The 247,002-nt window shown below is 27.4% G+C and overlaps 15 protein-coding genes and 1 long non-coding RNA gene across 39 annotated transcripts; 8 read left to right on the top strand and 8 right to left on the bottom strand.

Moving 5' to 3' along the window:
* Positions 1-11,661: 11,661 nt before the first annotated feature.
* kdn (citrate synthase) lies at positions 11,662-18,083 on the bottom strand. Of its 2 annotated transcripts, none has more exons than XM_015510680.2 (7): positions 17,912-18,083; positions 17,745-17,818; positions 14,260-14,418; positions 13,801-14,187; positions 12,462-12,797; positions 11,977-12,285; positions 11,662-11,894 (listed from the first exon to the last, which is right to left on the bottom strand). In XM_015510680.2, the coding sequence occupies exons 2-7, from the start codon at positions 17,790-17,792 to the stop codon at positions 11,715-11,717; spliced, it is 1,419 nt and encodes a 472-aa protein (XP_015366166.2). In that variant the 5' UTR covers positions 17,793-17,818; positions 17,912-18,083; the 3' UTR covers positions 11,662-11,714. The 2 variants fall into 2 exon arrangements, with proteins under 2 accessions (XP_015366166.2, XP_015366167.1); XM_015510681.2 differs by lacking the exon at positions 17,912-18,083 and adding an exon at positions 17,880-17,903.
* Positions 18,084-20,282: 2,199 nt separating this feature from the next.
* On the bottom strand, positions 20,283-41,766 carry LOC107163306 (innexin inx3-like). The gene is made up of 6 exons (XM_015510667.2): positions 41,589-41,766; positions 40,957-41,019; positions 23,678-23,893; positions 23,199-23,527; positions 21,701-22,180; positions 20,283-20,401 (listed from the first exon to the last, which is right to left on the bottom strand). Exons 3-6 carry the CDS (start codon positions 23,832-23,834, stop codon positions 20,309-20,311), a joined length of 1,059 nt encoding a protein of 352 aa, XP_015366153.2. The 5' UTR covers positions 23,835-23,893; positions 40,957-41,019; positions 41,589-41,766; the 3' UTR covers positions 20,283-20,308.
* On the top strand, positions 30,258-40,046 carry LOC107163294 (sodium/potassium/calcium exchanger 5-like). 2 transcript variants are annotated; one of them, XM_015510645.2, is made up of 10 exons: positions 30,258-30,418; positions 31,519-31,666; positions 31,768-31,968; positions 34,897-35,087; positions 35,306-35,453; positions 35,504-35,611; positions 35,717-35,962; positions 37,669-37,770; positions 37,835-38,064; positions 39,133-40,045. In XM_015510645.2, the coding sequence occupies exons 2-10, from the start codon at positions 31,531-31,533 to the stop codon at positions 39,205-39,207; spliced, it is 1,437 nt and encodes a 478-aa protein (XP_015366131.1). In that variant the 5' UTR covers positions 30,258-30,418; positions 31,519-31,530; the 3' UTR covers positions 39,208-40,045. The 2 variants fall into 2 exon arrangements, with proteins under 2 accessions (XP_015366131.1, XP_015366130.1); XM_015510644.2 differs by lacking the exon at positions 30,258-30,418 and adding an exon at positions 31,041-31,261 and having other exon boundaries at positions 39,133-40,046.
* An 8,557-nt stretch (positions 41,767-50,323) lies between the features above and the next one.
* On the top strand, positions 50,324-95,161 carry LOC107163285 (sodium/potassium/calcium exchanger 5-like). 2 transcript variants are annotated; one of them, XM_089224409.1, is made up of 8 exons: positions 50,324-50,564; positions 78,662-78,883; positions 79,960-80,364; positions 91,645-91,773; positions 92,111-92,257; positions 93,077-93,274; positions 93,895-93,996; positions 94,087-95,161. In XM_089224409.1, exons 1-8 carry the CDS (start codon positions 50,429-50,431, stop codon positions 94,407-94,409), a joined length of 1,662 nt encoding a protein of 553 aa, XP_089080535.1. In that variant the 5' UTR covers positions 50,324-50,428; the 3' UTR covers positions 94,410-95,161. The 2 variants fall into 2 exon arrangements, with proteins under 2 accessions (XP_089080535.1, XP_089080536.1); XM_089224410.1 differs by lacking the exon at positions 91,645-91,773 and having other exon boundaries at positions 50,333-50,564.
* LOC107163310 (guanine nucleotide-binding protein-like 3 homolog) lies at positions 95,087-98,654 on the bottom strand. 2 transcript variants are annotated; one of them, XM_089224411.1, is made up of 8 exons: positions 98,535-98,646; positions 98,426-98,472; positions 98,246-98,353; positions 97,665-97,903; positions 97,118-97,584; positions 96,868-97,060; positions 96,656-96,804; positions 95,087-95,360 (listed from the first exon to the last, which is right to left on the bottom strand). In XM_089224411.1, exons 2-8 carry the CDS (start codon positions 98,442-98,444, stop codon positions 95,186-95,188), a joined length of 1,350 nt encoding a protein of 449 aa, XP_089080537.1. In that variant the 5' UTR covers positions 98,445-98,472; positions 98,535-98,646; the 3' UTR covers positions 95,087-95,185. The 2 variants fall into 2 exon arrangements, with proteins under 2 accessions (XP_089080537.1, XP_015366157.1); XM_015510671.2 differs by having other exon boundaries at positions 98,426-98,654.
* A 396-nt stretch (positions 98,655-99,050) lies between these two features.
* Gyf (GIGYF family protein Gyf) lies at positions 99,051-119,189 on the top strand. 3 transcript variants are annotated; one of them, XM_089224407.1, is made up of 23 exons: positions 99,051-99,355; positions 100,406-100,486; positions 102,578-102,770; positions 102,844-103,080; positions 103,775-104,070; positions 104,136-104,250; positions 104,327-104,441; positions 104,651-104,998; positions 105,210-105,380; positions 105,434-105,591; positions 105,654-105,784; positions 107,777-107,864; positions 107,930-108,115; positions 108,185-108,427; positions 108,496-108,681; positions 108,800-108,855; positions 108,931-109,042; positions 111,026-111,228; positions 112,074-112,254; positions 116,613-116,937; positions 117,211-117,435; positions 117,754-117,926; positions 118,907-119,189. In XM_089224407.1, exons 2-23 carry the CDS (start codon positions 100,455-100,457, stop codon positions 119,015-119,017), a joined length of 3,885 nt encoding a protein of 1,294 aa, XP_089080533.1. In that variant the 5' UTR covers positions 99,051-99,355; positions 100,406-100,454; the 3' UTR covers positions 119,018-119,189. The 3 variants fall into 3 exon arrangements, with proteins under 3 accessions (XP_089080533.1, XP_089080532.1, XP_089080534.1); XM_089224406.1 differs by lacking the exon at positions 99,051-99,355 and adding an exon at positions 99,907-100,049; XM_089224408.1 differs by lacking the exon at positions 99,051-99,355 and adding an exon at positions 100,150-100,336.
* A 3,074-nt stretch (positions 119,190-122,263) lies between these two features.
* Positions 122,264-124,821, top strand: LOC107163303 (uncharacterized). The gene is made up of 5 exons (XM_015510658.2): positions 122,264-122,614; positions 122,683-122,806; positions 122,880-123,081; positions 123,139-123,253; positions 124,354-124,821. Exons 1-5 carry the CDS (start codon positions 122,553-122,555, stop codon positions 124,481-124,483), a joined length of 633 nt encoding a protein of 210 aa, XP_015366144.2. The 5' UTR covers positions 122,264-122,552; the 3' UTR covers positions 124,484-124,821.
* Positions 124,822-126,445: 1,624 nt separating this feature from the next.
* Positions 126,446-145,870, bottom strand: jar (Myosin heavy chain 95F jaguar). 3 transcript variants are annotated; one of them, XM_089222400.1, is made up of 24 exons: positions 145,671-145,870; positions 145,524-145,596; positions 132,941-133,125; positions 132,789-132,862; positions 132,404-132,533; positions 132,166-132,333; positions 131,831-132,093; positions 131,618-131,767; positions 131,296-131,555; positions 131,061-131,218; positions 130,823-130,987; positions 130,302-130,525; positions 129,862-130,059; positions 129,580-129,804; positions 129,262-129,469; positions 129,023-129,147; positions 128,680-128,796; positions 128,397-128,620; positions 128,248-128,317; positions 128,033-128,172; positions 127,856-127,964; positions 127,673-127,790; positions 127,345-127,578; positions 126,446-127,224 (listed from the first exon to the last, which is right to left on the bottom strand). In XM_089222400.1, the coding sequence occupies exons 3-24, from the start codon at positions 133,122-133,124 to the stop codon at positions 127,076-127,078; spliced, it is 3,693 nt and encodes a 1,230-aa protein (XP_089078526.1). In that variant the 5' UTR covers position 133,125; positions 145,524-145,596; positions 145,671-145,870; the 3' UTR covers positions 126,446-127,075. The 3 variants fall into 3 exon arrangements, with proteins under 3 accessions (XP_089078526.1, XP_015366165.1, XP_015366164.1); XM_015510679.2 differs by having other exon boundaries at positions 145,524-145,870; XM_015510678.2 differs by lacking the exons at positions 145,524-145,596; positions 145,671-145,870 and adding an exon at positions 133,343-133,603.
* A 5,446-nt stretch (positions 145,871-151,316) lies between these two features.
* Positions 151,317-158,514, top strand: LOC107163290 (2-acylglycerol O-acyltransferase 2-A-like). Of its 2 annotated transcripts, XM_015510633.2 has the most exons (6): positions 151,317-151,474; positions 151,545-151,778; positions 153,421-153,686; positions 155,606-155,777; positions 155,845-156,038; positions 157,847-158,514. In XM_015510633.2, the coding sequence occupies exons 2-6, from the start codon at positions 151,555-151,557 to the stop codon at positions 158,002-158,004; spliced, it is 1,014 nt and encodes a 337-aa protein (XP_015366119.1). In that variant the 5' UTR covers positions 151,317-151,474; positions 151,545-151,554; the 3' UTR covers positions 158,005-158,514. The 2 variants fall into 2 exon arrangements, with proteins under 2 accessions (XP_015366119.1, XP_089078527.1); XM_089222401.1 differs by lacking the exon at positions 151,317-151,474 and having other exon boundaries at positions 151,542-151,778.
* Positions 158,515-162,874: 4,360 nt separating this feature from the next.
* Positions 162,875-175,152, bottom strand: cn (Kynurenine 3-monooxygenase cn). Of its 2 annotated transcripts, none has more exons than XM_015510629.2 (12): positions 174,939-175,152; positions 169,288-169,362; positions 169,155-169,224; positions 167,273-167,466; positions 166,312-166,360; positions 166,157-166,244; positions 165,918-166,086; positions 165,600-165,857; positions 165,418-165,507; positions 165,167-165,307; positions 163,316-163,477; positions 162,875-163,069 (listed from the first exon to the last, which is right to left on the bottom strand). In XM_015510629.2, the coding sequence occupies exons 1-12, from the start codon at positions 174,993-174,995 to the stop codon at positions 162,980-162,982; spliced, it is 1,443 nt and encodes a 480-aa protein (XP_015366115.1). In that variant the 5' UTR covers positions 174,996-175,152; the 3' UTR covers positions 162,875-162,979. The 2 variants fall into 2 exon arrangements, with proteins under 2 accessions (XP_015366115.1, XP_015366117.1); XM_015510631.2 differs by having other exon boundaries at positions 169,288-169,351; positions 174,939-175,148.
* LOC149057810 (uncharacterized) lies at positions 172,158-174,339 on the top strand. Of its 2 annotated transcripts, none has more exons than XR_016191034.1 (5): positions 172,158-172,272; positions 172,356-172,512; positions 173,415-173,477; positions 173,615-173,771; positions 174,130-174,339. It is a non-coding gene; the product is annotated as an uncharacterized LOC149057810 (long non-coding RNA). The 2 variants fall into 2 exon arrangements; XR_016191035.1 differs by having other exon boundaries at positions 173,615-173,802.
* A 5,005-nt stretch (positions 175,153-180,157) lies between the features above and the next one.
* hlk (hulk) lies at positions 180,158-208,156 on the top strand. Of its 2 annotated transcripts, XM_015510669.2 has the most exons (30): positions 180,158-180,640; positions 187,616-187,798; positions 187,861-188,001; positions 188,309-188,491; positions 188,598-188,741; positions 188,805-189,119; positions 189,210-189,392; positions 189,457-189,588; positions 189,654-189,968; positions 190,248-190,430; positions 190,507-190,638; positions 190,711-191,040; positions 191,104-191,286; positions 191,417-191,554; positions 192,170-192,352; positions 199,853-199,984; positions 200,052-200,234; positions 200,333-200,473; positions 200,541-200,729; positions 200,834-200,971; positions 201,090-201,395; positions 202,439-202,539; positions 202,659-202,743; positions 202,825-202,956; positions 204,866-205,048; positions 205,215-205,355; positions 205,429-205,611; positions 205,689-205,829; positions 206,879-207,061; positions 207,756-208,156. In XM_015510669.2, exons 1-30 carry the CDS (start codon positions 180,403-180,405, stop codon positions 207,962-207,964), a joined length of 5,430 nt encoding a protein of 1,809 aa, XP_015366155.2. In that variant the 5' UTR covers positions 180,158-180,402; the 3' UTR covers positions 207,965-208,156. The 2 variants fall into 2 exon arrangements, with proteins under 2 accessions (XP_015366155.2, XP_015366156.2); XM_015510670.2 differs by lacking the exon at positions 201,090-201,395 and having other exon boundaries at positions 180,159-180,640.
* Positions 208,157-212,223: 4,067 nt separating this feature from the next.
* Positions 212,224-216,043, bottom strand: MED6 (mediator complex subunit 6). The gene is made up of 5 exons (XM_015510656.2): positions 215,699-216,043; positions 215,415-215,574; positions 214,651-214,825; positions 213,041-213,341; positions 212,224-212,675 (listed from the first exon to the last, which is right to left on the bottom strand). Exons 1-5 carry the CDS (start codon positions 215,730-215,732, stop codon positions 212,533-212,535), a joined length of 813 nt encoding a protein of 270 aa, XP_015366142.1. The 5' UTR covers positions 215,733-216,043; the 3' UTR covers positions 212,224-212,532.
* Positions 216,044-218,806: 2,763 nt separating this feature from the next.
* LOC107163291 (uncharacterized) lies at positions 218,807-225,557 on the bottom strand. Of its 12 annotated transcripts, none has more exons than XR_001506006.2 (10): positions 225,194-225,555; positions 224,595-224,872; positions 224,371-224,515; positions 222,937-223,059; positions 222,733-222,879; positions 222,342-222,655; positions 221,535-221,614; positions 221,329-221,449; positions 220,308-220,828; positions 218,807-219,040 (listed from the first exon to the last, which is right to left on the bottom strand). XR_001506006.2 is itself a non-coding variant. In XM_015510640.2 (9 exons), exons 1-8 carry the CDS (start codon positions 225,218-225,220, stop codon positions 221,374-221,376), a joined length of 1,194 nt encoding a protein of 397 aa, XP_015366126.2. In that variant the 5' UTR covers positions 225,221-225,557; the 3' UTR covers positions 218,807-219,040; positions 221,329-221,373. The 12 variants fall into 12 exon arrangements, 9 of the variants coding, with proteins under 9 accessions (XP_015366126.2, XP_015366120.2, XP_089078425.1 ...); XR_001506008.2 differs by lacking the exon at positions 218,807-219,040 and having other exon boundaries at positions 219,155-220,519; positions 220,613-220,828; XR_001506007.2 differs by lacking the exon at positions 218,807-219,040 and having other exon boundaries at positions 219,155-220,578; positions 220,654-220,828.
* A 176-nt stretch (positions 225,558-225,733) lies between these two features.
* Rpt5 (26S proteasome regulatory subunit Rpt5) lies at positions 225,734-229,054 on the top strand. The gene is made up of 5 exons (XM_015510646.2): positions 225,734-225,923; positions 226,023-226,334; positions 226,410-226,610; positions 226,672-227,286; positions 228,783-229,054. Exons 1-5 carry the CDS (start codon positions 225,867-225,869, stop codon positions 228,891-228,893), a joined length of 1,296 nt encoding a protein of 431 aa, XP_015366132.1. The 5' UTR covers positions 225,734-225,866; the 3' UTR covers positions 228,894-229,054.
* Positions 229,055-234,526: 5,472 nt separating this feature from the next.
* Positions 234,527-246,082, bottom strand: LOC107163283 (protein timeless-like). The gene is made up of 15 exons (XM_015510623.2): positions 245,949-246,082; positions 244,328-244,422; positions 242,486-242,544; positions 242,247-242,395; positions 242,086-242,097; positions 241,937-241,977; positions 241,248-241,394; positions 239,639-239,794; positions 238,758-238,822; positions 237,553-237,786; positions 237,356-237,482; positions 237,185-237,284; positions 235,295-235,490; positions 234,764-234,962; positions 234,527-234,672 (listed from the first exon to the last, which is right to left on the bottom strand). The coding sequence occupies exons 1-15, from the start codon at positions 246,052-246,054 to the stop codon at positions 234,568-234,570; spliced, it is 1,791 nt and encodes a 596-aa protein (XP_015366109.2). The 5' UTR covers positions 246,055-246,082; the 3' UTR covers positions 234,527-234,567.
* Between the last annotated feature and the right edge of the window lie 920 nt (positions 246,083-247,002).

Genomic DNA, 247,002 nt, shown 5'->3' with positions numbered 1-247,002 from the left:
TAGATATGAGTAACTAGGAAAATTGAATTAATTTTTGCCAAAATTATCGCATTCATATAATAGTTATAACAGTAAAATATTTTTCAATATTATTATTGTCAAATAACTTGTTTGTTATTTGCCAATAAACGATTACCGTAAAACTAAAGTGCGTGAATAGGTTACCTAGTGGTGTGGTAATGGTATCCATAGGTAATGACGATATAATATATGAAAATTAATATCCACTAAATGTCAGCATGAATATTTTATGAACGTTTCAAGGGTCTGCGAATGACAAAAACTGGTTTTGCGTAAAAATTACCGTTTTACTATAATTTTTTACTTGATTATTTTTAAAAGTAATTTTAAAGCTAAAATTTTATTCAATTTTATATAAGAAACTATCCTTTAAGTTGAAAATCAAAACATTTCAAATTTTAATGCTCCAAAAGGTGATGAGCAGGGCTAGGATTTGTATATGCAATAAAAAATTGTAAAATATGCATTTTATTTACCAAAACATGCAAAAGTATGCATTTTAATTTCTATCTTAGATTTTATATTGACCGACATACTTTTATTAATTGTGTTTATCTTTCTCCGTAAAACTATTCAATCTTTAATCGCATACCTATTGTACCATAGGATTGTATTTATAAAAATAAAATTTGTGTTTGACAAAATAATCAATAGTTTAATACTTTAATCAGCTGAGCTAGAATTAAATACGAAGTATTAATATTAAATTATAATTATTAATTACGAAATATACTATAAAACATGCATTTTTCGCATTCTTATAATGAAAATATGCAATAATATTAATTTTATTCAATATATGCATTAATATGCATTTTATTCAAAATATGCAAAAACATGCAAAATAAAAACACCACCATTTATCTCATCATGAGGTGATTCGTGGACATTACTGACAAAATCAACAATCAGAAGTCTCAAAAAAACATGCTGTTACATACAAATCCTAGCCCTGGTGATGAGTGATTATGTACAGCCAGAAAAAAAAAACATCATAGTAAAACCAATATACTTTGGTCGCTCCATTTAAATTCAAAAGTAATAAAATATATATACTTAATTTTGTTAAAATATGCTAAGAATTAAGATATTATGTAATAAACATTTAATTTAATTTAAGATCATCGATTTTAACCACTAAGAATTTACCAATATTTTCCAAACTATCAAAATAAAAAAATAAAAATAAACAGATAACAAAAAAATATTACTTTTTATAACTTCAAATTCAAACTTACTGTGTAAAAATAATGAATTTAGTTATAATAATCATTTTGTCACCGTGCAACTGCAACCCAAATAACCAATCACACATTTTACGAACCATTATATTTTCATAGATGGAATCATGAAAGGCGATAAAGGAATTTTTGATTGAGACTACATGCTGAGGGAACACAGTGGGTAATTTTTGGGTTGATGTTTATTATTATATATTTTATTATCGCAAATGCCATGTACACATGTTTATATTATATATACAATTTTATACATGTTAACAAAAGTTTATTTCGCGGTTGAATGGCCTAATGCCTTTATATTATATCAGTAATCACCATATTATATGTTATAGCACTAGCCACTATAGAAAATAGTAATAGTAATAAGTATCAAAACAAGTTAAACATAAGATATAATATGCAATAAACACTTTGAGCATATTAAAACTATGGTTTCTGCATCTCTACATGTCGTTACCCTAACAGCAACAACACTCATCTCCAAAAGTACAATTTTACAGGATGACCAAAAAACTGTTTGATTTTGATAGTTTAAAAATGCTTGTAACACAAAACACTACGGTAAATCTTGTACATACGTGTTATTACGCATCAAATTCAGATACTGTGCTATAATCTATTTTTTGGGATTATCAGTTTGTTTACGGGATATATGGTCAATGAAACATGTACGCAAAGAGATTCTAAATATTTTGATAACATAAAAAAAAAATCGAAAATTTGCAGATGTTGTTGTTGCTGTAAGGGTAACGATGTACAACATAAACTAATACCTATTTTAAATCAAATAATATATTGAATCATGGCCCCTGTGCGTTACAATATTATTTGTTACCGCCTGTCTATCTATACCACTTTATAAATATTAAGAGGACTTTACACGACAATTTGTTGTCTCCGTCTTACCAAGTGCGCGACATAGCAAATTATTACGCTCAGCAGATCACGTTTAGTTCCGTTAGTTTATAAATAAGAGTGAATCCACCTATTATGAAACTTGATGTTAAGAACATTATCTGTGTTTTTACGTTAGTTTTTTACGAGCCCCACCAACCAATTGGCAACAGTACCTTCACAGAAACAATTGAAAATTTTCTTACTTCAGCGCTTCCACTTTATCTTGCCCCCAAATCTTTTTCACCAGCTGAGGTCCTGCACTTTATTAATACCTTTCCACTTAAAAAAACACCTGGAATAGACCTCATCACTGCTGAAGTAGCTCGCCAACTGCCAAAGACTGCATTAATTCACCTAACCCATACTTTAAACTCTATCCTGAGGCTCTCGTACTTCCCTATTCAATGGAAAATATCACTCATTATTTTAATTCCCAAACCTGGAAAACCTTCAGAAAATCCGTCATCATATCGCCCAATAAGCTTACTACCATTTTTCGCGAAACTATGTGAAAAAAATGTTTTTAAAAAGAATATCCAAGATCATTAATGACAACCAAATCATTCCCCACACACAATTTAGATTTCAAAATAAACATTCCACTATCCATCAGATACACCGCCTAACCGACTCAATCGCCTACTCCCTAGAAAACAAATCATACTGCTCAGCTATTCTACTCGATGTTGCCCAAGCATTTGATAAAGTTTGGCACCCTGGTCTTCTACACAAACTAAAAAAAATTCTACCACCATCCTACTACTTATTTTTTAAGTCATATCTTGAGGACAGATTTTTTGCCACCAAAGTTGGTTCTGAAATTTCAAACTTGGCCCCAATCCTAGCTGGTGTTCCCCAAGGTGCCATCTCTTTCCCAATACTATTCAACATATACACAGCCGATCAACCAACCACCTCTCATACTTCGGTAGCCGACTTCGCTGACGACAAAGTTATATACATTTCAGAAAAAAACCCACACCTTGCTAGACAACACCTACAAAATCATCTAAACTTACTAGCAGACTGGTATTCCAAATGGAAAATAAAAATAAATAACGAAAAATCATCTCACATTACCTTCACTCTCAAACAAAGCACAGTACCCCCACAGTTTACTTAAACAATAAAGTCATTCCTTCTTCCTCCAACGTTAAATATTTGGGTATGACACTAGACAAAAGACTTACCTGGGCCACACATATTAAACAAAAACGGCTCATACTAAATGCCAGACGAAGAGCACTCTTTCCACTTATAGGGAAACAATCAAAAATTAACCTTAATACAAAATTGCTTCTATACAAAACCCTCCTCAAACCAATTTGGCTATATGGCATCCAACTATGGGGATCAGCAAAAAATTCAAATATTTATAAAATCCAAACATTCCAATCAACCACACTACGCATGATTACATGCGCCCCTCCGTATGTTTAAAATCATACCTTACATTCAGACTTAAAAATACTCACTGTCAAAGAAGAAGCCAAAAACTCCTACAAACTTTTCCGTGCCCGTCTTGCAAACCACTCTAACCCTCTAATCCTTGCTCTAAACTCTGAGTCCATTCCTGGGAACCCACCTAGAAGGTTAAAGCGTAGCTGGAACCGTGACTTAAAATAATTCTAACCCTCTTGCCAGTAAGTGTTGCCGTTGGGTGATTACTTCATCAAGTCAATCATGTCATTAAACGTAAATCCTCAAACATGCTTATTGTAAAATGTATTTATAGATTGTATGTATTAAAAATAAAAGTTAAAAAAAAAAGAAAGTTTTTTACGATAACTAAGTTCTTAAGTGAGTTATGAGCATTTTTAATTTACGCATAACTTGCAACAAAATTTATACCAACATATACAAACACAGATAGTGTTCTTGACATCAAGTTTCATAATAGGCCAATTTACTCAATTTTTAGACTAACGGAGTAAAACGTGATCTGCTAAGCATAAATTTGCTACGTAGTTAGGCACTCGTAAGACAGAGACAGCAAATATGTGTGTAGCGTCCTCTTAAAACGGATACCTATTATCATATATATTCATATGTACTAAATATTAATATGAAGCCATGTAGATATGCATATTTTATACTTAAGAATTTTTACCCCAACTTTAATATCAAAATTATATATGAAATTAATATAGGACATCTATACTATTGGTAGGCATTACCTGGCTAGGTATAAGTACTAATTAATATATAGTTAATAGCCAGGGCTTAAAATTTATAACATTAGACATTAGGGGATAAATATGCATAGGTAATGCAATTTAATAAAAAATACATTTACATTTTTTCATTTTTATTCTTTAAAATATACTTTTAAATTTTAATATATATTTTTATATTTATGTATAGTACCTAGTATAATGGCTTATTATTATATATTATAGCTACGGCAGATATAAGTTGATCACTGCTCAGGAACTATATTATATATAGGCTATTGCTTCACTAAAATAAAATAATTCACTTCATTATACAAGAGTTTCCGAAAAATGTCGATTAATTCAAATCTAAAATATTTGACATTATCGAAGGAAAAATATAAGCAACTGTATTCGACTCCATTCATCGAATGAAAATACACTATACAGTATACACGATACACCGTCACATATTCACATAATATTAGGTTAGTACAATAATGCTGCATTTGTAATAGGCTATAGGCATATTACAGAATATTCAACAAATGAAGGTATTATAGCAATAATTGAACACCTAAAAAAAAAAAACAAAAATCATAATATGACCTTCAAATAAGAGCAAACGATGGTCAATGTCATGAATTCGTCAAGGAGAACGATAAGCCGTGCTTGTAACCTGTATAGGAATTTGTATACGAATACGATAATGATAATAATAATATGTAGGTAAACTGAATGTGTTTGTAGTGGCTATGTATATTTCAGTAGTCACGAATATAATATTAAACATATATAATTACATGCCTATAGGCACAAACTCGCACTATATATGTCTATATGGATATTACATGATGCTTAGTGTACCTACTATACCAATACGCGTGCTGTATATAATATCTGATCTAGAGTGTACAATGTACATATAGTTAGATACTTCAAAAACCTTGCTCAAAATTACAAACATTTACTATTATTAGGTAGGTCTATAGGTATCTCATACCTAATATCATAATATTCTTGCCGTTTGGTAAATACCTATGTATTATATGGGCACAATCGTGTTCACACGTATAGATACAGACGATACAGTTGATTTTTATCGTCTATAGAGGTATAGACTATAATAACGTATATAAAATATATAGATATGTAAAAACAAGTATTTTATACAAAGACATTTTTTTACCATAAGTTTATAAATAACAATAATATTTTAGGTTGTTATTTAATATATTATATATTATATAGCCAATTGGTTAGGTTATTAATAGGTTATAGCGTATACAATATACATATATACAATTATAGATAAACTATATATAGGTATAGCCGTATTATAGGTATGTAGTCCGTAATAGTCGAACCTAACCTTGAAAACGGACAAGAGGTATCTTAACGGAAATAACAATATATAGTTGAATATACACATATCTGGCTCTATCATAGGCATATTAAGATTATTATACGGTGTGTTTCCTTTTAAAGGGAACACTAAATTCTTCTGTCCAGTGATATTGGATTGAGATGGGGGTTTTTTTTTTAATAGTTACGGATTATTGAAGTACAAATTTTTTCAAATTTTCAAATTTTTAACCTTTTAATTGTGCGCATATGCGCAATACAACTTGCATTTTTTAAATAGCAACACCTGCTTTTAACAACAGATTTTGATAGACCAATTTTTTTTTAAGTCAGTTTGATCCTCTTTACTGTGGCTCTAAAATCAAAATTGATTTGACTTAAAATTATTGAATTTCTCAACAATCATCTAAGAATTTCAGGAATTATCATAAAATGTGTATACAGTGTGTTCACCGATTTAGGGAACACTGAATTTCTCGCCTGGGTTTGTTTGGAATAAATCGATTTTTTTTTTTTACAAACTGGTAGTATATGAATACACATTTTTCGATACATTTCAAATTTTTTTGAGAATTTGGTCTGCGCATGAGCAGTAACAACTTTTTTTTAAATATCAACACCTATTTTTAACATCATATTCGGATAGGCCTATTTTTTTGAAGTAATTTTCATGTATTAACTGAATCTACGAACAAAAGTCCGTCGAACAAATGTTTTACTGCGCATACGCAGATCAAATTCTCAAAAAATTTTGAAATGTTTTGAAAAATGTGTATTCATATACCGTCAGTTTGTAAAAAAAAAATTGATTTATTCTAAACAAATCCGGCCGAGAAATTCAGTGTACCCTAAATCGGTGAACACACTGTATATTATTAATCAGTAAAAAAAATACTGAAGACACGGTTCTACAAGGTACAAGAGAGACGATACCTACCTACACAAGTTTGCGAGAACGTAGGTAACTATACTATAACATGCAGACGGGGATGGCTCATGACTACGGGTAACCAGCTGTTGTTGAAAACGTTTTAAAAATGAAACTGAATGTTCTTCGTCAAATATTTTATGTTTTACGATTGAAAATTATAATTGATCTCATTAGCAAACAAAAAATATTTTGATGATAAAATTATATAATAATTAATAATTATAAATATGTGGTTAAACAGTTAACATTGTACCTAAATTAAAAAAAAGAAAATATGTATACCAATGCCACATAATGTTGTACCAAATGTAGTAGAGATAAGTACCTACAATTTAAGTAGGTATGTTACCAATTGTAGTCCTTTTAAAATTAATTACAGCTAGTAGGTACCTACTTAAAACTTGAAACATATTTTAATCTTTTGGACATTCAGCGGTGTACATATGGGGGGACATGAGGGGTCAGATGCTTTTACATCATGTAGGATGCACTATAATGTAATATTTTGTCATATTAATATATTATTATACATTTGTGTTTGATGACGGAGTTTTTTTTATCTTTATACATTAAACTAAAAGGGATGGTAGCCAAGAACATGTGTTATCTAATGGTTCAAGTTTCAAAACGATCACACAATTTTTATATTTTAAATGAATTTTTAAGTGTAAATTTTGTCATAAGTGCTGGATGATTTCTAGTACTCGATCAAACTCCAGCCGTCTTCTATTGTACTACGGACTTGAGGACTTCTAAAGTGTTTAAAATAAAATTGTCAGGGCTGACAGCTCATAACATGTCTGATCCAACTATGAAGGTATCAAGTCGATGGCGTTGTTCTACAATTTTTAATTTATTTATATAAGTGAAATTTGCATTATTTCTGAGTGATTCCGCGTAATCTTTGAAACTTCACAGTCACCACAGGACACAAGGTCTTTGATCCTTATATATGAAACTATTGGTAGGTATCCGGTGAATTGGTCGCCGGTGAGTTGATCGCGGGTGAATTGGTCGTGAATACAATTGTTCGCCAGGATAATTGATCGTCAAACGAACATTTTTAATTATTTAATTATAATATTAGGTATATTTCCGAGTTTTATGTTTTTAAAGTTTCTCACAGTTAATTAAATTTAAAATTATAATAAATAAATAAATAATCATACATTTTAATTTATTTAAAGTTAATTTTATTTAAAGTTGGAGTTGATAATTATGGGCTATTCCTTTTAAAAAGTCGAATTTACTCCTAGTATGATAGTCATCGCATATTTTTATAATTTTTTCTGCATAGTCTTTGTACTTCCGTTTAACACAAAAACATAAAACTCGGAAATATACCTAATATTATAATAAAATAACTAAAAATGTTCGTTTGACGATCAATTACCCTGGCGACCAATTGTATTCATCGCGATCCGAAACTATTATAGCTTATAGATCACATTTGCAATCAACACTGGGATTTTAAAATTTTACCCTCCCATAAAACTATATCGTTTTTTACCCCCTCCCTTTAAGAAATCAGGTCTACGCAACGGTGGACATCCTATTCAATAAAACCATAAGTACAATAATTAACTAATCATAACTATGATACTATAACATATATTATATGTCTATATAAATTATCAAGAAAAGGTAGATACCAATATTGTGGCTTGAAAATCGAATTCATAGATATTACCAACATACATTTTGGCACCCACAATCAGGGCCGTATTTAAGATTTTGGCGCCCGTGGGCAACAAATTTTTTGCGCCCTCCCACTTTGCATATAATTAAATTTAAAACTAGTTGGTGAGTAATACTACTAATACTGATTATAGGGATTTGTGGTATATGGATTTAGTATTTAGATAAATAAAATAAAAAAAAAAAAAAACAAGCAAATGCAGTGGCCTGGTAAATATTATTAATATATTAAAAATAACAGAATATAGGTAATATACTAATAAAAAAAAACATAAAATATATAACATATTATTAAATACAATATAATATATAAAATAATTACTTCAGTTTTTTTTCTTGCCAGGTTAAAAATAACAGAATATAATATGTAATATACTAATAAAATATAAAATATATAACATACTATTAAATAAATTTTAATATTAATATATAAAACCATTACTTCAGTTTTTTTTTCTTGCTTGTTTTGCTGCAAATGATTTTATTAAGTCTGAGTAATTTAACTAATTTAAGTTCTTTGTAAGAGTTGAACTATTCATAGGAATTTGAAAATTTCGATCATTATTAGTTTTTTTTTAAATTAATATTGATAAAAATTTATTTGTTTGGCAGAAAAGCTTGAAAATTTAATACAAGGCTCTTAACATATTGTTACAATAGCAGTTGAAAAATATAAGAAATTCATAGTCACAGTTCTTTTTTATAAGCATTCAAAGTTTGAATTTTGACAAAATACGTAAAAATCACGAATATTCACAAATTATTTTAAGCTAGAAATTCATAGAAAATTTTCCTTTTATATCTAAGATTTGAAAATTTAATACAAGATTCCTTACAAGTTTTTCAATCTTCATCACAAATAAAAAGTCCACCGGAAATTCAAATTAAATTTTTATGAGCATTTGAAATTTAAATTTTTACAACATTGGATTTTCACTTTTAGCGATTTCCTTATTTTGGTGTAACCCTAAAACAAATGACCGCAGATACTTGAAATTTTCACTGAATGTTCATATAGACATTTTATATATTTGATAAAATTTTCAAAATATTTAGATTTGTTTTGAGCTGTTTACTGACATTTTAATATTTCAACTTTTTTAGTTATTTTTTCTATAAATATCGATAAAAAATTATTTGTTCGGTAGAAAAGATTGAAAATTTAATACAAGGCTTCTAACAACTTGTAACAATAGCAATTAAAAATTATTAAAAATACGTAGGCACGATTTTTTTTTATAAGCATTTGAAGTTCAAATTTTGACTAAATACGTAAAAATTACGGCAATGTTCAAATTATCTTAGATAGAAATTCATAAGTTTTTCTTTTTAATTCTAAGATTTGAAAATTTTTAATAATCTATAATATATCCTAGACAGATAAACCGTCTTCGCTCAGAATCGTTTTTCGTATACAATGATATAATATCATTGGATTCAAATTTAATTCCATCCATTGCAGTAACCCACTTGTAACCTACTGTACAGCAGAGCGACATCCACGACTTATCCGCCTTTTTTATTCTACGGAGTGTAGAAAAAGACTTTTCGGTTGAACAGTTGGAGGCCAAATTACAAAGGAACATTCTTAATGCTACATCAACATAATTATTGTGGAAAAATTGTAACTAAATGTTTTTCTTTTATAAATTTACTCATGTCTAATAGTATTTTAGGAGGGTTGACAAACCGTAAATACTGTGTCTATGGTTTTACCAGTGATATGGGAAATACGGGCGTACGGCTAAAAATAAATAATACCAGCCGTGACCGAGCTCGCCGCTCGGAAGTCGGGGGCCGAAGTAATATTCCGGGGTTGTAGATTGGGAAACAAATAACAATATTGTCAATTACCTAATATTTAATATTTTAATATAATATTTTAATTATTAATATAATTTATAATTTTTCCGAAAAATTTTTTATAGTCTCCGTAAAAGTTTTGGCGCCCCTTGACGTATTCCAGGGAGGGCTTTTGTCCCTCCGAACCCACTCCTTAAATACGGTCCTGCCCACAATAGGTAAAAAACTGTTATGACGCACCTTATTAATTATACATACCTAAATGATAATTATCAAGGAGTTCAATATATACAATTTTTCAAGCGCATATTTTATGCATGTTAAAGAAATGCACAAATAATGATCATTGACATCATTAATAAGTGCTTGTTCAGATACACCTATAACACACAAATACCACCCAACTTTGGGAGGCTATATCTTGTAAACGGATTAACGAAAGAAAATTTAAACGTGAAAATTCATTAAAAAATAGCCTTTTTAGTTTATGAAATTTTAAGCATAGGTTGTCATTTGAAAATCAGAAGTCGATAATGGTGAAAAAATTTAAAAAATATATAGTTCTAGGACAAGATGGATCTAAAATTTTGAAAAAATTCAATAGTTTTTGAAATAATGAGTGTTGTTTGATAAAAGAATCAGCCAGTATATGAACGGAGGTCTGAGGAGTTACTCGGTTTATAACACCCTGGACCAGTCAGCTTTTATATAGGTATTAATTTGCTATATAGTACCGGTTAATAATAGTATTATTTCTAAGTATAAACGCCTTTACATATATTTATATTCACTGTTTATGTCAAGTAACTATTATTGTATACATCTTTACTAAATATTAAATTCAGTTTTGAAAATATGAATATAATTTAAATTTTAAAAGTTAAAACTATAAATAAGAGTTTAAGACTTTATAAGCATTATAACATTTTATAATTTACAATTATTATGTGATATTAATGTGTCGTATTTTGTTTTTGCAAGAAATCAATATATTATTATTTATTTATTGTTTATTCATTAATATTTTATGTCATGTATAACTTATCAACAATAGATTTTTAAAAGAACAGTTATAAAACTACAAAACTTCATTATTTTACAATTAAATTGTTTTCAATACAAGCATGTACAAAATAATTATTGTCTAATGCACTAAATGCATTTATCAAATATAAATAATCAACAAAATCTAATAAATGAATAATTCATCATCTATTTAATAATTCATAAATACTAATAAATAACAGCAATGTTATGAAAAAATCTAAGTCTTGTTGTCTAATCAAAATACGTATTATAGACTTTTTTCTTCACTATACATATTGTGTTTGGGAAATTTGAAAACGAACAACCAATCCACATAACGAGATTAAAAATTTTACTTTGATAATGAAAACAAAATATTGAAATAACTGAAAGAATACTATTAATTTTGAACCAAAGTACATTATTTATATAAAAAAAAAAAAAAAAAACAGAAATACTGACTTAATTCTATTGAAACGGTAAGAAATTAATTGGACGGGGTATCAAGAAATTAAAACAAAATAAGTCATGTGCAGGATTTTCTTTTGAAAAAAATAAAAATCATTATCAATACACAGTTTATGCAGCCTTCGCGGAAAGTTTGCTGACCAATTCCTTCATCTTTTCAGTGGAAAAGGATTTGGGGCGTTCGATGGGAAGACCAAGACCACGGTCCCAAACCAAAGAAGCTAATACTCCAAGAGCACGGGATACTCCAAACAATACTGTATAGTAGTTCATTTCTTTCAAGCCATAGTACTATAAAATAATAATAAATAAAGAATGTTTAAATGATTTATAATATTAAAATATTATATATTAACTGTGTATATTCACGCACCTGTAATAAAACTCCAGAATGAGCATCTACATTTGGCCATGGGTTCTTGACTTTTCCAAGGTCATTAAGTACTGGGGGAACAACTTCAAATACTTGTGATACTAATTTGAACAATGGATCATTAGGTAAATGTTTCAAAGCAAACTCTCGCTGGCATGTGTAACGTGGGTCGGTTTTACGTAACACAGCATGTCCATATCCTGGTACAACTTGTCCACTTTTCAATGTTTTTAAAATGAATTCTTTTAGTTGTTCTTTGGTTACAGAATCTCCAACTTCTTTACGTAATTTTTGTAACCATATCAAAACCTAAAAATGAAATTTATATAAATTTATTTTAAATGATTCGTAATAATGAATACATTGTTTGATTATATTAAATATTATGATACATTATAATAAACTAAATTACGTTAAAACCATCAATTCATTATAAATGCCAGACTCCCGAGTTTAATAAAACAACTAATATTAAAAATAATTACCTCTTGGTTAGCAAGTCCGTGCAATGGACCAGCAAGACCAGCCATACCAGCACTGAATGAAAGATAGGGATCAGACAAAGCAGATCCTACTAAGTGGGTAGTATGAGCCGATACATTACCACCTTCGTGGTCAGAATGAATGGTCAAGTACAATCGCATAAGTTCAACAAATTCTTCTGAAGTATTAGCTCCCAACATGGATGTAAAGTTTGCACTCCAATCGCGTTCAGTGTCAATAGTGCCAACTTGATTTCCACCATGATAAATGTTCCTGTAGATTGTTGCTGCAATTACTGGTAATTTAGCAATCAGATCCATGGAGTCTTCATATGTATACTAGATAAATACAATTGTAGAATTAAAATGTTGTATTGCTAATGTAACAAAATAAATATTGTGTATATTTTATACACAACTTAACTACAAAATAATATCTAGATCGATCAACCGATTGTTTTTAAACATTCAGCTTGCAAACATTTTTTTTAGGTTTGAAAACTAATAAATAACGGATTTTAAAACATAAGCTTTTGTATTAGTGAAATCAAAAAAATTCATCAATGCTGCAACTGTGTCTCCATTATAATGGAGTAGTATTAGAGTGTTGTAAAAAGAGTTGAGAACCACTAATTATCTAAGAAGTATACTGGACATTTTATTAAGGTCTTATATTATGGGCTTAGCATTACAAAAAGTTTGAATACTATAAGAACTAAGAGGGTGATTGTTTTATAAATGAAAATGTAATTTCGTAATTTATTGTGACATTAGTGGGAGGAGATGTAATGTAAATGTATGGTAAGATTGTTTTCTTTTGTATTTAGTGAGTTGGGCCCAATAAACGTTTCTCCAAGTGTGCTAAGTATTTAGAGGCATTTTGAATTAATATAACACCATAGTTTACTGTTGAGTAATACTTGAGGGCTCTTTTTCCTACTAAAGGAAAAATACTGAAATTATTTGGACCTACTTTTATTTATCACAATTTTCAATTACTTGGACTAATTAGAAATTTGAATTAGGTAAAATTGTATATTATGAGCTGTTATCATAATCTTTGTTTGAATATTGAATGGCTTGTTTTGGAGAGATCTTTAAAGTAAATATTAAACTGTATAGGTGATAGATTTTTTCCTAACATTGGAAAAGGCTGTCTTCGAGATAGGATTTAAAAGTTATATAATATAGTAAAATGCTTTGGGGAGGGTCATAGTTTTGTCAGCCCTACAGTAAATAAGTTTTTAATATGATAATAAAGAAATATACTAAAAATTGAGTCAGTATTGTTTATGCAACACTTAAGTATTATAAATTATAGATAACCATAAAAACTTATTACCTCCCAGTACTGTGACTTATGGACTCCATTGGTATAGGCCTGTACAAATTTGCTTTCTGAATTAAGCAAAGCAACTGCAGATGTTAACTGTGTCATGGGATGTACGGTGTTGGGCAGGTTGTTAAGCATGGTAACAACATGTGATGGTAATTCAGCGCGTTCAGCCCATGTTTTAGACACCCATTTAACTTGCTCAGGGGTTGGAATCTCGCCAGTTATCAATAGCCAAAATAATCCTTCAGGAAGAGGTTCACTACCACCAGGTGCTTTGGGTAGTAATTTTTGACATTCAGGAATAGAATAACCACGGAAACGGATACCCTCATCTGCATCTAATACAGATGTTTCTGTAACTAAAGCCTTGATACCTCTCATACCACCATACATCTATAAAAATCAAAAAAAGTAATTCATATTAGTATTTTTTATTTTTAACTGTAGTTATTCATATTTAATTACCATGTCTACAGTTACATCACCGACAACTGTAGATCCATGTTGCTTTCTGAAGGCTTTAATTTCCTCCCCACTCTGCTTCAATTTTTCAGCAACTACCGTTTTCAGATCGGTAGATGAACTTGCCATTGACCGAGAGGCAGTCCATAATGGAGCAGCTACCTAATAGGCATATTTAATAATTATATTATTATTAACCTTACACATACGTCCACCACCTCAAAGACGTCTAAAAGTGGTCGCCCGTACGATCTTATTCGATAATGCTATTAAATAACTGTTGTCACTACAACTGTAATTATTGCTCTTAATTATAATAGTAATTACTTATATCATCATGTTAAAATTAGTCAAAAAAATTAATGTTATTTATCCATAGATGTAGATAGCGTTATAGGCTAGGAATGTCTTATTATAATTAATAAAAAAAATAAAAAATAATAATTATATTTAAAAAATATACAAAATATAAAAAATAAATTGAATAATACACTTATAATATTACAATAGTTGAACTCTGGTTAAACCACGGAATTCGGCCGGTAAAATCAGTGGTTCAAGCAGAACCGAGGTTTAAACTATGACTGTAAAACGGGTCCTAATACATTTAGAAGTAAAAATAAAACAAATAAGAAAATACATTTGTTCTTCAAAAATGGTAATTTGTGAGTTTTTTTAAAATTACATTTCATTTTAATCATCTTATCTTAATATTGAATTTAAGAAGCATCACACAAACTATCTAAGATAAAATTAGCTGAAAGGTCATGCACTTACATTTAATCCTAAATATGTATTAACAGAAAGACTATTTTTTTTTTAATGATAAGATAATATGAGGTACCTAGTATGAGAATAATAATTTTAAGAGTTAATTCAAAAAATAATTTACAATCACATATTTATCTATGTATGAAATAATATTAAGTAGGTAGGTAATCCTAAATAAAAATTAATTTTTTTTTAATGATTTTGATATAGGTATTATACATATAAACTTTACACAAAGCATACGCCTGCATTCGGCTAAAGATGCAAATCCTAATTTATTAAGATTATCGTGGTAGTTAGAATAAACGCAGTGATAATTATCAATGCCAAACAAGAAACCAGCAGAATGAAGGAATAGGCTTAAGAGGACGCTACACCCGCATGTGTCGTCTCCGACTTACACGCGTACTACATGGCAAATTCTTGTTCGCTAGATTCAATATTGTGCTGTTAGTTTTGATATTAGAGTGAATTGACCCATTATCAAACTTTTAGGAAGGAACATTATCTGTGTTCTCATGTTGGTTTTTTATGATATTTTAATTTTTAAATGAGTTATGTGAATTTTCAAATATTCACACTTAACATGCTCATAACTAAATATCGTAAAAAACCAACATGAGAACACAGATAATGTTCCTTCCTAAAAAATTGATAATGGGTCAATTCACTCTAATATTAAAACTAACAGCACACTATTGAATCTAGCGAACAAAAATTTGCTATGTAGTACGCGTGTAAGTCGGGGACGACACATGCGGGTGTAGCGTCCTCTTAAGAGGATGTTATACCCACATGTGTTGCCTCCGTCTTACAAGTGCGTAACATGGCAATTTTTACGCTCTGCAGAATACTTGTGTCTCTGTGAGTTTAAAATTTAGAGTGAATTGACCTCTTATAAAAATTAAAGGTAACATTATTATTGAGGGCTTTTTATTATATTTTGTTTTTAAAGCGAGTTATGAGTATTTTAAGATATACAAATAATTTAGATTTTAAAATACTCATAACTCGCTTTAAAAACAAAATATAATAAAAAGCCCATGAGGAGCCCTCGGTAATAATGGTACCTTCAATTTTTATAAGAAGTCAATTCATTCTAAATTTTAAACTAAGAGAGTTAAATGTGATCTGCTGAGCGTAAAATTTGCCATGTTACGCTCTTGTACAAGATGGAGACAATATTGCGGGTGTAGCGTCCTCTTAAACAGATTATACACTTAGAATCATATCATATACTGGGTACTAGGTTGGTATATAATAAAAAAGAAAAACTAAATTTATTTAAAATGCATGGCTTTGAAAATAGAGAGGCTTTGTACAAAATCACCCATTTCACCACAAGCATACTACAAATATTGACATAAAAAATTTTAAGTTACTGTATACTACTAAATATTTAAATCTTATGTTTACTTTCAAATAAAATAGACATACAAATTTAACTCAATAGTTTTATAAACAATATTATGTAACTAGTACCTATCTATAAATCAAAGTTATATTATAGACATGATTCAAATGTCTCTTTAAGTCTAAAGGAAATTATCTTAAGCCCTCATCACAGTTTAAGTAATAAGACAAAAAAAAAAAAAAAAAAACAATTTGGAAATTTGCAATAGGATTTTTATACTAATTGAATCATTTTACAGTTACTAGGACCAGGATTGGCTCAGTGGCCTGGCTCAGTGAACTACAAATATAATCTCTTTGGGCCACTTAAAATATGGACCGATCGTGAGTGTTTGGCTATAATTTTATTTTTATATGATAATGAAAAATTAATATGAACATTAGAAGAAAATACAATTTAATCAAATTATTGAATTGTCCAGTATTTGTACCTAACTGTAGTCAACAAAGTTAGAAATCATGAGACTTGCTAGTTTGATACCTTGCTTATCTGACACTGATAATTACTAAACTAACTAAAGCTTTACATTTTTTATGGCAAAAAAAATATTAAAAACAATTAAAAATAGAATAATATATACCTGCCTGGATCTAAATCAACTAAAATTAAGTTATTGTCAAATTTGGAAGCAAGTTTCTACCACTCAATAAGTAATAACTCAACCATGACCCAATACCTAAAAAATAAAATTGGATATGGTCCCAAAAATGTAAGCAATTTCCATTCATTATATTAAAATAAAAAATAAATTTGGAGATGTTGCCAATTGTTTAATGCAGTTTGAAGATAACTACTCCAACACCTCAAGGTTGATGGAGGTCATTTATGAAATAGGTAATTACCTAATAACTCAAAACTGTTAGGTTAAATTGTGTATTGATAACATAGGTCACAAAAAATATTTAAACACTCACATAAATATAATATTATAGGTACCCCACCACATTTAGGCTTACGTTTACACAACTCACACAGAGTAATAGGTAAATTAGATTACCTATCCAAGGCCTCATACATAATTTTGGGAAATAAGGAAAATAGTAAGTCTTACGGTAAAATACTAAAATTTAGAATCAAAACTCGGAAACCCGCGTGTATACTAGTATAATATAACCAGGGATGTCCAGCAAAGTATCACAAATGGTTGATAAATCGATTATCGGTAGGGGGAAATTGGACAAGTAACTCGGCGGAAAACACCCAAACAACGCGAGTGGTGGTGAGAGGGGAAAAACTGAAAACAAACTTTAAAACAAAACGTTTCCGAGCATTAAAAGGCCACAGTTTTCCTGTCTAAACTTACCTGATTGATTTCCAAGAGTTTTGAGGCGGTCGAACGGAACAAGCTCATTTTGCGGTTGGGTGATGTCGAACAAGCTAAAAAAAAAACGAATTGTTAATAACAACGGCCAAACGTGGTTCGAAAACTTTAAATTACTGTTTTCGTACACACTCCAAAATCTTACGTACAGAAAATTGTAATCAAAGCGTTTAAGCGTGTTCGACTTCGAACATGCGCACCAGTCGGCAGAGCGGGCGGTAAAAAGGCGTTGAGCTGCGGAGCGGGTAGGTCGTGAAAAGACGAAAAGAGTGTAAAGACCGAACCACCGAACGCTAAACGGGAAGTCGGAAACGGCGACGGTAGAACGGAGTAGGAGTTGGAGTACGATCCTGGCGGCGGCGGCGGCGACAAACGAGGTAAATCGGTAGGATGCCCTTCATCGAGGTCTGGTGTGGCCGACACATCATCCATACGCAAGAATGACACCAAAGTCTACAACGTCAACAACGACGTCACGTCGAGTGAGTGAGTCGTGGTCGTCGCAATGCCAAGTGTCGGTGTGACCACTGGCAAGTAACCGAAATGTCGGCGCAAACGAGCACGGTAATATTGTAACCGCACAACCACGAGTATAAAGGGCTCTAAATAGAATTTTTAATTGTGATTCCAAGTGTCCAAGGTCCAACCCACGGACCACGGTTATTGAAATAAAGATTGATCATTATAGATTCTGTCTATTGAACCGCGGACGATTCGTCTCCGTAATATTTTAATCATGAGATATTTTGATTTTTTAATCATTACTATTTATTAATTTCTTTAAAAGTTCATTATTTCACTATAACAATTAATGCAATTATTTTCAATGAATAATTTTATTAAATTAAAAAAAAAAAAATGTTTTAAAAATGAAGTAATGTCTTATATACCTATTATTGGATTACCTGGATTTCAATTCTAAATTACAATTAATACATTAATCAATTGAGCTTTCAAAAAGATAATATATAAAATATAATATTTAGTATATCAAAAGTTATTAAATAAACCGATTCGATAAAATGTTATTATTCTGGTAACTAGTAAACTGTTTCTAGTTAGCCGATTTCCAATTTATCGACACCTAGCTTTTCAAAAAAAAAAAAAAAAAAATTAGTGTTAAATAGTTTCTAAAAAAGCCTGACAACGATGATAATCATGGATAATCATTTGTCATAACAATTTACACAACGTTAAGGTTTAAGGTAATCAATCATTTGGAAGGATTTCACGCGGTGTTATATCAGGTAGATAATTGTCATAGGTCAAATATTAATATACTTATTAATGAGATTAAAACCCAACAGAAATCAAAGGGAAATCAAAACCAAAGTCAAGTAAAAAAACTTAGCATACTCAAAGAACAGTTAACAAATATTAAGATAACTACATAAAATAGTATATTTGTTTAATGTTTAATATATTATATATACATATTTTATATTTATATATATTATTCACTTTTCAGGTTAAAAAAAAAACGAAATTACTATAATTGTGTTGGTATCTACGTCGATACAATTGATACAATAAATTACCATAAAACTTTTATATTATTACTGAAAGGTATATAAAATTGTAATAGTAGGTATATTTATTGTTTTTAAATTAATTTTTAGATTAAAATATAATGAAATATAATTCATGTATTGATGACCATGCATACAATATATTATAGCACTATTAATTAAATTTATATTATTTTATGACATAATATTTATAAACTAATTTTATTAAAACGAGTTAAATACTGACTGCAGCGGCGTAGCCAGGATTTTTTTTCAGGGGGCTAATCAATTTTTTACACAGCGGTGCATTAAATACCTATTAGCACGGCCGAAGCTATAGAAAACTAACAAAATAAAGATGACAATTTAAAATTAGTAAAATACAATTTAAGACTTTTTGAGTGAATATTGTAGACCAATTAAATAATTTTTAAATTTTATTAACATTTCGGGGGGGAGGGGGCTGCAGCCCCCTCAGCCCTCCCCCTGGCTACGCCACTGACTGACTGTCTGCGAATTAATTTTCGGTGATCCAGGTCCCAGGAAATCACTTATCAATGTCTATTATCGTACAAACATTATGTTTGATTGTGTATATAATAGCCAGTATAGACATGAGCTGAGTGCCCGAGTGTATGTATTATAGGAATTATGATGATGCCAATATTATAATAATTATGAATGGCCATCATTACAAATACAATGTTACAATATCACACAGGTACTATTGTACTAATGTACCTAACTAACATATACAACTGACGATTACCCATCTACTCTCTTTTAAATTAAAGAGGAATCTGTAGTATTTAAAAATACAAGAGATAATCTAATATTCTATAGTGGATACAGCGGTATTATAGGTATGAAATCTGATTCTTCATATACATACTTGAATATTTATTTGTAAATACAAATGTAACAACTATACCTTTAATAAAAAAAATAAAAAATTATCCGATTATAACTTTTGATTAAGTATTTATTTAAAATTTAAGTGATGAAAAAATAAGTGGATTTCGTTATAATTTTATACATTCAAACTTGAGTACATATTTCTTCTACCATTTCTTTAAATTGGATACAATGTACATTCTTCTCAGCCAAATTAAGGAGTATATAATCTCCTACCTAAAAATATAAAGTGCATGCATAATTATTAGATTGAAACTATATTTTAAATTTTAATAATATCATGTATTGAATAAGTTACTATAATTTATGATGTGTTAAATTTGAATTCAATGATAAATCATTGTAGATACACAGAAAACGATTTTGAGAGAAACAGAATCAGCGTATATTATTACTATAATGTATTTTATAAATTATTATAATACGATTTCTTATACCAATAGGTATCAATAAATAATTTATTTTACTATTAGTATCATACGATTAGTTGATTTAATATAATTTTTAATGATTTTAACATTTATTTTATTATTAATATTTAAATAATATACTTTTACATATGAATACATATATCATATTATCATGTATATTCATTATTGTTATTCACTGTTGAATAACACCGACTTACCACAGAACGGTGTGAATAGGTTTATGGCGTAAATGTGCAATAAATTGAAATTAAAAATGTTTTGAAAATTTCATTGTGCTTAAAATTTAAAATATTCTAATATACAGATACCTAAAACCTAAGTATGTAAAAGTTACACAAGCATCAATATTTTTAATTTCAAGATTTAGCGAGCGATTCGCAAAACTAAATTTAGAACTCTTTCGATATTAGATTTATCGGAAAAACGTTGCACCAGCTGCTCAAAAGAAATTTTTAAGAATTTTGAAACATTTTTATGTCAGTATTTAGAATGTAATATTGTAATTAACAAATATTTGTGCGATCGTCATTCAAATTGCAGGACACTATTTAACTGCCAAAAATAAATATTCTTTTCGATCGTTGGCCCAACTACTCATTTTCCGGAAAATATAAAATCGTACCTACTCGTATTGATTTTCAGTTTAGTTGTGCAAATTCTTGCAAATGACTTGTAAATTGCAGGTATATAATATATTATATATATATAAAGTTTATTCGTTTTTGAATTATATAACAAAATAATAAAATTGGTTTTGTCGAAACTCGGCTTTGCATAAAAATTGGTAGGAATGATACAATGTAAAATATAAAAATATAAGATAAGGCAAATGGCCCTTGTTGTTGAATCCACAACCTCCATTTTTAATTAATAGGTAATTATTGCACAAATATCAATTATTATTTTATCAAACATTGAAAATGTGAAATCGTTAGTGTTAGTTATTTCGTATGGTATGCCAAATAATATGGATCTTAAAACTGAAAACATTTTTGCTACAATACAAAATAAACGATATAAACGGTTATATCTAAAGTTTAAAAAAACAGACTAATATAGTAATATAGTAAAATATTATACGTACTTGAAATTTACGAACTAACATTGAAATTATTTGTTTCTTATTTGTAAATTTGGACATGTTTATCAATAATGGTGTTTCCAAAACTATTTGAATAATAATAGTGATTCTATAAGTCAATGCAAATACGGATATAATAGCAAGTATTAAAAACCAAATCCATAATAATAAGTATATTTTTTCGTTTAAAACATTTTGAGAGAGAATGCACATAGCATCTATGTTTTGAATAGTACCAGATGATCCATACTTGAAGAAATTACATTTTGTAAGTCGAGGAAAGATATCTTCCATTGGGTTAAAGTATCTAGGATGTTTATAATATCTTAACACTTCAATTCCGTAAGTTAAAAATGATCCACCAAGAAATTTATGAGTAATGTAAATATTGAAACCAATGTTGAATATATTCATTATTTCACACAAAATATAACAAAATGCGTAAGTACTGTGAGTATGAAAGCTCTCAACGAAATATTGTACCTGTAATTAAAAAATCACTGTTTTCTAAACAATAAAATAAAAATAAAGATTAGACAATAGGCATAGGTTGTAAAGCTACATTTTGAAAATGTATTTTACAATATTAACTATTAATTTAATTTGGAATTTAATTATTATCACTTTGTCATGGGCCGTAGTTCCGTACCTAAAGAAGTTATATTCGTATTACATAATTAATATAATGAGTATATTAAAATACATTAGGTAATGCAATTAATATTATTTTTTAATATAATCTGTATATACACTGTTTAAGTCGTTTAAGATCCTTTATGATGAAAATTATGATTGAATTAAAATAATTAATAGGTATATTGTATATTTATGTATACGTAAACAGTGCTTGACTTGGTGGGTGATGTGGAGAGACCGTCTCAACTAATTTTTTGAATACACTATAGCGTACCCCTAACCTAATTAATTTTTGAAGCGGAATTCATGGTACGGGAAGTTATTTAAGCTAATCTATTTTTATAAAATTGCTACTAAGTGTAGTAGAAATTTTTAGATTTTTGGTTACAGTAGGAATTATTTATGAGAATATTGAGAATCCTTGTCATAAATTGTCAGTTCTTAGGTATACAAATTTAACAAGATTGAACTAAGTACAAAATAATTTCAACATTTTCGAGATTTTTATAATTTTGTCAGAAGATTAAAAAATGATTGCAATATTTCCAAAATTTTAAAGTGAATAGAAATTATTTCATTCAACGAAAAATTTATTAAAAATTTAGAGTTACTCGAAAAAAGAAAATCGATTTTTTCAAAAACTTATTTTGCGTAAAAATCTCAGTTCTTCTTTGACGCTTTTAAAAAATATTGAGAATTTTTGTCGAAAATCGAAGTATTTTTACTGTCCTAAAAGGTGATGACAATCATAAAAAAAACACACACACATGTAGAGCAACAAAATAATTTAATATCTGGAACCACTGAATTCTAATGTTGATACGTTGTACTTTAGATTTAAATATATTAATGATAGTTTTCATACCAATCTATCTTGTTTTAAACGTCTTATCTTGATAGGACCCTCACAAAATCCACGCATGCCATTTGTGATCATACGTATTTTTCCTCCTTCCCATATTTTCCATATCCAATGGGGCACATAAAATGTCATAGCTTGGAAGAACAACATAAATGGTACCCATTTATAATATGAATGGGTTCTAATATTTTGTTCGTTATTTTCTATATTAGATATACCGAATTTTGGTTTCATATTATATGTGTATAAATTTGATATCCAGCAATAACTATTTATAGTTTTATGCATTTCTGTTTTTTTTGACGAATTCGTTATGCATTCTATCGGATTCCCTTTAGAAATATAAATACATAATACATTATGAATAATGAAAGTTACCTATATAATATTTATTCGTTCTATATTATTGAACAATTATTTTGGTAATAAAATCATAAAAAAATTTCAATATTCAATTTAATAATTTTAAAATAAGTACTTACCTATTAAATTGATTGATGTAACCAATATACAGAACGTTAATAGAATATTGGTGGTTAGTTTATAGTGACATCGAAATGTATAATCATCGATCACAGGTTTATCATTGCGTACTTTAAAAGATTTTGTTATAATATCGAATGACGATATAGGAATCATAATATCTTCTCTTTAATGTTTCATTTGTTTAGTTTTTTTTATATATTTTTATACAACTTCTGTAAATTTAAAGACATAAATTATTATATATTATCATTAGGTATGGATTAAATATATACGTGACTTATGTGCCAGTTTGCCAGAATATACCTAATATACCTAATATACCTAATATACCTAATATACCTATACCTAACATTATTTATTACCTATTTTGCATATTATTACTTATAAGTAATGGGATGGGTCATTTTTAATTGAGAAACTACTAAATTTATAATCTATACAAATGAGCATAATAACTTATAAGTAAATTAAATGAATGAATATAATATATTATGCGTTGACTTAAATGATTTGAGGTGGGAAACTCAATGGGAATACCCAACAGAATCTCTTACTTTGATGAAAGACGGTTTTTGAACTTTTTTCTATTCATCATTATTTATTTCTTAAATATTAAATTCACAAATAAAAAAAGGGGAGGTGAGGTCGGAGGTTGGAAATTGCTCTGCCTCGCAGTAGGTGTCGACTGTCGAGTGTACTCATAGTCATTTTGTAAGATACCTACATGCAATGTATGTGTTAAATTTAGATTCAATGATAAATAATTGCCAATTCATCACCAAAAGTACCTATTTCACGATAATTTACGGTAGGTTGATTTAAATTACGACAAAGATATTATATTTATTATATTATAAATATTCAATTATCATGATAGAATATAACATTTAAATCATTTGCATTATTGTTTTCGTGATTTTTTTTAAAGTTAAGCTGCTTAGAAAAAAAAGTATGCCTTTGTATGTTGATTTTTTAAATATTTTTTAATAGCTTTAACAACTACTTATGAGGAACGAGAATCTTGCATTAAGTTTTTAAGGTTTTTGACTAAGGCATTAATAAGCAAACCATTTTCCATCGATATTTGAAGAAAAAACTAAAAAAAAGAAAATTTCGAATGGCTATAAATATATCAAAAAGAGACACATGATTAAACAACTAAATAATATATAAAATGGTAATATAATATATATTTGGTGAAAATTTCAAGTATCTAAAGCTAATGTTAAACGTTTTTGAAAAACATTTTGCAATGGTGGTATACTTTTTGGCTTTATATTTTTTGTTAGGTATTAAAAAATTGTTCAGAAGCCAAATGTTTAAATTCTATTTGTATATTATTAAAATTAAGTGATTGAATTCAAAAAAGAAATACTTTAAATCAACCAATTTTGTTTTTATGTTTTAAATTATATTTATTTAATGAATAAAATTGTGGATTAATTACTTATATTATAATATTTATTTAATATTAAACTAATATATAAAAGTGTGATAACGCCGACAATACCAACAAATATTGATTACGAATAAAAGTTTGAACCAACAAATATTCACCCACTCCCTAAAATTTAGTCTAAATATTTTTAGCTACCTAATTATGATTTTATTTTTATCACATAAAGTATTAAAATTTTAAGCATAAATAGGTAGTTCATGTAAATAAGGTTATTACTACACAAATATAGATGTGGATACAACTGTAAAATATAAAATTAAAAAACAAAACTATTATAGTATTAACGTAAAATATTTTAGGTAGTTACCAAATTTTTAAGTTCTTACCAACGATCTGTAAAATTTCTAGAATATATGATTATTTTGTATAAAAAAGAATAAGATACCTACTCATAGATGTACCTAACATGAAACAATAATGTTAGCCATGGACATTTATTGTAATTTTCTTTATAAAGAATAATTATCTATTGTCATGGAGCTAAAAATAATTTTATTTTCTCTATATTTAATCCTGGAAATTGTGAACTCTCCCTATTTTAATGACTTTAAACCATGAAGACTAGAGATAAGGAAGCCAAACTCTACCACAAAAACCGTCCCGTAAAACATCGCAGACTAATTTCTCCACCAGTCTGCGTGGCGGTCAAATGCGAGGCTGGCTTGGAGTAAAATTAACCCGTATTAGATAGGGACATACTAGGAGAAGTATTGGCAACATAGTTCCTTCTCCGGTCCTCGATACCATAGGAAAAAAAAAAAAGATAGGGACATACTCGACTTTATTACCTTTAAAAAATTATAATTAAAAAACTAAAAATGGTATTAAAATTAAAATTTCACCATCGTATTCAGCGCAAATTTATCTTTAAGATTAAATTACAAAAATAATATTAATGTTCTATATTTACGTAATAAATGTACATACAAATAGTAAAAATGGGTAAAAATGTAACAGTAAGGTATTAGGTACATATTACTATATTAGGTATTTATTACAGTTTGGATACTTTCCTGTTTTTCCATTGAATTCCATTTAACAGATTATATTTTTTCTCTTTAGAATTGCCAGTTGAACAACCAGGGGCATTATAATTTCGACTCATTTTTAAATATTTTTATGTAAAACTTAATTTAATTTCATAAGTAACAATTAACATAACACGTAAAAATATCACTACAAATAAGTGCAACTTTTTTATCAATATTTTCTCAATTTGGTGAATCAATCGATATCGTAAATATGAATCTACTACTATAAAATAATAATATGCACCAGTATGTCTATAAATAATTAAAATACTTAACTTAAAATAAAATGTATAACGTAAATACAGAATATTAGTTTTTTTGTAATTTATTTTTAAAGATAAATTTTCGCTGAATACGATGGTGAAATTTTAATTTAAATACCATTTTTAGTTTTTTAATTGTAATTTTTAAAGGTAATAAAGTCAAGTATATCCCTATCTAATACGGGTTAATTATACTCCAAGCCTGCCTCGGATTTGACCGCCACGCAGACTGGTGGAGAAATTAGTCTGCGATGTTTTATAGAACCAATTTTTGTGCAGGCGGCCAGCAGAGTTTGGCCTTCTTATCTCTAGTCTTCATGCTTTAAACTCTCCCTGGGTTTATAAGATAGTTCAATCACAGTATAAAGATTAAAAAATATAAAAATAATTAAAAATATTCTTTATACTGTGGTTCAATATTACCCATAGGGCAATGTATATGATACTATTTAAAAAACGTGCTAAAGAAACCATTGAACCAACTAATAAATTAATTTGTTTAATCTGAATTATCACAAATATCTAGGCTCTAAGGTATTATTATTACTAATTTCAAATTTTTATTTAGAAATTAAACATTTTTTTTTTTATTCTCTCCCCGACCTCCTTCCTGTAATATGAGATTTACAGTTCTTAAGTGGTCAGTAAGGGTAGATAATTTTAGGTAGTTTAGGACCAGAGTTAGGTTATGTGAGGAGAAGGTATATAATATTTAGTGAGTAAGAAACACAGCATAAGATCTACATTGACTGTTATCAAGCATGATAGAGCCGATAGAGGTAGATGATATAGTTACCAAATAATATTATAGTTCCACATTTAAGAAACGAGTGAACTTGAGAGGAAAATAGTTTTTGAATATAATTTCATCTTTAATTAAAATTGTTTTTTTTTTTGGACTGATCCTAATATTTTAAAAGTGCCCCAACAAATTTCTGTAATATGTGCTCTAGATTATAGCAATAAAGATAAACAAAAATCAAGATCCAAAGCAGAATAAAATTACTCACCAAAATTATAAGACAATAGGTTTAATATAGATTATTGTGGCTAAACGGGGTTTAAATTCTGAAGAACATCGTTATTCTGATTTTAGATTCTGAGCGGAGTGATGAATGTATTGATTTTACAATGTTGTGTGTGTTTTTTTTTCATATCTGAATACACGATAAGTTGTCAAAATAATGCTTCAATTTTCAACTTCAGTAGCTTTTCGGTTGGAAAGTGAATCAAATTGGTCCATAGGGGTGGTCAAATTTTTAAATTCCCAATAGTTTTCAAAAGCACCGAGGGAAGAAACAAAAAAAAATCTTAGACTGACAAACCGTCTCCGCTCAGAATCGTTTTTCATATACAATAACATTATATCATTGAATACAGCAGAGCGACATCAATTTACTCGCTTTTTTCTTTTCTTTTAAATATTTATATGCCTAAGCTCTTAAGATTTATCACTTCAGCCAGCAAACCGATTAAAATATATCGAACCATCTATATAGTTTCATAGCATTCGATATTATGAAAAGTTTAGAACGTAATAAGACTATATGTCTATATAACAAATAAAAATAGCTTATACTATTAGATAGACCTTTGAGAAACACTACTTTATACATACGATAAAATGCTTTTGAGACGTTGAGGCGTAAATTAGTCAGTTTAATAATATCACCATCGAATTGTTAATGATGAATTGATGACAAAACATTTTTATAACATAATTAATTAATACCAAGTTGTATGAATTATTGTTGATCGAAACTTGGACGAAAGTCGCGTGTTGCTTAATTTTTATTACTGAGTAATAAATATTAGGTATTTTTTGGCTTATTTTAAGAAAATGATAATAACAAAAAAAAAAAAATCAACTTTAATCTAAGCATAAAAAGGTGTATTTGATAATATATGCACTAAAACATGTAGGATAATGTGGTTTAAAAATAACACGAGTTTCAAATTTTTAATTTAATTAATGCATCACCACATGAGAAAAACAGTAGCTAATTACATTCATAATAACAATTAGATTATATTAATTCAAAACAAGTCAATCCATTTTTTAATAAAATAATTATTGAATTGTATTATAAGATATTTTGAAGTTTTTAGATTGTGAATTAAATTTTGTTTAGGGAATTACAATTACAAACCAACCAATACTAATTAATTTAGTTTGCTAAATTAATCAAGAAGGTACGGCATAATAAATAATGTACACTTAATAAAATACACTCGTACTTGTAAATGTTAAAAAAAAAGGCTTAGGATGGCTTTAGATAGTTCCTCCATAAAATTCCCAGTAAATATGCCTTTTTCAAAACTAAGATAACAGATAACACATTAACATCTTAACACATTATACAATAATATACCAATTTTCAGGTATTTATAATTTATATCTATGTATTAAATATTAAATTATATTAAATTCACATAATTAATACTAAATGGCGAGCTATTGAAACAATAACTATTAATTGTTATTAACCAATACCTCTAATTGTTCTTGATTATAGAGCAGAGACGAAAATTATTTTTAGTAATAATTATTAGCCCAATAGTCTTTAAAATGAATCTTTCATAATTTAATTTAATTTCGCGAGCTTGAACAGATATAAATTATAATTTTATGGTTACACTTATCATATTGCATATTTATATTATAATTTTACGGATAAATTATAATTGGTATCAATGCCTAATGCTTATTAAAATTTAAAATACATGATATTGTCATCATCTATTCAGATTATAATTTATGATTTATTTTTAATAAAAATTAAAAAATTGAAATTATGTTATTGATATTATTAAGATGTAAAAAAATGTATTGAACTATTGAAACAATAGGTATCGTTTATCTGACTATAGTTTATTACTTTTTCAGTTCTTACTGTGACTAAATTAATTTTATTTGTTGTCTGTATACCTATGAACATCAAAAGCACAGAATCATAGGTATATATACACTAAAATTATAGTTTTGTTATAATTGTATTATAAATATATTATTATTGAATTGTTGACTGTTTGAAGGACAGGTCTAAATGTCCTAACGTCTAAACAAGACATTGCGTACTATAAAACGTGAATGTTATATAATATACTGCACTAGGAATATAAAATTGTTATTTGATGCATTTACAAAAAAAAAAGGTCAACAAATAATGTATTATTGATTGGTGATTTTTGTAGGTAATATAACACCCTATTATTATAATTTTGAAAAACAACAAGTGATTATTATCAGTGATATTTTGTCGGTGCATATTATACAGCCTCGTATTAGGGTTTATACGATAGTGCAATAAAATATGATTTCGTGCTCTTCAGCACGTGCTCTCACAAGGTCCAAAAAGGTTGGCTAACATATCATTAAGTTATATACAATACTGGACACACCTAAAAACACAATAATAATAATAATTTTTATTTTAAATAATCAAAACACAATGTTTCATCGAAATAAAATTTATATGATATTATAATAACATTTACTTTGTCTATCTATTGTTGATTCCATAAAGTGATCATTGATCATTGTAGTAACACTAGTAACAGACCTTATCTTATTCTCAATACGTAAATAATCATTCTAATTAATAATATTACACTTTTGCATTGGGTTTTTTATTCATATGACTAGGTTATATTATGGTAGTAAGTTTTTAATCTTTTTTAAATTTGAAATCATACCAATTAAAAATAACATTTTTTATCATTACACTTACATATACTAAAACAAGAATTGCAAGTGAATAAGACAAGTTCCCTTGTTTAATTTTTCATGAAGTTGATTAATGTTTATTGTATGTACGATTAGTTATCAAGTTATGACGTATATTCTGTTATGATAGTTTTTTAGACACTGGTTTTTATTATTCATATGGATTATTCATAATAGCAATTAAACTAGTGACGATCTGCGCTTTGACCTAACCGCCTGCATTTTTAAGACAGCTTTATTTACTATCAGAAATATAGGTAAGATTTTAAAGTTTATTATTATTAAAGGGCTATAATAAATATATGCGTTTTATGAATTTTTAGCGAAAAATGTTCTTTACTTACTAAATACTAATTTTGTGCTCATTATAATTTTTTAAAAAGCATCTATACTATATTATGTTAGGCATATCTAATATCTATTAACGTTTGATATGGACACATAACTCTTGAAAATAAATATTTTTGAATGTATTATCAAATCTAATCACGTTCGTTAAATCGATTTAAATAAATATGAATTATAAAATCAATATAATTTGCAGGAAACAAATCTTAAAACGAAAAGTGATACAGAAACAATATATATCGATATTAAAATTTATATGACTTTAAAATTTAAGTTTATTATTTGGTAAAACCTACTTGGAAATCTGCCATTTTTTTTATCGTAGAGTAAAATAACTATTTTTTTTTTTTAATTTTCATGCTTACCTGTAGAATGTAGTACATAAATATTATTATTTACACTTATCTTTAAATAATTATTCATGATTCAATATTAAGCTTTAGTTATTTTTATCTTTATTTACTAAATTCAGAATACCTAAATTGTTTTTATAGGTACATAACATTTTCATCAAAAGTTTAGACAAATCGTATTATAATTAAAGCTTTAGGTACCTTTATAATTATGAAATAGTTATTTTAAACATATATTAATACCTCTATTTATTATTCTCGAAGCTTGAACTATATATTTATTCATTAAAACATCATACACACACTGAGCGAGTTATGCGCTCGAGTACTCTTCTTGCTTTGCTCACTTTTGCTTGCTATTAATAATAGATGGAAATACTCCATATATACTCAATACAAGTAAGTATTCTGAGCGAAGGTCGATTTGCTCAAAATTAATTAAAATTTGTTACGTGCCTTGTTTCATACATTTTTATTAATGGTTTTTACAGTTTTTTTAATATCTATATTAATATGTTCTGATATATTATGTTTTGATTATTATTAACTGTAACATATTTTAATAGAAATAAATTTACTCTTAAATTTTATTCCATAAATTAAAATTAGTTGATAAATTTAAATTTTTTTAAATGTTTTAATTTAAATTAATTTAGAAACAGGAAAATATGGTGACATTCAAGAACTATTTACGAGTAGTAAAACAAAAAAACTGGGAAGAAAGATTATATTCAATTATTTTAGCGATGTTTATGCTCATATTTTATTGTCTGAAGTCATATACTCGATTTTCACACGAATCGGGTATGTTCTAAAATGTATAATACAATAAAAGTATATATGCGTACTAAATTACTAATATGAATATAGAATAAAAATGAAAATTAATTAATTGTTATTTTCAGATATTAAACACACGGGACGTGTCTTATTATCAAGTATCAATAATACAAAAAATGAAAAATCGTTTTTTGAAGAGCTTTTTATTTTTGAGGAACGCACTTTTACCATATTATGTACTTCCGTTGTTGCTTTATACTTATTTTTGTTTTTGGGAGTAGTATGCAATCGTTATTTGGTACCATGCATTCATATAATTTCTCACAGTAAGTAAATACCTATAATCAAAATTTGTATACTATAGGAGTATAGAATATAAAATATCATTAATTATTAAATTTTTTTTCAATAAAAAAGTATGGATACATTTTATTTTAAGTTAAAAAAATTCGTCTTCATAATATAATATTACACATTTCTATAAATAAATTATTGCATGAGAATTAGTCCTACTTCATAATATTATTTATATTTGTTGTTGCTAAATCATTGCAGTAAAAACCGAAATGTTTTTTCAATATTAATTCTGAACAATAATGCAATAAATAAAATCAGTAGTAGTTTGTAGGTACCTACTACCTACTGCTGTTGTTTGATTGTATATAACAAAACATGTAGGTATTAATTAATTTAGACTTTGAATATATAAAACAATTAATAGATCACTCAGTAGGTACCCTATGTTTGTTATATTGCATAACTGATAACAATAGCTTTTTAAACTTATTTTTCAACTTAAACAACGATAGAAGTTAATAGTCACTGAATAACCATGATAATTTATTTATACATTTAAGCAATAATTAAATTTTAAAAATAGATTAAATATTTACTATATTGTAATACTTATTAAGCTATTGTATTTAAAGCTATTATAGTAATCTATTATAGTTAATTCTTTGTATTAAATCACGTGAACGTGTTTATGATATTATATTTACTTAAATAAATAAGAAAAACGTTAGGTACTCATAAGTTCTAACAACATAGTTTTTCTAAACAATACATTTTTTAAGTTGTCTATTTATTTAAATAATTATAATGATTAACTGTTTAAAATTTTGCTGTCTTGTTATAGATACCTTTTATTATAAAATAAAATAAGTTTATGAAAAATAATATGTATTTTTGATAAAAATCATAATATAAGAAATAAGATACTACAAATGTAAAATACTTAAATACCATAGTCTAGTATAGTTATCAATAACAACATATCATAAAAAATTATATCTTGAATCTTCACCTAACGTAAAAATGCATAAATTTTAGAAATATGTTCACAAACATTTACACTTCTGCGAGATTAATTGATTGATCATTCGTTCCCACATTCATCAAACAGAATTAATCAATAATAAAAAATGACATTAACGTTTTTTACAATAGTTAATCAATAATCATTATTTGAAGTTTACAATTTAGACAGTTCAGACAGTATTTTTATTTCATATTAATTAATCTAATGTCAGTTAATAGTTTTATTTATGGTTAGAACTTTAGAAGAACAAACTGTGGGTACGAATAATTAATACTAGTTTTGGCTTTATATTACATAATAGATTGGATTTTAAAGCAAAAAGAACATTTTTTTCCTTCTAAAGAGTAACTTTGCTGTTAGTACCTATGTTACAAACGTATAATATGTACCTCAATATTGAGTAGGTCGCTGTAATAAATGTATGCAATTTAAATTCATTGACAAACCATTGCACATTTGCACAACACGAAAACAATTCTAATTGGAGTTAATATTTTAGCATCTATGTTTAAATATATTTCAAAGGGAGTATATATCTATAAAGAAATTACTATAAGAATCTAGTAAATTACTATAATACACGAATAAGATAGGTTGAAATATTTTTTTTCTAAAAACACCATATATATTTTAATTTGTTTTATATTTATAGGTATCATATTACATAATAATTGTTGTTAATTTATAGATGAATACCAGTGTATCATAATGGTTTAAATAGATTCGTGGCATTAATAGCTTAAAATTGATATAAATATTTCAAGTGTCATTGGCTTTTAGTTTTTTTAACTGATCTTGATTTTTTTTTAAACACTGTTGTAGTTTTGTTGTTACATTTTTTTGGTAAATCAAATATAAAATATATTACAACCATAGGCGTGCGCACGAGGGGGGCAGGGTGGGCAGCTACCCCTCCTGCGACTACTTTTTTTCTCCCAAATATAGTTTTAAAAAAAACATTATAATATAATTTTATATAACAATGAGTCAATGAATAATATATTGTAAATATTGAGTATACGGTGCACGATAATTTTGGGTTGTCAAAGGTTTAACTTTGTTCAAGCCACAAGCGATACCGCGTTGATAATGTGTGTTAATAGATACGCGGCAATAATACTAATAACCAAAATAATATTCAATTATATATTATATATTATACATATAGTATATATAAATATAATGTACTGTATATTATAATACTACTGTGTATAATATATACATTCTTCCCCCCCCCACCCTGTCAGCAAGGTCTGCGCACGTCTATGATTACAACTAAATAAATTTAAGTTAAATCAGATAGGATATAATATAGGTATGAAATTCGTTTAACAATTCTTTGTTATAATTGTTATATAAATAATTACCGTAAAATAGCTATTATTATTGGACTATGATGGTGATCAATAAAATTGCTTCCTAAATTTTTACATCGTCATTATTGTATTGTCATCAATTACCAACCAACACAGTTATATAATAAACACATACGCACATGCATGCACGTCATCTTTACTATAAGATGAGACGATGTAATTTAATTATTACGTAACCATCATATTAATATTTGACTTTTAAATAACTATTTTATTTAAAATTTAATAACCCAAAGGAGATTAATATTATATAAATGTTTTTGTACGAGTGACAAATATATGGAATTTTAAATTAAAAAAATAGGCTTTTATCAACAATGAAAATAATAAGATCTATAGAAAATGTTAGAATTCCGTGTGCTTTATATTTCTTTAATTTTCTTTTATTATCTTTTTCTAAATGTACATATTATTAAAAAAAAATCTATTACCTACTTTTTAAAACAATGTTAGTCTTTAGTAATGTTCAAAGTTAAATAATTACCCTTAATACATTATTTAGATATAATAGAGTTCATTGTTCATATATCTTGTATTATTTTTCAATAATTTTTAAGGGATGAAATTGAGTCAAGATGTTGCTGGAGCGTCTGTAATGGCTGCAGCAGTGGCATGTCCTGAACTATTCGTCAATATACTAGCTACATTCTTTACAGAGGGTGATGTCGGAATTGGCACTGTAGTCGGCACTGGCTTATTTAATATACTATTAGTTCCTGGACTTTGTATACTTATGGCTGATCAAAAGGTATTAGTTTTTTAAAGTATAGTATATACTCTATGGTCCATGAATAACTATAATTTATGAATTTTGATACTTCTATATACGATAAATATTAATATATAGGAACGAATAAGTATAATGCACTATAAGTATGGTAAAATAGATACAAATTAGAATTAACGATAGAACAAGATCATTAGCTAGTGTTAACTGTTAAAAAAATACAATGAAAATGTTTATAGGTCATACACCTGGAAAGCTGGCCCATCACTCGTGATATATCGATGTATCTTTTAACTATATCATTATTAGTTTGGTCATTGGCTGATAACAAGGTGTATGCTTACGAAGCGTTGATATTAATTATAGTTTACATGGTATACCTATTAAGTAAGTAATCTATTTTTCTTATATTCATGGCTGTCAATAATTCCCAACAGTTCTCTCTTACAGCTCATATCTTGAAAAAATATTTAAATATATTTCTCAACAAGAGAACAAAGTTTTCGAAGGGTGCAGTGAAAGTCAGCCGATTCTTCCCCTAAATGGTAAATTGGCATGCGAAGTTTGTATGTGGATGAACAGACAAACAGTAATGTTATGTGAATTAATATAAATATAGATAAATATATATGCATATTAACAATCTTTAGGAGTTGCAGCAAATGGATTTATAGTGCAAGATAATATTATTTTGCCCAAATGGAAGGACAGACTTCGTGAACAACTATTAAATATCAAAGAAATACTAGTATGGCCTATCGTTTTAATCTTAAAAGTGACTGTTCCAAGTTGCAATAGTCAAGATAGAGTTTTTTGGGTACCAATTACCATGTTTATGTGTATATTTTGGATTGGATGTGGATCGTTTATCATTGTAGAATTGATTACAATTATAGGTAAGCATTTTAGAAAGAAATCATTGTAAAGATTAAAAGATATATACTAATATAATATAGTGTTTGGAAGGGACGTGTTCAAAAAACTGGTTCTATTGATTTCGTTCAACTTTCAAGAACCTAATCGAGAACGTAGTTCCTTTTTCGTTTGAAGGAACATTATTGAATTTCGTCCATTTTTTGGCAGAACATAAGTGATTTTATTTGTTCCCTTTTTTGTTTATAATATATTCTTAAATATAGCGAAAATAAATATATATATTTTTTAGAAATATTAAATATTAAAATATGTAATCAATATAATAAGCTATATTATATGCCAATATACGATAATATTGAAAATGTTTATAAAAATGTCGAGACAGCCACATTGGTCTTATCTGTCTTCGATTGTATGAAATAAATAAATTCAAAATTTTAAAAACAAAACAACTACCTAATTAAAAAATTATTACTAAAATTATATTAATACAATTTGAAAAAAAAAATATCAAGGAACAAAAATTTTTCTTTATTTAGGAACGAGGAAATGAACTAGTTCCTTTCTTTAAGCTAGGAATGATAAACGATTTAGTTTTTTTTTTTTTTAACAAAATGAATGTGAATATGAACCAATTATTTTTTTAAAGGAGCTTTCCAAGCACTGTAAATATATTATTATATACTATTAAATTATTAAAAGAGTTATTTATAGGTATAATGTATATTAGAACTTCTCTTGAAATGTTATTTATTTATTAAAATATTAACCTAAATGCAATAGGTAGGTAGGTACTTAGATGATACTAATTTTTAATACAAACAATTTAAATAGTAAGAATAAAAGAAGAAATATATTTGTAGGCAGTTGAAAATATTAGAGTCTATATTACATGGACATAAACAAGCGGCGATTAGACAATACACAACTTTTCTGCATGTTTTTAGAATCAAAAACCACACGATTTTGGTTTGAAGTACTATACATCACAATATTGTGTTATTTCGAAATTCATTTGTTCTAAAAATAAAATTTAATTCAATCACCAGAATTCATTTTACCTCCTTTTCAGCGCCATGATTACATAAATAACACAAAAATTAAAAATTCTAAAAAAAAATATATTATTAATTAATTAAATAAGGGTTTTCCGTTATATTTTTACAAAGTTCTTCCAATTAATTGAACAAATTTATTTGTAGTTTAAATCTATTCTGTGGTTTAAATAACTAATTTTCTACTTTTAAAAACATATTGAGTTACTGCCTAGCAATATTTAAGGTTTTTAAAATATCAATAACTGAGAATTATGATTTTTTCAACTCTTTTACAATCCTTTCTACTATTACAAATTTAATTATCATAGAAACAAATTAATCTTGAAAGGGTCTGAATCTACTATTATCGGTACAATATATTTTATCATAATATATTGTATAATATATACATTTGATTTGAAAGTAACGAAAGCCATGGCGATTAAAATGAAGATAATTAGTTTTTTTTTCAGAAATGTCACATCATTATAACTATAATTATGCATTAAATTTAATAATTAATTTGAATTAGGTTTGAATAGGTGCTCGGCAACATTATAGAGTTACACTAGTAAAAAATTACAACAATCAACAAACAATAATTATATATATAACAACAACAATAATTTTATAAATAATATTAACTATACATAAATTATTAGTATAATGAATATTGGAATCGTTTTTAGGAAATGAATTCTCAATTCCTGATTCAGTTATGGGAATTACACTATTAGCAATTGGTATGAGTGTGCCCGAAATGGTGTCTAGTATAGCAGTTGCAAGACAAGGTTTAATAAATTTAAAACTATAAAATAAAAATAGTAAAAAATAAATGTTTTATTTTAATCCTAGGACAAGGTACTATGGCTTTATGTACCGCACTGAGTTCATCAACATTTGATGTTTTAATTTGTTTGGGTGTTCCGTGGTTTATAAAAGCTATGTGGTTCCATAAAGAAAACTCAAGTGCATCCATAAATATTCACTCGAAAAGTCTCGATGACAGTGCGATAGCTGTAATGTTAAGTACAATTGGTTTTATGCTACTTATGTGTGCCAAATCATTTGTATTAACTAAAAGGGTATGTATAGCTTTTATTTGTACTTATGATTTATATTAAAATAACTTCAAGTACGTTAAAAAGTGAAACCCGATGCTTGTATTTTGCGGGTCAGGCATGGAATTCCTCTTATTTAAAAAATATTTATTCGTACCTTTTCGAACTATATCACAACAATACATCAATATAATATCAAATATTTAAATATTCTGGTACGCACTTTTTTTTTACTCTTTTAAAAGTCCATTTAATTTTTTTTTCAAATCAAGCACTGGTAGAACAGCATTGCGTTTAGATGTCACACCCTAACAGTCAGAACCAATAGTTGAAGCAATACGGTGCAAGGAAAACGTAACTTAATAAAAATTTAATAGATATTCTAAATGTTTCTTAGAAATTGTAGTATCAAATTATCCAATCGAAGCATAGACTAAAAAAATGTTAACTAGGTATTATAGTTATATGTATAATTAAAATATTATATGATTAATTAAAGAACATTTTTTTTATTACCTGTTTAAATAATCTAAATATGTAATTAGTATGTCTTATCCAAAAATAAATAATCTTTTAAAGGATAAATACAATTTCATTTAAATAACCATGTTGATAAAAAAAATTATAGCAAAAATACTATTGAATAATTGTATTTTTTAAACTCATTGTCTGGTGAAATGGACTCATCTTGATTCTTGGCTCAAATTGATTTCTGGGACGTTTTACTCGCCAGATTAGATGAACTTTTCGCTTTATCACCAGATATTAATCGCGTAACTAACTAAACAAATCTTTTTTATCTTGTCTTATACCTACGCCTTATTTGAGGAAAATCACTTTTAAATTAATTAAAGGGTTAGTAGTATAGGTCGTAGACCGTAGTTACATAATTACTACTGTTGCTAATTAAATTGTATCTAGATAGTATATAGACACAACAACTTTAACTTATAGGAATATCATTTAAAACATTCATGGAATTTTCTTTTGGAATGATTCAAATTGTATTGGAATTTATATTATAATATTATCTTAATATTTAATAAATAAATACTTGTCTGATGATTTAATTATAGTTTTTTTCATTTATAGTCAGGTGGATTTATTGTTTTCATATGGTTATTCATTTGTTCAGCCATGGTGTACAATGAGTATGCAACAAAATGAGAACAATTCGTGTAGCTTAATTGCTCAATCATTTCGGGTGAGTTGATGAACGAAGATTTGTAAATGGCTAATGCCATCGTTGAAATGATCACGGAATATCGATTTAGGTTCCGAAGACTGAAATATCAGGATCTTTGATTATACGTCAAAAGAATAGACACGTCTTATCTTTTAAAATCACTTAAGACAATATTAATGTTTGGTATAGATAGGTACCTAGCATAAGATTGTTTACGTTATTAAATAATATATATATATAATAATGTGCTGTGATTAGACATATTTTGTAAATTATTTAAAATTGGAAATAAGTTTTAATTTAACTCATAATAATTAAATACAAGAGGTCACCTATGTATTAAATATTTAAGTTAAATTATACCTAACATTTTAACCTCTCTCTTAAGGATATCCATGTATAGTTAATTATAGATTTAAAATTAAGTAATTAGACCAGATTGTATTAACCATCAATCCATCATTGAATATGCGACATTTACAATACATTTTTTTGTATATTTTAAATTAATTTTATACAATATAAAAATTAATGATACTATCAATTGACCTTCACTCTAATGAAAACACCTATATGAATGTTAATCTTAATATCTGTATAATGCGTTCTATTTTTCCTCTTCCCACCCAATTATGTCTTTAATATTTGATAATCCATTGGATACTCATAGAATAATTTGTAAATGTTAGTCATAAGAAATAAGAATAACTAATGTCATTAATCATTATCAAATATTATTTATTAATAGATAATAAACTATAATGTTTATTTAGTTACACCTATATTTTATTATTCTATTATTTTATTATTATAAGTTTTCAAGTTTGTTAGTTAATAGAAACCATAATATGTGTTTTTTATATTTCTATGTTACCTACTTATTTATATTCAATTACAATAAATTATTTAAAATGAACGATTATATTATTAGACGAGCAAACATTCTAACTATTTATTTAATACCTACTGAATTGTAGCCTGTAGGACTTATAACATATTTTTAATAATTTTCTTTTATAATACCTCATTGTTTTCAAATTGTTATAGTCATAGGTAGAATATCTTACCACTTTAGAATTTGTATGTATGTGGTCTTTAATGACGAAATTACGGCCATTGCAGGATAAACTTTTTTTAACTTCACAGATAAGAAACCATTTAATTTTATTACATAATACAATATAAAATGGCAGCATTTGGTTTTCACATTTTTTTTATAATAATGAACCATCAAATAAGTCTAAAATGATTATAGGCTACACTTACTCATCGACAAGATATTTTTTTTTATCAAGATTTAAAACCGTTATCGAAATTCGAAATTTTTCATTTTTAATTGAAAAAATTTTGATACCGATTACCGGTTTTAAACCATAAGTTCTATCGTTAGCAATAATCTATTACCATAGACATAATATATGTTTATACCCAGTGGCGTACCCAGGATTTTCGAATGGGGGGGGGGGGGGGCTAAATCTATATCGGTATTCGGTACCATAATAAACACAACGTTTATGCTTTGCTTATACTAGGTCATTGTTACTAAAGATAATACGTTATATTCAATACCGTTTTTTAGAAATATCATGGTTTGTACTTTGTCTTTTTTAATATAAAATGTATTCCAAAACACGGTCAATGGGAGGGGCTGAAGCCCCCTAAGCCCCCCCTGGGTACGCCACTGTTTATACCTATTACTGATGTCTGATACTATATTAAACATTACTTACCGATTATGCGATAACCACTTCAAAAATATGCCGGTAACCGTTAACTGATTGAATATCGGTTTACTAAAAAAAAAGATATTATACCAATATTAGTATAATTACAGAATGGGTTTAAGAGGTTATTAATTATTAAACTGTTATAGTAGCTACGAGCTTATCATTATTATATGTTTTTAAAATAAATTAAACATTTTATAATTATAATTCATAAGTAAAGGTAGTCAGTACTCGGTATTTATAAATATCGGTAATCGGTTAAAACATATTATGTTAACTGAAAAATCTTCACGGTAACCGATAACCGATAACCGGGAGTAAAAATAGATTAAAATAACGATAAACGATTTCCAAAAATTCTAGGAAATGACCGATTTCAAGCTTTAGTTTTTAGGGTCTTATAACTCTCTTGGTCTCGTAAAAAGAGCTATTTGAGTATTTAAATTTTACTTTACTCGTAAATTTTTGAGAAATTGTTACTAAAATCATTATTAATACTTATAGAATTTTCAATTAAAATTAAATATCTCAGAATGCATATCCAATTTAGTGTTACTTCTAACTTAAAATGTTTATTAATTGTAACATATAAATAATCAATATAGATAATTTAATGTATTTTCAAATTTACTTACGTATAGGTATGGTATTGTAATGACGACTACCAGTTACCACTTGGTACTTATAAATTAAATTTGGACAAAAAAATGGTACCTATATACTTAATGATAAAATTTGCCCCAGTCATTATAAAACCAGGAAATTTGTAGTGCTAAACATTTCCTACATTTAATTAAAATATAAATATTTGTATAGAATAAGAGAGTGTAATAAATTGCATTTGAAACGTTTTATTTAGTGGTATATTAATTTATTATGGTCTAAATAAGGTTAATTAATTTAGATAGTCATTTTCGTCTCATATATGAGATATCATATTATCAGACTTAATATATTAAGTCTGATAATATGATATGTGATATCCTCAATAAAATAAGTAAGTAAATAAGTTATATCAAATATTAGAGGAACCTGATTAAAACAAAAAGGAGTGATGATCAATAGATCTCGAATCTAGTCGATACATTCAGGTGAACAAAATTTTAAATTCTCAGTAATTTTCATGAGCGCCTGGAAAAGCAGAAATAAAAATAAAGATAAAACGAAAATATTTCGACAAAATCGATTTTGGTTTTTAGTTACACTGTAACACTAAAAAAAAATTTGCATTGATTAGACATATTTGGTTCGTCTTGGTCTATTATACAAAATTAAACCATAGACGTATTCGCATTCAACACAGAGTAAATTTATTTACCATGGGAAATTGATTTTTTATAATTTTTTTCAACACTATATAGTTAGTTATCAGTATTATCACTATAGATGCAATGAATCTAAGAAACCAATCAAATCAAGTTTTAATAAATTAGTTAGACTTATTATTGACACAGATAATATATTTATATATATTATATTATATTTAATATTCTATGTTTAGTAGTCCAGTACTCTGTAGCACAACATATTTTATTATTTTAGATTTTGAGTGAAGGGTTGAATGTATCTTATTATGATGATGTTATTCCCAAAATGTGTGTACATTTTATTTAAATTTTATTTTTTTGTCGATCTTTATAGTTAGATTCCGTACGTCCAATGGGTATCAGAAGAGATTTATATATTAGTAATTTAGTTTTTAGAGTTGAGAATTTATTTTTTGAGATTAATATTTTGAAAGGACGGGAACGAGTATTAAATAAAAAATAAATAATAAAAACTACCTATTCGATTTGTTGTTTTGATATTATAAACTACAAAGCTACCGTGCTTATTTTATTTAAATAAATTATATATGTAAATTAATATAATATTATGACTAGTATATAGGTATTACGTTATATACGTCTTAAATGCTATAGTTTCTTAAGCTAAAAATATGTATAGAACTATTGGATTATTTATAATAGAAAAATTAAACTTATAATAATAAATACCAATTTATTAATAAACAATTTATTATGAAATGGATGTAGAATAATATGATTAAAAAAAAAAAGATAGTTTCGTAACTATGCGTGTTGCAAATCGTTTACAAAAGTTGTAACTAGTACAAGTAGGTATGTGGTTTTTTTTGTTTGTGACTATATAGGCATATTTCCAATTTTCTGATGTATCTAATAGAAAAAAAAGTTAATATTCATAAATTAAATAATACGGAAGTCTTGTGATAAATAAATCGTTAATCAGTAACAATTTAAAAAGAAATAAACGAAAATGAATAATCATCGAGTATAATCTATGTTCATAATATTGTTGAGTTTATGCTGCTACCACAAATAATACTTTGTCAATGATATTGATTGATGGGCGCATGAGATAAACCCTGGAGACCTGGAATTTAATAACCAAAACTTAATAATTATAGAATTATTTACAATGAATCAATTAAATTTTTTTTCATAAAAAACCTTGTGTATATTTTTAAATAATTTATAATTACTGGTTAATAAATGTATGTTCAAAATCGAATAAATATCTGATCTATTACAGAAATATAGAAGTATATCATCATGATAGTTGGTAAGATTGGTATTGTCGTTAAAGACAAGTTGCTCATAATAACATAACATGTTAAGCATAAATAAAACAATACATTATACACTATACAATGATATGATGTGAATGACCGGTTACCTATTTTATTTTATAATAATATCAAATAAACTTTCTTGATCATTGTAAGGATGAGGATGATATTTGAACTTTAAGATAAAATGATATACCTACAACAATCTTGAAATCTTCATAATTATTAATCTTCATAACGTAAAACATGTAGTGTTGTGCCTTGTGCGTCAGTATGATGTTTTATGAAAGAAATATTTATTTTCAGCGAAACCAACTTAAAAATACACTAATACAACAAAAACTAAAATTTAATTCAATAAAGCTAACGATTAAAATAATCCTATGTGATTATTTTGGTATTATTTATTATTGATATTATTTCCAAATAAATATCTAGTTATGTTAGGCGCCTCCTACCTAGCTAGCTATTAATGTTGAATCTAGGATATTGGATAATATTATGTATAACATTATAAAGAAATATATTTATATAATGTGGATTACATTACTACACGCATATACTTTGTGTACTCTAAACAATTAGTTATGTCATTATCCTTGATATTTTTGAAGTGAAAATGACTGAGACCTAATAACTGAGTGTATAGCAGTTACTATCGTTATAAGTATACGGAGACTTTTTTGGCATTATAAATAAAATATGCAGAATTTGCATATTATTTTTTATTATACTTACCTAGGTATATTAAGATAAAATAATAAACCTATAAAATTACGCTTGCTTTGACGTTACAATTTTTATCTTTCATCATTTATTATTTATGTTCACAGTCTATTTTAATGTTTAATTACCTATCTTATGCATCTTTGGAAGAATACATTAAAATAAATAATATAATATTAAACATATGATAAAATATAATAATTCTATTTAATCATAAAACTTTATAAGTAAGATAATGCAATTAAATAACAATCAACGTTTACGAACAAAAAATATTTATTTAACAAATTATTATTTGGAACATATACCACATATACCATTATATATTATGTAATAATAAATTATTATTAATATTTAAAATCTATTTAAAAATGTATTTTCAACTTTTGGTTAGTCAATTTCAGTTATATGCCACCAAGCCTCCATAAAAACGCAAATCAACAATTACTTGTTTTAAACATTTATCTTTATTTCTTAATTCATTAAATGCGTACAAGATATTCCTCACAGCACTTTACACATATCTATGATTTCTCAATTTTTCTTACAGAGGAAAAATATTCTTGTCAATAACTATGCCAATTTATACTATTTTTCTTTTTATTTACATTTTGAGAAGATAATTATGAGCCCCATTGAACACCTTGGCGGACCCATAAAAGTAATAAATAAGCCAAGTTTAAATTATTTTCTAATTTAATTTGATACTTATTTAATGAAAAAATCGTTCTGTGACATCCTTCTTATTACCTATTGTGGCTAGCTGCGATTAGTTTGTTTAAACGAATATCTTATCACATCGCATTTAATCGGTTTGAATATAAGATAAATAGATTAAAACAGTAAAATATAAAATAACATAAATAGACACCTTTAAATTTATACATCCTAAAACATCAGTTAATATAGGTTATCAGGAGATCAGACTGATCATTATAGTGACAATAGTAGTATAATCTTAGTAAAATAAAAGTTTTCGTTATAGACCTAGGCTATATTACATTATTTCGTGGATTGAGAACACTGATCAGGTATCCTGGAAACGTTCATAAAATCTTATTGTTCGGAGACATTAATATTCTGATCATTGTCTATTGCCATATTGTTAGTAAAAAAACAAAACGTTTTTTTTCAAGCGATGTTTTTCTATAAAACAGCAATCTTCGTTGGATATTGTGAAACATAATTTATAGATAATGTCACGACTGTTAACTAATGAAAACATATGAGAAAATCGTTATTATTTCCGAATTTTGAAACGATTGTCGATTTAATTTTACTATGTCAGGAGAAAAACTCTTGAAATATATTATTATATTTATACATATATTCATATGTCATGAGTTCCAAAGATTTGTGTGAGGTTATTCATATCGCGTATTTGTTTAAGTCGTATAAAGATTAACTAAACAAATAAATATGAATAAAAAAAAGTTACCTTTAAATTTTAATAATATTTAAGTGAGCATCATTGCAATACGTTTTTTTATGTGATAAAACAAAATTCATATTAGGTAACTCTTTTTTTGATAGTTTAAGAAGTAATCTTCATAATTATGTGTACAAAAATAGATAATATTTTAATCATTATCAACTGCTAAAACAAAGTTGTTTTATTTTTCTATATCAAAATTAAAGATTTTTTTTATATTTTTATATGCAATCTACAATCTTTACCACTTTGGCACAACAAGTAGATGTGAAGCAGATTAGTTATATACAAATTATTTTAAAAAATATATCATATCCTTAACAATACATTTATACATAAAACGTTAATACGTTACATTTTTGACGAAAGCAAAAATCAAAGATGAATAGTTTATATATTAAGTTTTTAATATTTCCCGTAAAAATGCATTACCTATAATACTTCTTTTTTATTTTAAAAATAATATATACAATCTGCACAATAAGCATATATGCTAAGAGCTATAAATAACATTATTAGATGAGATAAGAAGCCACCCACTAGTGAGTCCGACTCAGAGGCCCGGGGCAAAAACTCTTTTAGCGGGGCCCACAAGAAAAAAATTCATACTCATTTACATTTTTGCAGGCAACCCTTATTCAGTATGTAAAGTATTTTTACCTATTATCTTTACCAGTACCTCACATAACCATTTTGCACCAAACACAAGTATACATTATCAATGATTAAATTGCTGTATATTTTTATAATAGATTGTTAACATTATTTACTATAGGTAACGACAGAAATAACAATAATTAAAAATTAACTTTTCCATTTTCACGATACTTAAACTGTTTCAGGCCTTTCAAATTGTTTACAGCAAAATCAATTGAAATTTTTTCATTTTGCAGAGTTTTGCTTACTTTATTAATATTATTTAATTTTTTCGTTTTAATTTAATTTAATTAATAAAATTTCAAATTAAATAATATGTAATATATTATGGAAATTGTTGTACTTATAATAAAGAAAACTTGGGATTTTTCATGTGTGTGAGCGCGGGGCCTAAATGAGAAGCCCAAAGCGCGGGGCCCGGGGCGTGGGCCCCGCTCACCCTTGCCTAGGGACGGCCCTGAGTGAGTGGCACTTGACTGGGAGTTGTTTAATTATCTAACTAAAAACTAAATAATAATATATTATTATTATTATTATTATTATATATTTAGTTTAGTTCTCTAACAAGTCACTCCTATAATACTACTGTACGTTAAATTCGAGATAATACCTCTACATACTCGTATATGTTAAATGATTGAAAACAAGTTATGACTAAAAATCATTCTAACCATGTCCAGAATTTGTTATTTACACAAATATAAAAATTAACTTCCTTTTACCTATGAAGAATATCCACTTAAAATAAACTATAGTTGGATGTGTAGTCGTGTAGACAAATAATTATTGTTTCATGGTAATACAATTAAATTAAGTATGTTTAAAACAAAAAAAATATATTTTCTGTATCTACCTGGTAATTGGTATGATATTATTACATAAATTTATTTTACTGTTTCTTCTAACCTTGATTATGCATAATAATCAGAGCAAACAATATTATAATATTATACATAGGATACCTTACTTCATACTGTAAATAATGTAATTACTCAATATACATGTAATTTATTTAATATTATGATATTGAATATAACATAATATGTTAATTTTTAACTATGACCGATTTCAAATTTCAATTTATGTATAGCCAGGTAGATACCTAAATGTAAGCTGAGAGACGCTTCTGGCTAGATAATTTATTTTAGTTTCAGATTCAGATACTGGGATATAAATATAATATTTGACCATCATTAACTTTGCTTAACTACTATTATTTTTACAATGCACATTGCACGTTACTCGTCATTTCATACATCTCAATAATAATATATTCTTTTTGAAAAAAAGCGAGATCTGATTCCTCCCAATTGTGCCTAGTATGCAATTAATAATAATAATATAATCAATAAACAATATAAATAAGTTAATTCAACCTAAAAATAAGTAGGTACAACACATGTAACGAATAACTATAATAGTAATGCTATTTATAAGCAATAATAGTCTAGTGGTTACAGTGCAGAAAATACATAACTTGTAATTTCAAAAGAAAATGGATAAGTATTCATGTTATAATTAATTATTTTTAATGAAATTTGTAGAACACAAACATTTTCTAAACTCAAGATAACTAATAATGTGTGTATACTCAATTCATTATTGTAAAATTTAAAAATAACTGTAATCCTCAGCCACTACTTGCATAAAATAAATTATTCATGTTTCGATCACAAATGAAAATTTAATCTACAGTTTATTTTATAAATACATCTAATACTAGCTAAAAATAAGCTAGCAAACTCTAAATATAGGATCAATTATGTTCTTCCTCTTATTCCTACCTAATCTATCACACTCGACTGTCGATCTAGAAGTCTGACAATGGCTCGCCCTGAAAGTCATTTTAAGCTTATAAAATTGTAGATTTTAATTTATGTAGATGGGAAATGCTAAGCCGATGCCTTCGTGTAAAAGTATATCCAATAGCATATTTTATAGTGCCTATCAAGTTAATAAATGTGTATGTGGTATTGGTCTACCCTAGGTTCTTGGAGATAGACCATTAGAGAAATTGCATAATCTTTAATAGACACTTCACATTCAAATTTATACGAATTTTATTTTTTTACTCCATTTATCAAAATAGGATTATCGATTAAGCCATTGAGGAATTCTGCGAGTCCTCAGAAAATTTTTTGTTCAAGTGCATATTATAATTATAAAAACGGCATGTCCAAATATTTTCTAATATTAAAATCAATTTAAAATTGAAATAATCATACATGACGTATAATATTGTTGTGGTGCGATTTGAATGAGAACACGGAAAACTCGTTCACGCTACGAGAATGCGGACGGTGCAATCGAAAGTCGGTTTATACATATTAATGTTATTGTGGTCGTGAATCGACGGGAAAAAACAACTATGTTGTTTACATTCCATATTAGATACATAAAAGCCACTTAAAAATGCGAATTATATGGCTATCAACCCCACTGTAGTTGTGATGTTGTGGCGACTACGGACTCTGCAGTCTGTATCATGCACATCGCATGATCACCTCCAAATTCCAATATTAACAATACGCATAGGTACATGCCAATTTAGCGTAATATGCCACCTATACAAGGGTGAAAAGAGAAAAAATTCAGGCCAGGAAAATTAATTTCCTCCAGGCCATTCAAACTTTTCATCTCTTGATGTTTTGAAATTGTATTTTATCTAACTTTTTATTTAAATGTATATAGGTAGGTAAATAACAAATACTAAAATAAATAATTGTGTAAGTACCTATATGGCTATATGTATATATTTTACTGATAAAACTAATGACTGAAATCTAAAATGCAATAGCCAAATTGTAATAATCATTATTGCTTTTATGTAATATATTAATTTATTTAATATGTTCTAATATTAAAATTAATACACTAATTTATAAAGAATAAACCGTTTTAACTTTAGGTAAAACTATATTTGTTTTACTTACAATAATAATTTGTTTAATAATTTAATTTTTTCCCCGACATTAGTACCTACTTTTTTCTAGATGGACATTAACAAGAAATTTTCCTAGTGTTCATTGTTCATCGTACTTTTTAGTCAGTTTTTCGTGAATACTTGGCTACAGTGAAAGTTATTAAAGTAAATAGTGTGTACTGGACTGATGTGGGAGTTTACGTACGTGTATGCAGGTTACGGTAAATTTATATTGAATGGTCATAATTTAAATTTAAAATATCGAAAATAATATTTAAAAGAATAATCAATTAAATTCGATTTCGTCTTCTTATATTATAGATAAAAAATTTCACTCATTACTCTATACTATTCTCATTATTTTCAGGCCACCGGATTTTTTTTTTCGGTATTCCAGAGGGCCACTTCACCCCTCCACCTATACCCACCCATATTAAATACTGAAAAGAGGCTATGCATACTAATATAGCATAATAACATACCACTATATATTATATATTATCATTATCAAATTAACTATGCGCTCATTATAATTTACGATTGTTTTTCATTACTCTTATATCATTAATTAATATTATATAAATTACCAAGACTCTTCTCAATGTATAATTTCTCTATTCTTATCTATACCATTGTAAATATATGCTTTTGTAACACCACACTGTCTTTGTATCTATATCATGTACTTATATAATTGTCGAGCTATAATAGTTTTTACTGGAAGCTAATAAAAAAAAAAAAAAAAAACATACCACTTATACCTAGCTATAATATAATACAGACCATGTTACAGTGATATTATACAACCATCCAAGTGTGATAGTAAAATTATAGTTCATTATTGGCGACAATACCCCGTTTTTCCACTCCCCCCACAATCGCCGGACTGCGCACCGTCGAATGCCGAGCGGCGGGCACTGTTGGCTAGCAGGGCCTCGGGGCGCGACGATGTAGCGACTACCTGTCTGCGGCCGCGGTGATTCGGCGGCGCGCGCGACCCGACCCGACGCGACGACGACGACGGTGGAAGGCGTCGTTATTAATGAGACTGACTGAAACAACCGTGTCACGACGGCGATAGGTAGGTACGCAATATTATTATTGTGCCGCCACTGTTGTGCGCGGTAGTCTGTGCCAACGTGCGATTATGTACAAACCGGTGTTGGGTATCGTGTTCGTTCTCGTCGCGTTTTCGGCACATCCAGCGTGGTCGTCCGACGACGACGACGCAAACGCAGCCACTGCCGTCGCGTCGCCCGCCGAAGATTCCACGACAGTCCGAGGTACGTGCAAAAAAAAAAAAATTTGAAAAAAAATTCGAGTTTAGAATACCAAAGTGGTGCCAGGATAATATTATGTGCGCCGATCGGGTTTTCCGGTGAAAATGTCGAATTATTTATCATTATTATTGTTATACGTACCTGTATTATATAGCTGCACCGCAGTGATTTTTTTTAAGCGACACCTACACCACGGCGATGATTTGTTTGATGTTTTTGAAACTAGTTAATACTGTACGTCTTGTTTAAGTCATTAAAACGGATATAGAAACATACTTCAGTACTTGTAAGCTGTAACAATACCTATGAATTTTCCGAGCAAACACATTTTTTTTATTATTATTATTATAAAATTTAAATAAATATTGTTGTCGTTGGAACATTCGAAACGTTTTTAAAATGCTTGTGAAGTACTCTGGAGACATGACATAGTGTGGTTTCAAATGCTAACTTGTTAATATGATATTAAGTTTTTTACACTTTGAGTACTCCACTACCCCCCATATTTTCTATTTTACTTTCCAAAGTTGAAAAATATAAGAATAATATAATACATATTTCTGAATAAATTGTAGTTATTTATCAGGTTTTTTTTTTTTAATTTACAAGCATATATTGAGTTCAAAATACGATCATATTTTAGGTACCTTGATGAATTTATACTTCATAGGTAGGTATGCAGCCATATAGGTATTAGTTGGATGGTGTACCACGATTTTGATCGACAATAGGTAAGACTCGGTTTCGTATATAATATTTTTCGGCTGCATACTTTAGTGGTACCTACCCCAAAAATCTGAATCAGAATTGAAGCTAGGGGTTTTATTAGGTTATACTTATCGGGCGGTGTCTTATCCTTAGTTGCAGCCAGAGTAATATTTATCATTTTAAGATATTTATATAACATATTCACATTGTTATATTATATCGTTGGCAGTTATAGCTGTAAAACAACGACACTTACAAATCAAGAAATTCAAATTCCTAAAAAATAAATAAAAATATCAAACAAGTTCTTAGCAGTGCCAATTTTTTTCGAAATTTTTTTTTTTTTATTAAGAATAAGCCCTCGGCGACATCGGCCATTGGGAACAATGAAATTTTTTCGAAAATTATTATCGCTCATAAACCAAGTTTTCATTTAAATTATTAAATTATAAAAATCATACTGAAGTATTTTCTTGTCGTTTCGTACGTATAAAATAAAAATTATAATTCCGGAGGTTTACAGTTCCGCCACCCAGATTGCCATTGAGTATTCAAGCTTCCGCAGAACGTTTAATTATCGCAGACATGTCTTAAACGAATGGCGTGGATATTTTATGCGCAAAAAAAATTAATTTTATAATATCTACAAGATATTTATTTTTATAGTTATTTTGTAATCATTCATATTCTCTTACACACCGGTATATCTAATCAATATTAATAGTTTAATTTGGACTATGTTGCGAGCATACTTACACTCGTACTTATGCCTATACAAAAAATCGTATTTAATTTTTTAATTTTTCAGTGCTAAATAATAGAATATTAATGATTAGACAGTATCTTGAAGCTATACGCACCTAAAAGTTTTAGTCCTGAAAAAATTTGCTTTTAGACTATGAGTCATTATAACTTAGGAATTAATATCGTTAAAATAGTTATATTGTTTGTAAGTTAACACTCGATTCAGTAAACTAACATATTTATAAAACCGCACAACATAATATTAGATAGGTAGTAGATACGTTTGTATAAATTATAATTTTAGAACGGACTTGATATTTACAAATAATGAGTATTATGACGTGTACAACAATTTTAATTCAGAATATGTTTATTAGTTATTTTATTACTTACACAGACTAATTTTAAATAATTTAGTGATGAAAATTGATAAGTATAATAATATCACCTGATATTGTAATATGCGTTATTGATTATATGGATAGGTACCTAGCTATTGGCTACCACCAACCACAGTTACAAATCTTTTTAGAATATTTTACGATAAATTTTTTTGAATTTAAAAACAATTAAAATTCTATTAATATCCTATTATGAACTAGATACATTTGAGTTTTACAGTTATAAAACAAATTAGTGTGCTATGAATCATAACTTATCATTGTTAAATTGTTCATTATACATTGTTCATAATATTATAATATTATTGTCTCTATACCTACCATTTTGTGTATAGGCTATATATAATGTATTTACTACTGACTAGTGATTACTTGTGTAATAACTCTTTGACCATAACGCAATTTAGTAGCTTGGTTATAATAAGTAAAAATATCTTTCGCTGCTCCATCTAATGCATAGGTGAAGTTATTAAAAATGAATAATAATAATTTTTAACGAGCCATGCTTTCTTTTTTGACACACGTTACATGTAATCATTTTATGTACCTACAGCGTTCAAACATTTTTGGTGAAACTGACATGTACGAGTAGGTCATTAATATACATAACTATAGTAATACTGTATGTGCCTAAACACAATTTTATTTTATTTTTTAATATATGGGCTTTAGCAATTGGCGCTTAAGCACTTCCATCCCTCAGATGATTTCTTTCTTCCTTTCTTGCTCATGAAACAGTACCTAGCTTAAGTTTTTATAGTTTATCATTTTTTAAAACTCTGAGTAGGTACTTAATTAATTTATATGTCTGTTATCTTTGTATGTGAATGTTTTCTATAGCTATTTCTATAGCTCTTCCCACCTTTTTATAATTCCTAGATTTGCCACCGTATTTGATGTATGCGTAAGTATATGTATCGATTTAGCAAAATATCTATCATATAATAACAATTTTTAATGATAGAACGTAATAAAAACCAGTCAGCAAATCTACTTCCTTTAAAATCAGCCTGGGGCAAAGTATTGAAAAAAAAAAAATAATAAAATCCTATTGAGATTATTAATTGTATATAGTCTATAAGTCTATTGGCACTTTAAACCTCTTGTAGAGTGTTCCTCGATGTTTTTACATCAAATACTCATAAATGGCGGTATACAACAAATACTTGTATCTATGATTGTATTAATTTGCATATTTTATCTACTTTTATCGCCCATTCACGATTCACCCGTATTTAAATGGCCAAGAAATGAATTATAAAAATAAAAATTACGTATCGGTCAATAATCAATAACTATTACCTCGTCATCTCTACTAATTATTATGGCCATACAAAAAAATTGAAACATATTTGCTCGATCCCCAAAATATTGTCAGTGTTTCATACGTGAAAAATTAATAAATAATAATTTTATTAATATGTTAATAAATTCAACGAAAAAAATTTTAAATTAAGTTCATAATATAAAGTATTACAAATAATAATAAATAATTAATGATGAATAACTATTTGTAGGGCATATTTAGGTTTCTCGAAAAGGACCTATATATATTGTTTCAATACTCCGTTTTAACTACTTAAAGTATACATATGTAAGTACCTAAAATTAATAAGTAAAAAACAACTAAAAAAAAATTTTAATGCTACATTGATATTAGACTATAGTAGAGTTGGAAAATGTTTAAAATTCAATTTTATTCGCGGAAATTTCATTGGATTTATTTGAAAATTAAAGAGCATATAATACGAAATAAAAAACCTACATAATTGATGTTTCTCTATGAACTATCTACATAGGTACCTATCAAATATGTATGTAGACTATACTTATAAAACAAACCATTTGTGATTTAATTATTGTTATTATTAGTGTTGATGGTAAACGATTACTATTAAATTAAACATTAATTTATGTCAGGTATATTTAAATAGTATTTTGTACTTTTGTTTCTTGAGGTTAAAAACCTTGGAAATACTTTCCGGTTTAAAATCTGGAAGTACCTGCGTAGTTAATATAATATCAGGCTACAGCTGTATCAGTTATATACTCGTATGTAGAACAAACGAATATGTAAACAAAATACCAGTTTGATATATTGTAACCGTGGGCAGTAGCTAGTGGTGGCCGATGGGTAATACACGGACATGGTGGTTCATTTAGCATGGTTATCCCAATTTTTTCTTTGAATTTTCATTTACAATTATATATTTAATAATTAATACATACATATAATCATTTTCGTATAAAAATATTTTTTATTTTTTAAATCACATATGTGGTCATAATTTAAGAAAACATTTTAAATTATTATTAATATTATTTTTGTAGAGTGATCGATGTTTGTATTGACTATTTCTTATAATTGTTATTCTTATAAATTGTTTATAATATTTGAAGCCTAAGGGTTTATACTTTTTCTTATATTGACCATCATTTCAAATGTTTATATTGAACGATAATATAATAATATGTAAACTGTAGGTTATTTTAAGAAATAGTTATCTGCAAACATAATATTATATATTAATATTAAATAAGAAAGTTAATTACATTTTTTAAATGAATATTAATTAAAATATAATATAGAGTATATATATAATTATATATAGGTGTCTATATAGTATCTTATAAATTATATACAGTATATAAAATACCTTATTATAAATGAAAATATACCAAATATTTTTCCTCCAATTTAGATTCTGAGCTGAACGATGGATGTATCGATTTTACAGTGGTGTATTTTTTCGTGTGTAGGGATATTTTTAAAGAAACTTTGTGTTGGTACTACGGATTATACTCTATAATAATAGTGTTAGATAAACGGGGTTATGATTATAATTTTAAAATATAATTACAATAATTAACATTAGTTTTTTAACATTTTTGAAATTATTAAACATTTCTGAGACTAGACAAGTGCTAGACTAAATATTTAACAATATACTTTATACCTTAAGTTTATTAACTCAAAAACTACTCGTTTAAATTTTGATTTACACTCTCGTCAAAATTTAAATACAACTATCTATGTAAAAATTTAAAATAAAAAAGGGATGGTTCTTATTTAAAAAATAAAAGTTTGTAACTCCATAGAAAATTTCTCAAGCATTTATTACAATAAATCTCAAAAATTTGAAAATATCATCAAGTATATTTAAAAATTCTGAAAATCATATTTTGACAATTGAATTATTGTAAAAAAATAAGGGATTATACTTGGTGAGTCGCGTTGTATTTATAATATGTGTAAATTTAATGTTATTTACTAAGTACCGATTCATTTTGTTTTATCCACCTCAAATATTCGGATACATTTAGCAAATAGTTCACTCGTAGATTAATAAAAATATTGTTCATAAATTTTGTTATTATTCGTAATTTTTATTTGTACTTTATCAATACGAAATTAATTCAGCTGGGGTTATTTGGGAAAAAACAATAACCATGATAAATTATTGTGATTGCACGACATTAATTTTTAATAATTAAATATAGTATAATAATACGTTGTTATGTTGATGTAATGATGTTTACAAAAATGTAATTAAACTTTGAAACACACTCATATAACATGGGTTGAAAAAATAAATCAACCTACGATTTTACGTCGATTTCCAATACAATGGAAAGTATTATATGTAATGTATAATTTACATAATTCATATACATATCAATTAATATCTGTCATTAAATAAAAAACTTTAATAACATTTTTGAGATTACAAATTAACAAATATCTTAACCCCCGCACGAGTTATATATAATATAGCATATTTCACATAAATATTAACATTAAATATTTCAAATAGATGATTTTAAATTGAAATAGGCATTTTTAATGCACTACTGGTCCAATATTGCGGAGTGTGATATTTTTAAATTCTAGAAGTTGTTTTTAATCATTTGAAAAATTTTAACTACTTTTTTCAACGGATAAACTACTCGTTTACTTACTCAAAATAGTAAACTTTCGATTTATTATTATATAGGTACCTATACTACTATTCTTTATTTTAGACATCATTATTAAAACGTTAAAATATATATGTTCGACAAAGTATGGCACAACGGACTCTTCCACAAACTAAAAACAAACTTTCCAGCCCCATATTATTTAATACTCAAATCCTATCTCACTCATCGTTCTTTCCAAGTAAATCTAAACAACTCAATTTCAAACCAATTTATGATTAACGCCGGTGTACCCCAAGGCAGTGATCTTTCTTCTCTTTTATACCTAATTTACACTGCAGATATACCTGCAACCTCTTGCACCATCCTCAATACTTTTGCTGACGACACTTGTATCCTAGCCACCGATTCTGATCCCACAATAACAAGCTTCAAACTCCAACACCACCTCAACTTACTCGAAAACTGGTTCACACTATGGAAAATAAAAATTAATACAAACAAATCTAGCCACATTACTTTCTCCCTTCGCCCAAATAATTGTCCACCAGTCAAACTTTGTAACCAATTATTACCCCAAACAAACCAAGTTAATTACTTAGAACTCATTTTCGACAAAAGGTTAACTTGGAAAGACCACATATTTGACAAAAGAAAGAAATTAAACTCCAGATTACATCTACTACGTCTTCTTTTACGATCAAAATTAAACCTTAAACTCAAAATCCTTATTTACAAAATGTTGACCTTTCCTCTATGAAATTATGGTATTCAATTTTGGGGTAACGCCGCCCCAAGTAACATTTAAAAAATACAACCATTCCAATCCATCTGCCTTCGCACTATTACAAAATCCCCCTGGTATGTAAGTAACAAAACCCTTCGCTCTGACCTGAGAATAAATTACGTAAACCAAGTCACTAAAACTGCTTACCAAAAACTCCTCAAAAAATTAAGCTCCCATAGAAACCCCAACATTAGTTACCTTGCTTTACAACACATCCCTGACAACCCCCCACGAAGGCTCAAACGTAAATGGGTTAGAGACCTCCTCCATTAATTAGTAAAATACCCAAGTAGGTAGCTTCATTGGGAGCCCTCCTTCATCGTGCCATTTTTTCATGTTATGTAATCCTCTTCATCATTATTACTTGTTGTGCTTAATTGTATAGTTGTATATTTTCTTATTAAAAAAAAAATAAAAAATAAAATATATGAAATCATCTGAATTTAAACCTAGTTTAAAAATAAGACTTAATTGTTCAAACAATGTATGGCAAATATAGTAACGTTTAGAATAAATTAATAAACTATTTATAATATTAATAATATTAATAATATTTATAATATTAATAATATTTATAATATTATTGGTAAACACTACACTTCAACGAGTTTGTTGTAAAAGTTATTGTAGTAATTAAAAGTTAAAATTTACACCTTGTCAAGATACCACATCCAATAAAATACGATACATAACAGAATGCACACTAAAGTTTAAGACATCCAAGCTCATTTTATTGTACAGTTTGAGTTATAGGCCACTTATAGCAGTAGTACAGGCAATTTTATAATCTTTTTTTAGCTTTAATCTCTTTGAAGCTAACTTAAACTCATTGAATGTTGAAGTCCATCCTATTTTTTCTTTTTTTTTTTAAAAAAAACATCAATTTGGCAAATATTACATTAATAAATGATTGCTTTTTTTTAATGTCTTTAATCTTTTCGTAAATTTAACTTTTGTCTTACAGTTATCCAAGTAAATTTGGCGTGACTTATTTATTTTTTAATTGAGCATATTTTAGGCGGTAGCAATGTTAGGGTATTTTTATTATTTCATCATATTGTTATGCATTAAATGGATCTGTTTCGGTGTTTATACCAAACAGCGAAACAGCCTATATACTATTTGGTACCATTAATTAATTAATTCATACATACTATTCCTTTACCATCAATTGTTCTTATTATTCTTTTTTTTTTTTAACAGATTGAATAAAAAAACTTATTTCCAAAAAAAAAATAAAAATACATACTATTCATTACTGCAGTCTGCAAGATATACAATATACATTATTCTTCAAAATGTTAACGAAATTGGATAGTTAGTAAGTAGATTAGTAGTAATCATGTATTTATGCATAAATGCCGTTTGTTTTAATTTAAAATTAAAATAATAAATAAAAAATAGATCAATATAATTATAATATTATAACTTTTAACAGTGTTAGCTGATCCATATTATACTCTTATAATAGCTATCACGATCCACGAGTGTTAAATGTAATAACTTTTTAAGATTACCCTTAAAACTATGCGTGTGATTTGTATGACGTACGAGTGTAATCCATAAATCAATTACAATGTCTGTAATAATTATTCAAGAGGTTTTAAAATAATAAACGATATCAGGGTTTTTACGAAATAGGTATTATATGGTTTTATTCCATATTTTTGTTAGCAACTTTGATAACAATAGCAAATGTTTAGGCATATATGTTATTTATATGTATGGTTGACTGATATAATTGTATGGTTAATAATATTATTACTGAATTTTTATGAGAATTACAGAAACGTTAAACATATTATGAGAATTTTGTAAAAATTATTTAAAACACATACTTTAATTAATTACGCATTCCTGAAGGAGCAGTTAATTGTTGTAAAGATATATATTAATACACGACTAAGTGTTAACTACGTGTTCACGAATGAAAATGTGTTCCAGAATCGGCTATTCAAGTCTAAAATGCATAGTATAATTTAAAATGCCATTATATTCGTATGAAACACATATTCTACAGCCCTCCGAATTTAAAAAATGTGTATTAAAACATTACTTTACGTCTTTAAACCGTTCATAAAAGTGTGTAAAAACAAAATTTTCATTTGTAAAGAAAACCAATACAACCTAATTGCACTGTGTTCTTGTATTGTAGGTAATAATGTGAATAATGTAAAATAAACCTACCAATTAATATCCTAAAAAATATCTCTATCAGAGTTTAGATGGTTGTATAGTTAGAAAAATTATAAATTATATAATAACGTAAATATATAAGTTTAACATCAAAAAATTATTAGGCGCTAATTATTATTTTAAAAGTTTCGAATAAACTCAAATTACACTAATAATAAACCATAGTTTTATGTTTTATTAACTAATTGCAATTAGTTTCAAACAAATTTAAACAGTACAGGACCCTTCAAATGAAAATGATTAAAATATTATGATTTACTACATAAATAGCTATTAACTAAATAAATAATCAATCTATGAATATTTTTTGTACGTAATTTTGTTAAATAAGGCAAGATTACAGGTAGTGACAACTGATAGCGTTCCTTGATTTGAATGTTGTATTGACTCGGAAAAATTTCGGAATACTTAAGAGGGCACAACACGCCCTTATTTGTTGTCTCAGTTTTACAAACGCGTAACATAGAAAATTTACGCTCAACAGTTCACGTTTTATTTCGTTAGCTTAAAAATTAAAGTGAATAGACTAACTATGAACTTTACGGTAAGATTATCTGTATTTTGTTGGAAGTATTTTTACGATAATTTAGTTTTTAAGTGAGTTCTGAGTATTTTTATTTAACAATTTATTATATACTATTTATCATAACTCACTTAAAAACTGATGTTGCGCCCTCTTAAGGGGATTAGATACCGGGATTTTCTGTTTTTGATTAGGTAAAACATGTGCGTCATAGGATTTTAGCTTTGTACATTGCCAAATGAACCAAATTTTTCACCAAGTATACTTGAATATCAAATTTCCTGCATTTTTGATTTTAACTTCTCTAAAAATATAAAAACAACAATTTTTAATACAATGTTTTTTGGAATTTAGGAGACAATATCGAAAATCTGAAAATCTCAATCTCAAGTAGTCTTGACGAAAAATTCAAATCTATTTTTAGAATTTTTATCACCACATTAGATCAATTGGTACATTTGACAAAGATTATGTCTAAAATCCTATGTCGCACGTGCATTAAACGAAGACAGAAATAACGGTATCGGACCCCCTTATTTATGTAATATTTTTTATATACCTTTACATAATACATATATAATATACCATTAGAGGACTGAGTGGCCAAGCGTTCTAAGGCGTAGACTGCGACGCGCACCGTCGCAGGTTCGAACCTTGGTCACCGGCGGCACCTCTCTTCGGGCAGCCACCGTGTCTGGACTCTGGAGAGGGAGGCAGCCATCCCCCACCCCGGAATGGCAGAAACCTATTGGTGCCCACTAGGAATTCTGCTAAATTAGGCGTCCGAACTAGGCTTTCGTAAGTTATATAATATATATAAATGACTTAAAAAACTTCAAAAAAAATTAGGCCATTGTGTGTAAAATTCAAAATAAGATTTAAAATTGAATTTATTGTTTTATAATTCAAACTTACTGTTGAGAAATCAACGTTTTAAAAATGCTAAACAAATTAGTTTTGCTATATAAACTCATAAACCAATAAAATTAATAACTTTGACGTATGTAGGTAGGTACCTACGTGTAAATAAAAAAACAATTAATTAAATGTGTGTCAAAATATTTTAATTGAGAGCAATGGGAAAAATGTAATATTGTAAAATATAATAAGAAAAGGAACACGACTATGAATAAAACTGGCAATAAATTACTTTAAAAAAATGTCACGCAATACAAAAATTTCAAAATTGAATCCGTCGTTACTTAATTCAAACCTTCTGTAAAGAGAGTTACCTACGTTTTACTGTATAAGTAAAAAAAAATGCACAGTTCACTTGATACTTGAAAGCGTTGCATGGTTGCACCTTAAACTCGATATGGTAAATAATATGTTAAGTTGAACACTTGAATGCATATTCTTATAAAATATATTATGTAATAAAATGTTAAATTTAATTAGGAAAATTATACTACAATAATAACCAGAAACAATAATTGAGAATTGGATATGAAGTATCTGGGTACTTCAATTAATTTTTTTCTTAAATTCAAAGCAATCACTATTTATTACCGTCTGCTTATCAAATTGTATAACATAACTTAGATAGGAAATATTAAAAGTTTCCATACTAATATTTTTCATGGAATAGTTTTTACAATGCAAAACCAACTATATTTCGTTAAAAAAATAACAATTACATCTACAGTTGTCACAACAACAAAAATTACTCTGCTATATAGGTAGTAGTTGTCATGATGACGTGTACCTTGTAATAAGTTGTTGAAAACCATAATGGTTATGTTACATTTGAATTCAATAATAAATCATTGCATACGGAAAACGATTGTGAGTGAGAGGCCTGTCTACTATAGCCTATATAATATTTAGGTAACTTTCTAAGGATATTTTATTGTTTATTTAAACTTTATACAAAACTATATAAGTAATTTATTTTTGTATTGACGGTATGGGTTGAACTAATATTTATCCAAAAATAATTACATATTTTATATAAATGGAGAAATATAAAATAAGAAGTCATGTCTGAATGGTTTTTAATCATTGCACAGCCTGAACTATGATAGCAATAGTGATTTGAAATGTTCAGGGTATATTTGCAATATAGTCTATACGCGTCTATACGCGTGCAATGAAGATTTCAAATAATTATAATTTTAAAGAGGCGGTTAATTTACCGTATTTATACCTATATGGTTATTTCAAATCTTAGTGTCGGCGAAATTCTACTACAGTACCATACTACCATCGGTCAAAAATAATAATTGCCGTATTATACATATGTACAAATAGAGCAAGAATATGGAAATCTTATTTGTTTCAAACAATTTATTAGATTTAGTGTAGCGTTAAAAATATTTTTAAATTTCTATTGAAGAACGGCCTGTTAACACATCAAATAGTTGTTCCTGCCATAGGAGATTGAATTAAGTAAAAACGACAAACTTGGTATAACTTTGAAACTTAGAGTTATTCACACACTTGCGTAGGTGCGCATTGCACGGGATGATTATACATATATACACATCAGATAATAATATACTGCTCGTATAATCACAAGCTAGTCTCACGGGCAACGCCGGGCAGAATAGCTTTGAATTATAATAATATATAATACGATTTACACTTAAAATATATTGTTTCCATAACAAGTTACCATAGGTACCAAAAGGAGTTAAGTATCACAATTTTTTTTTTCGCAGCTAATATTATATAAAACAATTTAGCTCAGCTAATATTATATAATATAGTACCTAATATCATTTAATATCAATATAAAGCTATTCACTATTTCACGAGAGAACATGGCGATTCGCATATTATATGATGAACTCGACACTCCTACCTATTAAAATCATCCTCTACAATTTATTTATATGAAAATACCACCAAATATTATGTGTCATCAGTGTTATCGCTAATCAGTATATTCATAAAATTGATTTCATATAAATATATAAATGAAACTCACAACTCCTATTTAGTATTTACCAAATACCAACACAAGTTACCAGTTGGTATGGTAATAATATATACCATAGCTGAGATTTCAGTACATAGAGAACTTTTTGGTTTAGTGGTTTTATTATGTACGATAAATTCATTAGTTACATATTTAATAGGCTTTATCTAAGAATTGAGATAGTATTAGATTATTATACAAAATTTACTTATGGCTAAAATTGCATAAATTATAAATATAATCAATAATGTTGAAACCTTCAAAGTTTAGTTTTCAAAATAATATGTTCTTATGTTCAATACTATCATAAATATTTGTTTTAGTATATCAGATCATATTATTATAATTGCATATCAATTGGGTATATATTTAAAAAAAATCTTGGTATTAATAATTTAATCAATAATGTCATAATTAGATACTTATAATTACTTATTAGTTATTAATTTATTATATTATTATACTTACTCTATTTAATACTTATATTTTATTTTGTTTCATATGGCTGTGTTATATTTGGTTGCAAAATATAAACACTTATTATTAATATTTAACATTTCAATAAGTAATTACGACATTTAAAATATCGAAATATGATGCATTTTTAATATACATATTTATCTCCTTACCTAATGATTTTTAATATAAACAGTAATGAATTTTGTTATACCTATGTAACTTATAAGTTATAACTGTTATAAGCATAAGTTAACCCTTCCCAATTCATTAGGTATGTCCATTAAATATTTATTACAATGTATATGATAATTATTTATTAAGTATATGGTATATATTAGTATATTATTATGTGGAAAAATATATACCCAATAATTATACAGATAATATCATGATAATAATACTAATTATATTTATTTTTATTTACTCAGTGAAATAAATTAATAATAAATAAATTTATTATTTTATATACTCTCCTGAAATACTCCATCGCCATTTTATAACCCAAGATGTATTTTTCAGATTTTATTTTAATTCAAAAGTCTACTAGTTATAATCTTTTTATTTATTTTTCATTAATTTTTATATTTGATTGCCTATTTTATATTTAATGATAATGCTAGGATGAAACAACGTATCAGAATCGTTTTTCGTATTTAATGGTTTATCATTATCATTGAATTTAAATATAGCAAATCCAATACAATGACATTTTCTACAAGTACAACAGAGTGGTACCCACTTGTCTGTCATTTTTGACTCTTCTTTTATTTTAACATACAAAAATGTTCCTTTATAAACATAAAGAAATATTCAATAATCAAGAGATTCAGTAAAATATTTTCATAGTTATAATTTTTTAATAACCAGTATAACTGAAACATTTTTTTATGAATATAATTTTAAAATTGTTTACCTACTTACCCAGTTGACGGGTTTAAATTTTAAAAAAGGCGGGTAAGTCGTGGATGTCGCTCTGCTTTTCAGTAGGTTACAAGTGGGTTACTGTAATGGATAGAATTAAATTTGAATCCAATGATATTATATCATTGTATACGAAAAACGATTCTGAGCGAAGACGGTTTATCTGTCTAGGATATATTATGGATTATTAAAAATTTACAAATCTTAGATTTAAAAAGAAAACTTTTTATGAATTTCTAGTTTAAAATAATTTGCGATTTTTCGTGATTTTCTTGATTTTTACATATGCTGTCAAAATTTAAAGTTTGAATGCTTGTAAAAAAAAAATTGTGCTAGTATATTTCTTTTACTTTTAACCTGCTATTGTAAAAATATGTTAGGAGCCTTATATACAATTTTAAATTCATAATTTAATTCAAACTTTTTTACCGAACAAATAAATTTTTATTGATATTTATAGAAAAAAAACTAAAAAAGTTGAAAAATTAAAATGTCAGTAAACAGCTCAAAACAAATCTAAATATTTTGAAAATTTTATTAAATATAGAAAATGCCTATATAAACATTCAAAGAAAATTTCTAGTATCTGTGGTTATTTGTTTTAGAGTCACACCAAAATAAGGAAATCGCTAAATGTGAAATCCAGTGAAATCCAATGTTATAAAAATTTAATTTGAATTTCCGGTGGACTTTTTATTTGTGATAAAGATTGAAAAACTTGTAAGGAATCTTGTATTAAATTTTTAAATATTAGATTTAAAAAGAAAATTTTTTATGAATTTCTAGCTTAAAATAATTTGTGAATATTTGTGATTTTTACGTATTTTGTCAAAATTCAAACTTTGAATGCTAATAAAAAAAAATTGTGACTATGAATTTCTTTTACTTCTCAACTGCTATTGTCACAATATGTTAAGAGCCTTGTATTAAATTTTCAAGCTTTTCTGCCTAACAAATACATTTTTATCGATATTAATTTAAAAAAAACTAATAATGATCGAAAATTTCAAATGCCTATGATAAGTTTAACTTAGGTCGAAAATTTTTGAAAATTGCATGTTTTTTTTGATTTTTTTGAAAACTGTTGGAAAATGTTTACTTTTGACCTCTATAATGGACCAAGGATATTCACTTTTATATCAGAAACCAACCCCAAAGTTTGAAATTGAATCATTATTTCGACTAGTTATACTGTACACAGACACACCAAAAACACAGACACACATCATTGTAAAATCAATACATTCATCACTTCGTTCAGAAATCGTTCTAAAATGCACCAATTAGTTTTTGTTTTGATAATGTGCGATTGTATATTTGAATTAATATAATTTTTGTTAAGCAAGTTAGCTCGAAACAAATTAGGCTCAACTTCATTAACTTTGAACATTTTAGAGTTTTTAAGTTAACTATTAGATAATAAATATCTAAGTTATTGTAAGGCGATAGATCTTATATCCTATATTTATATTTATATTATATATACCTATATAACTTTACCAATTTGATAATATCAAATCAATTTTACGAATATACTGATTATTGATGAATTTAAAAATTATACCAATTTCAGAAAACTCCTTTACAAACATTTAGTGTTAATAACATATGTATAAGGATAATAATATTCCTTTTTAATAATCATAAAATCCATAAATAATCTAAAATTTACAGGTATGTGGAAATATAATTTTTTCTTTGGTGTTTTCCAATTATTAAGAAAAGTGCAGTGAATTTTTACTTTTAACCTCCTAAAAAACAACTGAAATAGATTCAATTTTCTTCTTAGATCAGCCATGACCAAAATCAAAACATTTTTAATTCTCCGGAGAATAAACACACATAGATAAAATAAAAAATACCACATCATTGTAAAACGAATATCTACATCCATTGTTCCATGCAAAGTTTAAAAAAAAATAGAAAAAATACTCTATGAATTTAATAAATAATAATAATAGGTAAGTATACCTACCATATTATTATCCATCATGTTTGATGTCTTATTTCAAAATAAAGAAATACAACTGTGGGTTGGACAAGGTTATGCTTTGTAATTTGAACATAGTATTTTAAATATTTATCAAACACTTTGTCGTCTATCATAAATGTGTGATTAAATGATTTGCACACACCCGCATAATAAATCTTTATACCAATTTTTGAAATACTGAGCATAACTGAAAAAATAATGCTTTCTAAAGTGTAGTATTGAATACTTTTAATATTTATAACTTTCATACTTTTGAAAATGTTTATTTTATCTACGAGATACAGGGAGTGAGCAAGAATGAGGGACACGAGACTACGAGAGAGAATGTGTGTGGATAAGATACCTACTTACAATCTCATTTTCATAAAATAAGTAGTTCAGTTAAATAATTTTCAAAAAAAATTTTCCCAAAAGTAATTTTAATACAAACAATTTTGTTTCTGGCGATGAACTAACGGATTTCACAACGATGCGCGTTTTAATTTTATTTTTTGTCTAAAGACGTGTTTTCTAGTACAAAATATTATGCTCCAACTGTCAACTTCGAGGGAGGTAGGAAATTGTATATAGTTTGTACATTGGGTGGAAAAAATTAGATATTTCCCAGCTCTTTTTAATATAAAAGCAAAAAAAACATACTAAAATGTTAAAATTATTCTTAATACTTGGGGGGCTATAATCTCTTGAGAGGCCAAGACCCCGGTTGTCCTACTTTAACCCCCCGGAGATTTTCGATGAGGCATCTCGGAATTATGAAAGATAAAATATACAAAACTTTTTTAAATAATAAGTATTAAATTAATAATTATTATTATTTATATATTTTTTGATTTACATGGAAATATATAATTATTGGGAAGATACTATAGGTACAGTACTACAGTATTATACGAAACATTTATATAATAGAGTGAAAGAATTATTTGGTAACCCTAGTTACGGTACTTGATGCTGTTTTTAATATATTTGATTATTCATTGCACGTTGATATTATTTTAAATTATTTTAAAGATACATAATAAACTCATAGAATAGATAAGCTGTTGTTTTATTTTTCATCGTGTCAATATTCGAAAATAATATATTATTCATAACGTTTTCAAGTGAAAAAGTTCATAGATGATGTACCTATATTATTTCACGATTATATAACCATCACCATCATTACTCATCACTCATCAGTAGATAATAATGTTATTTTTTTTTTTTTTACCAATCATTGTAAGCGTGTATTTTTGTAATTCATTCGTAACTTCTTGAATCCAATACTGTCATTGCAATCTTCAAATATCATGAGCGCACTACAGCTTACCTCTGCTGGTTTTCCCACCGGCCATGGCCACCACAACGCATTATGTGACCCTCCTCTGTTTCATTACCATTTTAAACAACTCAATTATTTTATAGGTGTGTACAAAAATACACAAAAACAATGAGCAGACAATTGATTTGTTAAGTTTCAAGATTGTGGTGGCCACAGTAAAAGCGTATAATATACTTTTCATTTACGGAAACTAGAGCCATTATTGCAAGGACGACATAATAATATAATGTACGCACAACCAAAAGCGGTTAATTTATACTATTCTGGAACAAATTACACGTCTTCTCAAGCGCGGCTTATTTGTGCTAATTTTTTCATATTGTCATTTTTAAATAATGTCACCACTGGGACATGTTAATAATAATTATGTAATGTTTTAGCGACACATAGGTGACATTGTGTAAATGTTCAATGGAAGCTACAATCAAAAATTAAAGAGTATTTTTTTTTAAATTTCACCATTAGTTGCATGAGAAATACATATACGTATCATTTTTTAAATAAAAATAAACCTAAGTTAAAACTTTATTTGAATGCATTACTTAGAAACCCATTATATTTGAGTGTTCGCAAAAATATCAATAGTAGGTACTATAGTGGTACTATATACACTCGTATTGTTGTTTTGTTCTCTTTATTCAATGTTTTTACTTTGTCCGTAATAGTTCAATGTTCTAATATGAAAACTAGCATAATACTCGTAAATCATCCGTAATACTTTTCTTGATGATATCATCTAAAAAATAAAGTACAGTATTATCAAGTTCCGTATTATGAATAAAGCCAAAATTATTTTTTCTTTTATTATCAAGTTTTTGAACTTATTTGATACTTACCACTTGGTAACATTAATACATTGCTGTATTATGTGGTAATAAAATATGCTAAACTATATTTACATTTACACATATTTTACATAAATATTAAAGTATGAGAATAATAATTAGACCTTTATATTACATAACAATCAGTGATCATATTATTTTAAAGTATCATCCCTGAACTGTTATACGAATATTGGGTATGGATCGAAACTATAAAATTTATAAGCATTTGAAGATTTTGGTCGAATTTAGGAGGAATTAGAGTGGAGCAATGAAATCGCATTTAATGAAATCTTTATTTAAATGATTTGTAATACTGCATATTATAATTATGATGCAATTGGTTTTACGACATAGTGTTAATAGTTTTGTAATATTAACTACTACATAAGTATTTAAGATGTTGTATGATTTGTAATAAATGTAATAATTTAATAATATACGTTAAAATTTGAACCTAAAGCGTTTGTTTGTTAAATTTGGGAGGCATACAGAAGTTTTAATTTTTAATACAGGCTGAACTATAAAACCTTTAGGTGCTGGCTCCCAACTCAAAGTATATTTGTTTATTTTGTAAAACATTTTATACTTAATTCTACTGAATTTAATAATAATTAAACTATGCGTTTCCATAAAACTCTGTTGGAAAATTTCATATATACTAAATAGCTAGCTTTATATTATTTGTAAAAGTACACATAATAAATTAAAAACTATTCCAAATAGGTTAGTTGTATTTGGAAGTAAATATTAAGTACATACTGAGATTTAATAATTTATGTAACAAAAATAAATAATTTCTTGCGTCATTATTAATTGTAGTATAATATGTAGTATAATAAAGTCACCGTAATTGTTTAATTTGTTTTATAGTTTTTTTTTTTTTTAGATAGGTACCGTTGAAAGTTATTCATAATTTATTGTACACCTACCTATGTTAAAGTACATGATAAATATCACGTTTGTTAATTTGTATTAAACTTTTGTTTAATTAAATTATGTACCTTACTTATACATTTTTTGTTCTATTCTTTTTACACCAATTACGTTATATGATAAAACTTTTGTTTCATTAGTTTATTTACTTTAATCTCTCTGGACTTATTGAATAATATCCGTCGTGTCTGTCGTGTAGTTCGTTGTCATCATAGTTAGTAATTACCCACCTTAATTACATGACTGTAGTTATTAGTACATTTTTTTTTTTTATTAAACAACTATCCGCGGCATCTATGGCCATTGGATGTAACAGTACATTATCTATTAGTATATTTACATATTATATTAATATTTATTTTAAAAAGATATACAACGTAATTTAATATTAGTACATTGCTGATTTTATAAAAACATATTATCATTTTATTATATTTTTTACTCTTAGAATATTCCAATGGTTATTTTTCAGACTTTTAGTAGTGTTAACTTTATTAAAATAAAATAGATAAAATAATAATATAGAAGGAAAACAATTTCAAAAACATTTAAAATCAAGAACGATAAAAAAGAAATTATTTTATCATCATCAAACGTTATCGATTTATCGTCATAGTAATGTTAAGCTAAAATCAATCGGTTAAAAATTGTATTATTTTAAGTCTTTAAGTTATATTGGATACTGAATGGTTATTTTAAGCTTTATTGTCGTATCGGATGAGTATACCTATTTATTATATGACTACAATATTGTTAAATAGGTAGCTCTACTATACGTGAATACTGGATACATCTATAAAATAAAATTTATTTACGTGTCAATAAAGTAAAACTTGATGGCACTATCCAATTTAATTTTAAAATACTTTGAAATTCACAGTCATCAATCATTACTATCGATATCAAACAAAAAGCATCAAAAGTTGTTTATATTTAGTTCAATCTTATCAATGCCTATAAAATATTGAAATATTATCTATACTATATAGTTATATAGTAATGATGAAACCTTTATACTTTAGCAAGAATGAACATTAAAGTAGTTTACTTGGTCTAAAACATTTAGCTTCTTAGAAATATATACTTTGTACTGAAACGATAAACAGGTATTATATTTTATAATTTAAGTAATATTATGGTTTCATTATTTAGAATAATATTCGTATATATTCGAAACTATAAGAGTATTAATTTACATAGGTAGTTTATGGTATTATACTATTACTGGTTTATGTTTATCGTTACCTAAAATAAAAACTATATACATTAAAAATTAGCATTAGGTACTTTAACATAGTAGGTAGTATAAGAAAACCATAAAGTCTTATAATGATTAATTAATTTTAAAATATAACTTGAATTTCTAGGTTATTTAAGTAATTAGATAACACCCAATCACTATTATGAGATGATTTTCTGAAAATAACTTTAAAAGATTTAAAAAAACCACTTGTCATTCATTGTTATACGGATATAGTTGATAACTTCCCTGTTCCGCTTAGATCTACTTATCCACCTATCTGCAAGAAATTATGTATCAAATTCGTACAAAATATCATGACCTACATGAAAAAAAAATTGTTACATTTAACATAATAATTATGTCCAGACAATCATTATTCATTATTATTAATCTATTCCACAGCCATAAGCCATTATGCATCATATTATAATAACATTAACACATAATATATTAAATTACGTAGATACATCTCACTACGGTATATAAAGGTACTCTATCCAATAATCCGATCTAAATCATTAAGAAATATTGACCTAACTAGTTTTTTGCATTTTAATAGAATGGTAATTATTTTAGTACCTGTATATGTTCGGTAGTATTAATAAGTTCAATGTTTATAAAAATACGTTCCTAATATGTTCATAAATTACACTTATTACCTGTACGTTTTTCATTCATAAAATTCATATTGGTAATCATATGTTTTACTGTTTGATTCGGCTGTTATAATATTATTGTAGGCAGTACGTGTTTGACCACCGATTGAACAACACACGAATTTATTTCGCGAGTGCGCATTAATTGTTACATTTACAATATAAACTCGTTATATAATTAAATTAATATATTAAAATATATAGCTTACATAACTATTGATATGTATAAAAATCCTATAATACAGTGACTCAACTCGAAACTTTCATTTAATAGTAATTAATTGTTTCCATCTTACAAAACTGCTATTAATCTAAAATATCACATGATCAAAATGTTTGAAATATATAGGTAATTTAACAAAAAATAAATAAATTTATAATTCAAACATCAATATCATTTTTCATCCAACTGATTTATCTCATACTGTTTCACACTCCCATCACGGAATAAACAAAATCACAAAATAAAATAAAACAATTTAAAAAAGATACTGAAGTTGAAAATCAAAGCATTTTTTTGACTTCTTATCATGTACACAGAGTCACAGACACAAATAAAAAAAAGCGGGAAAGTGGATATCGTTCTGCTGAACAGTAGGTTACAAGTGGGTTACTCTAATGGATGGAATTAAATTTGAATCCAATGATATACCATATTGTATGCGAAAAACGATCTGAGGGAAGGCGGTTTATCTGTCTAGGATATATTATAGATTATTATTACTTATTATTAATACTCATTAAAATATTTGACTTTCCATTGGGCATTTTTTTTTTTTTTTTTGACAAAGGTAGACAAACTTATAAGGAATCTTGAATTAAATTTTCAAATCTTAGATTTAAAAAGAAAATTTTTTATGAATTTCTATCTAAAATAATTTGAACATTGCCGTAATTTTTACGTATTTAGTCAAAATTTGAACTTTAAATGCTTATAAAAAAAAATTCGTGCCTATGTATTTTTAATATTTTTCAACTGCTATTTAAACAATATGTTGGAAGCTTTATATTAAATTTTGAAGCTTTTTGACCCAACCACTAAAATTTTATTGACATTAATAGAAAAAAAAGTTGAAAAATTAAAATGTCAGTAAACAATTCAAAACTATTCAAAATATTTTGAAAATTTTATCAAATTATCAAATATAGAAAATTCCTATTTAAACATTCAGTGAAAATGTCCAGTAACTGCGGTCATTTGTTTTAGAGTTTCGCCAAAATAAGAAAGTCGCTAAATGAGAAATCTAGTGAAAATCCAATGTTGTAAAAATTTAAATTTCAAATGCTTATAAAAATATAATTTGAATATCTGGTGAATATTTATTTTATGATAAAGGTTGACAAACTTGTAAGAAATCTTGTATTAAAATTTAAAATCTTAGATTTAAAAAGAAATTTTTCTATGAATTTCTAGCTTAGGTATAATAATTTGCGAATTTTTGTGTTCAGACGTGTTCTTTACATATTTTGTGAAAATGAAAAAAACACACATCAATGTAAAATCAATACATTCATCGAAGTGATGAACGAAGTGTTCAGAATCTAAAACTAATAATTATTGAAAATTGCATATGCCTATATAAATAATTCAACTTAAGTCAAAAATTTGTTGAAAATTTGAAAACTGCATGGTGGGTAAAATATACATATAGGAAATGAAAACTATCATGAAAATTTCATGTATCTATTGTGATTTATTTTAAAGTTTCATCAAAAACCTAAATTGATTTTGTTGAAAACTGATTGTGCGTAAAAATTCCCGTTTTTTCCTTAATTTTTAGTTTGTTCATCCCGATTATCTAGAAAAATGTTGAGAATTTTTTAATTTTGACCCCTCCAAAGTACCAACTAGATTCACTTTCTAATCTAACAAAGTACTGAAGTCGAAAATCGAAGCATTTTTACTGCACTGCCCCAAAACGTGATGACAGAAAAAAAAAACACACACATCATGGTAAAATCAATACATTCTTCGCTTTGCTCAGAATCTAATACATAACCAAACCTCACTCCACTCAGAAACTATATTCCAAAATTTATGGTTTAGACTTTAGTATAATAAAGTACCATAGTGCCACCACAGAATAAATTAATAAATTAAAATTTAATCTATTCTGTGGTGGAACCAATAAGAAATAAAATGAGTTACTAAAGACAAATACTATGCTCTTAAAATTTAAAAAAAAAATAACAAACTGAAACAAATTTTTGATTTAATTAAATCAAGCAAAAAACTATTGATGGAAAGATGTAATAATAACATAAACAACCTATCGACTTTAAAATTTTAAATATATTACAATATCACAGATCTACTTCTGTAAATTTCAGTTTATAAACAATATAATAAATCATACTTAATACTTTTATGTTTTTGACTTTATTGTACGTATATATTATAAGAAAACCTGCATTATTATAACGATATGAATATCAAAACAAATAATGCAATTCAATATCAATAATATTTAATAAACAATATTTATACTTGTAGGTTTAGTGTATATATAATATATTAATATTTAATGTATAATATGCTATTACGAATAAATAATAATATAGATTAATAAAACAACATATTTTATGATGGTGAAATGTGTTCATTTTTATTGCCTCTTAGGATAGTAGCAAAAATAAAATATTCTTTTCATATTATGTAGCTGTACTTTATATTTAAGAAGCATGTGTTCATTAACTTAAATTTTATAGCAAAAACAAATAATAATCACATGTTCATTTAAATTTAATCTTTGATCGTGAAATTTTCTTAGAACTCTCAACTCTTTGTTTATAATGGTTACAACTTATAGAAACCTATCATGGAATCTGTTATTATAAAAGTTTCGATTTCATATTGCAATAATACATCAAAAATTGAAAAATAAAATGGTTGATAAAGTTGACATATTATAAGAAATTAGATTTTAAATTACTTAATAAGAATATTAAAAAAAATATTTCATATGATATTAAATACCTACTTACTCATGAATTCTTGAATAATACGTTTTTTATTGCTCTAGGTATATTTTATTTAACAGTACGTAATGGTCAGTTTCATAATTTTTTTAAATCATATAACTAAGATTTTTTTTTAGGTTGACCTCCCCTCAGTGATACTCTGGAACCTAGAAAGTCTTGAAAATCAATAATTATAATTAAAATACATTTATAGTAGATACTTATTATTTAATGATTTCACTGTCTAAAATAAATTAAATTCTCCTTCTTAATTGCGCTACATATCGGCCATAAATATATACTCGATATGTATAGGTCTCACGGGTTAATTATTGTTGTAATAAATATTTGTAATTTAAATGCTCACAAACATTGTCGGTCCAGTAAATATTATCGACCATTTGAAACACATACTACATAGTTCATATTATAATAATATATAATTAAGTATTAATGCTACAAATAAACTTGAAAATTCTGATATTATTGTCATGCATATGACCTTAAAAAAAAAAATATCAGTCTATACGTAAAATAATATGATATATTATATAAAATATGCAGGGTGTTTTTTTTTTAAAGTAGACACTAAACAGTCATTATCGTGAAAAGCATTATCGTTTTTGAAAATATATATTATTTTTCCATATTTTGAAGGTATTCTAAAACAAAATCATATTGTTTACTATTTTTCATCACTAAGTACTTAAGTCTTTGTTTTTTTTTTCTTTTTTTTTATTGTGTTTGAGGCTTCGACAACAAGGGTTATTAGCCTGAAGTCATGGTTATATTTAATTTTCTAAACAATATACGCGTATTATTATTATCCACTGGTACCTGATACTACCTGTTTCAACTTTTAATTCTAAAACATAAAGTTTGATGGTTTTCACTGTATACTATTTAACATTACTTAGACATTTTGATTGCATTATACAGGTATAAGTATTAGTATAAAGATATTTTAATATTTAATAATTTGCGAATAATGATTGAAGGTTGACGTGTCGATTTAAAGATTTATATTTAATAATATATCAATATACCTTAGCGTTTTAATTAAGATCATGTATGCAAGTACTGAGATACCTACGTTTGTCATATGCAATAGTAATAATCGTTTTAAAAAAACTTGTTTGTTTATTACTTATTATACTTATTTAAACACCACTTAACCTGGTTTTTAGTATGAATATAATAAGTGGATAAATTTTTGTGGGGAATCAATATTATTATTATTATTATTATTATTATTAGACCGGTTGTATGGTAATGTACGATTTTTTTTTTAATTATTTAAGTTATACCTACAATCAAGTATAAACATCATAATTATGTATGATAAGGACAGTGCTATATTGTACCCGTATAATATTGTATACTGTAATTTAAAAGTGATCAATACTCGTATGAACTAAGGCACATATAATCAAAAATATAAAATAAAATATAGGAAGCACAAGACTATTCCGGATCCAGCGTAGGTAGTTACAAGATGTGTAATATGATTCACTGCCGAACAAAGCAACTACCAAATTAAAATTAAAATTTGCAAGGAAAAGTTCAAATTGTATAAAGCATTAATGACGATGTCAAGACCTTTCAATAGTAAATTAGGTTTTTGGAGGAAAAAAAAAGTTAAAAAATGAAGACGTAACACACTTTCCGTCTTGTTTGCCGTATTACACCAGGGCTTGGAACCGGTAATTTCCCGGAATTTCGAGAACCTAAATTCGTTCACCGTAACGATCTTTCAGTTAACATAAAACGTTAAAGGTGGTTCACACTTACATCGTGTCGTGTCGTTTTTTTGATAATCGTATGCCTCCGTACCGTGGGCTATTATTATGTGTGCATCAAAATTCAATACAATAATATATTTATTGTAGGTACCCTTAGATCAAATATACAATACATATAGTGTATGAGTGTATGATCTATTGATCTATAATTGTACCTAACATTTTATCTTTTTTTTTTTAAATTATTACTTTTATTTACAAAAACGGTAACCAAACGGTCAAAAGTTAACTTATCCGGTATAACATGGTTACCGTGGTATAATGTGATAATTAGGGTTCGGAACTTATTACACGCAAATTATAGGAAATATTCATGCAAATATATGCACTTAAAATAACCGAAATATGGACGAAAATATGCAACTCAACATTTTTTTAATTGCCATTAAAACTTTTATTTATTTAAATTAGAATATTTTTTTTTTTTGACAGCAATAAACATTAAATTATTATTTATTAGTAAATTGATAAAAATATATTTATTTATTATTACTGTGTATGTTCGATATATTGACCGAAAGTATGAAAGTAAATAAATAATGTTAACCTTCAAAATAAATTTACCTAACATAAAATGAAAAATGTGCAAATGTACTATAAATAACAATTAAATTGCCTAAATTTTTCAAATATGCGTTTTGCCTAAAAAACGGTAAAATATGCAAACTAAACTTTTGTATTTCAATCCATTATATCTTAAAACAAATGTGTATCTTACTTAGATTATTCTGTAGTCATTATTAAAGAATATGCATAATACAGCAATACCTGAACCCTAGGGATAATCAACCGATAAAAAAAAATCAATTAGTGAGTTCCATCAATTAGATGACTTCTCAAATCATAAAATATATACCCTGTAATATTTAATTATTTTAATTGTAATCAATTATTAAAATTAATTTATATGTACTCAACCACAAAATCCTATTGTTTCCCTAAGCCTCCTAAGGTATAGATTGGTTATTCTAAATAACGAAAAAATTTAATTAGCTACATAAATAATATTAAGTTCGTACCTAGCTTTATGATAGTTTATTTATTGATAACTTCTTAAAATTATTAATAAATCATAATACATTTGTAGGTGTAACACAACTTTTTTAGAAAACCGATTGAATATCGATTACCGGTAACCGAAATGTTTTGAAACATTAATCGCTTAATCGGTAGTTTGTAACATAGAAATAAGTTGAATATAGTACCGGTAATGACCACTAACAACCGGACCTGGAAAATGGTGTCAACATTTTTTTTAGTTTTTTTTTTTTTTTTTTTTTTTTTATTAAAAATTTATTACAATCAGTTTACACATAAAACAATAAGTAACAATGATGAGTGATTTAAAGAAGACATGTCACACATGAAGAGGAGACTGTCCAGTGACAGAACCTCAGAAAATTTGAGTTCGGGCTTTGAAATTTATTTTATTATTTTATTTTTAATTTTTTTTTTTTTTTTTTAGTTACCACTTAATTCAATAGGTTTCTGTGTTGAAATTTAAAACCAATAACAGTGAATGAATTTTCTTCTTTATGAGTACCTATTTTATTGTTATGGCAACTATACAAATAAGACTTTTTTTCTTTGATAATCAATGCGATTCAAATTCAAATTCAAAAAAAAATTAATAAGGTTGGTTACCTGATTGTTAGTTGCTACCGCAATAATACCATAATTAAAAATTATTTTTAAATAATAAAATCTTAGTTTTATTTAAAGCCAACAAAAAAATGTTGATGCCATTAAGCTCTGGTTCTTTTTTTGCTCACCACATGACTGCAAAAGACTCCAATAAAAATATTTGATACGATTAGTTTTTGACATGCCTGTTAAAGCCTATAGATATTTATTTACAGAAAACACTCCATTTACAAAGAAAAAATAATTGTGTATAAACATGATAGATATGTGTGTGCAGTTCATAGGCGCACATAGGGGGGGGGGGGTGCTTGGGGGTGCTTAGCACTCCCAGGTTTAAAATTAGTACCGCATAAACTATTTAAAATATTTATTACATAGTCATATCTTTTGAAATATTATTATATAAATCTGTCTATGTATATCAGGATATTTTGAAAATATCAACAGTTAGTTTATCAGCAGAAATGATGGTTTTAATGAATAGTCTACCAGCCAGCTTTATATAGAAGGCATGAAAAATCAATGTTATAAAAGTTCGTTTCCAAATGTTTGTAAGCTATTGGGAATAACAATTCCAATTTCTTCGTCAACGTGTGAACGCTCTTTCTCAGCTATGCGTAGATTGAAAAACTGGTTACGCACCAATATCGGCCAAGAAAGATAGAAAGATTTACCAAGATATCTACGCTTAGCATTGAGAGTGATCTTACCAATAAAATAGAGGGGGGAATTATATTGCAAACATTTGCAATATCAAACAGAAAATTAAATCTTGTCTAACATTAATAATTAATGATTACATGTTATTATAACTTGTAATATAATTACAAAATATTTATTTTTATTTTTAATAAAATTTATAATTATTGCAATGCAATTATTATAGTATTAGGGTGGTGTAGTGGGGGGCTTCGCTCCCCACGGGTCTGTGTACTATAAATTATTTCAGCACCCCCTAAATTCACACCCTATGTGCGCCTATGGTGCAGTTAAGAATAATATATATGCAATATAAGAAGATAATATATTATATAACATTACGTTAATAAAATACAATAATATATAAAAAATAAACCGCGGAATACAACGAGGAAATATCATACCTGCATTTGTTTTATCATCCATAATTTTTTTTTTCAGGGAATGATACGAGTTCCAGCATCGAGTTCAGTAATAGCAGTACTGTCAAATGTGAAAATGTCAGTCGTTCCATCGATGATTTTCCCCCGGACTTTTTCACTGACGACCAAAGACGTCACGGCGCTGTTGTTTTTCACTTCTTGGTGGCTTTTTATGGATTCGTTTTCATAGCATTCGTCTGCAATGATTATTTCCTACCGTCAGTGTTTTGCATATGTTTAGGTACGTCATATACATACTATTTCATCTATAGCAAAAAAATAGATTGTAATATATTGCAGATTTTTATAAGGTGTCAAATATAATGTTATCAGTATGTAGTAAAAAAATGCGAAAAAGTTTTTGAGGTTATTGATCACTACTTAATTTTAGGAAAAATCTCAGCTAAACTTTAATATTAGTTTCGTATACAGCTATCATATATATAGGTACTATAATAGTATTAAACTTCCAAGTATGTTACTTTATATGATATTAACACCTATTAACTATATAAATATTCATACACATTATGCAACACGCAATAAAAATGACCGGTAGGTATTATAAATTAAATAAATTTCACTCCTACCGTTTATGCTTTTATAGTTCTGTTTAGTTCTTTAGCTCACTATAAATTTATCGCATAAATAATTTCAAACAAACGCAAGTATATTTTTAAAAAATCTGCGTATTGTTTTGAATCGAACGAATCGTCCAAACTGCAAAATCAATTGTTACAAACAGTTACAGAGATGTAGTTATACAATACGCAATGAAACAGATACCTATATTATTATTATTTTTTTGTATCTATTTCATTACGTCAGAATTCTCAATATATTGTTACCTACTGTTTAGGTTAGGTTAGGTACTTACAATAAGTTATAACTTATAACAATATTATTATTTGTAGCATTGTAGGCTGTATATAATGTACATCATATAATGGCATGGAAACTTTTCTACTCTACCAGAATATTACCAGACACCCGTTTTTTGGCAATTTTTTTTCAAGGGATTTATTCATTTTTTGGCAAATAAAGATCATGCAAACAGAATTTGACGGTCAAAATTAGTTTCAAAGTTTTCAGTTAGATTATGATTAAACAATTTAAGAAGTTTGACTTAAGACTTGCCAACCTATAAAATTGATTATTGAAATGATTGAAATACTTTATTATTGAAAATTTAGATTTGAGAAATCATTTAAAATTAGCAACTCGAAATTTCTATTTAGTGACCAAAATCCTGTACGAGTAAAGTTAAAGTTTAATGAGTAATATTATTAAATTTTTCTGCATACTTGTTTTTTGTAGACTTAGGCATCTCGCCGGACGTGGCGGGAGCGACGTTCATGGCGACAGCCACGTGCGCGCCGGAACTTTTCGTCAGCGTCATCGGAACGTTCCTAACGGAATCTGACCTCGGGGTGGGAACGGTGGTAGGCAGTGCCATTTACAACACACTAGGCGTATCGGCGTGTGCTGGCCTAGCCGCCAGGAAAGCCATCACGTTAGAAAAGTGGCCGCTGCTCCGGGATAGTGGCGTCTACTTAGTGTCGATCATTGCGCTGGCCATCATTGTAGTCGACGACGTGGTCATGTGGTACGAGGCACTGTTTCTGCTGTTCATGTACTTTGGGTACTTCCTGTTGATGTTTATGCAAGGAAAGCTCAGGACTGCTGCCAAAAAGTTGAAAAACAAAAATTCGTTCCGATCTTGTAAGTAATTTCAATTTTGGTACAGCAGTCATACTTATTTGGTTTTAACATATCTATACGTAATAATATGATAAACATATCAATTTGAAAATGTCATACATTACCATTTTATCCTTTAATTTAATAGAAATTGTTTAAATTCTAATATTTGGAAATTTTAAGCTTTTAATATGCTATACATACATATAGCCTTCACCTATCCCATACTTTCACGGTGCGTTTAATATGGAGTATCAAAAACACTATATTTTTGTAATGAGGGGCTATAATTTCCTATCATGAATATAAAATATGTTGAATAAATTATTTTTATAGCAATTCAGAATTTAGTTGGATCCATCGTGAAATGGAAGTCTATATAAGATATAACTAATAATAATATTTCTGAGTTGTTTTATTCTAAGCACAAATTGCACAATGATAATATTTATGTATACATAGAATGTTGAATACAGCAACAAAAATAAAATACGCCTCATTAATCATTATACAAAATACAAATTTAAATTATAAAAAAATTAGCCACCATCTCCTAATCAGCCGCCCGGGGCAGCACCCTGTAACTCCCCCCTAATTACGGCCCTGTTCATGAGTGTATAATTTTAGAACCTGTTACACCTACATTTTATTATACATAAAATATTTAAAAATTATTAAACTTATTAAAATTTCCCGACTAATAATAGAACCTAAACAAATACTATTATTCAATGATAAAATGGGAATATAGACATGCTTCAATATGCTTTAATTTACATTTTACTTGTAAACATTATACTTACATCCACATTGTCACCATATCGTCATAAGCTGCAACTACATATTATATTAGTATATTTATACATTATGGTGGTCGGTATACATCACCCATCCTAATTATTCACTTTAACACGCAATATCAACCTTTAATTTAAAATAATATACTAAGTGATTATGTTAACGAATGTTCATCATGTTGCGAAGGATGAACTTTTCTCGATATTTTAATGAAAACGAATAAATACAATTGAAGTAATAAGTGTAGGTAAAAGGTTCCTATGGAAAGTTGAATTCACCATCAATTTAAATGCTTAACAAATAAGCATATACCTATATTAAGAACATGAATTGTTTAATATTCAAAATATATACTATACCATTATATGTTTTAGATAATGTAATGAAAATAATATTTCCATTTAAAAATTAAAAGTTATTACTGGTTTAACCATAAAGCATAAACAAGACTGTAACAATAACATAAAGTAGAGACTAGTATACTATACGTAGGTACATACAATGCAGGAACATCATCAAGGGGAAGACATTAGGTGACTAGACCCACTAAGAAAAGTCAGTGACCCCGAATTTAAATATTTTAAATAATTTGAGGTTTAATTGTCCTGAAACCCATGTATATATTATGGATAATTAACAACCGTAAATTAAAATTAAATTCCAAGATTTTTTATTGTATGTATTCGTCACCCAACAATTTGAAATAACACAATAACACGTCTAATAATATATTGAAAACTGGAAAATGCTATATCTATAATGTTATCTCCGTCTTACAAATGTACATCATAGCAAAACTATTATTTTTAGAATTGAACCACTCAAACTGTATAGTGATAGTTAAGGTTAAGACTTCAAATTGATATACAATGTAGTTGAGAACGTTACCTGTGAAATATCTTTCTAATTTTTTTGATATCACTTACAGATAAGAAAAAAGTTCTAACCATTTCAAAATCGATTATTTCAGTATTTTAAAATTAAATAATTTTTTTTTAGTTCCGATATGAAAAAAATGAAAACAACGTCTCATAACCAATGTTCTCCTTTTGATGTGGTAGACATTTTTTTTCTTATTTATGACAAACCTTCTCAGTTCCTTTGCACATAAAACAGTTTTTGCTTAGTTTTATATTTATAAGACGGTGAAAACCAGAGACGTACGTATAGGGGGGCTAACAGGCTAAAGCCCTCCTACCCATTTAAATATTATTTATTACTATTTGTTCTTAATAATTTTATATTTACCCATGATTTAATATAGTATCTTAAGCTGTGTGTTTACCAAATCATTACAATCATAGTCTATAAATATATAACTACTATATGAATATGACTATGAAAGTATCTACCTGATTTTTCAAACCTTATCTTAAAGCAACTGAGTGATTTTTTTATTTTCAAGTCCCTCTCCCATAGTTGAATATTCCTGCGTACGCCGCTGTTGACAACGATTGTAGGGTCCTCTTAAACTTATACAGACAACACACTATTTAGATTAAGTTTTTGTATAATTACGAGAGGGGTGGTAAAGGGTACAAAAAGTAAGAAGGGTCCAAAATATTTTGGCTCCTTAAGGAAAGAAGTTTGTCTATATTTCTCATAAAATTTTAGAACTGCATGCATCACACATTTTCCAAAAAATTAAAATAATAAATACATTAAAAAGTAAATATTTTTCAAAAAAAAAGGTAGGTATAATAGTGAGTATTTACAGATAAAATAATCATCATGTTTTTTTTTTTTTAATTATCCCACGGCAACTAATGCCATTGGGAAGGGGGTAGTACCTACTGTAGGTTTTATGTAACGGTAGGTTGGTTACACGTGGGTGAGAGTTTTGGCAGAATTTCTATTGGGGCACGCGTAGGTTTCTGCCATGGCCCAGAGTGGGGGATGGCGGCATTTGTTCTCCGGACACCGTGATCATGTGTTTATGTTTATTTAGTTTTAGGTACATTCAAAAATGCATACTAACATTACGCTTGCCATAGTAATAAGTAGAGCGCAGATTTCTATGTAATTGTAAATTTTTTCCTTTTCACATTTTTGGATCTTTTTCAATAATCTTTACGAATCATAATAGTTTAATAAAGATACTGGCAAAAATGCATTTTAATGTATAAAAATCTGCACTCTAGTAATAAGTATCGCAGAATAGCTTCTAATCTATAAGCTCACCACCATAATATTAATGCATAAAAATATTACGAACCTATCATGAATATTTAGGTAGTAACTAGTTACATATTCACAACAAAATTTTTTTAGCCACATTTGAGAAGTTATTGTGTTAGTATTGAGTTAAAATTAATCGTAATATTTTGTGAACATTTTTGAGTTGGAAGTTTTTTAAATACCTGCTCCTGCAGTATAACATCATGATCTATATACATTTGATTTGAATAATTAATCCAGAATTATATACCTATATTATTCTAATTAATAATAAAGGCTATAATACCTTCTGAATTTTGTTAAAATCATATTGAATACAAACCACCATTTGTCTCTTTTTAATGACATTAATTTTTCATATATTATATTATAGTAAGTCGATAAGACCAGTTGCGTCCAGCAATTCCGATAATTTTTCCTTTCGTACTTAGTCTTCTTCTCCCTTTGCGGCCATTAATTCTTTCTTCTATTATATTAAGGGTATTAAGGGGCTACTGGTTATATCTTATTAAATACCTTATAAACTTTCAGAGAATTCTCGAATTGTACTCCCTTTCAATCTAACTAGTACTAAGTAGTTTACTGCTAGTCCACTTTTTTTGATCAACCTACTCACTAATTTCATTGTATATTTTTCTGTATTGCTCTGGTTTCACAACCATTACGCAAAATACTCAATACATGACTTTTAAAAAAGTTTTATCTGACTTTTTGATAGCGTTTATTGCTGCTCAGATACATATATGACTGTAAACCGTATATCCGAGCGACACTTAAATTTCTTGTAAATTTTTAGTTGCGTTCTTCGAGTATTTTTATGGACGCTCTTTTTTCCGTGGCTATTTGCTATCTTATTTCTACCAAATTATACAAAGTGTTATACCTCGGTATTTCTAAGGAATACCGATTTTCATAATTTAGGAACAATGTACGAATAAGTGAATAGTGAATATCTAGTCAACGTGAAACTTTTAAAAAGATTATTGAAAAAAAAAAGTACTTGGGTAAATGCGTATATACTTAAGTACACGAGTAACTGTGTGCCATTAAATTTACTTTAATATTTAAATACTGGCGTCTGGCGGTGTATAAGTTAATATAATTATTATGATTAAATAGGCGTAATATATGATTAGGTACCTATGTACATTATGCTTTTTGCAACGTAATTCGTATTGATTTCGATGAATGTAATAGCTGCATATACCTGAATAAATACAATATAATAATTACTAAATAATAATTAAAAATAAAATAATATTTTGATGACGCAAAATGGCAATATTAGAGGAACCATAAAATTTACTGTTAGCATGTATCTATCATCTATCTAACCACATACGTTTAAAAATATGCACATATGAAAAATATATACCTACCTATATTATTGTGTTTTATAGAAGTAAATTACACATATGCGTAAAAGCTACGTCAAAATATTATTATAAGGGTCAATAACACGAATTCGCAATCGTATAGGATAGACGGTTTTGACGTTCTGTGGTACCTACTTAGTACTTACTAATTTACCCGCCTACCTACACTGTAGCCTATATGCTATGCTGTTATAGGTATATAATGTAGCTGATAAAAACGCGAAGTTTTTGGCATTCGTAATGTTACAACATATGACCGTCGGCGACGATTTGCACAGTTTGCCACCGTAGTTACCGCCGCTGTAAGTAGGCAGATATCTAGATAACCTTGAGGGGCCTAGAGGGCTTTAGTCAATCTATATAATTAATATATATATAATACAAGGTTATTCACCAAATATGTCCACCCCTTTTTTCTTCAACAGTTATTCAAAAATCTAATTTTTAGAATCTTTAAATACACTTAATATTTTAAATATATTCTTAGAAATTTTATCTTCATATTTTTTACATTTTTGGATTACTTAAAGAGTATGCTGTCAAAGGTAATTGGTAAAAATCGACACGGTAAATACCAAAATGGAAAAAACGGAATCATAAATTTTCAAAGTTAATGGGATATTGCCATCTCTCTATATGGGTATTAATAACGATAATTCGACTGTAAGTAACGAATGACAAATCAAAATTAGCTCAAAATATTTTGGAGGACATTGCCAAAAAATGAAAAAAAAAAACAAAGATTAATGAAAAATTACAAAATAAATTGAAAAAAATATGTAAATAATATTCAAGTAGGGAAAGAGATATCTAATTTTTTAATGGCTATAACATTATAGTATTCAATAAGTACTTAATATTTTATTAATCTTAATAATTGATAATTATGATTTTTAGATAAAATTACATTTTTTACTTTGTTCTATTTTAATGTCTATTTACTTGGTGTTTTTTTTTTTTTTTTTTGGAGTCATTTTTTCCTCGATTTTCCCTCTTCTATTTTTTCTATTATAAATTATTTAGCGGATTTTCCTGAGATTGTTGACGTATCAAACTAAAAATTCGAACGAGTAGTGTTTTTTTAGTTATTCAACTTTAATTAACTACTAAGGATAATAGGCCCATGATAATTTGTTTAGGAAATAAGGAGGCTATATTGGTTTGAAAATTTTAGTAATTCATACTAATCTATTATTTTTATTTTTTTAATTTGTAAGAGTAGTCCAAGAATAATTAATTTCGAATCTAATATTACATCTATTTTATATTTTAGTAAAACCAATTTTAAGGACTATTATGGTTTATAAGCACTTTAATAACTGAGAAACTATTCGTTTGAATTTTGAATTAGGTACATAAAAATATTCAAAAAAATTATCCCTTAAATAATTGACAGTGAAAAAGGGGTTCTCGTTTGAAAAACAGAAGTTTGTATCCCCGCAGGACACTCTATATTAGTTTGATTTTAAAATATGGTTAAATGGATATCTATAATATTTCAAAATGCTATGGTCAGAATTTGAATAAATTCTTTAATTAAGGTAAAAATGGAGTTTGCATACGCCGTAAATGGTCACCAACCTGATTCACCTTGTATATATATTTATAAGATAACAGAAAATAAGGTTACATTTTATACCATTTAAACAGCATGCATAAGTACCTTATTATAGCCACATGTCATATTATAGGTTACTAGATGCCTAGGTATGTGTCTATTATTAATTAGATATTGTAGCTTCTAGGTACTTATAAAGTTATAAGTTATGTGCAACCTATTCAGATCTCCGTTCTATATTCATTGTATAGCATAGTATATTGTAATAATATATATATATTATAATATTAATACAAATAATGAAGCTAAAGTTAAATGTACTCTGCCTAATTCGTAAATCGTGCCTGTATATGTATATTTTTTTCACAAGTCTGGATACGTACCTACATAGATAAATTATTAATATAATACTCAGAGATAGGTACCTACTACTTATTACTATATTAATATTACCTATATCTTTACATTAAAATGTATACCTATACTTATCAGTTGTTTCAATGTAATTTAACAGACATTGATTTTTCTTTGTTATACCTACACAATATTTTTTTTTACAATTCTTTGTTTGTTATGGATTGATTTGTCTAAAAATGATATCCATATTATATAATACTAAACAAGTATGGATTCATTTTTTTAAACCAATAAAAACCAGGTTGTTATTTGAAAATAGGTGGATACCACGCTTACACAATATTTGTTTCATATTAAAATACAAATATCAGGTAGGTACGTTATAAGTTTATAACGACTATACCTAGTAAGGTATATAGTTAAAGACTTAAAGTTAACACGGGTAGAATAATAAATAAACGACTTATAATGTAATCATCGGCGCAACTAGGTATTTGAACATGGGGATGATTAAGCTTCAGGTTTTTTTGTGACTTAATGAGGCCTACATTTTTTAATAATTTCTTAGGATGATAATTTTGACGTGAGTGGAGCTAATGACCCAAATCACCTCCCCCTAGTTACATCAATGAATGTAATATTCAACAACTTGTATCAATTAATAATTCTACAAATAAACATCTTTCTAAACATTTTTAGGTATAAATAAACTAGTTTACATTAGGTGTAGGTATGATAATAATTAATAATACGATGTTATTATGATACAATCTAACTTATGTAGATATGTATCATTGAAAATACGTGTCTGCCATCAGAAATCAATGGCTATAATAATTATTTTTTTATTACTGTATTTGTTTTTTATAACTAAGTCTGTCTGAATACGTAGGTCGCTACATGTTTTCACGACTAGACGTAAACAAAAAATGTATGACCTTGAAAATGTAAATAAGTAAAATACATTTAAATTTATTTTATAGTATTATACAATAATTATTATAACACGTATTATATTGTATAGTATAATAGTATAATAGTGATTTTAATACTTCAAATCCCGGAAAAAAATCCAAGGAAAAAACACCAAAATAAAAAAACCAACAGAGAAAAAAACCCAAAATGATAATATAATCATGAAACATCATTTATACATAAATCTGAGATGAATTTTCACTAGAATGAGCAGCTCTAATTTCAATTTAAGCAATAACTTTAGTCAATTTTACTTTAAATGGTTCAGCTAGAATAGCTAGGTGCTCACGAGACGTTGTAACCAGAGGGTCGGTTTTAAGAATTGAAGTTCTCAGAATAGCAGGACAATTGAATGAGCTTTTTCTGGTACATCTCCAGCCTCTCCAGGTATAATATTGTATTCCATCATATTTTAGAATTATACGTATAAATCGTATAACCTTTGTAACAAATCTTATCTGAACACTTATTTGATTTAACAATTTCCATTACAATATATTAAATCCAGAACTTTGAAAGATAACTTCGCAAGAATCGAGACACAAGAACGTAATGCGGTATAAAGTCACTGTCAGTACAATAATCAATAGTGGATTTTTATATGATCTTAAAATATTCCCCCAATTAATTATCATATTATAAAACCTATAGTAGCTTTGTAAATCGGAAAAATAAATAAATATCTTAGTAATAAATTGGACAAAAAAAATTATATACAGGGTGATTATTTTATCAAACAACACTCATTATTTCAAAAACTATTGACTTTTTTCAAATTATTTTTTTTCAAAATTTTAGAACCATCTTGTTCTAGAACGACTAGAACTATATATTTTTTTTAAATATATTCACCCTTATATTTATCAGGTTAACCATTATCAACTTTTGATTTTCAAATGACAACCTATACTTAAAATGTCATAAACTAAAAAGGCTATTTTTCAATGAATTTTCACGTTTAAATTTTCATTTTTCGTTAATCCGTTTACAAGATATAGCCTCCCAAAGTTGGGTGGTTTTGGGTGGTGTTTGTGTGTTATAGGAGTATGTTAGGTGGTATTTACACACAAACACCATATAAGTGTTGTTTGATAAAAGAATCACCCTGTATATATAATTGTATTATATTTAAATGTAGTCGTGATAAATCTATATAATTATTATAATTTATAATATTAATGATAAATAAAAAACTCTTACCTTTTATTATAAATGTAATATTGTACATAAAAAAGGAAGCTAATTGATTGATAATGTATGTTGGTTATTTGATATTTCCATTAGTTTCTGAAAAAAAAAATCAAACCGATAATTATTTTCATAACTTTTCTAAAATAGAATGAATAAGCATAGAACTATTTTTTTTGTCCAATTAAAATTTTGTGGTTTTGTGGTTTTTCACGCTCATTGAAGTTATCACGTCGCGGTACTTAGTATTTTAAAAATTAATTAATTCATGTGTGTCCCGGCGCTCACGGACTGTATTGACGCTGCTATAGTCGCGAGTGGCAAATAGTTTGCGAGTCCCTGTCAGTGCCGGATAGACAAGGTATCGGCCCATCGAGTTTTAGTTTTTAACCGGCCCTAAAGGGGCCTTTTTCAAATAAAAATGTATAAAATGATTTAGATTTGACGTAGTGCACAGAGTTAAATAAATGTATTCAAATCTGTGTTATGAAATAATTGCCCAAACACTTACGATCGACATTTTTTTTGAGCGGCCCACCGAGATTTTCTCGGTAGCTCGCCTAACCAATCCGGCCCTGGTCCCTGAGTTAATCTAGTCCATTGTCATATAACTGTTGTAATCAGGCCTTACTCACTTAGGAGTTAGGTTTTAGAGTTTTCCTTATTACATAGTATTACTAGTACCTTAGTGGCTCTAACTAATATATACTTATATTGTATATACCTATATTATTGTTCATTATTTATTGTAAATTAATTATTCAGTTATTATGGTAATTTAATATAATGGTTGTAAAAAAATACCCGTGGTGTCTAAACTCTAGAGTAATTTAATATAAGAAATTATAGAAGCCTGAAAATTATAATTTCATTTTTATATGTAATATAATTATATCTTAGATCATATACATTTCTTAAGACGGTAAGATAGGTACTTGTCTTTGGAAATCTGTAACCTACTATAAATAATCTGGGTACATGGCGAATCACTAAAACAGTATGCTCGTCTCGATTTTTCTTCGATAATGTAATATTATTCGAAATTTAATTTTTAAATAAACATAAAGATCGTATTTTAAATTCCTTGAGATTTTTTGTAGGTATATTAATGTACCTAGTGTTAATAGTGTATGTGGACTTTACAAATTTCTATAATTATTCAAATGAAAAACCAAGTTTTCTAATATAAATTATTCAGCAAGTATTTTTTATTTCTTATTTTTGAAAATTATGAAATATTTATAATATCAACATTTAAACGAGTAGTTTTTAGTTATTTAACTTTTTGTATAAAAAATAATAGGACTATGATCATGGAATTGGAAGATATGGAAGCTGCAACAGTGATAAGAAAATTATAGCAATTAATTTTAATCTATCAACATATTTTATAATTTGCAAATATGTCCTATTGTCCTAAAGATGATAAATACTAGGTCTAATATTGCGTATATTTTATATTTTTATACAACCATTTTTAAGGACTATTACCTATCCTTAGTAAAATTAATATTTTAATAGTTGTAAAACTACTCGTTTAAATTTTGGGCGTTTAAAAATTTTTAAAAAAAATAACCGCTAAATAATTTATTGTAAAAATAAGGGTTCTAAATTGAAAAACGAAGTTTGTAACGGTTATACCACCACAGGACACTTTTTAAGTAGAGCCTATATAAATCATATCAACATTCAACAATATGAAAGTATGATATTTAAAAATACCAAAAATCATAATTTTAATGAAATTATTATTGAAGGAAAAATTGGGATTGAGCATGCGCGGAGAATCACTCTGTATATTTTACCAGTGATTGATTGATTCTAAGAGCACATATTGTTGTAGTCTATAGAAGGGTGGAATTGAATTCGAGTATAATTTTTCAACCTATGAATTGAACGAATCTTCCACTTTCGACAAATGATCATATAAATATCACGTTTATTTGGATTGGTTTAAATCGTCTGCGTATCAGATATGATATTAAGAGGATGCTACACAACCATTTATTATCTCCGTCTTACAAGTGCATAAAATAGCGAATTTACGATCAGCAGATCACGTTTAGCTCCGTTAGTTTAAAAATTAGAGTGAATCGAATCGACCTATTATGAAATTTGATGTTAAGAACATTATCTATGTTTGTATGTAGATTTTGTACGATATGGTTCAATATTTTGTAGCAAGTTATGCGTATATAAAAAAAAACATCAATTAAAAATGCTCATAACTCACTTAAAACTAAGTTATCGTAACAAACACAGATAATGTTCTTACCATAAAGTCTCATAATAGGTCAAATTGCTCTAATTTTTAAGCTAACAGAATTAAGCGTGATCTGGTGAGCGTAAATTTGCTATGTTACGCATTTGTAATCAGAGGGAGACAACAAAAAATATGTGTGTAGCGCTTCCTCTTAAGGTCCGACACAATATTCACTATCAAATTAAAGATAAAGGAAAAAACCGCAAGTATGTAGACAATAGACATTAACCAATACATTATAGAATCTCTTGATTTAAATTTTAAACTCGTTTTTAAATTAATATTTTTACTACATTTCATACGAATTTTAAAACCAATATCACCTTGAATAACACAAGCTAGGTATATATTATCAAACAAAAATTGTTGTTTTAATATTTATAGGTATTTTTACAACTAGATACTTAGCTGATTAGCAAACTCTAAAATAAAAACAATAAAATATAATGTAATTTCTTGACTCTTGAGTTCAAATATAACATGTATGGTAGGTGCATAATATACAAACCAATTAATAAAATAACTTTACATTCCTGTGCCTTCTACGTATTTAGTAGTAGTAGTAGAGGTACCCACCTATCTAGCAACATACCTATTCATTGTTACAGGGGCTATAGTTTTCGATTATGTTCAACGGCTGTTTATCAATGCATTGTTTTATGGGAAATTTACTTCGAATGAATCTCAAAGCATTTCATTGCCTGAGAATGGTGTAAAAGCATGTCAATACGGAACGGGTTGGTTGGTTAAAAGATTACGCTTTGAATAACGACAATAATATGCATGCGCATGAGTTATATAAAACAAAATCTGAAGAAAGCTCTAATATTCTTATCTATTTCTAATGTATTAATAATATTGTTAACTGTATAGTAGCTTAACTTTTTTTCGCCTATTTAACTACTATTAATAATGACGATAATAATAATAATAATAATAATAATAAGTCTTAAATCAAGTACGACAATACCTACCTACCTATCTATTTTACATAACAGAGCTACTTCAAGTTTTGGTGTTATGCAAACTGCACGCTTTAGGACTCACTTGTATACCTATGTTTGAATATTATAGCGACGAACTCGATGAAGCCACCTGCGTTCGACATTGGTTACGGCGTTTACCGTTCATTTTACTTCACGGAGTACGTACCGCCTCCGCCGACAAAGAAGTCTCAGACGAGCAAAGATCCCAATGAAATGAACGACGACGAGGAACCGAGTAATTATTACCTATTGATTTATAATGACGGTGATACCATAATATATTTTCAATCAGGGGCGTCATTTGTGGTATTCCGGATACAAGGGTTTATGCATTTGCATCTCACGAATGCTTTTTACCTATACATTACAGATTTGTTATTGAAATGAAAATACACTTTTATAACGAAAATAATAACATTTTGATGGGTTTATATATTCATTTTATGAAAATTTAAATTCCTTTTGTACATAATATAATATTAGCTGATATAATATTATACAGTGTTGGATAAATTAGTTAATTTTCAAAACTAATTAAATTATGTTACTCAACTCGTTACATTAAATAATTTTATTTAAATTACATTTGCGTTACCCCGTTACCCGACATTATTTTTATCACTTTATAACTTTATTTTTTCATTTAAAATGCAGGGCCGTTACAAATAAGGTTAGGTACTATTTTTTTTTTTTAAATTAGTTACAAAATCAGTTCATAACGAATTATAAGTAGTAGGTACATTTAGTAAAATAATAAAATATTTGTATTTATAAAAATTATAATCAAAAACAAAATTAAGTACATATTTGTATCTGTTTTTCAAGTGCGTAAATGTATGCATTAAAATTATAAACCTCAGCTTAGGCTACTTATTCCGCTCAACATTTTGAAATGACGCCCACGAATAACACTGACCTTAGATCGTAATCTATATGGGTTATTAAAGGTGATTAGGTATACGGGTATACCGTATACTCCTAATACTAATAAAAAAGCCTATCCAGTAACAATGGGAATATACATTTATTATAATATTTTAACGTTAATTTTCAGTCTCCCCCATATGGAAAATACCCACAGGTGTATTGCCAATCATGTGGTGGGCATTTTCATTACCGGTAGCATTCATGTTGTCGGTAACCGTGCCCGATTGTCGGACAAGGCGTAAGGTGTACCCATTCACGTTCATCATGTGCATAATTTGGATAGGCATCAGTTCATACTTAGTGTCTTGGATGTTGTCGATATGCGGTGAGTACATATTATAATATGAGTTACATTGGCGTAATTACGGAAGGTGGGAATTCGGGTGTCGTATCCCATATGGGATATGTCATATGACATCATACCTATCCATCATGATTACACGTACCTATAGGTTTTCCCGTCACTTTGTATGAAAGTCACAAGTTACAGTTAAATGTTACCTACATGGCAATTGTTGTGCTTTTATAATTCACAAGTGGAACTGAAAAATCAAAAAAAAAAAAACTGATTTGTCCAATTTAGTTTTCGTAATTTATCTGACAGTGGTTTATGGTTATTCTAAAGTACTATACGACAGGGTTGCGGGTTGGTACATTTTTTTTTTCAAACATAACAATCATAATGTTAATGTTATTTTACCTATAGCCTCCGTGGTTAATAATTCTTTATACATTTATCAATGTAACTTTTAAGTGTACCTATCTCATGACTCACACCTGTACAATAACTTGTAACCAGTTATAATAAATTTAGTATACTCCCTTTCCCTCTTCAAAAAAAAAAAAAAAACTTAACAAATTACACCGATGCAGCTATTATAATTGTATATTAGTTGTATTGACGATTTTGGTTGTAGTAATAATATAACTATTGTTCTAAAACAGGAGATACATTTCATATTAGCGACATTGTGATGGGAATAGCGGTTTTGGCTGCTGGTGGCAGTATACCTGAAGCCACTTCGGGTATAATAAATGCTCGAAACGGTAAGATTATTAGTTGTTACCACCACAAATTATTTAATCATATTATAATTATGTATTCTTCATTATTTCAAATTATACTTAATGCACTAGGCGAAGGATCGATGAGCATCAGCAACGCATTGGGTGCCAACACACTGGATATACTATTATGCTTGGGCTTGCCGTGGTTTATCAAATGTCTTATGCCGATCTCCATGAATGGTGGACCTATCCTGATGGAAACCAACGATTTATTTTTTAACTGTATATGTTTGATCATCAGTGTAATTGTGCTGAATATTGCAGCTGCTGCAAATGGATTCAAAATGTACAAGACGTTTGGCATCATATGTCTGATTGGTCACGTTTGTATCATAACAATATTCATAATAAGCGGCCTAAATGTAAAACAAGCAGAAATTAGGCAATGTTAGTATGTATCAAATAGACACTATTTAGAATATAATATTCATTCATTAGCTATCACTTTTAATTGTTGTCAAATGAAATGTCATACAATTGTTTTAAACAAGTGTTTACAAAATGTATGTACACTGAGTACAGTAAAGTAACTATGAACATCGATTTCATTTTATTAGTTTTAATAAAACAAATATTATGTTTAACTAATGTAGATATTTTGAACCAATGACGTGTAGTGAACATTAGAACATTAAGAATAGTTATGAGTATAGTAATAAGTATTTTGATAAAAATAACCACCTATTTATGCATTGTTGTGCCAACATTTATTTTACCATTTAATATTATTTGAGTAGTATTTTTAGTTTATTATACATATTGACTTGTATGTTAACTACAAATTGTAGGTCCTATGGAACTTGTTTTATATTATTTAATCTAGTTGAAATCTTTTATAGTTTTTTTTTTTTAATTAATAACCATCAATGATAATTTTATTTAAATATTTCAACAACTCAATAAGAATGTTAAATAGCTATAAGACTGATGAGTATATTAATATAAAATAACTAATTATGGCTAATAACCTGCAACCAATAGAATACAATTTCCATTAATAATAAGAAACATAAGAGAAAATATTCCATTCATGTACCTACTATGTAGTTTTATAAATAATTAAGAAATGTTTAAATATTTGTTACTTTATTAAATATGTTTATGTATTTTGAAAATAATGATAATAAAATAACAAAAACGAGTACATAGTTTTAACAATAAAAAATTATTATGAATCGGTCATATCAAAATAAAGAGTTCTAGCTCTATCCCTACAATGAGATAGTCCTTTGCTAATTTTAGAGCTCATATCTTCAACATTGAATTTTGTTTCCTGGTCTAAAGACATAGCTGCTCCGGCGGCTTCTTTAGCTGGTGGCCGTGTGTAGTACAGTAATGTTCCACTAAAAAAAAATACAAGTTATTAAATAACTGAAGATTGTGTGTCATACCTAAACTTTAACATTGGACCAATTGCATCTATACACAGCAGTTTATCGGTATAGTAAGGTAGGTATATTCTTTTTAATTAATAACTTTTATAATTTTAATTTACAATAAGAATTGTCAAATCTTCAAGTATAAATATCTTGTAATTATTTGACCATAATACTTCATCGTTCATACAAACTCATAATAATGTTAATAAATTAATACTAGCCATCATTTAATTTGAATAATACATAATAATACAAAGATACTACTAAAAAATTATTAATAGATGATAATTTACCTTTAATATATTTTAGATTAATATACTAAATAGTTATTTTATACAGTCTAGACTCTAGAGGAAGAGTGTGAAGCCCCACCACAGATTGCATCTCTTTGTCAAGTCTTAAGCCCTGGGGGTATTTAAACTTGTAGATATAATTTTTTTCAAATAATGTTTGTTAGATCGACTGTTGGCGCTACATAAATAATTTGAACTGCCCGCCCAAAGGCAGTTTAGGTCATCCTGATTGTTGTTTTATCACACTGGTTATTAACCGCGGTTATATTATATAGGTTATCTAAACCGTTTCTAAAATCTTGTTGAAAACTTCAAGTATTTTTCTAACGACTTTCTCAGTAAATCGTTTAGCTTTTTGATTTTCTTCATGAATTTTTTTTTTGTTGTTTCTGCACCGCGGTTGCAGCAACATTGCTCTCTCGTGTATCTTGTCTACAAAAAGTTCAACACAGCTTTTGTGATTGTCACGCTCTAACCATTTTGGCCTATGATTTTATTATATTATTCATTTGTGGTAAATATCGTTCTTTTCTAATTATTATTCACTCCTATATATGGTCTTTTCCTACTTTAGGGCTTATATTTGATTTGTCGTTTCCACGTGGATATTTCTCGTATTTGTGTGTTGTCAATCGGTATCACATTGCATGCCAGTATTCTAATATTATTCAGGGTAAGATGGTGCACCATTATATTAGTTAGTTAATTACTATTACATTTATTACAGCCACTGTTGGCTATAGTTACCATTATCTTATTGTCATATGTCAATTATTTGTATAATTTTATAAGTGTGATTATTATTATTGTACTTATTGTTATAACAGTCTTTATTATTACAATACTTTAAAATATACAGTACACTATTCAATATTTTTAGTATTTAATAATTTACCCTTATCTTTATAAGCAACAGGCAAGCTTCATTATTCAAGTCAAATCATTCAAATTAAGAATAATACTTACTCCTTCAAATCTTTCATGAAAGATTTGGCTGCATTGAGTTGGTCTGGTTTTCCTTGTCTATTAATTAAACTATGTCGTTTTGCTTTCATTTCAAGTATGTGTGTATAATCTTCAGTATTTTCTACAGTCATGTCATACAATAACTTTAACTGAAGAAAAAAAAATATCATAAAATAAATATGTTGCAAACAAATTTATATACATTCACAAACCTGATTTTTTTTTATGTAAGGTAATATTAAAGCACATATCTTGGTTGGGACTACATTTTGAAGATCAACTTGTAATGCCTGTCTTAATAATAAACGATTATCACTGGGCTTCTCTAATATAGTACTAGCTCCAGTACACTTCCATGGCAATAATTCAATTTTCATATTATTGAAAGGAAATACTCCGATTGATCTGTAAACATGTTATCATTAATTTATACTACTGGTAAGAAATGTATTATAAACTTACTGATTTTTTTTTGATGGAACAGGTTCATCACCAATTGTATATTTCCATTTAATGGTATCTACAACACAAGATTTTCCCACCTTGGGCATACCAACAACACCAACTGTAATACCCAAAATTGGTGCATCTATACATGTTTGTAAATAATTTAAAACAACAGATTCACCAAAACATCTATTGGCTACTTTTTTTTTTATTCTTGCTATAAAATTCGGATCTTTTGCACTAGTTTTTGGTGTATTTCGTACTTCACGGCTGGCTCTGAATGGCACTGTTGGTGCTATTTTGCTAAAATATTCTACCCAATCAGTTACTATTGACTTGGGTACTAAATCAATTTTATTCAACAAAATAATACGTTTTTTATCTGGATTAGCTCTTAAGTAATCATCTATTTCCTTAGAACGAGTAGCTAATGGATCACGAATATCCAACACTTCTAAAACTACATCACACATTGAAATTATCTGAAACAATGATTAATTTATTCAAGTATTTAATGTATTCTATACATATTGGTATTTGGGATTTATACAACTAGTTTTACATTTTTATAATTGTGTTCCATGTATCGGTCTGATCTAGTTTCTTTTAAAAGCCATTTTTGTCTAAAAGGCAATTTTGATTCAGTACTTTTTTTAGTTTCTTCTTCAGATTGTGTTTCCATTGAATTAAAATTTGACAAACGTATTTCTCGCTCTTTTCTTTTTGCTTCATTAAGTTGCTCAATGATTTCTTCTTTGAATGGACACATGTTTGGAGCAATAATCATGCTATTTTTGGTCTCTATATATAACAAATAATTCAAATCATATATTTATTACTGCAGAAACATTGAATCATTGTAGAAAAAAAAAATATATGTTATGTACATAATATAAAATATATTGTAAAAAATTAATAAATAAATATAATATAATATGGAAGTTTAAAAAGAATGTATGATTTTTTAAATGTTAAATATATCACACAACACTAAAACAAAAAGCACTCAAATATAGGTAACAGAAATAGCAAACACGACCTACAAAATATCATATACCTATACGTGTATAGTGCCTAGGTATTATATATAACGTAGGTATCTATGTTATATTATTATTTTTTATAATAGGTACTGGAACTCACTTTTTTTTGGATTTTTCTTTGCGACTCTTTTGAGTTTTCGATTGTGCTCTCGTACTTTCTTGGCAACCTTGTACTTGGTTCTGCACTTCAAACGTTTGGACTGTTTCCCTACAGATAATTTTAAAGTAATATAATGGCAAACAAAATAAAAAAAGTCATAGCCGTTTGGGTAGAACTTACTCTTTTTTGGCAAAGCCATTGTGTATCACTGCTCTGTAGAACAAAGTCTGAAAATCGAAAAACCTAAATTCACGAAAATAATGTAAGTATGCACCTATTAATTTATTACTAATAAAAAATGACGGCGGAATACGATGCTTTGTAGTGAATAATGATGTGTTGCGGAACGAGTCCGCATAAATGAGGGAGCCGTCAGGTATGGTCGGTATGGACTAAGTAAGAACACGACGGTCGACGAGCAATTCGAACTTCAAGTTAACCTAAAAAAATAAAATAATCAGTCAGAATTAAATTTGGGGTTGGTACTACAATTAAAGATTGACCTAACCGTGGTAGGTAAAAGTTGGTACGTCTACTATAACAATATTGTTATCAGTACTATCAGTGGATCATCGACAGTCCGGAGCGCGATCTACACGAGATGGTCAGCTGCAGACGAACAACAGCAGCCTGCTGCACAGCTGTTAGAACGTAAACAAAAGGACCGCGCGTCGATTGGAGGACGAGAACATAGTCGTATGATTTCGATCCTTCCGCTTTTCACTCCCACTATAAACAAATAACCACCAGTGACCAGTGCAATATTCTCCGACGATTTGCACCTTATACGTATCATACACGCGCTCGCGTATCATGTCCCATCATAGATCTACAAATGCATCAATTTATATATAGGACGTGTACATAACATATATATATATATATATATTATATATGTAAATACATGTGTATAGTGTATACATCTCGTGCTGTCGTACGTGAATGAACTTTTCATTTTTTTTTTTTATCCTACATAATTCGCTGGCACTAATCACAGAGGGGATACGAAATCCGTTTTATTCCTCTCTAGACACGAGACAACTGTGCAGTGTGCACCTACTTCAGTCATACTGTTCTCATTTGTCCCGTTTTCGGATAATATTAATTCAGGTACGGCTTGTATAATATTTACCGCTTGCACGCATAATTTGCGATAATAACAGCAGTGTAGATGAAAATAATAATAATTAATAACTAAAAATTATAACGAACAACTGAACAGGGGACCGATCGCTCGACGGATTGACCGACCACTAACGCGAAACCTACGATTAAAAGAATCGGAACCGCTGTTTGCAAGGCGCGGATATTGTCACTCTTAAATATTGTCCTCGATCCTCGTCAGTCGTCGGTCCCTTTAACTGTCCGTTGGCCATAGTTATAGTGGTCACCGGCCATTCCCTGCCGTCACGACTCGCGGATGACCGACTGCTGGCTGCAACGGTCGTGTCGGTTAACGGGAAAAATCTCGGCGGCGGCAGTGAGTGCAAGTGCGTGTAGTGGATGTGGATCCGTCCCGTCTCTCGTACCGCGCGAATTTGTTAGGTTATGTTTGCTTTGTTGTCACTCGATATTCTATGTATATACATGTACGTGTATGTGTGCTGCGTGTAGTGTATTATTATTATTATAATTTATTTTACCACTGCGCTCTTCGCTGCTGCAATCGTATTACCTGCATATGAGTTCTTGAATGTCCATCAGGCATCAGCTCTATTTTCCCGAGTTTCCTGTACGCAACCCGTCTCGTCGATTGTTTATCCCGTGCAGCCGCCGCCTCCGTCTTTGCCGTACTCAGCCAAAGGTTAGACGGTCAATTTTTCGATTTCTTAACCCCCACCCCCCCATACACTCCGTTTTTCGTTTTTGATAATGATATATTTTATTTAACTGTGGGCATCCCTATTATACAATGTTTATTCTGCCGTTTGCCGTGTCCTAGTTATTTCCTTATAATATTTTCATTTCCTTAAGTCGAAAATTATTAGTCGTATAATTAATCTTGTCCTCGAATTACACATCACTCTCGAATTTTAGACGTCGTGTGTGTATGTGTTATACCTCTATTGCCGTGTCAAAAACGATCAACAGGTTTAGTGTGGGTTTAGTGTTACTTAACTCTTAATTAATATTCGATTCCTTCTTTTTTTTCTGTTCCAGCGTTTTGCGTTCATACTACTTTTTTTTTGTTTAAAAAAAAGGTGAAATCATGACAGATTCCATAAAGTTTGGTCCAGAGTGGTAAGCACGTCTAGGTTTTATGTTTTGTTTTTATTTTATATATTTCATCTTCTCCTATTTCCTCAACACTTGAATTTATGCACATCAATAAATCAATGGTTTTGCACAAGGCAAATTATACTGTAGTGCATGTGGCTCTTATTTTTATTATGACGTAATGAATCTTTCAAACTCTTTTTCCTTTAGTATTTTTTTTTTATCTAATTAAAATTTTTCAACATATTAAATGCTATAACAATTTTGCTTACATTCTATAGTAATTTTTAATTTTTAAGTTTATTAGAATATTTTAAAGTGCCTATTAGTTCTATCCTAAAACTGTTTAAATATCCTATTGTACTTTTACTTAGTTCATCATTTAAAAACTAGAATTTTGAATATTACCTAGTTTATTTATACTATAAAATAATCTACCAATTGACTCTTACAACATTTTTGATACCATTAAAATCATTCTAGTTATGTCTGTGGACTTGGGTACTTAAATAAGATGAAAATTAAAAAAAATATTTTATTTTGCCTAATCTACTTACATACAACAATCTAAAAGGTACTATCTCCAACTAGTCCACCTATGATATCCATAGTATATAACTTGTAACAAAATTAATTTTTATTTTGTTAAAACTAGATAGCTTTAAGTAGGAAATAGTATTTTTTGGCAAACACTCAGAACCTTCGTTTTATATAGGTATTTCAATTTTTAATATTTATCATATGCATCTTTAAATATTATGCAATCATATAATACCTTGAATACAATGCCATGATTGTAAAATATTAAAACCTTTGCTGATAAAAATCCTTAAGAATTATATATTTATTAAGCTTGTATAACCATCTTCTTAATTACTTCATATTTGATACTAATATAGTAATATAATATGTTAAATTTAAATTTTTTTTTTTGTTGTCACAATTAATTGTTATTTGTGTTTTTTTTTCTTTTTGAAATATCTAATATTTTTAATTTCTTTAAGCTATGAATACAATAACTATTAGAATTAATATTGATAGCTCTGCGTCAATATTTAGTTACCTTTTTCATATAATTAGATTCATTTCATTGTATTCATATTTATGTTGTGTTTTTTGTATCATTGATTTATAACTACTAGTTTATAATATTAAAAAAATACTTTATTTTATTTTCATTCTTAACAAAAATAATATCTTATAAAGTATACAGGGTGTCCCACGAGGATTTACCCATTGCGATATCTTTGCGATACTCATTGCGAAATATATTTTTTATTTAATTATTTCCAAAAAAATTAAAGATGGCCATTTTGTAGAGTTTATTTTTCTAAAAATATTGAAGTTTCAAAATTTTATTTTCATTAATTTCCTGATTTTTAATATTTTTTCTAGTTTTGAAGAAATAAAATATGATTATAAATTTATAACTATTAGGAACACGAAAAATATTCGCCCGGCCATATGGGAATGCACGCGGCGCGGTGGGTCACATGTTTTATAACATTACGGTGTTAAATAATTCGCAATTTTCTCGAAACTAAAAAAAAATATTAAAAATCAGGACATTAATGAAATTAAAATTTTGAAACGTGAATATTTTCAGAAAAATAAACCTAACAAAATGGCTCTTTAATTTTTTTTTGAAATAATTAAATAAAAAAATATATTTTTTAACTTTTTTACCAAAACATTAAATTAAATTAAAATATGAAATAATTGTAGTTCTTATCCCTGTGAGTCTTATTACAAAACCAGAATTTCGATATCACCATTATTTCGGGAGATATCGCAATGGGTAAATCCTCACGGGACACCCTGTACAACCTTTCTAAATCTTACTTAAAAATTCACCATTTGATATTTCCTTTTACAAGTTAATACAATTTAATAATAGTGAAATGTAATCTAAATATGAACACTATTATTGATTAAAATTATTTTACTGATTTTTGTTCTTTTAAATTAATAAATTAGTTTATATATTATTATGAATTGTGAAATTTTCTGTATTGGTTAATAATTCAATTTTATTTTAATTATATTTCATTAGTATTTATTTTTTCTCTTTTTAATTATGTTAAGTATTTATAAATGTAACTATTTATGAACTAGGTTAAGAAATATGTCCCAAGGCATATCAAAACCACAGCTTGCTGAACATCGTTATGGTCGAGAAGAAATGTTAGCCTTGTTTGATATCTCATCATGTAATATTCCACCAGAATCGCTCAAAGAACTGTCTATGGTGTATAATGACAAACCTCAAAATCCATTGTCTCTACAACAAATGTCTGAAGAAGAAACTGTATGTTAATATATTTAATAGATACATACAGAAATTAAATCTTAACACTGAACTATAATTTAAATTTTTTCAGAGACTTTGGAATCGTGGTATTAATAGTGATACCATTATCAGGGCATCTGTTCGAACAACTGGTGGCAGAGGTACTGCTAATATTGAAGTTCGTGGAAGTACTACAAGTGCCAGAGGTCGAGGTGGTCGTGGTGGTTATTATTATAATACTACACGTCCAGGTTATGAAGAAGGCCCAGAAGGTGGAGGCTCACCGATGAACCGAGGTCCACACAGACCTTTCGAAAGACTTAACTCGGTAAAATGTTATTTTTTTACTCAAATATAATTTTTGCTTATAGATATTTGATTATTCGTTTACGTAATTTGTAAGTGTTTATAACTTTTACTGAAATCATCATTACCTAACTTATAGTTAAAATATATATTCAAATTGATAACATTAAAACATAAATATATTATTTCACCTGATTCTATACTATACATTTACATAGCTACCATGTCTATATTCAATGTCAGTGGCAAAACGACCATGGTCTTTGAAAAGCTATTGCTTCTCGATATTTTTAAGGTTTGTGGGTGGGTGGGTGCCGTGGGTAAAATATATAATAGGTACCTACAGCCGGTAAGTCGATGGTTGGGTGGGTGGGTGTGTAAATTGTAAGTTTGCTAATGGGTTATTTTAGCTTCGTTTCACCACTGTTCGATGTTGTCATTCAACATTATTAATATTATCTCATCTTTTTTTTATGATGCCTTGCTATATTTGTGACTGACCACACTATCAGTTGTGACCAGTGAAAACAGTTTCATTAACTGATAAGAACAATACTTACTGATATGAATATAGTTGTGTCCACAATGGCCGGTATTCAATATTTCATTGATCTATCAACTTGGTTGCATGAATAAATTGGTGCTGGTTAAAAAAAAATAGTGTGGCTTAGTACTAATCTAAAACAACTGAATTGAATAAAGTAAACTATTTTTAGAATGAAAGAAATGTGAATCGCAATGGTGAGTATACTAATGATTGGAGAGGAAGAGATGAATCAAATTGGTGGAGAAAAAATAGAGGTGGAGCACATCAAGGCCAATCTGAAGAATCAAATGGTCGTTGGGGACGAACTCGTACAGATTCTTATAACAATGATAGATGGCCAGCAGGGAGGCCAACATCAAAATATGATGAAGATGAAGGATGGGATCGTAGTGAATCTAGATGGTCTAATAATGCCACAACTCATGAACGACGAAAACTTGATTGGGGAGAAACCTTGCCGGAATGGTACCTATTATTAGATTATTTTTTTGAGATATTATTAATTAATATATTTATATTAAATATTTTAGGGCTGTTGATAATCCTGGTGAAAAAGGTGGAACTTTTGATTCGTCTGGTGCATTTCATGATAATCATTATGAAGATGAACACCGCTACAACATGGGAGATGAAATGCCACGAGAAGTATAATAGCTTGGATACATTTTTGTACTAAATCACAATGCTCTAATTGGTATTCAAAATTTAATTTTAATTTAAGGAGGCACGAGAATATGAAGAAGAAAATGAGAATGGGGATACAAGTGTTAATAATACAGAAAGCTCAAATATTTCACCTATAGATGATAAACAGCTGAATGGCCGAGAAAAAGAAGGTGTGTATCATGTCTTAATATGTATGTAACAATCAATGGAATTAAACGCTGGTTGTTTTTAAGGATTTTAAGCAATAATTTTAGTTTCTGTGTTGTAAATGCTAAATTATTACAGTGTATGCATTACTTTATTTTTCTATCAAACATAAAATATTTATATTTTAATATTTTAATAAATAACAATTGATTTAATTTTTTTGGTTGTTTAGAAGTTGTATCGTCTTCAATATCTACTTCACCATCTCATAATGAAGAAGTAACTTCTTCTCCTGAACGTTTTAAATCCATAAGACAACAGCATCAACATAAAATAAATGCTCAAATAACTAAAGATGTATTTATACAGAATGAACAAGTAATGATAAGTCATCCTGAACCTGTACGAATCCAGCCAGTTCCAGATATTCCAGTTATTCATAGTAAAAGCAGTCCAGCAATCCCACTTATGTCTGACTGTCAACCAAATAAAATAGAAAATATACAAAACTTGAGAGAGATGCCTGGTATAGGGAGTCATATTGAAAATACTAATATTAACCCCATCCATCGATCAACGAGTAAGTATTTTATTCATAGAAAATATTTATAATATACTTATAGAATAGAAACAGTAATTACATAAATTTGATGATAATTTTTTGGTACCTGAAAATGTATATTTTTGACTCAATTTTATGTAATTTTAAACTAGAAATTGTTTTAATGTTAAATTTTTGCATGACTTTTTAGTTGTTATATAAATTTTAGCACTAAGCTAACTATTTTTAGGTTTGAATGCTAATGCTCATCATCGAATTGATACATTGGACGCTGAGGCAGAATCAATGGTGTCTAGATTAACCAGTGATAACTTCAAAATAGGGCCAACTTCACATTCTCCACTTGCTCCTCTTAATAACAACAAATGGTATTATAGAGATCCCCAAGGCGATGTTCAAGGTAAATATTATGCAACAAAGCTTAGTTCAATGAAAACAGTTTAAATTTTTTAGGTCCTTTCTTGACAACTGAAATGGCAGAATGGTATAGTTTGGGATATTTTCATGACAACATGTTAATGGTGAAGAGAGCATGTGATGAACATTTTTATTCCTTAGGTGATCTTGTGCGATTAAAAGGAAATATACCATTTTCGGACGCTCCATTTTCGGTATTAAATTTTTATTAATAAATTATAATAAATAAATTATATTAAATAATTTATATTTTTAGGAACATGATGTGAAGATTAGTAGCCGAATAGGAGTACAACCTCCTCCAACTCACAACCCTTACACAATGAATGAGTCTTTGGTTCTTCAACAGCAACAGCAACAATACCAATATAGGCAATTATTTTTAAAGTAAGTTTACAGTCTCATTTAAATCTTTTTTTCTGAATGGTACATGAAAAGGAAAATTAAATTAAACCTTATTAAATCTATTCTTTAGACCATCTCTTAAGGCATGTTTTCTGTCCTAATATTACCTTAAATAATCCACTTACCTTCTTTCATTACTGTTTGATACTTGGCTACTTCCTTAAATGAATAACTTGGCTAAGTAATATTAAGAAAAGACTATTAAGAGTATGTAACAGTGGTATTTGTTGTCTCCATCTTACCAGTGCGTATTATAGCAAATTTACGCTCAGCAGAACACTTGTAGCTCTTTTAGTTTAAAAATTACAGTGAATCGACTTATTATGAAACTTGATAGTAAGAACATTATCTGTTTTTGTATGTTGGTTTTTTACAATAATTCAATTTTTAAGTGAGTCATGAGCATTGTTAATATACTGTATATTATATGCTCATAACTCACTTAAAAATTGAATTATCGTAAAAAACCAACGTACAAATACAGATAATGTTTTTAACATCAAGTTTCATAATAAGTCGATTCACTGTAATTTTTAAACTAAAAGAGCTACAAGTGTTCTGCTGAGCGTAAATTTGCTATAATACGCACTGGTAAGACGGGGACAACAAATTCCATTAATGTTCAACGCTCATTGTCGATCACATTAAATACTACTTTAAAACTAAATTTGCTTCCTTTAAATAAAACTATTTATGCTTAAATTGCTCCTAAAGCCCATATAAGTATATGGTAATCAACTTTAGAGAGAGGCAAAAAAAAAAAAAAAAAAAAATACAAAAGTGCTCTAAACAGTCTAAACTATTAAACTTAGCAAGATAACAATGCCCTATCCTTTTTTTCTAACGTTTTCATTCACAAAAACATTTGTATTAAAGAAGAAAAACCTATTTACAGTTTTCTATGAACATTTCTATGCTAAAATAAATAAACAATATTAATCAAATGATAAAAGATTTTTGTTTCACATCCCTCCCAGAAAATCTCTTATTATTTGGTTGAAAGAAAAAGTTTTAAAGATCTTCTAACCTAATCCTCTAATGCAGTGGTTCCCAATCACCATTGAGCCACAGCTTCCTAGCTAAAACTTTAATTGGACGGCGGACCTTTTATTTATGATAACTTACTTTTTGATTTAGGTAGTTTAATTATATAAATGAAAAATAAATTATATAAATAACACATTAATTTACCACCTTCTTAGCGATAATTGAGTTTCAATAATGATTGCACAAAATACCTGGAATTTCAAATCAATATGTATTTAAAAATTCTACTAAAATAAAATAAAAATATCACCTCGGTACTATATAACCACAGATCCCTAAAATCAACGAGGGTCCGCAGACCATCAATTGGGAACCACTGCTCTAACATATCTCAAATAAAGTGTCTCTTTTCTCTAAATAGACTCCTTTAATCATGCAACCCCAATAATGTTTTTATCCCCTCTCTCTCAACTTATTGTGCTTGATTGTGTAGATTGTTGATTTCATAAAAAAAAAAGTAAGTTTGTATCCTTCAAATACCATTTATTGTTTTTTGAAATGATTGAAAGTAGAAACTAAATTATAGGTGCGTCCGTATGTAGTGGCTTTTTCATGTGGATCATAGCTACATGGTCTTTGTCAGCCTCATGCCACGTGTCATAATCATATCCAGATTAAGCATTTGTTTTTGATAACAACAATTTAAAAATTATTTAAATATTTAAAAATTGATAAAAATAAAAGTTGATGCCGCACTGCTTTGCCAAAATTTCATCCACACAATGTCGTCACAGCTTAGCAGCTTTTCTTTTAAGTAGCCTCCACTAGGCAAATTGGTAATTTTGCTGCACTGTATTCTAAAATGCTGCTGAAAATAAATTTGGCTATCATACTTGTGCTGCACTGATAAAACTGCCTCGTTTTGATGCCCCTTGATTAAGTATATGTAATTCTATACAAATGCTATATTAAAGTTATATATTTCAGGCAAAGAGAATTAGCTATTCAAAGTGCAGTTCATCAACTATCCCAATCTGAAAGGTGGAATACCTTATCACCCATTGAACAACAACAGGTAATAATTGAATTGAATATATATTTTTATTTAATTATATTTTACATACTTCTTTATATGTTTAGTTGATAATGCATCATATTCGAAATGTAGAAGCTAACACAGCAATTCCTCCAATGTTTGCACCTCCCATTCTTCCACAACCACAGCCAACACCAAATATACATCCCATGAATCAACCTCCTAATAACAATTTAATGGTGATGTTATCCCATATGCAACAGCAACAACAACAACAACATTTCAATCACGTAAGATACAATTTAATAATAATAATAAAAAAAAAAACAATTGTGAAATAACATTATTATGCATTACAGCAAATTGATCCTAAACATATTCATTCTGTACCTCCATCTCAACCAATGGCACAACAACTAGATCCTCTCCATTCGCTAGTACAAAGTATGGGAGGTTTAAAAACATCTACACCACCCCCAGTAAATTCAAGTCACCACCATCAAAGTTCCAATATTATACGACCAAGTAGTGCTCAGCCAGAAAACAATCCTATATCAGATCTTTTAAGGCAATTGGGTGCACCTCAAGATAAACCTCTCAAAGTAATTATTTATTTATTTTTAATTTTATGTAGATTAGTTCTTGTTATTAATTTAAGGTTAATTATCAGGTAACTGAAACAAGTGTATGGGGTATGGATTTTTCGGGTCCAGACAGTAAACCTAAAATGAATGGTCCAATTGGAATTAGTGGTTGGCAAACGGGCCCTTCCAATGATACAACTCAACAAACACCAGGTGTTTTGTGGGGATCTGGAGAGTATACTAAAATTATTGGGGCTGACCATAAAGCCATTGTAAGTAACATCATTGTGTTTGAAATTTAAAAACTTATTGTTAACAATATTTTAATGACCGTTAATTTAAATTTTGTTATCATTTCTGTTTTTCACTTATTTATTTATATGTATATAGGAAGAAACAATAAAAGAAGAAGCAAGACGAAGTCAAGAAGCTAGAAAACAAGAAATGTATTTGATTTACATCTTAAAATGTATTATTTATATCTTAAAATTATTACTACTCAATTTTTTTTTAATTTATAGTAAACAAAACGAACAGATTAAAAAAAGAGAAGCAGAGAAATCCAGATTACAAAAAGAGTTGAAAAAGAAACAGGAACTTGAAAAAGCTCAACTGGAAGAAGAAGAAAAGAAGGTGTACAATCTAGATAAATATCAACTAAATTATTTTAAAAGTATAATTAAGTAGTAGGCTTCTTCAATGATATTGATGATTTTATTTTTATTTTGAAATTTGGGTATCTATAATTGTTAATATATCAATGAACAACGTTATTTTTTTATTATAGTTCAGACCATTCTGTATTCGAATTGAAATTAATAGCTTTGGATAACAGAAAAATAATTAATTTGCTCAGTGACATATTAAAGTCTTGTACCTCAGTGGCTTAGTAGTTACTAGTCAGTGTTTATGACTTGAAGGGTTATGGGGAATAACGATAATGCTCAATGTTCCTAAAATGTTCAGTATTGCAGTTTTAAAGTTAGGTTCTCAGATCTTTTTATCCCGTTAAGCTAATATTTAAATCTGTATTATATTATTTACCATGATATTTTTTCCATAATTCGATTCACATGTCGATTCGTTATGAAACTAATCGAAGGGTACAATTATTTTTCTTTTTTCTTTTTGTTGACTATGATCGTTTTTTCCTCGTACCTTTCAATTGTTAATTCTTAGTTAAAAAAAATTGAATTATTAGTTTTTGCTCTCGAGTTTTGTTCTTGAATTGTTAAAATATTTTCCTTTTTCTTTATTATTATAGTTAATACTATATTATATACCTAGTATATTATATAGTCTATATACATCAATACTTAAATTTCATTTCAATATTGCAGAATACAAAACTACAAAACTATATCAATATTTAAAAATATATCGTTGGAGAAGCCTATAAAATAGTAGTTTAATGTACAGTAGTCACTCGATAATTCGAAATTCAGGGGTCCGAGTTAAAAATTCGATTTATAGAGATTTTTGATTTACCAAGAGTACAAGGGAATAAAATTAATATGAATTGAAGAGAGGTGAAAAATTGTATATATATACATCTATATTATTACATTTATTAATTATACATAATATAATATTTTAAAATTATTAATTCATATTTATTTATCAAAAATATTATATTGGAGTAAACCAAGCCATAAATAAGACATTCTTCCAGATCGGGGTACTCGCATTTTTTTGTTTAATTATTTTTGAAAGCGTAGAAGCTGGGATACCAAAATGTAGAGCAATATCTTTTTTTTTGACCTGCTTCAACTGCCATGATCAATTTTTTTTTATCGACCATCGACAAGCACTTGTACTATGGTCTTTACTTGACCCATTTTGTGACTGACTGTGTTTTATCCAATTTCAATTTCAAGTTTACCCATTGCAGTGATTTATTTTGGTAAAATGATATGATTAAAGTTTAGATTAGGTAGGTAAGATAAGATAACATTTATAAACTATGATAATATTTAACCTCTGTCTTTATGAGTTTCATTACGAGTATGTTTAATAGATTGTTCACAACCTTCATACATATGAACTTACATCGGGTTTTCAAGTAATTCGTATTATAGAGGTTCGTGGAAAAATTCTAATTATAGAATGTGTCTCATAGACAGACATTTTGAATTATAAAGGGGACCAGAACACATGTATTTTTTTCTAATTATAGAGATTTTCCCAGGGGACTGCATTTAGTTTGATTTAAGGAGTTTTTCAAATTATCGAGTGTACTGTATTAAGTAATTGGTCTAATTTGTATTGGGTATAAAAATTTTTCTAATTGATTTGGAACTGGTTCTAGCAACACTTGGAAAATCTGTTTATCCCTCCTACAATTGTATCAAATCGTTCAAAGTTATAATAAGGCAATTGCTATTTGAAAAGCATTAAATTCTAGTTAACTTCATTTTATTTTTGGAGAATGGTTGTATAATAATAAAATTAATTTGTTAACCTTATAAAAATTCAATCTAATTAAATATTTTAATTGTATATGCAATACAAAATAAGTGCTCTATTTACAGATAAATGAGCAGTTACCAACCCTTTTTCTTATATCAATATTTATTTACTTATATTATGTTTCTATAATATGATACATAATTTCAGGAAGAAGCTCGTAGAATTAAAGAGCATGAAAAAAAGTTGAAAGAAGATGCAGAAAAGAAAAGAACTGAGAAAAAAAAATTAGAAGAGGAACAAACAAAAAAACGCGAATATGAAAAAAAAATAAAAGAGGAGAAAGAAAAAAGACTGTTAGAAGAAAAAAAGAAAGAGGAAGAAAAACGACTTCTTGAAGAAGAAAAAAAAAAGTAATATTTATTGCATTATATTAAACTAGCTAATCCCTGTGCCATTTATCTACTCTATATGGTTCAAAATTTTTATTTAATTCGTCATTCAATACCCGGCTGGTTATTCTCTAATCTTGATGTGACAAATTTCAGTAGATTTACCCTATTTTAATCTTACAGAACTACAAATTATATTCAATCATTATATTTTCTTGAATTTTTAGTTATGTATAGGTGTAACAATTTTTAAGATTGATACCAAAAACAAATAGCTAATATCTTGTTTATCCATTCTTAATTTTATAACCAATAGGAACCCTTTAATAAATAAAATCATATTTATATTTATTATATTTTAGGTATGCGTACATACCCATACCAAACTTAATTTCTCACGGAATATTCTTGGTTAGCTTTAATGGATCGAATATTATTACCTTATTTAAAGCTGATCTAGTAAACTATTATAATTTATATAACGTATTATACATTAAAACATTCCCTGAGACATCAGAAAATAGAGCAGAAAAATAATGGGCCATCGAAACAATTTTGAATTCGAGACACTAAGTACATTAATGCTACTGAAGTACCACTGTGTTATAGAATTTTCGATACGCGGCAATAATTTTATTACTTTTTAAATAGAAAATTCTTAAGTTTGGATTTAACCTATGGACTTATAAAAATGTTATTAACATATCTAAATAAATGGACAATCAAAAAAAATAAAATAATTTTTAAATTTAAACTAGTAGTTTCTGAGATTAGTGCGTTCAAACATTTTTTACTCTGACTTTATAATTAGTACAAATTATGATAAAATAAAAATAAAAACTTATTGCTTAATTTTCTTATTTTAGGAAGTCTGAGTTGAAAAAAAAAGAAGAACTGAAAAAAAAGGAAGAACAAAAAAAGAAGGATGATTTAAAACGAAAGGAAGATACTAAAAAACAGGATCAGAAGAAAAAAGAAGACGAAAATAAAAAAAAACAAGATAACTCTAGATCAAGTTCTGTTCCCATAGTTACTGAGCCACAAAAGGTACTGTAACCTATATATAAAATAATTATTTTAATGTAAGTTGCTACACTCATATTTATTTTTTATTTGTCCATAATTATACTTAGTATACTAAGGTAAATTGCTATAAAGCAAAGGAAAGAAATACTCCCCTGTGCGGCCATTTCAATATGTCATTCTGCTTACTCTCTGTCTTTAATATATTAAATTTCTATCTACTTTCATTAAAAAAAAGCGGGAAAGTGGGTATCGCTCTGCTGTACATTAGGTGGTGGGGTGGACCTCTGACTACAGTAGGTTAGATTTGAATGCAATGATAGGTATCATTGTATACGAAAAACGATTCTGAACGGAGATGATTTGTCAGTCTAGGATATATTATATTTAAATATTGTCATATACGTATTCTATTTTGAAACAAATACATTTTTCAATTAGGACACATTTTGCATAAGGCATGGTTAATCAATTTTTGCAAAAACATTGCATGTAGTTATCATAATTCATAAAACCTTATATTATCATAGATATACATATGCCTGGTTTGAGGATAAATCGTTATCATTACGCGATTTCATAAAAATTTAAATCTCAAACGCTCAAAACATTTTTCCTATATAACACTTTAAATTTTCTCTATAGCTATTTGAAGCAAAACTTAGTGTTGAATTTTATAACCTTAGATATAAATACAAACAATATTATGAATTTCGTACTACAAAATAATTTGCAAATATTCATGGTTTTGACGAATTTTTGTCAATATTTGAAATTCAAATGCTAATAAAAATTTAATTTGAATTTCCGGTGGACATTTTTTTTTGTGATAAAGATTGACAAATTTGTAAGGAATCTTGTATTAAATTTTCAAATCTTAGATTTAAAAATAAATTTTTTTATGAATTTCTAGCTTAAAACAATTTGCAAATTTTTGTGATTTTTACGTATTTTGTCAAAATTCAAAATTTTAATGCTTATAAAAAAAAATTGTGACAATGAATTTCTTTTATTATCCAACTGCTATTGTAACAATATGTTAAGAGCCTTGTATTAAATTTTCAAGATTTTCTACCCATAAAATAAATTTTTATCGATATTAGTTTAAAAAAAACTAATAATGATCGAAAATTGCATATACTTATGAATAGTTTAACTTAAGTCAAACATTTTTAAAAAATTTGTGGTGGATAGAATATACTTATAAAAACATTCGGTAGAAATTTCATGTATCAATGGTCATTTGTTTTTAAGTTACATCAAAAATCAAAATTGATTTTGTCGAAAACTGATTGTACGTAAAATTTCCTGTTTTCTCTTAATTTTTAGTTTGTTTATCCCGATTCTTTAGAAAAATATTAAGAATTTTTTACTTTTGAACCCCAAAGTACCAACAAGATTCACTTTCTAATCGAATAAGGTACTGAAGTCAAAAATCGAAGCACTTTTATTGCCCCAAAACGTGATGACAGACACACAAAATAAATATTCATGGTTTTGACGAATTTTTGTCAATATTTGAACTTTAAATGCTAATAAAAAAAAATTGTGCCCATGTATTCTTATAATTTTTTAATCACATTAAGAATAACTTATGAGGAACTTTGTCTTAAAATTTCAAGTATTTTGATAGGGCCAAAAAAATTTTATCGACACTTCAAAAAAAAATTTTCAAATTGAAAATTTCAGTTGTCTATAAATACCTTAAAAAAAGTCAAAATGTTTTGAAAATTAAATCATGTAAAGAAAATGCCAATCTAAAAACTGATAAAATTTTCAAGTATCTACGACTTATACTTTTTGAATAATAACAAATGTTTAAAATCCGTTTGAGGATAAATCGTTATCGTAACGCTATTTTATAAACATTTAAAATTCAAACACACTTAAAATTTTTCCTATAATGATGTTTCAAGTTTTCTCTATAGCTACTTGAAGGAAAACTAATGGAAAACTTAGTGTTGTATTTTTAATTCTTAGTTATAAACATAAAAAATTGTATGATTCTTCAACTTCAAAATTACTTGCAAATTTTTGCGTTTTCGACAGATTTCTTAAAAATTTGAAATATAAACGCTTAAAAAAAAAATTATTACTTATGATTTTTAATTTTTTTTAGCTACAATAAAAACAAGTCATAAGTAACCTTGTATTACATTTTCAAGTTGTTTTGGTTGTCCAACATTTTTTTACCGGCACGCACTTCAAAAAAAAATTCTCAAAAAAAATTAAAAATTTCAGTGGCCTATAAATAACTCAAAAAAAGTCAAACATTTTTGAAAATTAAACTGTAAATAAATATCAGTAACATAAACATTTGGTGAAAATTTCAAGTATTTATAGTGATTAGTTTTTGAATTACAGCCAAAAAAAATTCGATTTGGTCGAAAACTGGTTTTGCGTAAAAATTCCCGTTTTTCTATCATCATTTTTTTGTTTTTCTCGACTTTTTGAAAACTCTTGGAATATGTGACAGTGGTGGTATAGGTGTATTATATATTTATTATAAGAAATTTATGACTGTTTTCGGAAAAATTAATTTTTTAAATTTTTTTTCTTTTCTTGTTAAAAGTCTGCGTTAACCCTAAGCTAGGTCCATGTCACCCCGGTTGAGAACTACTGCTGTACACAGACACAAAAAAAAGAAAAAAAAAACACACATCATTGTAAAATCAATACATTCATCACTTCGTTCAGAATCTAAAATTATTAAAATATTTAATGTATCATAATGTTTCAATCTTAGTTTGACTTTATATAGCCAAATGTGAGAATATAATATTGTAGTATATAATAGCTGTTGTAATAAATGTTTTAAACATCTATTCTTTATTATTGTTCCAAGATGAAAATTGAGATAATCTACTTGGAGGTACAGTCGACTCTCGATAATTCAAAACCTTCATTAATTCGAAGTAAATGCTCAGTCCCTTGAAAATCACACAGTAATTTGAATAAAAACAATGCATTTAAATACACTCGGTAATTCAGAATTAAAATTTGGGAAAACTGACCACTACCACGTGACAATTTGAAGTATCATCCGTTCAATGCTCGGTAATTTGAAGTATACTCACCAAATGTAAAAAGTTGTGAAAAATGAAACTAAATTTGATAAAGAAGAAAACCATTACAGATTTTCTTATAAAATAATAATCTTTTAAAATTATAATTTAATTTACATAGTTTATATTTACAATTTAAAAAACAATACACAGGTGATTCTTTTATCAAACAACACTCATTATTTCAAAAACTATTGACTTTTTTCAAAATTTTAGATCCATCTTGTCATAGAACTATATATTTTTTAAATATTTTCACCCTTATATTTATCAGGTAAACCATTATCAACTTTTGATTTTCAAATGACAACCTATACTTTAAATTTCATAAACTAAAAAAGCTATTTTGTCAATGAATTTTCATTTTTTGTTAATCCGTTTACAAGATATAGCCTCCCAAAGTTGGGTGGTTTTGGGTGATGTCTGTGTGTTAAAGGTGTATGTTAGGTGGTATTTACACACAAACACCATATAAGTGTTGTTTGATAAAATAATCACCCTGTATAACTCTTAATATGTACCCGTAGTACCATCTAATTTACTGAAACAATTAATAATTATATTCAATACTAAAATAATTTTTATTCTTAGCTCCCAGTAATTCAATTTTTGTTTTTGCTTTCGTTATTTTGGACAACTCAATAATTTAAACCTTTGGTAATTCCAAGTTTTTCGAAAAACTTTGAATTATCGAGAGTCAATTGTATTTAGAATTTGAAATGAAATAATTGTTTTTGATTCTTTTTGGAAAAATTTTTTTGTGAATATTCTATTTTCCATTTAGACTATTGAATCTTGAGTATTATTATACAACTATAGGTTAAACATGCAGATATGGCTTTTATAAACAAAGGTTCTTACTTGCGCAGATGCTTCTTAGTGAGAAAGAAACTAACATAAACAATAGAGAAAAGGATATGATAATGTTGCAGTTAACAATGGTATCAGTTTTACCAGCATACAAAATCTTATACCGTGCCAGATCCAAAAATTGATATAATTCTCATAAATTGTTTACTTAATAATAATTCTGTTTAATTATTTTTATCAAGTTGTATTTTGAAATTTAAATTTCGACTTAGGTAAAAAAAATGTCTTATTCATTTGCAGATTACTCTTTTTTGCTCCAATTTAAGATTTGTAGTTATTAAATCATCAGATAAACATAATGATACAACTGATTTAAAAAAAAAACTGTTGTAGTAACAAAGATGCATTTGACAGGATAACAAAAAAAACATAACTTGAAATATGACTGGCGATTTCCTATTTTTTAATATATTTCATAATTTTTTTTTTATCTTTTGTTTTGCATAGAAAAAGAAAAAAGAACCCCAAACAGTTGCACATAATGGTATAGAAGCATCTGCACCATGGGCTGCTGCAGATCAAAAAAAACAAGTGCAAGTAAAGTCAATGGCTGAAATTCAAGCTGAAGAACAAAAACGTGAACAATTGATGAAACAAAAAGAACGTGAACGCGCTGAACGAGAAATATCTATGGTAGCAATTGAACAGGCGAAACAAGAAAAAGCAAGATCTGCAGTAAAAATGCAGTCTTGGTCTACTGTTATCACTAAAAATGTTCCTCAATCTACTCCCGTGTCTAACAATTCTGTTTGGGGATCATCCAATCAAATGAGTATGTTAACTTGCATTTATTAATTTGCTTTACTTATAATTATGCTGTAAAATTAGACATTGTGTAAAGTTAATATTTTGTTAAAAATGAAAAAAAAAATCCTTTTAATTTATAAAAACAATACTTACATAATTATAAAAATTAAGGTTTTTAAATTTCTATATTATTTGTAACTCAATTTGTTCAAAATGAGAATCACAAATCTCAAAATAAGCATTTAAATAAAGATCTTATTTTCTATAGGTTATAAATATAATTTATTTTATATTCTAGATACTGATAAACCAATGGTTCAAAAATCAAATAAAACACCTGCTGTGACAGTTAATAATAAAAGTAATGTAAAGAATGTAGGAAAAACTGTAAATCAAACTGTACAGCAAACAAATGCAATGAAGAAAGCTATAGAAAGTAGAGGTGAAAATAATAATTGTACCGACGAATTTAGCCAGTGGTGTTGTAAACATTTAGCAACTCTCAATAAAAATACTATTGACAGTGAGTATTAATTTAATATATTTACTTTAATCTGTTTTACCTAAACATAGAGTGGGACGGAGTGTCCAAGTGTTCTAAGGCGTCGGCTGCGATGTGCACCGTTGTCGGTCTGAACCTTGGTCACGAGTGGCACCTCTTTTCGGGCAGTCACGGTGTCTGGAGAGAGAGGCTTCCATCCTCTTCCTGAGCATGGGGGAAAAACTTATGGGTGCCCAATTAGAAATTCTGCCAAATAGGTGTCCGAACTAGGCCTTTGGGCCTACTCCTAGACATAGCATCATATGCAAAAAAAAAATTCTAAAAAATATTTGTTTTTAGTACCAACATTTGTGACATTTTTAAAAGATGTTGAATCTGAGTATGAAGTAAAAGACTACATTCAGAGTTATCTGGGTGATAATAAAGAAGTTCGAGAATTCAGTAAACAATTCTTTGACAAACGCTTAAAAATACAAAATAAACAAAGGAGTTCTGATTTTGTGGAAATGAAAGTAAGTTTTGTTTTATTTATTTGCGCATTTACCACTAATACTTATGAATAATTTTAAATTTGTGGTATCTTTGGTTTTATATTTCTATTGTAAGTCTCATCTGTATGAAATCAATCATCAATAAAATATTATTTTATTTTAAATATTTATAAAAGAAATTTAAGGAATCTCCTACAATTAAATTCCCTCTACCTTTAAAAATTAAATAATAGCCAAATAAAAAAATAATGTTCATGTCAATAAACGTTCTTCTCCTTACAATTTGAATAATGTGGACTAAGTTCTTCAAATCCTATAAATAAAAGACTTGTAATTTCTGTGTAACTAGTCTATAATCCAATTGTTGTAACTTTCATTTAGAAATTCATTTCTGAATGATTTTTCTCCAAAAAAAGATTGGATTGGCACTTTAGCAGAATCTATTTACTTCAAAATATGTAAAATATATTTTATTTTATTTAGGTTTCAGCATTATGAAATTTTTTTATTTTTAATCATAACTAAGAAATCTGCATTCAATAAAATTATAATTTAACTTATATTTATATTTTTTACAATACATTATGTCTGTTTATTCTTAATTTATGGTCTTAATGTATTAAATAGTTACTAATTGGAAGATATGAATTTATTTAATTTATTATATTTATTAGACATATTATGGTTTACATATTCAGTGTTAGTTACATAGAACTACTGGGTTATATACTTATATAAGTCCAATTAATTTTGATACTGGTTAATTAATTTCAGTTAAATTTGCTTAGTACTTACTTAAAGTTAGTTGTTTTCAAGATTTGAGTCTTGTTGAATTGATGTGGGTGAAATTCAAAAGTGTCAAAAAAAGTTACAGTGTAGTTGAGTTCAAACTTTAAAAATATTAATCTAAAATGATTGAAGTCATGTATAGTACTATTTTAGGTTTATTATTAAATATTTATTTTCTCTAAAATTTAATTAATTATTGTTTATTTTTACAGAGTAAAAACAAAAAACGAAATAAGATGGTGCCACTAGATAATAAAGTACTTGGCTTTAATGTGGTCGCTTCAGAACGGATCAATGTCGGTGAACTTGATCTTGGCGAATAGGAGTGATCATTTAAGTGATAACATATCAGCTCGTTTTATGTAATCTTGGTTTTTAGGAACGATTTAGGCCTTGAAAATAAAAGAAAACAATCTTTATTTAAGTATTAAATATGTCCATGTTTCTCGTTGAAAATATTTTTTTTTATTTGATAAATATATATATTTAAATTAATGAATTTCTTTTTATTATTATTTTTAAATGTAAATATTTAAAATTAATAATTATACTATTGTTAATTTTTAAATTAATGTTGTCATACATTTTGTACAAATGCTTGCGTGTAATGTTAACATTGATTTTTATGTTAACTGTACAAATTGACCCAAAATCCATTTCTAAAATCCGTTATTTAAACTATTATTGTAATTAACATTAAATATTAATAAATATAATTGAGAATTAGTATAATATATAATTTTTTCATAAAACAAAATACCAGGTATAATTTTTTTCTTAATATTAAATTAAAAACAAGCATGCATTTGAATAATGAATCCTTATTTTATTCATTTTTACTTAAATTATAAAAAAAAACCTGAGAAGTTCCTTGTTGTATTATAAGATTTTATTGTACCTTGTCATTGAGTAGTTCACTGTAATGGTAGTATTGAAATATTAAAATTAATGATGCATAATTGCATATTATGAAGAAAACGATTCGAAGCAGAAGCTGTATGACAGCCTACTGTGCCTTTTGATGCTATTTTAATTTTATAATTTATTTATGTTGCTATTGGTTATTCCGCTTTATTGTATATTATATTCATTTTTGCCAAAATTTTAACTATAAATTAATTCACACCTATAATCTTAGAATCGTGTTAATAGAATTTTGATTTAAATAGCTTGAAAATTGGTCTAAATATTTAAAAAAGAAATTATTTAGAAGATATAATATTATAAAGCTATAATTATCTATGTAGGTATTAGGTATTGTTATGCGTTTCTAGCTTCTACTGTTATTTCTAGTTGAGATATTGCTCTACATTTTATCTCCCAATTTCTTCAAATTTTGGAATTAAAATAGAAAATGTTGTTTATAATGTTTGTCAGTAGTGGTAACTTACTACTGGTAAGTATAATTTGTTTATTTTGAAGGATAAAAATTCTGAACATTAATTGAATAAGTTGATAGTTTAAAATGTTTGTAAATAACTAATTGCTTATAATATTTCTTAAATTATATCATAATACCTAGAAAATATTTTCCGCAAATGTTCCTTTCATGTACATCTATCTATACAGTGATGTTTTTGAGTATTATGGATTGCCATTTTACATTCATTGTATAAGCGTAAACCCTATAAAAATAATACATCGATTAAATACAAATTGTATAGTTTATTTGAGGTTACATTTAATAATAGATATGTATATTGTACTAAAATAATTTACCAAATCTATCTTTGTTCATTTTGAAAGGTTGAAGAGTTTGTATTTTTTAACTCAGTAATCTCTGGAACTACTAAAATCACATTTACGTTCATAATTATTTATCTCTTGTTATTTAGAAACGTTTTGCGACTTGATGCTAAAAATATATAAACTCTCCCCCCCCCCCAAACCAAACCAAATTCTAATTACGCCACTGTATTCAAGTAAGTTTCGATTGTTAACATATTAAATTATTTAAATAAATTTAGAATCTAATTAACTTATTCTGAGTGTATCGTGCAATAGCTGGTGCATAATGCATAATATTGCATCATTATATTAAATGTTAAATGTATAGAAAATAAATTATTATACCACGACAAAAATGTCAAAACACGTAAGTTGGACCAAGGTGGCCTGATCTCCTATCAAAGAGTTTGGCGAATTCGATAAAAATGTTAGAAGTTAAAAAAATTAAGCATAAATTATATTAACATATTGTTATAAATTGTATTTAATCTTTTACACACACATGATATCCTTAAATCTTAATCCACGGGGCACAGATGACAACTATCTGCATAATATCCATCTTTAAGTCTAATAAAATTGTGCAAAACACAACAAACTGTACGTAGTTCAGTGATTAATAATTATCGCTACAGCGAAATTTCAAATGAAGATTGCTTCATGAATAGCGAGGAAAGCCCTCTATTTGTTGAATAACATATTACCGAACATAAACATTTGATATTTTGCCTCGGATAGGTACCCATGACAAGAACGCTCAGAGTCCGAGCCCAAGGTTTAGTTATAGACGTTATAGTTCTAAGTTCTAATGCTAGTTAGTCATATGGCTAAGGTACAAATTCAACATGTTTCATATTAAATTTTTTATCCTTATATTTTATTACCTACTATTTCTACCAAAAATTTAATAAACATAACGCTTAAATAAAAAGTCAAATGCATATTTAGCTCATATTTTAGTGATTTTAAGCACATAATACATATTTTAAATTTGTGACAACAAGAACTCCGGTTCCCACTCGCTAGACTTATGCCCTTATTGGGCTTATTGCCCTCAAGGCCTCAACCTATAAAATAAAAACCCTTTGATGTCAACGCTATCTAGTAACATTATTTTGAAAATTATTAATGAATTAACAATAAATATTGCTTAATTATTATGTTTGTTTTTTTTTTTTTAAATGTAGTTCTTAGAAATAATTTTGATGTAATTTAACTTTAATACTATTTTTTCGTCATATAGATTTGTAACCCCCTGTTCACTCTTCACTATAGTTACAATCCAGTCTATTAATACCATTATATTAAAATCTTGGATCTTGGTTAATAAATAATAATATATACAATGATACGGTAAATAGTTATGTTTATGTTAAACATAGGTTCTATTAACTAGAATTATACGGAGGTGGAATTTATTTCAGTAGGTATACCAATCAACAATTAAGTATTTCAATCAAAAATTGAATACAGTATAATATTATTATGTATAAAAATAATTTAAATTCTAAATAAATTATTTTAATATTTTTTTTTTTTTTTTTTTGATACCAAATTGTATGGTTATTTAAAAATTGCTGTTGGCTAATGGCTTTTTAAACTATATAATAGCGTTGATTTTATAATATATATTATTATAAAATTAATGATAATAGTTAAAAACATTGATTTGACTTTATGGTGGGAATTGACAATAGTGAAACCACTTATAAGGTTAAGGTATAACCACAGATTATTAACTGTGGTATAATTTGTATAACCAACCCGGACGGGGCGGGACTACGGCCAGTGATAAACATCGCTGATGATAGTTTACAACAACAACAATAAGTTTTACTGACATAATATGATAGGTTTATGCAGTATACACAATACACTGTCACACACAACTTACTTATACAGTTGTAGTTGCACACATTCTACTTAATGTTTTAATATTATAATGATAATATACCGTATCGTTTTGTTATTGTGTTTGGCCATAGAACAATTTTAGTTTGGCTTTGGTGCAATTTTTTTGATAGCCCGAAAGTTCGACGAAGCCGCATTCGTATTTAATTTCGAAAACCATGTTTTACAGTCATTGAATGCTATTTGTTATTGAAGAAATATTTATCACTAGATCTAACGATGTCATCTGCAAGGAAGAACAATTTACTGGTCAAAAACACAGGCATGAGTCTGAATGACAGGTATTATATATTTTTCGTCGTCAGAAGTGTTAGTTAAGTCAGTAGACTTAAGAAAATTTTTGATGCAGGTTCACACAAATACAAAAAAAATCCAAATCGGTTGTGGACGATGAACTTGTGAGGAAACACCGTATGCTCTCATTTAATATGGAGCGTAGACCTGAAGTAGCAGCTTCATTGTTATTGAATCAAGTATGTTTTCATTTTTAATTAAATTGTTATACCCACCTATAAGTATTACTCTTACATATTTTTGTTGTTATAGGAGTTTATGAATAGAGATCGACTTCGAGTACCACTTCCGCCACCCTTGCCTCCTCCAAGACCTGAAATCAACAAACATATGTATAATAGTATTATGCATAATATGATAAGACCAATAGATAGATTAGGTGTTCCTGTTCATGAGAGACTTTCTATAGGAAGAGTTCCAGTAGTGGAAGATAGAAGAAGAATAAGGAGACGAAGTAAAGTTATGTCAATTTTTAATATGTATGTGTTACATAATAAATGATTTATTTTAGGAGGTCCTAAGACTAAAATACGAAAATCTGTTAAGTCCAATTTAAACACAAATGAAAATAGCACAGGCAATACTAAGATTTCTAAATCTAAAAAGCGTCAAATTTCAAAACAGAGGTAAGTCATGAGAATTTTGTGTTTTAAATACTTGCAATTGTAGAATTAATAATTTTTACCACATTTAAAATTACTATTAGTAGGTAAAGTAATTAACTGATTAACATTACAAATATAGAATAGTGTATATCAATTAAATTCTATTAATAATATGAACATTTCTAATAATTCAGAATAATATTAGACTTTATGTCTAACGTTCTTACATTCATAAAATTTAAAAAAAAATTTCAATCAATATGTTTGGGAACATTTCATTTTATTTTATTTGTATAGCAAGTTGGTTATTGAAATTTAGAATGAAATGATCATAAGATATAATACACTCTTTAATATCTCACTATTTTATATGTAAATAAATAACAATTAATATAAAAATTGGATTTTCACCATATAAACTATTTATAGTTTTAAAGTTATTAGTAGAAAAACTTGACTCACAGAAATAACTTGAGTCTCATAAGCTAGAATTTAAAAATTCAGAAGTTGTTATTAACATCTAAATAATCAAATATTGTTGAGTATATTGAAATGTCTTACTTTAAAGTTTCAAGTTAATTAGTAAATCAAGGTCCAGTGAGATCTTAATTAGATGTTTCTCTTTCAAATATAATTTAAATCTGACTATTCTTTTTTTTCCTGTAAATTAATTTTTAATTTTTTCTTTATTTTTCCACGATGCCTGTCAAATTTGCAACATACTAGAAATTACCTATATTTTTGTCCCTTAAAAATATGGATCTGACACTCTAAGGACATGAAATAGGTACAATTATTACGCTTAATCATAATTTTCATATAATATGAAAGTTGTAATTATCATTTTGTTTTAAGGCTGAATCGCTGTTTCTTTTTTTTATCTGTAAAGTCAGTGTAATGACTCAAAATCCATGAGCCATCGCATACTAAATAAAATTAGTAACAACCTTTCCCTTTTTACCTGATATAAATTAAATTGTTCAGCTAATAAAATATTATGTGCATACAAAATTATTCATTTAAATAATTTATTTTATTAATAGTAATGTTCAACTTTAATATCATTCTAATATACATCATTTATAAATCTATATAATTATTTTTTTGTGTATATCTTATAGAGACCAGTTTCCTCGTAAAGAACAAGTAATTTCTAAAGAAGATTTAGACCAACAACTGGATCAGTTTATGTCGCACACTAAACAAAAACGAGATGAAGAACTGAATAGAGTCATTCAACAACATTCTTAACACAATATAGTAAAATATTTATTATTCAATTATTTGGTAAAAAATATTTCTAAGTACTGCCTTATTTCAAGTTATAATTTCTGTTTTGTAATAAACTTAAATTTCTATAAAACTGATTTAATTTAAAAACTAAATTTGATAGTTGTTAAACTTGAAGCTACATTCAATATTTTCCTTAGTGTTTAATTTTTCACATATATTGACTGTCTATTTGTAATAAAATAACTATAAAATTATAAGAAAAATATATGTTAATGAATTAGAATTTTAGGCGTATAATAATAAATATTATTAATTATTTTAATTTATTAAAGCATGTATATTTTGCAAAAAAATAATTATTTTGTGTATATGTTATTTAATGAATTTATAAAGAGTTACCGCTATCTCTTTTCTGATTATACTCAGTGGCGTCATTTGGGGAGGGGGGCAAGGTGGGCATTTACCCCCCTTGTCATTAGCGGGCTACTATCGGGCCGGTTGACTTGGCCAGCCCGGGCCGGGTATATGGTGCTAGTTTTGGGCCACAAGCCCGCAAAAATGATTCATAACATTCATGTCATTGCTAAATAGAATATAACCATGATTTGTGGCTCCTACTAACACGTAAATAATTATAAGGTATCTAACATCTGTATTCTGTATGTGCAGTGGTGGGCTGGACGAGTGGGATACCGGGTTTTCTGCCTTCCCTGTAGGCCGCTACTCGTATAAAATATTTACTTATTAATATTATTGTGAAATAATAAATTCAAATGTTATCGTCGTTATCGAATAACGGAATAACTAATAAGTAATAAGTATTTAATATTATTAAACTTAAAAATCCAAATTTCTGATTAATTTAAAATGCGGGAGGCGGGACCCACGGCTATAGAGTATAGATAATAATATTATCGTATGTATTTTAAACTTTTATTAATGATAAATATACAATAAAGTATTGTATGTTTTATTATATTTTTTGTTAATACCATTAACTCATATTTGGTGCAAATAAGACATAAATTGGGGTAAAATTCCCCTTAGAATATGTCATCATATAGTAGCTAGTAGCATTGAGCATATATTAATTACTCAATGCTAAATACTAATAGGTAATATAGGGTATCCCTCTATATATTATATTTTATATACCTATGTATTAATTAGTCATTGTTATCTTTCAAAAAAAATGTGTTATTTATGCCTAAAGTAACCACAGTTATCACAGATAACTAACTAGTTGTGTAAGATGTAAGAAGACTGTTTGTACTGAGATAAAAATGTAATTGTTAGCGAGTGGTTTTTTTTTTAAATTATGGCCTATGGGCCGGTCAAAATTTTTGCCCCCCCCCCCTTTCAAAACCTGAAATGACGCCACTGATTATACTACTGGGCCAAGATTTTTAAAATGGTTAAATGACTGACTGCCTAAAAGAATAATCTTTTAGAGTTAATAAACTCAAATCTCAATTAAATGTATAGAGTTACTTCCGCTACTCTGATTTCATAAATCTGGTAAATTTCACACATATGACATAATATAATTATGTATCTATGTACATCTATAGTATATGTATTATGTACTGTATTCAAAGTAGAAACAATTGTTGGTTGAGACAAGTTTTAACCTGAGACAATCAGATACATTCTCAGATGAATCTTCCACCGAATAGATGCACAAAATTCACTATAAGACTACCTATGCCCCTGCACACGAGTTGGCTGCCGACTACCATTCTTATTTTGTATAATGTATAGTAGTAAATTTGCAACTACTAGAATAGTCAATAAAGATACCTGGCTACTGATAATTGATTGTAGCTTTACCTAAAAGATGATACATACAAATAATATTAATAAACATTGAAGACTGAAGTTCAAACTAAAAATAAATATTTGTAAAATTTTAATTTTATTTAACTTATTTAAATACCTCCGATAAAATTTAAAAGTGTTGATGAAAATCATTATTATAAATATCAGAATACATTATAATTTATTAGACTTTTTCATTATTTGTTTATACATAAAATATTTTATAAATTATGATTATGTAAATAATAAAATATCAAAATAACAGTTTTAAATATTTGTTTGAATTACCAATTTCTTATCACAGATTTATATTCATTTGAAACGAGTTTTACAATAGAGTAGATATATTTTTATGTTAGACAAAGAAAATTATAATTATAAAATTAACATTTTTAACAGCCAATATATATATTTTTTAATGATTAGATTATTTGTTAACAAATAACAGTACTAAATAGTAAATATTAAAATAATTAATAAAATTAAAAAAAATTTTTTCAAACATGACATTTGTTATTATAAAGTATAACAGTTAAATTGACAAGAAAATAACTAAAAAAAATTTGTTTTAAACAATAATTCAATACTGTTATTGATCACATCTATCACAACCTGATGAAAACATTAAAAACCAATCACCCAATTATAGGAACAAAACATAAAATTAAACAAAAAAATAAAATAAAAATTGTAAGGAATGTGATATCTTGGATTCAGTATAACCTATAATTAAAACATTTATTTGAGACAATAATCTTGACAACAGGCAGTTTTCATGTAAACTGCCGATACTTAATTACTGACATTATTCTTAGTATATGGATTTCCACCGTGTTTTTCCCATTCTTTATTGAAATCATTTTCTAATATTTCAGCACCCCTCTTACGAGTTAAACCTGTTTCATCCAAACTTAGTTCACACATCTGCATATCATCCTTCCCTGAAATCAAAATTAATTTTATTATCTACAACAAATAATGTTTTTAATACATAACAAAGAAGTTTTTATAAATGAGATGTCCATTAACTAAATAATTTATCAATACTGGGTAAGTCTTACCGGCATTAAGTAAAATTGCTGGTTTGTCAGGATGTAGTTCCATTTGTCTTGCAACATATTGTCCATCAAAGTGTGCATACCACCATCCACGATGCTGATCTCCTCCAGATCCAGGTGATCTGGCAGGCGTACTTGAACGTACAAAAGGAATGCGAAAATAACGTTGGCTACTTATAGGAATTATTGGCTGTACCTTTGTATTCTGATAATGTTTAACTCCCTTTGACTGATTAGCTACAAAGAAATTGCAATGTAAAGTAGTACTTAATATTCAATTAATAATCAATAAAAATAACTTAATAACTTAAGTATAATTTGTCTGATTTACCAGTATCCATTATGGAACGAGGCACTCTCTCATTGTCGTCCATGTAAGTACGTTTTTTGTTCTTTGCTTTCCAAGCGTGATATACCTTGAGACGACGATGAAATTCTACTCTACAAGCCTATTGGAAATTCTATTGTCATAAATCACCAATACGATAAATTAAGCACATGGTTTTAGATTTACCTCTAATAGTTCAATGTCACAGGAAGTATTGATAGTATCTCTAAGTTCTGAATACTTCCACTTTGACAAATCATATTTACCTGTTGGTTGTTCTATATTTGTAGATCTCCTGTTTAAAATATACATTTATTTTCACATTAGTATTATTTATATTTATAATAACATCATCATACTTACTTTGAGTAGGTATTGGAGATATCTTCAACATAACTATTTGTTTCTTGTGCCAACCGTAAAGCAAGTTCGTGATCGCGTCGCTCTTGTTCCATTTGCTCTCTAAACTTAGCTTCGGCTAATGCAGCCTTATCAATCTCTTCCTAAATTAAATAATAAAAAAAAATTTTAATTGTATTATCTGTATAACTTGTAATATATGTTTAGATAAAACCTACTTTAGTTAAGAAAATATCATTTTTATGTATTTCTTCTTCGGCTTTACGACGAAGTTCTATTTCTATTTTTCTATAAACAAAAATTAGTTATAATTTAAAATTTAAAATGATAAAATTAAACATTCAACAATACTAATTTTTCTACTTACTGTTTTTTAATTTGTTCATCTTCTAACTTAGCATGTTCTTCTTTTTCCTTAGTAGCCTTAACTATTTCCATTTCAATTTGTAATTTAGCTAAACGTTGTTTTTCAGCTTCAGCACTTTTTTCAGCATTTGCTTTCTTTCTTAAACTTTCCATTTGTGAATTGGCTGCTTTAACCAAATTATTATAAACATTGTTTATTTCAGCTGCTTTGATATTTTCATTATTCTAAAATCAATAATTATAAATTCAACATTATGCCAAAAGTACAAATTATAATTCATTACTCTTATCTTATTAATTGCTAAATCAAATTCACATCGCAACTTTTGAGCATCTGATACACAGAGAGCATTATCTTTTTTAATTTGTCCTGCTAATGTTTCCATTTCATTTAATATGGTCTAAAAAAAAAAAAAAAACAGTTAAAATAATATTTGAAGTGAATAATATATAGCATTACACAGCTGCATAAACATATGTTAACTGTATACATTTTTAAACATTTGACAATCTTTAAGGATTTAAACATTAAATACTAAATAGTAACTTAGGATTAGTCTGTTAAATTAAATATTGACTGAGCAACATACCATAAAGCTACTAGTTAACTATAATTGATTAACTCACTTTCAAACTGTTTATTTTTTTTATTCCCATGTATCTAGGCCTGTGTTTCATTTTTGATAAATGCATTCTCACATTTTTTTGAATGATTATAAGATTTGCTCGTCGATACAATATTTTATTTTTCACTACAATAATATAAATGTATATGAGTATGAGAATAATGATAGTTTAAAGTTAGCAAAATATCTTAATTTAGTGGGTATATTATTATGAATATTTAAATTGATATAATGTCTTACATTTAATAACAGATAAAGCACACCATTGGGATTGTTTCCAATGTAAAGTAGTTAGATATTTCTGCACTTTTTCTATCATTTGTTTCAAGTTATCTGGATCTGAATGCATAATTGCATCAAATTCAGCAAATTTTCCTGGTCGAAAAAAAACTTTTGATACACCAAACTTGTAATCGCCTTCATTAACTCCAACTGCTCTGAACAATGCCTAAAATAAATATAAAACATTAAAATAATAAATTATCAATTAATTAATATCTATCTATAAGTGATATAAAAATGTATCACAAAGAATTATATTTCATACTCATTAATTACTTTAGAAAATATTCTTGGTTCAAGGCGAGCAAGCTTTGGAGGCAGTCTCTGTTTGTACATATCATAAAGTTGTTGAAATGGAGCTCGCGATGGAAAGCCTTGTTGCATAAGCTCTAATACACTTGTCATGCCAGAACACTGTAATTGGGATAGAATTGATCCACCATCTACCAGATGGTCTACCATTTTGTCATTTGGTTTAATACATCTAACGAAGTTTGTACCCTATCAAATAATTAAAACAGATGACACATTGTTTTATTCCAAAATTACTTGACTTACAGTACTCCTTAATTTTTCCATGAGCTCAGCCAACTGACTCTTAAATTTTGATCCAACACTTATGAAGTTCAACTTTCCTTTATTTGCACATTGAGTGCTGGTAGCAAATAGACTTTGTAAGAATGGATTGTTACTTTCTTGAACTAGACCTTCTAAGTTAGCATGAAGAGCATCATTATTTTTATCGATGAATTGACTCTGTAAAAAACAACAAATTTAATAATTCTGTAAGTATTTTACAATTTGAATTTTTATTTTTACTGTAATAAAATAAAAAAGACTAACGTGTATTAATATTAGTAAGACAAATAAAACATTAATTGCAGTACAAATTTAAAACAAAATTTATAAATATTAAATATAATGCTTAAATTTAATTTTAAACTAAAATAATAATAAATATAATTATAATACAAAAAGAAATATGCATTAATGCTTACAGTTCGATAACACACTGCTCCAGCAAAATGTCTAACCATAAAACCTTCATCATCTCGTATTTCTCGATGAGATTTAAGTCTTGAAGCTCTAGCTAAAGCTAGTCTAAAGTGCCCCTGCCAACGCTTATGCACTTCGGTAGTAAAATGTTCAGAACTTTGTTTGGGCAGTTTTGATTCTTCATCCAATAAATTGAATATACCACCATTTTTGGATTCAATTAAATCTGAATATTATAATTATATATAAATAAAATGGAAGGAATACAAGAATAATCTATCGTATATTCTATATAATTTCTTATGCTAATTTATTTTTTGTTGGTATTAACACAACTTTATTTCTGATAATTTAGTCAGTCATCAAAGTATAACAGGTATGTTTATACTATTAGTATAATATAAGTAACTACATATTGTGTAAAGCATGATTCATTATTTTTTAAATTGTTATAAGTTTCATCTAATTATTATTAGTTGGTATAACACCTATTCTACTATCAACTATAATAACTTTTATTTACCTATACAATCTTGATTGTCAACAAATTCAATTTTTCTTACAGCTAGGCCTTCACGTTCATAAAGCATTTGTTCCTCTTTAAGTATGCGTTCATTGAAAAATTGTTGAAGTTTTTCATTGCAGTAGTTTATGCAAAACTGTTCAAAACTATTAACAGTGAAATATTCTAAAAGTAAATAATAGTCATTAAAATGTTTTGGTAATTTTAATATTATGTCATAGTAAAATTAATTTCTTACCAAATCCAGCAATATCTAATACACCTATATAATAATTAGATGCCTTAGATGGTATACTTGAATTTATCCTATATACAATATTATCAAATAGTTTTCCATATATGGCTTTAGCAAGTGCATCTCTAGCATTATTTGCTTCATATTGCTTTAATGGTACCCTATAATTTGAAAATGATATAATTAGTAAACCAGTAAACAGCATTAATATAAATAAGTATTGAATATTATTTCATACATAATTACGGTCCCCTTGAGTCCACCTCGATTAGTCATCATTACTTTAGTAATAAGTGCTTGTCGGAGCTCGTCAAAGTCAACAGATAGCAATTTGGCAACTATAGACAAACTACTTTCAGTTTGTTCTGTCACTTTGCAACCACCTTTAGTACTTTCAATGTTTTCTTCGAATTCTATATTTCCCAAGTGTAAAACAGCTGCTACAATCGTATAAATGTCGCATCTTTCTTTATTTGATAGACCAAGTCTACTCAAAGCCTACAATTAATGAAAAAAGATTATTAAACAATTTTAAATTTTGGATCAAAGAAATAACTAACTTCATCCATTGTAGAAAATCCTATGACATCATCTAACATTGGATCTTTAAGACCCCCTTGTTTATTTTGAAGTTTACTCTTTTGATCATTTTCCAATTTTTTACTAGTTAGGTTGTTAGTAAAATATTGAGTACATCCTTTTCTCAAATACTAACAAAAATAAATGCTATTTATTTGCTATATACAATATATATTTTCTTAAAGTCGACTTACATTAAAAGTATCAGGATTGTCAAGAGATAATTTACCGCGTAAATCAGATGGGGCTCCAGCACACAGCAAATAAAATACATGGTAATTACGTTCTTCTGAGCTTTGAATACAAACTCTAGATTTTTCAAGAAGATAATGACTGATATATCCTCCAACAACAGAACATGAATTATCAAAATGAACTTCCATAAATTTTCCAAACCTTGATGAATTATTGTTACGTGTTGTCTTAGCATTCCCAAAAGCTTCTAAGACAGGATTTGCTAAAAAAAAATATACAATTACACTAAGAACATGTTTCTAATTAGTAGGTATCTAATAATTAATGTAGTTACCATCTAAAATTTTTTGATCAGCCGCTGGTCCATTAGATGATCCCCATTGGTAGCATAGGTATCGTAATAAATGTTTTGTAGATTCTGTTTTCCCAGCCCCCGATTCACCAGACACGATAACAGATTGTGATTGTTTAAGCACTTTCATATCCCGGAATGATTTATCAGCTAGATATAAATCAGATAACGAGCTTTTATATTTAAGGATTTCTTATAAATCATCATGTATAATATGTACCAATCGCAAATATATGAGGTGGTAAAACGCCAAGAGATTTTCCTTTATACTTCTGCATAACATCAGTTGAATAAAGATTTTTTATTTCTATGTAAGGATTAACAGATATCAGTATGTTAGCAACATAGGTCTGAAAAATTGTTCGAATAAAGGTAATTAATTTAATTATTATAAATTATTTTTAAGAAAATGAATGGCTGTTTAAAAAAAAAAAAAACATTTAAAAATATACAAAAAGATTTAATGTTATACTTAATGTAGGTACTATGCAAGATATCATAGAAGGTAAATGTTTTTAGTTCAACTTTGATTAATTTAAAAATATAAATATGACATTAAATAGGTACCACAATGAAATAAAATTATAAATTAGGCAGGTACTTACGTAAATCTTATCTTTTGAGTATCTTTTTTTGACATTGTTTAATAATGTGGCTTCATTTAAATGCATCAGAGAACCTGTAAATTAATAATTCAATTTATAGCCACCATACCTACTTGTCTTAAATTTGTAGTACAATGTTATAATATGCTTACAATTATCATCAACATCCTTATCGTCAAAATGAGGGTTGGCTGTATACATGCGATCCAGAGGCAGAGTAAATTGAGCTTTTGATGATCCAACAGGTTGTACAGTGACCTCATCCATTCCTAGATCTACAATCGTGGCCAGTATAAAGCCTTCTTTGGGCTCCGGCACCCAGACAACTTGATCCATCCTATATTACAAAACGGATTTCAGTCAAAAATTAATTAGGAACCTAGGGTGGTCGAAAACCAAGACACACGTCTTGAAAAATATAATTATTCAAGTGACATAAAAAATGTAACTAGCGATGCAGCGTGGCATTAAATATTGGATGTAATCCAAGGGTTTGAGACATTTGGAAAACCGATTTTATGAAAATATGTTCGCGGACAAACGCAACCGTTTACCTTTTGGCCATTGCGGACAGACGATTTTTAGGGTGTGGAACTTATTGCGTCCGACCTTTTATGGCCACACGTGTGTCGTAGGAAACTGAAGAGCGACAAAAGCACCGAACGGTTCCGGGACGACGGGGGCCGCAATCGGCCAAGGCCATCGCAGTATTATAATATTATTGTGGTCCGTATGACCGTATGACGGCCGCCGACGAAAGTTCAACGTAACATTTCGCAGTTTCGCACGACAATAAGGTCGCCGGTGCAGTGGGCGAAGGGGGGTGGGCGACTGATAGTACAGCGGCGCGGCGGCGGACGAGTTTACTGTTTACTGTATTCGACCCATAACCACGGTCACATCGGCATCGACGTGATTACGGTTGTGACGTCTGAACGACATTAAAATCTCAGAACAGGTGAAAACCGAAGCGTACAATTATGTTTTATGTGCATATTTTAAAATTTTATTATGGTTCGATGGTGAGATGCCGCGGAGGCGTTTAGTCGTAGTAGTAGCAGAAATGTTGGTAAACTGTTGAGTAATATTGTCGCTAAACGTTTATCCGTGAAGATAAAAGGTATTACGTGATATAATAATATCTGAATGCTGTTTCGTCAATTCAATCGTTTAATGTTTATGGTTTCAATAACTATGCATAATATTGTTGTTGGGTATAAAATGTCAATTGTTTATAATTAATTGTCTATACAATTATATTGGTAGTAGGAGGTAGCTGATTCGTCAGGTGTTTTGTATCTAGCGTGATTACTGATTTTATGTATTAGGTATCATCATTCTGTGTCTTATGATACTTAATTACCCTAGAGGCCTAGATCATGATCTATAAATATCTTTGTTCGTGCCTTAGATTCACGTAATATTATATATTTATATGGTTACCTATACAATAATATTACAATTAAACATATACATTTTAATAATATTTTAGTTAGGGTTACAGGTAGGTAAGTAGTAGATACCTACACCTATTATAATATGTTATAAAATATGATAAAATAATATTACATTAATATATTATTATATATCAACTAGGTATTAACATTTTTTTAGTGTATTGCTTGACGGCTCGACCGATGCAATTTGGCATACACAAATAATAGTTACAATATCGTATAAATTAACAGATTTGTTCATACAGCTGGAGTATACGACATACCTGACTAATTTATAATCAGTTTCTGATACTTCTAAGCACTTAAAAGGATTCGGAGTCAGTTTTCATTTTCAAAAGTTATAGAATTAGCTGACTGTTATATTGCTTAGTGTATATTGATTATTGGGGCCGTATTCTTTATTCAAAAACCAGTCAGGTGCTAACTTATTACATTATAGTATAAAATATAACGTTAGAGGGCAATTATTCATCTAACCTACCGTTCCGTTCTAAAAATTTCTTTTCCTGAAAAATAATTAACTGATTTGACGAGAGACTAGAGAGTATTAGATGTCGGTCGGCGTTATTCTTATAATAAAATTATCAGAATTAGCTTTAGGTATACAAAAACAAATTATATTAATTTTTTGTATAAAAATATATTTACATATTTTGATAACTTTAATGAATTACGCCAGCATTTAACCTTAAATGCTTGAAAAAAAAATGTGACTGTATTTTCAATGTTATTCAATTATAATAAGAGAAATTTCTGAAGAACCTATTGCATTCATGTTGTAAGCCTTTTAACTTTTTTTCGATTGTTCAAAATCAAGGCCAATACCAACCATACATTTCGGGGGGGGGGGAACCCCTAATCCTTCCCCTATATACGCCACTGACCCTTTATATTTATAGACGATTTTCGCTTATGCTCGGGAAGTCGTTACCGCCTACCTATATAATACATTATATTATAGTCTATAATAACCACTATACACTCTATAGGGTATACTTATACTATAAATCTAATCTACACACCATTCATAGAATAACTCTATGAGACCACTAGTCTAAACTATAAATAAATATTATTATAAAAACTAATTTAAAAAAAAGTTCAAAATTATCGATATATTTATTTTGTATACCAACATTTTAGAAATGTATTCTGCTTCTGCATATGAAATTAAAAATATAAATTGTAGTTTAAAATATTCAATAGTTTAACCTACAATGTATGTACATTTTACATTTTACATTTGTTTTATTAGAAAAACTAACTTACTATTATTAGTTGTTACCTACCTAAGAATTTATTGATATTGTAATATTTGATGTATAATAGAATGTCTGTAGTAAGTATAGTAGGTTTAGTTATTACTTCTTATGAAGATATGTACTTGCAGTGTATTATAAATGTATTAAGTACATAATATATTGTATCGTGTATACATATACTCATTACTGTGTTTCGTTACAGTTGTCACCATCACTGCATGTATATATTGTTGTGCGACATGATGGTAATTTGACCGATTACCATGATAAAGAAAAACTGTGGGTTCCAATAATAAATATATAATAATATAACAATATACCTATCATGAATTGTTTTCTCACGCAAAATTTAATATACAAAGGTGTCTACTTTCAAGGCCAATTTTCAATTACAAAATAGTTTTTTAAATTTTAAGTATTCATGATTAATTTGAACTTTAAACGCTTGTATATAGGTATATAAAAAAATAGTACCTACCTTATATATTTTTAAATTTTTAAAAGAACAACTTTTATGGGGTTCTCGCATAAAATGTTTATGAATTTTGACCGAGTCTTAACATTTTTATCATCAGTTAAAAAATTAAGAAAATTTAAAATGCTTACAAATAGCATAAAATTAAAACAGCTGAAATGCAAAAGTATTGAGCACTAATACCTATTAATATTTTGAAAATTATTATAAGTTTAGAGAATTAGAATTTAAACAACATTAAGATGTTTCATATTTCTATGATAAATACTTTTTGAATTACAGTCAAAAACTAAAATACAGTTTGATGAGAAATCATAATTTTATGAGAGAAAATCCAATTTTGTCAAAATTGAAAATTTTAACTTTAAATGCTTATAATAAATTACAAGTTATTATGGATTAATGATCAACTTTTTCTTTTATTTCCAGCAGATATTACTGTTCGAGAGTTTACCCACTGGCCACTACTGTTAAGTGTTAAGTAACGATAAAAAACAATCATAAAACTCCGTCGAATTGAATCTACAAAATACGAAATGTTATTGTCTCCTTCACGGCTTCGACGGATACGTACCTACACAATGCGTGTTAGGTATTGTCAACACTCTTTACCGTTACGTAAAGCATATTATATTTTATAATTTTTTATAATAATGCATAGCTCACGTCTGTGCTATTCTCAGCTTTTTTGAAAGGGGGTAGTTAATTTTCGACTATTATTAGAGTATTAGACCACATTATGTATTCATTAATTTCTATTTCTTCATTATATATTTTATATGAAAAAAATAAGGTAAAGGGAAATATGATACCCTCATCTCCTCGTGAGCATGTCTCTGGCTCAAGTTCTATAGATGACTACCGTTTTTGTTGTTTAAGTTTCTATACAAAATACGAACTCGATTTTCTTCTTCAGATGACTACAGGTTAGTTATCATAGCTTATCGATATATTACCAAACTTAAAAGTATATAACTAATTATTATTGATTTTTATTGATGAAATAGTGAAGTGTTATAACTATACTTTACTTATTATACATGTAAGATAATACAATTTTAAAATGCCCATAACTAACTGAGGCTTCAGCCCAAAAGTCCAACCCCTAGATACGGTACTGGTACCTATCTTTATGATTGTAGATTTTGTCTTTGACAACATGTCATGCATGTTCGGCGTGCTCTTAAGTAGGATACGATTAAGAAACCACACAAATATAAAATAATATTAAATACATTATACATGCACGAATGATATAGACCATAAGTGACAACTACTAAACTACTTTAACTGCCAAGGGATTAGTATTGATTGTTCGGTAGGTATGCCTATATAAATAATATCGGTAATTCAAAATAATTTAATAATGTTTTAAGTTTGATGACCTATTTAAATTCACCAACGGTGATGAATGTTTCTATTAATCTTTTCCTGTAAAAATAATAAAATAGCAATAAAAACTCAGTGGATTAGCAAAATTTAAAAAGGACTTGTAAATACTCCACTCTTAAAATCAGATAAAATTTAAATAGAGGAAACGAGTATTATCATTTATCTTCAAAGCAATTATTCTTTTACGATTCTACTGCAAAATATAAATATAAATTTATGATTTATTAATATAGGCACCTATATTTAACAAATTAATTGCACAGAATATCTATATACTTATGATCTATATCAGACTGACCGACTACATATTATAATATATTTATATTAAAAATAAAAACATAACTTTAAATTATAAAAATCACAAAAACGTATTGAATAAAATGTTAATACATTATGTACGAAAAATGGATCACTGTTTATAGATATAATATAACGTAGGCTTTAAACAATTATGAGATTCTTAAGACTCTACTTACTTACTATTTATAATTTTTATTTATAACAATTTAATATATTAAATCTGATAAATAATGTAATTTTCGTTTGACGAATTTTTTGAAGATGGCTTAATAAGAACATTCCAGGAAGTATCGACGAAGCTTAAAATATTAACTGTTTAGTGCATTTTTTTTTAAACAATGCGCAAGCCCATCATTATTTACACGTGAATACGTGATTAGATATTATACGTCCGTATAAACACTTTAACCTTTATAATTATTTACGAATTGACAAATTTAAAATACGTAGTGATATTTATGATAGCACTTAGGTACATATTAAGTACTTACATAATTTTAGGCTGAAAAAAAAACTACAATTTGTTGAAAATCGTTTTTACTGTTTTTAGATAAATATTTATTGACTGTAGATTGTACAAGGCCATCGTATCTAAATTTCAAAGAACCGTATCAAAATTAACGAAACAAATCGAAAACAATTCAACATCTATATATATTTATTATTTATATATATAAAATATATATAAATATATATATGTTAATATGTTATATATTTATATAGGTATTTTTTAATTCACTATTTTGTATATTATACATTAGTACGTTAAATTAATACTTAACACTTAAATAAAAAAATGCATTTATCGTAGTATTACGTCATGTACCTAATATGTATTTTAATATATTTTGTTGCATTGTATTTATAAATTATAGGTACACTAAGTAAACATAAAATAGAACATAATAATTATGTGAATCATTCACCAACACAATATAGACAGACTCGGCCCTTTTCAGCTCCATCCAAATTAATATTTATTATTAAATTAACACACGTCAGTCAGTTTGACAGTCACTATATCGATATGAGTGAAATTCAAATATAATACATATAATAATTAACAGCCATCGTTTGATATACCTAAAGTACTATTTTAAAATATATCAATAATTTTAAATTTGTTAACTAATCGTGTCTAAGTATTGATAAAAACCTATTACTCAAGTGCTTTGTAACCCCAGCTACGGAAAATGTATCCATTATAAGTAATAGATATCCTTCTTTGGATAACAAACATTGTAAATTGTAATAATAGTCCGCCTCACTACATGTATTTTTTATTATACATTTTCTTTCAAATTACACATATATAAATCCAAACTTAAATGCAAATTTTTAGATCCGAAAATTGAATTTTATAACTATAATTTTATATAAACTATAATGTTCTATTTTAAATTTAAAAATTAATAATACCTATTAAGTTATACCTACCAATAACAAAAATACCTGTATTAGGTACTGTAAAATGTCTAGTTTACATTAATTTTTTGATGATTCAAAATTGTTTATAATACAATAGTAAAGTTGTACATAGTAGGTAGGTAATTTAAATAATAATATATGATATAATATCATTATTCCTTAATATCATCTACTAGCTGTGAATAAAGATTGGTATACTTTATTTGTGGTCCAATGAAAGTTATTCTTCGATTTTTGTCATGATTCTAAAAAATGAGTAATAATTGATTACAAACTACTTTAGTCAATTAGATTATTATCGAATTTGTCGATAACACTGGTAAATAATATACTTTGCATCTGTTTCACATAACAATCGACGTTATTCAATACTTTCACTGTATATTATTCAAGGTTAGGTTACCATTTGCCTTATGTTATATTAGACTTGTAATGAATACCGAGGGGAGGATATGGGGGATATATCTTCTAACTGCTTTTTTGTAAATTGTTGTATTAATCAGATTTAAAGTTTAGTACAGCTTATGCAAATTTATAATAATGAGTTTAAAAAAAAACCGTAAAAAAATATTTATTTCCCTCTGATGGTAGGTATATTTCAATTACATCACTGATAATAGTATAATACAAATTACAACCATGAAAAAAAAATCAAATACAAAGATTGATGACCATCATTTCTTTGTGAAGCGTATCGATTTATATATTATACTATTCGAATATAAGCTGGAAGTCAACGAACGGATGTATAAATTTATACAACCTCTATTGTGAAAATAAAATAAAATATGTTGTACACTTCAGTAATTTATTTAAGGGCGAAAAATGATAACATTTTCAAATGCGTTATTTACCTATACCTTTAAATGCTTTAGTAATTTGTCTACTTATTTTATGGGTGGCAAACAAATTGGTATTTGTTGCAATGGTAGCATTGCGCTAGAGGGAGAGGGTGTTGTATAGGTATAATAACACCATGACCATGTTAATTTTTTAATATTATGCATACATAATTAAATGATGAAAGTCATTATTGTATTACCTTATCTTACAATACCTATAACCATTATTTAATGTATAAAATTAGTTTCAAAAATAAATATTTGTATCAATAAATATAGTATATTTTAATAGTTTGTCCGTTATAGAGTTTTTATTTTTTATAAACGAAGGCAGAGAGCTAGTACGCAGTACATATAACATTGGTTGGAATTTTTTTTCTATCAAAAAAGAATTGTGCTGTTCATTGAAAATTTGAATAATACGACCTTTCTCAAAAAACTAAATTTTATCGTTATCATTTATCTGTAAAGTTAATTTTTAAATTGTTGTCTACATAACTTAGTTTACTTGTACATATAGGTCTTTTTTTATTTAGATAGAATTTTTGATCAATTTTCAATGTAGGACCTAATAGCATTAAAAATTTTCGTGAGCCTTAATTTTTAATGTGCGCTCCCGGAACTGCAATTGAGTCTGCAACTTTGTGTACGCCTATGACAATGATGATTATTATTGTAACAATGCTAACATATTGCAGACGTACAAAATAACGTATACCTACTTTAAATTGGTTCTTTCTAATAGCCAGAAGGCACGACGACCGATACATGTTTGTTTATGTTATGAAACTTCAGACTATACCTATTATGATATAGGTATTATAGTCTGTGATGAAACTGTAAATAATAAATAGGTAGAATATTATATACAGTATATTATACTGCGTGAAATAATGCAAATAATGTCATGATAGGTAAATATGGTTGTTTTCAATTGTACAATGGTACATAAATATTTTACTTATTAGTTCGCGAGTGCAAATTGAATAGATCGTCATATAATTGTAAGCGCATTTACACGAATAAAATTCTGTTTCGGTCAAGCATGATTCGTCGTCACTCGTTAATATTGAATAATAGGTTTAGTCTATTTTATAAATTATGATTCGTAACGTTAGAATATAACATTATAATGCAGCGATGTTTAACGCGATATGTGTATAAACAGTTGCGAGCCGATCATTATAAAACGCAGGTGTTGGCGCTATTTTATAACATACATACCTAATACCTATGTTATTATTATTGTTATGGTCTGTCGAGTCTCGAGTTAACGGAAAATTAAACAAAAGCGAAAGGGTAAAACACTCGTGAATTGTTGAACCGAAAATGAGTAGAATGAAGTGTTGTACACAGAACACACTATACACTTATAAACTTATAACTATATAGTTATAACGTATCATAATATAAGTGTTTATACGTATAATGGTATTGGTATATAATATAATATATTCATACTTGAAAACTTCATTGTAGATGATATTTACGCACCAAGTCTTTAGTCTTGTATATCTATATTACTATTAAGAGGACGTCGCACCCGCATGCATTGTCTCCGTCTTACATACGTACTATATAGAACATTTTCGTTCACTAGTTTTAATAACGCGCTGTTAGTTTTGATATTAGAGTGATTTGACCCAGTATCAAAAATTTAGGTAAGAACAATATCTGTGTTAAATGAGTTAAGTGCATTGTCAAATATTCATATTTACCATAACTAATTTAAGAATTTAAATATCCTAAAAAATCACAATGAGAGAACATATATAATATTCTTACCTAAAAGTTTTAAAATGGGTCAATTCACTCTAATATTTAAACTAACAGCACACTATTGAAACTAAAAAACGAAAATTCGTGTGTAAGACGAAGACATGAAATATATCACCATGAATTCGGTATATCTCATCATGGGAAGTTTGTTGTAGATCACTTGTCATGTTTTCAAAAATGAAACTAGGTTGGTAAGTTTATAATAGTAGATATATGCACATTATTTTAAGTTAGATCTATATTAATTATACGATACTGTCTATAGTTTAAATATATCTCTTTAATATCTAAGCACGCATTAGGCTCTAAACTGTAGGCTACTTGCAATGCAGACCGGTGTGCCAGTGCCGTATTTAGAGGGTGGGCTTTTGGGCTTCCCCCCGAGAAATCTCAGGTGAGGTATTTTTTTTTTTAGTAACGCGTAATGGGTTCATATCAGAGTAATAATGTTGACGGACGAGCTTAGATTTAAAATATTGTGACAATTTCCATAAATATATTAAATGCATAATACATCAAATAGCATGTATATATATATATATATATATATATTATATATGTTTTGAAATTATTTCCTATTTTCCTATATAGTTGAGTATGAATGTTTAAGCTCCCCCCCTCCCCCGAAAACCAATCCTGGGTAAGGCACTGATACAGACAACAGACTACTGAGTATAATAACTACATTTTGTACTACAATATAATACATATAGATATAAATAAATTATAGTATATACATATATACAATACAATACTACGTAGCGTGTAATATATTATATATCCGCGTAATTATGGTGGCTCTACAGAGCACTTTCTTAATTTTCACCTAGTACACTAGTACCTACCTATATATATATGATATACAACATATCTATAAAGAAAACGAATTACTATTCGAATCGTGTAAAAGCACTAGGTTTACCCGCAAAATAATACGATAAATAAAACAGAATCTAGAAAACGAGTAAACCGCCGTAAACCTACTACGTTTTCATCCAATTCGATAGTGGTTTTTACAATGCATTTTTAGGTACCTACCTACCTACTTCTCGAATGCAGGAACTCTGCACGCCTGCGAGATGCCGCTGCGCAACAATAATATATACTAACGATCTGAATTGCGACGATTCGATAAAAATATAAATAATAAACGCGAATGGTTGTATACAGTAAGTTGTCGTGACGTTACGATGTCAACGGATGAATTATTTAACCATAAGTCATAACCGCTATTTTATGTGGGATCGATCCAGGTCGCGTATTCACCGGGTTACCTACCACAGTCGGCATATTGCAGTCTAAATTATTATTATTATCATTTAAACATCAAAATGTCCGCAGTCATTACGGATGTGCACGACTGAATACTCGCGTTATAGTCGAGATGTACTCATTTGCCCACACTCTGTAGTATAGGTACCTATACAGAATAACTGCAGAATCCAATCTCAATCGAAACAACCGTTAAACGCGCTGCGGAACACGACCATAGAAATATATAAAAAGATAATACAAACGCGATCGAACAATCGGCCAAATCGCGACGGTCGGTTTACTATATTGCTATGATTAAAATGTCATCAGTAATTCACAGCATGATAATATATGCTGGATGATTTTTATTTCGAGAGTGGAAAAAATATCTATTGAAATAAAATAAATATGGAAATTTTGTTAGTTTTGGAAATGCCTGTGATTTTGATGAATTTATAGAAAACATTTAAACTTATAAGCTTTTAAAAAAAAATTGCATTTGTAGGTATATTAAAATATATGATAACATAAAATTATAAGTACAATTTACGATTAATCTTGTATTAGTTGTATTACATTTTTTTTTATCAAGCATACAAATGTTTATGATCAATATAATTATTAACAAATTTAATGAATAAAAATAATATTTTGGAAATCGTGTATAAAGAACTGCAATTTAAGTAATCGTGAAATGTTTAAAGTTTCTATATTTAATATTATTATTTTATAGGCCGTACATATATATAAGTCACTCCACAGTCCATATATAAGTAAGTTGGTATAAGTTACGTATTATGTATAAGGTTATATAATATATTATGCGATGTTTTCATTAAAAATTAGTTCAAAATTCCGTACGACTGCTGACTATTAGAAAAATAATTTATTAATATTATATAATATGGTATACAAAATTTCGATAGAAGTATACACTTAACGCCGTCTCTTGGCAGAATTGTTTTTCGTATGCAATAGTTTAGAATTCACATAAAATACGTTCGAAATGGACCGTTGTGGTTAGTCGAATTACTAGGTCCACTAGAAACCTGAATACAGCAAAGTGACTTCCTAGGTTTAAAAAAAATGTTTTTGTTTTATTTACATTTATGTTAAAATACCTACTATTTACCAACATTTAATATAAATATACGTACAATACAGTAATACTGCAATTTTAAGCAAATATTAAAGCAGAAGTGCTACACCGGTATCATATTATGCTGATTTATGCATTTACATATTATGTATAATAGTTGTATGGTTACATGCATTGTGAATATTAGGATTTAAGAGGATTTGTTATCACTCTTTATTATAACAATAAAACTGCATTTTTATATTATGTATATTAGCGAGGAATGTATGATTTTTGATAATGTAGTAAATGCTCCAAAAGTATCATATAGGTATTATTTATATCGATTAAAAATCGTATCTATCAGTGTAATCATCATTCGCGGCCAATGACCAATGTTGTCGAGGCCTTGTTCTTTATAATAAAAAAAAAAAAAATCGTATCTAGTATACCAAATACTAGTAGTTATAACTCTGAACAGCTTGAATCCTAAAGAAATAGTTTTTAGTTTTTCGTAGTAGCTTCCTTAAATTTAAAGAGAAACCTTCAAACACAATCGTGTAGCCGTGTAGGTATATATTTCTGCAGAAGTGGTTTTAACCAAACACTACTCAGAATCTTTTTTTGAATACGACGGAGTATTATTGATTTTGATTTTATATAATAATGTATTTATTTTTATTTTTTATTAGATTATATTACGTACAAACTGTAAATGTCAAGTTTTATAATAACCGAATGTGATAGTAGGTACTATAGAAGTTTTAGTATGTCTGAGGCTTGATGTCGAATAGAATAAAAAATCAACTATCGATTGCACTTTTTAAAATATAAGTTTCATTTTGATGATATTTAGAATGTTTAGATGTATTGGTTAAACAGGATTGGAAACGTTCATAAAGGGTGATGAATGCTGTTTTTAAAATGGTTGGAAACGTAGGGAAGTTCATATGTTGTTAAACTTGAGTGTTGTTGAATGTAAATTTGAATTGATCACATTTTTTTGTTAATTCGAAAGTTAAGCGGTTCACTATATTTATAAAAATATTTATTAATAATATATTACACCGCTATCATGCACTGTGGTGAACTACTTATTCGAACTGGCCAACTGCTTGTTCAACGTGTTTCTACCCTTGCTACGAAAGATTCTAAATATAAACTACTTAATAGTTAAGATGAAATTTTTATATCTGTTATACACAATATTATACATAACAATAACTACGTATACACATAGTACATAAGTATCTGCATACAACGTAGGCACATTGTAATTTGAAAAAGTTTTGGTTTTTTTTTTTATGGTTTCCTCTGTTTGGTACGTGATATGAATATATTTTTATGTGAGGTACTGAAGCAATGGTCAACCGCGTGTGTAGTAGTATAATAGGTATACCAAACGAAACGAAAGAAACTGAATAAATTCAATTATTATCATAATATACTTTACTGTAATATAATTAACCTGGTTAAGCTGGTCGATGAAGCCTCGGCGTTAAAATAATATTATGGCAGCAGGTGAGAACTGAACGGGAAAACTGTGGAGTATTAATACTTATAATAATAAAATCAGTGTATTGATGATCACACGGGTATATTATTAAAATATTACATTATTATGAACACGATCTTCGACCGGCTATATCGAGTAACAACCGGCGAGGACTACAATATATTACCGGCTCACAAACAGTATAATATTGAGTAACCACTAAACATAATAATATCACACCACCTACGGAGACATAAGCGACAACCAGAGCGCACGTACTAGCACACACACACGACACGCGGAACGAGTAGCTTCTATCAACGAGTCGACTGCCAAGACGAGTAAAGCCTAAATGTGTAATACGGTCGACGGAGGACGGACACGTATCGAACCGGTGGCGAACGGGTGGGTTGGCTGGCTAACTATACGTGACGGTACGGTGAGCACGATAGTCGTATGTTTGGAGGGGATGGACAGAGAGGAGAAAGCCCCTCCGCCATCTGCCGAAGTATTGACCAAAGCCCCCTAGAAAATATCAATGCTCTAAGTATTATTATATTATATTATACTCGTTTTTAATTTATGTGACAATATTATTTTGGTTAAAATAATAATCTTGTCCACTTTAGGTTTTTGAGCAAATCGCAAATAATTAGGGCCAGAAAAAGATCACAGTCAATAGTCAGAAGACGGTCAGTGTTTAAAAAATTCTTAATTTATAAACATTTCAGTCAATATTATCTCCGTCTTCTGTTTATAGTCTATAGGGAACTAAATAAATAACGACGTTGACGATGACCTGGTTCATATGGATAGCAGAAAAAAATGTCTCACTGTCCATGTCCGTGACGTCATTATGTCGTTCATTGTTGTTATTAATTGTACCGATAACAGATAATAGATGGATATGTTATATTGATACGCAAATATACAATACACTACCTATACGTATTGTTGAACGATTACTAAAAGTTAATTGTGTATTATACTAAACAATGATATAGGTACTCGTGAATATACGTCAACCAATATTTTTTTAGAACCAACAATTTTAATAATATTTTTTGAATTAAAACAAAGTAAATAATTTTTAAAATCGTTTATTTTTTTTAAAATATACAATTTCGTCAAAACCTGAAAAAATTAAAATATTAACAAAAATAAATGTGCCTACAGTACCTATATGTGCGTATTTTTATTAAAAACAATAAGAACAATTTATGAGGAAACTTGTATACAATTTTTAAGCTTTTAGTCTTTAGACTGAAATACATTTTTAACAATTTTAAATGACTATAAATACTTACCTTTAAATATTTTTAAGTATCATTGCATATAAAATTGATAATTTAAATAACAGTGATATGTTTTAAATTTCTACGATTAATAGGTATTTTTTGAACAACAATAAAATGTAAACTTCAGATAGTCATATAAATATTTGTGAAACTTTAATAGTTCTTGTGGACAAAACCTAAATGGTATTGAACTTTCGAATCTTAAGTATGAATTTTTAATGACAAAATAATTTCTGAATTTCCGTTATTTCCGTGATTTTGACAAATTAAAATTTCAACTCCATCAATTTAAAAAAAAAGCAAAATAACGTTAATTTCTATTTTCTATAAATATAATTAAAGTGCCAAATTTTTTTAATGAGTCATACAAGAGGGTTTTGAGGAACTGAGTCCATACAGCTGTGTATGGTAAATTTATTGTTAGATTATGCTATGTAACTTCCTCTTCACACAGAATTTGATCCCACTTACTATACGCCTATAAATTAGCGTGTGCCTCCGACCGAGTCTCCGATTCGCGTCACGCCAGTGCCAGGAAGGAACCACGGCTACCAATTCGGTGGTGGATCGGAGGGTAGGGGTGACTACGTCCGTGTGCTATTACCATTATTTAGGTGTGTCACCGCTTCCGTATCCGGTTGTCCGGTGGCAGCGTGTAGAAAATCTGGGCATTAGCACAAATAAGAATTGAAATTAAGCTAAAATATTAAGTTAATTTTAATTAGATAAATAAAATTATTAATTATTTTTTGAATTAACTATTATATTTTCTAATGAGTTAATTTTTAATTTTTAACTTCAAAACTTTTCTACTTTACTGGACTTTAGTATGGTTATACTCGAGGTATACTGGACCATTTCAATAAATTCTTTATACCTCGGGTACGATTTGTAGTTCAACCCATATAAATCGCTGTAGGATGACTTGGGCATGAATTTTGTTTTGCCGTTCTCGAAAATTTAATATATTTTTTGTTTATATTTAGGGTTGCTTTGTATAATATTGATTACAGATTACAAGATAATTATTATGATTGGATATAAATTTCTATATTGTATTACATTTATCATTTAGACTGATAAGACTAATCTGTATACGTGTAAAATTGAGTAACAGCTGTCAAATTTATACATTAGGGGCAAAACTCAAAATGTATTGATGATGAGTGCATAGATTATAAATATCATAAAAATACTTGTCTGATTTTAATAAAAAAAAAATTATAATAACATTTCAACTGAAGCAAAACTGAAACAATAGACAAATCGACTATAATAATTTAAATATTCACCTAGTATATCTATATTGTTGTTGGGTTATATCTTAATGACGCATTATTGATTATTATTGACTACAAATTTAGCATACATGTAATTTGAGATCCCTCAAAGTGAGTCATAACTCATAAGAATATTAGAATAAGGAAGCCACGGATAAAAATAACAACTAAAAAATGTATATATAAAAAATGTATAATCTAATCTCCTGAGGCTAAAGAATCGAAATAATATTAAACCAATTATGACGATTCAAGGAAAGTATAGATTATAAATTGACCAGTTATTTTTGAGCGACTTACTCATTATTAACATTATAAAATCATACCCATGTATTTGTTTATTTCTGCTCACAATTGGTTCAGATAAGGAAAAAAGCTATCCGGTAGATTGCTCGTCTCGGATTTATTTATTCTCAGACAACGCCGGGTAATACATCTAATACATTATAAATTATATAACAGAATAGTATTATGATTTTGGTTTTATGATGATGCATCTTAGACTGGCCCTAGTGTAGGTTCTATACGACCTATATAAAAAATTAATCTAAATATTTTTAAGATGTGAATATGTAATTGTTTAATTAATAATATATGCAATGATGAAATATTTCAAATCTTTACAAATAGTATTTATTTTGGGATTACAACAAAATATAACTATAACATCATTATTTTTCAGTTAAATAACAAATTTAATTGAAATTTGAATATGAAATTACATAAAAAGTTGCGCATTTGTATATTAGAGATTCTTACGAATTTATGAGAAAAACTTACGTGAAACCTTAAGTTACAATTTCAAACCTTATTAGATATTAAAATTGAAAATTGTAAAAATATTTTTGTGATTTTGATGAATTTTGTTTTATGATTTATGTTTACTTATAAATTCAAAACCAATAATATTTTAATAGATTTATTATTTAAAAAAAAATTCGGGGGATGAACATATTTGTTTGATGAATTACCTTCTGTATTCGTTCTACTTGTAAAACTGTATTTTTTCACATCCAGGTTAACAAATTTGTTGTCATTTTAGACGTTTCGAAATTGTAACTTTAAATGCAATATCTGAAGGTCAGTGTTCGAATATCTACTCATGGTATTTTTGACAATTGGTTAAACGAGACAATACAAATATCTCAAATTACATTATTTTTTTAAATATAAAAAAATACGTTTTTAAGTTTTAAAATACGTATTTGAGTAACTAAAAATTATTTGAATACTTTTACCCAAGTGCATTACAAAGCTGGTTTTGACAACGTACACCTAATGAAACGCATAATCGGCTTAAAACATAAATAAAACAGTAGATTTCTCCATGAAATGTTGACAATTTTATGGTGTTGATTCTCAACAAATCATAAATAAAGTAAATTTCAACATATTATAAGGAGCTAATGGGTACGTGAGTTGTGAACTATTTAAATGTAGACACAATATTATATATAGATAAGCAGGTAACGGTTTGCTGATTAAAAACGGTTGCAACTTGTTAGAGGAACGAGTGTCCAATTAAAGCCGTCATAGTAGTAATATTTTGGCATAATTATATATTTTTGACGAAATCATTTAAATGTTAGTACCTATTTACCAACTTTTCACATACTACCATATTGGACATTAGATAAGTCAAAGTATGGTGTGAGTAAAGTACAAGATTTGTTCAGAATTGTTTGATTGAATAAGTATTAGATTAAATTTAATCTGGTCTGTGGCGTGAGTTTTGACTGCTTGATTGTTTTGTTATTTAGGTACCTGTTATTACATTAAATATGATTATTTACTACCGTATATGTGACTTTAGACTTTGAGAATCCGTAACTTTTTTGTTAAATTATTAAATTATGTAATATTTCATGATTTTTAAATGGCTTATTTTTAATATTTTATTAGTTCACATACATAGGTAAATGCCTCAAATATCAATATGTTATTTGTTTTAGCTTGTATAAATTTGATTACCTAATCGGACTAATAATATTATAATCGCAGTACGGAGTCAATGATAGTAGTTGGACCTGATCGTTGGATACAGGTCCGAAAAGGTTTAGTGGTTAACACAATACTCATGTAAGGAATAAAATATAAATTAAAACCTTCGAAATTTCGTCAGTAGATCGATTCGAATGAATATTTACAATAATTTAACTTATTAAGCCATAACACTCATACATACAAATAATTGATATTTGATGTTGTGCAAGTATGTAATATACTTACATTTATATATTAAATAATCACTGCTAATCAATAATAAATGATGGTTTTAATTAATAGTAGGTAGGTATATTATTAATGAATAAGTAATAATAATACAACACACTAATTAAGACAATTAGATATCCGCCTAAACGTGAGCGCAATCTTAGTTTTTACTATAATAAAACGTAAAATGAAACAACAAACATATTGTTCAATATTATCATCATTAATTTTAATGTTCAACATTATACCTACGATATTCAATGGTATAATATATGTAATGCATTTAAAATAATCTCTGTAAAAATTCTGAAATATTATATTCTTAAAGTACTTTGATTTATATTTTATTTTCAAATTAAAACACACTTTTAATGTTTCTTTTTAGTTTAAAAGTTAGTAGATAATTTATACTCAGATATTATACAAAAAATATTTAATATATAACGATGAACGTTTGAAAAAATATGATTTACATATTTTAGATCAATGAAAAAATAATAATCAACCCAATCTGTGCAAATTGTATTATTTGTTTACGTATACCTAGTGGACGGATATCTTTTGTTGTACTACTGCATAACACTTTGGCCCGCTTGTCTCGCTAGTATAATAAATAATAATGAACAAATAAATACTTTTTTTAATTAAATATTATTCGAATTCGTAACTAAGAACTACTGCTAACTACTAAAAAAGTAGGAATATTAAATATTATTTACATACAGATCATATATGCAGTCGGAAGTATAATTTAATTGGTGTTCGTACTGTGTACAGGGTGTATAAGTGCATATTTCACATAATGTAACGTTATCATTTATATTTTATTCGTAATCTCTCTGTTTGAGATAGCCATGCAGTATTGAAATAAATATAAATTAATTAATGACCGGCTAATAGATAATACGACCCAAGGCAAAGTACAAACCAAAATGCCACCTCTCCAATAATTCTATGCCGGGTTCGAGATGATGCGCTCCACGCCGACGACTGTGTACGTGCAGTTTTGAACTTGACACGGTCTCGGGAACACAGTTTAATGCTTACTTTGGCCAAGTCTCGTTAGATCGATTCTGCTCATATCGACGACGACGAAACGCGTTTCGTTTCGCACAAGCAGTGTGTTTTAAAGGTAATTAGTTTGATTTTCCAATTAAATGTTTAGTAACGAAACGTTTCATCATCGGAAATGCCATTTGCAGGATTTCAACAATGAAGCTGAAGGACGTGGAATTTGCACCCTTATGTGTGCCTCTCAGGCGGAGGCTCGAGACGCTTGCGGCCGCGGCATGGATTTACTTGGTGGTATTCGGAGGGCTAACCGGATGGTGTATTTTCTTGTACACCTTAATAGCTACTCGGTTTTGGTGGGCAGCACTCTTGTATGGTTTATGGATCTATCTTGACCGGTCTGTAGCGTGGGATAACCCGAAAAGGTTAGAGTGAAATAAACACGACCAAAGGTCATTTAATGATTTTTTGCTCAAAACAATATAATATAATAACGAATCGATATTCATCACAATATGTAATAAAATATACATTTCAATATTAGAACTAATAGGTGTTACAATTTATAAAATTATTTTTTTGAGTATATCTTTATAAAGGTAGGTATTAGAGTGCTTAAAATATTTACTGAATTAACGTCTTAAAAATTCATATTTAGTGTTTATTCAGTTATATTCTAGTTATGTATAGTATATACTATAAACATTATGTTTATATTTCTGAAACTAAAATATACTCAAAAATTAAATATATGCTACACTTGACTTAACTACAGACAGGCATTCGTATTTTTGATATTTTCATTAATTGTCTATAAAATTATTATCATGCATAATATTGGTTTATATATATACCCATTAAAAAAATGATAGGTTAAAAATATTGGTTACTGTGATAATAGTATAATACCCATACAAAAATTATACAACATTGTAAATTGTAAATATTTATTAGCCATTAGGTTATTAACAAGATAGATTTATTGCTAAATGAGTATTACCTTGAAAAAATATTGTACATTCATTAAAAAACCTATACTTACTGGGTATTCAAAATTTATATTTAAACTATTTTCATTCAAATCTTGTACGTTATGTATAATGGTATTAAGTTATTAACTATTAAACATATAAATGTTCTTTCGAGTTTCAACAATTATTTTTATCGATATTTGATCGATAAAAATGGGCTTAAATATGATTTTTATAGAAGTTGTTTAAATATTTCTGTAGTAAGTATAACAGAACTATATTTTGAATTCATATTAAGATTATAATATTACGAATATATATATATATATCAATAAAAATAATAATGTACATTTTTGTTTCAGTGATGAAATAATTAACTTTGTTTTAAAATAATATATTGCAATAATGTTATATATTTTAAATATTTTAGATTGAAAAATAATCATAATAATGTTCTTTTACCGTGTTAGTCATTTTTAGTTATTAGTATTAACGTACTGGTACGTAATAGGTCAATATTAAAATATTAAATAAATGGAATCAGGTGTTTGGAGATATCAAACTTTATTCACACTAAAGTATGAATGAGTTGATAAATATTGAAAACTTATTATGACGCATTAATGTGTTATGACTAATAATATACTAATAATATTACGAAATCGTTTTGCATTATATTAGATGAATGCACAACATTTAGTTTAAAGTATTTTAGATTTTGAGCGGAGCGATGAATGCATTAGTCTAATAATTATGTGTGTTAAAAAAAAAAAAAAAAAAATGTTCGAAGACTCAAGAAACGCTTTGATATCCAACTTCAATGGTTAATAAAATTGTTATATATTTGAGAATTCGTAATATTTAGCCATTTTAGATGATTTTTTATAATCTACTATGACTACTGTAGTTATAGATGATCTACTATAACTACAGTATTACAGTGACATATAATCAATAGGTAACGACCTAAATACCTACTATACAGCTAATCGAATTTCACGGTTTTTTTTAAAAATTTTAATCGTGTATTTAACATTAATAAATGTATTTATTGCTTACACGACTTATTTTATTAATGATAATGTTATATTTATAGATTTCGATTCATGAGAAGATTGACATGGTGGACCCACTTTAAGAACTACTTTCCAGTATCTCTAGTAAAGACTCACGATTTGCCAGCTGATAAATCGTATCTTTTCGCCACTTACCCTCATGGTGTGTTGTGTGCTGGATCATTTTCTAATTTTGCGACGGACGCAGGACAATTTTCCGAACTATTTCCCGGTCTTATCCCACATCTTATAACGCTGAATTTACACTTTATCATGCCATTTTCCCGTGAAATTGGCATAGGTTTAGGTGAGTATATTAGGTTTATTACAAATAATACAAATAGTTCATGCATTTATCAACCAATAAATGTGTTGATAATTTGATAGTATTGTTTTTGAGGTGGTATAGTAATAAATAATATTATTAACATGATGTAGGTATAGTGTATGCATATTTAATGTGCACCACTTTGCACTGCACTGCGGTGATATCATTTGCGATTGCTAGTACCATTGTCTTGGAAATGTCATATCATTCATATCACTTAGGTTTTGGGCCGACGCATTCTAATTTTAATTTGTATAATTTGTGACTTATCGGGTATCTACTTATAAATTATACACAGTATACTTTATACATGTATATAGTATATGATTATAAATAGACGTACAGCTGTACCTATAGGTACTTCGTTTTGATACCAAATGTTGTTTTTCATGTTTCCTCGTGTCATGACTTCCAGATTATTGAATTTAAGTTAACAGTTTAAAATAATATTTTATTTGTACAGTAGGTACTATTAATTATTTTAGTGCACTCTCGTCTGACTCCGAGACAAATGAGAGAATATTTGAGCCCGATTGACTAAAAAACATACAATTTTTCGATGGAAGCCAAAATACATAATTTTAATGTTTATTCTACAATTTTTTTTTATATGAATGAAAATCGAATAGGAAACAATTAAGTGTTTCAGAATTTATACAATATGCGTGTATGTGATTCATAAATCAGAGTTTATACCTACTGTATATATTAAATAAAAGCATCCTGGGATGCAATCCCTAGTTCAAATAAACTCAAATCAATAAAAAAGAAAATAACGAAATGGTACACCTTGCCCAATACCACCTTCAGACGTTTGAAGTTATTAATACAGGGACAAGGATTGGTCATACCAACCTGACTCATATTCATATTATAAAACATGAGGAGTCCGTAGACGACTCTGTAGTCAATGCAACGAACCACTCTCAATCAAACACATAGTCCTAGACTGTCCGATCCATAGCTTTTTCAAATCCATAGGCATCGACTCAAAAATGTAATATTAAGATAAAACTGTAAAACTAGCATAAATATAAATACAGGGTGATTTTTTTATCATGAACCACTCATTATTTCAAAAAGTATCAATGTTTTTGAAAATATTTTTTTACAAAGTTTCATGTTGTTAAAAAAGCTACGTTTTTATTGAAAAATTATGTTTTTTAATATTTTTTATTCTTATAAATTTTTAAGTTTTTTACTTTTTTGAACGACAACCTAGAGTTTTAATTTCATATTCCAAAGCAGAATATTTTCCTAAGTATTTTGATACATAAAAATCGAATTTTGGACGTGTAGTTTATGAGTTATAAGTATTTAAAGTTTAGAGAAGTGGTGTAGTGGAAAAACATTTTGCGGGGTAACCCCGTACCACACCACTCTACCAATCTAAACTTTAAATACTTATAACTCATACACTACTCGTCCAAAATTCGATTTTTACGTATCAAAATACTTAGAAAAATATTCTGCTTTGGAATATGAAATTAAAACTCTAGGTTATCATTCAAAAAAGTAAAAAAATTATAAGGATAAAAAATATTAAAAAACATAATTTTTTAATAAAAACGTTGCTTTTTTAACAACGTGAAACTTTGTAAAAAAATATTTTCAAAAACATTGATACTTTTTGAAATAATGAGTGGTTCATGATAAAAAAATCACCTTGTATATAATTCTATAAAAGCTATAACTAACCCCAAATATATGTTATCACCAATCACAACCAAACTATCGATAATTAATATGTAAATACAATCGCAGGCTAATGACTTAACTGTTGAAGTCCTTCTTCTCAATAATAAAAAAAAAAAATAAAAATATTTTAATTTATAACAATGTAGTTATTTTGATTTATTTTTGTTAAAATAATTAAAATAAATAACCCATTTTCACAGGCCTTCAAGAATCATCAGAAAAAAGTTTGGTGAATTTATTGGATAATAGGAAAGGTAATGTGGCCGTTCTTATGGTAGGAGGTGTTTCCGAAGCGTTCAAGTCTTTTCCAGGACCTTATCATCTCATATTAAAAAAAAGGAAGGGATTTATCCGAGTGGCATTACAAACTGGGTAAATTTGAATCAATATAAACCGATACTTGTTGTTATTATATAATATTAAAAACATTGATTTATAGGGCGTCTTTAGTACCTGTGTTTTCCTTTGGAGAGACAAACGTCTACGGATTGGGCGAAGCGGAGCCAAATTCATTCTGGGAAAAAGTGTTGAAATTTATCAAATGGAGAAGTGGAAATAGAGTACCTGTAGGACGTGGATTTTTCCAATATAGTTTTGGTATTGTGCCTCGCAGACATCCAATTGTTACTGTTGGTAAGTAATAAGTATAAATACTACTATACAACTATATTTTAATACATCGTAGCAAATAATACAATGTTTTAAGGTATTACTAATTGTATATTATATTATTTTCCTATTTCATTGAAGATACCAACAAAACTCATCATAACAATAATAATTATAATATGATATCAGCTTGAGAATTATGAATAAATCTTCAATAAATGTAAATGAATGAACCTATATGATTATATAAGCTGACTAGGTAGTAGTAGGGGAAATTGTAATTTGTACTACCTCAGGTAGCCAAAAATAGTGTTTTTTATTTGCACCAAAATAAGGGATGTAATTTGCACCATCGTAAGTAATCGAAATTGAGTTTGTAATTTGCATAAATTGCGATGTTAAATCAATAATCGAGTACATATTATAGATACTAATATTTTGATATAAATTATGGGTGAGACCTTTTTTAACCAAAATCGTAGCCTTCTTTTTTCGACCAAACTAAAAAGATTAATATTTACTTTATGTTATTTTTACTTTAGGTACTTTATTTTTTTAGATATTTAGTATCTATATGACATATTATTAAATTAATATTAATTTTTTATATTAATATACATTATTATATTTAATAATTATTGATAAAAACTGTGTGTTATCATTATCATTTATTTATACATAATACACATTTTATACAACTTAGAAATATTTTTAATAATTTTCTATACATAACATACATTTTATATTTAACTTTTTCTTTTAATCAATAAGTGAATTGGCAAAAAATTTAGGGGTACAATTTTGGTCAACAGCAGCCAAGCTTTCACACGCGACGGACTCAAATGTCAATGATAATTTTTGAGTTTTCTAAGTTTTTAACTATCCGTCTCAACCTTAACTAAAAATCATTATAAAGTTTGTTGTCTGATCCATTGTAGGTAATTGCATGTAATTAAAAACGGTTTTTGATTTAAATCTAACGACAACAAATATTTATTGACATATTTCGTGTTAGTCTTTTTTTATTATGAATAAAGATTTGAGTGATTTTTCGATTTAAATAATAATAATAAATAAAAAATTCGTATAGAATTGAACAATACACTATATATAATTTACAATGAAAAAAATAGCAATAAAATAACGAAAATAGCTAAATCATTTTGATAAAAATATTAGTTACGACATAAACAAAAAAATAGTTAAATGATTATGTAAATTCGTTTCACTACCAGAAATATGATTACCATATAACCAACGTAGAATATTATGTACGCGTACTTTATGTGATTATTTTTAATACCTTTTAAAATGATATTAAAGGTTTATTATTTTTATTTCGGTTCTAGTTAAAGTTATAACTTATAACCTTCAAATCAGAAATTTTTATTATATATCATAAATATATTTGTCTCTTTAAGAAACCATCTAGATAATTTATAATTTTTTTTTTTTATCAATCACTGATGTCTGATATTTGGTAGTTAGGAATTATTATTTAGGAAGTATTATTATTTATATAAAGAATGAAAATTAATTCGAGTTATTCTCATATATTATTTACTATTTAGGTACTAGTGAGGAAATTTATACTTATACTTAATAGTTCGAATATATTGAATTGACCTTTCAGTTAAAAATAAAATTAGATTTTAACTCTTACAATTAAAAATAGTGTTTTCTCTTGATATGAAATGTTGCCTTTTCTGTTCCCCTTTACTATTCACCTTCAACAATTTAACATACGAAATAAACAAAACCTCTGACCCTATAATGTGATAACTGATAAGATATTACAATATAATTTAATCAAAAATGTATGTTATTTTCAGTTGGTAAGCCAATCGATGTACCAAAAATTGTTAAACCAGAAAAAGAAGATATTGAGAAATACCACAATATATTTATTGACGAGTTGACTAAACTATTCGAAGAGCATAAAACTAAATACTCAAAACATCCAGATGAAATGGAGTTGGTATTGGATTAAATAAAATATGGTATATTATATTTTTTTTACAGTCATATTTTCCTGAAATTTAATTTATAGTTATCTGATATTTTTGATATTGCAACTATTTACTTGTTATTATGGTATTCCTTTAAATTTTTTTTTTTATTTGTATTTAATTTGCCGATTGTATAAGGTGAATTTTTTTTTTTTGATTGTTATTGAGTTCAGTTTTATTTTTGTAATTGAATTATAAAGTACTTGCCTAATTAAAATTATTATTATATATAATTTATTTTTATATATATAAAATTATATTGTATAAGTAAAAATATCAGTTAAAGAATATCGAGAGTTTATTAATTATAATATATCATTTGTTACAAATGATTTTATAGATTTTTACTGCCAAAATATATAGGCTTAAAGTACTATATATACCTATATCTAGGTACCGAATTTGGAAAATTTGAGAAAAATGTAAATAATTTAAAAAAAAACTCAAACAATTCAGAAAATAAAGAAGAAGGAAGTGATTTGAGACTGTAAGGAATTTATTTTTATTTTTAAGTGTTTTATTCAATCTGTTACAAAAATATGAACAATAAGAACAATCAAAGAAGTAAATAGATGGTAAAAAAAAAACAAACAAATAGATAATATGACAGATTAAATATGGTGGTAAGGAAATTATGAATTATAAAAGATCTATAATATAGACATTATTTACTACTAAAGTACTTAAGTATAGTGTCAACCATTTACACAACAAGATATCTCAAATGTGATAAAATAATTTAACTACTATTTAAAAACTTAAAAATTTTAAATATCAACATTTAAATAGATGTATAATGTATCTATGCTTAAATAAAATTCAATATTTTCTCTCTACAAATAAAATCTATGAACCATAAATATGTATTTATTACTAGGTAATCTTGACAACAAAAACCTTACAAAAATTCATCAGAAGAATTTTATCGTGTATCTGGCCCCAAAACTTGTGTTGTGTTTCTTATAAAACTACACTGTATCATATAACCAGTGGTGTACTGACGGGGGGGGGGGATAATAACCCCCCCCCCCCCCCCCCCGAAATGAATGGATGATTTAATTTATTATGAGAAAATTAAAATTTCTAGTACCCGTATATTAATTTTGTACTGTACTTAGGTATAACAAATTATCTGAATTCTGAATTCCAAATATTATTAATAGTACAGCTTGTCAGCTTACATTATCAAATGGTACCTACGGGAATATGAGTATTTCCACGAAGATATTGTGGATATGGACGTGGAAGATAGGATGACAATCTTTTATCGTCGTCGTAAAACGTATTTTATTTTGTGCGATTAATCACCCAGTGTGTTAGCCACTTTAATCGACAATCGTTAACGTCGTTTTCATGTATTACCGAGACAGTGCCTACATATTGTTATTTTATCAACCATTGAACTATATTAAACTTATAGTGACAAGCAAAACTACAGTTGCATACGAAGTACGAACTATTGTATATTTGTATTAAAAAGTTTAAGTATATTTTATTAAAAGGTTTAAGTATATTAACATTTAACAATGGATAAGTGGATAATAAAAAAACCTAAACTTGATGTAGAGAATAACCTAACGAACGTTCGGTCTAACTACGAGAAATCAGAAATAAATGAAATTAGTTCAGGTAAGGCTATTGTTATTATTATTATTATAATATAATATTATTATTATTATTACCTACTATTGAACTCTAAAATTGACTATGTATTTCAAATGTTCATTAAAAGCGTTTTTAAAAGTAGCTTTTGCCCCTTCGAGAATTTTAACAAATGTTAAACTAAAACTATTTTTATTTTATTTTTTTTTTTTAATGGTCTTGAAATTTACAAAGAATTTCCGCTTCGTCAACTATGGGCTATTAGCGTTGAATTAATTTATATAATTAGAAAGAAAGAAAAAAAAATTGTTAATTTTAATATACAAAATAGATATGTAAATTTTTGGACATTTTGTGTCTTATAATTATGTACATGTCAAAATTGTTGTTGTTAACTTATAATAACTTTAATATTTGAGATTGTTTGAAGAAATGTATCGTTTTTGTTTTGTTTTCAGGATTTGGACCTAGACTTTCTCCAATGTCGTGGCTTATGTTTAATTCTTCTCTGGTTTTTTGGTATTTTCTACATTCTTCGAATATGTGCTTGATGGATAGTGAGGTGCCACATACTTGGCATATAGGTGGGTCGTCTTTTGCCATCAAGTATCCGAGTGTCATTTTTGTGTGACCAATTCTGGCTCGATTTAGTTTTTTTTCATTTGTGATACTTATGTTTGGGTTTCTTTTCCATCTTTTCACTGTTTGTTTAATTTGTTTGTTTGGGTGTTCCATATGTTTTGCCAAAGGGAGGTTGTGATTTCTAGCAAAGTTAATGTATTGTGCGTCATTTGATCGGGAAGCTAGTTTAGCTTGTTTGTCTGCCTTTTCATTGCCATAAATTCCTATGTGTCAGGTATCCATATAAGGATTATGATATTGTTCTTTCTTTTTGCTTCTTCAAGTCTGTTTTGGATTTGTATTGCTATATCACTAGGATTAAATTTGTTTTTTATACTAATGATGGAGCTTAACGAGTCACTTAGAATAATATATTTTTCATTTTCATTTTTCTTTATATATTTGATTGCCAGTAGTATAGCCACTGATTGGCTGTATATATTATGGAACATGTTGGTGGTAGTTTAAACGAAGTCTGTAGATTGTTTTTTACTAAGGCTATTCCGACCCCTTCATTATTTTTGGATGCATCAGTATATATTTCTTGAAAATCGATAAGATGTTCAATATTGCTTTTTAGAACATTTTTATATTGGGGGGGGGGGGGGGTGTGTTTTCCTTGTTTAATGTGTTTAGTTCAATGTTAATGTTGTATGTGCTTGTCAAAGGTGGGCAAACTAAAACTATTATTAATACCCTTATTAATACTTAATAGGTTTAAATGAGTCAGCACTTAGTACCACTACACAAATACACTCGCAAACTTATGATTATGATATTGGTGTCTATGTAGAAAAAACGTGTACTAATGATCAAAAGTATAAGATTTTGAAAAATCGATGGATACCAAATGAATTTTATAAATTTCCTATCAGTGGAACAAGAAAACTCAAATTCCAAAGAAACTAGTTACTAGAATTCCCTTGGCTTTCATATTCAGAAAAATTGACGGTGCTTTTTGCGTATTCTGTTTTTTATTTTGTTCTAAAGAAGTGGGAAAAGGAAGTCATATCTCTACAAAGTCCCTCGTAGTGACTCCATTCATGATATGATTTAACAACTAGATACGTATTTAGGGTGTGCTAGAGGTTCAATCGCCCTGTGTGATGGCGCTTATTTATATAGATATAGATATACTATAGGTAAAAAAAAATTATAAACAATTTCTGACATTGAAAGTTTTTTAAGTTTAAAGAAAGTGGTTTTGAACAAAACGTTTTTCCAGGAGGCTGCAGGAATAAGTTCTCTTTGAACCAAACACTGTTTCAAAATTCACTATTTCCATAAGTACCTACTATGTTATTTTCCTAAAATTCATCGAAGACTCAAATCTGCTATAATCGCCTAATATAAAGAATTAATATAAATCTAGTGAATTTGTGTCAACGCCACGACACGTTGAAATTGGTTATGATGAGCACCCGGTTGCTCGTGTTAATTATGTATTCATTATATCGGCATTCAACGTGTTAAATAATGAATGCCTGTCTTATAACTATTTTTTTTTTCGGAAATATAATGTGTTACTTATACATGTATTATATTCATGCATTTTTTTATTTTTCATAAATTTATAAAAACACCTGAGAGCTCTTATACTTACAACTCCATGGGACAAATATGCCTACTTGGTGTCCCTCTCAAAATCCAGCATTGTCAAGACATTCGTATATCATTAAATGTATGGAAAAAAGAATATTAAGGATATTAATTTTTTTTTTATACTTGGGATTGATGACATAGGAAAGAGAACGAGGAAGAGAATGTTTTGGTTCGAGTTTAGAATACCTAGTATTTTTTGAACCAACTGTTTAGCTGCTTATATTATAACTGACTTGTGATTTGTAAATCCTTATGTAATGCATTGTACGTTCATGTAACCCAAGGCTCTAGTTATTTTTGAAGATACATAAACTGTAAAGCTTATATAATATAAGTCATGTATTGGAGTGCCTTGCTTAGCTTGACACCAAATTTGAATTCCATATAACCAGACAGAGGATATACCATATACATAATTATTGGGTTAGGTAATTATTTCATTAAATATAATATATTAATATATTATAAATTAAGATAAATGTATAACATATTTTTTCAAATTTAAGGTGCTTGATAATCCAAGTATTTTTGTTAAATGAATATTTTATGACAAAAAATAAAATAAAACTCAAGAACCATTACGTTACAACGTATTTTTTTATTTATTTTTTTAATGAAAAATTTAAAACAAAATAATCCTTACAATAATGTGCAATGTGCAATAATTTGTAATATGATAATTTTTATTATAATTATAAATAGCGGGAGCGGCGTAGAGTAAGTTTCATTGGTAATATTTAATTTATTTTAAGTAATCAACAGTAATCTCCACTTTAACAATTTATTTCATTTCTATTATTTGTATAGATAAGTATAAGTTAATTGTATTGTATTAATAGTTAAGTTACCTACTGTAATGGAATTTAAATGTAAGGTACGAATCCTTGAAACATAATTTATTAGGATTTTAACTTTATGGATGATATTACTTAAAATTATATTGATTTCCTTTAGACTTTTGTCTTTAACTCGTTTGACTTGCAATTATACCTGACGCACATACATACATGGACGCAAAATAGAAACTATCGTGTAATGTAAGAGTTTATTGATTATTATTAAATATTAAATAAACATTGTTCATAATTGTGTACCTATGATTAAATATTATTGATATGTGTACAATTGGTTTCATTGTAATTTTTTTAACATTATAGATGCAAAAAAATATAAACTGATGGAGAAGAATGTAGCGAATAGAATAAACATTCTAAATAAAACCTGTAAAACAACAATAATTAATTATTTAAATATTATTTAAAGTTAAACCTAGGGATTTATTAATTTTTTAAATAAAATATTTTTTGACTATATTTTATTACTTCAATTACTATAGGTAGATATTTCAATGAAAACGATAATACGAAATTGATACAGTATTATATGTTGTTTGATAAAATGTGATTTTTGTTTATTCATCATATTTATTAATTAGAATGATTACCTATTTAGTTATAATGCACTTACTTGGTCTTGCCACCGATTGTCGAGCTTGCATTGTTTATAGCCAATCGTTGTAAAAGAAACCGAACTATGAAGCGGTATCCATGTCCGAGGAAACCATTTATTTAGTATGTTATCTATTTTTTTCCGCCACAAAAAGCTTTTACGAGCAACTAAATCACGCATCTATAAATAGGAATTTAATTATCTTAAAATTAGTATATTCAATATAATTAAGTAGTAGTGTTGTAATATTATGTCATAATAATTTATTAATAAAATAAAAAAATGTGTATAAAATCATAAATTGATTGAATTTGGTCTTACGTCCATTAGCCTCATACGTTTTTGTCTTCAGATTTGTTTAGTTTAAAATCGACTATAAATTTTGGTGATATCAGATAATAAAATATGTTTTTTAGTTTATTGCAATTACTAGAAAAATCACGAAAAATTTAATAATGTGGAAATTAAGTTAAAAAAAAAAAATGAAACTAAGATAATTACTCTGTTGTAGAGTAATATTTGCGTGCACCTCTTATTAGTCTTATTTGAGTATGTCACATTGTATACATTTTGTTTTAATAAAATAATAATATCTTTTCATAGGTACGAAAAACGAGTGAAGATGGTCTTTCATTTTATATTAATAAGTTTATTTATTTATAATAATTTATTATTTTACTATATAAGTAAAATTATATTTAAAGTTTAAACTATAAATAGATAATTATAACTTAAAATGTATTGATATAAATATTTTTAATCGTCGTTGTGTATAGCAGTATATAATAATTAATAATATACGTAAAAATTTTCATGAAGTTCATAAGCATATTTTTGAATTACAAAAATATAGCTAAAATTTTTATTTTTATAGTTTAAATATCCAATTTCTTCAAAATTTTAACTTGTCTACAAAACAAAATTTTACTTACATGTTTTTTAGATTTTCAATTTTCTATAAGAACTGCATAATATGAAGAACATGTGCTATATTTTCAAGCCATAGATATATAAATTAACCATATTATGAATTTTCAACTACAAACTAATTTACATATCCTTCACGATTTTTTCGAAATTTGAACTTTAACTTTAAGTAAACGTGTCACGATTTTCAACATAAACCTTTTCTGATAGAAAAGTGAATTTATTTGATTCATTTTGAAGGTAAAAATTGATAATTTTCAGCAGTTTTCGAAAACAACGGGAAAAACTTCATAAAAATATTTTTTCATAGCTTAATTAAACATTTTAATAGAAGACTCCACAATATGTTTTCAAGCATTAACAATTAAAAAAAAATATTACCGAAATCTAACGTTAATTTTGTATAGGCGTTCAAATTTATATTTCTTATGATATTTGATATTCGGAGTTAAATTAACGAATTTTTGATATTTTTTTGTGATTCAAATCAAATAATTGTTGACTATTGATATTTTCACCAAATATTACTATTAGATGGTTTTTATTATTTAATTATTTATACAAGCATGCATACAACATTCAAATTATTTAGCAAGGTAGACACAACGTCTTTGCTCAGAATCATTTTACGTATGCAATGATTTATCATAATTGTAATCAAATATAACATAATATCCATTACAATTACATGCTCATAAATTACTGTACAGCAGAGCGGTATCCCACATCTCCACCTTTTTATTAAGTTTTAAATACACAGCTAATTATTAAGCCTTCGGTGGTATTAAGTTTTTAGATACCTACCTCTGAAGTTGTATAATTATATAATAATTAATAAATTGTAAATATAACAATATTTAAATTTGTAATTTGACTTAAATCAAAATCCTCAATGTCTCTAAAACGTACGTATATTAGTGCATTACAAAAAAATAAAATTACTTCTATATAGTTGTAAAAAGCTAAATCACTGATAGCTTCTGCATCTTCAATTCTTCTCGATGAGAAATTTTTAATTACAGTTTTGAAATCGTGGTCGTACTCTTCGAGTAGTTGGTTCAAAATTGTACAATCTTCGAAGCCCTTAACATTTAAAAAAATATACTTTATAATTAATACATTAATTATTTTAAATGCATAACGTAAGTATTTAATTAAAATTTATTTTCTTTTGGATTTTATTCTATTCTTACAGCATTCATTCCTTGACCATAAAAAGGTACAATTGCGTGAGCAGCGTCTCCCAACAATAGAAAATTATCATTAACGTGATATGGATTACACTGTAATAACAATATGTTATGATAAATAACTATTGTACATTTTTAGGTCAACAAACATATTTAAATAAAAAGTTTTTAAAGCTCCTACTTACTTTAATAGAAATGAGAGTTCGCGCTTTTCCATTTTTCACTTGTTTTAATAAATGTTCTGGGTGAATCAAATCCATAAAATCTTTAAAGTACTCGTTAAAAAAACGTAAAATCTCTTCCCTTTCAGATTCTAATATCGATGGAAATTTATCCATTGGCATAAATAAAGTGCAAGTCCAAGATTTATCTTTATTTGGTAATGCTATCAACATAAATGTACTTCTCGGCCAAATATGAAGATGACCCGGAGTTAAAGTATTCTAAAAGTTTTCAGTGTTATTTCCTATATTGTAAAATATTATTTTGATTTATTTCCGTACTTTTGTTTCAGTTGATGGTAAGCTTATTTCAAAGTAACCATGATCTATATATGTCTGTGAATAATTAAACATTGGTAGACGAATCATATGTTTGCGAACAATGGAATGAGCTCCATCGCATCCAATAATTATATCCGGTTTAACAGTTTCTTGTTGGTTTTCTAATAATCTAAAAGAAATATGGAATTAATTATAAAAATATTATTTTACGATATTAAATAGAATCATAATAAACATACTTTTGAAACGTTAGTAGATTAGCATTAAAATCAACGTCGACGAGTTTATGTGAAAAGTTTAACTTCACATTTGGATATTTTTCTAATTCTACAAAAAATGTATAGTCATATTATTGGGCTATTAATAATAACCAAAATATTAAACAGATAGTTACTTGTTAATAAAAATTCATTGAGTTCCTTTCTGCTAATAGAGAACAAACACTGAAAAACATTAACTCAATTATAATTACTTGTTTTTTTTTATAAATTACTTATCATCAAGGCATTAAATCATCTTGACTTAATAAACTATACTTAGTGCTAGTACAAAATATAAAATGTATTGTTTAAAATGATAGAACAAATTATTATACTAAATTTTAATTTTTTAAATAAATGATATGTAAGGGAGCTATTTTATAATACTATTATTCTAAGTAGTTTGGATTCTGAACAAATGCAGTATATAGTATGATGTGATTTTTAATCAAATGTTGCAATTAAAGTTTTATTATTATTTTGGTATGTTTAAAATGATTTTTTTTAGAGTTCCGAATGGTATGATCTTTCTATTTATCATATTTTTAGTATAAAAATTGTATTAGAAATAGAAACCCTTACAATTTTTTTTTTTTTTTACTAACACGAAGTATACCTTCGGTGACATAGGCCATGGGTAACAAGTAACAACATTTAAGTTACATTGGGTTGTATTTACATTAAAAACTATATTATTTTAAAGTGTTCATATTTTATTTTTTAGTTCTGCCTCTGTGATGAACTTGATGGTAGCTGTCTCACAAATTATTAATTATACTTATATAAAAATAAGATTAAATTTTGATAAAACTAGAGAATTTTGGTGCTTCTATGAGTATTTTGAATAATAGTACCTACAATTTTTTTCTCATTATTCGATTAAATTTACAACAGAGTTATGTTCAGAAAAGTTATAGTTTGATTTGATTATTCAAAAAATGGTGACTTACTTTTTTTAATTTATTTTATATCGGCTATAAATAAAATAAAATAATCTAAATAACTAAAATAGGTTGTCATTTTTTTATTAGTGATACAAATTATGAATAACGAGACTATAATATAGTTACTACATAAATATAGACATAATGGTACCTTGGATTTGTTAATATCATACATAATGCTATATTTATTGCCATCAGTTGAATGGATCATTCGGCCGTACATAGGTTCTGTGAGTTCTTCAATAACAATATTATCGAGTCCAATAAATCGGAGAGCGTTAATGCCTCTTTCTGACAAAGCCAAGTTTATAGAACGTCCTGATGTTGATTTATCAAGTCTAATATCTGTATTATAATATGATTTTCTATAATATAATTAATATATAGAACGTAGGTATTCATTCATACTTAATAAAAAACTATAATTTTTGGTTTCACATTTAGTTCGAACTTAAATGATTGTAGAAAGTTATTATTTAAACTATTGAGTAAACTTTTATTTTTTTTTGCTACTATAATTATTTCAATTTTTATTGTTGAAAAATATTTCGTCGTATCACTGTAAAATGTTTTATTTAATTTAGTGTGTTTATTTTATTACCATTTTAAATCAAAGAGAAGTGGGTTTTTCTTGATGACGATTCTAAATGTAGGATAGGTTGTAGTAAATAAAACTAACCCAAAGTCCAAAATATAAACAAGATTTATAGTATTATCATTATGCATTAACATTTTTTGTAATTTGCATCAGAATTCAATTCAACCAGATTATTTACTACATACACATTTCCATAGTAGAGACTCTACTTTAGATAGTATGAGATATCAGTAGGTATTACCACAGATTAATATTCACGAATTAAACTAATTTTATGTTACTACAATTTGATGTTTACTCTATTAGCGGGCAATGATGAGAAGTTCCCAACTTACCTATATGAAGACAACAAAAATATTAACTTAATGGACAATTAATGGCGACGTCGGTATGAGTATAAAAATATACGTACAAACATATTACTTATAACTATTAATATCATAGTGGTTAATTTTATTTAAAAAAAAAGGTATTGTTGTTATTTGAGTAATTAAATTTCGTTCATCGTGATCCCGATCAACAAGGTTAGGTAATATAGGTACCGAAAAAATAATCGAATACATAATTAAATATTTATTTTGACGCAATTAACGAATTACTTACACTATTTTCTGATACATACGGTAGTGCAAGTTACATTCCTTTATTTTAGTGCAATTTACAGACTCCCGTCAACTATACTTACGTATAATAATTCTGAAAACTTCTAAATTTATTTATCTTTGATTAGTATTGGTACTTGGTAGGTATACTAGATATAAAAGAAATTATCGTCCATAGAAATTATTATATTTAAACTTCATAACCAGTTCTCATTTTAATAATGTTAAAGTTCTAAAATATTTACAAGTTTATATGATGAAAACTAAATTTGAGAAAGTGATTCACAAAAGCTAATGTCATTTGGTATTGTAAAATTATTAGTGTTTATAATTTGTTTTACTAATAAAATTTACGGACATTAAAAAAGTGGTGTCTCATAATAAAATATTATATTAAGTTATGTTATTGTAGAACTTATCAGACAGTTAGTATAGGTATATGTTTTATAAGAAGGATTTTATACTAACACGAATTCAGTTAAACATGTAACAAGTACCTAAATTTAGATAGGTCATAGTCTTTCATTTGGTGCTGCTGATACTAGATAAATTAAATTATCTAGTTTTACTTTTTAGGTAAGTATTTGTAAAAAAACGGTATTGTACCAATAGGCAATAACATATTTTTTTGTAATTACTAAACTAATTAATAAACTTGTTTACCATAGATATTGCGGTCTTTATTTAAAACTACATTGTTACAGTGATAGTGTTTATACATCAACAATATTTAATTTTGTTAAATAAACATTGTATAATTTTCATAAAAAAATTAACATATTTTACAATAATAGGTATATTATAATAGGTACCTACTTAAACATATAGTTTACCTGTTCGACTTTCGTAGACGGTAACGTCATATCCATTTTCTGCCATAAAGCATGCACACAATGACCCAACCTAAATAAAAAGACATGAAATTTTTAACTTTATTATAACTTAATTTTAATAAACATTATTTACTGGTCCGGCTCCAATAATAGCAATTTTAATCCTTGAATGAGTAAACATCTTATCAGCTTCAAATCTATATAAAAACTAAAGTGAAATGAAGACATTTTACTACATAATTTCATACATAACATCGTAATTTATAATATACGTTCCAAAGAGGGGGAATCGTGATGTAACGTTGAAAATAATACCAATATACCCATCAGAGTAGAAACCATAAAAACGTTTTTGAACAAATGTGAAGCTGTATCTGTGTCCTTTGAAATAGTATATCAAGTGTGTGTTTCATATAAATTTTTGATGAAATTGGATATTTATATCGTAATTAAAAAAATATTAACCGTGGGGACTTGAGACATTTTGCTATTACGTTTATAAAGTATATTTTGAGGCCATTATGACTAATCTTGAACAATTCAAATCATGAAACTATTTACATCGTTTTTCGGTACCTATATATATGTTATCGCTTTATAATTAATTATCAAGTCAATATATGCGACAGTTATGGCTTAAAATGTTATAATATAAATTTTTCAGATCTTTTGGTTACACGCGTGCATAATTGCAGTTGTATATACTTAGGTGTATATAATATATATATACATACTAAGTCAGGTTATATGTACGAGTGTTTAACTACCAATTTATTTCATTTTTAATTTGTGGTGATTAATATAAATAAGTGTCAATATTATTGTAACTATTGTATCGTGGTAATTTATACGTATACGTGTGTTTATGGCTTTCTTCAACTTAGCACTATCTCAAGTAGGTAGTAAAAAATATGGGGTTGTAGTAATTGCACCAAAATTCAAATCAATTATTATTTCGATTGTAGGTACTTAGGTAACGTTTTGATAGTGGAGTATAAGATATTGTCATATTGATATATGAGAAGCTAATAGTAATAAACTAATAACTAAAGAGTTACATAAAATATTTCATATCAAGTACAGACAAAGTAATCGAATATTGGTAGTAGATACTCATTTCGGTGCAAATATAACTGCAAAGACTATTTTGACTACCTACAATGGTGGAAATTATAAGCACTGCGTTTACCTAGCTCTAGGCTGTAGTGGTGCAAAACTGAAAATCGTATATTATCTTTATTTTAGTGTTAATTTTAGACTCCCGAATCTTAATATAAGCATATTCTATCTACCATGCAATTTTCAAAAAATTTCGATTTAAATTGAAGTATTTATAGGCATATGCAATTTTCGATCATTATTAGTTTTTTTTAAATTAATATCGATAAAAATTTATTTGTTGGGTATAGAAAAGTTTGAAAAATTAATACAAGGCTCTTAACATATTGTTACAATAGCAGTTGAAAAATAAAAGAAATACATAGTCACCATTTTTTTTTTTACAAGCATTCAAAGTTTGAATTTTGACAAAATACATAAAAATCATGAAAATTCACAAATTATTTTAAGGTAGGTAGAAACTCATAAAAAAATTTATTTTTAAATCTAAGATTTGGAAATTTGATGCAAGGTTTGTCAACGTTTATCATAAAAATAATATCCACCAGAAAGTCAAATTAAGTTTTTATGAGTGTTAGAAGTTTAAATTTTTACAACATTGGATTTTCACTAGATTTCTCATTTAGCAATTTTCTTATTTTGGTATAACTCTAAAAAAAATGACCGCAGATACTTGAAATTTTCACTGAATGTTTATAATGGCATTTTATATATTTGATACGATTTTAAAATTGTTTTGATTAGTTTTGAGCTGTTTACTGACATTTTAATTTTTCAAATTGTTTAGTTTTTTTTTTCTATTAATGTCAATACAATTTTATTGGTTGGGTCAAAAAACTTCTAAATTTAATATAAGACTTTCAAAATATTATTTCAATAGCTGTTGAAAAATATTATTTTTTTTTTTTATATAAGCATGTAAAGTTCAAATGTTGACTAAATACGTAAAAATTAAGGCAAAGTTCAAATTATCTTAGATAGAAGTTCATAAAAAATTTTCTTTTTAAATCTAAGATTTGAAAGTTACAAGGCTTCTAACATATTTTTACAAGACGATATCCGATATCCACTTTCCCGTTTGTTTTTTGTTTTGTTTTGTGAACATTATTTGTTTTTTTGAGATTTAAGATTAAAAAAATAGTTGCTTTTGGTTACAGCTTACAAATTATCGTAATATAATAGTAATAAGAGAAAGATAAATCGTTGTATATTATTCACTAATTGCAGAAACAAATTGTTATAGTTCTCTGACTTAGGATTAATAAAATAATAATAATAATAATAATGTTATTGTATACTTATACCGTTGATTATAAAATATACTGTATAGTATTTATAATCAATGTTTCTGCATATAAACAAAAACAAATTTTTGTCCGGGCAACACATGATTATTATTATAATAAATAAATAACTACGAATAGACTATTGTTTCTTTCAATAGGATTCTGAAATATTGTTCATTTGAACATATCCATTGGCTGTCAATAAAAGCGTTCTAAAAATGTCGAAAAGGTTTTTTTTGCAGGCCTTACGTTTGCCGCTATAGGTGCTATTGGCATATTATATCATTACATTAGCAAACGGAAGCAATTGTTAAATGATAATCACGTGCAAATTGTACAGGTAATAAAAATATTTATTTATTTGTGTCATACTTATTTTAATTTGTACAGTCTGTATAAATGGGCACATAAGAGGGTTTGGTTGACTAGATTATAGGTAAAAACTATAATGTTTAATGCAGTAGGTATATGAGATTACTTATTTTGTAGAACTAAATATTGATAGTATCTTTTCTATTAATAGGAGTAATAGGACGATGGTGGAAAAAGATTCAAACAATACCATTAAAGTTCAAAAATTGGAATTAGTAGAAAGTTAGTTTTTCATATACATAGGTAACATAATATATTGAGTATTAATTATATTTTAACCAAAAATATTTTCATATTAGATAAAAAGTTACCCAAGAATGATGATGTAGCATCCATAAAAAGTAATATTATAATACATATTATATCGACCTACTTACATTAGTAATTAACAATATTTTTATCATAACGTTCGTTTATGAAGCAGATCGGAGAATAAACTTAATATTCCATATGACGAACATTTACCAAACACGTGCATGCAAATACACCAACCGACCAAACCAACCAGGTTGGTAATGTGATTGCTAATAGAAGCGTCCGTAGGAAAAGAGATACTACAGCGTCCACCTCCAACATTCACGGTAACAATTGATTTTAGGTTATATTAGAAAGTTTACACTTTATAGTACTTTTTGAATAGTATCTAAACATTAAAATTCTTGAATATCTTAATAGCCGGCCCTTACATGATTTAATGTTGGTCATTGTATTATTTTTATTTTCAATTAATTAATTTAATGTAGATACATGGTAATTTCTAAACAGCTGTGCTGGTAGAAAAACAATGATTTATAATATAACAGTAGTATATTATTTTTATAAAAATGTTTGCTTATTTCTGTGTATAACGTTTTAGACGAATTAAATAATTAATATTATATAAACATAATAATTTTTAATGTGTAATAAATACGATACGTACGTATAATGTTTTGTTTATCCCGTGAAATTACTCATGTAAACATATAGGACTGTTTCGTTCACTGTCCGGCTCGCCATCCGTGGACGATGACTTCTAAAGTTATATTTATATACCTATATATATTTATAAAATGAATTTCTGTCTGTTTGTCCTATATGCATTTCTAAACGGCTGAACTGATAGCGATGAAATTTGGTACAGAGATAGAGATATATATTAAAACTATGGTCAGAGATAGATTGAATTAAATAGTGAATAGCGATAGACCTATAGATATCATTCAATCGAATATTTTAATTATTCTTAGTCTGTTCTCAATAAAACGAATTAAATTACTTAATGTTTAACTAAATTGAATATCGTTGTATGTATGATTTTTACTTAGTATATTTTAACCGTCATCTATCTAAATGTATAAGTATACTGCTAGCAAAATAACATGAAACGAATTTAACACACAGTTTGAAACATATAAGAGGTAGAATTTAAAAAAAAAACTTGTGTAAATGATCAAATTTATAATATTTATATCTATATTAAATGGTATGTAATTTGTTTTAGGTCATTCAAGACGATATAGAATCCGTTTTATTCAGCAAAAAAACAAAAATGTTGTGATTGGAGGTAAATAAGAATAGACTTTATATAATATTAAGAATACGAGTGTTAAGTTCATAATATCTTGTGCATGCGTGTAGTCTGTTTGTTGTTAGGAATAAAATATTATAGTAAATATTATAACATATGCTTTTTTATTTTAGATGGTGAAAAACTTTGCCGATAAAAAGAAGAATCAACCCTTGGTTCTTTTAAATGAGATATTTAACTGTCTAAAATGTATAACCACCGTTGTCAAAAATCCTTCACCAGTGATCTTAGTGGAATGTATGATAGATGCAAAGATTTTTTTTGTATTCGGTAATATTTTTGTATTGTAACATTATATCAGGTAGATCTTAACATTTTTAATACCTATTTGAAATTATAAATTAATTTTAATATTTTATCAAACTTATGTTTTACTTAAATATATGATGTATGATTTCTTATATGGTCACTTTAATATGTACAATATAATAATATATACGATTTTCTGTCAAAACCTTAATATAAAAGTTATCTTAATTTATAAATAAAAAATAAAAAATCTAGTAAAGATTTTTTATCTTTGTACACGTATGTGTACAAAAAACATCGGTTGGATGAATTATAGAATTGATATTTAAAATTTTTCAACAATAATCAGTTAATATTGCCTTTAATCTTAATTTTGTAGATTCATCTAAAAAGGCAGCAAAACAAGAAATCACCATCTTAATATTAAATCATTTTTTTGAAGATGAAGATGATTTTAAATAAATATTATAGACTATTAAGAGGCATAAGTATGCTATTTATACATGTACAATTCAAATTTAATTAGGTAAAGTATCTACTCTGGTGTATGATATTTAATCCATGTACCTGCTTTTATTTTTTGTTAGTTACAATTAACAATAAATTAAAAGTAGTTAATTAATTAATGTAATATACACCGTAGCATAATATATCTTACCTAATTAAATTTAATTGTACATGCTATTTATACAATTTAATAGTCTATAATATTTATTTAAGATTTTATGAAGATCCTGTGCAATTTATCATATATCAATAACACATTTCACAATAATACGAGATAGGATTTTTGTGAATTTAAACATTACACATAGGTATAATTTCATTCAAAAAAGAACCCGTTGGTATTCAAGTTTTTCACCGTCTTAAAATCTATGATTGTAATATTATTAAAAAAATAAATGTTTTGTCTTAAGTCGTTGTGTTATTATTTTAAAATATTTTTTCAGTATCGATTAAATAACTATTATATTGCATAGTATTGCTGTTTCCAATTTGAAATGGAAGAATCGACTGAAAACCCATATAGATTATTGAGTATTATTAGTTACAATATATTAGTAAATATCTTAAATTTGTTCACCTTTTTAAAAAATAACACTTTCTAGTGTACTATATTTTTGGAGATAAAATACGGATACATCATTATATGGTCATGTATTCTATGTAGCTTAGAAGTCTACTTACCGAGTGGAGGATTATGATCGCAACGTGATTTGTATCATCCAACCGATTCAAACGCATAGGAAATCATTTGCATCTGACATCACATACCCAAGCAGGGTGTAACCAGAAGAATTTCGAATATTATGAATGATTAGGGGCCGGAGTGGCGCAGTGGTCACGCATTTGACTACGACTCACACAATCATCGGTTCGATTCATAGCAAAGTGCAAAAAAAATTTGTATGGTTCTACGTGATCACTAAATCCCCACGCTGTCGTCCGATTGCGTCATCCGGTTCCCAACTAGGTCCCACTCCACTGGGAGTGAAGACCGCACATGTCTGCTCTTGGAGAAGGGGGGTAGTATCATGTATATAGTGATATATACATAGATAAATAGATCACATGATATCCCTACTATACCCACTTGTGATAAGCATTGACGAAGACCTAGAGGTCGTTTCAATGAACAAATACAAAAAAAAAAAGGAATGATAGCACATTAGTACCAATAAAGAAGCATTTGATCCATCGGCGATGTAAAACATATAATATAATATTGTGCATTGTAAGTTTCTTCGGACACAATTAAATAGAAATTCATAACGTCTTGCAGGTGGTATTATAAAATATTTCGAATTGTTATGAATTTTAAAACAGAGTACGTATACGAAATTGATAGTTTATTCATGGACAGCAAAAAATTGGAATCTATTAATAAAATAAGGATTTCTCTGTTAAATTTTAGATTCTGAGCGGAGCGAGGAATGTATTGATTTTACCATAATGTGTGTTTAAAAAAAAATTTTTTTTGTGTCTGTCATCACGTTTTAGGGCAGTAAAAGTGCTTCGATTTTCGACTTCAGTACCTCGTTCGATCAGAAAGTTTTTCTAAATAATCGGAATAAACAAATTAAAAATTAAAGGAAAAACAGGAAATTTTACGCACAATCAGTTTTCGACAAAATCGATTTCGGTTTTTGATGTAGCTTTAAAACAAATGACCATAGATACACGATTTTCACCAAATGTAAATATAAGTATATTCTATCCACCATACAATTTTCAAAAATGTTTGACTAAGTTGAACTATTTATAGGCATATGCAATTTTCGATCATTATTAGTTTTTTTTAAATTTGTAGTTGGGTAGAAAAGCTTGAAAATTTAATACAAGGCTCCTAATTTGGAGTTGAAAAACAAAATAAATTCATTGTCATAATTTTAGATTCTGAACGAAGTGATGAACGTATTGATTTTACAATGATGTGTGTTTTTTTGTGTGTGCGTGTCTGTGTACAGCATAACTAGTCGAAATGATGCTTCAATTTCAAACTTTGGGGGTGGTTTCCAATGTAAAAGTGAATATCCTTGGTGCATTATACAGGTCAAAAATAAACATTTTCCAACAGTTTTCAAAAAAATCGAGAAAAACAAAAAAAAAATGACAGAAAAACTGGAATTTTTACGCAAAACCAGTTTTCGACAAAATCGATATTTTTATATGGTTGTAATTCAAAAACTAATCACTGTAAATACTTGAAATTTTCACCAAATGTTAATGTTGGTGATATCTATATACAGTTTAATTTTCAAAAATTTTCAACTTTTTTTGAGTTATTTATAGACCACTGAAATTTTTTTTGAAGTGTCGGTAAAAAAATGTTGGACGACCAAAAAAACTTGAAAATTTAATACAAGGTTCCTTATGAGTTGTTCTTATTGTAGCTAAAAAAATTAAAAATCGTTAGTCACAATTTTTTTTAATAAGCGTTTATAGTTCAAAATTTTACGAAATCTGTCGAAAACGCGAAAATTTGCAAGTAATTTTTAAATTGAAAAATCATAAAAAATTTTGCGTTTATAACTAAGGATTAAAAATACAACACTAAGTTTTCCATAAGTTTTCCTTCAAGTAGCTATAGAGAAAACTCGAAGCATCATTATAGGAAAACTTTAAGTGCGTTTGAATTTTAAATTTTTACGAAATAGCGTAACGATAACGATTTATCCTCAAACGAATTTAAATATTTGTTATTATTCAAAAAGTATAAGTCGTAGATACTTGAAAATGTTATCAGTTATTCAGATTGGCATTTTCTTTACATGGTTTAATTTTCAAAATATTTTGACTTTTTTTGAGATATTTATAGACGACTGAAATTTTCAATTTGTCTGAAAATTTTTTTTTGAAGTGTCGATAAAAATTGTTTGGCCCTATCAAAACACTTGAAAATTTAATACAAAGTTCCTCATAAGTTATTCTTATAGTGATTAAAAAATTATAAGAATACATAGGCACAATTTTTTTTATTAGCATTTGAAGTTCAAATATTGTCTCAATACGTAAAAATTACAGCAATTTTCAAATTATCTTAGATCGAAATTCATAAAAGTTTTTCTTTTTAATTCTAAGATTTGAGAATTTAATACAAGGCTCATAATATATTTTTACAATAGCAGTTGAAAAATAAAATAAATGTATAGCCACAATTTTTTTTTACATGTATTCAAATTTTAATTTTGACAACATACGTAAAAATCACAAAAATTCGTAAATTATTTTATCCTAGAAATTCATAAAAAACTTTCCTTTTATACCTAAGGTTTGAAAATTTAATACAAGGCTCCTAAAAAAGTTTTACAATAGCATTTGAAAAATAAAAGAAATTTATAGTCACATATTTCTTTTATAAGCATTTACAGTTCAAATTTTGACTAAATACATAAAAATTACGGCAATGTTCAAATTATCTTAGATCAAAATTCATAAAAGTTTTTCTTTTTAATTCTAAGATTTGAGAATTTATTACAAGGCTCATATTATAGTTTTTCAATAGCAGTTGAAAAATAAAAGAAATATATGGCCACATTTTTTTTTACATGCATTCAAATTTTAATTTTGACAACATACGTAAACATCACGAAAATTCGTAAATTATTTTATTCTAGAAATTCATAAAAAATTTTCCTTTTATACCTAAGATTTGAAAATTTAATACAAGGCTCCTAAAATATTTTTACAATAGCAGTTGAAAAATACAAGAAATATATAGTCACATTTTTTTTTTACAAGCATTTAAATTTTAATTTTGACAACATACGTAAAAATCACGAAAATTCGCAAATTATTATAAGCTAGAAATTCATAAAAAATTTTCTTTTTAAATCTAAGATTTGAAATGTAATACAAGATTCCTTACAAATTTGTCAATCTTTATCACCAAAAAAATGTCCACCGGAAATTCAAATTAAATTTTTATTAGCATTTGAATTTCAAATATTGACAAAAATTTGTCAAAACCATGAATATTTGCAAATTATTTTGTAGTTCAAAATTCATAATATTGTTTGTATTTATATCTAAGGTTATAAAATTTAACACCAAGTTTTCCACAAGTTTTGCTTCAAATAGCTATAGAGAAAATTTGAAGCGTCATTATAGGAAAAATGTTTTAAATTTTTATGAAATCGCGTAATGATAACGATTTATCCTCAAACCAGGTATTCGTATATATAAGGTATTATGAATTATGATAACTACATGATAACTACACTAATTGATGAACCATCATGCCTTATGCAAAATGCATCTTAATTGAAAAATAAAATATTTGTTTCAAAATAGAATATATGACAATATTTAAATATAATATATCCTAGACTGACAAATCATCTCCGTTCAGAATCGTTTTTCATATACAATGATACCTATCATTGCATTCAAATTTAATCCCATACATTACAGTAACCTACTGTACAGCAGAGCGACATCCACGACTTACCGCTTTTTTTTTTATAAGCATTCAAAGTTTGAATTTTGACAAAATACGTAAAAGTCACGAAAATTCGCAAATTATTTTAAGCTAGAATTCATAAAACATTTTCTTTTTAAATCTAAGATACGAAAAATTTTAATAATCTATATATATCCTAGACACATAAATCGTCTCAACTCAGAATCATTATTCGTATACAATGATATGATATCATTGGATTCTAATTTAATTCCATCCATTACATTTGTAATATATACTCGTACATTCGTACAATTACATTTGTAACCTACTGTACAGCAGAGCAACATCCTCGACTTACCCGCTTTTTTTGTTGTTTTTGTTACCTTAAAATTAAGTTTTTATAGATCTTTAGATTGTTTCAATTCGTAGTTTTTAATTTTAAAATTTATATATATTTATATTTTTGTTCTTATTTATTATACTTAGTTGTAATCATAGCTCCATGTGTTCAATACAAGCTGCTTAAGGTTACAGGACGTAGGTTAATCGATTGTTAACATATTTAATGTATTGATTAATCAAATATTATCAAGATATAATATTGTATTAATTTTATCAACAAAAATAAATTAAATGTTTTTGGAGTAAATACTTCATAGGCGACAGCGGACTCTGTAACATATAAACGTAATATTAACACAGTTAACAATGCTCAGTACTGGCACACACTGATTTTTAATTTATGTCAAATACATACATCATATTTTTGTTCATTATTATGTTATAGTTATATAGATTATTTAGGTGAAAATTTCACCGTGAAATATTATGATTAATGTGTACTGACACACTCGCGTTTTTATTTTTACATAACATATTATGTACGTAGTAACCTAACTGTTAAGACTAAAAATACATAAATAAGAAACTAATAATAATTCATAATAAAAACATTCACAAAAACATTAAATAATATTAAATTTATATTAATCATAATATTTAAATATTTTGGTAATTTTTTTTTCACAAATCCACCTTCAGTCCACTTCTTTTTAAGCCGATAACCGTGATTTTCCACCTGGCCGGATACCTCACAGTATACGCCTCTGAGTGTATAATTTATTATAGGTAATTTATAAATAATAACTAATATGTATACTATATATGCACTTTAATAATTCGATTTATAAATTTCGATCAAATGAGACAAGACAATTTGGTTTTAAGTATACAAATCACGGTGTTGATCTATATTATGTCAAGTTATTTGTTATTTTTATACCTTAAGTCTCGATGATTGTCTTAGCGTTTTTATTTTTTCTATGAAATTAGATCTAATAATGCACTACTTGACTGCATTACATAATTTGATTTATTTAAGATAGCACAATCAGTCTGAATTTGTGAGAGATGTGAAATCGAATAAAACTTGGCGGCTGTACAACACTGTCTGAGCTTGCTCAAAGCTCGCGCGGGTGTAGGAGTGATTAGCGGCGGCGGTTCCCCAGGCACAGTACGCGCGTTAGCTAGTCATGCGGCTGCTGGTCAGTACCAGTCTTCCGTTCCAAAAAAAAATCGTAAAATATTAACAACTCAAGTAGACGTATAGACATACGAAAAAAAATAAATATATTCTCGATTTCAGTTCTTTTCCGCCTCCCTCGAACTATTCATTGTTATATTTCTTCTCCGCCCATATCGACCGTCGCACGAAAAACTCACTGATTTGCCGATTCTCGAACTAATATGATTCGATTCACGTGGCGCGGCTTCTTAGCCGTGATCGCGTTTACCGCGGTCGCATTCCAGCAGCACGTGACCGCCAAAAAAGACTTACCATCCAGCGGATCCACGGCTTCGGCAACAGACCCACCGGCAGCCGCTTACCGACCCAAGGACCACGCAGAGCCGATAATAGAGGAAGTCACCGCCAAACAGCTGGAACGGGTGTTAAACGAAAAGGACTACGTTGCCGTATTTTGGTGTAAGTACCTAATGTTATGAGACACACGTTTTTGACATTATTGCATTATTATATCCATAAAACCTTTTTCTTATGAGAAAAGTTTATAATATAATTGGTGTGAGATTTACGATGCACGATCAAGAGGTTAGGTTACTTATTACGCCACGTCCACCGACTATTTAAATGATTTGATCTGGAAATATAAATAAATAGTAGATGATAATGGTATAGGTTAACTACCAAAGGATTTCAGTGAGTTGCGTACGCCAAACGGGTGAATGTTGATACAATACTAAATTAGTATTTTACGATATTTTAAGTAGGTATACAAATTACAAATATGACCCAAAACTACCTTTACTTTATTTCATTACATAATTACGTTGCCTCCAAAATTATGTATTATCAAATGTTACATGAGAATGCTGGAGTTAGAGCAAACTTGTTCAACTATTTGGCAAAATCTATTATTCTTGCCCCGAATTTTTAAGTTGGAGAGTTGGCAACTGTATATATTATGAGTCACTGGCTGGGATTTCAATAATAAGAAAAAAAAATTAATCTGTTTCAATGAATTGCCAAACTATTTTGTTAAAATAACAGAGATTTGGTTATAATTATTGAAAAAAACTTAAGACAACTTAAGCATTAAAACTGTTTAACCAAATAGTTTCATAAAAAATTCGTAAAATCGAGAAGGCGAAAAACTCTGTATATATACATATATATGTAAAATAAGTATGTTAATATTCAATGCCAAATCGTAATATGATACGACTTTTATGACGTACGTTATTATTAAACCAGGGTTTGTTTTTATATAACTTAATGTATGTAAAAATATGTGTGTACGAATTTTGTTTAAATGATTTTAAACAGATTAGATTTTGGCATGGGATAAATTCAAATATCGCTAATGCAATATTATTATAGTGTCAAAGAATAAAGTAGTATACCATTAATGCTGATAAATATATATATATATACCTTTTGATGAATTTATTAATAGTGCTCTTATTAAAAACATTATCATTTTGTATAAAATATAACCCAAAAGTTGAAAGCTTTGAAACGAAGCGCGCGTGATTTAAAAAAAAATAATATAGCATCATAGAACAGTGGTTTCTATTGTTGGCAGTCTTTTCGAATTGTTTAAAGAGCTGACCTTTCTAATGGAAGTATTCCGGTGGAGAAGAGAGAGAAATTTGGATTGTAAAACGCGCGACGGCCATCGTATTATTATGGTTACACTATCCCCTGACTGCTGTTGACGATTTTGCGGAGGCCGAGCGCCGGAGATAATAATAGCACACGCCTGACTCCATCTGAGGTAGTGTGGACCGTTTCATTTCATCTTTGCTGAACTGACATCACGCAACAGCTGTTTTTAAATGTTATAATCGGAAAAACCTCTGTTAAGACAATTTATGTAGATACCATTATATATATATGTATAATACATATTTGTATTTTTAGTGTTTTTAACGTGAACTGCTACATTGCAATTGTTTAAAAAAAACATAAATAATTACCTACTACCCATATTTACACATGTAATATTTTTTTTAGACTATCAAACTATTGGATACAAATGACACTTAGAACAGATAATTTTCCTTATTTGTTACTTAATTTCCAGAAAGTACCGATGATAAATGAAAAAAACCTTGAGTAAAATAGTGTAATGAGGTCTGTTAGAAATAGGCGTTTATTCCAGTGTAATGATTTATGAAAATTTGTTAAGGTAAAAACTAAAAATGCCTATATTCAACTCCAGTACAAGACTAAGTATATTTAATATAACTCCGGCAAAGTATTATTATAATATAATTGATATAATTAGATAAATTACGAACAGTTTGAATTTATTTTTTAGTTGTCTAATCTAAGATATACGGAGTATATTAATGCATATTAGAAAATAATATATTATATTAATATGTACATACGTATGTATCATATTTTTGTTAAAATACTTCGATAATGGTTTTTAATGGCATTATTACCTAAATAGAATGATTACTAATCGCCACCATGGTATTATAAACTTTTTTCTTATAAAATGTATGTGATTTTAAAATAAATATTTTTATGTTATGATAGTTATTATTATTATCTAGGTTCCTATTTTTATTTCTCTAAAGAAAATGTTCGTTTTATTTTATTAAAATTAAAGTTAAAAAAAAGCGGGTAAGTCGTAGTGGATGTCTCTCTGCTGTACAGAACAAGGGACCTAAACGTATATTTTATATATATATATATTTTCTAGTAAGAAAAATATTTTTGTGTTATTATGTACCTATGGTTATAGCTAAGATTTAAATATAACTGTAAAATATTCAATAAGCAACCAACTTTTTTAGAACTTAAGACATTAAATTTAAAATATTTTAAGATTTTATATGATAAAAATATAAAAACAAATAAACAAAAAAAACATAATATAGGTGGACCAATTATTGGCATACATTAGTATTTAGTATAATTAAAATTAGTACTTACTAAGACTTAATGTAAAATAACTGGCTGTAGATAACAGTAGCTGTCACCTGTCATTACTCACTATAAATTACATGTGTGAAACCCTTGGACCTAAGGATAAGTCCAATAATAATATTTGCTTGAATTCGATACACGAGTGGGTCCTGAAATATAGGTCTATTGTAGATCTATAAATATGATCTATACAAATAAGTAAATTTAAACAAATTGTAATCACAAGCACAACTAAACTAGAAACTAGAACAAGTCCGAACAATACATTATGTATATTTATATTGTGAAAATTGGAAAACAAAACAGCATTTCAAACATAAAAATATAAACATGAAAATTGTAAATAATGTAGTTTTCAATAATGTAATCTTAACTCAATGAAATAAAAAATCTGTAACCCAATGGCCTATGTCGCCGAGGGTATATTTCGTTAAATAAAAAAAAAAATATATATATAAACGTTTTTATAAGTCCTATCACGTATAACGTGTATTTTTGAATTATATATTGATTGTCTAAAAGTCATGAAAAAAAAATAATAATTTTTTTAAATATGAGAGTAATTATTAAAACAATCATATATATAAAAAAAAAATTTCATACCATTTTATTTATAACTCATCTTTGTAAATATCGTTGTAAACATTTATTCATTATTCATGCCTATCTTTTAACTTTCTTTAACTAATGGCCTTTGCTGTCGATGTTTTTTTGTGATCAATAAATAAAAAAAAAAATTATTATAATGAACACATCTCATGCTTGTCTCGATTTTTTGCTTGTGTACATGAGATAACAAAATGTATATTGTGCTCTCATATGTTGATTGCAAATTATACTATTTAGAATTGAGACTTAAATGGAAGCATATACTTAAAAGTTATAATTTTCAAAAATGTTCACCTACATCAAAAGTAAAGCTATATAAGTCGATCACGAAAATTAAATGAGATAAAGCATGGTTAAAAAGCTATGACGAAAATATTCACATAGAACCATATTTTTCATTATTGGTAGAATCCTAATATTTGGTACCTATCAGTTATTTTGATATGATGTAATAAACTTTAATATATTTAATTATATCACGCTATTGAATAATATTCTAGATACCTATACAGTTCAGATAGCCTATAACAGCCAATCAGTAAGGAATTTCTAATGAAGGGCTGCACAAATCAGGAACATTTTTACAATTCTTATAAACAAAATACAATAAGTGTCTATGTATTTATAAAAAAGTATATACACAAATAGGACGGATTGTTTTTGAAAAGGATCGATTAACACCGCCTACTTAAAAGAAAACAAAATGTAAGAAAAGAAATGTGTTAAACTGAATGAGCATCTTATATTATGAGTTATTATTATAATTAAAATTGTTTATTGCTTTCTAAGTAATTTTAACTTTTTATACAAATATAATGTTTTACTGGTATTTTACCACCTACAATGTATTTCACTCGTCACATTTCAGTTCAAGTTATATTCGTACAATATAATATAGGCAGTACTGTTCTAATCGCTTCCTGCGAATACATTAAAATATCTACTTAAATATACTATGATTTAAATTGTTGAGATGTAAAATACAAGGTTAGGTGAAAACAAAATCTCAGATTGTTAGTGTATCAACATTGTATTATTTTTATTTTAAGTGTAAGACTTAGGTGAGCCTAAACATTGGCTATCACTTAAAATTATAGAAGACTTTTGAATAATGATTTATAGAAAATATGAAACCATGTATTACAATGATTAAAATCAAAATACAATTTTTCGATTTAAAAATTTAATTTCGCTTATCAATATTATTTTTACTGATTTAAATTTAAAATAATTTATCGGTTTTATGGTTTTTTTATTGTTGCTCATTAATGATATAATTGTTTGCTGATTTTTAATTAAATTTTAATCATCTTTTTTTTCAATTTAAAAATCACTTACATTTTTACGATTTTTATTTTTACTTACAGGGAACCAAGATAGGTTCGTGCGTTGCATACGTATTGTTACTTACGACTATGAAACAGGCCTAAGAATACTGAATATAATTAGTTATTACATATAAAGCTATAACCCATCAATTAACAATGTTGTAGATATATTAGATATTGTTGAATTTTAAATTAAATTAAAATTATTTTTTAATACTTGAAATAGTGTTGTATAAAAAAATTATAAAACGATTTTTATTTTATTATACCCACCTAAATATTATGGATTTTGATTTATCCAATTATAATATAAATTTTGAATATCAATAAAAATATATTCGATTTTTATTGGTTGGTGCTTATTTAAAATCAATTTTCAGCCGTTGTATATTATCATTATTTTTTAACCTAACCTAACTTTTGATTATTATAAATATTTAATTTTATCATCTAAAATATAATACTATTTTAAGAATGTTATAAGCTAATAGTTTTTACATTTTGACTGTACCTACAATATTCATTTTCCAGGCTGTCTTTCGGTCTTCACAATTATTTAAACTTTAACAATTGCATAATTGTTCGATGTGAATAATTTAATATCCATACACACATTAAGTAGCAACGTTTAAAAAATTATTCTGTTTTAGATTTTTAAATTAAAAATATGGATTCGTGTTTAAAAATCAATAGTGAATTTACTAACCAACAAAAATATGCAATTAATAAATAAGTTCAATATAAAATATAAGAATACCATCTTTAATTTAAAAAGAAAAAAACACTTTTTTGGAAATTGTTTATTATTAAGACTAGAAATAGTATAAGCTGGTTTATGTTTAAAATAATCACATTTTTTATTTTCTATACTTTCGTATGTAACTATTCTTTAGAGTTATAAATCACTATGGATGAATATAATAAATATTGCTTTTTGTAAATATTAGTTACAACTTATAAAAATGTATAGTACTGTATACATGTATAATGTATGAAAAGGGTTATAAGTTATAAAGTTATTGTTGTAAGTTACAACAAAGGTAAATAACTTTTATACGAATTGTTTCTCGTTGCTTCCCGATGTACCTTAAATTTTATTGTAAAATAAAAGGATTTAGTACTAGTTGCCTTCCAATAATCTGATATTAAATGCATAAGTGGTTCTAAACATTTTCAAACGTGTATCAAAATAAGTTTGTAATCTCGAAGTGTAATACATATATAATTGTTGTACATTGGTCATTGATACGATTAAACCTAAACGACTAAAACATTAAACATTAAAGATAATATTATAATACTTATATAATATATTATTATGAGTAGGAAAGAGATGTAGCATTAAGTGCACAACCAACTCATGTGAATCTTTCCATGGCAAATTTAATAGCTATTTTGACTTTCGAGTTTCTACATCCTAATATGTTATATACATTTATCAAAGTTTTAAAATTAATTCAAACCGAGACAGTAAATTTAACAAAAAGTTCTAATAAGCCTAAAACTCATGCACGATTACATATTAAAAACAAAATAAGTTTCATTGATACTCAAATAAAAAAGTTGCATGGAAAAAAATCATATTTTTAATATTTACAAATATTTGCTAGTTAGTTAAGTCTGAGCAATGTAAACCAAATAATTTGTTTACTGACTTTAATTATTTTAACATATATATTTTTTTACTGACTTATATTATATTATTATTCGCTAAATGTATGTATTATTTTTACAAATGTTAATGTATAATATTTATAATATATACCTAATAATGCATATTCCTTCATTATAATTAATATAATTACATATTTACGAGTTGTTTCATAGTGGAGTTTATGAAATACTAATTGATTCTATACGGGAGACAATTAGTGTGAAAATTCTTGAGAGACAACTCGTATATAAATTATGAACCTTCTTATTTACAATGAGGCTGGAAGACAGTTCATATATTTTGGAAGGCAATTAGTATGCGCCAAATTAAAGTGTACCCATTATTGAACATAAAGCAATAATTTCTACCTCATTGTCAACAATAAAATGAATAAAAATCGTTGACCAATTACTAATAATACATACGATAGAAGTAATATACAGGGTGATTCTTTTATCAAACAACACTCATTATTTCAAAAACTATTGACCTTTTTTCAAATTTTTTTTTTTCAAAATTGTATAGATTCGTCTTATTCTATAACTATATATTTTTAAAATATTTTCACCCTTATCAGGTAAACCATTATCAACTTTTGATTTTTAAATGACAATCTATACTTAAAATTTCATAAACTAAAAAGGCTATTTTTTCAATGAATTTTCACGTTTAAATTTTCATTTTCGTTAATCCGTTTAAAAGATATAGCCTCCCAAAGTTGGGTGGTTTTGGGTGGTGATTGTGTGTTATAGGTGTATGTTAGGTGGTATTTACACACAAACACCATATAAGTGTTGTTTGATAAAAGAATCACCCTGTATATATATATATATAACTTATTTTAAATATGTTATAACTATGTTTACTTTGAGTAAAATGATGTATTAATACAATTTATATGTATAGATACTAGAAGCTGTCATACTTGTGACAAAGTACTAGAAGAACTTGAAAATATTGATGATGATACAGATACATTTGGAGTAGATTTTGTAAAAATTAATGATAAAAGACTTGCTAAACATTATGGAATCAAAAATTTCCCAGCTCTCACTTACTTCCGAAAGAAAGAACCAATAATTTATGAGGGTAAGTGTACATTTAAAATCATTTTTTTTTTTAACTGTTTTAATTTTGTATGGTAATTATAGGAGATCTAATGGATGAAGATTCAGTCTTAGAGTTTTTGACAAGCTTAGAAGCTTTAGATTTACCAGATCGTATTGAGGAAGTAAACTCAAAAATATTACAGAAAATTATTGAAGATACGGATTATGTAGCTGTTTTGTTCTGTAAGTAAAAATTATCATTTATTTTCTAATACATTGTGATACGAATAAACTCTATAATACAAAAGTATTTAAGATATTGAAATCAGTACATTACATTGAATTAGGTCCTGAACGATCAGAATGCACTTTAAAGGATATCCGTAAGTGAAATGGTTGTAAGCTGTTACCCCAATTTCAGCTATTTACCTCGGCATCCCCTTTAGAAATGTATAACCTTTCATAGCTTTATCCATGCAATATAGCGAGAGCGTTTATTTGATTTTTAATTTACATAATTTTATTGTTAATATCATGATTATTATTTTAGATAAAGCAGGCTGCAAAAAATGTGCAAAAGCATTACAAGAATTGGAGAATATTGACGATGAAGCAGATCAATTAGGAATTGGGTTCGTAAAAATACATGACTCGAGTTTAGCAGACGAGTACAATTTAGGAGAGTTACCGAAGTTGGTTTATTATCGACATCAAATACCAATTGTTTATGAACGTCAGTGGTTTGTCAAAAGACACATATTATAAATTATAATATTCGTATCTATATAGTATGTATCTATGAACATAGTTTTTAATGCACACAATTTTTAAAAATGCAGATGAATTAACTAGAGAAGAAGATGTTCTTGAGTGGTTAGTACAGAACAAGTCTACAGGAGATGAAGAAGATGTTATCGAGGACGTTACATCAAAAACATTAGATACACTTATCGGTTCTGTTGATAACCTTGTTGTATTGTTTTGTAAGATTTACAAATACATTTTTTATATTATGATTTATGAAATTAAATTTACATTTTTTTCAGACGATAATGATGACGAAGATTCTTTAAGAGTTTTGAATGAGCTAGAAAAAATTGATGACGATTGTGACCGTCATGGAATACAGTTTGTGAAAATTGAAGATCCACTAGCAGCTTCTTCATTTGGTTTGGAATCTGTTCCTGCAGTTGTATACTTTGAAAAACAAATACCAAATATTTATGACGGTGATATTGAAAATGAAGACGCTCTTTTACATTGGCTTATTGATCAACTTCAAAAAGATGAAATCGAAGACATTACGAATGAGATGATGGATCGTCTTATAAAAGAAGGAAAAAATATTGCTGTTCTCTTCTGTATGTATTTGGTGTATATAAATAATAAAGCCATATAGCCATATAGGTGTATTAAAATGTACAAATTATAACTTATAATCTAACTTGTAGATGATAATAATGATAAAAAATCTCAAAAAGCATTAAACGAACTTGAAAATATTGATGACGAGTGTGATACACTTGGAATTGTTTTTGTTAAAATTGACGATGATGAAGAAGCAAAACTCTATGGAATTGAAGAACTACCAGCTTTATTATACTTTGAAAATGGAGTACCAACACTCTATAATGGTATATAATATCAATTCATTAAGTGGTAAAATATACAGTTGAATATTTTATATTTATATTTTAGGAAACTTGGAGGATGAAGACAAAGTATTGGAATGGCTTAGTTACCAAATAAAACATGACGAAATAGAAGATGTAACTGATGAGATGCTTGATATCTTAATAAATAAATTATCAAACGTCGCCGTATTGTTCTGTGAGTTTAAAACATTTATTACTTAATAAAAATAATATTTTTATACACAATATATAAATTATTAGATGATAAAAACCAAAAAAAAAGTCAAAAAGTTTTGGTTGAGTTGGAAAATATTGATGATGAATGTGATCAAAGTGGAATCGCATTTGTAAAAATTTGTAATATTGATGAGGCTCGAGAATATGGTATAACAACAGTACCAAAACTTATGTATTTTGAAAAAAGAATACCACATATATACAACGGTGATTTACTTAAAGAAGAAGAAGTTTTAAGTTGGTTAATACACCAAAAAAGACATTCAGAAATACCTGAAGTTACAGATGAAATTGTTGACAAACTGATTGAGTCTGAAGCTTACTTGGCAGTATTATTTTGTGAGTACTATTTTTAATTAAGATCTTACTTATTAACTTAGTAAATTTCACAATAATCTTAAAAATAAAAGTAATTTTGGTTATAGTTTTTAATGTATTCTACAATTCATATATATGTATATAATCAAATTAACAGTATATAGATAAAATATATCTATTATATAATGTGTCAACTGAGTTTTTATTTTTACTGCTGTATAAAAAATGACTTCATACTTACATAAGTAAATTGTTAACATTTTATAATCGAATTTGTTTTATTAAACTTGTTTTAAATAGACGATAAGGACGATAGAGAAGATATTCGCATATTAAATGAATTAGAAAATATTGATGATGAATTGGATAAAGAAGGTATTGTGATTGTACGCTTGGATGATGCAAATGAAGCTAAAGAGTATGGCATCGATCATTTACCTACGTTAGTATACTTCGAAAATAAAATTCCTGCTATTTATGAAGGTATTTAATTTTATATGATTGTATATAGTATAATTTATAAATGTTCACAACTTAAATCACGTAATTTTAATCTTAGGTGATCTTATAAACGAGGAACAAGTATTAAAGTGGCTCATTGAGCAAAAAACCACAGCAACCATCGAAGAAGTTACTGACGAAATACTTAAAACCCTCATCGTTGACCATGAATACGTTTTGGTTTACTTTAGTTAGTAACTTAAAATAAATAAAGTCTATATGTATTAATTCTATATAATTAAAAATATGTGGTTAAATTTAGGTGGAAGGTGCGAGGAAGGAGAAGAATGTGATAGCATTCTCGATGGGTTCGAAAATATCGATGATGAATTAGATGAAACCGGAATAGTATTTGTAACAACCGAAGATGCATCCATTGCTAGAGAATATGGACTTAGAACATTCCCTTCACTAGTATTTTTTAGAAATAAAGAACCATTAGTTTATACAGGTGATTTGGAAGATGAAGATGAAGTACTGACGTGGCTCATAGATGAAGAAACTCTTAAGGTGCCTGGACGTATTGAAGAAGTTAATACTAAGATGTTGGAGAAAATATTAAATGAAAAACAATTTGTTGTTGTATTTTTCTGTACGTTTTTTTCAACAAGCATATGATGTTTAAAGACTACAATACACGTATAAATTATTTTAGATAAAGAAGGAGACAAAAAAAGTCAAAAAATAATATCAGAGTTGGAAAACATAGACGATGAGTGTGAAGAAAAAAACATTCAATTTTTAAAAACTTCTGATGAAGGAATAGAAAAAGAATATGATCTTCCGGGTTTGCCAACATTATTATTTTACAGAAATAAATTCCGAAAAATTTACACAGGTGAAATTGATATACATACATATATAAACAAACATATATATAAATGAGAGTAATTAAAAATATTAATATGTATTATCTTGGTTACTAATACATAGAAAGTATAATAATTTATACATATTATGTTTAACAGGCGATTTGATGCACGAAGAAGCAATTTTAGAATGGGTTCTCGACTTGCACGAGTCTGAACCAGATTTTATTGAAAGTGTTGATAGAAAAACCCTGCAAACTTTAATCAATGATGTTGAACACTTGGCAGTTTTCTTTTGTACGTATAAAATATAATACATTTGAATACATACGTACAACCTATAATATAGGTATGGGAATTTCCAATAAATTTATTGTTTGTAACCACAATAATATTTACAATATTAAAATTATTGTATTCCAACTTTGAAGTGCTTATATATTCAGAATTAATTCATTTTAAATTATCTGGTATTGACTGTACTACGTAGGTATTTCACAAATCGATTACATCTCCAAAAAAAAAATTAGGTTTTTAATTGTATATTATTTTTTTATACAATCCTTAATATTATAATAGTTATATAAAAATAAAGCATAATTTGGTGTAATGTAGTAATTATAAGTAATGTAGTCAGCAGTTGTTATTTCTTATATTTTCTTAAATCTGAATGTTTAAAAACACTTAATACAAAAAAAATTGATTATAATGTCTTATTTGATAAAAATGAGAGCTACTTATTTGTGTGGCTAAGTTAGTACATATCTTTTGATTTCTTTTGCAAAAACTATGAATAATTGAATTATATTCATAACTATGTACCTATAGTTAGTATAGATATTTAATTAAAAATGCATAGCCAACACGGTATCACTGCATTGTTATCAATAATAAATGCTCATATTTTTATAGACGATGATAAATGTGAAGCTTGTCCTAGTATATTGGAAGAGTTAGAAACTATAGATGACGATACTGATAAGGAAGGTATTCAATTCGTCAAATCAACTGATTCAAAGTTGGCGTCAGAAATTGGTATTTTTAGTTTCCCTGCCCTGGTGTATTATGAAACAGGAGTTCCAATCATGTATGACGGTAAGTTCTTTTTAAATTAATTTTAATACCAAATAAATTAATGCAATTTTAAGTACAATTTGAATATTTTATCAAATTAGTAAAAACTTGATAAAAGTAATTATAGGATGAATTATGAATTCATAATAATAAAAGATTTTAAATTGAATATAATATTTTTTGATTATTAACTAGTATAAATTAGGTATACTTAAATATATTATATTTGATTGTATTTTATAATAATTGTATAATTTAATATTTATTTCAGTCATAAAATTAAGTAAATTTTAATTTAGTACGCAATTGTAATAAATATAAATTTTGTATTATATGATAACATGATAATGACAAATGCCAATATTAGTATATTATAATATTGAAATATAATATAATATATGCGCATACCTACATAATTATAAAAAAAAAAAACATTATTTCCAGTCGATATAGTCTAATGGCTCTAAAAAAGTATTTTTCTATAAACTCAATCGTTTTTTTTTAACACAATTTGTATTTTTATTCATGATTATGTCCTACGTATATTATGTTACCGTCAATATGGGAAATACCATCAATGTAGGTAATGATTGAGCGGTGTGAATAATGCTGGTCGACACAAAACATGGTTAATATTTATTGGTTTCTGGTGTGCCGCATATTTCTGTGATTGGCTGATAAGTAAAGTCTTCCATCGTTATATGTTTGAGTTGATTATTTATTCATAAAACTCGTAAAATGCTCATGAAACTTTTAATATACAGTATAGTTGCTACTTATTGGACATGGTTAATGGCAGTGACGCCCAAGTCCTAAAAAACTAGAAGGGTGAAAAATATTTTAAGAGGCCCAATATCTTAACATCGGCAAAAATGGAATTTTTCGGAGAAGAAAGTGATCAATATAGAGCGACCTTATACTAAATTTTCAAAACATGTAAGCTGACATTAACATAAAATTCGGCACCACTGGTTATTAGATTCATTCCTCTAGGTAGGTAGGGACTAAACAGGATAGTCCCAATGTACACGTATATACCTACAAAGGTGAACTGACCATATAAGGGATACTAGGGATAGTGGAAATAGTTCAACTGGGTCACAGGCTTCTAAGGCCGTCGGCCTGAACCGTGCAAAGGTATTAACTTTATACTTAGATTTAGATAAAGCATAATAATAACTATCAAAATAAATCTATTTAGGCATATCCTGTTATCAATACGTAATAAATTATAATGTGTGTAAAATCTTTATAAATTTGGGTTACCACTAATGTAACTAATAAACAATAATATTATTAAAACAAAAATAGGTAACCGATATAAATTTAATTCAGCCCGGCACTGCTATTTTTATCTGTTATATATTATTATTACGATACTATATTTAGTTTAGCCAGATCCACAGCTACGTCGTGTGAAGTTGTCTTGTGACTCGTGTGTAGGCATGATAACTACGGTTACAACAGTTAACCATATTGGTTTTAAAGTTGAGCTGTAATATTTTTGGCATACTTGGTTGCAACTTGGTCATCGCATAATATCAAAAAAGTAATGTTCAATCAAATTTGTGGTTTGATCGATACGACACATTATACATATAGGTAGCTGTGAGTGCGCTTTATTATATACAGGCAATACATTGTATTACATAGACGTTTTATAAGTACCTACCAATTAGCTTCTTAGCCTTTAGGACCAAAATGCTTAAATGTTAACTTCAATTCTTAATTGATGTATAGAAGTCTGCAAACGGTCATTATTTTGTAATGTATACGGTGATAATAATAACTTTTAAGTGCCTGTGTAGCCCAGCAATTTGACGACTACATGGAAAATTATTAAACGATAGATTTTTTTTCTTAAAAAAAATTAAAATAATCAAGATTATAAATATAAAATGCAACAACTTTCTACTAATTATAGAGATATAAAAGCTCATAGTTAGCTTGTAAATAACATAATGAATAAATGATAAATTAAAATAATATAGGCAGATATATGAAATAGCATAGATAATAGTACCTATTCAACCTAATTAAATTAAATTGTGTATGATATTTATATCTTATAATAATTTATATGTATATATATTTAAGGTTTTTTATAAATTCATTTTCTGGGGGGAATAATCACCTTTCAGATCACCACCATTTATTCCGGTGATCTTGATTTCCCATAGGGACGAACACAACTATTAGTATTCATCTATTCTGCATCTGCAAATACTTATACATGGAAAAAATTGGTCTGTTGGACTTACTACACGTTAATTTTTGGTCAATGTGGTCAATTAGGTCAAAGTATATTTTTAAGAGCATATTTCCTCATTTGTAGTCAATTTTCTGAACTGTTTGGCTTATATAATATTACTTAATATACCTAATACTTATTTCTTCAACTTATTATCCCATCAAAAAATATTAAAAAATTGAAAATTTCACAAAATTCGAATTATTGTTATTTAAGAAACGAAATTTTTGAAAGTATAAAATATTTTATCTATTTATTCACGGGCTTGAAGCCAATAGAAGCAATATCATTTTTGATGGTTTTTGTTTTAATAATGACTATATAAATTTAAAATAAATAATAATGAATATTTATTACTATGTGGATAAATTAAATTTTTTATCACAATACGAACCTATGCATCTATTCAAATTTGGGAAACGTTCACTTACATGATAAATATTGGAGCAGAAAAAAATTTGGAGTAATTGAGACCCGTGCATTGACCCTCCTCCGCTAAGTTTTTAATCTCATGCTAGTTTTTATATGTAAAATATTTACCAAACTATTTTTTGTTTTAACTTCAATGTGTGATAATTTTGATTATCGATTGAGAAAACGAACGTATTCAAATCGCTTAGCAGATTATCTAAATTGCCTGAATTCCAAATTATGTCAACATTAACTCAAATTAGCCATTATGAGTATAGACAAATATGATGCGTTATTAGTAATTATTCTATCATTACGTACAAAAAATTACTAATTGCCAACGTTGACGGTAACATAATATTATATTATATAAAATATATACTAAATGAAAATAGGTACTGGTATTGGTATATAATGTTATAGTTTCTCTATTTTCAGGTTGATCAGTTTTATTGATGTTATGATCCCAAGGTTAATAAAAAATGTCTTTGAAAAGTTTTTATGATAATATTAGGTCGTTAAATTTATCTCCTATATCCTAATAATTTCAAGATAAATTTAACAATAATATTATATGAACACTGTAGATACTTAAGTCATATACCTATTGTAAATTATAATAGTAATATATATATATATATATATATATATATATATATATATATATTATAAACATCATACCAGGGGTCACCAAATTATAGATTGAAATAAGTTGTATCTAGCCCACCAAAGGACAGTAAATAATCTAAATAATATGTAAAATATCCAAAACTGTTATTTCACGCACGTTTCAATTATCAACTGTATCATATATTAAATAACTAAGAACATTTAATTATATTATATGAACTATTTTTTCGAAATATTAAGAAATGTATACATATACACATATATATATATACAAAATAAAAGTTATATGTTTTTATATACTTTTGATTGACTAAAAGATTTTGATATTTTATATGGTCCTCAAATAAAAAAAAGTTTGGAAATCCCTGGATTATACGATGGTATGGTATAAAGGCAATTTGAAAGCCTACGAGGAAATTTAAAATACAATATTATATTAATAATTTTAATATCATTCTGTCATGCAAAAAATTATTAGATTGTATTTTACCCCGTGTTTAGAATGTTTAGATTACCCTGAGCGTTTTCAGGTTGACACGAACATTATTTATATGCATTGTAGGTATTTGTATAATATATATATATAATATATATTACATATCTACACAATAAGTATACTCAATAAGTCAATACTAATACAGGAAATAATCAATATGAATTATGTGAGGAAAAGACACTTACTCATTCAATATATTATATAAGTATTATAATAATATTTCACTTTTATATACGCAATACATATAAACATAAGAAATTTATAAATACAATTATAATTAATATAAGTATATAAGATATAGTGTGTAGGTACATTATATGTACTTTATGTATATAAATAATTATTGTCTAAGATAATCAATATACTCTATTAAGACTTAATATCAATTATAATATTATTATATTGTACTTAGGTAACCTTAAGAATAGCGGGAAAGTGTTAAATTGGCTAATTGATCAAAAAAGTAAGCGATATATACGTGCTAATTTATTTAAATGATTTAAAATAACTGTAAAGCATTTGTCCCAATAATCGTGATCGTTCTATCGTATTCAGGTGGTCAAAAAAAAACTCAAGATCCAAAAACAACTAAATATTTGCAAAAAATTGAACATACAGGTATTTAAATTTAAAAAAAAAGTCTCGTGTTTGAATGCGTAAAAACGTTTTGATGTGAAATTAGACATCTGATGCTGATTTTCTAAAAATATAAATCGGCAGCTGTCCAGTAGCTAATTATAATAACATAATATTTTTAACACGGGTTCTTTTTATCCTATCTAGATGGCCTCATTTCTCTTTAATTTCATAGATTTTTTTTATTTTACATATCAAATTTTATTAATTTACGTAAGACAATAAAATATTCAAACAATTTTAACGCTTAATACAATATTAGGTAAAAGTATACAATACACTTTATACATTCTCTACATAATATAATTTGTAAATTAATCAATCTTTGAACTCAATAATTATTATTAATTTTAAATAAAAATTTTCATTTTTTTAAATATATGTATATATAGAATATTATAATATTACGTATATAGAATCAACCGTATATTATTACCAATGCTTACGATTATATCTAATTATGATAAATAATTGGACATATTTTGTACTCTACGTCTCTACCAAATATTGCCAAACTAGCATTGCACTCTGTCGGCTACCACGGAGTTATCTGTTTACAATGTTGATCTAGATAATATAATCAATTTTCTATTAAAATATAGTATAAATCGATCAACAATATGTTTTTATATTATTTTGTTGATTAGATAGGTCTATGTCCAACATCAAAATTAATATTGATTTAAATATTTGATTATGTAAAATATATAATTTTTGTACCCAGTATGCTACTGTATTTAGAATAATGTTGTTCATGTTGATTTTATTTTTACTAACAGCTTGTCGTCTGCAGCATTTTGTTCCATCATACCCTTGTTACATTAAAGCTTTTGTTTAGCATTTATAATTTGAAATTAATTTACGCGTTTGTCACCTTTTTCGTTGAACAATTGTTCAGAATATCATATAATTAAAACAATAATTGCTAATATAATTTGGATTTTGCTGCAGGCGACAGCTGTTTTTACATCGGTCTGGGAAACACTAAGGCCAATACACCATCATTTGAGCCATACCAATGTTGCCCAAAACCACAATCACCGGCTGATAAGGAAAAAACAGAAACCAAAAAAAACAAAACGGGGAAGCCAGTAAGAAAAGAAACTAAGAACGATGAACAGAAAACAAACGGCAAGCCGGATAGCAATAATAAAAAAAAAGAAAAAAGAAACAAGAAGGATGGTAACGGGAAAGCTTCTTGGTGGTGGTGAAATGTCACAAAAATGCCTGTATAGGATAAAAAAATAAACATAAAAGGTCTTCAAATTATAATTCTTATATTTTATTTTTTTCTTATTAAACAGTAAACACCAACTTAAAATGAGAACAGGTAATAAACATAATTTATTGGTGTTTCAAATTTCCAAAGACTTAACTTTTATTTCAAGGGTATGTGAAATGTCTAAAATAATATTTTATATTATCTGATTTATCTAATTTATTAACTACCTACTCATTTTTCTTTAATTTATTTTAAAAAACACTTCCATTACCCTTGTCCCATATTATATAAACGTTGTAACTATTATTTTACCAAAAAATAATACGAATTAGGTATATTAAGTCGATCAAACGTGTATTTACTAAAAAAAAACTTAAAATTCAACAAATATTTATATTGAAAAAAAAAATTATAATACAGATGATTAAGGTAGTTATTAGAATTTTATAGTTAAAGTACAACTTTTGAGGGGTATTTTTAATAAAGTTATAAATAATAATTAAAAAAAATTGATAATTAATAATTAACAGTAAATCATTAATAATCTATAGTATAATGTATCATATTAAATGAGTGTAGTTATACTGAACTTAAATATTTTATTTTAACCAATTTTCAAGTCTCCGGCAATCTTATCACTTACCAAAGGTAGAGAGAAAATCATTAAAACTCAACGTTCTTTTTTTATATTTTGATTTAAAATATATTTTATATATTTATGACTTTTTAAAATATATATAGACATTTACATCATTATAAAGTCAAAAATGTATTGTTTAATAAAGTTTTTTAAAACATTACATTTGCTGTGATGAATGTTATTTTTTTTAAAGTTGTACTCTATGCAATCTAAATATAAGAAATTCCTTGTAAAAATTATAAAATATCCCAAAATACGTTTTAATTTTTATAAATAATAAAATGAATAGTATATAAGTAATTTTACTTAGTATAAAGCTTAAATTTATTGAAATCGATGATAAAATAGTTTAAATATTGTATCATTCAATAACCATATTGTTTAAGTATTTTCCATCTTGTCTAAAATTCTACTGATACTAGGTAGATATATACGAGTATGTTATTTAACGTTGTATTTAAATATGTATGTATCCTCAATTATTAGGTGTAGTGTACCTAAAGATTATATAGATAATCTTTTATCTTTATGGTTGATTAAAGATAAAATTATTTTCCCGTTTTATTTATTCTGTTTTATTGAAATGTATAATTCAATTTAATTGCTCATTTTACCATAGATTTTAGTTGTTTTAAACAATATATTTAAATCTATTTGAATTAATTATGATATTAACAAGAATGTATAAATATTAATTTAATATTAAATGCAATCTGAAAAAGGCTGTTATTTATCCCCGTGTAAATATGTAATGATTTCTCTGATTTTGCTCATGTAGAAACTAAATTTAGGTGAATTTTAATTAGCTTCCAAAATTTTTGTTAACATCGTGTATTTCTAACATTGTTAATTATTTTTTTTAATAAAACCATATTTATGTTTAAAGATAAGTATGTTAGTATTGTTACGTTTAAGTTTTCCCGATAAATTGATATGTACAAAATAATGTATTAATAAAACCATTACTGTTGTTGAAGTTAAAATTTTGTTTATTTGTTTATTCATAATTTGTTGAATAGTTGCAATTTATTTCTTCAAAGATGATTTAAGATACCTATAGAACTATTTTTAATATATATATAAGACAATTGAAGTAAACTTATAATATTAAAAAAACAACTAGTACAATACATTTTAAATTAAAAACAAATGTACGACATAACTAGTTACGAATAGTTTAAAAATGTAATAATTTTTATAAGATTTTATATTTTGCTTTAAAATTATTATTTAAGGAGATATTGCTAATGAAAACGAAGTACTTAGATGGATGATAAAACAAAAGACAGACGAAAGCATTGAACTTATAGATAGAGAAAAGTTATTTGAATACATTGATAATCAAGACTTTTTAGCCGTTGTCTGGTGTAAGTTAATTTAAAATATAAACTACGAAAAAACATTGTTATTAGTGTTATTATACTTCGTTATTAGTCGTCGAAGGCGATACTAGAGTACCGAGAATTTTACGACACATTGAATTAATTGATGATGAAGCTGCAGAATATGGTATAAAAGTGGTTAAATGTAATGATAGATTAATGGCGAAAAAACATGGATTTCGAAGTCCTCCTGGTATCACCTATTTCCGAAAGAGCAAATACATAAACTATGATGGTCAGTTAATGAAAATAACTTTACTTATTATTCGTATTGAAAAGCCTGAATTGTTAAGTGCGATTGGCTATTAAAAATATATAACATTTTTTTTTTAGGTGACATAGACGACGATGAAGAAGTTCTTGATTGGCTCACCGATCCATCTAACATGGAATTGACTGAACATATAGAAAAAGTTAACAGGAAAATGTTTTCTAAAATTAGGCAGAATTCGGAGAACGTAGCAGTGTTTTTTTGTGAGATTATTTTTAACTAATTGTTTTAAACATATTTAAATTAATGACCAAAGTTCCTTGTATTTAGACAGTGACGATTGCAAACAATGCAAACAAGTACTCGCTGAGATCGAACATATCGATGACGATGCGGATGGCGCTGGAATTGATTTTGTGAAAATCGATGACAAACAGATGGCAAAAGAGTGTGGGGTATTCGCTTTACCGGCCATAGTGTTTTTCAAACTCGGGTCAAAAGAGCCTACAATCTATGCTGGTATACAATAAAATATGTGTGCTTTATTATAAACAAAAAAGTTGTTCAAACAGAATTTCATTAATGGTTGGTGTTGGTAAATTATTTGTATTAAAATATTTTAGGAAATCTATACGAAGAAGCAGACATATTAAATTGGCTTCTGGTTCAAAAGAACCCCCACGGCGAAATAATTGAAGAAATAAACGGCCAAGAATTAAGGAATGCCATAGCCTCTTCGGAATCAATTGCAGTTTTTTTCTGTGAGTGTTAAATTTTGATTAAAAAAATGCCTGTCTTGACTCGTAAATGTATAATATTATAAAACGGTAATACTGTGTTATGGTGTCAAATATGAGTGTGTTGTTGTCCGGTATATAGGGAATGGAACGCTGTGCGAACGCTGTAAGGCGTCCAACACCAAAGCGTTTCGTAGACATCATAAAGCACAACCACAAAATGGTGTCCATAGTGATTTGAAAAAAAAGGAAGCGAAACCAGAAATTATGACGGAATCAGTCGCCGAAGAAGATGTTAATAAAAAAAACGGTGGTGTTGATGATGATGATAGTGATGATGATGGCGATGATGATGACGATGATAATGACGATGATGATATTGATAATAATAATGATTATGTGGAAAATAATGATATTCATTCTAATATTCAAGGAAACAATAACAATGGTATCTCACCTGGGAGAGGATATAGAGGCTTTGATAATAAAGCGCATTTGAGACTGCGAATCATTGGCTTTTTAGAATTTTTGGTGCGCTGAATATGCATGTATGCATCTAATATACAAGCTTGGTTTACAAATAAAATTTAATTAATACACCTACCTTATAAGTAGTTATAGTTTATTTAATCCTCACTTACTTCAGGAGCTTATTATTTTATATATTATTATTTTTAATTATCTAGATATATATTATAATGACCGACTTCCATTTTATAATTAATATAAATGTGTGACCCATGCAATACATATAACTATTGAGGTTTATTGAATTTATTTTATACAGTGTAGTATTAATTTACTATTAATTTAGCATACACGAGACGAAGGTTGAAGTATTTTTTCTGCTATAAAATATGACGTAAAATAAACGTTTTTTTTTTTAAACAAAACTGATATCATTGTAAAACTAATACATTCACGATTTTACGAGCCGCTATAAGAATCTAAAAAAAACTATAATACTCTCTAAAACGTTTGGCCAATAATTAATAGAAATAAAATAAAATATAGTAAAATATTTCATATAATTATAATATTATAAAAAAAATTAAAAACACGATTTGTGTATTTTTTCAGCAATGGGGGGAGAGGCTGAACCTCTCTTACGAACGGTCCTGGTTATGATTCAAATATTTAGGGAACTAGATTTAACATTTTCATCAAAAATATTAAACAAAAAAATACAGTTATAAAAACATATTTATATCAGGTAATGCATCCCCTCCAAAATTGACGATTGTAATTATATTTATAAATAAACCGTAACATTTTTTAAATATAAAGGAGTCGGTCTGTTTGCAATTTTTGACTTAGAATAGAGTAGATGACTAGATTAGGTACTAGATGACTTTTCGCATGAATATATGTAGATTTTTATATAAATACGATCATAGCTAAAATTAGATAACTACAGTATACTATATATACCTATTTATTATTATACATTTATGTTAGTAAAATTATACATAGAATAAATAATATTTGCAGATAGTGAAGATGAATGTGACTCGTGTACGAGTATTTTAGAAGAACTAGAAAATATTGACGACGATTGTGAACGACATGGGATTACTTTTATTAAAACTCAAGTAAACCCATTTTTAAAGAAACATATCTTTTTGAAGTTATTTTATAATCTACAGCAGCAAAAACTATGTGGGATATTTTTCATATGATATTATATATTTGTATATAATCTATAATTTAGGATATTGAAGCTGCTGAACAATATGGAGTATCGAAATTACCGGCGTTGGTTTACTTCGAACATTCAGTACCAAATCTATTCGGAGGTGAAATTCACGTTGTATTTTAATATGATGTACCATATCTATTTTGAATTTGATTTAATAATTTATATTCTATCAACATAGGAGATTTGAAGGAAGAAGAAGAAGTTCTTCAATGGTTAATTACACAGAGAACAGAGGATAGAATTGAATTGGTCACAAGAGCCATGTTAGAATCAATTGTTCAAGAAACACAATATTTGGCAGTATATTTTTGTAAGTAAAACAAAATCATTTATTTTTTGATAGGTATCATTAATTGACATATTGTATAAAACCATCAACGGCATATCGTATTTAGAAATTAGAAATTATAATTAAACTATCCTTATACATAAATAAATGTCGATGAACCCATATACTTCGTTCATAATTGTTTTTCGTATATGTACAAAAGTTTATGATTGAATTTAAAACATTCATTAATTCTTTGAAATCTCTTAAGGGATATAAATATATTTATGTATAAATACCTGCAGGTGTCATGAACAATTATTTTGTAAATCTTGTACAATATTTAGCAAAAGTTGGGCAAATGTGTGTCTTATTTATAGCAGTTCATTGAAAAACATAATTTTTGAATTACACGAAAAGTTTGTCAAGCATTTGATTGATGTTTACAAATGTAGGTAAATACAATTTTAAAGGAATATTGTACAATTATTAAAAAATTAGAAAATATTTGACAATTAACGTTTAAATGTTACAACATTTTCCGGGCAGTTAATTTAAAAATATTATATAATACTAATATTTGGCTAGAGTTTGAATTCAATTGGTTATTGAATAACATGATCTAGTTCAAATGACATTTGTCAAGCATTTGATTGATGTTTGTAAATAAGGTTTTTGAAAAATAACGTACAATTTTTTTAAATACTAGCAAAGTATTAATTGACAAATAGCATTTAAATGTTATAATGTTTACTGGGTATGCTTATTGTTGTTATTGACAGACGACAGTGCAGTATAGTGGATATTTATTGATATTAAGATATTCATTTATTCATTATTGTTCATAGTAATTAGTGACGATTGTTTGTATTAGGTATTTTATTTATTTATTTATTTTTTTTTTTGGTACCTATCTAATTACTTATTGCATAAATATTTAATATAGATTAAAACTATACAAATAATCTAAAAAAAAATATTATGTTATCAAATTATTTTTTTAATTCTATTTGGTATTAAAGTTTATTTCTTCGTATTAATACAGGTTTTGAAAACTAGGAATTTAGCATATTCGCAAAGTGATCTTTTACTAAGTGAGCTTTTTACTAACTTGTGTTTGGTTCTAAGAATTGAGAAATCGTAATTATTTTAAGAATGTCTGGATCAGTTAATTCATTATTTCATATTATCATATTAAACGTTAAATACGACAAAAAAGTACAGATATTTTTTGCAATATCAGTATACAACGGAGTAGAAAAGAAATCAAATAACTAACAAGTCCTAGAAATTTAATATTCCATTTTCACAGTTCACGATACAAAATGTCATTTACTTAATAATATTTTTTTTCGTATAGTATCAAGTAAGCACATAATATTATAATTTATAATAATAAGTCTATATTCATGATTCATCATTACAATTTACAATAACATATGGCCAATATCTAATTTTCAAACTAAATAATTAAATTCCTACCTATAATTTTAAAAATAAACGCGAAGATGATAGTTAATCCATCTCCTGTCACTTCATTTTTGTTTTATTTACTAATTTATCTTGAATAGTAAATAAGTATCAGATATAGGTACATCCCACGATATACGATTTTTTTAAATATTTAATTGTTATTTACATACTTATACAATCCATCATTAATAAATGCACACAATATAATAATGAATTTACCGAACAGGGAATTGTGTTGAACAACGACAGCAGGAAAAAGTAAAAACATATTTTTAACCCGATTTCAGATAAAAAAATATAAGTAGTTTTTTAGTATGCATGTCATAAACTACAAAAAGCACATTTTACTAGCTAATTTACTACCTAACTAACCTCTGGGAGTTAATTGTTTTTACGGAAATGTCTTATCTTGTAGATTTTTACTATATTAAATGTAAAATCCGATTTTTTAAAAATTATTCTTCATAACTGTATACAGATAAACAAGCATGTCATGTTTGCGATCAAATATTAGAAGATTTAGAACGAGTAGACGACGAGTGTGATCTATATGGCATACACATGGTAAAGATTCAAGATCCGCAATTAGCCAAAAGATATTCAATCAAGACATTCCCAGCACTCGTATACTTTAGAAATGGAAATCCTCTTTTATATGAAGGTAAAATCTACAGTTTCCATGGTACAAATGGGTGAGGGGATTTGGGGGCTAATAAACCCCCTACAAATCTCAAACGATTTTTCCGCCTATATTTCTATGATACAATTAAAAATATATACATAATATAAGACGTATTACATTAACAAATACTGCAATGTCTTTTTAGGTGATTTACAAAATGAGGAATCAGTTCTTGAATGGCTGATTGATGACGACAATCGTGAACTCGCAGATGAAATCGAAGAGGTAAACAGTCGTATGCTTGAAAGACTATTGGACGAATCATTACTATTAGCAGTGTTTTTCTGTAAATAAACTTATATCCAGAATAGTATGTTGTACACGCAATAATAAAATAAATAAAATTCAACCATGTTTAGACGAAGAAAACTGTGAAGAATGTGGTGGTATTTTAGAAGAGCTAGAAATAATTGATGGCGAAGCAGATTTATTCGGTATCGACATGGTTAAAATATCAGATCCAGAAGTGGCTGCAAAATACAACATCATAAGTTTACCATCTTTGGTATATTTTAGAAAAAGAGTGCCTGAAATATTTGACGGTAAAAACGTCAAACAAATAGTAATTACTAATAACGTGTTGAGTGCATTTTTTGCTTATCACTTGGTCATTTTATAGGAGATTTGAGTGACGAGGACAAGGTGTTATCGTGGTTAACTTCACAGGATGTGTTTGAAATAAAAAATGAAATCGATGAAGTAAACAAGAAAATGCTAACGAAATTACTCAATGAAAATGAATTCGTGACAGTGTTTTTCTGTAAGTACACGTTCATAAGGTACAAACGTGCCAATCACGATCTTTGTAGTATAAAATATAGGTTATCGATGACTCTACGGGTCCAAAAAAAATTAAATTGTGTTCTGTTGTTCGACTTTTAAAAATACGAAATGTTATTTAATCGGCTGATACATTTAAACAATTTACGCGATATTTATTGAAGTGTAGATATATATATTATATGATTGTATAGGTACCTAAATTTTACTAATTATTAGGAAGTTTTAGAAATAAATTATATGGTTATACTAATAATAAATAATAATCAAAAAATATATACTTCTGTCGGTCGTCGCTACTAGCTATTCCATTATTCGTTTGAGAATAGAATTTTCTTTTCACCCTACTCTATCATATATAAATAATATTAAATTATGTTATATTTTATTCTATTAAAAATATTTATAAATTATTATACTGATACCTAATACCTGATGGAGTTTTATAAGACATGTAAAAAAAAAATGGGGTTTTAATGCCTCATCATTTCGTGATATTTAGTATTCACACAATACCTGTACGTGCAATCATTATTGATTTAATAGCAGTTATTTTAATTTTAGAAAATCTTGAATTATTAAAGATGCATGTGTTTGAAACAGTAACTTATATTATGATAGAAAACAAATTCAAAACTTCTCAAAAAGCCCGTTGAAATATTTTAAAATATTTGAACAAAAACTATAATTAATTATAGGAAACTGTTCAGTGAAAAAATACTTAAAATATAAAGGTTTCTATTTTTTGTTACTTGGTCTGCTTATTTAACTATGATATAATTATGATGAAATAATTAATTTTTTTAAATTTATTGTTTATTATTTTGAATTATATAAAAATCGAGGATCTAAACTTTTATAGTTACATTTTAATAGTAATTACCTATAAATTATAATGGTATAGGTAATAATGAATTATTATAGTTATTTGTTATTAGTTATTACCGTAATAATTATGAATGAATCGCAATAGCGTCGTCACATAATGGTTATTTGTTACGCCTATCTACAAGTTTTTTTTTGTGATAGATGAAAACGATGTACCCGAAAGTGCCGAAGTGCTGTCAAGGCTGGAGACTATAGATGACGAAACGAACAACATGGATATCACTTTTGTCAAGATGGCCGACGCCCGTTATGCACGCAAATGGGGTGTAACAAAGCTTCCTGCCATTGTTTACTTCCGAAATAAGTTTCCGAGTGTATACAGAGGTAAGTTTATTATTTTTAACAATACACAAGAACGAAGAAGTTTATAATAATAATATATATAGCTGCAAGTGATCCATTTTACACAAAACACTAGGTAATTATTTCAAAAACTATCAACCTTTTTGAAAATAAATTTTTTTTACATGGTTTTAGATTATAACAAAACATAAATTTAAAAAAAATAAATACTTTTTTAAAAGTAAACGTGATAAACAAAATATTGATCGGAGTATTTCTATGTATAAAAATGAAATTTTGAACGAATATTCGACTATATATATATATATATATAGTCGAATACCTATTTATAAGTTATTACACTCTTATAAACAATTCTTTGAATATTCTACTTCGCCATTAAAAAAGTTTAAGTTTAAACATTAAAACAATATAAAATGGTAAAAATATAATAACGTTTTCCAAAAAGCTACTAGCCATACTCGCTATACTGCTATATATTATTATTATTATGAATGTCTGAGGTGTCACAATAATGTGTAGGTAGTTAATAAATTAATTAACAGCTGCGAATATAAGTATATATTATAGAACTCGCTGCAGTCAGCAGAGCATCTAACTACCTATCTACCTATACCTACCTATGATTTTTTTTTCAATAATTTGCAACAATTCATAATTTACCTATGTGCACACTATTAATATTAACTTGTCGTATGTTGTACACCACGTGCAGGAAGTCTGGACACCGAACTCGAGGTGCTCGAGTGGTTGAAGAAAACCCGTTTCCGAGAGCCAGAGCTCAACCTTTTCATGTACGTGATGATCACTATATCGTTGGCGTTCGTTCTCTACACAGTACTGCTTGTGTACGGCTTCAAAAAGATCACGATGACTCCGGCCAAACCGACGCCATCATCAACTTCGTCGCCGTCGTTGTCATGATGATAATAATATAATAATATGAAATATTACAATATTATTGCCCCAATGTTACCGGAATATTACATAGGTACACAATTGGGTACCTAAACTGGTCAATATGCACGTGTCTCTGATATATACCTATACTATAGATCCGTGTATGATATGTGTATAATATATTTTACAATGATATTATATTATTATTTTACAATAGTTTATTGTAATACTGTTATATGGACTACAATACGACGCATAGGTACACCTGCTATAATACATTTATTCAATAACATAATGCGTACAACAAATTATAATCATACACATAGAGCATCACCCTATTCATAGGCGTGCGCAGGCCTCTTTTTCAGGATATGCAGAAGGCTGACAATAGCGCGCCCTGAAAGTTATTTTAGGCTCGTAAAATTATGATTAATATGTAGGTATACACAATTCACAAATATTGAAAAAACCTACTGCTTAATTAAAAAAATATTGTAATAAATACCATTACATAATACAAAAAGTATGTATTTCGCAAATACTTGGTAGTTGATAACTGATAACTGGATGTTTCAATTTTTCAGACTCGATGTTCGCCCCTCACAGAACTTCAGGGTATGCAGCTGCATACCCTGCATACCCCCTGCGCACGCCTATGACCCTATTAGCAATAATTGTTATATACTACAGAGTAGCTAGTTAGTACACATATACTAGGTGATGATAGTTTATAGGTACCAACTTGTAAATATTACCTATTATTATCTCGTCTGTTGAAATAAAGGTGTGAACCAAAAATAAACAATAAATCGCACAACTACATTAGCTATTTTTTACGATAAAAACAGAAGCCACCGGCAAAACATAGGTTTGTGCGACCAGTGACCACTAACGGGACAATAGCAACCCTCAAATCTGCATTATTTTAATCTCCAATTCGTTATAGTATGCTGAAAAAGTGAAAAAGTCTTAACAAGCCTACCACAGCCTGCCACTATTATAGACGTATCATCGTACATTCGTGCGTGATATCGTAATCTTCTTCGCCCTAGAGATCGCGTTCTTATAACAATCGGCCGTCTGTTGGCCAACCCCTTCGCCATTTCCGCTTCTTCTTTCAACGTCATAGGATTTCCACGGCAGTCCCGATAAACGTCTCTAGCACGCCATCTTGAGGAATTTCAGAACCAATCCTCTTGGCCCGGTTGACCAGGAATTTCTTCGAAAAGATGAGGCCTATATCGGAGATCTCAGTCTCTCGCCTAGCCACCTAGCGTTCTGCTGCCCTCCCCGCATTGCCACCCCTACAAGGGCGGTAGAGCACAGTATTACACTCTGCCGTTGCCAGAGGCGCTAGGGCAGTGCATACAGTGCTCATCCGATACAGGTACCTGGTGTAGTGCTAAAAATACGCTTTTAGACAGTTTTGTGTGGGATAAATTATACCATGTTTTTAAATGTGGTGCAAATTACATAAATACGCCCAGCTACGTACATTTGTACAGTGTCATATTATATATTTTTTTATTTTATTGAGCCTCAACAACAAAGGTTAGGTATTGGCCTTAAGTAAGCATATTATATTCTGCTGTCCCAGAACGACTACCTACCTATAGCCTATAGGTAAGTCATATACTTAAAGCAGGTTTCATATAAAAGTAATAAATGGACGGTGGTAAACTCTCCCGGGTCAACATAATACGTGAACAAAATATGTAAACTCTCCAGAGATGTGTTTAAATGATGTGGCAAAAAATTATAGACTATACATACCAAACATATTTTTATTATTTACTATTAAACCTGTTTCAATGCTAACTATTGTATTTTTAAATGAAATGCAAATGTAGAGGTTTAAAAATTTAAAAGTAGACCGGACAATCGACCTACATGATGTAGGCTACATCCTAATGAATACATTTTAATCTCATCTAATTTGCCTCATCATACATAAAATTTGTTTCCATGTCATTTATTAATGTGGCTTCTGGCTAGGCGCTGGATTATTATTTATTTAATTAAGTATAAAACAATTAGAAATATACATTTATGATGTCATTAAAAAATAGTCCAATATATCAGACAGTTAAATATCACATCTTAATTCATGGTATTAACCAGCTTAAGCGATAATCCTAAGTTTAGGTAGGTGATTTATGATATCACGGACCACCTTAAAAGTTAGAATATCAAGGCTATTCTTATTTAATTATAATTTATAAGTGGGTACCTACAGTCGTATAGGATTATTACCAATTAACTATATCTATTTAAGATAAAAACTTAAATTTTACATGATAATAGTAGCTCATAACTATCATTATACTCACAAAGAACCTATGTTCTGTAGTTGTGCTATATTTAGACATTAAGTTAAATAGGTACCTATATATTCTAGACATTTTTATGATTACTTTCTACTTTAATAGATTCAGTCTATAAGTCTATAACCGATGTCATATTAAAATATTAAATCTGTTGCCTTTATAATGTAGCCATGTAACCATAAAAATATAGTCGCTAAAGTATAGCCACATTATTTTAGTAGTATTCTACTAGGTACTGTCTATGCCTCTTTGCCTCTTTGGGTAGGTATCTATAATGGGTTATCACATCTAGAGACTAGAACACTTAGGTGCCTACCTATATACTTGGTATACCTATCAACCTAACTATGTATATTAGATTCAGTAGGGCTGAGGAATTCTAGTTTTTTCATATTGTAATTAGAAAGGTCATGTGAATGATACATAAATTATAAATTATATATTTTATATCACTACCACACTAGTAAGTTAAACTAAAAATGTTATTTTGCCATTTTTAATCTTATAAATAAATAAGAATATATTCTGAAAATGTTAAGTGTAACCTAAGTAACGTTGGCCTTTTACAAATTAAAAGCTTTTTATGTGCACAGTGCACATTTAGAAAATTTAATATTTAAAAATATTATAGTAAGACACTGATTGGAGTTTAACGGTCGTTTATATATGCCTATAATATTGCGACAGTGAACAACTAGCAGGTTATGTTAATTTTTCAATTTAAAAGTTTTTATCAAGTAAATAAACTGCCTTTTTATATTTTTTTGTTTTCATATTAATTGTATATTTTTTTAAGTACCAAGACTGGCAAGACTTATTATCTATAACATTTGAGGATATTTTAACTTTTAAGAGCTTTTTTTTTGTGCACAAGTTTTCAGGTTTTCGGGTTTATAATTATTGAATGTATCAATAATTATGTATATATTGTATATTCAAAACACAATGGGTATTTGACACCCATTCGCATGGGTAAAAATTGCTCAGAAATTAGTTCTTCTATGATATTAGTTCATAAAATGAGAGAAGTAAAAGCATAGCTCCCCACCAACTAGTTTATTATTTTTAATTAAATAAAACCATGGGCACTTAATTACCGAATAAAACTGCACTCAAAATTACGATTAAAGACTGAAGTTAGTTATGCTTATGATTGTTTACTTTTATTATATGTATTTTATAATAAACAAACATTAAATATTTCTGAATCTAAACATAATAATATTGTATATGTTGATTTTAATGAATTTTTAGGTACCTTGTAATATATTTTTTTGAATTTTGAATTTTCCAATAACAATATAGCTTTTAAGAACATATGAGAGGAAATATTAAAAAATTTTAATTTCTTTTTTACCTATTTTTGGGTTAAAATAAATCTAGAATTTGTGTTATGTATACTAAATGTATAGTAAGAAGTATTAATACATAACATGTTTCTGTAACTAAAATGAATTGCTAAAATGCAATATAATATTATAAATGTATTATTATAAAAAGTTAACAATAATTAGGCTTAATATGATATACACTAAAATAATATTTACAACATATTCAATTATTTAAAAGTATCTATTTATGTTTAATGGTAGAATAAAGCTGAATTATAAATATTATTTTAAAATTCAAAATGTTTGATGATAATAAAATTGAATACTTACATAAGGTAAAGAATAATAATAAATTGTTGTCACACCTATTATCAAAAGCTTAAATTGATAACAAACAAATAATACATACACATGAATCTATTAAATACTAAAAAGTTGTTTTGCACATAAAATATTATAATTACTATTGCCAATTGGTCAAATAAGTTAGCATACATTATGAAATTAAAGAAAGTACCATTTTAATATTTTATCATACTAAATTGTTGTGATATAACAAAAATTGCTATTAATTTAGTGAAAGTCGACAGTCAAAATAAATAGTATATTTAGTATACAATTAATATGCTGTATAAAATATGTTTATTGTATCTTTTATTTTCTTCTTAAGATTTCACAAAAATACATATATTATGTATGTATTGTATATATTTAACATTAAAAACTGAATACTTATTTTGAATATTCTTTTAATCATTAAGAATTAATCCTATAATTTATAGTAGGTATAAAAATAATAATACATTTTGAACTAAAATAAGTAAAAGGTTATAATTAGTATCAAGTATATACTTTATAAGTTTACTTTAGTCTGTATAGAAAATTCAGATAATGTAAATAAATAATATACCAATATATATATATTAGAAGTGTATCATGCCGGCTTAAACTTTTTCTCTGGTGGTGGTCTCATAGATGGTGATAAAGAGTTAGTAGGTTGAGATTCTTGTTTAATATTTACGTCTTGAATCGTTTCCTGTTTTATTTCTTGTTTCACTTCTTTTTTATTTAGTTCATCTGTAAACAAATAAAAGAAGTAATTATTTTACTATTAAGCTTTGTCATGAACAAAAACCAATTGCGATCATTTTTATACTAATATACCATACAAATAATATAATAAAATAAAATCTGTATATTTTGAAATAAATTGTACGGTTATAACTTATAATTGATTATAACATTATAAAAGTAAAAAGATTTCATTTTGATTGACATTTAGAAGGTTTAAACAGAAGTTACTTTAAAAAAAGGAATTCCTTGTTTTACACAGAATACACCACCCAAATCAAACACTTTACACCTTACATAACAATTGGGTACTTGAACTATTTTGGTATAAAATGGTTTTATTAAATTGTAATGTTAAAAACTGTATTTACTTGTTTGTTGATTATTTATAGTATTTTGAGGTGTTGCAGAAAGAGCTTGAGGTAAAGGTAAAGGAAACTTTCTTGTTAATTCAACTAACAACATATCTACTCGTAATCTTTGAAATTGGGAACTAGCTTCTTCAATGTCTCTTTTGCCGGTAACCTTAACCGGAGATGGAGGAGGAGCTGTTACAGGACCAGTTGGCTGACCAGGTCTACGATTTTCCCACGAATAACCTTTAGATGGATGAAATCTAGCTAAAGAGTTAAGTTCTTCGAATGCAGTCTCTAAATGATATGCTGAAGACATCTAAAAAAAAAACCATTTTAACATACAATATATATTAAGTATGTTTATATAAGTTATACCAATATCATAGTACAAAATAAAATATGTAGAAATACACTTATGGTTATGAGTAAGCAATACATTTAGTAAGTATAGGTAAATGTACAATTAACAGTAAAGAGTTCAATTTCTTGTTGTTACAAGATATACTCCAATATTTTATTTAGTAGTATATAAGCTTACACCATAGTGGCATAGTAGAAAACAATCAATGTTGGTACAAGTTAAATTCTTTTATTTTGTTGTTTTTTAAATATTTTATTTCACCCACAATGGTTGTTTGAAATGTGAACACCTTGTATATTATAGAACATTGATTCAACAAAAATTCTACTAATAAAAACCAGTTGGTAGGTTTTTATCAGTAAGAACAATTCCCCAAAAAGATTATTATACAAATCTAATTGATATAATTTGACTATCTCGTTGTATGGGGTCTACAGACATCATTATGAATACAAGTGTACACTCTACCTATTTCAATAAAAAACCAGTAATAGCTTATTATATTTACTAACTATAAATATACAATAATATATTATAATATAATAGTTTGAGAGTATATTGGGAGTTATACCACGCATAATATTTAACTTCTATGCTTTGAGTATGTGTATCAAATACTATCATTTATAATCGAGTAGTAGAGAGCATTTGACAAGCATTCCGTAACCACCGGTAGATTGCAATCTGTGGTGGAGCGCATACACCACATACAATAAAAAAGCCTATAATTTAAGTGGACGCCACACCCGCATGTGTTGTCTTTGTCATACATGTGCGTAGCATAGCAAATTTTACGCTCAGAAAATCTCGCTTATCTCCTTCAATTTATAATTTAGAGTGAATTTACCTATTATAAAAATTAAAGGCAAGATTATTACCGGAGGCTTTTTATTATATTTTAATTTTAAACCGAGTTATGAGTATTTTTAAATATAAAAATAATTTACAATTTTAAAATACTCATTACTCGCTTTAAAATTAAAATATAATAAAAAGCCTATGAGATGCCCTCGGTAATAATCTTGCCTTTAATTTTTATAATAGGTAAATTCACTCTAAATTTTAAATTAACGGAGATAAACGTGATCTGCTGAGCGTAAAATTTGCTATGCTATGCACTTGTACGAAGGAGACAACACATGCGGGTGTGGCGTCCTCTTAATATGCCTTGAAGATGAGCTGTACACAATGCTTCTGATTTTTCACATTTTATAAAATACCTAGATAAGAGATTTCTAATACAATATATCAAAATCTTACGTACCATGTGTGAGTTAATAATTGAAAGAAGATCTGGTGCTTGATAAACTATACCAGCAACAATGTAAAAATCAGCAATTGGTGTAGAATGTGTCGGAGAATGTCTGTGTTGTTTACGTACTACATACAGAATTGGTTCTTGCACATGAAGAAGACAATACTCCAGTCCAATCATATTGCTAAAATATAACATTTATAAAGTAAACAAAACATACCTTATATTAAAACATAAGAGCTTAACTAGGTATATATAAATCATTAAGACTCATGGACAACACATCACCAAACTAAATCTGGTAACATATAATTCAATTTAAATAGGTTCCAGTCCCTATCCAAAAAATAAAATTTCCAAATACTTAACTATTTAAATAATTTAAAACATAAATAATTATTACTAGTTATTTTTATTTTTTTAATTATCCCGCGGCAACTAAGACCATTGGGAAGGGGGTAGTACTGTAGGTTCTTATGGAACTGTAGGTTAGTTTTACACATGGGTGAGAGTTTTTGGCAGAATTTCTATTAGGGCACCCGTAGGTTTCTGCCATGCCCCGGAGTGGGGGATGGCAGCACTTGTTCTCCTGACACCGTGACTTGCCCGGAGAAAAATGCCGCCCGATGGTCGAGGATCGAACCCGGTCTGGCTGAGCCACAGCCGACGCGGTAGACCACTCGGCCACCTCGTCCCCACTAGTTATTTTATAATAAGTGTCAATAATTATCATTGAGCAAGAAAAAATACATGAATTTGAGTTACATTCTTACCTCAACTGATCCATACTGAGCCGTTGCATTTTAATAGCTTCATTATTACAACTTCGATCGTAGAATGGATTACTACGTTCCGAGAAATAGTCTAGTATGTTATTAGAGTTGAGCATGGGAATCCAATTACTATCATGCCAAGAAAGACCCAAAGGGTTATCTGTGAGATAAAATGGGAAGTACAAATTAATAGGGAAAAGTAATAGTAATGACTATTGACTAATAAATTATGATTTCAATATAAATACTATATACAATCACATAATATTTTGCTATAGACTTACCAGGCAGACAACCAACTCCACGTCCTGGAAGCATTATTCAACACGTCACCTTAAACTTATGTATAACAAGAATTACACCTTCAAAAAGCTTATTAACTTTCTGAGAACACGCACATAGTACAACTACGTCCTACACTGATACAAGTTAGTTGTTCATCTGTTAAAATGTTAAATAAAACCAAATTAACATAAACTATTGCATTTGATAAAGGTTTAAAAACATAAATACAGTAAAGGTTATGACTTCAGAATTAATCAACTAATTTAAATTAACTTTAATTTATAACACTTGGCAATTGATTTTTACTAATTCATAAGAAATTAATACTATTAACCAATGATTACATCTTAGTCGGTGTTTAAATTTTTTTTTAACAATTTGATAAGGATAGCGGTGATATACTGATATACATATATTATTATCATTTATCACTATTATGATTTATGATTTATAGTCAAATAGGTAGTTCAAATTAATAAATTATTATAATATTATGTATAATATGATAGTATGATATATTATTTATATATATATTATATTGTTTTTTGATGATACTAAGCTTTGAAGCATTGTTTTTGCAATGAATATATATATTATTGTGATTAAACGTAGAAATCAAAGCGGGTGTTGAAGATTTGGAGGCCGTCTAACAGCGTATTTTAGTATTAAAATCAAATGCCACCTATGAAGTTCACCCGGGTCCCGGATTCCACAGTCATGAGACAAAAAGAGACTAGTTTTTCAATTTTTCGGCCGGTAAATCTAGCAAATTGAAACTCAAACAAATGGTAGGATACAATGGTGGCTCGTGAGGTTTACATAAGATGGATCACAAAAAAATGCATAAGATACACCTATGTAAGATGGTAAAAAATATCAATTTTGTAACATTATGATTTTATATTATATTGTTGAGATGTTACTTACCTAAAGTATTAGGTACATAACCAAATGGTCGTCTATATTATACTTACAGGCAACATTATCATCTTCCATCGTTTCGTTTGGAAAATGTATACAGTTAATCGCAGAGTAGGTATACGCGTATTCGAATACAAAATAATTGAATGTTGAGTATTATGCAAATTGTAAACACAAAATTTTGTAAGAAAACTGAACGAAAAAGACAAAAGCGACCAGAAGACCGTTACTTGTCCCATGTAGACTTTCACTACCTATTGTTGGGCTAAATTTAGTCTCTCTTCCACACTTGGCATTTAGGTCCCCCAGCTCTAATTTGATTACGTTTCCTGGTAGATTATCATAAGTATGTGCCAGTTCCTCATAGAACGCATCCTTGATATCCTCATCTTCTGTCTACGTTGGTGCATGTGAACACACTAGTACCATATTTAGAGGTTTTGTATCGACTAGTAGTACTGCTATCCTTTCTGAGATGGGATTGAACTCTTTTATGTATGGTTCTATGCACAACAAAACCGCTTCCAAAAAGGTGTCTTTCTTCCATCCCAGAGAAATAGATTATATATTTCCCCACTTTAATCTGCCCATTCCCTGACCATCTTTTCTCTTGCAAAGCGGCTACATGTATTCCATATGTTTCTAGTACATCTGTAAGATTCTGCCAAGCTCCAGTCCTAATAAGGCTCAGTGTGTTCCAGGTCGCAATCTTAATTCCAGTTTTCCAATTTCCATGTCCTAGCTTATAATTGTTTCTCCATCTCCAAATGTCATAACAAATAAATTTTTATAAGGTGGGGTTGTTAGCCCACTATGTATGCTCAACCCCCAACCTAGAGGACCAGACTACCCCGACCAATTAAAATCAGGGTAGGGCTACTGCAGAACACGTATTAAGGCACACTGGGTGATGGGGACGAAACTTTCCCTATGTATAGCTAGGAACAATAATAATAATACAGTAGAACCTCTCTAATCAGTCACCTTCATGACTGGGGGCAAAGTCGAAACGCAAAAAAGGTCGGATTATCAGAATATACAGAACATTTTTATTTACACATTACATACAAGATTATATTAGAAATGTATTATATTTTACAATACTTAGAAAAAAAGCCAGTTATAGATTTTTGTTTAGCAAATGATATTCTAGACTTAGCTAAGACAATAAGGGAAATAATAAACTAGCAATTAATTTTATATATCTTCTATAAATTGGGAAATCCAAATTGTACTTTTTAAATTACATACATAGAATTCATATCAATAATACTATGGTCAGATCAACCGGAGCGGCGGACTAGCCGAGGGCGTACGAGAGGGTTTCTACTGTACCTAGAAATAATAGTATTTAACTCTAAAGGGAGATAATTTTTGAGCTAAGAAATCTTAATTTTTGTATTGAAATGATAATACATAGACCTTAGTTTCTGCATTTAGTGGTAAGCAAACCAATGAATTATTTAAATAAAACATCAGCGAGAAACAATTTCTCACTGCGCACTACTACAAAATTTTTTTTTTAAATATATGTATAGTGTATATTGAATCATTTTATTTGATATTCATTTTATTACTTGAAACTGAAAATAAAAACAATAATAAATTGTACAATCCCATATAATGTCCATAATTTTCATCATACATTTAATCAACATTAAATGTATCATGCATTTAATCAATTTTTTTTTTTAAATCTTTATATTACCGCATCGGCATGTATAATAATAATATAAATAAAAAAATAATATTAAATGTTCAAAAACTGAGCTTTATGACTTAGTTGTTCAATTGTTATTTATTAGTCCAGACTCCAGGTTCTTTTTTCATATTAGGTTTTATCAAATAGTAAATACATAGTACTAAGTTAATAAGATATAATGCAATGACCTAGATGTTGGCAAGTTCCTGGATCTACCACCAAGTGACCCCTTTATAAAAGAAATGCCCCAACTGCCAATGCGATTTTGGCAGCATTGATTGTGGCTATGAATATAAAATATTTATGTGATTATGAGATGTACCTACTACCTATGACAAATGTTTATTATAATTTTAGTGGAGTGAGAACATTTTTTTAAAGGTTTTGAAATTAACGAATTAAACCCCCTCCCACCATAATTTGTCTTTTGGAACTGCCTTGCACATAGGCTATCTGGAAATAACCATAGTTGAAAAAAACAATATTTAAGTCGGTATTACTGATTTTATTATTGTTATAGTAATATTACATATTTATCACTTAATTTATGTATCCTGTAAATGAAAAAATAATTGTACCTACTTAAATAAGTAAATAGTCTTCTTAACTTTTCAGTTATTCAAACAATTCCATTAATATAAGCTTTTTGATTATTGAATCATAATCAATTTTTGATAATACTTCATCAATCAGGTCATCTATTATTGATTCTGTAATACTTAAAAAAAAATCATTAACTTTTAATAATTATTAATTACTTAACAGTTAACATAAATATTTTTATTTATTAGGAAGCATTAAATGAAACTGAAGTTTGCAAAAGTTTTTGAATGACGATGATTTAAAAATAAATACAATTATTAAATGATAACCTGTGAACAATAATCGTTTTGAATTATATATATGAGTTATCTATTAATACAATTTTGTAAGAATATATTTTGTTACCTATAATTATTATACTTTTACTATATAATATATGTGTCCCGCAAGAATTTACCCATTGTGATATTTCACGAAATAATGGAGATATCAAAATTCTAGTTTTATAATAAAACTCACTGAGATAAGAACTACAATTATTTCATTTTTAAATTTATTTTAATGTTTTGTTAAAAATTTAAAAAAATTATTTTTTTGATTGATCATTTCCAAAAAAATTAAAGATATCCATTTTTAGAGCTTATTTTTCTGAAAATATTGATGTTTCAAAATGTTATTTTTATTAGTTTCCTGATTTTTGATTTTTTTTCTAGTTTTGAATAATTAAATATGATTATAGTTAGGCGCACTGAAAACATTCGGCCGGCCATACAAGCACGCACACACGCGGCGCAGCAGTTCACACATTTGATAACACTCTGGCATTGAATAAATAGCAATTTTTCTCAAAATTAAAAATCAGGAAATTAATAAAGATAAAATTTTGAAGCGTCATTATTTTCAGAAAAATAAACATTACAAAATGGCTGTAGTGAATTTTTTACCTTTTAATCAAAAAATTAAAATAAATTAAAATATTAAATAATTGAAGTTTTTATCCCTGAGGGTCTTATAAAATAATCAAAATTTTGATATCGCCATTATTCCAGGAGATATCGCAATGGGTAAATCCTCGCGAGACACTCTATATATATATATTGGTAGGTCGATCAAACAAAAATATTAATAACTTAATAAATATAAATTGCAAATGTTTTACTTCAGAAAAACAAAAAATTGTATTAGTTAAATCAACATTACAAATCTTAAGATATATAGAATTATAGATACCTACGTTTTTGTACTTTTGACTCTAAAAGAATACATTTAATAGATAGAAAAATATAAACTTAACTGAGTTTAAAAGAAGCTTTAATGCATTGTTAATAATGTTCTTATATAGAAATAAACTATGGTTCTTGTTTGTAACATAAAGATAATATTAATAGGAAAAGCTTCTTATAAAGATTTAGTTATTGTAATCAAAAAATACAGTTAAATACCTTCGACGAAACGAATCTGAGCGATGACTCAGGTTGAGTTAAAGTTATTACTAAAAGAGGGTGCAAGTATCCTGAAAGAGTAATGAATTCGAGTAAGGCCTCGAAATCTATAATGTTTGCATGTACTGGAACTGGAGAACTCCTACCACCTTACACGGTCTACAAGGTAATTCATATGTACGATTCTTGGATCAGGAGAGGACCTCCAAATTCTAGGTAAAATAGAAGTAAATCAGGGTGGTTTGATGTTCAATGTTTTGAAGATTGGTTACTGAAAATAGTTGTACCGTTCGTTAGAAACATACCTGGTAAAAAATTAATAATTGGTGACAATTTATCGACCCACTTGACTATGGAGGGAATTAAGGCCTGTTCGAAGTATAATATTGAATTTGTGTTTTTGCCCCAAAATTCAACACACATCACTCAACTGCTTGATGTTGCTTTTTTTCGTCCCATGAAACATGCTTGGCGTAGCATTTTAACGACATGGATAATGGGTAAAGGTAGTAGAGAGTGCTCTGAATGTAATTTGTTAAAAATTTGAATTTAAAAAGGTAATTTAATATGTCAATTTTAGTTGAATTTTGTAAAACATTTTATTTTTAAAAGGTTATGACGTATAATTTTCATTGAATATTTTTTTTTAATAATTTTTTTAGTTAAAAATGTTTATTAAGTTCCTATCTCCCCAATACTCGACTTAAAAGGAATAAATTGCATTAGTGTTCCTATTCGCCCCATCAATGGATATGAACACGTTTTTAAAAAATTATTAAAAAATAACTTTGGAACTTGAAGCAATTATTTTTTATCTCAAAATTGTCAAATTGTTCACACATTCCAAAACAACTTTCAGAAAAAAATAATCTTAAAAACTCAGGGTTTCAATGCAGAAAAACCTCAAAAACCGTTCCTATTCGCCCCTTTTTACGGTACTTTAGTAGGTATATTTGCAGTATACAGAAGATATTTTTTCTACATTATAGGTTTATATACTATAAATTAATAATATATTTACTTGGATAAGATTTTAAAACCATGTACTGTTTTTAATGATTGTTGTTTATATAAATGATGTTGCTTTGCCTCTCCTGGAGGTATGTTTAATAGAATAGCTCCATTTTGAGAGAGCCTTATATCTTAATAACATACAAATAATAGGTTTTAGATTTTTAATTAGAATACCTCTTTATAAACTATAAATTTAACTAATTTAGTACCTACTTTTAATAGGAAAATTTCTCCAGATGTTTTCTTTAATTATGTATAGGCCAACATTGCAAGTTGTTTTTAATTGATTCGACCTGAAACATTTATGGGATTTAATTAATTTAAATCACAATCACAGTATTCATAAAAGATAAAATAACAAAGTTATAACTTATAATATATACATTATGTTTCTAGTAATAAATTCCTAAACATTCCTAAATGTGTTTTTAAATAAATCGTCCTATTATCATGATACATATAATTACAATTTTATTTAGTGTATTAATGAAAGAAAATATATATATTATATTGTACAATATTAGATATCAATATGGTAATGTAAATATTCAACAATTCAAAATATAGACGTGGGTTTATCTAAAATATACTTAGAGTCAGTTTTAGGTATTTTACTACAAAATACCATCCTTCATTATCTACTAACAATTTATGCCTGGTGCCCTAGCCAGAATTTCTATCGACTATAAATATTTTAATTTTATGTATATAATAATATGTGTAAGGACTTAAACATTCTCTATTGTAGCCATCAATCTAATATTAGGAATGAAAATATATTTTTAAGAAATCTGAATCATATAATGTGATCATACATATATTATAGTCATGGAATATAATCGTATATAATATGGTATTTTTGCATAAATATGAGCAAAAAAGGTTTTCAACATCTAAAATACTATACAGACAAAACACTGGTAGACACATATTTTCAAGTGGTCTTATTATTGTATTTAATTTGTTAACTATTATATTATAATAACCATCAAATGATTCTTAAATTGTACACATACTTACAATACTTTTGAAGCAGTTGGATATTCTTCTATTGCAGTTTTGGCATTGTCTAATAAAACTTTATTACTTATTAATTCAACTGATTTTTTTGACAATTTCTGAGCATAACATGATCCCAATTTTGGTTTGTCTTCATTATACATATTTAATCGATTTGAGTAGGCTGAGTGTTTAGGTTTACTTAAAGCTTTATTAGAAAGCTCATTCAATATATTGGTATCAATATTATTACTATAATTATTGTCATTGTCTGTGTCTTTATAACCACATTCCTCCAACATATTCTCTAAATCTTTGCATTTTTGAACTAAATCCTAAATTAATTATAAATATATTTATGTTCTCTTGAAAAGTGATAATGAAAAAAAAAAATTATCAAAATATTACGCACAAAACTTTCTTTCTTTTTTTGATTATACATTTTTCCATATAAATATTTTCCAGTAATTATCGAAAGGCGTTTTATAATTTGGATCAGATTTTTCATTTTACTTTGTATGGGGTTATAAATCCCTGCTGCCAAGGTTTTTGAACATAACTTAAAGAATTACAGAACATTAAAATATATATTAATAATTAAATGTAGTCATATTACCTTTGTGGCATTAATCGCTAATTTATAGCATTTGATCAACTTTATTTGAAAGAATTTTCTTGTGGTCTTATTATTTTTTTTGTGCAGTTCTTCATTTTTTGATTCTTTTTTAATCTCAGAGATCTGAAATACAATTATTTCAACATTTTGTAATGGTGCTAAAACTAGATGTTTTCTGAGGGAGGAGGTCCTCTTTACCAAGCTAAGCAACTGTAGTCAACAATGTGATCTATCAAAAAATCACAATAACTGTATCTAATAATAAACTGAGATTACATGATGATTGTTTAATTTTGCTATGGATTAATTAGATATATTAAACAAATATTTCTGTCTATCCAAAAGATAAGATGAAATAGAGTCAATAATTTACAGAAATCAGTGAGGGAAAATACATTCAATTCATAGCCTGAGATTTAAAAAAAAATGTTTTATAATTTTAATGTTGTTTTTGTTTTATAACTGTAATTTAACAGACATATAAAAACTTATTTATATTAAGTATTTAACTAATAAATTTCTTGTTAAGCATCACCTTGGATTTTGGAGACTTTACTAAAGAGAATACAGAATCTTGTTTTAATAAGAATGGGAACTCCCCCCTTCACTTTCACCGCTGTTTATTACTCACAAACAATCAAATCACTATAAACAATAAAAATGTAGGATACTAAAGTGTTATTTATTTGTTTACACTGGAACTTATATTTCAAGTTTCTGACACTAGGAGCACCTCCAAAAATTAATTTCAATACACAAGAAACAAAATGCAGTTTAAGAACTGATGCACAATTTAAATTTTTTTCAATATGTATCAAAGTATTTAATCTATAGTGCGGAAAAATCAATTTCATAATAAAAAATTCAGTTTTTTTTTTCTAAATAATTTATTTACATAATAACCAATTGATTGTTCCATATTATCTTGCATATAAAGAAGGTAGTTTTTATCTTTTTATTGAGGCAAGGGTCATATAATTTTTTTAAAAATCTATTTTTTGTAAATGTTACTGAATGAGTGAAATTTTTTTTAAACATTTTAAGATCAAATTTTTTTAGTAACAATGTTTTCTTTCATTTAAAAACATATTTTGAAAAATAATAATTATAAAATGAGCATTGTATAACTACATTTATGCCAAAAATAGTTAATACTAAATATTCAGAAATGGTTAAATACCTGTAAGATCTTCAACAGTAAAATCAAGAGAAAGGTTTTTTTTAACCTCGTTGCGGCTTCATACCACTAATCACTGATTTTAATTATATACTATCATGCTTTATTCCCTATTTAAGTTAAATATTTGATTAGATATTACAATATTTACAATTCTAATCTAACCACAAATCATTATTATTTAATAATTAATAGGTTATTAAGTACATTGTACATTGCATATCAAAGTAAACTATTTCTGAATTTTAATTATTTACCAGTGAATTTAGATCAAATATATAATCATTTGGTTGATCACATTCTTTGATTTTAATTTGTATTTTTTTAGGACTTTTCAAAACTGGTGGCAAAAGAGCATTCTCTAAAATACTAGAAAACTCATTAAATGTTCTAAATAAACGGCTGTAACAGAAACAAAATAATAATTAATAGAGTTACAATTAATTAATTAATATTAAAATATTAAAATTATAGTAAATACTTTCTAAGACCATGTATATGTTTAAGATCAAAAAGATCATGCAATGAGTACAAATTTACTGGATCATGTGTGCTAAATTGATTGTTACTGCACTTATTAAATGAGGGTTCACTTTGTTTAACTTCTGCATCATTTTTAATAGTATATGTTTTTTTTGAGTCTGAGTCTGTATCTTTGATTGATTCCATACAAATGATCCAATGTTGATCATCTCTTTGTTTTTGTCGATCGCGACTGACTTTTTTGTAAGTTTTATTAAAATCTTCTTCTGAAATATACTGAAATGATAATTGTTAAACAATAATATTACAAATACTGCAGAAATAATTAGAATTAAAAAATGTAGATTTACTTTACAAATTGGAAATCATATTTTTCTACAAAAAAATTTGTTTTTTAAATTAACTGTGTTTATATTACAGTAGATTGTAAATTATTGAAGTCATATCAGTATTCAACATTATAGCATTACATTATAAAAGTTTGGATTCTCAATCTCAATACATCAATACATGTGACAATTTAGCAAAACAATTCTTTTAAATCATTTATATTCTGTTAAAAGGTGATTTAGTTTAACTAAATAAAAAAATACCCACTTTGAAATTGAAATCTCCTTCCTCCATATTTTGTTTTTGGGAATAGTTGAATAATAGTGGATAACATTCGTTTTTAAATAATTTCTGTATTACTACTCAAAAATTGTTCACGGTCCTACCACAGGGTTAATTTAGGGTACTTGCCTCAATTAAAATTTTTATATGGATAGAAGAAGTTTAAATTATTTTCCTATTGATTATTATTTTTTTTTTTAAGTAGAAAAAATCTTTAATTATTTATAAACTGTGCAGCACGATTTAAGATAGTAGGTACCTATCACAGTACCTATATTTAAATAAATAAATTCTATCTTGAATCGTGCTGTACAGAAGACAGAACATAGATTATAGATAATAATATACCTATATTATTATAAATATTATTCGTTATATTATTATCTATGGTGCAGAAGGACAAAACAAAGTCTTCACATTAATTAATGTTACAATTTTTCATTTTTTCCCATCATGATGACTTCACTGCAATTTAAAGATAATAACATTTTGAGGTTAGGGCATTTGGCTAGGTAATCGTGATATCAGCAAAAAATCAACAATCTGAACAATCATCTAAACAAAACTACAAAACGAAATTGTCGAAATAATTAGGTACCTACAGAATTTATCATCATCTTTTCAAATAAAATATCAATCATATTAACAGATTCACAAGATGACTGAAGAAGGAACCAGTAAGACATTAGAAGATCCATCAGTTTGGGAAGACAGTGTAAGTTCTGTTTTTTTAAATTAATTTTTTTATTAATGTATACAACTAGGTACACTACATATACATTTTTATTGTTTAACCAATTGTAAATAATTATAGGACCGAGTAGAAGATGAAATTTTGCTCATGTCCAATGAAGAAATAACGTCACGCACACGTCTATTAGACAATGACATAAAAGTCATGAAAAGTGATGTTATGCGTATATCGCATGAACTGCAATCGCAAGCTGATAAGATTAAAGAAAACACAGAAAAGATTAAAGTCAATAAGACATTACCTTATTTGGTATCTAATGTCATAGAGTTATTAGATGTCGACCCACAAGATACCGAAGAGGACGGTGCTGTAGTTGATTTGGACAGCCAAAGGACAGGGAAATGTGCAGTTATTAAAACATCAACAAGACAAGTTAGCAGTTGTTTTAAATATTAATAATTTAGTTTTAAATATATTCCTTGTTATAACATATTATTTTGATTCTAGACTTATTTTTTACCTGTTATTGGTCTGGTAGATCCAGAACAATTAAAACCAGGTGATCTGGTCGGTGTTAACAAAGATTCGTATCTAGTATTAGAAACCTTACCTGCTGAATATGATGCTCGCGTTAAAGCAATGGAGGTTGATGAAAGACCAACTGAACAATATGTAGATATCGGTGGCTTGGACAAACAAATTCAAGAGGTAAATTCTTATCTACAAATATATCAGTTTTTCATACTAAATCTTGAAATCATTATTTTAGCTTATTGAAGCTGTAGTGTTACCTATGACACACAAAGAAAAATTTCTTAATCTTGGTATACAACCACCAAAGGGAGTTCTTTTGTATGGTCCACCTGGTACCGGAAAAACTCTTTTAGCTCGAGCATGTGCTGCTCAAACAAAATCTACATTTTTAAAACTTGCTGGTCCACAGTTGGTACAGATGTTTATTGGTGATGGAGCAAAATTAGTACGAGATGCGTTTGCTTTAGCTAAAGAAAAAGCACCTGCAGTAATATTTATTGATGAACTGGATGCCATTGGTACTAAACGTTTTGATTCTGAAAAAGCTGGTGATCGAGAAGTACAAAGAACTATGTTAGAACTCCTTAATCAATTGGATGGTTTCAGTTCAACAGCAGATATAAAAGTTATTGCAGCAACTAACAGAGTAGATATTTTGGACCCAGCATTGTTGAGGTCTGGTAGATTAGATAGAAAAATTGAGTTCCCTCACCCTAATCAAGAAGCTCGTGCACGTATTATGCAGATTCATTCGAGAAAGATGAACAAGTTTGATGTTAACTTTGAAGAACTTTCAAGATCAACTGACGATTTTAATGGGGCCCAATGCAAGGCCGTTTGTGTTGAAGCTGTAAGTTGACTATTAACACCAGTTATATTAATTACTTAGTAAAATTGTATTATTTTTAAATTTTCGGGTAGATTAAACTGTTAGAACTTAGATGTAACCGAGAAAGATACTCTTCTATACTCTGTCTCAGAGTGACCTCAGACAGTTATTAGTGTCCGTCCAGTTCTTTGAAGATCACCTCCATCGATTAAATTCCCTTGGTGCACAGCAGCTCGCCACCTGAGATTACTCTTATGAGACATAATATAAATTGTCTCTTCCTCGGTCTATGCAATTTATTATTGCTATATCCTCCCAAACTACTGAACTTGGTGAAATTTAAAATAAAAATTCTTTTATATATAAAAGTTACATAAATTAAGTTTGATATTTCTAGATGTTGTTAATTAGTTATGATAAATTGATCATTATTCATATTATGATAACATTAATGATAATTCGGCAATATGGAATTTTATTTTATTTTGTTATATTATATTATATACTAAATGTTCAATTAATGACAAACTATGCATGATGTTATATTAAATTAGTACAATATATCTGAGCATGCAATTATTTACTATGACAAGTTTGTCTATATAGTATTACTATGATGAGTTGCAACACTTTTGGAACTTGTATCAAGAAAATTGATTTAGCTATGAATTTTAATATTTTCTTAAGTTTGAATTTATTAAAAACCAAAATATATTTTACCTTTAACGCTCCTCCCCACTTTAGTCCACGGACAACTAGTTGATTCATGAAATTGGTAATTTTATTATAGTTATTTTCTACAACCATATTAAATTCAGTAAACTTAATAATTAACTTTAAATTGTATTCCTTATGTTAAGATAGGTTTTGTTTGCTATACATTTTTTAAAATAATAGGTATTCTACTGTAAAATTTAAAATTTGGATTCTGTATAAGTTTGTCTTAATCATATTCAAAAGTCTGGTGTTTAGTAGATAATCATGAAATGTTCCCACTTCTTTTAATATTATTATTTTTAATTTAATTGGTCATGTGTTATTTATTATTAAAGAAACTGGGCTGGATTTAACCGAGCTATTTTTGAGAAACTTATTAAATATTTATTATGAAACTGAGGAAGTCTCTCTGCTGTTAAGTGTAACTCTTCACTCTAATGGATATGTTAAATTTGAGTTCAACCATTAAAATAATTCTGATCAGAAACTTAAAATGTGTAAATATTTCAAATTTAATTTTATAATTTATTTATAAATGCAAACTATTTTTTTCCAAAATTATTACATATAATATTAGTTATTCTAATATTTTCTTATTTTGTTAAAAAATACTTTTGAAGTTATTGTATAGTTCTATACTTAATGTGTGTTGTTTATCCACTCTTACAATAGGTTTGAATTTATTTTGTATTTGTACAATTCATTTTTATTATCTATTTTATTTCATAAAGTATTTATTTTTTTAAATCATAATTTAACTAACTATATAAAATTATAAAATTATTTATTTTAATTTTCAGGGTATGATTGCTTTAAGGAGAGGTGCATCAACTGTTACACATGAAGATTTTATGGATGCTATAATGGAAGTGCAAGCTAAAAAGAAATCTAACTTAAACTATTATGCTTAAAAAGTTAGCAAAATATTTTCGTTTATATCTTTAACTTTGTATGGTTTTTTTTCATCTATTAAAATAAATAAATAATTTAATTATTTGATATTTCTTTGCCACTGTTCAAATTATATTTTCAAGCAGTAAGATAAAATAAATACAAAATAATGTTTCCTTTAGTCATTTTGTTTCTCTGTGTCCACATTTGTATCTAAATTGATGTATTATAATATAATAATGTTATTATTTAATCTGAATAATGATTTTGTATGATAATGCAACTACTCCATTAATAATATAATCATTTTTAATAATATATAACCTACCTTAATATTTATAATAATATTGAGTATTATTTATTCCATAATTAAAACCATTTTCACCATCTTTCATCCACTTCTCATGATAATATCATAAGGAGTGCACAAGAGTTGGGTTTGTAGAGCTGTAGCCACACCTTTAGTTTATTTTATACATAGGTAGGCACTAAGCACAAAAAAGACTATCGACTAAAGCAGTTATTCCAAACTTGTACGTCGCTAGTACATTTTAAGGCCACTACAGCCCAAATGAAGGTGAAAAAAATTATTTACAATCTATAAAAGACAAAATCAAAGGCGTATGTTTAAAATTAGTAATTACTTAAACACTGTACGTCTAATGATTATAAATGTATGATCTAATGTTGTAATTTATATATTGTAGACTGCAATATTGTCACTACATTACCATATTTATAAACAATTAACAAATAATGTGTTAGTCCTCAATTGATTGAGGATTAGATCGATATTACCTGCTTGGCTACTTCAGATTCAACATTTAAATTCATCTTCAGCAACACGGTACCTACATGGTATAAATGTTAATAGCCTTTTAGTTGTTCAATGTTCACATTAAATCACACTACGACTTATAGGTTCCTAGAAATCACACCTTAATAAATTGGATTCCGAATTTCTAAATCTGGGTAGTTATACTTTATACTTTGTAGTTTTTTCCCGAAATTATGTGTTGTTGCGCTCACAACAAATATATTATATATAGGTATACGATATACGTATCAAACCAATACATCCCTCCACTCAGAATCAAAAAGAGAGACGGGACAGTATATCATCGTTTTGATTAGTCAAGTGTGCGCTACCTACCAGGGTAGGGTTTCAGGTAGGTGTTTTATAAAAAAGAAAAAAAACAATAATGAATTAAAACTAAGAGTATTTGTGTTTATTATATTTTTAGATAACAGTTTTCTACATACAAACTACTGAGTACTGACTTAGTGACCACGGCCGGTGTGACGGGTCACCGGATATGCCTCTTTTTTTGGGAAGGCAAAGTTCTAATTCAGAATCTAGCTGGAAAACTCAGTCACCAAGTCACGTAGGTACACCGTTTTGTCTGTGTACAAACGTGTATGTGTAATAATGTGTATCTTATGCTATTAATAATAATAATAATAATAAAAAACATACATATAGGTATCTATTTTAATAGTTAGGTACTACAAAGCATGTTCTACACAACTACATAATTAGATAGTTTAGAATAAAAATATATCTTAGTGTTAAGAAAGCACCGTGACCACTCACCACCTTGACATATCACAGCATTTAATGCTAATTTAACACACCCTAATTTAGGGTGTGTGCTTTACCCGTATGTGTTTTACTGGTTACTAGCGATTTACAAATAATTGTTTAAAACAGATAGGTACACTAGTTACAGTATATATAGTAAGAATTACATTTAAACAAAATAGTTAATTTTAGCATAGACGTGCGAACGGGGTAGCAGGTTAGGCATGCGTTATTTGCATAACCTGCGGGCTGAAGGTTGGGGGCACATGATGAGTTCCAATACAACAAAACCACACAGGAAAGAATTTAGAGATAAGATAAAATTTTTAGAAAATGAAATTAGTAAATATGATACTGGTGTAAGTTCGAGGTTTCACTTTCAATACATAAAAATATTGGCAAATAACTATAATAATAATAAGTATATACCCCCAAAAATTGTCTAATATAATATTTTTATTTAACTTATTAATTTGTATGTATACATTTTATGATGACACACTTACACACTTAGCTAAAATATTGTCTGTATTTTAAATTTTTAAATCCAATTTTGTGTAACGATGTAAAATGTACGGATTACGAATTATACGTACTTTAAATTATTAACATTTTGGAAACCAATACATTTTTGAAAAAAACGGTAGGTAGGGAGCCAAATCAACAGTAAATTCTTGGGAGCCAATTCAAAGGTACTTAGTAAGGGTAAAATATTGACTACCTGTATTGGGGAACTAATTCAATTGCCCAGCTATACTCGGCGGTTTATGTAGCTTTCTATATATACAGATAACGATAGTATGTAAATGGACGTATTATTTCTCGTGCGCAGATATATGAAATCATTTCGATTTAAAACGAGCAGTGAGCACAAGTACCTATACCTACTACTGCGATCTACCTCGCCGAATCTGTTGATGTATAATTAATAATTACTAATTAATAATAATGAGCATCATGATAAAATGATGAATAAGATAATGATGTCAGATAAGAACAAACATAACGGAATATTAGTGTATATAATAACAGAAATAATATTTAAAATAAATTTCATAATGAATCGGTTATTAATATAGCGTAAAGAAAAGAATTAATTATTGAGGTTAAATCAGATAGGCATTTTGAAACAGCTAATTTTAAATTTGAGTTTTGCGGATTAATGTTCGGTTTTGAACCAGAAGTAGCAGCCGCATATGACGGGATGGATTGAGAGGGGTCAATGGGGAGGGAATAGGAGGATAAGTTTTTTGTATATGTAATATTTTTTGGAGTTTAAAGACTTGGTTTTGTAGCGATTTAGAATGCTTTGGTAGAACTGGCACCCCTTGAAGCTGGCCGTATGATTTTCGGAACAGTGGACGCATTTAGCTGGGCTGGAGTGATCATTGGTGCAGCTATCTGAATCATGAGCCTCGCCGTATTTGACGCACCGCGATGGATGGTGGCAGTAGGTTTGCGTGATCATAGTCTTAACAATTATAACATTGCGGCGGACCGAGTGTCGTTTTGTTCGGTTTTTCAATCACTACTTTCGTGTTTAGTAATGATGTGATGTTGTAGATATGTTTATTATCAACATTGGGTTCGATGTCGACAAAAAAGATTGGGAGAGGACTGTTATTATTTTTAATATTGTGGACGAAATATCAGCGCTGAGAGTAGAATGATGGAGGAGGTTTCTGATAACGTCCTAAAAGGACAACGTTGAGAGCGAGGTCAAAAAGTATGGAAACTGGCGTTAGTTTCCATCAAATTATTTGCCAATACATTGACATTTTCGGGACCATTGGGATGGACGATATGAGGTATGAAGGAGTGGACTTACATGTAAACCCCTTGAGGCCGATGGTCTTTAACAATACATCCTTATTGAATGCGGAAAATTTATCGATGTTCCTGATGTTAAAAGGTGGAGCTAAGCCGCTATAAAATATAAGGGCTCAGCCTGGTCAGAAGGGAGAGATGAAGGTACAACAGTGACTTCACGGGAAGGTGGCGCCACATCAAACACAGAGTCATCGTTAGTGTCGATTGAGGCGACAACAGCGAAACGGTTTGGAGAGGTGAACATTTTGGTCTTTTTCTCCTCGTGAAGAGGAGAATTTGAAGAAGAACTGGATAATATCCTTTTTGATGACGTAGGCGTACGCGAGGTGGACTTTTACTGGAATGAATCATAATAAATTAATAACTAATAAGATATACGTTGAAAACGAAAACGCAATTTACGTAATTAAAATACAGATAACGGAGCGAATATAAAAGCTTGTGTTCGTGGTGAACAGTATCGCCAGACTAATCATTGGTAATTATTTTTATTTTATGCAGAATTAAGGTCTGATCAAGATAATATAATAATTATCAAATTATGATTAAAATTGTATATTATTTATTTTTATTTTTGATAGCTGTATCCAACAGTATTAGGTATAGCTTTGGAATTTTTCATCTGAGGTATTTTTCGAGGACTTTTTTTCCGATCACCACTTATTTAGAATTGACATTTTTGATTAACGATTCTTTTTCGTGGAATTCCTTAAATTGTTTTTGATTGGCTTGAGTTTCGAAAAAAGCCTTTCTGCAGTGGAAATTGTTGCTATTAATTAAAAAAAAAAAAAAATATCTAGATACTATAACACTAAATATGGGTATACCCACAGAATAACTTATTTAATAATTTTCTAGTATGAATATAGTCAAATTATGTAAATGGACTTTGTTATCATTTAAGTTTTTCAATTTGCGTAACTGTCGACATACAAATCACTTTCAACCATTTATAAACAACAGTTTTTGACTTTCATTGTAAATTTCAAAATCCTTGTATAAGCATCTTTTTAAAATGCGAACTTTGGAAAATCCTTTTTTAGTGCACCCTAATACATGGTACCTATAGTGCTAGTCCAGCTTTCAAGTTTAGTCTATACAATATACGAGTACATTGGTCAGTTAATTTTTTTATTAAATAATAATATAATAATATAATCACTTTCAGTTTATTCAGTCAGTCAGAACATATTCGAATATATAATATGTAAGTAGGATTAGATGACCTCGAGCACTTCGTTTTCCTTATAAAATTTAAACTTAAAACGTGAGTGCACTTGTGTGTATTTAGTGCTTATTAATTCAAAGCAAGCTGAGGGTACAATGTACCCGGTACATACTACATGGTACCTATACTCGTGAGTATATGCATGCACTTGAACTTCCTCCTCGCCCCACCTAAATATTTCGTCGAGACTGTCTCCGTGAGAGTAGGGCTGACGGAATTGCATGATCCAAACTTTGTCCAAATTGTTATTTAATATTCCATGTAATGATGTTCAAAAATAAAAATAAAAATAAATATAATGTTTATTTTAAATCAGCTGATAGTGAAAGGTAACTTTTTTTATGGATAGATGTTAGCATAAGTACCTAAACAAATATAGGTATTGATATATGTGGAGATGATTTTAATCAACGCGGTTAAAAAATATAACGACATGCAATTATAAAATACCTATTTACAATACTGTAGCAACCTTTAATCGGACCACTAACAGCTGTGAAAGTTTTAACGCAAAATTAAATGCCTTTTTTCATTTAGTACATCCAAATATTTCTATTCTTGTCGATCATCTTCTCGGAATACAGTGTGATAGGTACATATATAAAATTAAGCAGCAAAGCAAAGAGACCATGTAAAAAACATTAGAAAAAGAAAATTTTTAACAGGAGCAGACATTATTATATAAATAAGCAAATTTTTCAAATTTGCAAATTTGACTTTTTTAAATCGGTATCAGTTAAACACACCACTGTTCCACCTGATTCATTATTTTCTTATATTGCAGCTACAATATGTTTTTTTCAGCCCATTTGCTTCATTGAACTTTTTTACTTATTATTATGACTAGGTACCTAGTATACTTAGTGAATAGGTACTACTATTTTAGTAATTGTAATTTATAATTTGTAACTAAAACATAAGAAAACTTGTAATAGCATTTAATGTGCTGGGACATTATACCTAATTTAAATTAAATTAAAAAAATTATTACTACTTGTTATTTATTACCACACACCTGCTATAATATACTACAATTTATTTTCATATATGTTTATTATTTCTTCTGTCTATTTTTAGCAGTTCTACTCTCTGCATAAGCTGAACAAATAGTGCGGAACTTTTTTAAATTTAAAACACGGTCAATCAAATCACGCCACTTCTGTATAAAATTCAAAATAATAAATCAATATGTTAAATGTATCTTATATTCTTACAATGAGCTGTATAAATTGAAAATATTTTATTCTTACTTTACATGGATAATATTCATGTTCAGTTATTGTCAATAGTGTTTCCAAAATAATTGGTTGTAAAATCACCGAATTAATTTCGCAGTCTCTAAATACACTACGAATCAAAGTGAATATGGCGTCATTGACTAATTCGCCATTTTTATTGTAATTTTGTAGAACAGCTCCATACTTATACATTATATCGGTTGTAGCAAATCTAGCATAGATAATATTAGGTTTAAATTTCATTAGGTACATCTAAACTGGATGATCAATTTAATGTAATAAAAAGTGATCACTATTTCAAAAACTATAAACATTTTTGAGAAAAAAAATGTATAATTTTAAGCCGTTAATAACGGCTTTTTTTATCGTTCTACTAAAAATAAAATAATAATAAATAATATAGCACCTAAGTAAAAGAAATATTTTCAAAAACGTTTGTATATCCTGAAATAATGAATGTTTTACGTTAAATAGATCCTCCGTATAGTAATTAGTAATTATTATTATTCTGGATTCATATAATTTGTAATCTATAAAGGTTACCTTTTAAAATGTTCAGTAGTATCATCTGTAGTCCAATAATCTAGATTATCCAACAATAATATTAACTTATGGTTTGTAATTATTAAATCTACCAAGTATTCAAATGTCTGTAAGTCGCTATTATAGAAATTGATAAGCATTGAGAATAATGACATGATATCTTCTTTCCAAGTTGTAGATGCTGGTGAACTATCATCTATATGCATATAATAATTTTAAAAATATTGAATAATTTGCATAACATAATATTACAATTAACAAATAAAATATATCAACAATTGACATAGAAGTGAACTAAGGTAAAATTTGAATAATTGGTTAAATGTACATTGTATATTTTAACATTCACTATAAGGAATACCGATAATATTTCTAAGTAGGTAATATTACATTATTATTGCTTTATTGTTAATTCAATACCAAAGTTAAACTTGCCATTGTTGGATCAAACAATGAATAGAAGATACCTGCAAGAGGGTTAGTAATTAAGAGGAAATAACTGATATTCAAGTACAACACTATACATGATGTGACACAAATATTGACATTTCATAAATAAAAATATTATGACTTGTAGAACTTAATAGAAAATATTATTACGAATTCTGGGTCCAGACGTTTATCGTGTAAAATGGATCTTTAATTTAGATGTTTGATTATGTTGAGCAAATATTAGTTTTTATAAATAAGCTATACAATAAGTAAACTACAACATGAAATAAATCAGTTTTCTGCATTCACAAAACTCAAGAGGATGCTACATCCGCGACCCGCATGTGTTGTCTTCTTCTTACAAAGTTACAAGTGCGTAACATAGCAAATTATATGCTCAGTAGATCACGCTTAGCTCCGTTAGTTTAAAATTTAGAGTAAGTCTTATAGAAATTAAAGTTAATATTATTATGGAGGGCTTCTCATAGGCTTTTTATTATATTTTAATTTTAAAGCGAGTTATGAGTATTTTAAGATATACAAACAATTTAAAATTTTTAGAACTGAATTCTATTGAAAATAATAGAATATAATATGTACTTATATAAACATTCGGTGAAACTATAGTCATTTTTTTTAAAGTTACGTTAAAAACCAAAATCGATTTTGTCGAAAACTGATTGTGCCTAAAATTTCCCGTTTTCCCCTTAATTTTTAGTTTGTTTATCCCAATTATTTAAAAAATATCAAAATATTTTTACTTTTGACCCCCCAAAGTACCAACTAGATTCACTTTCTGATCGAACGAGGTTCTGAAATCAAAAATCGAAGCACTTTTACTGCCCCAAAACTTGATGATAGACACAAAAAAAAAAAAAAAAAAAAACACACATCATGGTAAAATCAATATATTCATCGATCCACTCAGAATCTAAAATTATTCGAATAATTATCTAGATAAAATTTTGCCAACTCTGTTTGGGGGTTATAAAATAAGATTTGTATACATTTTTAATTACTTATGAACCTAACCTAATTTATCTATGTTTTAATTTTTTACGAAAGCGATTCACATCCTTCAGTCATTTGCTAATAATTTTAGATATTTTGTATTTGCTATAAAAAACGTACGAGAAACAGAAATATTAAAATGTTTATAAACAGCCTAATAATAAGGGTCAAAATATTTCTATAATGTCTATAGACAATGCTGATTTACCTACATAGTTGGTTTAAATGCCAAGTTTCTATAGTTATTTATTTTTTAATTACAATAAAAATAAAATTGCTTAGATAAAAATTATTGTAAATTTATTTATATTTAAGACCATTAATACGTCAACAAATCTATCAAAAACTAGTAAGTATAGTACTAAAAATAGTTGATACTAAAATAAAAGAATATTAACTATATATTATGTAATATATATATATATATATATATATATTCCAACTTACTGTTAAGATCTTGTAATAGGTCTGTGTTTTTGAATAGTGTAACAGTTGTTTTTCGATAAAAATCGATTGTCTCAACTACTTCTTTAAATACCATGACTACCTTTTAGATGTACGAAAAACAAATTTTAAAATAAAAGAAATCATTGTATAAAAATGTATGCTAATACGTACTAAATACAATTGTCTGACATATATATGAATATCATCAGGTTTTTGCTGTTCTGCCATCGTTAGTTTATTTGCAATGTTATGACCTTCTGAAGCCACTTTTTTAATCAGTTTTAATGAAATAATCCCTCTATAATATAATAGTTTAATAGTTTATATTTTAATGTTCTAAAATATTTATCAATTATACATTAATCCACCTGATTAATTTCAATTCAATTTTGTTGAACTTGCAAAATCTACAAAGATATATTAAAACCCAGAAAAAATGTGACAAATCAATGTTGTGCTGTGTATTTGATAGTATGCTATAAACTTCATCAACGATAGTACTGAATCCATTTTGTAAAAAATGAATAGCGAATTTTTTGATTTGAAGAAAGACTATGTTTCTATCCAGACTTTCGTCATCGTGAGTTGGTAATGTTTTAAACCTTAAAAATGAATTTAATAAAAGATATATAAGTATTAAAATAAAAATATATAGGTACTTTAAATGGTATATTATTTACATATTTTTAGTCAATTTTGTATCCATATTTTTGGCAATAGTGTCAAGGTCAACTATAGTGGCATTATGTGCAGAGGTTAAAGTGGGAAAAAATTCCAGAGGGGATTTATTTTTCCAAAAAGTTTTAAGCGTTCCATATATAATTTTATGTATAATGTCTAATGTATAAAATCCTAATTTGTTAAAGGGGACGCTTTTTAACCGCCGTTAGAGGTAAGAGGGCTGAGTCCTCCTGCGCCCCCCCCCCACTTTAACCCCTGATTATGTGTTACAGAAAGTTCATATTTATGTAGCATTCTTCTAGGTTGTAAATTAGAAAAGTTTATCTTTCTTTCTGTTTTAGTGGAATGACTGAAATAATTGAGTTTTCACTACAATTAAATATATTTTTTATTTTATTATAAGTTAATCTTAGACCATAAATTGTCTAATGAAATTCTTCTAAATTTATCTCTTCAATCTATTCTGTTGATTCCTTTTAATGTAAATCAAATAAAACTGTTCTATATTTCTATTCTTACGCGATATTCTGGATAGAAATACTATCTTCAAAATAATGGCCACATATCTACATTTCCTTTCAATTATTTTTGTCACACATGCACCGCCTCATTAGTTTTTTTGAAATTTCATTATTATTATTATAATTATGTTGTTATATTTAAAATAATATTTTGTGATTTTATATGACTTTTTAAAACTATGTTCTTAAAATATCTCTTAATTTCGTTTAAAAATAAAAACATCAAACTTAAGTTTTTTATGGGATAACCCTTTTTACAATCTTCATACTTAAATATTTTCCTGTCAATAATTCATCCAGTATATCTACAGTTTGGTGTATAGATTTTAAATTTTATCAATCAAATTAATCTTGCGAAATGCAATTTTTACCTTTGTAAATTAAATATTGATTTTTTGAATAACATTTTTCTTCCAACTTCGTCTTTTACAGCCACCTGTTAATTTAAGAATACATAAATATTATATCTTAGACCATTTAAAATAATGTGCCGTTGTTTTTCATAAAATCTAATTCACAAATCACAAGGATTATCCTTAAATGAAACATGGAAGTAAAAATACATACTTATTTATATTCTCTTCATAAAAAATATTAAAACCACAATAAGCACTGATAATAAATAAATCTAGAATCAAAATTGTACCTATTTTACTGTTGTGTCGTACATAAAGAGATTCTGAGATAGGGTTGAAATTGTATGCTTTATCAAACTTTATTTTGAATGCATTATCAGACGATGTTATTTTTATACTACGAGTACTATTTATTGCGTTCACATTACATTTATTTTATTATATAATTTTGGATATAATTTAATATAGTAGCATTGATTATAAATACTAGTATTTATAATCAATGATAGTAGTAATGTTACAGTAAAAAGGAATAAAGTCATAAAATAAGTAATGGCTCTATTGTACAGTAGGTGTCAGTATAGGTACCTTAATTTAGTAAATGACTGTAGTACTGTAATGTATTTGTTAAATTTGAATTCAATAACAAATCGTTGCAATATAATCGAAGCATATTAACTGCATCGAAAGATGAAAACAAATAGAAGACAAAATACATCATTGTAAGGTTAACTGAAAACAATAATTTAATTCGTTTAACGAGAACGGCTGCTAATCGTTCATATGTGGTTTATCAAAATGTGATTATGATTTATGGCTATCATTGTGGAGGCATATTAAGGGGTATTAAATTATTTAGCAGATAATATCTTTAAACTAAAATTATGAGTTATTACTGGATGATGTGATGGTGTGATGTTCAGACTATAATTGATAATTGTCTTATTTATCTCTGAAGCAACGTCATCGTTTTGGAAAACCAGAGCAAATAATTCAACGACTGGCGCTGCCCATTTTCTTCGCAACGAATCGTGAATCAAAACCATAAGTGTCTATAAATATATATATATATATAAAAACAAGTTAAAATTGCTAAAATTTTAAAACATTTCAAATACTTTAACAATCATAAATAGTTAATGCGAGATTTTATATCATTTATATTGCTTGTAATATTGTACTCGCTCGGTGCCTATTCCAACACACGATTTCCATAATTTTTGTTTCTGAAAATATTTAGTATCTGTATGACCATCTCCCAAATTTGTATACCTTTAGTTTACGCCCCACAAACAAAAAACCTAGGTGGTGACATAGAAAAATTTCCCCAGCACCCAAGCTTCAATGATAAAACCAATTGATGATAGGAATTTTAGTTGCTTTTGAAAAATTGTTTCAATCGGCACAGTTACAATAAAATAACAATTCCAAAACACTCGTTACATTGGTACTTTTTTTAAATTACTTATGGAGGTACTCAGATTTGACTCATTAGATATAAAACTATAAAGTATCCGAATTTCCGAATATAAGTTTTTATAATGATTATTTTATTATGCTGCGTACAGCACTATTTTACACAATTTTTCAGTTCTTCTACTAATAATCCAAGTCATCATAATCGATTTTGGTGACTACAATTAATTTCGTAATTAATATGATGTATGATATTTTTAGAAATTATTTTTACCTATATAATCGACAAGAATCCTTGAAAACTTAAAATATCAAAACGTTCATTCTCATTTTATACATTTTGCCATTTTGGTGGCCTATCCCCCTATCCATTCTTATATTATTATCTATAAATTTGTCATACTTTGTCACAATAAAAATCTTTATTTTATGCAAATAATAAATGTTTGATATATTTTTACTAAATGTTTATAATGCTTATTAAAATAAAACTAATTGTCTCACTGATACCTAGCGGTTCAACCGATGTTGTTCGTATCTATTTACTACTCACTATTTGGGTGCCAATATAAATTAGTTAACATAAAATTATTACGAACATTAAAACACAAATATTTAATTTGATAAGCTCTCTGCATATCGTATGGTAATTATTATTTAATATTTTCATAAACATTAAAAATATAATAATACAGAATACTACATACAGGTATATTTGTTTCAATATTACAATAATATGATATGTAAACAGTGTTTATATAAATTATTATTTCTCCAAAAACAACATTTGTATTTACATATCTAATTGGTTAAAATGAAATATTGGCAACAGTGAGGAGTAAATCGTTTGGTTCTTTGAATAATTTTTCTATATAGGTACCGTATTACCGTCCTATCATAATAATAGTATGTAGTAAATTCGTAAATTCTAGATTTCCACAATAGTTTTGTACTTTACCAGCATTAAAATAAGCTTCTGACATATTATCATTTTAAACTACTACATAAACAATACTAAAAAAAAACTGTAACTAATGGCCTATGATGCCGGGTTGTAAAAATAGATCCATAAAAAAACAATTATATTACCTCTCCAAATTGTTCACAAAAAAGAATCAATAATATTTTCTTTTGATACTGATCCTCATCTACGGAAAGAATATTTCTTATTAAAAGTAAACAATCACTTATAATTGATATAGCATAAATATTGAAACATCCGAGAGTTTTGGATAACTGAAAAAAAACACAGCACAATAATAAATATTAAAAATAAATAAAACGAAGAAGTCGTTGAATACTAAGTTTTGAGTGTATGTTTCAGTGAGTTAAAAGAATTATATGCCGGTATATATGGAATTATGGATTAATATGCCACATATATTATGTACTTACACAGACACTCGTTATTATAGGTACCTATTAAGTAGATAGATACCTTTGAATTTAAAAGAAAATCATTGTACCTATATCCGTATGATATAATATGATGAAAACGATTCTGAATTGAAGACGGTCTTTTCGACTATGTAGGACATATGTATATTATTCATTAAGGACATTTTATTATATTGTTATGTGTAAAATATCATTGTGCATCATTTTTTATAGAAACTTAATGGTGAAACATTGTAAGCTTTAACCATTTATTATATATTATATATACTATTTTAACCAATTAGGTGCTGTGTAAATACAAATACTGCAGTATTTACAATCAATGGTTTTACGAATAATGTTTTTTTTTATTATTATTATTATTATTATAACAAAATAACAAAAATCGTTTGAGGAAATCTGTTATTATCCTGTATGCAGTCTAATTTTGAATTTTAATCATAAGAAATATTTGTGACTTTACCCTATTTTTTTCATTCCAGTTAAAAAATCATGAAAAAATGTATTAGGTATAATTTTAAAGTTTTACCATTCCAAAATTCTATGACAAATAAAACAATTAAATAAATTAAACTACACTTTCATTGTAAAATCAATACATCCTTGCTACATTCAAAATATAAAAATAGTTAATATGATGAATATAAATATTTACTTCTTCAATATATTTTTTTATTATCTGTATAATACGTTTAATGGATCTTGAGTCTGTCCATAAGGCTTTATTTGTCAGTAATAACTGTTTTAGTTGAATTATATTTGAATGGTCAAATTCATCGACATGCTGTTTGGTACTCAGTATTATACATTCTATTGGAGCTATTAGATTAGTTAAAACTCTGTAAAAAATTAATTAAAGAAATGTTTTAAAATAATTATAATATAATATATATAATTATATACGAGTATATAAAATAAAAATTACATACTTAATTAAAATGGATAATATTTTGCTGTCATTAACTGCGATGAACATTGGTATTAGATCCTAAATATAAATACATAAAATATAAAAATCAATATTGAAACATAAGTGAAAACAATTTGTAGATTCTATACTTCTATACCTAACAGCTATAATTTTTAAATATGAATAGTTTAACATATTTTTTATTCTTTATAAATTATATAGGTATTTATTATTTAATATTTAGAAAAACTAGGTGAACATTTTAACGAGGTACTTGTGTTTATTTATTTCAATAATTTAAATAAACAACGCTATGCTGCACTTAGCCTTATAATAATGTGCGTTATGTGGGAATTGAAAAAATAATCTACATGACTTATTTATAAATTATAAATTATTGGTAAGATATAAAGTTTATTTAACTAAAGTAAAACAACCAACATGTTTGTTAAGAGGACGCCACACCCGTCTCCGTCATACAAATGCGTAGCATAACACATTTTACACTCAGCAGATCACGTTTATCTCCGTTAGTTTAAAATTTAGAATAAATTGACCTATCATAAAAATTAAAGGCAAGATTATTATCTAGGATATTTCATGGGGTTTTTATTATATTTTTATTTTAAAGCGAGTTATGAATATTTTAAAATTGTAAATTGTTTGAATATCTAAAAATACTTATAACTCGTTTTAAAATTAAAATATAATAAAAAGCTCATAAGATGTCCTATATCAGAGGTATTCAAACTTTTTCAGCACGCGGCTCCTTTGGATGTTCACAATATGTTTACGGCTCCCAAATTATTATGAAAAAATTGAAACAATACACGGATACATTATGGGAGATATGTTATATGGGTGATAATAACAGTGACTTTAGTACTAGAAATAAAACTTCAAATGGTCGAATCGTAAGGTGTGTCGTTTTCATTTCAATAATGATTGAGGATAATATTTATAATAATTATACAGGACCTACGTATGATGTTGGTTTTCGGTGCTTTGACGCGGCTCCCTTTGCAAACTCTCGCGACGCCCCTGGGAGCCGCGACGCACAGTTTGAATACCTCTGACCTATATAATAATCTTAATTCTTATAACAGGTCAATTCACTCTAAATTTTAAACTAACGGAGATAATCTTGATCTAATTAGTGTAAAATTTGTTTTGCTATACGCACTTGTACGATGGAGACAACACATGAAAATCTGGTGTCCTCTTAATGAATAACATCTGTATAAAAAATTATTAAAATATCAAAAATACATACATCATTCTATAACTTTTTTTATATGCTCGGAAACAAAAAAATTATTTTTATTTGCTTAACATTTTGAGTAACTTGTGCTACCTTTATTTATTTTTTCCCTAATGTTTTATGAAACTGTTGAGATTTGTTTTGAATTTAATTTTGACCCCCACTAATCTCAAGTACTAACCAAATTCATTTTCAAGATGCTGAAATTGAATATCGAAGTAGTTTCACTATCCCAAAAGGTAATGTATTTATTTTAAAATCAATACATTCATCACCCTGCTCAGAATCTAAAACAATAGGAGGCAGGTAGGTATATATTATATTTTTTTTTTTATCATAATAATATTTATAAGTTATAACCTAGTATATTAGAAAATATCATAACATAGTAGGTATATGTATTGGAAGTATATCTATAATCTTCATTTTTTATTCTGATCATAATATTGATTTAATTATATTTGTATTATTTATGTCTTTAAAATAGTATTCAGTTGTTTAAAATTCTTCAATTCTATACAAAAAATAACACTTTGTTGATGATGTTCAAAATATTTATTTTATAATCGCTACATTAATAATAAATAATAATGTACACACTTTTTTTAGTAGTTTCGAAGATTCAATAAGCAGTCTAAAATTGATGGGACTTTCTCCTGTTTCAATTAATTGATTATTTATATGCCAAAGTATTACTGAAAAAAAAAAACATTAATACTAATTACAATTATGCTGGTTGTTTTATATGCATAAAAGGGATACAAACTAGTTATTCAAAGTATTATTTATTTTGGCTTAAAATAATATACAAACATCTCATTGTGCGCAAGGCCATATATAAAAAAATTTTATTTTATTTATTTATTTGTGTTTTTTTTAGAGGGGGTTGGGTTAAAATTAAATCAAATGTTTATAATAATTTATTATAAAGTATTATATAGTGATATATTAAGTAAGGTTATTAATTCTCTGATAAATTTAATATTTTATAGTATTTAGTCTAGCAGTCTTTTTTTAATTTACGAAACGATCGACCTCGATTGATTTAAATTTGTCTTTGTACACTTAAAAGAGCTAGACCGCCTAAACCTATAGAATGTAAGATGTTCTTGGCCTGATAAATTTATTAAATAGTTTTTTAATTTTTTCATGATAGAAAATTTCTACATTTAATGTATGTTTGGGTGTTGAAGTTGAAACTGGTAATAAAGCTAATAATTTCAAAAAAAAAAGATATACTTGGAAACAATTCAGAGTTACATTTTATAGTATAGTATAATGCTTTTATAGATAAATTCAGATGGTCTTTTTCTAATTTTTCAGTTTAATTTCTTTTACACTATTATTTTAGTAGGTAGTTATTTTAAATCCAGAAATTCTAAATCAATTTTAAAAATTTGGCTCTATTTTAAAATTGATACATATTTTTGGTAATATTTCGTAAAATAATTTTAAGAATTTTTATGGTATTTTAATATCATGACGTAGGTATTGATAGTAGGTAATTCTTCTAATGTCAAGATAAGGTTTTTTTATATATTATATTCTTAAAAATTCTATTCTTATTAGTTATTACCGATCCTTTAGTAAAATTGCCCACCGATTTTATGGTAACGATATAGACTATAAAGTTACGGTTAGGTATGTTGAACATTACACGAATACAAGAGAACACTTCTATGAATCTTTTACAATATTGATAATAGGCGTGCTTACTATTTAACCACTCATTAAACCATATTATTGGAAAAACAAACAATAATTTTCAAAATAATTGTCTACACTATTGATACCGCTTATAGTTTCCATTGTCTAACGTCTTTGGAAATCGTAACATGTTAAATATATTACAATATAATGAATAAAACTATGCTAAATTTTAGTAATATTCTCTTATTAATTGCTATGAGCAGCTTAATAATAAAAGTCACTAAGAAATTATCATCTAATTAATAAAAGAGCATTAATAAAATCCAACATAATTTTTGTTAATTTGCTGCAATATTTAATAAATATACAAGATGCAACTAGGTACTGAAAATCACTAAAAACTTACTCAATGTTTCTATAATAAGTAAGCATATCAAACATAAAACACATTTTTTTGTATTCACAAATAATTTTGATTATTGATATAATTGTCTTATCAATCAAATTCTTATATATTATTTATTACCTAACTAAAAAAAAAATAATTATAACTTAATAATATTATATTTACCGTAACAATTTTCAGAAGGTGAATAATCATTAGCAATGCAAATTCGTAAATGATTAAATAAGCTTTCTGCTGAAAGTGCATTGCCATGTTTGAATGAATTATCCATTTCAATTATTTTTTTTCAGTAGGCAAGGCAAATTATAGTAATTCTAAAAAAAATAACGTTATAATAGATCAGAATAGTATATCTTACAAATATGAATAAATCATAATAGTTTTAACAGGTTTTGGGAATATTAATTATACTCAACAATATTTAAAAAGTTATTTGAAATGTTTGATACTTTAATAAAACTATCAAGCAAATATTAATTTAATTGTTTATTATTATTTAAATAAAATTATGGGCTCATGTAAAACCCTAACCGAACTAAAATCCTGCGTACGCTACTGCTTATCATATGTTCAAAGTAGGTACAGCACAACTTAAAAGAATAATATAATAAATTAATAAAGTTATCACATATAATGATAGATACCTATGATAGAAGTTCATAACATAGCATTTTACAGAGAAAATTTGTGTTGTTTCATTGGAAGGAGGAGGAAGATCGTAGAAATCGTCACTTGTTATTTGTTAAAAGTGTTAACAGGATACTACCCATGTTTCCGCCTTATGTGCTTACCTATGTCCACTAGTTTCAATAGTGTGTTGTTAGTTTTGATATTAAAGTAAACTGACCTACCTAAATTACAAAATTTTTAGATTTAAATATTATCTGTGCTTAAGTCTCAGAGAAATATATCATAAGTAAGTATATATAAGCACAAAATCAGAATTTGTAAATCAACAACTTTTGGATTATTTTTGAAGGCTGAAAGTTTACTAGCTGGGTCACTTCAACATTTTGAAATTTTTTTCGACCGCCGCATAATGGTCCATTAATAAGTATATGTAAACGTAAAAAATTTCCTAACTTTTTTCAAATTTATATAACCACTTTAAAGTTCGAATTTGCGCTTATAAATACTTACTAATGGACTATTATACGGAGGTGGAAAAAATTTCAAAATATTGAAGTGAACTGGCTGGCAAACTTTCAGCCTTCAGGGA

This window comes from Diuraphis noxia, unplaced genomic scaffold (genome assembly GCF_037042655.1).
Source record: "Diuraphis noxia isolate RWA-SAM2 unplaced genomic scaffold, SU_Dnox_SAM2 contig0003, whole genome shotgun sequence".
Lineage (NCBI taxonomy): Eukaryota > Metazoa > Arthropoda > Insecta > Hemiptera > Aphididae > Diuraphis > Diuraphis noxia.
Note: the sequence above shows the minus strand (reverse complement) of the source record. Positions and strands in the feature narration are given on the sequence as shown.

Bases quoted from the DNA above. Each gene is read 5' to 3' on its own strand.
- kdn (XM_015510680.2), bottom strand. From the start codon at position 17,792: ATGAGCTTGTTCCGTTCGACCGCCTCAAAACTCTTGGAAATCAATCAG. The intron at 12,286-12,461 runs GTAATTATTTTT...TTTCATTTTTAG, and splicing joins ACGGACTTGCTAACCAAGAG to GTTTTGATATGGTTACAAAA. The intron at 11,895-11,976 runs GTGCGTGAATAT...ATTATTTTATAG, and splicing joins ATTCTGGAGTTTTATTACAG to TACTATGGCTTGAAAGAAAT.
- LOC107163306 (XM_015510667.2), bottom strand. From the start codon at position 23,834: ATGATTCCTATATCGTCATTCGATATTATAACAAAATCTTTTAAAGTA. The intron at 23,528-23,677 runs GTAAGTACTTAT...ATATTTCTAAAG, and splicing joins TACATCAATCAATTTAATAG to GGAATCCGATAGAATGCATA. The intron at 22,181-23,198 runs GTATGAAAACTA...TTTTAATTACAG, and splicing joins GTTTAAAACAAGATAGATTG to GTACAATATTTCGTTGAGAG.
- LOC107163294 (XM_015510644.2), top strand. From the start codon at position 31,232: ATGGAAATACTCCATATATACTCAATACAA. The intron at 35,612-35,716 runs GTAAATTGGCAT...AACAATCTTTAG, and splicing joins GCCGATTCTTCCCCTAAATG to GAGTTGCAGCAAATGGATTT. The intron at 37,771-37,834 runs GTTTAATAAATT...TTTTAATCCTAG, and splicing joins TATAGCAGTTGCAAGACAAG to GACAAGGTACTATGGCTTTA.
- LOC107163285 (XM_089224409.1), top strand. From the start codon at position 50,429: ATGTACAAACCGGTGTTGGGTATCGTGTTCGTTCTCGTCGCGTTTTCG. The intron at 50,565-78,661 runs GTACGTGCAAAA...TTTTTTTTTCAG, and splicing joins AGATTCCACGACAGTCCGAG to GGAATGATACGAGTTCCAGC. The intron at 93,275-93,894 runs GTGAGTACATAT...GTTCTAAAACAG, and splicing joins TTGGATGTTGTCGATATGCG to GAGATACATTTCATATTAGC.
- LOC107163310 (XM_015510671.2), bottom strand. The intron at 97,904-98,245 runs GTGAGTTCCAGT...TGTTATATATAG, and splicing joins AAAGAAAAATCCAAAAAAAA to AGACCAAAAATAGCATGATT. The intron at 95,361-96,655 runs GTAAGTATTATT...ATTTTTTTTTAG, and splicing joins TTCATGAAAGATTTGAAGGA to TGGAACATTACTGTACTACA.
- Gyf (XM_089224407.1), top strand. From the start codon at position 100,455: ATGACAGATTCCATAAAGTTTGGTCCAGAGTG. The intron at 107,865-107,929 runs GTAATAATTGAA...TTATATGTTTAG, and splicing joins CACCCATTGAACAACAACAG to TTGATAATGCATCATATTCG. The intron at 116,938-117,210 runs GTATGTTAACTT...TTTATATTCTAG, and splicing joins GGGATCATCCAATCAAATGA to ATACTGATAAACCAATGGTT.
- LOC107163303 (XM_015510658.2), top strand. From the start codon at position 122,553: ATGTCATCTGCAAGGAAGAACAATTTACTGGTCAAAAACACAGGCATG. The intron at 122,615-122,682 runs GTATTATATATT...TTTTTGATGCAG, and splicing joins GGCATGAGTCTGAATGACAG to GTTCACACAAATACAAAAAA. The intron at 122,807-122,879 runs GTATGTTTTCAT...TTGTTGTTATAG, and splicing joins CTTCATTGTTATTGAATCAA to GAGTTTATGAATAGAGATCG.
- jar (XM_015510678.2), bottom strand. The intron at 131,219-131,295 runs GTATGAAATAAT...TTCAAATTATAG, and splicing joins CTCAAGGGGACCGTAATTAT to GGTACCATTAAAGCAATATG. The intron at 127,225-127,344 runs GTAAGACTTACC...TTTTGATTTCAG, and splicing joins AGCAATTTTACTTAATGCCG to GGAAGGATGATATGCAGATG.
- LOC107163290 (XM_015510633.2), top strand. From the start codon at position 151,555: ATGAAGCTGAAGGACGTGGAATTTGCACCCTTATGTGTGCCTCTCAGG. The intron at 153,687-155,605 runs GTGAGTATATTA...CCATTTTCACAG, and splicing joins TGAAATTGGCATAGGTTTAG to GCCTTCAAGAATCATCAGAA. The intron at 156,039-157,846 runs GTAAGTAATAAG...TGTTATTTTCAG, and splicing joins ACATCCAATTGTTACTGTTG to TTGGTAAGCCAATCGATGTA.
- cn (XM_015510629.2), bottom strand. From the start codon at position 174,995: ATGCGTTTGAATCGGTTGGATGATACAAATCACGTTGCGATCATAATC. The intron at 166,245-166,311 runs GTAACTATCTGT...CATTTTTTGTAG, and splicing joins CAATGAATTTTTATTAACAA to AATTAGAAAAATATCCAAAT. The intron at 163,070-163,315 runs GTAAGTGCATTA...GTTGTTTTACAG, and splicing joins ACAATCGGTGGCAAGACCAA to GTTTTATTTAGAATGTTTAT.
- hlk (XM_015510669.2), top strand. From the start codon at position 180,403: ATGATTCGATTCACGTGGCGCGGCTTCTTAGCCGTGATCGCGTTTACC. The intron at 192,353-199,852 runs GTAAGTTCTTTT...TTATTATTTAAG, and splicing joins AGTTCCAATCATGTATGACG to GAGATATTGCTAATGAAAAC. The intron at 199,985-200,051 runs GTAAGTTAATTT...CTTCGTTATTAG, and splicing joins CTTTTTAGCCGTTGTCTGGT to TCGTCGAAGGCGATACTAGA.
- MED6 (XM_015510656.2), bottom strand. From the start codon at position 215,732: ATGCTTCCAGGACGTGGAGTTGGTTGTCTGCCTG. The intron at 214,826-215,414 runs GTAAGAATGTAA...GTTATATTTTAG, and splicing joins CTCAGTATGGATCAGTTGAG to CAATATGATTGGACTGGAGT. The intron at 212,676-213,040 runs GTAAATACAGTT...ATTTGTTTACAG, and splicing joins TATAAATAATCAACAAACAA to ATGAACTAAATAAAAAAGAA.
- LOC107163291 (XM_015510634.2), bottom strand. From the start codon at position 225,220: ATGGAGGAAGGAGATTTCAATTTCAAA. The intron at 222,880-222,936 runs GTAATATGACTA...TAATTCTTTAAG, and splicing joins TAGCGATTAATGCCACAAAG to TTATGTTCAAAAACCTTGGC. The intron at 221,450-221,534 runs GTAGGTACTAAA...TATGTTATTAAG, and splicing joins GAGAAATTTTCCTATTAAAA to ATATAAGGCTCTCTCAAAAT.
- Rpt5 (XM_015510646.2), top strand. From the start codon at position 225,867: ATGACTGAAGAAGGAACCAGTAAGACATTAGAAGATCCATCAGTTTGG. The intron at 226,335-226,409 runs GTTAGCAGTTGT...TTTTGATTCTAG, and splicing joins TTAAAACATCAACAAGACAA to ACTTATTTTTTACCTGTTAT. The intron at 227,287-228,782 runs GTAAGTTGACTA...TTTAATTTTCAG, and splicing joins AGGCCGTTTGTGTTGAAGCT to GGTATGATTGCTTTAAGGAG.
- LOC107163283 (XM_015510623.2), bottom strand. From the start codon at position 246,054: ATGGATAATTCATTCAAACATGGCAATGCACTTTCAGCAGAAAGCTTA. The intron at 244,423-245,948 runs GTAAATATAATA...TTTTTTTTTCAG, and splicing joins ACCTTCTGAAAATTGTTACG to TAATACTTTGGCATATAAAT. The intron at 242,545-244,327 runs GTGTGTACATTA...ATTTATATTTAG, and splicing joins CTTCGAAACTACTAAAAAAA to GATCTAATACCAATGTTCAT.